Genomic DNA, 242,687 nt, shown 5'->3' on the forward strand with positions numbered 1-242,687 from the left:
ACTGCGTTTCACCATCTTGAACAACCCTACGATTTAGTCTTTACATGGATTTAACTGGAGCCACGGATTCTAGGTGTTGGAGAATTTCCTCATTTGAGATACTCTTATCAACCCCGCCTATTATTCTCACTCGCAAAACTTGGGAGGAGGGAATATAGGCTTTGATTTTCAAAGTGTCTAGGATGGAGTTGTTCAAAAAGGCATTGGCTTGCGCAGCAGTATGGAAGGTCACCTGTATTCGGTCTTGACCTTTACGCTGAATGGACTTGACATTTAACTGTTGTTCATAGAAAAGGCGACCAAGGGCCATAGGATGTAAACTACCAATATTCTGATCAGTCGTAGATTTTACAAATACGAAATATGACCCATGATGAAACCTATAATAGTATTCTGGTGTAGGTACTGCTTGTTGCACTGCTGGTTGTTGGTTAGGTTGTTAATCATTAGAACGAGGTGATACTTCTGTATTGAGACGTTGCTGGTCACTCTTCGTTGAATGGGATACCTGGCGCTGCTCATTATTGATAGAGGTATCAGACATGGATTCCTCATCGATGGGAAGCTTAACTTCACTTTCCACTAGTAATTTATCCCCTGTCATCGCCAATGGCCCTCCACTAGCGGCAGCCATGGCTTACTACTCCCTCACCACACACACTCACTAAGCACAATTAATCACCACTGCTGCACTCAACTGACACTCACGACCGAGGTAGTGTACCGCACGGCAAGCAACGACGAACTGAGTATTTATTCTTATAATACTTAGCTGGAGTTATGGCTTAATAGGAGTATACCTGTGACCTCGTGTTGTGTTGAACCGACATGTTGTCAGCAGTCAACTGTTTCAACTGTGTTTTAAGGTTGTGATTTCCGTATGGCGTGTGCTTAGCGATGGGCACTTGTTAAAATGGCGGGTTGTTGATGTGTATATTTTGTTTGTGACAGCAGTGATTTAGGTTATGTGTATGTTTAGGTGAAGTTAAGGTGAAATAAGTAAGTGTACAAACTGACAGCGTTTTGTGTGCATCTTTGTGGATACATTATGTCAAGACAAACTGTATGGGAGGAGGATGTGCCGATGAAATGCAAGAGGTTCCCCACAAGACATATTTTATGTCGGTACCGACGTATGCATCACTGGAAAAACCGGACGAGACAGAGTATACAATGAAAAGGCAATACAGAGTTGGTGCTGGGTGACTGCAGGACAGGACTGATGCAGAGAAGCTGAAGTGGTTTGGGCACATGATGAGAATGCCAGAAGAAAGAATGTCAAAGCAGGCATAAACAAAATAGGTTGTGTGTAAGACAGTGCCAGGTGCCATAAATTCACCACTTGAAAGAAGCCATAATAAATCAATAACAGGGAAGAGGGTTGCAGGCTGCCCCGGAACTAGAGAGAAGGATGGATACAATGCAATGAGGGAGTGCATTAAGGACGGAGAAATTAACACTGACAGTGTTCAAAGAAGAATGGTGGAAGGACAGTGATGTACAGGACATTAGTAAACTTCCCTACCCAAAGAGAATTTGGAACAGGGAATGAATGATTACAAAAACTTGAAAAGGATCACATAATACACAATGACAAGTAAGCTTGTTTGTTCCTTTCCAATACTTATATTGGCCCTCCGGGATCCATTTCTCCTTTTGTGTTTGTTCTGTGTTCCTAGTCTAAATCTTTGTCTTTTTGCTTTTACTTATCCTGTGTTTATCCAGTTTTTTTTTTTTTTTTTTTTTTAATCCTACACTTCCTGCATCAAGTCTGAAGATCTGTCAAGAAGGTCCCTCAATGAGTATTGATGTGCCCCTTCCTGATGAAGCTCAGAAGCAGAAATGAGCTTGTCAGACATTAAGAAAAACTGCAATTGGTGAGGAGAAAGTTATCTATTTGAAGGTGGCTGTGTATGAAGATGTGGAGATTATCCTTGGAGCTTGTGTTTTCATGTTTGTCCTCGTCTCCTCTTCCTGTTGCCCCCTCTTCCCACACTGACCTGTAATTGTATTTATCAAAATGTGCGTTACTTCTAATGTTCCTATCCCTACGTATGATTTAACTACAGGAAAACTTCACCTTTCACTGACTTTTCTCTGCTTTCTCAGAAGTGAATCTTAACTGTTGTAATGAAGTCTTCGCAAAACGTAAAGTTTCCTTGCACACGTCTCCTACACAAGATACAAACTCAAAGGTGTCATGTCTAAAATCCTGTATTTTATAGGAAAGGAAACTACAAGATACCCGTAAGTTGTTAAATCAAAGGCTAATCTTCATTTGTAAGAACAAATCCTGATGATAAAACTGTATTACATACCTCCAACCTATTCTAAACAGGTAAGCATTTCTGGGAAGAAAAGAGTAACAAAAGCAGGTTTTAAAAAGTTTTAATGACAATTTACTCTCTCTTCATCTCCTGGCTTAAATGAATAAGCGGTATGGAGAGTATGATTGAGATTACAATATTTTCTACAAATCTGAATATCTTTCACACCACTCGAAACGATATAAAAAAAATTCCACATCCATCCTCATCACAAGGACAAATAACAGTTGGTAGATGTTCATGTCTGTACCATCCATCAAGTCTTGTTGCCACACTCATACCGAAAACAGATCTACATATTCCCCATCACATGCCTGGCCACTAGATCCAACAAGTTTGGCCACACATACTTACAATTTGAATAATTCACATTTGTTAACAGAAGCTCAAACAAAAACTACCACACTGTATTATTTTATAAGAAGTTAGCAAGCATAAAAATACAAGATCACAGTAAAATGGTAATAACATCAAGATGTACAACAACAAGAAATGAAGTGTGGATTCTAAATCATGCACAAACCACAAGGACTCTTACATTAGTTAACATTTGCTTTAACATATTCAGAACTGCAATGAAAAATGATAGCTGTATCTCAGCACTGCCTTACTAAAAGATTCTTCTTCTGGACTTGATCAGAACTATTTCAACGCGAGGCAATTGTCAAAAAAAACTTTAAAATCACAAAATATCAGGAACAAAAGACAAGAGGGAGGAAAGGCCTTAACACCTGTCTGGATCATAGGGACGGAATACAAGCAGTTTGCAATATGTGCGTAATTGTCACAATCCTCCACCCAGATTCTTGCTAATACTTGGTGCACATTATACATGTTCAACCACAGCAGGTGTAACTGAGAATGTGGGACTTCAACATTACATGAACCCGATATCAAGTAATCAAGTTCTGCTTACATCAGTTGCTTGTGTTCCTTCCAATGAACACTTAGCACTCTTACGAACTAAACTGATGTCAACATTTTTGGATTAATGTCTAACAATTAACAGCACATTCACAGGAGAAATAAACAAAAACAATGAGTCACACATAACCACTTTGTTCATAATTTAATACAAACCGATTTACCTATATATTTAAGAGTTCTGAAGAATCAGTCTTTACAGGCTCATAAATATATTGGCTTGCTAAATGAAATTCATTAAATACCACAGTTTTTGATTTCCCAATTAAAATATGTTCCTAGATATTCCATCTTTATTTATTGTACTTCTTGCTATTATTAGCTTTATCTTTTAAAATCTTAGCCTTCAGATGTTCTTTGTAGGTCTGGATACCTCCTTGCCATTTGGTGACAGTTCCATTCTCACACACCCAGATCTCTTCAGCAACCTGGAGGTAAAAGAAGAATATGTTAAAAGATAGTCATTGGTTTCACACTTCACTACTTCCCTTCACAGTCTGGGGAGCATTTGGAGCAGGGATACTCCAACATCACATGCTCCATAGCAGAACTACCATCTGATCTAGTAATTCGCTCTCCATTCTGTACCAGCAGAGACCCAAATGTTTTGTAGAGCACGTACACAAAATTCTAAGCTCTGAAAACATACCTACATATAAATATTGAAACAAAAATGTATGCTATACATGGAAATAAGTTCCCTAATAAAGAGCAACAACATCTGAATAATTACTGTACAGGAAAAGGAAAGTTGTGACAACACGGACTCAAGGAATATCGGTGACCCCACCTTCCAATACTGTACCCCTTCACTTCCTATCACAATGGCACTTAATTAAACAAAAAAGTGTACAGTGGAACCTCAATTCTCCGTTTTTGGAGGGACCACGGGAAGAAGAAGAGAAAAAAAAAACACGGCACAAACACATAATGGATTTTAAATTATTTGATACGGCTCATGAAGTATTTTGCAGCTCAGTCTATGCATTCACGTGATTTGAGGCCTATTGAGTGGGCTGGGCCTTCTTAAAATGTATTACCTCATTCTCCGCTCGCTAATTGTGCGCCTCCAGGTGGGCGAGCGCTGTACTAGCCTTACTGGTCTGCTTGTGCGCTGCTGCCACCTGGGTACGAGGAGTTGAACTTGCCTTTCGATCGTCAACGCGTGTGGAAACGACAATGAGTCGAGGTTCAGTTGTCATGATCTGTTGTTCAAGAAAGAAGCTTGCCGGCCGACGTTCTGCTGGAATATTAAATTGTACAACTAATTGAGGGCTAGTGGAGATGTTGCTTGGACTGGATCCTGGATAGGATAATCGCCACCCGGGCAATTAGGCCTGAAATGTTTGGTTTTTTCAAATTTCATAATCTTCCGACCATGTGAGTATTTGTATCTTCTCCTTCTATGGGTCTTAACTGATTGATGGATACAACAAGAGCACGTAGTATTGAGAAGCAAATAGAAACAGTTTTGGTATAATGACCAAGAGAGAAAATTATTTAAAATTCAAATATTTCATATTTGGCAGAAATATTCGGAAATTCAGGTCTTAATCATTTCATTGTAATTCGTTGGTTGTATGTTGGGGTTTCAAAGAAATTGTAAATGTGTAATTCTGTTAGATATTCATTTTGAGGTAATTTGAATGGTTCATAAGGTAAACTTAAGTGAATCTATACGGTAGGAGCTCCTCAAGACCATTGTTTATTAATACGTTAATGCTATAAAACTTTATCTGGTGGTTTAAGTTGATCGTTTGTTTAACCCATTGGAATTATGATAGTTATCTTGTATATCTCACAACCACCATTCTTGGGGGTAAGTTAGTAAGATGAAAACATTTTCTAATGACTACTCGGATTGTTTCGGGCCGCCATCTTCGTATGTGTGTCACGTGATTCGCTGCTATGTAACCTGGTGTAAACTGTTTGTGGGCGTGAATACGGTTGAGTTTGACAGTTGAGCGACGTTGCTTGTTACTATGACATTTGACATTCGCCTATTGAGATGAGGATTTTTCTTTTGGTGCATGGATGTTTGATCTGATCTGGTGCTGATTTTGATTTACTGAGGCTCTTGTGGTATTGATATTTTATCTTATTTGAGCCTGATTTATTTCCTGGTGGGCATTATTTGGATTATGCTTGATTTTCTTCTCCTTTTAATTGGACCTTGCATATTGTTTGTGTTTCATTAGGATTTTAAATTCCTTTCGATCTGAGCTAGTCCTTTAGAAATTGTTTCCTATTTTTCATATCCTAAACAGAAGTTCTCAAGGACTGTGAAACTACTGTTAACGCATATTTTTCCCTTTTACTGACCTCTAATTGTTGATATCTGAATTAGTTCAATTAAGAGTAATTTTTTTAAAAGCTGTTAAGCATTGTCAGAAGTATTACTACCAATTTATTTAATTAAAGTGTTTTCTCCTTGAAATCAGTGTATTATTATTTCAGTCAAGGATAATTAAAATTAAATTTAAATGTTTCAGTTAGCCTCGTGTGCCCTTGCTTTCACACCTTGCGATGACCTTACCTGGGATCTCAGTTGGTGTTTCTAATTTATTTTTGTGGTTGTACTGTTTGTTATGATCCCTGGTCGTGCAAACTGCTCTCACTGTGTCTACTATTTGTTAGGTTGTGAGAAAAGGGAAAACAGAAAATCCGGGAATGAATGAACCATCAACAATTTGGCTAAACATAAAAAAAATTAAATATGTATACTTATAATCTTACAAACACCCCTAAACCATACCAAACCAAACTACAGTCCCAATGGGCCTTCTGCCTACCAAGCGACCACTGTTTGGTCCGGAGGCCTGCAGATTACTAGGTGATGCACGGTCAATGTGCCAAATCCTCTCGGCCGTTATTCCAGGCTCTCTAGACCGGGGTCACCATCTCACCATTAAACAGCACCTTAATTAAAGGTAATCGTGGAATAAGTGAACCTGGAACCGGCCCTCATATCCAGGTAAAATTGCCTGACCTGGCAAGTTACACCGCAGGGCTGGCTTCAAACATTAATTACCGGCATGCGACTCACAAATTTCGGAACTTTACATTCAGTTTTACCGGGAAAACTTTGTCAGTTTCCTCTGAAAACTTCTTTGATCAGCCAAACTTTGAAAAATCTAATAACCGTAACGCCAAACCGAACAACAATCGACCACAAGTAGTTTTTAATTCTCTAATTTAATAAAATAAAGCACATTAGATACCAAAGCACCCAACATAATGGCAAAATCCCTCTTTTTTTAATCCTCCATTGTAATTTGGTCACCAGTACACTGTTCGTAGTCAGTTAATGGAAATCTTGTACCGCGTAAATTAGGCCCACATTGACTTTTAAAGGTTATGTTGAACTCGAGAATATGGTTTAGAATGAAAGTATTGATCCTCAAGTTCTTGAATGCATTATATTCAATTCTGCCCGTCACTAATAACTATCAAATTGGAAAGAGAAAAAAATATCATTAATACATCCAAAATTACGATTATTCGCAACCTTGACTCAGCTGGAAAGCGCGCTCGCTGCACAAGTCTGTATGACTGCGAAATGATACAAAGTTTTGAAATGTAAGGTGCGTTAAAAGATGACTGCAGTTTTTATAACATTTTAACACAAAAACGTGAAATTCCCAGTCCTATATTAGGACCAAAACCTCCCATGACTATGTACAGTATGTAAGGTGCAACATTTGTTCTGGTCTCAATAACATAATCGTATGCGATAATATTAAAATACTAAATTTGTGTTACTTAAGAAGGAGCAGTTTCGATTCCTACCTGAAAGCCCAGTGACTATACAGTGCCCTGAGGGAAGTGCCGAAAACCTGTTCGATGATACACTCGAAATGCATAATGTACAGTAGACGTTTTGCAAGTACGAACATTTGACAAAACTCATTCCGTTTTCAAGTAGAGCTGCCGAAATGCGCACGTCTCCTTTCAGTTTTTGTGGACACACTCTGCTTTATGATTTCCGAAGATTCTCTGAACAATACCACATGAATGCAATGCTAGGATGGTCCCTTATGCAAGTTCACCGCCGATCGCTTTTCCAGTACGGTACAGTACAAACTCAAATTACCGCAATGATGGGACGTTAACACCAAGATATGTAAGTATGCTGTAGCCGTCCTTTCATGAGATACAGTTTCTTGAAAAACTCGCGATCGAGGATTAAGCATTGATGGGACTGTTATTTCTGGAAGGTTGATCCGGGATATCGTTTTTTTTTTTTTTTTTTTTTTTTTTTGAGGAACGGATAATGCGGGATTTTTACGACATGATTTAAATAGGATGCTCACCGGACCATGTGATTTGAATGAATAATATGGGAAAACGTAATTTCCGGGAACGTATAATCGAGATTCAACTGTACAATCCAAAATTAGGAATGTCCTCAAAACACCATTAACCATAGTCAGTAATTGATTCTCTCTATGCTACTGTGAATACGACTGCTCTATTATATGATCCATCTCTTCGGTACAATTGCACTCTGCATTCAAGTCTTATTCCATACATGGATGCCATAATTTATGGTCAAACTAACTTTATCCAGAAACCAGAGGCTCACCAGAAATTTCTAAGACAGGGAGTTGTTTTTAATAGAAGATACAAGAATGAAACTCACCCCACTGGAAGAAAGGCAAAGAAGAGAAGAGAGGAGATGTAGCTAGAGTTCTGCTCAACAGAGGCGATGATGACCTAATCACGGAGCAGTACAAACCAGGAGCTCCAATACTTTGTGATCTTACTGGTGGTGCACAAGTACCACTATAAAATCTGCAAGCTGACATCCTTCTATGAACTGGAGGGAAACTGTGTCCATAGCCCGCTGCGATGTCCTTTAAGCCTCAGCAGTTCACCAGATCTTGTGGGAGCTAGAGAATGAGAGTTGTTCTGTTTCTTATCGCTAGGAGCTCTGATAGCTGTACCCTCTTGGAAGCACGTGTCAGTGCATTATGATGAGGTTTACTTTGATATACGTGTGTTCGTGAAACAAAATTGTCGATACTTGAGAGTTTCTTTGTTTTTAAATGTATGTTTCCCTGTACGTTTGAAGGTTAGCTAAATAATTATATTTTTTCAATAGAAATATTCTAGATCATTCGTATTGAATTCAGACAGTTATCTGTACTCATAGCGGCTACCTTTCAATACAAATGCCTCATTGAATACATACAATCTCATTCTCTTCAGATGGTGTACTGTTGCATTCCATTCCGTAAAAATAAAAAGGCCCAAAGTAACGGTACTGGTATAAGTTACCATGAATTTCTTGTGGATCTGAGACTGAAAAGGAAATGGATAATTTCACCAGAAAAATTTGAGCCAAACACAAAGTCTTAACTCGTCTGTAGTTTGTAGCAAATATTTTTCAGAATACGACTGCAAGCCAAAACCTTAAAATTTGAGTTTTAAAACCAGGTAGTGTCAAGTATTTTCTCAAACCATCTACCCCATAAAGTGACTACAACACCAAGAAGGGAATTAAACAAAATATGCCAGTGAGAAATGGAAAACGAAAGCGCAGTCCTGCCCAGGAGCAACACAATTACAGGTCTACTTGTTCACTAAATGATTATGCAATCTTACAAGGGAATGATTCGCCTAACTTCAGTTCAGGTGCTGTACATATAGAGGGACCTTTTATTTTGAGTTTACAAAATTGGAAAGGGAAAACAGTGCTCTAAGTTGTAAACTGTAGCAATCCAATAACAAGCTCAGAGATGTTTTCACAAAGCATGCAAAATCAACTAAGAAGTTGAAGTATTTCGAAGAGAATGAGTGTCACAAAACTGTCGAGTTCTTCCTTTTGGAACACTGTAAAGAAAATTTTAAATGTTATTTTTAAATTGTACAAGATAATAAATTTGATGTTTTTTTCTCTTTACAAGCTGCTTTATGTCACACCGTCACCGAGGTCATATGGAGACGATGGGATTGGAAAGCGCTACGAGTGGAAAAGAATAGGCCGTGGTCTTAATTAAGGCACAGCATTTGCTTGGTGTGAAAATGGGAAACCATGGAAAACCATCTTTAGGGCTGCCGACAGTGGGGTTTGAACCCACTATCTTCCGAATGCAAGTTCACAGCTGCACGCCACTAACTGCATGGCCAACTCAGCCAGTAATTTGAGAAAATTAACCCCAAGATGGTAAGATGATGGTGATTAATGTTATAAGAGGAAGTACAACTACTAGGCAACAATCACCTATATAACACTAATCAGAGGGAAAAAAAGGAAGGGATCCGACACTTCGTAAAATGAAGATATCGGCCAAAGAAAGACAAGGTCCACGAAGGGCATGAAAATGAAGATTCCGTAGTCCTCGCAAACCTAATAGCGTCGGGGTCGGAAAAGAACAAGAGTTGACCAAGACAGGTCGGATAGGATAGATGAAAGTGAGGAGCCTGGCACAAGTAAATGGAAGTAATGCCAGGACTCAGCTAAGGGCCTCGTAGTCGCCAACCCACGCTCCAAAGTTCAGAGCCCCTGGGGCCCCTTTCAGTTGCCTCTTATGACAGGCAGAGGATATCGTGGGTGTTATTCTACCGTCCCACCCACAGGGGGTCCAAGATGGTAAAAAAATTCCATAGAATGATGTGTGCCATGGCATTATTGCTCGCCGAAAGGATCAATAGACCATATCATTAAACTGTCAAGAATAAGAACTCTGTCTAGTTTCGTAGGAGACAACTGTCTTGAAACTTCGAGTTACGCTTCTAATATTAAAACTAGGCTCAGGGCAGAAGCTGAAAATCACAATAAGGCCAAATTAGAATCTAGATATTAATGAGACAGTGGCTCCTGTCTGGTGTCAAACTTGACGTATTTTTTGGAGAAGAGGACACTTCAAGCCACATTCAGAAACTAAAGAATAAATGGTTCGCTTTTCATGACGTAAGTAGCATTACTTATGTTCGGTCAGGAACATCCTGCTACCGTATGTGACAGACTGTACTACCTGCGACTGTGTTGCCGAGGGTTGAGTGGCCTGTACCAAACCCGACAAACTAAGGGAGAACGAACGGCTAAGGGCGGATGAGTTCCCCCGTAGGATGCTTGGTGAAGCCTTTGGATAGGAAATGACACACAAATTCACCAAAATGTTGCTGCCTTGCAAATATGGCACGGGACTGCCAATGACTAAGGGACATTACCCCGACAGAAAATCCTCTACAGTGTTAGGCCTAGCAAGTCAGTTGAACAGAGTTCATGAGTTTGTTGCTTTCAAAAGCAAAACAAGCCTCGGATGTAAAAGTATTAAAATTACCACACACGACAACAACTCTTCAAGCAACTCAAAAACTTATGACTGCCAACAACCCGAAGCTCATCGGAGATGCAGGAAGAGATCAGCATTACCCAGAAAGAAACAGCTCAGAATTGGAATCCTCAATACCTTCACCCTTACTGGTAAATGCGAAGAAATTGTAGACGCCATGGACAGATGCAAACTTGGGATATTAGGGTTGAGTGAGACGAAATGGAAAGATTCAGGAAAGAAAACCTTACGAAATGGTTATATATTGTATTGGAGTGGGAACCCTAATGAAGCCAGAAATGGAGTTGCTTTTGTTCTCAACAAAGATGTAGATGTGCAGGCAAACATCAGTTATATGAGGGACAGAATCATTAAAAAGAAATTGCGTGTTGGCCAGGTATTCCATACCTTTCTCCAAGTACATGCCCACAGACTAGCTGCCCTGCAGATGAAAAAGGTCAGTTCCTTGTAGATCTAGAGGACCAAATAAAGGAAGACAACATCACAATTATCCCTTTCAGACCGAGTACGCACAATTGTGCGGGTTCGTATTTTAGTTATCCCTGGCCGTATTTGATGTTTTTTCGGTGCTAGACCGGACTGCAGTGATTGTGCGGAACTCGTGGCGTGTATTTCAATTGCTTTTAGTATGCGCTTGACCGCCAGGGCGAAGGAAGAAGAGTTTAAAAAGCACAGTTGATCGGCGAGATGACGGGAAGCAGTAGTGCCAAAATTAAGTATTTATTTATTGCATGTATATTAATCTAGAAGCTTTACTGAATACCGGAATATATTCAATGAAGTGTGTACATTGGTTAGTGAACGTAAATTTTGCAGATACATCATCGTATGTGATACGAGGTTTTGAATTTTGATACGCACAATTGTGTGGGTCCTGCTTTTCGGATGTTAGTTTTTATTTTGTGAAATAAACTATCAATATGTGTATTGAGGAGCATTTTAGTAAGTTTTTGACATACAAACAAAAATTCACACCTCCAGTTTTCTTTCAGGTCTGAAAGGGTTATGGAAGACCTGAATGCCTAAGTTGAAACAGATAGGCAAGGTTGCGAAGACGTGGTGGTAGAAACTAGGAGGGAGAAAATCTGATAAGACTTCTGTGCACGGAATAACCGGAGCATACAAAACTCCTAGACGAGAGAAAGCCATAAAATCACACACTACAGTTAGGATGGGAAGCAGACGACGCAAATAATACCTGCATTTTTAAAAAAAATTGAGGCACGGAATTGGGGTGCGGGTTTTGAGTCAATGTTGGCATTTTTTTTTTCCTTTCAAAATCGGCCTTCCTAAATTTAGGGTGCGGGGATTATTTAAAAAAAAATTGAGGCACGAAACTGGGATGTGGATTTTATTTGAGTCAATGTTGGCATTATTTTTTTCAAAATCAGCCTTCCTAAAGTTAGGGGGCGGGGATTATTCGCATAAATACGGTAATAACTGATAGATGTGCTAACGAGTTCATCACTGATGTTAAGGTTATTCCAAGTGAAAGTATCAACGGTGACCACTGGCTTTTGGTTGCGCATATTAGGAACATCAATCTGGAGGAGCAACGATCGTACATTAAAACAGAAGTTCTCCGCGGCAGAAATGCATACCAATGCCATGCAGAGCTGCAGGAAGCATTAGGTGTGTGATTATGATCTAATCCCCAAAGTCCAGAAGCCATTATGTGGACAACGGTTTGCTAACAAAGAGGACATCGTAACAGCATTTCGGAGAGAGGTGTCACACGTTGGCAACGCAAAGTGGAAACCTTGGGTGATTATTTCGAAGGTCTGTAACCAGTGGAGATCTGTCCTTTGTACGTAGTCTTGTGCATTTGCTGTCTATACCATAATAAAACAATGTTTACCAATGGCCTGTGTTCAGTCACTTTCCTACGAGAATCTCACAAAGTCAGAATTTGTCTTCAGGCACTATGCATAAGTACATGCCCTACATTTCCAAATGCACATCTTAGATTTTCTGTGTTATCTCCTATTTGCGAGAAAAGAAATAGTTGTCATGACTTATGACTCGACCCTCGTATGTGGAAAGACAAGTGCAACATGCAGGGATAAGGAAACACCATGGTGGAATGAGAGGGAGAAAACTGATGTGAAAGAAAGAAATGTAGTAAAGAAGAGACTAGAAAATGAAAAACAGAAATCAGTCCACCAAGAAGATGAACTTCAGTACATGGCACAGAAGTACCAGAACAAGGAACTATTTGTGAAGCGACTGATTAAAGAAGAAAAGGAAAAGTGCTGGGACAAGTTCACTACCAGGCTAACAGAAGACTGTGAAAGTAATAGGAAATTGCTTTATAAAGTGGTCAAGAACAGAAGAAGTGAGCATAGCAATATCCTTGCACTGGAAACAGATGATGGGAACCTGGTGAAGACAGATCAAGGCATCAGAGAAGAAATGAAGAACTACTTAAATAATTAAATGGAGAAAGTCTTCAAAATGATATCACTGAAGAATGCAGTTGAAGTGGAAGCAATGGAGCACAACACCAGCTGACATGGTTAGAAGTGGAGTCTCAGCTGAAGAACATGAGAAATAGTTAAGTCTCCAGGGTTTGGTGACCTCACTACTGACATGATAAAAGCAGCTGGAACACAAGGCATACAATGGCTGTATAGAGTACTCTCTGTCATTTGGAAAGAGTTCAGGATACCAGAGGACTCGATGAAACGCATCATTATCCCCTTGCATAAAAAGGGAGACAGGATGAAATGCGGAAACTACAGGGGTATCTCTCTACATTCTCACTCTCTTAAACTTCTGGAGAAGTTAATTGAAAGAAGAATCAGGATTATAGTTGAACCGTTATTGAAGGAGGAGCAAGACGGGTTCAGGAAGAATAGAAGCACTACAGACCTGATATTTGCCGTCAGAATGCTAACAGAGAAGCACTGGGAATATGACAAGAATTTAGTGAAGGTTTTTATGGACATTGAGAAGGCCTACGACAGTGTGCCTTGGGAGATAATCTGGGAATACCTAGAAGGTATAGGTGTGCCAAACTTCCTGATCAATAAGTAAAGATGCTCTGCAGAAGAAACTAAATACTTGGAACAACAAGTTTAAAGAATATGGACTGAATATAATAAAACAAAAACTGCTGAAATGACTATCAACAGGCCCAACACCGATTCAAACATTTTCCTGGAGGGAACTCTATTGCAGTAAACCAAGAAAACTTAATAAACTCAGAAGGCTTCTCAATTTTATTTTCAAGTGAGAAATCTACCCTGGGATGACAAAATACCCCCAGAAAGCAAAATTGACCATGTTTTTTTTTTTTTTTTTTGCTAGTTGCTTTACGTCGCATCGACACAGATAGGTCTTACGGCGATGATGGGACAGGGAAGATTAGAAATGAAGCAAACAGGAAGGAGGCTGGCATCAAAATACCTGTTAAGAGTTTTTAGGAAGACCCAGGCTATAATGGTTTGGACATGTTATGAGGATGGATGGAACAAGGACAGCAAGGAATTACTTTGACAGAGGAGTGAAAGGGGATAGGCCAGTAGGGAGACCAAGGAATAGAGGAAGAGGCACAGTGAAATCAGAGGTTAGCAATAGGAATGCCAAGTGGGAGGACATAGAGGAATAGAAACTATACTTTGACAGGAAGAAGTGACGAGCGCTTGTAAACCACACCCAGGAAACTGGAGATGGAAAATGATTATGATGATGAGAGCAGGGAATGAAGACAGTATGTCTTTTTCCTCCATTAGCGATGAAAGGCTTCAATGGTTAGAAAACCAGTTCCTCGAATATCTGAACAATATCAAGATACGAAGTGAAGAATCAAGAAAGGATTTAAAAAGTACTCAAACATATGGTTGAAACAGCGTCAATAGTAAGCTGCATAAGGTATTATCAAGAATGGCTTTTGATACATTTAAAAAAGGTTATTTAATTCTGATTCCGTTGAGAAATATGTCAGGAGCAAATGACAGGCTGTATTGCAGAACTGCAACTTTTAGTATTTGTAAAGTTATAAAAAAAGCAGGTATTTTTTCTCTGCCTTCTTCCACAAGTAACAGAAGGTAGTGCTTGAGAGATTCCTGAAGCATCTTTACCGAATTCCACTCTAAGTATCTTGAATGACCTGCACAATATCCAGGGTATGTATTAAAATAAATATTTCTAATTTTGTTCATTTTCTTTTCGTTTAGTGGAAGTATTTCACTTGTTTCAGTTCCTACTCAGACTACCATACAGTTATCTTCCCTGTCGTATGTAGGTGGTTTCTCGGTGAAGAAAATCGTTGTTGAGGTATCCTATGCTACTTGCAAAGGGAAACTGATTGCTACAAACTGCCTTTCTACCCTCGTGGGTCTCATTTTAAAGTCGACAAGAATTGCACATTCCATTACCAGTACCCATCATCTAGGTTTATAGTACTTTTGTGTGTAATATAGAAGTACTGTCTAAGTTATGGGACATAAGAGAAAAAACTTGGAGAAATTTTTACCAACTGCTTTGAAAGACAGTAACTTTGTGTGCACTCTAAATGAAATCCAATCCGCTATGTTTAGTGAACTGATTCTCAAGAATTTAATTACAGGTACTTTGAGATGTATACCTTCAGCAACAATGGAAGTGTTCGAAAAACTGAAATTAAGCAGCAAAGTTCTGCGTGTGTGAAGTTGCTGCTTTGAGTCGAGACATGCTGCAGGGGTCAGCTATCGGTGCCAAATGGAGAAATATGTAACTATACCAAGCAAGAAGGCACATTGCTGAGGCTTAAAGGACATCATAGCAGGCTATGATGTGCCTCATATATGTGACAAATTGTGATCGAGATTGAGTTACAACTCAAAATGTGAGGAGTCAGCGATAAACTTTTACACAAACTGAATTGAACTAAAATTACCAGCACAATTTGGGGATATTATTACTATTCTTCTGCTTCATTGCAGCCAGCAGTGGACGACATTATTTCAACAGTTTGAGTCCTTAAGCTTCAATTCTTTCCCAGTATTCCTGCATTTGCTTTCTGTGAGCCTCCTTTCTTTCACTGGTCCACTTCTGTGGAGCATGGAGAACATCCTTGGTATTGCATCTGAAAGGAAACGAATGCCAACTTACCTGACTGATAAGCCTGAAGTCGTGGCTAACCAAGACCATGCCACCTTCAAAGTCATTAATAGCGTCGGCCAGGGCATCAATAGTCTCCATGTCCAAATGATTTGTAGGTTCATCCAGAAGCAGCAAGTGAGGAGCTTGCCAGGCAAGGAACGCAAATACAACACGACATCGTTGACCATCGCTCAGTTGCCGGATGGGACACACCTGCAATACAGAAGAGTTGTGATTTATTAAACATTTGTTCAGCATAGAGTGTACCTCAAACAAAAATTAATTAATTTATTTATTAAAGCATTGTTATGAACATTACAGGTTTCCTCAATTACACTGTCCACTACTTTAAAATATCAGCAAGTAATGCAGTAAATCAATGGTTTGAACTAATAACAAAACTTAATGAGATAGAGGAAGAGGAAATAATATTAATATTGGATACATTCAGTTGCATCAATAATGATGATGATGATGATCGTTGTTGTTTAAAGGGGCCTAATATCTAGGTCATCGGCCACTGATGGTACGAAATGAAATGAAGTTCAAAATCATCCACTGACCAAAATAAAAAAATGTCATGAGGAATGAAAGAATGAATATGAAATTTAAAACAACCAGTAGATCCGACCCAAAAACTGTCATAAAAATAGTAGTACTTACCAAGGGACCATTTCTAAAGTATAATCCAGAATTGAGGATGCTTGTTGTCTATAATGGTAGTTATCACTAGTAAAGTAAAACCATGGTATTTACCATATTGGGGTACTAATCAAAAGTAGCGTAGACCCACGGTGTTCCACACATGATGGTACTACTCACATGTATTGTACGCCGTACAGGTAACGCAGACCTATGGTCTTTCTCACATAATGGCACCACTCATAGGCAACGCAAACCGATGGTGTTCCTCATATAGTGGGTTCTAATCACAGGCAATGCAGATCCACGATGTCGCTTATAGGCAACACCCAGATCCGTGGTGTTTCCCGAAATGGTACTAATCACGGGTACTGGAAACCCATAGTGAACCACTCTCTGCTGCTACTAATCACAAACCTATTGTGTACCTAAAATAGTGGTACTACTCGCAAGTAAAGGCAACCCCTGGTGTTCCCCGCATGATGGTACTAATAAAAAAAAATTTCATGGTTCTAATACTATCATCCTCTCACGACAGGCAGGGGATACCGTGGGTGTATTCTTCGTCTACATCCCCCACCCACAGGGGGTAGACAGTGAGAAAAAAGAAGAGAAAAAAGGGATCCGTCACTTCAAAAAATGAAGTAACGGAAGAAGAAAGGCAAGGGCCACAAAGGGCGTGAAGATGAAAGTCTCCCTAGGCCTCGAATGCTCTAATACCATCAGGATCAGAGAAGAACAAGAGTTGACCAAGGGAGGTCGGAGAGGATAGATGAAAGTGAGGAGCCTGGCACAAGTGAGTGGAAGCAATACCAGGACTCGGCTAAAGGCCCCGTGGTCGCCAACCCACGCTCCCAAGTTGAGAGCCCCTTGGGCCCCTTTTAGTCACCTCTTACGACAGGCAGAGGATACCGTAGGTGTATTCTTCATCTGCGTCTCCCACCCACAGGGTGTTAGGGGGTCAGCTGCATTAAGACACCAATTATCTTACACTCTAGCGTAAGATGTAGCAAACTGGTTTTCTGAAATGCTGAAAATGTCCATATCAAGATTGTTTACTAGATTATATTGAGTTATAATTCTGTATAAATGGGAGTTCTTGTGTGAGTGTTAGTTTTCGGTTTGAAGAATATATTCCGGAATCTACTGGGAGTTACATTTGGAATGTCAATTCTTTCTCTGATTTTACTATCATCAATTGTTATTTATTACTTTATGAAGAATACACATACCCTGACAATTTCTTCTGAGAGATAGCTCCCTCGTATAAACAGCTTAGAGTATTAGAGCATACGATTCAGAATAGGGATAATAAACTTCTTGTAATAACAATATCTGAGAAATTTTCTTTGGACTTAATCAATTCAACATACTTCACACCGTACGGATTCCAAATAATCAAAGCATATTCTAGTCTTGATCAAGGTCCTATGAGAAAAACGTAAGGAATTCCTTATAACTAAGGACCTGAAAAAAATCGCATTTGCGATAAATGCGAATTTTTGAATCTTGTACTGAATCCAAGTCTACGGTAATTCTAATGTGGAATAAAATAATTTTTACGCATAAATAGAAGTGCAACAAAATGCGAATTGTGACCCAAAATGCAAAATTGGTATTAATATGCAATTTTGGTGCGAATTCTGCAAAAATGTGCTATTTTACTGGCGAAAACAACATTTCGACAAAATCATCAGAAATACTCAAAATATGATGCATAAATCTTTCGACCATTCCGATCGATGAAGAAAAGTAGCTGATTGATTGCTGCTTGCTGACTTAATTCAATATTTACAATGGGAATAGCAAGGGGAATAAGATCTGTATTGATTATTATCGAAATGTAAATCCAGTGTCACGGAAATAACGAGATAGATGCAGCGTTATTTTCCTGTTGTTCAAAATTGAAACTAGTGAAGAGTAGAAAGTCGAGCGATCATTTAGGTTACGGGGGGCACAACAAAAACTGCGCACAAAAGGGATCAGCAATATGCAAAAGGATGGTTTATAATCCAGAGATACAGCGACAGTGTTTTGCAAGTATTGTAATTGCCGAGTTGGGTGGGGATAAAAGGTAGCATTGTGAAATATGTTAAATCTGGAAAACACGTGGGTAAGCGACGCGATAACGAAAGTTCAACCCCTGCTGCCAGTATGTCTCAAAGAAAGCAATCTTCTGTGCTTACACAGTTAGCTAGTTCTAAATGACGAAAAATTTCCAGAGATAACTTCTGGAAACGCACAGTAGAAGTATTTGCCAAAGCAAATATACGTCTGGAAAAGCTGGAAAGCAAAAAGCTAAGAGCCGGGATTACTGAGTTTTCAAATGCTAGTTGCTTTACGTCGCACCGACACAGATAGGTCTTATGGCAACGATGGGACAGGAAAGGGCTAGGAGTGGGAAGGAAGCGGCCGTGGCCTTAATTAAGGTATAGCCCCAGCATTTGCCTGGTGTGAAAATGGGAAACCTCGGAAAACCATCTTCAGGGCTGCCGATAGTGGGGTTCGAACCTACTATCTCCCGAATACTGGATACTGGCCGCACTTAAGCGACTGCAGCTATCGAGCTCGGTAGTTTTCAAATGAAGAGTTGCCATGTGTGAGAACTCTTCGTGAAGTATATTTACCGGGTAAGTTTCGATTTCATTGATCGGGTATGGTTTAGGTATTATAACATTGAAACCACGTGCAAAATTGAAGGATACCAAATATGAGTGCGATTTCCATATCGAACGATCTTACCCGTACCCAACTGATCCAGTCATTTTAAATTATTTTGTTATAATTTGAGGTCTTTCTTCCATTCTAGTAGGTGCATCTGACACCAGAAAAGAACAGCAGAGGCTCTAATGGGGAAGATCAACATAATCTGTAATGAAACTACAAATAGAATGGGCCGTTGTGTTTTTATCATCATATTCCAAGTCCCAGCCGGCTGTTTTAGAAGCTCTGCGCGGTTATAGTGTACCATACGATGCAGTTTAAGGGTTTGTTAGTGACAGTGACCTGTACATGACCTGGTGTTATGAAACATTAAGTGTGGTCATAGGGGATCATTTAATGCATGTACAGTGCTGGGCACACAAGATCATCTTAGTTGGCAATAGTTGGGTCGCAGTGATGATGTGGTTGCGATGGTAAAGTCTGCATTTTTGAACACAAGAAAGCGAAATGTAATTATTTACAATTCTTAACATCAAAGTATGGTGTTTCAAAGGAAGCAAAGCTTTTCCCTGCACCTGTCATAACCCGATGGAATAGCTGGTTTCAGGCTGTCTTCTATTCAAGTGCTTACTTTACTGATGATGTTACATTTTTCAAGATGTCTGACATGAAAGACATCAACAACTCTGGTATGAAGTAACTGACTGATCTGAGTGACTGAGAAGTGAATAGGCTTCACTACCACATGATTTCTGTCACATATCATGCAGCTGGATTAGCTCACCTCCTTACTGAACATGAAAGTTCTCTGTATCCCACCTCATCTCCTTTACCCCCAAATGCATAACCTTGATGCCAGTTTTACCTTCATTTGTGAGGGGAACTTTTCTGCGGAAATTAATGATTCTTTGATTAAGCTCACTCCTCTACAGCACTGCATGTAGAGACACATTTGTCACAGCTGCTCATTCTTCACAGTGCAAGCTAGCCACATTGAAAGCCAAAGACCCCAACTACAAGCATTTTGTGTCAATTTCTCAAGCTTTGTATCCAAAAAAAATATAATTTTTAATAACACTGATAAATTATATCAGGTTGAGAAATTGTTTGGAGTAACAGATCTCTGAAGAAACTATATCTGGTCTGGTTACTGTTCTCTGAAACATGCAATTCAAACCCAGACGAAAGAAAGTAAAAAACGTGATGTCATGCTTGCATTAACTGCAGTTCAAACAGAGTTCAGCATATTTGCTAAGTACTGTCTTGAGTTGTTGTGGACCCCAACAAACAATGTAGATAGCGAGCGTGTGTTGTCTTATTACAACACAGTGGTTACAGAGAAACGGTGCAATTTGAAAAAAAGTAATGCCGAAGTACTGACAATGCTTTCGTTTCAACATGAATTTGTATTGTGTGTGAACCAAGGACAATAACTGCACTACATAAACTTGGAATCGTTAAAATTAATAATACCATGTGATTATTTTAACTTTATAAATAGATGCTAATTTTGGAAAAATAGATGCTAATTTTGCAAAAAATAGATTTAATTTTGAAACAAATAGATGCAATTTTTCAGGTCCCTACTTATAACAAATTCCATACATGTGAGCTTTGCTGACTATATTTTCTACAGGAGTTTTAAAATTTAGGTCATAGGTAAATGTAACATCTAGATCACATACTTCACTAAATATGTGTAGTGGTTTACCCCCGATTTTGTACGAATAGCTGATGCTTGATTTTCATAGAGTGAAACTAGTTTTACATTTATTAATATTGAAAGGTCCTCTATTTTTTTTTTGGTCCAAGTCCATTTGAAGTTTGACTCGGTCATAAATTACTTCTGATTGATTTAAACAACTTAACGTCATCGGCAAAAATAAGACTTTTGAAAAACAATTTCATTCAGAGAGGTTGTTCAAAAACAATAAAAATAATAACGACCTGAGTTTGATCCATGTGGAACTCCTGAATGAGGGTTGAACTTATGAATATCCTTTATATAATCTTTTTTTTTTTTTTTTTGCTAGTTGCTTTTTTACGTCGCACCGACACAGATAGGTCTTATGGTGACTATGGGACAGGGAAGGGCTAGGAGTGGGAAGGAAGCGGCCGTGGCCTTAATTAAGGTACAGCCCCAGCATTTGCCTGGTGTGAAAATGGGAAACCACGGAAAACCATTTTCAGGGCTGCCGACAGTGGGGTTCGAACCTGTTATCTCCCGAATACTGGATACCGGCTGCACTTAAGCGACTACACCTATCGAGCTCGGTCTTATATATTCTAAAATTTGTAATAAAATTAAATTAAATTAAATTAAATTAAATTAATTAAATTACATTAGGATAAGGTCAAGAAATTACAAGAAAAGTCTACAACATTCGGAGAAGAAGCTATGCAAGAACGAAGAGTGCAAGTTTACGCCTTTACCTAGAAACAACCTGAACCCTCCCTGGGATAAAAGTGTACACCTGTCATTTATGCAACAGTGCGTTTTCGCGAATTGTTGTTCCAGAAAAACACAATTGCATTCACTCGGGGGTGAGACTACACAAATGTACAATATGTGGTAATATGTTATCATGAAAAATCTACAGATTAACCAATATAATAATGCTCTTCAGGACCTGCTCACCTGATGAGCTAAACTGAGCACTGTCCCTGCATTGCAGGAGGCCATAGCCCTTAGGGGATTCATACGGCTAATTTATTTATTTATTTATTTATTTACATTATACCTGTTGCCTTCCGGTGAGCCCATAGCGTCCTATAATCTTCCTCATTTCTTCTTTCTCTTTCACCTCCGGGAATGACTGCATCATGTACTCCAAAGGCGAGACATCCAAGTCCAGCAGCTCATGAAGGTGCTGGTGGTAACGGGCAATCCTCAAGTGTGAATTCTTGCGGATCATCCCTTCCGTTGGAATCAACTGAAAAAATATAGTTCTTATCAGTAATAAAACTCTGTTTACACGTACTAAACTACCTTTGTGCAATGAATGTGTGTTGCGACTCGGTTGGAAAAAAAACCACATTTTTGAGTTGTTCCTATTTGTATGAAGGACACTTTCAAGGTACGAAATCTGTTAAAATATGTTACATGAAATTAATGTGAACAGAAATGTGGTAGATCTCAAAACACCCATTAACATAATTAACAGCATGAAAACAAACAGCAACAAATCAATCCATAGAGCAATTGTTGCTTCCACACACAAAATATCTACAATTTTAACCCAACAATATGTTCATTGAAGGAGGAAGAGTTCCAAGCCCTCAAATGAAGAAAAGGTCAGGGTCAAAGATTCATCAATATAAGTCGGATAGGAGTGATGAAGTTCCTATATTTTTGTCTACAAAACACAAAAATGGATAAAATAAAGAAAGTGGATATCCAAGAGCAGCTTGGGTTGGAAAGAAGCTTGCTGGAGACCCCAGAACTGAAGAGGTTACAATAGTATGGTAACATGAACTCCGAGCAAATTTGGACCACAGTGTTCCTGGGAACAGACCGAGGACAGACAGAGGAAGACATAGTGATGTTTGGGAGAAGCAGATTTTCAAGGACCTTGACATTATAGAGATGTAAACTGGCATCGCCTGTATGAACAACATCTGTGGATGGATAGAACAAACTGGAGGTAATTCTTACAAAACCGCACCCGGCTTGATGGAGCGAAGAACTGATGACAATGAGAGATGAACGAGAGAAACTAGTCGTAAGTACATGAAAAGTATGCCAGACTCAGTTGGGGACCAATCCAATTGCAGTATAGTACAATATAGCCAATGGAGTCGATGAATTTTAATGCTAGCCAGTAACTTGGATTCTACATAAAACTGTAGGTCCCATGTCTTATGAGACAAGATTAAGATAAGTTTTAGTAAGGTTCAACCTTTTCAATACAAATTACAAGTTGTATAACATGTTAACTAAAACATTTTTCCAATAGTGGTACCGGTTTCGACATTTTCAAATGTCGTCATCAGCCTAAATCACACAAATCATACAAATTGAGCAAATACGTATTAAACTGTGTTTTCTGTGTGTCAGAATGAAGGTGATACACTCATAACAAATACATAATAATCTAATCTTGCTGATCTGTTTATATAAAAATACCCAAATCATTACACATCATTTTTACAGTTGCAATTAAAATCTTTTAGTGATTACCTGTCAATTCATTAAAAGCACTTGTTATGCAAATGTTGTCCAAGTAAAAACAGAAATTTAATCGATAACACATTGCTCGTGTAATGAACCTTGTTGAACTATACGTTTGTAATCTCATAAAACACGTTGACTTTGAAAGGCTTGTTATTCTCGTTAAAATTCACACTGGGACATATATAAAATTGTTTAGTATAATATGGTATTGTTTGAATACAGTTGTTTGTCCTTCTGTTCTTCTCTTTGGGCGTAATACAGGTGATCTAAAATTTCTCAGTCCAATCGGGAAGATTTAATGAAGCCGAAAGAGAAACCAAAGCAAAAGAGGAATAAGTTTTTAGGTTTAATGGGCTTGGACAAGCTAATGGTGTATGTGAATACAATGTATGTGTACGTGCGCAAGAAAAGGGACCACTTCTCGGTCAACAGTTCACAGTAAAGAAACTACTCAAGGGAGTAAAATGCCAAATTTTCATTTTTGATACCTATGAATTGCTTAGATAATCATCTACTCACTGTGTGAATTTAAAAGCTTTCTGACAATAATCACTGCTAAAACATGAGGTTTATTTAATACTAAGAAAAGGGACCACTTTTTGCATCATAAGAGAGGCTCCACACAACTCACTTGCACTCATAGCTGCGCGAACATAAGATATGATGACTTGGATATCTTATGACAAATAAACCCTAGCAGGGTGCTTTTGATAAAGGTAATAGGTTTCATAAACATCCTGTCTGCTGCAAACATTTCTGATACCAATGCAGTCTTTCAGTGAATTTCATACTGTGGAGAAGTGTGCAACCAATGACAACAGCTACTAAGAGATAAAAATCATGACAGAAAAGAAACTTACACAATTCATCACTTCAAAGGGCAGGTTGTGTGTCGGTCATTCTTTCAATTTTTATTCGCTTGTGGCTCTAAGAGGCTAAAGAAATTAAAGGAATTCAAGAAAGAAGGGGTGCAGCCTAAAATTCCTTTTGATGATTGTAAACAAGCAGTCTACTTTATGAATAATTTCAGTGAACAAAATGCACTTTTCATGCCAGGCCAGATCCCTACAAAACAAAGAAGTGGTCTCTTGGTTCTCCCAATCAGCATGTCTAAGAAGTTCGTTCAAACATTATGCTCTGACAATTGGAAATCATTAGAGAGAATTCCTGTATCACTCTTGTCCTGGTATCCCACCTGGCTTACATTTTGCAGTAACATAGTAGTTCTGAAAACCAAAACTGATCTTTGTACGACTTGTAGAAGCAATTACACTGTAATAGGGAAACTGTCAATTATGGATGAAGAGGAAAAAGGAAATCTGATGGAGAAGGCTATACATCATGTTAATAACGTCCAAGCAGAGCTGACTGCTTATAAAAACACCATAGACAATTGTAGATAAGAAGGGATTACACACCTGGAAACTCCATGGTCTCTTTGGCCACATAGCTGTAACACATACAAAGGCACAATGCATTATAGATTTGATTTTGTCCAACTTATCATATGATCCGCACCAAGTTGGGTTGCCCAATGTACCAATTCCAATTTAAAGATAAAATTTCATAATGTTTCGTATTGAACTGTATCACAATTAAATTGAAACAAGAAATTAAGTGGTTCAACCTATTCAACACAAGTGAATAAGAAATGTAGTGTTTTTAAACTTGAACATTCTTATTTGGTTAAAAGCGGTACCGTTTCAATCACCAATCTGGGTCATCATCAGCCGATTAAAAATACAAAAACAATGCATAGGAAAACAAAAAATTAAAGGATAAGTCTTTCACAAAAGCAGTTAAGAAAAGCAATATAAGACAATAGGGGTTAGCACTGCGAGATTTTTAAATCATAATATCCAGAAGAAGACGAAGATCAGTCATATGTAGCAAGGCGCAAGTTCCTGAAGAGTAGCACAACACACGCAACGTCCGGCACTGTGCCTTAAAATGTTTACGAGAAGAGGTGAACAGTTCATTGAACAAGCCTGCAAACACTGCCAGGCGTGAAGTCACAACATGGTTTAATAAATTTGAAGTCCCAAAATTGTGTAGAAGTCGAAGACAAGTTGCTTAAATAAAGTAAGATGCTACCTCCTGAAGATCAGCGCAACATACACAATGTCCGGCACTGTGCTTCTAAATGCTGAAGAAACTTGGTGAACAGCTTAAAGAACAAGCCCGAAAAGCAAAGTGCCAGACATTGCGTATATTGCTCTGATCTTCAGGAGGTAGCATCTTACTTTATTTAAGCGACTTGTCTTCGACTTCTACACAATTCTGGGACTTCAGATTTAGGAAATCATGTACGACTTTGCACCTGGCAGTGTTTGCAGGCTTGTTCAATGAACTGTTCACCTCTTCTCGTAAACATGTTGAGGCACAGTGCCGGACATTGCGTGTGTTGTACTACTCTTCAGGAACTTGCGCCTTGCTACATATGACTGATCTTCGTCTTCTTCTGGATATTATGATTTAAAAATCTCGCAGTGCTAACCCCTATTGTCTTATATTGCTTTTCTTAATTGCTTTTGTGAAAGACTTCTCCTTTAATTTTTTGTTTTCCTATGCATTGTTTTTGTATTTTTAATCGCCTGATGATGACCCAGATTATTTAATGTTAAGAATTTCATTCTTTGGGTTCCGTATTGAATCAAGATTCACAATAAACAAAGAAAATAATATCCACCTTTTCAATACTATATATTATGTGAAAATTTCTACATTTCTGTTAAATCATCACGTTTATGAACTTTTGGTACCGGTTTCGACAAGACTATGCCATCATCAGCCTAGGACAAATTATACAAAGACAATAAAATACATCGATCGTGACTCTTATAGTAATATCATAATAGTAATTTAGAAAATATACGTCTTGAAACTAAAATAATATTTACATATATAAGCTGACAGTCATTAATTAATAGTGGTCATTTTTTATAAGGTGTACACCTTAGTAATTATAATTAAAAAGAATCACACGACAAAAGAAAATTTGGTTTTTTGTACTGTATACGAGGATTGGGGCAAAAGTCATGGCAACTATTTTTTTTTTTCTTGTAGATATGTGAACGGATCACAAACGTATATGTGTCACGTGGCAGTTCTGCAGGCATAGTGTGTATGCAGAACAACAGATGGCTCTGTGATAGCTGTAGTAGCGCAGTGAGGGCTGTGAAATCAGTCTGTTGGTGAGTGTCGTGCGAGATGGACGTAACCCGTGTTGAGCAGCACGCTTACATCAAAATAGCCGTTCTCTGAGGGAGAAATGCGATGGAATGCCACAGTGAATTAGTGGAAGCCCTTGGAAATAATGCCCTACCTAACCGTACAATAGCACGGTGGGTAGGAAAGTTTCAACAAGGATGTGTGTCAACCAGTGATGAACAACGTTCGGGACGACCTGTCAGTGTGCGGACCGACGTGGCACGAGCCGTCATCGAGCAGCTCCTAGATGAAGACAGATGATGGACACTACTGGAGTTAGAGAGGGCAAGTGGCATCGAGAACTGCACTGTCCTTAGGACATTGCATAATGAGCTGCAACTGCGCAGAATCGCATTGCGGTGGATACCGCATGCATTGACGGAAGTTCAAAGGTGGGTGCACTATGCAATATGCTCCGACCACCTTGCACACTGGCAACAGGGTGGCAACGAATAATCGCTATCGATGAATTTTGGGCCAGGGGATACGAACCAGAACTGAAACGTCAGTCCGCGGAGTGGCGACATGTTGGATCACCAAGGAGGCAGAAGGTCCGTCAGAATCCTTCCCCAGTCAAATTGATGGTGATCATCGCGTATGACGTCAGGGGTGTCATTGTTTGCCACTTTGTTTCACATGGCAGACCAGTGACCGCACACTACTACAGGGATTTCCTGGTGCGACAGGTACGACGTGGCGTTCGGGAGAAACGTCCGGATCTTGTGGACAGTGTAATAATCCTGCACAACAATGCAAAACCACAAAGCAGAGTGTGTAGGGCAGCTACTGCGACGTTGGGGATGGGAAAAAATTGGAGCACCCACCGTACTCTCCCGACATTTCGCCCTGTGACTTTGATCGCATTCGAAAGATTAAGGAACCACTATGTGGTAGGTGGTTTGCAACACGAGAGGACATTGCTAATGCTGTGCGCCAACAGGTGACCGGATTCACACATGGTGCGGCAAATGCTGAGGCAGATGGTATTCAGTGCCTCCCACATTGTTGGCAGTGTGTGGTGTCAGTAGCAGGGGATTACTTTGGGGGTCTTTTAGGCCCAGGTTTGTCATGTCAAATTTATGTGTACTGTGTTGCCATTCTCTTGCACCGAGAAGGCCATATTGCCCTGTATACTACCGCAATAAATTAGTGTGTTACGATATTTCAGTGCTATTCATTGTCCACACATGTAGTTAACACCTTGTCCTTTCGTCTGTATATGTCACATTTTCCAACCGGACTGGTATCTTAAAGAAAAACAATAGTTGCCTTGACTTTTGCCCCAACTCTCGTATTTTTAGTAAAATATAATTATCAGCTTTTGATCTGTCGTATTTTTATCTGTTAAACAGTCTGGTTAATTTTTAAGGAGTCGTTATAGCCATGTTTGACCCACAATGGTGGTCGAAACCGGTACGCTTTTAACCAAATAAGAATGTAACACTACATTTCTAATTTACTTGTATTGAATAGGTTAAACCACTTAATTTCTTGTTTCAATTTAATTGTGATACCAATTCCAAGGTAATAACTGCCAGTCTTCGTATATCGGGCAGAACGGGAGGAGCTTCAAAATCAGATACATGGAGCATGTAAATGCTATAAAATATAATAGATATTCAACAGTTGGACAGCATATCCAAGATTCAGAGCATAGCTTCAGCGGAATAAAGCAGGATTTGAAAGTTCTCGCAAAGGAATGTAAACAAAGACCCCGTTCTCAACATCACATAAAGTTGCTTCATTCACTTAGAACAGTTCTTTAACTCCACTTCGAACCTGAACAAAATCTCAGAGAAGACCAACATCTTCGATTTTTTATTAAAGTCTTTAGGTGTGTCGATCTTCCGAATAGACGTTCAATATTCTGCGCGAGACACAATATCCTATCACATTACAAACCCCCACGACACTGTTCACAAGACCCGCCTTAAACTCTGCCCCTCCTCCCGAGCCCCCCCCGCCCTCCTTGCCAGCCGAAAATCTGCGTCACTACACTCCACATGTCAGCTAGTTAGTCCACACCTCCTTTTCACAGGTCAAACTTCTCAGCACGCTGTCCAAAGTGAGCCACATATATTGTAGTCACATACAACATTAGCTTGTCCAAGCCCATTAAACCTTAAAACTTAATCCTCTTTTTGTTTGGTTTCTCTTTAGGCTTCATTAAATCTTCCTAATCGGACTGAGAAATTTTAGATCACCTGTATTACGCCCAAAGAGAAGAACGGAAGGACAAACAACCGTATTCAAATGATACCATTTTATACTAAACAATTTCATATATAGGCGTATAGTTTCAAACACGACCAAGTCCATCTTTTGAATGTTCTGATGTTTTGACTTCCATGGATTCCTCTTGACAAGATGAATACGAGAACGAAAAGTGGGTTTCAAATCCAACCAGATCACATTTAAAGTTACAGCAAAGAATGAGGTTTCATTTCCAAGTTGGCCAAGTCCCTGTTAACCTGCACGAGCCAATAACCCTGCGCTATCCAGTAACGTGGTGTCTTCGGTAAAATGGCTGACTGAAGTTTGTTCCGAGTCACATGTGATGGTTTTGTTTCCGTGTAATTTTATAAACATCTTATAAATTATATATATATATAAAATTAATTGGTCGTTTTTAATAGGATTCATATTGGCTGTGCAATAAAGTGGAGGAAATAAATAAACAAACGCCATGCCAGAAAGTGGCAACGTGATCCTTCCACCTGGAAGCGCACGAGGGAAAAACAGCTGAGATGAGTACAATCAACAACGTGTTGTTAGTGGTGATTCAATCAAGGCTCGGTGATGTATTTCAAAGGCACGATGGTATTGAATAGGTATAATAGGAAGAATATGCATTGAAGTAACTATATTAATCCACATATTTGCAAACTATACACTATTTAAATGTTAATTAGCCTCTACATTGGTTACAATGTTGTGTAATTTTACACAAACATAATGTTTACATTTTTTCACTAAATCTTATATCATTTTTAATCATATTTGTTCCAAATAAAGTCAAGATGAAGCACAGTTGGAAAATAGGCCTAATCTAGATTTCTTTTTTCCTTACGTATTCTGTGAAGTCTTTACCACAGTAACCAACCTGTAATCACAGAGGAACAAAAAAGTGTAGGCTACTGAAAATGAAGATATAAAAGACTTTCATAGTGCATACTATGCACACCCCATTAAAGCTAAACAAGATGCTTTTATTCTAAGGCACTGTCGCATAAGCATACCCAAATGACGGCAAAGCAGAAATAATGCATATTAGGCCAAATTTTCTAATCTAAGTTTCAAAGATAGCCAAGTCCTCTTAGGTAAGTTTCAAAATTGGCCAAGTCCCATAGTTAGTTTCAAACATAGTCAAGTCCCATAGTTAGTTTCAAACATAGTCAAGTCCAAATTTTAAATACATTTTTCAATTCAGACTGTAAATATGGTATGGTAATGAATTAGAAGCCTCTGTTAAGCAACATAAAGAATAAGGTTTTTGAATGTATATAAATTAATATCCTAAACAAGTTTTTTGCTTCTCCTAAAAAAAAACAGCTCAACAGACTTGGCCATGTTTGAAACTATACGCCTCAATATCCCAGTGTAAATTTTAACAAGCATAACAAGCCTTCAAAGACGTGTTTTATGAGATTAGACATTTATATAGTTCAACAAGGTCCATTACATGAGCAATGTGTTATCAATTAAATTTCTGTTTTTTACTTGGACAACATTTGAACATACAACTGGTTTTAATGAATTGACAGATAATCACTAAAAGATTTTAATTGCAACTGTAAAAATGATGTGTAATAATATGGATATTTGTATGTAAACAGATCAGCAAGATTAGATTATTAAGTATTTGTTATGAGTGTATCACCTTCATTCTAACACACAGAACACACAGTAAAACAAATCTGAAGACTTTTGCGTGTTCAGAGTGTAAGTAATAGACCAAGAAAGGTTGATGACACAGCTAAAGCATCTTAAAACTTTTAATTATTGTATTTATCTGGTGAAAAATGGTGTATGATATTGAGTGTCCCTATAGGTCACCACGGCAATTTTAATTAACATGTATTTGCTCAATTTGTATGATTTGTGTGATTTAGGCTGATGATTACATTTGAAAATGTTGAAACCAGTACCACTATTGAATAAATGTTGTAGATAACATCTTATACTACTCTGTGATCTCAGTTCAATACGGAAACACAATGAAGGTCACCAAGCAAAATTCAAGGTCTATCAATATAGCAACTTTAAAATTAAAATTGCAAAATTAGGCAAAGACATTAATTTTTTGAAACAATGCATAAAAAAACATAATCTAACGCCTAACTTTCTCAAAGCGAATATAAAAAGACACTAAAACTCACCTCAACACAAGAGTACTCAAAATAGAGTTAATAGGATATGGATTAGGAACGAAATTAAATTCTTGTACAAGAACAAATCTTTTCTAAATAACAAACTATATGTGACACACCTCGAGGCAGCATGCCTTCTCTCAAGAGCCCAATGGAACATTTTCCTTGACCAGGTTAATAGAAAATTGTTTGAAGAGTTCGCTCAATAAAGCTCATATTAGACCAGAAGCTCAACACACTTAAAGTTAACGCGACAGAAAACAGGAGTACTAAAGGAGCAACTAAAAATCATACTCATTTAGACAACTTAATTAAGAAATTCCACCCTCCGGTTATAAATTTGTCAAAAACAGTATTAACAGAGCAGGACAATGCGATGAAAAAGGTCCGAAGCACAACTGGCCGAACACGAATATAATCAATACCACCACCAAATAGGTTATAGAGTCTGAAAAAGCTGTTAGTAAAATGCCCTTCGAAATACAAGATGAGGTTAGATTCGATATTAGGAAAACACTGAATAAAACCCATACAACAAACAGAAATCCATTACCCACCAGTAACAATAAAAACCAAGAATATTTTGTAGAACGGGAACATGTAATAAACCTCAAAATGAAAATTAAAGACAAGAATCTTATTGTCACTAGGGCAGATAAAGGGAATTCAACTGTAATAATGGAAAAAGCAGATTACATCTTAAAAACTGAAGAATTCTTTAATAAGGGCTCTTTTTTGGTAATTTAAAAAAGACCTGACCCAACAGATACAACACTCTTAAAATCAACCCTAAAAAATACATCATTCTTGTTCACAGAAGAAGAGAAGTCAAGACTAACAATTATGAACCCCGGACTGCCAGTAGCGAAAGCTTTGCCTAAGATCCATAAGACCAGCGTCCCCATACGCCCCATCATCAATTATAGGCCCAGCCCATCGTATAAATTAACGCAATTTATCCAGAAATTTCTAAGAAAAAAATTCTAATTTTCAGTCGAATAAGTCTGTAGAAAATACCGTTCAGTTAATTATAAAGCTTGATAACTTCAAATTACAACCTTTCCACTCGTTGCACTCTTTCAATATAATGAATATGTATCGAAGTATCAATACTAAAAAACTTTCTCCTATTATTCTGAACAATCTAAATAAATATAGCGGCCTCAGTAACCTTGAGATGCAAGATTTCATGGTTATTTTGAAACTAGTAGTCAAAAATAATTTCTTTTCCTTTAATAATCGCATATATCAGCAAGATGGTTTGACTATGGGGTCGCCGGCCTCAGGGATATTGGCAGAAATACATATTGACTATTTGGAGCATACGGCAATTAACAGCAAAAGTATTTTCACGAACATAAAATTTTGGGCCAGGTATGTGGATGACACTCTCGTTATTCTCGATGAAAGAATTACTGATGCAGTCTCCACTCTTAATAATTTAAATAATACTGATCCGCAGCTAAAGATCACTCTGGAATCCAAATCAAATGAAAGCTTAAATTATCTGGATCTCACGTTAAACAGACTTTCTTCTTCTACAGAATATAAAATCTACAGGAAGCCAACACAGACAGCCACTACCATCAGAAAAGATTCTTCCCATCCCAAAGCACATAAATGTGCTACCTACAGCAGTATGGTAGACTACGCTTTAAGAATACCGTTAACTAAAGAAAATTTAGATAGGAATTGAACACAATTCACTCCATAGCTAAGTATAACGGATATGATAATGCATTCATAGAGCGCATCATGAATAAACATAAATATCGTTTAAATTCTACGTTAACTAGGGAAAAAACTAAACATGATTATTATTCAACCTTCACTTTCAATAAAGGTTTTACAGCATTACGAATATTCTGAGGACACACAATACTAAAATTACAAACCGAACCGATAACAGAAATATGGAACAGAAATACGGAAATTATATACAATACCAGCTCAGTGCATAAAACTGACATTTATCTAAAGTCGGGTGTCTACCGATTCCAATGTAATAACTGTCAGTCTTCGTATATCGGGCAGAGAGGGAGGAGCTTCAAAATCAGATATATATGGAGCATGTAAATGCTATAAAATATAAGAGATATTTGGCAGTTGGACAGTATACTCATGATTCAAAGCATAGCTTCAGCAGCATAAAGCAGGATTTAGAGGTTATCATGAATGTAAACAAAGGCCCCATTGTCGACACCACATAAAGTTGCTTCATTCACTTGGATCAGTTCTTTAACTCCAATTCAAACCTGAAAGAAAGCTCAGGAAAAACCAACATCCTCTTCGATTTTCTAATTAAAGTCTTTAGGTGTGTTGATCTTCCAAATAGACATTCAATATTCTGCGCGATACACAATACCCTATCACGATACAAACCCCCACCGCACTGTTCACAAGACCCGCCTTAAACTCTGCCCCTAACGCTGCAGATACATTAGGACATACATTACATCTTGAGAATAAATTGACAACATTGTTTACTATGGACATCCACGTCCATATGAGGCATTTTCTGGTTACACGAAGTTGTCGTCCAGCCTACCTTCTTTTATTTGATATTTTAGCAGCGTTTTACGGCAAATTCTTCAATGTTTTTTAGCACTTCATGACATACCACGATTTTTATCCAACTTTCCAAGACGTCAAACTATACCGCCTCCAATACAACTACATATTTCCATCCTTATTTTAAATATTCGCCTCAAACATGAGCATATACTGTATCTTTTAACTGTGTTGTTCTTATCCTGTTGACGCCTTATTTTTGATATTCTGTTTTCATAATGTATTATATATTGTTCAAGCTTTTCATCAAAAACATCCATTTCAGTGTCAGACATGGATTACTTTTTAATTACAATGTATGACAATTACTTTTAGACGAACATTTCTATTTTTCAAAGTGATTTTAGTATAAGTTCTGTTTTATTCAATATTTTTGTACTGTAAACATTTTGCATCCACAGTATTAACACTTGTAAATATTCATCAATACGTTTTATGTAAGTTATTATGACTCCTTGGACCATGTATGTTTTAAGATTGATTGAGGCTGATGATGCCCAATAAATAGTGGGCGAAACATGTACCCTTCAAATTTCTGGTAATTTCCATGTGTATTTAACCACACTATAATGGAATAAATTGTATTGAATAGGTGGTGTTAAAATTACTCCTTGTATAAACTTTGTGATTCTCCAGGACGTGACAAACACAGCCGTGACATGATGCAATCTTCCATGAAAATAAAATATTGCTTTGTAAATGAAGTGATGGGTTCCAACACTTACGTTGACAGCATTCGTCGTGACCTTCAGCACTTCTCAAGGATCTGTGCCTGCAAAACTTATTTGCTAACCACTTCTCGGTTACCTTGGAGTGCTGTGGTTATTTGTGTAAGTTTGAACTGATCCTTACCTCCCAAAATGAAGGACGACCTGCTGATTGAAATAGTGAAGGCACATTTTAAAAATATAATTTAGCTGATCCGAACTACATGGACAGTGGCTTGAAGAAGAGTGTATGAGACTAAATCGGAGAGAAAATGGAAGATGAAGGTAAGTAATTAAAACTTCTCATTACTTATCAGATTAAGAAAACTCTGTGTGATAGTAGATTCTCATTTAATGAAGTTAGTAACATTAGAAACAATCACATAGCTCTGTATAATATCATAGCAATAATACATTAAGAATTTTATTAAAAATTGGCATTCTGAGAACTTGACACATTAGAATTTCTTTCAGTGTAACTGCAGGTCTCCAAAAAGTGTCCTTTTTTAAATTAAAGTTTCAGCCTCCTTCAACAGCACAAGGAATTCATTTCTGCTCATTCTGAAATATCCGTGAAATTTTATTTTGTTGTCCAGCTAGTCCTTATATAGAGTAGAGAATTCTCCTTCTAAACCCCAGCGTTTTCATACCGGATGAACCCCACTGTTTCTTCTTTTCTTCCTCTTCTTCATCCAAGATGATAGCCATCACTAACATATCATCATCACTAAAATTCATCATGGAACATTTGACTACTGATGTAACTGCATGGCTGAAGTGTGAGAAGATGTGATAAATTCAGGGAAAAATGTTGGAAAGAAAAGATACGGAAATGGAAAGCACCGCCATGTCCCAGAATCAACCTTTTGGTAGTATTCGTCCAAGAATTCAATAAATCCCTTTAGAAAATATCTTCAGTGCAGTATTTTTAAAATCCCAACCGCCAAACATCAAGGTGCCAAGCTGTGTTTAGCTACCATTCTATTGACAAGTACAAATTCATCATATTTTATCAAACACATCTTGCCATCAACAGATTCACAGTACCTGTCTGTCTAGTCACAAGCTAAGTCTGAATCAAAGGTTTCATCAACCAGGTCCAGAGCATCTGCATGTCAGATATGATAAAATGCAAGAAAAACCATCTTTTGGCAGGCAAAAGAGAATAATCTAATCTATGAACATTTTGTATTCAATTATCCCCTTGACGCCGACCTCCATACATCTTATGGACCTCCTTTTCTTCACATGCTGCCAACCTCCATGCGTAGTATAGACCCCTGTAGGCCTAACTTCATATTGTTATAGTATGTAAATTAAAATTGCCGAGATGGAAACAGTATATCTTTGAAGGCGAAGACCTGTCTCTTCCTTGTATGTATGAATCAGCCCAAATCAGTGTCTTTTTTTCTTTCTAAAGTGTTTTGACAGCATAAAGGCTAAAATTTCTGCTGCATTCTAGCGAATGAATGTTTTGTTACAGGATGTTTCCTTATGTAGATTGATAGTATAAATTGCCATCTCTTCACTGATATGAATATTGACATCATCTGGTGAAAATTCCTATAACTCTTTTAACGCCTTGAAACCTCTTATGACTCATTACTTGACTCGCTGTCACTATGAAATACGATATCGCATGGCGAAGAAGCACACCACAGTGCTGTATGAAAGAGAAGTAATTAAGTTTTAATAAATCAGACGATAACAGCACTACATCCGACTGAACTCAGCAAAGCAAGACTGGAGGCATAACTTAAGGAATGGGGAGGGCATGGTGCGTGTGGTCAAGTAATGGACGACAAAACACGCCAAATTGTACGCCCTCTATCTCATGAAGTAATTGTCCCATTAACCTGGGATTTGTTGAATCTTTGAACTACTGTTCCCGGTTATTCTACACAAAGTTCCCGCGGAAATAATTACCCTAGTTTTCAATGCATTGAGAAACGATATGAGACAAATATACGAACGCCACTTTCATTCCATTCAAAATGTGGAAGGTCTCTTCTCCATTACTACATTATAAGGTAAATATAAAGTTAATGAGTGTAAACTACATTCTTTTGAGTTTCTACTGTAAACACTTGAAAATAATCTGAACTAAACTGTTGTAACAGTGAATTTTTCAAGAGATCGCTGCATTTTCTTAGTGCTCACATCTGAATCATCTCCGTCTGCAGTGTAAAATGTCATTCAAATTTTCCCTGCCGCTGAGGGGTTAATTACACACTGTATTGATTGCAACAAAAATTTCATTCATTCAAAATAAGTCTTGTACAGTCCTTCTAGGATTTGAGTTTTTAAACCTTTATAGCCAGTGTTCCAAACATCACGACTTCTTGGTTTGTTTGACTGTCATTGCCCTGACAAGTTCAAATCCATCGCATTTTTTCACACACATCTTATCAACAGTATGGTCCACAGCAAGGAGGAACTTACCACCCAGGAATCAACCTGAAAGTTTTTTTTTTTTAGCAAGTTGCTTTACGTCGCGACACAGATAGTAAGTGGCCGTGGCCTTACTTTAAAGGTACAGCCCAAGCATTTGCCTGGTGTGAAAATGGGGAAACCACGGAAAACCATCTTCAGGGTTGCCGATAGTGGGGTTCAAACCCACTATCTTCTGAATACTGGATACTGGCCACACTTAAGTGACTGCAGCTATCAAGCTCGGTACCTGAAAGTGTAGTTCTTCTGGCAGTTGAATTGGGTAGACTCTCTTACTTTTGACTGGCTGCATAGAGTAGTTGGTTAGGAGCTCATCATCTACATTTATAGATGCAGGATTGAATCCTGGTGGTGGCGATTATTGATGAGGAAGTACTTGTAACACTAATCACAGGGAAAAGTGGAATAGGTCGATTTATTTGAAGAATGAAGGCATTGGAAAAGGAAAGGGAAGGGTCATGAAGGGCATGAAAATGGAAAACTCCCCAGGCCCCGCAAATTTAATACCATCAGGGTGCAGAAGTGAACAAAAGTTGATCAAGGCAGATCAGATAGGAAAGTTGAAAGTGAGGAGCTTAGCACAAGAAAGTGGAAAAATATATAGAGACCGGTGCAATCCCCTACAAATTTGAGTGCTTAAACACAAGACAGCCATGTTGGTAGATTTCATAGCACATTCAAATAACCTCTTTTGGGACAAAATCCCAACATATCTTGAAATCTAAAGCAGTAATAATATTACTTAATGTTCCTTCAATTCCTATTGATATTATGAGGCTCCAGGGTGTTTGAATTTTGCCCCACTGGAGTACTTTAATATGTTGAAAGGCAGTGACACATGGTTTGTAAATTTAAATACTAAAATTCTACCAACCACAGCTGGAACAGAACCTGTTATAATGGAAAATGTGTCACCGTGAACAGCTCCAACTGAAAAGACATCAATAAATACACATTTCTGTCCATTCAAATTCACCACTACTTTTCAAGGAAGCTGTTTTAGAAGTGTCAGGTGATAGAATGGGAAAATCTTCATCTGAGTACCTTAGACACAGTATAATCCTGATACCACAAACACTTTTTGCAAACACATTGCTTCTGAAAATCGGGTGCAAGTCATATTCAAACCTTTCATATCATGGTCTCATAATACATTCTTCAAAATGCACGTCAATGCAGTAACAGTGGTTTTCATGTCGTGCAACTTGGCAATGGCCAAAATCTCACTCCGTTACTCACTTCCCCGTTACCGGAACCATTCGGTGCACCAGCCGATTATGAATTCTCAGTGAAAAAGCATCAGTGGTAACAAGCGATGAATTCAAGCAAGCGCACAAGAATACGAATCCCGGATTTGTTAGGTTAGAAAATTTTTGTAAATTAATTTGTTATGTAAAGTAGTGAAAATCATGAGATTTTACTAAGTTAATATGTAAGAATATTGTATCATAAGAAGAATTATAGTAAAGGGAATGTGAAATATGTATATTATTGTATTTTGTACAAGCTTTAAACTTCGGGTGAGAACCTGTATAATGATATAGTGGTGAAGACCGCTCAGGATTGTGTAGCATGGGGAACAGTAGCTAAATCGAGAAAGACAGTTGTTGTCAGTCGGAAACGTAAGAAGTAGCTTGTTCAACACATTGATGCATCACGATCTTTAGCTTGTATATCCTGACTGCATCAGTGTGGTGAACACGTAACAGTGCTAAACTTGTGTATTGGCTGCTCGATGGCCGATATGGACATGGAGAAGAGTTCGGATTTTGAACAAGACTTTGTTGACTGGTAGACGCTAGGAGATATGTCAGGAGAGAATGTGGTTGCCAGTTGACTTTTGGTGAAGCCATCACCAACGTCAGATACTGGTACTCATGATGTTCGCATGAGGAAGAAGGATTACTTGCAAGACTGTAAACATCCCTATAGCATTAACAATGGATTAATAATAATTTAATTTACTGTACATAATGCGCTGTAGCTAACAATAAAGTCAATAAAAATCTTTGGAATCAAATGAAAGTTTCAAATCGTATTATGTGAATAAAAGGTTGTATCAAAACGTATTTTATTCAGAGAATTGGTTCAAAACATATTAAGTGAAATTTTATAATTAGAATGATGCCTTCATGTATTGGGAAATGAATCATGACTGATTCAGGAAAATAACCTCAATACCTAGATTTTGCCGTTTAGAATTTTGACATGTCTTATTTGGTTAAGAAGTAAAACATTTTTTTTTAACTTCCTGTAAAATTATAATCTGTACACTTAACATGATTTGAAACGATGCTCCTCATATGTAATTGTATATTGTGATTGTTAAGAGTATTTTGAAAACCTTTAATTCTTAGTAAATTTAATAGTTAAACTTATAATAACTTTTATTGGTGGAGTGAAAATCTGGCATGCTACAGAAATTCATTTTCAGGATTTAAATAGTATCAGGTAAGAAAAGGAAGAAAATTTGGATCCTCATCGGCATATGATCAATGCCCTTACGGGTTCTTCGTTTTTTCATGCTCTACTAAGTTAATTGTTTATTTCCGTAATTATTACAGTGGCACCCAAACACAATGTCACGTTTTCTTTTGTTCCAGTATGTTTATCTAATAGTAATTGGTAACTGGGGGGGCGGGGGAATAATTTCATATGTGCCTTAACGATTTTTTAAAATCGTCACTAATTAAAATTACAACACAAATGAAAGATGTGAACTAGGTTATGGCGTATTACTGAAATATGCAAAATGAAATCACTACAGACTGCATGGGAATTTGAAAAGAAGAGTTTAACAGCAAGCTGCGGGCTGATAAGGAACTTTTAATTCCGGAAATAGACTGTTCATATAGTACTCGTCATGTAAGGTTATACACTAAAAAGCAAATATCGCCGCCCTATTCTCTCTTTTTAATGGCTCATCACTGCTGCCAACTTGACTTGTTACATATTGAAGTCATGAGTGATAACCATGAACAAACTAAACACAATATATCAATAATAAAAGTTCTCTTACATAAGTAAATGATGAGTCAAAATAGGTTATTCATAATTAAGTTGGTTTTCAAGCTCAGCGAGAAATTAAGGAAATAAAAACTCTCTCACCCTGAGCAAGTCTGCATGGCAAATTCATAAATGTAACTATTCTGTTATTGCTAATGGTCTCTTCCGGCCTCATCTTGAATGACAACTATTTCCATGATTGTACTAGAGAGGGCAGCTCCCTCGATGGTGAACATGGATGATCAATCTTTCCGATGAGATAGAAATTTTATCTCTTTGATTCGATTATTATTATTTTTTTGGTTAGAGAGAAGAATAAAAATGGACCCCACGCATGTCAGAGTAGCGTTTTTGACTTACAGAAGGGTTTTTAAACGATTCAAACAGCCTATTCTACCATCCTTCTTCTTACTTTGCTGGTTAATATATTCCAGGTATGGGAATTCTTTCATATTATTATTTGTTCGACTGTTCTTTCGTAATATTTGTTTTATTATTCATAGCTGATTGATATGCGTCTTACCGCTCCGCAGTATGAATGGGCTGCATGTTTTCTTGTGGTTATTGTGATTATGGTATGTTGATACTTGGGTCTCATATTACTTCTTTTCATGTGCACTGAATTCTAATGTAATTCGCCATCTAATGACTGTTTGCCCTTCGTGTCGGCGCGAGCTTCCACTTGTGTCGTACGAAGTGCGAACCCTGATGGATTTGTGCATGACTACGGGATTTCTCTGATCCCACAGCTAAATTCTTTTGTGCTGTGCACGCGACTTCTGATATTAATGAGACCTCGTTTGTGACCCTGGAGTCATGCTATACGAAACCGAGTTCGCCGTTTAACTGGTGCTGGTGCTCACATTGGTTGCCGACTCCGGGTGTGTCTGAATGTGTGCACGTACGTTGGTATGAGAGAGGAGCGAATGAATGACGTATCGGTCAGCTAAATTTTCATTTTAATCTTGTTTCTGTACCTTATTTTTGCATTTTCGTATGGTGCTATTTCTTTTGCCTTTGCACCGGTCTCGGTCGCTCGCTTACCCATGAGGCCGCCATGTTTTTCTCATATTTAGACTATGCGCATACCTGGGATTTTCCCTTTGGTTATTTATATTGTTTCCTTGGTCCAGAGATGTTTCTCTTTGTGCCATGCTGATATCTTACTTATTTTATTTTTTCTTGCTCAGGGTTTTTTTCTCCTTGATGCGTGGGAGTTTGACGATCTATGGTGATTGTTGGTATGAGGGTGGAGTTGAAACGATGTGAGTGAAAGATAATACGATATTAAACTCGTGGAAAGAACAATCTGCTTGAGCTGTGACGCTACTATTAATACTGGCATATTCAATAATCATATTGTATTTAACTGAGTGAGCTCGCTGAAAGTTTACTTTTATCTTAGGATTTGATAACGTCATGCTCACATAACAATGCTACGCCATCAACTGGACTAAGTTACTCATGTATGTACCCGTTCTCATCCTTTTAATCGATTTCTTTTATTCTTTCCTTCTACCTTTATTTTATGATATTAATAAACACTCATTCCATGTACTTGAATTTCATTACTTGTAGAATTAGTCTCTTACTATTTTTAATTGGCAATGAGGCCTTTCTTCAGTTCAAGGCTGTTTTCTTTGGCCTTTCCTAGTAGCGATCTACGCCTCATATCTCTCACGGTATTTATTTGTGCATGGGATTGTTTCCACAATGGGAGGGGGTGTGGCTCAACCCTCACTCAATTTAATGTTATATACTTCTGCCTTCATTTTGATATACACATTACTGTAACCATATTCTTTGGTATTTGTCTGGTGTAAATAATTCAGTTTCCTTCTTGAAATTTGCTATTACTTGTCGTGCGTGAAACCACCAAATTAGCAGATATATTACACTTATATTTGCCATAAGTCAATAAGAATACACAAAGGATAAGTGTGCAAACCTTACCAAAGACGTGACAAGACAAGGTTAGGTTAAGCGAGGCTGATAACAAAATTTCCTTCCATTTCGAACGAACTAATCTTTATAGAGGAGGTAATGTTGCTTTATTCTCAGAGGAGTTCTTGCAGATTTTCCTTGCTTCTTATACAGGGTATCTACCGAGTTCCATTTTCAAAATTCCAGTATATTCAGTATAACTATGAGCAATATTCCAGTACCTAATGCTATGAATTTTTTGTAAGTTCTTTAGGAAGAATTTCACCCTAAATACAAACAATTTTTTAACATTTTTTTTACAGGACCTCCCAACTCTCCTCACAGCCCTCCACTCCACCCACTGCTTTTAAATCTCTAGAAACTTATACAACTCTTGCTTTGGAAAAAATTACAATCCCAATGAATAAAAAATTGTTTGTAAGACCATTAAAACAATTACAAGACAAAAAATTGAGAAATTGCCAGTTTTATATAAATGAAAAAAAAAAGTTGTATTTACAGCTTCATACTATGTAATGGTTAGTTTTCAATTTACAATGCTATCTTCTTCTTCTTCTTCTTTTATGACCACATAGGATCACTTTAGTCAGTCCGTCGTTCAGGTCTCTTTGAAGGGATTGTTCGGGCTTTGCGGTCCTCCCAGTACTTCTTCAGACGCTCCGATCTTCGTGCCCTTTCCTCAGTTGAAAATGTAAGTGTTGTTGGTTTGTTTTGTGTAAGGGTAAAGCGGAGGTTTGTATTCTTGAGTTTTGTATTCAATTTTATCTTATTTTTGGTGTCTTCTGTTGTAAGTCCTATTTCCTTCAGATCCTCTCTTACTTCTCTGATCCATTTATATATAAAAAACACACACACAAAATATACTTGAAAAGTCTTATCTAACATCACTGCTTCCAAGTGACAATGCACTTTTGGCTATTTGGATCACTTCGTTAACACTTACAGTACATCCAATAAACGCAGCCAAAGAAAGAGTATCACATAACACACACTGTGGAAGTAAACCATTCTTGAATAGATTCTGTACCAGGCTTCTTCTAAGTAAACTTGTTCTAGATAATAAGTCACAAGAAATATATATACATGAAATCAATCACTTTTATATGCATCACAGATAAACACACACAATATGTTCCCCTATATACAGTAGTTTTTATGCTTTATAATGAAAAATGAAATGGCTTTTAGTGCCGGGAGTGTCCGAGGACAAGTTTGGCTCGCCAGATGCAGGTCTTTTAATTTGACTCCCATAGGCGACCTGCGCGCCGTGATGAGGATGAAATGATGAAGACGGCACATACACCCAGCCAACGTGGCAGAGGAATTAAGCAATTACAGTTAAGATTCCCGACCCTGCTGAGAACTGAACCCGGGACTCCTGTGACCAAACGCCTGCACGCTAACCATTTAGCCACTGAGTCGGACATGCTTTATAATATATGTAATGTACAAAAAGTTGTATGCTGTGTTATATAGGTCATACATTTTATAACAAATTTGCGAATTATCATATGTATTTAATTATCTATTCACAACGACTATAACTTACAGTATACTCAAAATGTACACATTTAGAACAGTATGTTTTTCAGTCTTTTCATCTCTTTCTCCAGTTCTTCTGTCTCTTCCTTAGCACTCTGCATAATACATTGTTTCTTCAACTCTGTATGTTTTATTTCTTCTACTGCTAAATTTCTTTTGGCTGCAATGTTATCTGTACTCTTTTTGTACTTTTCTAAAGCTTCAGTTCTCAATGTTGATATTTTTTTGGCTGCATGGATCATCTTTCTTTTTTCTTTTTTACACTGACAACTAATACTCCACCAGCTGCAAGTACTGCATCATACACCAGACGTTGTGCAATCAAGCTATCTTCATGAAGATTCTCTACTAGGCACTCTTTGTTTATTGAAAAACCTTTCTACAGTAGCATTGCCGTGAAACAAAATAGGTACCTTTTGTGTGATGTAGATCAGTTCTTTTGAAACACTGTGCTAAAAATAGGTGGTGCTAATATAACGACAATATAGTAGGTTTGTTATTAGACATTATCTAAAAAAAATATCCAATCGATCGGTTTTGGGATCAAACTTCTTGAGATACTTCACTACTTCTTCCTTTGATGTGAAATCTAAGTAGTCTCATTTTGCAATATCAGCTTCCATAGGAGATAATTGTTTTGTCTTGACAAGAACTTCTACTGCAGCAGTTACCCTGCAGGTCCTAATAGAAGAATTGGTCACAATTGCAGGATTGAAGCAGCTGGCACCTCTAACAAACCTGAAAGCAAGAGGGCTTTTGACAAAAATCTTCATACAAACATGGAGACTGCAGAACTTTCACATCTTTCATTCCCTTACCTTTTAACGCTGCTGAGGCTGCAAATCCAATGTCAACTGCATGGAAAGGCTTGAGGATTTCTGTTTTCTTCAAATCAATCAAGAGAAGTTTCTTACTAACTTGTATTTGCTGACTCTAAAACCTGGTTCTTTACAATTCTTCCCAACAGGTGTTCAAGCATATTACTCAGATCAGAGAACATAAAAGGCAAAAGAGGATCATTACACTGATACTTGGAGCGATACTGTTCTAATTCAAGGGAAAGAGAATGCACGAATCCCAACTGCGCTGGGAGCAGATCATTTCTTACAAAACCTTTTTATAACTCCAAAGTTTTCTGATGCAGGAGGATTTTCCTCAAAAGCATCAACATAATTCTTAATTAGCGGCAGCATTTCCACAGCCCTTTCAATAACTTTTGAGTTTTCAATGTATCTGATAGAGCAGAACTTCAGAAAAAAGACACTATCCTGTTATGCGTTTGTAATCTGCACGTCTACTTGGAAAGTCCTTGAAGAAGTAATATACAGAGCGCAAAAATCTGTGAACAATCCATTCAGAGTTGTGTGCTGTTATTTTGTATCCACCATGAATAGTATGCAAGGTGCAGGTACCAAAATCCAATAGCTCCGGATCTGAAGGTGAATCACCTAAGTACTTCTTCGGATCTTTCAAAAACTTCAGGTTTACATCTGGCAGCATCTTTTTCACATCCAAACCAGTGTCTTTCAAGTTTAGCAAAAATGTCATAAGAAGGTCCTCAGCAGTAGCATGACCAAAAAATGTGGATGTAAGATATCTTGTCTGAACTAAGTTTCCATCCCAAAATCTAACAGTCATATCCATTTGACCCTTCTGAGCAAAAGACTATCCTAATTTATAACTTTCATTTCCATGTTGACGTTTAACTTATATAATAGGAATTGAGGGATGCTTTTTGGAAGTATGGACCCAGTCTATATATAACTAGGTATCCAAGTTTATCCTTGTGCAACTTGAACTATTTTGCAATTTTGCTGTCAGGAAAAATTATTTTAAAAAGATCAGTACAAATGCCAAAACTTCTAGCAGAAGAATGGGTGACAACTTGAGTAATAGCCCACAATATTTCTGCAGTATAAACTTCATCCTTGATGATAAAATAGTTAAGAGTACTCCTAGGCACAACACACATGCTTATCATTAACAACTGGAGTTAGCACTTCATGAGGTTCAGCTTTCCCTGGAACAGAGTTTGTAGTTGATGGAGCAGCATTCACAGGAACAGAGTCTGTAGTTGTTTCCTTGGCAGGTATCACGTGAAACAGTTTTTTGCTGGAACTTGATATGCTTTTTGCCTTTGGCATGAGATTGAAATGAAGACACCCCTACGTTGCTAATATCAAAACTAGTCCTACACAAAGAGCAATACACTTTATAGTTATCACTTTCCCCTCTCTGAAGCTGTTTCCAATCTGAATTTATTGTTCTGTCGAACCAGTCATCTTTGAAAGAAGTCTTTCCTCTTATTTTACTCATTGTCTCTGAAGAATAAGTGCAACACCAAAGTAAGTAAGTAAGTAAGTAATAATAATAATAATGCTATTTGTTTTACGTCCCACTAACTAATCTTTTGCGGTTTTCGGAGACGCCGAGGTGCCGGAATTTAGTCCCGCGGGAGTTTTTACGTGCCAGTAAATCTACCGACATGAGACTGACGTATTTGAGCACCTTCAAATACCACCGGACTGAGCCAGGATCGAACCTGCCCTGCCAAATTGGGGTCAGAAGGCCAGCGCCTTAACCGTCTGAGCCACTCAGCCTGGCAAGTAAGTAAGTAAGTAAGTAAGTAAGTAAGTAAGTAAGTAAGTAAGTAAGTAAGTAAGTAAGTAAGTAAGTAAGTAAGTAAGTAAGTAAATATATAAATAAATAACAACGGATGAATTATATGCATAATATAGGCTAATTGAAGTATAGCATATAATATAATGCATCCATTGTTATTATACTTGGAAGTATTGCAAAAAAAAAAAAACAAGAATGAAGGAAAAGGGAACAGAAACTGAAAACAGTATTAGTAGAAAAGGGGAAGTCAGTGACTGTCTACAAGAGAGATGCTGGGCAATGAGGGCGTCATGTCCCGATGCTGGGTTTTTAGAGCAAATCACAAGTTATTATTCTAGTAACTGTACTGTTAATACTATACTACATAAGTATCACTTTTCAATAAAATCACTTTAAGTTATAATGCCAACGTGTAAGCAATTATTCTTATTACCTGGACTTTTAGAGTGCAAATATCCAGGGTAGATTATAGAGAATGATAATATTTGTTCCGGTATATTTTATAATTTTTCCAGTATATGGTTCAAAATTCCAATGTATTTCCAGTATTTCCAGTACTTTCAGTATTTCCAGTATCAGTAGACACCCTGTTATACATTCTAAATGCATTTTATACATGCGAATTGGACAAAATAGGACCGTATTATTAAAATGCTGTGTTCGACATTGAACACCGACGATGTTATTAAATGCATTATTCGAACGTGCCACAATTCTACTTACCTGGTATTACCCACACAAAATCCTACAGAAAAACAAAATATGTTTTACTTATGCCTGCAAATGTAACACTAGTGATTTTGACAACAGAGCAGTGGCAATATATAAATCTCACAAGTCAGAAAAAAAACCATGCCTATATAGTGCCAATGTGCAAGATCAACAGTAACTGTAAGAAGTCGTATCGGCAAGTAGAGTCCCTAAATTGTATCCTGAATCAAACCCAAGAGTTTGAAAATAATTATGAATCACTACTGTTGGTATTAACAGGGGAGAAAGAGTAAGGTTGTACCCTCAGTGTATAAGCTTACATGGCAGGGAGTATACAATGGCACAAATCTATTTCATAACGTCTCCTTGGTGCCTATGCATTTCACTGTCATGTTATTTGTTTCCAGAAGCAAAATTCCTATTTGTTTTCTCAAAGTGGGAATGCTGACCAGGTGCCCGTGGAGTTTGAAATGCCACAAAACAAGAGTTCATATTAGGACTCTTAAGAGTGTTACCATCAGAACGGTGTAATGAAAAGCAGCGCTACATGGAACTGTTATATGTATTAGCTGATGGAAGCAAACTCCCTCCATTTGTGATTCTGAGAAGAAAAATACAATGGAACCTCAATCGTTCCTGTATATAACATTCATAACTGTCGCCGGTGGTGAGTTCATAGTCGGTGGAATCATTAAATTTTTGACTTGTCATGAAACCATCATTGAAAGAAATTAAGGAACCGACATTTTTGAAGAATTCAAAAAAATTTTTTGTTGGTGTAAATTTATGTAAATTTTTGTTTCATTTGTTGTAAAAATTTGTGGATTTAAAGAATTTTCAGGACTCGCAGAAGAGACAATTATATTTAGTGTTAAGAAAAAGAGACATTGATTTTGGGGTTTCGGAGATCTCCCGTAATATGTTTGTTGTAACCCATTTTTTGTATCGCCCTGTAGTTGCCACGTGGAGGCTTCGATCACAAAATCGCTGAGTTTCGCAATCGAAACCTCTAGAATATATTTCCCACATTACCATATATGGTGCTGTAATGCTATTGGCAAAAATAACACTAAATTGTATTGGTGAAACTTCGGGTCAAACATAGGTACCTACCCTGACTGGCTGTTTGAGTATTTCCCAATTTCCAGCCTTTGGCTACTCGGTAGTAGCAAGGCTCTGTTCAGCGTCTTTGGTTTTCGTACGTCTTAACGATCGGATGCACCTTGTAAGGTGGTCTGCTCAGTGACTCCAGTCATCCCAGGGTAAGCATGTTTTCTTTTCTCAAGAGTTAAATTGATATGTAAATTCATTTTTTCGGAGTTTACCCACAGACCCTGGTTTTCGCCGTTTTGGTTTTGTAATGCATTAGTTCGTCAGCTAGGCGTATCCTTTATTTTGGAGGCAATTCTGTTTATTAACCTTTTGTGTACATGTAAATTTTATTTTTCCTTCCGAGTTGCCTCCAGTAATTCCGCGTCAATTTAGTGTACACCTGTTGAGCTATGCGTCCCTCACTGATGTGTATTAGGAGAGGACTGCACCTCTGAAGGCCTCTGCGCTAAATTTAAATTTCCGTTGTTTTCTTTCCGTGTAAACTCTTTGGATTTGCCTTGTAAGATGATTGCAATTATGTCATACACCCTGTTAAATTTTCCTTGTAAATTTCATCGTCAAAGTTATGCTCACCTTCTTAAATGTAATTTTAATATTGTGTTATTTGATTTCCTGAAGAATCACCGATAGGAACCTCATGGTTCAATTTAACCTATTTCTTAATTGATAATGTTATCCTTTTAATTGGTGTTTTATACCTTGTTAAAATTCTTTATTGTGAGTAAATTAGACTGAAGGGATAATGCTCTCACATTTCTTTCCCTACAACGTCACGCAAGATCTCTTCCTCTGTAGGGTTTCCCGGCCTGCTTCCCATATATCCTTTCTCTAGTTATGTTGGTAACCCTGTGTAGCTATAAATATGTTGTTGAAATTTGGAATGTTTTTCCTGGTGTATCATCGGCTGACGTCATTCATTCAGGTTTGTTGTTTTTGGATTATTACATCATTACTTGTTTTATATGTAATTTGTATTATGTGCTCTCTACTGTAAAGGGGGGGGGGGGGGGGGTTACAATAACGTTCAGTCCCTAGAACATATCCAATACAGTCTGTGTTTAAAAAAACTTGTTTTATCATTCTTCAAAGCATAATTTTCTCCTGATCTATTGTTCATTAATTTCTGTCCTGATGAACTCTGAACTCCTATTGATCGTCATACCAATGTACACACTTGCCTGTTCCGTCTCGCTCCCGGGCTATCTTCTGTCATTTTGAGGTGCGATGCAACATCGTTCAAGCGGCACCACATTCCATGACTAACTGCTGTGACGACATCCAAAGTCGTTCCATTACTTTTACTTGAGCTTTGAGCTGCAGTATTCAAGGCAGGTGAGGTAGCCTATGTCCTTACAATACAGTACTTCACTTTGCAAGTGCATTTGACATGTTTAGTTGTTACTGAATTGTCATGTTCCTTGGATTTTTTGAGTAGTTGAAAATGACTTCTCAGTTTGGAACGGATGGATCTCCCGCTTCAAGGAGCGGAATGGGCTAGTGCATAAAAAGTGACCAGGTAAGAGTGCTGCTGTACATGCATCAGGTATGGAATGGTGGTTGGAAAACCTGCCAGCCCTGAGCGAGAGATACAAACCCCGAGAAATTTACAACACAGATGAAAAGGGCCTATAGCTGACCGTACACTACCAGTCAGAGGAGAATCATGTCATAGTGGGAAAAAGGCTAATATCACAAGACTGTTCTTTGGTGTTGTAACAGTGATGGATCCGTTATGTGTGTGCCGATTGTCATAGGAAAGTTTAAGAAACCAGGTGTTTCAAAAACATTCAGAAGTTACCAGTCCAATATTTTTCCAACACCAAAGCTTGGGCGATCAACATTTTTGTAGGATATCGTCATGGGCTGGACGCTTTCATGGGGACTCAGGGGATGAAGATAATTCTGTTTATACAAAACTGTACTGCCCATCCAAAGGACCTTGATTCCTTTGTTGCATACAGATTGTGGTTTTTCCCCCAAATACCACTAGCAACCTGCAACAATTACATGCAGGCATTATAAAGTGTTTCAAGCTGCCTTACAGGAAGGAGCTAGTGCAAAGCGCCATGTGTCTCATACATTGAACCGTTAGCGACTCTTTTCTTTTCTGGCTCCGGTGCCTTTCTCTCTTTTGTGCCACGTTGGGCGACCAATTTTTCTTGCGCCAGTCTTGCGGTCCCTTTTCCTTTCTCCCTTTAACATCTCCACAGTAGGGTGATAATTTTATTCTTGAACCATCTGGGCGACCAATTTTTCTTACGCCATGATGGGCGAGCAATTTTTCTTGGACCTTTCGGGAATCTGAGTGTATACTCTTTCCTCTAACTAGTCATACGCTGGTGTTCAAGAAAATCCACAGCTAGCTACAATATACGTCTCAGGGATTAAGTTATATATTTTAAAAAATATGTTTACGTGAATCCGACTGAGAATTACCTCAAGTATTATTACAATATTATAAGTCCACCTGTTCAATACAATACAATATGATCCACTATTTCATATGGTCAAATGTTTTTTATACATAATACATAAAAGTCAAAGGTACATGTTTCACCCTCCTTAGGGGCATCATCAGCCTATATCAATCTTAAAAAAAAATAATAATACATATACTTATAAATTATAGGTTAAAATGTTGAAAAATGGTTTCGTAAAACATTATACAATAACAACTAAAACAACGATAATGCACCAAAGTATGTTAAAAGAGAGTGAAATTAACAGTTTGAAGATTAAAACGTGATTAAACATGAGATTTTGAGAGTCTAAAACTAAAATGGATCCATATTTTTATAATATCATTAAGACTGTGAAAGCCTTGAGTATAAAAACAATCATCAAAGAGGGATGTATCTTCAATTCCCAAGTTGAATCCAAGGTGGTAAATTCACTTTCAGTTATTTAAAACGGAAGTATGAATGTAATAAACAAGTTTAAAATGTATATGATTGGGATATCTGAAAGTCAAGAAGAAAATGGAACTTCTGTAGAGGCGATGCTTGTGATAAAACGTATGTCAAAGCTAGCGGAGTTCGGAAATTATGGTAGTAGAATGGATCTAAAAGATAGTCAAGTTGATATATAATTCCGTTGAAACATGTGTTGGAAGAAATGTTCAGGATTTTCTGAAACAAAATGTAGAAGAAAGTATGTTAATAATACCGTGCTGTACAAGAGACTTCCCGTACGTCAAAGATGGCTAATGCGGTACTTACTCGTACGGAGCGTATTAAGTACGTCAGGTTGTTACAGCAACGCTAGCTTGACTGGGTTTTCGACTTCTAGTATTATAACGGTGTGGCTGAGGCAGTGAAGGGCATGGAGGGGGGGTAATGGTGGGTGGATCCTTGCGCGCATGTGTTGTTATTGGCGGGCTGTTAGGAGCAAGATGGGCGGGCCTATCATTTGACGAGGTGGTGGAAGCTTTAGAACAAGAAGTTCTAAAAGTTGGCGGGATTGTATTATGTTTTGAATTCACCATGCCTAATAACTTTGGAGTTAGCTCATATAAAGGATTTTTTGTTTCCGTGATATCGTTAAGATTATGGTCTTTGTTATAGGCTTGGTCTAAAAAGATGTAAAGATTTTCTAATTCATTCATAAGTTTTCCTTTGCCTATGCATTTTAGAATAGTGAGATCTTTATCAATTGATGTGAACTGATGTCCTGTTTCACTCATGTGTGAGCTCATCGCTGAAAATTTGTTGTGCTTTAAGGCATTATAATGCTCCATATATCTCGTATGAAAGCTGCGCCCAGTCTGTCCAACATAACTAAATCCACACTGAGCACAAGTGAGTCTGTAAATACCAGATCTCGAAAAACGGCTGTTTTTATAATTGACTTTATTATGATTGAAAAATATACTTTGATTTGTATTGACTGTTCTGAAAGCAATATTAGTGTCGTATTTCTTACGAGATATATGGAGCATTATAATGCCTTAAAGCACAACAAATATTCAGCGATGAGCTCACACATGAGTGAAACAGGACATCAGTTCACATCAATTGATAAAGATCTCACTATTCTAAAATGCATAGGCAAAGGAAAACTTATGAATGAATTAGAAAATCTTTACATCTTTTTAGACCAAGCCTATAACAAAGACCATAATCTTAACGATATCACGGAAACAAAAAATCCTTTATATGAGCTAACTCCAAAGTTATTAGGCATGGTGAATTCAAAACATAATACAATCCCGCCAACTTTTAGAACTTCTTGTTCTAAAGCTTCCACCACCTCGTCAAATGATAGGCCCGCCCATCTTGCTCCTAACAGCCCGCCAATAACAACACATGCGCGCAAGGATCCACCCACCATTACCCCCCCTCCATGCCCTTCACTGCCTCAGCCACACCGTTATAATACTAGAAGTCGAAAACCCAGTCAAGCTAGCGTTGCTGTAACAACCTGACGTACTTAATACGCTCCGTACGAGTAAGTACCGCATTAGCCATCTTTGACGTACGGGAAGTCTCTTGTACAGCACGGTATTATTAACATACTTTCTTCTACATTTTGTTTCAGAAAATCCTGAACATTTCTTCCAACACATGTTTCAACGGAATTATATATCAACTTGACTATCTTTTAGATCCATTCTACTACCATAATTTCCGAACTCCGCTAGCTTTGACATACGTTTTATCACAAGCATCGCCTCTACAGAAGTTCCATTTTCTTCTTGACTTTCAGATATCCCAATCATATACATTTTAAACTTGTTTATTACATTCATACTTCCGTTTTAAATAACTGAAAGTGATTTTACCACCTTGGATTCAACTTGGGAATTGAAGATACATCCCTCTTTGATGATTGTTTTTATACTCAAGGCTTTCACAGTCTTAATGATATTATAAAAATATGGATCCATTTTAGTTTTAGACTCTCAAAATCTCATGTTTAATCACGTTTTAATCTTCAAACTGTTAATTTCACTCTCTTTTAACATACTTTGGTGCATTATCGTTGTTTTAGTTGTTATTGTATAATGTTTTACGAAACCATTTTTCAACATTTTAACCTATAATTTATAAGTATATGTATTATTATTATTTTTTAAGATTGATATAGGCTGATGATGCCCCTAAGGAGGGTGAAACATGTACCTTTGACTTTTATGTATTATGTATAAAAAACATTTGACCATATGAAATAGTGGATCATATTGTATTGTATTGAACAGGTGGACTTATAATATTGTAATAATACTTGAGACATACGTCAACTTCAATACGGAACCAAAATGAGAATAGTCACTTGTAACATTGAGAATTACCTCACCTATTATTCAGAATATCTGCACATCTATCAGGTCATTAAGTCAAAAATATCCAACTCTAAATTCAACTACTCATTATTAAACATAAAATCACCTTAAATCAATCTTATAATCTAAAAATAACAAAAATAAAAAATTAAATTCTTAATTACTAACTTTATTCAAAATAATATAGTGCTTCAGGATAAGTTAATATGGTCTTAAATCATTCATTTGTACAGATGGGTATTTCATTGTTAAAAAAAATTGTCTTGAAGTTATAATCTTTATCGACAGGTTCATAATTATCGATCATTGTTATCGTCGTCCAAGGTCTCATCTTCTCAGATAAAATCATTTCTTTCCTAAGATTCTGTTTGGATTAAAATTATTTGATAGAGGTTTTCCTGACCTGGCATGAATTACATCCTTCATCTCATCAGTCTCTTATAAAAGAAAATTAAAATTGCATAATTCCTTAAGTTAACATTAATGAAATAATAGTTCCAATCGATTAACTTGAAATTAAAGTAATGAAACAATGATCAGATATGTCCACAAAAAGAAGCATTCTTAATGTTCATATATATAAAAACACAATATCATGTAAAGTTGATACCATGATAGAATGTGGCAACATGTTAGGACGTAATATTTCATGAGAATTTGATAACTCTTGAGATTTATTCCCAAATTATTTTATTTTATTCATCATTAAACGTATGCAGAATAAGCAATGTTTCACATCTGTAGCTTTCAATGGCTACCTATCATAATATACCAAAAAATTGTTAATCAGAATTAGACATATTCAAAATATTAACCAAGAAGTATGTAAAATTCACCGATATAGTCTCAAGTTCGTAAATAGGTTATATTTAGGTCGTATCACTTCATAAATTCAATCATATGGTTGCACATAGTCAAGGAATACCATAGATGAAACTTCCTAACTCGTTAATAGCAATAAGACAACATTATGAAGACAGTAAGCTCATATCTGCAGTCAATAATCTGCTGTTTCAGCTTAACAAGTATTAAATAACATGTGAAATTCTCTTTGAAAATGCCATCATTATTCTTTACTATAGGTTATTTGGAATTATTTTTGATAATCGTACTCTATTATTAACCTGTAAGTTAACTAACCAAATACCATGAACTCGTATTATAAGTCAACCTATATTACACGTCGCTATTAGCGTCAAATATAACCTTGATCATAACTGCGTTACATAAATTAACATCAATTAGCCTTACGTAACATTCTTTCCTCATACGTCGTCATATTTGTCATAATGCCTCAACTAGTATATCAACGAATGTATATTATTCATAACATTCGTATTTCTCGCCTCATATTTCTATCGTATCTAACTTTGCCGCAAATGTAAACATCATTTGATCTATTCAAAGTAACGCTCAATTCATAAAATTCCATAATCACAATAAAATTAATGTTTTATGGATCAACAACTACCATTCCTTTCAACATGCACTTCTTTTGTTAAAGTACTAATATATTAAGCCTATATTTACTTACATTTGGCAATAAGTTGACGTTTTATACGATCTCGATAACGTACAATTCAATATGCTTCAATTTCACATTTCAAATATATCAGATCACATTATGCATGGCATAATTCTTTGAAAGTAAGCTGAAAACTTCTAGCAAAGCACTTCATTGGCGAGTATTACCTTCCCTACACATGGGCGTATTTGTATGTTTTCGAAGACTACCTAAATCCATCATTTAAACGTCACTACAAGTACACTCGTGCTGAAACTACACATTGAAATCACCTCTTGAAGATATTTCAACCTATCTCTTATAATAACACCATCAACAACTTGCTACTAAATAAAATAGATATAATTAATTTTGAATAAACTTCGTGAAACTTAACTTATTCTGCCTGTGTTTCTGGACTGGGACGGTTGTCCTCTCATTCTTCTACGAGACAATCATCTCCGGATTACAGCTGTGCCATGTCCGAGTTGAGGTCTCAAGTTTTGGGTTCTTAGAAGGAGCCAGTTGGGTTACCGCCAGACGTCAACCCCATCTCCAGTCTAGCAAACCATTACGACGTCCTCGTAAACATGTATTAAGAAACATATTTAAAATCATCCTTAATTTCATAATCTTGCTATTTACAAAGCTTTCTTGAATTATGCCTATGCTGATCAAAGTAGATTATGTCGTCGCAAAGTTCAATACTTTTGTTTGAATTGGTATAAAAAGTATCTTAAATATCGTCTTGTTTTATGATTAAATACTTTAAGTTAGCACTTTTCAAAGTCTTCTCTACAAAATCTTTGACAATCTTTACTTCAATCCCGATCTGCGCTCAGCTATTCTTTTTATCCCCTTTTGGATATTCCGTTTAGGATTTTTTTTACGTATACGAGAAATATAGCGTTATGACTTTATATTCCAACTTGTTTTCTCGATAATTTAGGAAATCTCCCTTTTAAATAAGCTATTTCTCTTGCGTATGAATCCTTTTGTAAATCTTTGTCTCGTAACTCAGTGCAATGTTCGATTGTTCCTACTGTTGGTTTAACAATTTAAAATTAGTGCAATTATCTAAATCACGGCCACTTGGATTCCGTTGGTCTGTACCTTCTTACTTCATATTTACGGTCTCTTTGATTCCATATGTCTGTATGTTCTACTTCACAGTTTCTGCCACTTGCTTTATGAACTTTATCGTTATTCACGGCAAAATAACGATTTTAACATTTCGTTTCGAAATAATCAGGGCAATGAAATGGTACAATATATATATATATATATATACAAAATTTTAAAAAAAGCAGAAATGAAAATCAACGTCCTGCAGGCAATTCATATACTAATGTTGGCTTGGCATCTGCTCTCGCCAGTCACAACTCATAACCGTATCTGGAAGTGCGGCTACAATGAAAGTGTCTAATATATTGACAACATCGTTGATGAAGGTTCTGATGATTAGGAAAACCTGGATGTGAAGGACTTGGAATTTGATACTTAAGTGTCAGCAGTGAACTCCTCACATGTTCTGCTCTCAATGTAGAGGAGTTGTGCAGAAATATTGAACCATCAACTGATGAATGTGCGCTGTGGGGCAGCAAGTGAAGACGAGGTCGAACGAATGCAAAACTTTTCAAAAGCTCTGAGTATATTTGAAACACTTTGATCCTACATTTACGTTCATGATATAGACAGCAGCGAGCAGCAAACTAATTTGTATATTGAAAATGCATTGTTCTGTGAAACATAATCAAGCAAAAAAAGGAGATACTGTCTACAAAGGACTTTTTCAAAATGTTAGAAGGAAATACCATAATGATGATGATGATAATAATAATAATAATAATAATAATAATAATAATAATAATAATAATAATAATAATGAATGTTATCGCTTTTACTTCCCACTAACTACTTTTGACCAGGCGATTTGGCTGTGCAGTTAGGGGCGTGCAGCTGTGAGCTTGCATTCAAGAGATAGTGGGATCCAACCCCACTGTCGGCAGCCCTGACGGTGGTTTTCCGTACTTTCCCCCATTTTCACACCAGGCAAACGCTGGAGCGGTACGTTAATTAAGGCCACAGCCGCTTCTTTCCCACTTCTACCCTTTTCCTAACCCGTCATTGACATAAGACCTATCTGTGCAGGTGCAACATTAAGCAAATTCTTTAAAAAAATAAACTACTTTTGATAGTTTTCGGAGACAGACGCTCAGGCGCCAGAATTCCTTTATTTGCCAGTAAATCTACCAACACGAAGCTGACGTTCTGAGTACCATACACCAGAAGGCCAACGCCTCAACCATCTGAGCCACTCAACGTGGCATACCATAATGATTTTGTGCAAGAAGTATGAAGGTACGTTTTATCATTACATTATTCATCATTATGTGTTTTAAGTGCATTCATAACTATATGCACTTTATTTTTAAGTATTATGTTTGCAACAGCTTTATAATGGGTGTTTCCCACAAACTTCGTTTCCCCTGCATCTATTGAGTTTCTTTTGCGATTCTGCCGAAAACAATGAATCGAGATTCTAAAGATTTTCAAATTGAGACTTGCCTTCTGGTATTTTCATTTGAACCCAAGAATCCAGCTGGGTGAACAGTGTGCTAATTGAGGACTGTGTGAAGTGTGTTTGACATCATCACCTGGGAACTTCATTCCAGGAAAGCATTTCTGTGCTGGGTAGTTATTGCAGGCAACTGTTGATTCCATAAAGGAAACAAGGAAAGGAAAACTGAGCCCGACTCAATTCCAAGAGGGCTGACGACCATGCTACAGCCGTTGGATGTTTAGGTGAACGGGCCTTTCGAAGCTGCATTTTAACACAAAGTAGATGGAGTCTGCTGGTGGTTACATGTAACAAGCTTTAACAGCCTCATTTCAAATAATCCCTTGTTGACTATATATCAAATAGAGACTATTTAAGATAAACTTAAATATCATAAACAAGGGGTCCGCCTATTCAATACAATTTGTAATTTATTATATTAGTACATGTTTCGTCCCGTAAGAGACATCATCAGCTATAATAAATTAATATTAATATATCAGAATACCAAACAGACATCTTTAAAATTGGCAAGACACATTAAAAAACCTTGATGTATGGTACGACATTTAAAATACAATCTTAGCAAATTTTGTTAAAAATAAGTCATTATAAGTGATCTCGCACTGACACAATCAGATGAGTGAAACGCCCCAAAGTGAAATTTCCATGCAACTGGATATAGACTAAAAGCGCTCACATCTCCAATGACTTGCTGAGGAAAAGTTTCAAGGAGTGTGGAATGTCGAATTTTATGGATGGTAGCGAGGACGACTACGTATGAGAAGATGATAGTGATGAAAGTTCCAATGGCGGTAGCTTGAACTGTGACCAATTTGTACATGGAATTCATTTTTTATTTCTACACTAGGTGGTGGTCTTATTGCTTGCAAAGTGTTTGTAATGACCAATTTTGTGAAACATTTGTCGAAATTTAATAAAACTGGTATGTACACATGTGATACTTTCTCTCCTAATTTTGTCATTAGAAATTTACAGTACAGGTCTAATTTTGTGGTGGGCAGTATTCAGAATTATATGGTACAAAACAGATTAAACTTCAAAAGGCCTGCATGCCAAGGAATGGTCCGCAGCAGTCACCTAAAATGATCATTTTCCTTTCATAGAATTATGCAGAAACAGATGCGAATCAGATAACAAGGATTGGCAAATACTAGAGATTGCTGCAATATGCACACTTAGGTATTGCAGGAAATGACAGAGCAAAAAAAGAAAGCGAGCAGACATCTTCCATAACCTGTTGGTACGTTACAAGAATGAACTCCTGGTCAATAGTATTAGGCTATGCTGTGTGATGAAAAGTGGATCCTCAACTTCTGGAAGTAGTTCTCTAACTTGGTACCATTATTCATTATTCTTGTGATGGTGTCATCCCCATTAAGGGGTAAAACACCAAGATTACTAATCCCCTTTATTAAACAAAAGGGAACTGAAATGAGTTCCAACCTCTCCAAAAATGACCACCATGCTTAAGTCTTAATAAATACATATGGCTGATAGAGAAAAAGAGTTGACCACCCTGCCAGGAACAGCCTAGCATCAGTAAACGATAACAATGCCAGATTCAGCTTATCCACACATGTCAAGCTGTGAAACTTGCAGAGGTACAGATTATTTTGCTGTCGATTCAGAGATAGCAAAGAATGTACGTACCTCACCACAAAGCAGTTTCAGCAGTGTACTCTTCCCAGCTCCATTAGGGCCAACAAGAGCCAATCTTGTATCCAGATCAATACCAAACTCTAAATTTTTGTAAATCCAGGGAGTGGTCTCTGTATAGCGGAATGAGACGTTCTGCAAATAAAAAACATACACTACTATTAACTCCACAACTTTTCAAATAACCATGAAACAGTGAAGAGTATTATCTCATTTTTAACATACCTGAACCATGATGACAGGGGGTGGGATACTGCCACAGGAGGGGAAGTAAAAGTGGACTGTCTTGTCATTGATAACCTTCTCGGTAAGCCCTTGGGCAACCATCTTGGCTAAAGTCTTTTCTTTGCTCTGCGCCTGACGAGCAAGCTTGGCAGATCCGTGCCCGAACCGAGCAATATAGTTCTGAAAGAGACCACAGTATTTTGGTTTCAAGTTTCTTCTTAGGGTCAGGAAAGAAATGTTAGTTCATAGAGAAAAATCTCTGAATCAGTATTTACAATTACCAACCACATAAATTCAGATAACCTGTTATAAAAATCTTCCTGTATAAAAATCACAATATGGACACAAAAACATTTAACCACCAACTTTTAACACACACTTTCCTACAACAAAGCCATTCACCAACATTACAGTACATATTACAATTACATTAACTTCCCTACTACAGCATATTTTGGGATTCAAACCATAACCCATACCCCTACAATGACTAGTACAGCTGTCATCAGCAACTCTCAAGCAATAATGAGTACAAAGATCATAGCATCCACAAGTCAAAAATGCTTTCTATTTTGATTGTGACATTCAAGGTTAATGATATGATCGCCAGTAGTGTCTTGACAGACCATATCCAAAGGCCGTTTTCCATGCATTAATTGCTTCTAAATTAGAGCATAAGATCATCTTCATGGAAAGAATGCTAATAAGAGAGAAATGTAAACACTGCAGAAGAGGAAAGAAATATTTTGACAGTTGTACCCAGGAATATCTGACAAAATGCAATTATCATGCTAAGAGGAAAGAGATAGTGTCTCCAGATTTGGAAACAAATCCTCCACATCCTAGATTTTATTCTGTGAAGATGGGCTACACAATCAAATCTAATAACACAAACAAGACAAAGTAGGAAGCTCAATTCCAACTCGAAAAGTTGTTGGTTATTTGTAAAATGCTTTTCCGACTATTTCAAGCATTTATAACCTAAACTGTACAGAAATAATCACACTGCCAGGTACTTTTGCAAATAAAAGAATGAAAGGACAATCCTCAACATAATGGGAGGAATACACTGTGTTTATCTTGTATGTTCAGCACCTGACCCAAACAAAAACTCAAGACTGGTAAACATTTGTATTGAGATTAAGAAAGACAGTCCTTGATACGACATCTTGGGATGTACAAAATTTCCTGGTACCAGTACTTAACCGTACACTGCAATCATGCTAGTTCACTGAGACCAACGACAAGGAGTATGAAAGGTGTAGTTACCTAAATGGATCAGTGGTAAGAGTGCTGGCTCCCGATCAGGCGATCAGATTTTTGAAGGGTGGAAGGAAGTCCACTCGGAGCTCCACGCTGTACGATGTTGGCATGTAAAAGATCTCTGACGACAAGGGGAATTTACCCAAATTTTAAAAAACTGAAACCCAGTCGCAGATAGTCCCCAACAGAGATGCACTTTAGCGTATCAACAAAAATGCACACAAAATGCTGTCAGTTGGTACAGTTATATATTCACATCTATTTACAAATTAACACACATAACCTTAATCACAGTATCATAAACAAAACACTTCGCTCCAAGAACATCAACAAAGCCGCCATTTCAGACAACTGCCAATCATTTCAACATGGAGCTGCTACCACTGCATGTCAACACGAGTTCACAAGTATATTCTTGCTACATCATAACTCTACTCAACAATAACTCGTTAACCTCAAGACCATCTCCTTATATACATGTCTGGCCAGGCTTCTAGAAAGCTACATTACAAAAAAATACCTTCTTGAAAATTCTAGAGTGCCTAATACATAGATTATAATGTATATAATATTCTGCCATCATCTAGTGCCTTTCTGGAAGTTAAAGTGTGTTTCAAAATACTGAAGTGGATAACAAATTATATATACAGGTTAGAATAAATTATATAATATTAATTTACAAGTGTTTACATTAACAGAACTAATATAAATATTCATGTACAGCACATGTTTCATGACATAACCACACACACAGTACGATCAGACAACAGATTATGTAAACAATAATAATACTAAATGGATGTACATCACAAGTAATAATAATAATAATAATAATAATAATAATAATAATAATAATAATAATAATAATAATAATAATTCGAGCTCGATACTTGTGTGTTATTTACCCATGGGTGAGAGAATATTGTTTTCAAGTTATATCTGTTTATCACACTTGCATCACTTATGCCATCAGGTAGAGTAAAATGGAACATTGAAAATGGCATGCAGCCAGCCTACGATACCTGTCAATTAGTAACCGTTTTATAGTAAGCAGAAATATTTTAGCTATGGATCATCGTATTGCAGAGACCCGTCGAACTGGTACTGCCAGCAAATCTCATCAATATTATGATGCCAATTTTAAGTTAATGGTTATTGATGATGATGCTTGTTGTTTAAAGGGGCCTAACATCTACGTCATCGGCCTCTAATGATACGCAATCAGACGAAATGTAATGACAATTTATGAAGGCCATCCGGAAAGTGGTACCCATTTGCACAACAAAGACACAGGAGTAAATATTAACAAATATACACATTTTTATCAGAAAGAACATACTCTACACTACTTCTCCACATAATATCCAAGCAAATTTAGGCATTTGTCATAACGTGGGACGAGTTTTTGTAATCCAGCGTCATAGTCCTCCGCCGCCAGCGTATTGAGATATGTAGTCACGGCTCGTTTAACTTCTTCACTGCTGTCAAATCTTTTTCCCACCAGAAAGTCTTTAAACTTCGTAAAGAGATGAAAATTCGAAGGGGCCAAGTCCAGGCTATACGGGGAATGGTCGAAGGTTTCCCACTTGAATTGCTGCAAAAGCTGTTGTGTTATCGCAGTTGCATGAGGCCTGGCATTGACATGAAGGAGAATAACGCCCGTAGACAATAGACCTCGCCGTAGATTTTGTATTGCCCGCCGTAATTTCTTTAATGTTTCACAATACGCATTAGCATTAATTGTCTCTCCACGGGCCATAAAATCAATGAGTAGTACACCTCAGCGATCCCAGAAAACGGTTGCCATGAGTTTCCTGGTGGACATAACTGTCTTGAATTGTTTTGGTTTGGTTGGTGAATGAGCACGATGTCACTCCATTGACTGTTGTTTACTCTCAGATGATGCATAACAAACCCATGTTTCGTCCTCAGTAATGATGTGAGCCAGGAAAGAGTCTCCTTCATCGGAACAACGTCCCAGAAACGTCAGTGCTGCAGCCATACGCTTGGTATTGTGCTCCTCTGTAAGCATGCGAGGGACCCACCTTGCACAAATTTTTTAATAATGCAGATGGTCTTTGACAATTTCATGAACAATTGTTCGAGACATATTAGGAAAATGTTCACAGAGTTCATCAATTGTGACGCGCCGATCGTTCCCCACGCATTCGTCTACTGCGCTCAGCAGTTGGTCTGTAATGACAGATGGTCTCCCCGAATGCTCCTCGTCGTGTGTATTCCCCTCCCCAGGTTGAAGTTGAAGCGCCGAACAGACGACTCGTTCATCACAATGTATCCATACACCTCCGTTAATTGGCGATGAATATCACAAGGCTGAACGTTTCGAGGATTAAGAAATTTAATCACGGCCCTCACTTCACAACTGGCGGGGTTCTCAATTTGTTTAAACATTTTAAACAATCACAGACACAACACAGGCAATGCTAGCATCACACAACCTCACACAGAGCAGGCAGACAAACCGCTGACGTGGTCTGACTTTTCCCAGCGGCTACCCGAATCGTCGGCGCTTCATGTGGCACTAACATGTACTACTTTCTGGATGGCCCTTGTAAAAGTCCAAAATCATCCACTGACCAGAATTCAAAACGTGATGACAAAGAATAAATGGACGGATATGAATTTAAAACAATCAGTGGATCCAACCCGCAATGCTCCACATTCCCAGTAACTAGAGATAAACAATAGTATTACTGACCAAGGGACTGCTGCACAAACCTGAATCGATGATGCTTGTAGTCTGAAGGGGTCCAAATTCCAGGTCATCGGGCCCTCATAATGGTACTTATTGCTAAGAATTTTTTTTTTCTAGTTGCTTTACGTTGCACCGACACAGATAGGTCTTATGGCAACGATGGGACAGGGAAGGGCTAGGAGTGGGAAGGAAGCGGCCGTGGCCTTAATTAAGGTACAGCTCCAGCATTTGCCTGGTGTGAAAATGGGAAACCATGGAAAACCATTTTCAGGGCTGCCGACAGTTGGGTTTGAACCCACTATCTCCCGAATACTGGATACTGGCCGCACTTAAGCGACTGCAACTATCGAGCTCGGTTTGCTAAGAAAATAGAACCATGGTATTTATCATGTTGCGGTACTAAGCAAAAGTAGCGTAGACTTGCGGTATTCCACACATTATGGTATTACAGGCAATGTAATACACACATTTAACACAGACCTATTGTGTTTCTCACATTGGGGCGCCATTTACAGGCAACGCAAAACTATGGTGTTTCTCATATAGATGTACTAATCACAGGGACTCATACTATCCCGTGGTATTCCTCACATAGTGGGTACGAATCATAGGCAAGGCAGACCCATGGTGTCGCTCATATAGGGGTACAAATCACAGGTACTGTAAAACCCACTCTGATTCACACACTGTCGCTACTAATCACAAACCTGTTGAGTATCTAACATGGTGGTAGTACTATGCGCGAGTAAAAGTGACCCATGGTGTTCCCTGCGTGGTGGTACTAATTACAAGTTGTCCCATATTTCTAATTCGATCATCCCTTGGTCGCCCCCTTACAACAGGCAGGGTACACATGGGCGTATTCTTTGCCTGCGTCCACCCACAGGGGGATGAGTGTTTGGTCCGAGAGAGCTATTTTGTTCCGCTCAAGTCCGCCGGCAAGCCGGTTAGGACCCCCTTATCTGCCACCTGGTATGCGCCACATGGGAGTATCACCTCTCCCCCAGCTACGCCAACATAGTAGGTTCGTGGAAGTTGATGGTTATTAAACACGCAGAAATGAAGAATAACTGTGCAGCTGCAAGAAAACACTGCACAACTAAAGCCAATGTTCGGCGTTAGTGCGAAGTCAAAGATAGCTTAAAAAATGTGTACTATACAAAAAAATGCATTTCACCAGCCACTGAAGCTGGCTGAAGTCGGCAAGTGAGATGTGAGTCAAGCAGCCGCCTCTTGTAGAGGCACGTGGAACAGGTATAGCTGGCAAATTTTCAACGGGTTCTGTTTGATATTATGATGCCCATTTGAAATTAATGGTTACTGAACACACGCAAATAAGGAATAACTGTGGAGCTGTAAGAAAATACGGCATAACTGAAGATAATAATTCGGGGTTGGCGTGAAGAACATAATCTAAAAATGAGTACTGTACAAAAAAGACATTCAGCGGCCCACAACAAGGACGCTATAAAGAAGTCAAACATGAAATTATGGGGTATGTGCACGAAAAACGCAAGCTTGGAATTGCCATAACACAACATGCGATACAAATGCGAATAGGAATTCCCTGAACTTTTACAGGCAGCATCAGATATCTCTAATGAAAATGATTAAGGAAGTAGGTAGGATTTACATGCTATTTGTGAGCGTTTGTGATAAAGAAAGACGCAAGAAGATTGTTAAAATTTATTATTGAAAAATAACATTCGATTTTCACTGAAGACACATAAGTAGAACGCCACTCAAGACTGCTAGAGAAGAAGACTAATCTAACAGGAAGAAAACTAAAGGCATAAATAAAATAATAATTGTCTACGAGTTATCGCAAGACACCGGCATTGAAGGATATATTCAGCTCCGCAAAATTAAAACTATTCTGGCGGACTGGAAGATTTCCGTATCACTATGTCACAACATCCTAGCAAGACGACGTGTTAGACGATAGAGTTGATTTTAAGAGGCTACATAGTAATAACAACAGTAGCACAAGACAGAGAAAACGTTATATCGTAGTCAGATTGATATATTCATAGACACACTGAAAGATTCTAAAGCATTATAAAAGATCGTTTTAAAGAAGCGGTACTCGTAAATTAACAATAGATTATAGCAGGCTGTGTCCGTAAGATGACTAACCTAACCATGCTCACGTATTATTCTGTTCTAACTGCGCAAGAGGCCGAAGACATCATGTGCTAAAGAAGTGGAGGCAGAGCTATCCAGGTTATGGCGACACGAGATGACAAATCCATCCCATGACGACCGGCAACGACCCGAGACTGTCCCAGATGTTCCCGAAAGGATGAGAGGAATGCCGTGAACTAAGCCCCCTAACTACCAGGACATGCGACGACAACGAAGGAGCCGGAGGAAAGATAAGTCATTATAGTAAATTATATTTGTTTTCTTTTGGAAAGTGCTATTCTATATTCTTATTTTCATTTATTGAACGAAAGATGAACAAAGTTATATCTTCAATATTTCCAAAGGAGTGATGTTACATGATAAGACAACTCCCGTAAATACGTTAAAGGTTATTAGGTAATCATCTAACATGAATGTCAAATCCATTAATGTAGGAAGTGGTTAACCAGTGATAATTTAATATTCCGTTCGCAATGCTGTCGATATTGAGTAAGAGGAGGTTAAGATAGTTTCAATGTGAATACAATACGACATTGTGATAAACACCAGGCTTGTGTTAGAACATGTGACGTGAAGTTAAGATGAAGTGAGATCGTATATAGGATTTGATAATTTGCTAGTAAGATATGGTGATATTTTATGGAATTTTAGAAAGATTGAGAACATAATAATAAAATGGATGGTAAATATTGACAGTATAGTATACGTCAAGTTGAAATTAACTGATATGTTTATTGTAATGTTAAGTGTAATATGAGATGAGTAACGTGAAGTGAATGACTTATATGCAAATAATGGTAAGAGGTTATGATGAATAATGTTGGTGATGATTATTGTTTCGTCGTAAATGAAGTTATGGATTATTTTAGCGACGATATTATTTCAATTTACATCTTTTGAGATGGAGGATGGTTATAATTTGTTCTCAACTGCCCGTTAATCCTTGGATAAGCCATACTTAGCACTAATTACGATCTAAATAATGGTCTTATGTTGACACCTACCTAGCTGGTCATCAAATAATTCCTGATAAGAGGAGTAGCACAGAATTAGCCTACATTTATATGATTCTTCTAACCACAAGTATTCTCACTCAGATCAGGAAAGCTAGGAAGCTTATTTCACTGCATTAATCGATATCACTGGTAACTTTTTGTCATAACTGAAGGCTATTAGTAATTGATAAGAGTCTTCTTACAATCTAGATCACCTGATATTCAGCATAACCTAGTTGAATGATTGTCAAATATGGATGATAGCACAGTAACATAACATATATAATCACTATATAAGCACTTAAATTAATTTTTAAGATTAGTAGTTGCCTCAAGTGAACAATTTGAGTAAATATTCATCATGATATTTCGATCATGTTATTGTTAAGGGAATAATGACTTAATGAATTATCTCTCTCCATACGAAACGTGATACCAAGAGTTTTGAAATGATGGAAAAGTCTGATACATGTGAACCATGTTAAATATTTAAATTATTTATTATAATTAAGAAAATATTTCCTCACAACAAAAGTTATTGTCAATAATTGAGTACAAACAATTACAGTCAAGTGAATCTATCACAACGTGATGTGATTAGTGAATGTTTGAACGAAAGCAAGTAAGATTTTCAGGAAGAATTTCATGCAATGCTTGATATGAGATGAAAGATGTGATTTTAATTTTTTTATTTTCAACTCATTTAGCTCAGAGAATCTGTGTCAGACACATTTTATAGCTCCTAATCAATATTGTAAATACTGTAACCATATTTATTTTTCTTTTATTCAGTTGGATGCCTCTGATTTTAAGACATTTTTAAGATTATCTGATGAGACATACTGTAGAGTCAATTGCCAACTGCCTATTATTTATCTTTTCAACGAATAATTCGTAATATACAAAGCATTTTTCTCAGATTCTACTTTATTTTCAAATAAATAGCATCTTGTAAAACTTAATTATTCTTTTAATGACTTCTTAGAATAAACATTTAGTTGTAAGTGATGATTATGTATCATTGTGAGTTGTGCAGAAACTAACCGGATTACGTGTAGGAGACGTCCTCTACGTAGGTTAGGCTTATCTGTTAGTATAGCCCGGTGATCCATTCTCAATGCGGAACCCACAGCCCATAAATCTCATGTACTGAGAAATTGATATCATATTCGAGCTAGCCTGGATCTCATGCGATTCGACTTGGACGCAGGAACGGCGCAATACCAGAAGTTTTTTTTAACTCGCCCACGAAAGTGTTAGTTGTCCGAAACCTTGGAGAACTTCCGGGACGATTTTGCTGATTTGGACGATAGCAGCTCTTTCCTCATTTTCTTCGTACGGAAGAAGAATTGACACTTAATGTAATGAAACACTAATTTTCCCCACAAGGTCATATCTGTGATCACTGTTGCATCCAAAGTCTGTGGGCCAGATAACTAGAGTCTATGCTGTCCCAACATGCAAAAAATATATCACCGCATAAATTTTGTTCTCATCACAATTTTTCTGAGACGACCTCTTCTACTTGCAATAGCAACCTGAACACACACGGTGAAGGATTTCTTCATGCCATAATCTTTAATGAGGGTAAATGTTGCCAATTGAAGCTCAGGCAGCTGTTCACTACGAAGAGTGCGAGTACAATCTACAATCAACGTATTTGTCACTTTTTCTTACTATGTAGCCTGCCACGTGAAACACTAAATTCTGTTTTGTGAAGTTTCCCTTGTAAGGAAGAGGTATTTAATTTTCCCAGTCCGTGAGTACTATTTTTTCTTTAATTCTGACCTCTGCTGAATCTTTCATTTCTTTAATCTTACATTCACTTTCTTTAGCCATTGCACAGATATGACTAACAAATGAAGTGAGGGGGGAATCCTATCTCTGACTCGCAATTTGCGGTCGAATTTAAGGGAGTTTGGTAGGTATATACACAGAACGCAGCATGTGTAAATCTAAAAAATACACAGTCACAACTAAGGGAATGCAAAATACCAAAATGGTGCTCCCAAGGATCTTTATTAAATTTTGCCGTCAGGACATAATTAAATCCTCTGCTCCATAAGTAGTCCGCCATTTCGAGAGTACTTTTCAAGGTTACTCTTAATGATTCCAAAGTTTCTGAAGATGCAAATGTGTTTTCCTGAGACATGATGTTTTCTAAAAATTCAAGCAATATTTCGTGTGACGGAGAACCTTTAGAAAGCCCTTTTACGGGCAATGTGGAGTTAAGGGCATCTGCAAAATTATTGATTTCTCGTGTGAAAATTTCTGTCTGCTTACCATCACTGAATTCATTAGGCTTGATTTCTCTAAACAGCTTAATTGCGTCAGCTTCACTATTACTGAATAACCGAAAAGCTAACCTGGCATTCATCCATTCATCCTCTGAAATGAGGTTGGGTCTATGTGAGAGGATGTTATCTTACGACAACCTTGAAGACCGGTGAACTCAGGAGAAGTGTCAATTTGATATAATTGTCTATAAAAGGGGTAATTCACCTCTTTGCCTATATACAGCAAAAGAATGTTATCATGAAAATAATTACGTATGCACTTCAAAATATTCAGGGAACCATAAAATGCCCACACTCGCCTTTGATGATCTGCCGGGTTTTCAATGGAGCTTTTTATTTTATCATTCTTCCCTGAAATTCCCAAATTCATCCACGCCCTTTTATTACACTGACTTCCATCACACGTAAAACCAATTACTTTCACCCCAGCTTGGTCCAATTGAATTATGACCTGAATTATTATTCTCCCGGAGTTGCATTCTTGCTAGCATACACTGCTACAGGCTGGATCCAGCTGTGCAACAAAGAAATTAACATAAATACAAGCGTGTGATTGGCAAGGATGTTCTTTGTTGTCATAGGGAGTTTCATCTCCTACATCAACAAACCCGTCAATTGTCAGTGTAGTTGTATTAAATATAACGTCTCTCAATTTCACTTCATTAAAAATCACTATTCCTAGTCACTTGTTTTAGTCTTGCTCATTTAATTAAAAATCTTTAATTGCATTCACGGCATTTCCATTAATATCATATATATTTGAACCCTTTACATAGTCGTCTCAAATGAGCTTTGGTAGGCAGAGGAAGTAACTCATGCTTCAAACAATGTCTGTAACCCTTAGGGGATTTGATTTTCAAAAGCAAACTATCTAATATAAATGAATTACAATAGCGCATGTCTTTCGGGCTGGTGGTACATTTTTTGAGCATTGTGTCCACGATTATTTTTTGTTTCTTGCTAAGGAACTTAAAGACTGTCTTCAGCTTCACTCGACACATTGACTTCATTTGCAATCTGCTTTATTGTAGCTCTTCATGTAACTAATTTCTTTTTGGTTCTAATTAAATTTCTACCAAGGTTTATAACTTGTCTCCTCAAACTTAGAATAGTTCTAGAAACATTACTATCAGCAACTTTACACGGCAAACCGAGAACAGGTTCTTTTAATTTTACATTATTGTCACTATTCAGTACTTTAGATGTCAAGGGAAAATTTAGTTCATTACATTGTAAGCTACTACTGTTAATATTATCATTGCCAATATGCTCTTTGAGTAACTCCTGTTTTAATGGGGGGTTTTGAATTTTCAGGGACTTGCTTAAATAGGACGGTAAGTTAGGAAAAATGTGAGGGATAGCTCGTGGCTTTAACCCATTCCAGTCTGGGCCTTAATATCCCTAACAAACGTTCTGGACTGGGCACTTTTAAGGATTTTTAAAACATATATCTGTACCTATAGGAGATATTTGCACGATTCTCTTTTCTTTGTGCTTGTTTGAGCATCTAGTTTTGAAAAATGCTGTTTGTACCATGTCAACTATCACCTGAGATTTTAAAATTGTTTATATATTATACCATGTTTTGCGAATGGAAAAAAAGTCTGATGGATAATTAAGCAAGTACAGTTTTCTGAAATACTGCTATATTTACCTTATTTTGATAAAATAAAATGTGCATTGCAATTATAAAACAACAATAATGAGTATGACATAAAAAATAACGTTTCAATAATAATAGTAATAATTACAATAGTGAAAATGGGAGCTCTTATGAAATTTTATTTTAATTGATAAAATTTTTCAAAAGTTACTCAAATGTAAAATTGTTCCATTTACCACAAAAGACTTCTAGCAAGACAAAATACAGTCTTCTACACATAATTTGCCTTTGTGTGGTAAATTTCAAAACAATCTGGCATGCAAAGTGTTACATCACACAGTAGGCAATAATACATTGTCTCCTTCCTGGCCCATTTACCTTCTTGCTTCTGTCCCCACACACTTTGCAGCTTCTGCATAGTCAGGCCTTGTCAGTTAGTGGGATTTTTCTCCTAAAATGCCTTCCGGTGAGTCAGTCTATTGTTGTTCCAACGTCCATGGCAACAAATTATTCCTCTGCTACCAAAGGCAGTGTCTCGCCAACGACACAGATGAATTTCTCAAGGGAAGTGTATGGTCGGTTTCTTCCAATTTTCTTGAATAGTACTTAGCTATTCACTACGCCTCGAATGAAGAGATGAAAAAAACAGCTTCTTCCACAACTTCATCGCTTTCCTCTTGAATGTATAGTAGGCTACAAGCTGGTCATTATGGTCCACTCCAGGTTTATTTGCGTTATAGTCCAATATAGCACCTGGCTTCACCATAACTTTTGCTTTACAGCCCTTTGCCCTCACTGTCCCTTCGGAAGCTGTACATCCATGTTTTGAAGATAGAACAGTGACATCTCTAGTATCTTTCCATCTGCAGACCATCATGTTGGATCTACGACGGAAAGTCAACTCTCCCCTCTTCAGTTTAGCAGCAGCTAAACCTTTAGGCATCTCTTTTCTGTTGAGCATTACAGTCCCTATACCTAAGGTATCTCGATCCCATAAATATTGCACAACAGTTTGACCAGTGTACAATCTGTCCATATACACACTATGGCCTTTGCGAAAATAATCGGACAACAGCCTTTCGAACAGAGAAACAATCGAATAGTCATTTCCATAACCAGAGTACACTTCAATATTTAAAGCATAACCTGAATTAGATTCACACACAAGAAACAACTTTATTCCATACTTCTCTGGTTTGTTCTTCATGGACACACAAAAGTGTATTCTACCACGAAAGGCAAGAATTCCCTCATCAACGGTCAGATTTTCGGATGAGACAATTCCACACTAAACTGTTTCACCAGAGAATCGAAATATGGCCTAACTTTGTGGAGAGGATCATAACCTGGTTGATCACGAGGTATGTGTCGTCGTTCAAATGCAACATAGACATAATCAATTTGAATGTCACGTGACAGTAGCAAAGGTTGTCTGCAAAATAGGGGATGTCGACCAATAATCCTTCAGATTACTTTTAACAACTAAGCACATATGCAGGATTATGGCAAAAAGTTTGTACAGTTCAGATAATGTGACTGGAACTCATGGCTGCAACATACTATGTTCTTTCAATTTATTTGCCCGTCTGAGTTTGAGATTGTGTTTGTGGCATATCTGTTGGTTTCTTGCTTTATATTCTTGATCATATCCTTAGCAAAATTATACTGGAAGCAGTCGTATTCACTGGAAAAATTATCCAGTTCAACAGCAACTCTTGGAGAATATCTGTATAAATCTTGTTTCTTCTTATTGGTAAGTCAACTCGTACATCATCCCATCCCAAATCAGCGTCTGTCATTGGTGCTTTACGATACTTTCTTTTCTTAGACTGTTCTGGTTCTGGAGGTATTTCACAGGCAGGTGCATTTTCTGAAGCACAAAAAGGAGTTATAATAGTGCAGGTTGTCACATTTCATAAGATAAACAAAATGTATGACAAAAATATTGCTGTCACTTGACATATTTAGGTTATGCTTACCTGCACCACTAGCACTGCTTTCATTCACAGCGTTGAATTCAAAGTCACCTCTGACATTGTAATCCCTCATATCTAGAAAAAAAAAAAGAAAAAAAAAAAGAAAAAAAAACAGACAAGTTTGCTAATATGTAGACAATCTTACGCATTCACGCAAATATGAAATACACGGGAACATGCAGTACACCGTAAAATGAACTCCGATCATAATGAAATGTAAGAAGTTCTTTCGAATTCATGTTAATAATATGTTAATTTGCACATAATCTTATAATTACCTTCATTATCATCTTCACTCTGAGTATCTTCGCTAACATTACCCTCTGAGCCATTATCGTCACATAAAATATTGAAAATATAACTTTCGTCAAGCACATGTTTGCTGCGAGAAACTATGTCTTAGAGCTCACTGAGTGACAACATCTACTGATGCATGCTGGTCGAAAATATTGTAAATTCTCTGACTTACACAGACATATAATACTGCCATCTGCTTAAATACTCTCGTAACTAATACATGAGGAAACACGATGTAACCACCAGAATGCGTGCATAGCTCGTTCTCGATTTTTAGTGAATTGTCAAACCTTAGTATGGGCTTTAAAAATGCTCGCAGTTAGACCAGAAAGAGTTAAGCTCCACAATATTCTCGAAATTTCAACTTTTACCCCATTAATAATAAACGAGTCTACCGTTATAATAAGATCTTCCGAAAAATACGTTATATCAAATTACAAACCAAGTTGGCAATACAATCCAGAAGGTAAGAGGAAACACAATATGCTATTACAATATAGAGTGAAGTTAAACTAACCTTTCAAAACATTTGTACAACATAATAGTGGCGATTAGGGCTATCTCCTGTGATACACCAACAAAAACTAAATGGAACTTAAAACCAGACAGAAAACAACAGCGCTTACCCTAAGGTAGCCCATTCTGGTAGCGAGGAGATGTTGACGACGTCAAAACTTCGGCAGGCTGAGACCAAGACGGCTCAAAGACTCCAGACCGCCCATGAAATGCTGCCTAGCCCCTTTTAAAGTGAAATCTGGCCTTGGAGTAGCCAATCAGAACACAGGAGCTTGCCCGGATTGACCAATCACAACTTTTCCTGCAGTTGCGATCTTTACACAACTTTCTCGAACACCTTAATCGCGAACCTCCCATTTTCCGGAATAGTAAGAACACACTTCTAGAATGCATAACTAACAAAGGTCAACACACCCTGTTTCTTAAATTCCGCGTTACAAACTTTCTGGACTGTTCCAGTAAATATAGCACAATAATATAGTAGTTACAAATACAATACGTTACAACAATATTTACACTGTACAGGTTAGGTAGTTACATGGAATACAAATAAAATATTCTAGCACCACACTCCAGATCATAAAGAAGATATTACTAAAACACAAGATTTACAAATAAAATCTTCTACAAACACTTTCCTCTTCCAAGAGATTCTACACCTGTGTCAACTTCCACATACATTTCTAACTCTATTTCTTTCCAATCTGCACCTCCTTCTTAGTTTCTTTCTTTCTCTATTATAACAAGGTGGGTCTTAACCATTCCTTACCACCTTTAACGTACAAACCTGTTTTCACATTCCTCAACAATTTCTTTAAACCCATCCCAGAGTCTGTTTACATTCTTATTTACCGTTTTCCACCGATCATAATTACTTTTTAAAAACTGCCTCATGTCTGCTTTATCAGCCAAATGGTACTGCCTAAAGGCCACCACACACAGAAAGCTAGGCCAAGCTAAGCTAAGCTACGTGGTGTTGTGAAAAATATCGCTCCCAATGCATTCAAGTACGATGACACACACAGGTCACTATGCTAAGCTATACAATGCTAAGCTAAGCTAGACAGATCATCAAGCAGGCGATTTTCTTGGCTGTAGCTGGCCTGGAGCATGCGCTTTTCATTTCTGAGCAGATGGTCTGGCGGGCTGTCATGTGTGATTAGTCGTGTCGTGTGAGTATCTTCTGGTAGTACTTCGATATTTTAATACAATGGATAACAGGCCAAAAGAAGGACTAATTGAGGAAGTGAAAAAATATCCCTGCCTTTATGATAAGTCATCAAATTACTACAGACTTGATAAGAAAGGAAAACTGTTGGCTGGAAAAAAGTTCAGTACTTCAAATTGATTGTTAGTAGGCTACCATTTATAAATTATCTATATAATCACAATTTTGACATTTCTAGTTGTTTGAGAATACATTTTTCACATGGCTTTACGCACATTATTTACAATTTAGCAGATACAGCTGGAGCGCTGTTCTGCAACTGTATGCTATATTCTTAAATATATCAACAGTTACTAGGAATGTGAAAGGTAAAATAATAGCATATATTGTTTTAGGTGGAGAACTTAAAAACTTATGAAAAAGGAGGCACTAAAGAGACAAACAGAGAGCAGAAGTGGACAGGAAAGGAAAAATGAAGAGATCCACAAACAAATGGAATTCCTTCTGCCTTATATTTCTATAAGAATATTTTAAAATGTTAAAAATCGATAAAGTTATAAGTGAATTTATAGGTTGAGTATATTATAATTTAAAAAGCAAGTAATTCATTCTAGGTTATAAGACAATAAGAACGTCTGGATTTGTTATGTTTTGCAGCTAAGACAACATTTCACTAATAAAATGAACATGAATAATTGCGTTTGAAGCACAAGGACCAGAACAGTTCAATATGCTCATTTTCCATAAACAAATCTCCATGTGTCATTTCTTAATATACGTTTGGATGTGTATTAATAGCTTAATTTTCTTTACAGCACACATTCAAACAATGACAGGCAGGAAACATATCGATGTCAAGAAATTATTGAAGTAGCCACCCAGATTACGGCGAGTGCGAAATGTGATGACCTACACTCCTTATCACACACATCTGATTCATCATCTGTTCCGTCCGCCCCCACACCTACACAATCTCAGCCAGTCGAACCCCATCGAACAAAAAATTATGCCACCGAGCAGTAGTGCAGAAAGAGTAATTGATTATTTACAACAGCAAGACAATAAAAGTGCTGCCTAGCATAGTTTAGCTTAGCTTTTTATTCGTGTCATAGCAGACCACAGCTTGGCATAGCTTAGCTTACTTTTCTGTGTGTGGTGGCCTTAATAGTCCTACTTTTAAAACCTTCCTTTCTATCACATTTATTTTTTATCTACGACAAAAACAGCTTCGTGATTATTAATACCATCTATTTCTTTGGTTTCTCTATAGAGCTCATCTGGTTTTATCAGCACCATGTCCAAGATATTCTTTCCTCTAGCTGGTTCCGTCACTTTCTGAGTCAGCTGTCCTTCCCATATTAGCTTTTTACCATTTTGTTCATCCTGCTTCCTGTATTTCGCATTAAGATCTCCCGCTACAATCACATTCCTTTCCATGTCGTTTCCCACATCTTATCAAATAATTCTGAATCCGTATCATCACTACTCTTTCCAGGTCTGTACACTCCAAAGACATCAAGTTGTCTTATCTTTAGAAATGAGCCTTAAACCTAGAATTTCATTTTTCTCATCTTTAACTTTTTCGTAGCTTACAAATTCTTCTCTCACCAGAATGAATACTCCCTCTCCCACCATTCCTATGCTATCTCTACGATACACACTCCAGATCCGTGAGAAAATTTCTGCGTCCATTATATCATTTCTCAGCCATGATTCAACTCCTATTACAATATCTGGTAAATATATATCTAATAAGTTACTTAATTCTATTCCTTTCTTTACAATACTTCTACAGTTCAACATTAACATTTTTATGTCATCCCTACTTTACTTCCAGATCTGTGTACCCTCATCACCGCTCCCTAGATAACACAGTTTCCCTGAATGTACCTCCCTATTACCCTTCTAAACAAATTTCCTAACTTATACGTACCACTGCGATTTAAGTGAAGGCCATCTGAGTGCAGATCCCTATCTCCTACCCACCCATTAGGATCTAGAAATTTCACTCCCAGTTTCTCACATACCCACTCCATTGTCACATTTAAATCCCCAATCACCCTCCAGTCAGTATCCTTCCTACACAGTATTCCTCTGATAACAATCTCCGCTTTCTTAAACTTCACCCGTGCTGCATTTACCAGATCCCACGCATCCCCGACTATGTTGGTACTTATATTAGCTTGCCTTACATTGTCAGTACCAACGTGAAACACTACCACCTTCTCCTTCCCTTTTACTTTTCTCAGCATCTGCCTCAACCTAATTCCTGGATAACACTCTACCCTGATTGCCTTTCCTCCACACACTTTCCCCATGTGTTTAACGATGGAATCCCCCAAGACCAGAGCCTCAACCCTACCCACCTCCTTTGATCCCCTCCCTTCCTGGTCAGCCCTATCTTTCCTGATAGCTGCAGAAACTATTTCCTCCTTCCTTTTCTCCCTCCGATGACCCTTCCACCTGTCTTTTCTACTTCTACTCTAGATTTTCCTTTCCTACCTTTTCCCTTCCTCTTAGTTCCACACATTTCAGCAACAGTTCCCTGTTCCTGAACTTCCATCTGTTGCTCTACCTGGAGTGGCTCGTACCGATTTCTCACAGACACCTGTCCTGAGTTCTGATCCTGAATAGTGCCCTTAGCCTGCAATCTCCTTCCCCTTAGAACATTAGACCACCTGTCTTCTACATTTCCCCCCCTTTCCTATCCCCTCCCTCTTGTACACCTACTGTAACCTGTACATTGTTTGAGGGAGTCCTCTTTTCCTTCCTGTCTTCTGTGAGAATCCTATCTCCCTCAAACTCTCCAACTCCTCCCTCTTAACCCTCAATGCCTTGCCACACCCACACCCACAGTTCCTACACTTGCACTCTTCAGCCATTCTTTACGGAAAAAATGAAAAAAGGAAAAATAAAACAACTGAATTTGTACCAAAAAAAATGAACGAAAAGAAATATTGTCTAGGATAGTACTCACAGATCACACGATAGTTACGTATTAATGTACTTCTACACTAAATACTACTTAGCCGTATTCTAGGCAGTGAAGCCTAATTACAACACCAGAATTTTAGTAAGAGAGTTTCTACAGATACCTCCACTATACTACACAAAAATTTTGCAATAATAAAATAAGCACGCCTATTTCTAATAAGATATTACTCATATACTACTGTACAGTACACTACAATAATTTTAAACTACGTTCAGACGTATCCTAATTACAATACCAGTACCGTATTGTAACAGTAAATTTGGTACTTTGGTAGAGATGAGACGCAGGGCGTGTACCAGTCGCTGAAGTGCACACAGAGGGAGAGGGTTTGTTAACAGAAATCTTAAAAACTTGTGTTTCAGAGTTTATTAAAAAATTTAAATTAATATCACCTCTGTACAGCATATACAGTCGAAAACGTTCCTTGACCTATGGCTGGCGATGTCCTTGGATTCCGGCAGCTCCACATTCCATAGCAACGAACCACCATTCGTCCCCCGATGGAAGTTCTAGAAGATCTATTCGGTGCTTTGAAGATCCATGGCGTCGAGGTAGTCCTTGTAAATGGTGAACATAAATGAACATCGTTCAGCTCTGGGGCGAGTTAGTGCAACGGCTGCTTCTGCACAGATGATAGAGTGTTTATAAATGCTTTTGACAAAGTCCAAACACAAAATGTCTCGGTGAAATGTCACTTAACTTTATCACGTGTCAAGTGAAAGAAACATTCACAAAATAAAGTCCACTCGGAACTGATTTAAAGTTACTGAAAGTTTGTTGCACCTATTACAACGTGAAGTAAGTTCATTGAAGCACTGTTCAATTTAAATGAAATAAAGATGTTCCGCTCGTGAATCAAACTCGTTCACGTGTTGAAACCAAAAGACGAAATTAACTGAGTACTGACAGTCCTTGGTTTGACTGTTCATAAACTAAATGTGCGCAGAATTGAAATACACTGTTCATTAGAGTAGAAATGCACTGTTCATTAAAATAGAGATGCGCTGTTCACACCTGCACAGTTCAAAAATGTCGACACAATTTACGGATTGGTAATTTAAATTTGGATTAAATACAGTTTATAACTTAAAGTATCGAGTCCTCGGCAAGGAGCAATCAGTTTTAAGTCCATCAAATTTCAATTTCGAACACTCGAAGATATTTGCGGGTCTTGGACACTCGTATAGAGTAACACTCAATAAATAATGTCCAGACGATACACAATTCACCTCACGTCCTATCGGAGTAAAAGGTTGTCACAATATAAGGAAATCTGAATAAGTCCACATTCAGCATGACTATATTAAAGTCCACGAACTTGAAACTTAGCAGCGGCTTCACGTTCGGTTACCGCACCCGCGAACTGACTGCGCGAATACGACAGTCTAGTGTGCTTATAGAAATCCCGGCCGCAAACTGGTATCATATTCTGCAGCGCACTGCTGCTCACTATAACAAGCTGTAACACACACTGACACACTGACACACTCTGATCTGCTGAGCGAAGCAGCACGTATTTATATTTGATCCGAAACTTGTAGAACATTCTGCATCAATCCAGGCTGTGGAGTGCAGCGAGGCAGGCTGTGACGTCACCCGCTCACTACGTCACACGCGCGCAGCTGGTGCTCGCTGCCCGGTCAGTTCTTCGTAAGCGGACCGGAGCATAACACGTAAGTTTAAGATTTTCATAACGGGGACTTAGTCTGTACCGCCGTTACCGGTACAGTATGTCACTACTAAGCACAAACAGAACAACAAATTAGTGGAAAATAAATTTAAAATAAAATAAAAATCGTATATTCAATGAAGGAATTTGGAAACTCAATACAAAATAAAACAAAAAATCTATTGACTTAGGCCGACATATTACTAACAAATCAAAACTGAATGTGTGTTCCCTGAGTAGCAGTACACTTGTAATTTACATACCCTTGATTAATCCACTGTCGCACATAATGTGGATGACTAGATCAGCAGTAGTCGCGTCATCAGCTAGTATGCGTTTGAGTGTTTCCTGCAGGCCGAGGCTCCGTCTTATGCCAGAGAGATCAGTGCACTCTGTGAGGATGTGGGCCGCGGTGAAGTCGGTACAACAAGGACATACTGGGGAGGGTCTTCCCTCTTTAGGAGATAAGAGTGCGTAGATCTTCGTGCTTATATCATCGGTGACAAAAGAGCAACCAACATTTTCTCCAGTTCTAGAACCATCCGTGAAGATATGTCTCGCAGCCGGACATTGGTGAATGAAGTCCTGGAAATACCTCCAATAAACAGAGGAATCCATGTTTACCTTAGGTCCATGGAGTGGATCTAGACGTATTTCCAGTCGCGGAACTAATCACAGAGGTACCTCGCTAAAGGTTTGTTAAAGAGAACCACCAATATCTATACTTAAGTCACGACACAAGCCATCAATTCGAAACCCAAGTGGTCGTGTGGCATTCGGCTGGTATTGGATACTAAAGATGCATTGATTGGTTGGATGTAGTAGCATTTCACGAATTTTGGCAATGTATGTAAGGAGTAACTGCTGCCTCCTTATCTGTGAAGATGGAACTCCCGCTTCAGCGAGTAGGCTGCGAATGGGGCTAGTACGGAAAGCTCCTGTTGCCAGCCTAACTCCATTAGGGTATATACTGTCTAAAAGGCTCAGCGTAGATTTTGATGCTCATCAATAAGCCGCACTTCCATAGTCAATTCGGGAGAGGCCCACTGCCATATAAAAATGTAGCATAACCGCACGGTCAGCCCCCCCACGAAGCATGTTAAGTCTCTTCATGCAAGCAACCTTGCAGGATGTGGGCCTGCCACGTTAGTCTCTTATCAAAATGGAGACCCAGGAACCTGCAGGTCTCTACCACTGGTAAGACACTGTTTTGCAAGCTGAGCTCTGGTTCATGATGCACAAGCCGACACCGACAGAAGTGTAGAACTGAGATTTTCGCCACTGAAAAATCAAAAACCATGTTGCAGGGCCCATCTGTCGACTCGGTTGATAGATTGCTGTAGATGTCTCTCAGCAATCGCCACCCTTCCAGAGCTGTAATGTAGAGCTAAATTGTCTACATACAGCGATGGATGACTGTGGGCACAGTAGTGGCAGCTATGCTGTTGATGGCAATTGTGAACAGCGTGACACTCAGTACCAATCCCTGAGATACTCCATTTTCTTGAATGTAAAATGGAGGAAATGCATTCCCTACTCTGACTCTAAAGAGCCGGAGGGACAGGAAGTTTTCAATAAACGTTGGCAAATTTCCCAGAAATCCCCACTGGTGTAGTGTGGAGGGAATCCCACATCGCCAGGTAGTATCATAAGGTTTCTCTCCAGGTCAAAAAAACACGGCGACTAGGTGTTCCTTCTGGAGAATTGCCTCCTGAATGATGCTCTCCAGTCTGACCAGATTATCAGTAGCAGACCGATGCGAGCCAAAACCACACTGGTAGTTAGACAGGAGAACTTCCTTTTCCATGGCCCACACAAGACGTTGGTTAACCATTCTTTCAAATAGCTTACGAAGGCCATTTGTAAAGCATATTGGCCTATAACTATCCAGAAGTTTTGGATGTTTACCCAATTCCCCCATGCCACTAAGATGGAAACACACCCTCACTCCATATTCCGTTGAATAGTGTGAGGATATCCTTGAGACATCTGTCACTCAAATGTTTCAGCATTTGATTGTGGATTTTGTCTGGTCCAGGAGCCGTGTCTCAGCATAGCACGAGTGCACTCCGTAACTCCCACTCGGTGAAAGGCAGGGTGTACGGATGCGAAGCAGTAGAGGCGAAAGGAAGATGGTGTGCCTCCGCTTCACGCTTAATTGGTAGAAATGCAGAGTCGTATCTCCCATAGCTGGAAGTACCTGCGAAATGTGACACAATGTGGTTTGCAATAACAGAAGAAATCTTAACTATATCTCCATTAATGGAGATTCCGAGGACTAAGGGCAGGTTGTGAACTCTGACCATGCGGCGGAGTTTGTCCACACTTGTGATGGAGTATGTGCCATCATGGAAGAGACATACTTTTCCCACGAGGCTTTCTTACTTTCTCAAAAAAAGGCGTTTGCACGCGGAGGCTTAAATGTGATATGATTGGCCATCGTACGATACTAATGATAATGCTTAAAAGCCAGTCGGAAATCGCGTATGGGTGCTGCAATTTCGTTGGTACACCATGGGACCTGTTTCCGGTGAGGAATACCGGACGATGAAGGATTTGTTTCCTCTGCAAAAGCTTGAATTCCAGTAGTAATGGAAGGAACGTATATTTACATTTTTCAACTAGTTTCAACGCTGTTTGGCGTCATCTTCAGCCAAAATGTGGGAAATAGGCTAGCATGTAGACATTTATATTACACAAGGCATTATATTAAACAATTACACATCTTGCAAGGAGATAAAAACAGGGACAAATATAGAAACAAATGAATCGTTGAGAAAGCAAAAGTTATACATATTAAAAATAACCTTAACCACACATCTTGTAGTGCGAAAATATTCGCCTTGAATGATTCCTGAATACAAAACGCACGCGCACACATTTCCAAAGAGCCAGCAGGCAGGAAAAAGTAAAGTGAAACCTTAAGAGTTCTTCTGAGAAGAGTTCATCATTTTTTCTGTGTTCTGACTAACTAATGAAGTTTCCCTTGAGTTCCTGATAAATACACACAACAGGAAATTCTCCTTCACTCTCAACAATAGCTATAAAGACCAACGGTAAATTTCATTTTAAATATTGTGCAAATTTACCGTTGGTCTTTATAGCTATTGTTGAGAATGAAGGAGAATTTCCTGTTGTGTGTATTTATCAGGAACTCAAGGGAAACTTCATTAGTTAGTCGGAACACAGAAAAAATGATGAACTCTTCTCAGAAGAACTCTTAAGGTTTCACTTTACTTTTTCCTGCCTGCTGGCTCTTCAGAAATGTGTGCGCCTGCATTTTGTATTCAGGAATCATTCAAGGCGAATATTTTCGCACTACAAGATGTGTGGTTAAGGTTATTTTTAATATGTATAACTTTTGCTTTCTCAACAATTCATTTGTTTCTATATTTGTCCCTGTTTTTATCTCCTTGCAAGATGTGTATTGTTTAATATAACGCCTTGTGTAATATAAATGTCTACATGCTAGCCTATTTCCCACATTTTGGCTGAAGATGACGCCAAACAGCGTCGAAACTAGTTCCAAATGTAAATATATGTTGTAATAAACTATAACAATTTTGTATTGAAAAGGTGGACCGTTTCAAGTTTCCTATCTTCCATTCTCAGTTCAATACGGACAAAAATGAAATTCTTAGATTTAAATTAAAAGGAAGGAACGTAGTCGTCAATAGATTCCATCACTGCGCGTTTGTAAAATTCTGGCAAATTTGCCCGCCGAAGTAACCAGTGCTTGGCTACCATGGACTGTCTTTGATTCAAGAGAGATAGAATAAACAGGAAGTGGTCACTATCACAGAGGTCATCGCGTACTTGCCACCGAAGCAGGAGAACTAGCGCACAGCTGCACAAAGTGACATCCAAGAGTGAGAAAGTGCCATGTGCACTGCTGAAATGTGTTGGTTCCCCTGTGTTTAGCACACAAAGATCAAACAGGTTGATCAAATGCTCCACCATCCTCCCCCTAGCACAGGAAGATGGAGAACCCCAGAGTGTGTTACGGGCATTCACGTCTCCCAGCATGAGGAAAGGGGGAGGTAACTGAGCGATCAACTCATTGTAGTGCACGTATTTCAAGATCGTAGTCTGGTGGAATGTACAACGTTGCACACCGTTGTAATTACTGACAATGGAACATGAATTGCAACTACATCTCTAGCTGAGTATAGAGCAGAACTTCGTCGCTGAAGATATCGGAGTGAACTAGGGTACACCCTCAGTCGCCGTGCCATCCACAGCTACTCTGTCTTTAGAAAAAAGACAATATTCTCTCATAGTCATGCCGTGTCCAGGACTCAAACGAGATTCCTGTAGACAGACTATGGAGGTCGCAGAGACAGTTATAAGTTGACGTACCTCAGCTAGTCAACAGTGATAACTATTACAGTTCTACTGCAATAGTACCATTGTGTGGATTGGTAGTGTAACAAAATTAGAACAACTGCTTGCCCTTCTTTCGGTCAACTACCTTCCATTTTCTGCCTTTTTTGTCGTTTTCTAATTTTTCGTCATCACCATCCACGACGAGTGTTTCAGTATCCACTGTCTACTTGGTTGAAGGTGTCTTGGAGACTAAACACTCCATAGATGGTGAATTCTCAGATTTGGAGCGGTGGATCTTCTTTCTGGGAGTTCTGGGTTCCCCAGAAAGGGATCTCAGAGGAGACCGTCTGGGCCTCTCACTCTTGACCACCGTTACTTTAATCTTCGAAGGAGAGTCAGCAGATGGATTGCCAGTCTTCTTAGGGAATCCTGAGACCCCCAGTGGGGTTGGAGAAGGCTTCTTCTCCAACTTTATAGGGGAGCGCGGCACTTCCCCTTCTCCTCGTTTATTATAATCTGGGCTTTGGTAGGAGGGCTGGAATTTCCAGCCCTATTTGGGGAAGTCTTTCCCCTGCACTGGTAGGGGAGAACTTCCCAGCCGAATGGCAATGATGCTCTTGGTTTACCAGAAGGTACGAGAACCTTCTTGGGACCATCTGTACTTGTCATGGCAACACTTTGTTCGTGGGCTTGCCTTTCTAAACTAGATATTGCAGGATTTGAAGCTTTGTGGTGTGATCCATACATTCGCGACCTTTTCAGCGAATGAGCAGCCATATTTTTAAACTTTCTCCGGGCATCTGGATAGGAAAGCTTATCCAGTATTTTTATCCGTTGAATTTTCTTTTCCTCCCTGAACGTTGGGCATTTTTTGAATATCGGACCATGTACGCCAGTGCAATTGACGCAAATTGGCGGTGGTGTACATTCAACACCAGCATGCTCACATTTTCCACACATAGCACAAGTCGACGAATCACGACAATGCAATGAGGTGTAGCCAAACTTTTGACAGTAATAACACCTCATTGGTGCTGAAATGTATGGGCATACAGTTAAACAGTACATCGCTTTAATACGTTCAGGCAGTGACTGGGCGTCGAAAGTCAAGATGAAAGCGCCCGTATCGAGCAGCTTATGACCGACACACCTCTTTAATCTCCGTACGTCAGTAACGTCCCGACGTGCAAGATTTCAAATGAATAATGTCACTGGAAGCCCTTATCAAACCCCTGTGGAAAATAACCCCTTTGCAGGAGTTAAGGGATTTGTGCTTCTCGATTTTAACTGCCACATTGCCGAACATTTTATCCTCAAGTAACCATTGACTCTGTTTTCCCGTTTATATGTCTTTATTAGCACGGAGCCATCATGAAGCTTACACATTTCATCAACTTCACCACGAACAATATCTTCAATTGCATTGCTAATCATGAATGGACATTCTTCTAAGAAGCTCTGACCATCTATCCTGGAAGCGACCAGGAATCAATGGAGCCGTTCATCGCATTCATCTTCTAATGCCACAGGCGTATATCTTTTTCTTTTTCACACTTTACTAGACGCATCTTTTTGGAAGGTGCCATCCTCTTTCGAAGCAGACACACCAAAATCAAAACCCATGCATTGTCCGACGAATACCCGAGATAAGAGGTCGACCTTTGGCAGAGCTCTGACGTACCAAACGCTAGGCTATATACTCCAGAGGGCGGCCAGTATCTGGAGGGGGTCGCTAAGAACTACTCTCCCAGTAGCCATGCATCACCTCGCCGTGACCTGAAACTTGCGATTAGGGTGGGTTGCTAAGAACTACTCCCAGTACCAATGTATCACGTCGCCACGACCTGAAACTTGTGATTGGGGATGATAAAACCTCCGTTCTAACCTATTCTACTCGAGGCAGAGAGGTTGGCTAGACAGGAGAAGGAATGAAATTTAAGAAGGTGAGAATAAAAGGGTAGTAATGAAGAATAAAGAGCACGGACACCTCTCAGGCAACTCGGGGGAACACCTCGTTAGTCTGGCCCTACACCGAGGCCATTGATCCTGGAAGCGACCAGGCACAGCCCTTGGGATCAACAAGCACACAAACCGCCACACCACTGCACTAGCCAGAACAGCCATGGTAAAACTGACTAACATCCGGAAAGATTGTCACATATCCACGTTGCTAAATTGCGACCTAGAAAACACTCATTTTTCCAGTCATCACATATGCTGCCAAGGCATGGACAGTAAAAACGTGTTACCAGCAAAGAATTTATTCATTTGGGGTGGAGTGCTGCAAAAGGATGCTACGCATTGCATAGACAACACATCACAATAACAGTTCTATACTGAAACAACTCAATTTCAGCCCGACTGACCACTGGAATCTCACAAGCACAGATCCTTTAGTCCTGTCGCGAGAGCCAACTCCTTAGGAAAACGAGTTATTGTGGGCACTTTGGAAGGCTCACCCACAAGGGGTTGCCCTCTGATGTGATGGATTATGCAGATTGTAAATCATACTGGATTAAATTTCCAAACAAATCGCTCTGGATTAGATTTCCAAGCAACAATCCACATGATTAAATGGAGAGACACATGAAGTTTGACTCATCACCACATCTTGAGGATAAAAGGAATGAGGAGGGAGACCCATCCAGTCAGACACTGTGTTGTGTTACCCATTAACTAAGGGTCTGCCAAAGATCAATCTATCACCCTCCTGTACCAGGGGACGTATTCTCTTCTCTAAGAACTGCTAAACCCAACAAACTTTGTTCCACCTTGACAATGTCACATATCCAACCCAAGCACATCCTCAAAAATCACTCTCACCTCTTCGTTTGGTGCAGTGAACCAAGTGATATACGCCAAAGCAGTAACACTACCTTTGCCAATCTTAGCAGCCCAATTAGTTTCAGTATATGTGAGGTTTGTTGGGCATTGGCTTTACGGGAAAGCAGAGACAGGAGTGAAAAGAGTGCCATATTAGTGTTCATTTCTGCAGTACTGCTAACCAAAGAGAGTGAAATAAAAAGGGAAGAAATACAGGGTAATGTATAAGTGCAGTGCTGTAGATACACACAAATAAAGAAGATTTTCATCACCTTGGACCAGAGAGTTCCAGACTATTTGCAAAAAATACAAAAGACATACAGAGGTACCATATTATGTATTGCCCAACAAAACAACAAATGAGATCCTCTACAATATTATAGCTTTGCTTTCTCAATCCGATTTGTACTGAATACAGCAATAACAGTACGATTAATACGGGTAACACATTCCCTTGCATTGATGCAAGCTTGAATTCACCTTGGCATTTTGTCTGCTAGTTCAACAAGATAATATTGGTCCAAATTGTCCGACTCGTTGGCTGAAAGGTCAGCGCAAATCGAAAGACGAAAGAGAAAAACCATGTAATTTTAGTGTAGTGGAAATGTCTTGCATAGCTAATTGGTAAGCTATTTTGGGTGTGTATGATTTAAGGAAATCTTCAGACATAGCTTCTTTGAAGACATTCCATAAATTTGAAGCATCTGAAGAATGAAATATGCATATGTAGGCAAATAATTGTCGAAGCTGATACGGTATCTGAAAGGAAGAGGCCTCTTCTGGACCACGTTGCCATTCAATATCGTTCAATATTAGCCCTTGTGCTGTGGTGGCTGCTTTGAAAGTATGGTACGTTACATTTCTATAAATCCTCAAATCTTCGAAACAGATGACTCGTACCACATGTAGCAATAATAGACGTAAATGATATCGCTCCAAATCAAAAGGTGAAACATTGTACATTCGGTCTATAGTTTTAGTATAAATTTTATGTTTATGCCATTCATTCTTACTCCATACATAGTGAACTGGGGTTTCAGAGTAACTGTAAGGACTTCTTGTCGCAGGACTGCTGTTCAGCTTGAACCATGCAACTAAATGTGTCATACGTAACTCAACTTGGATCAATACTTCCTCAGGAGAATCATTCTTGAAGTAAACACTGTGAGAATCAGGCAAATGAACTGGCAATCGCACTATAGTATGCGACTGATCGTGCATAGGATATGCAAGCATTCTCCGAACAGCTTCACTAGGCCCAATATATCGAGCATTCAAGAATACATTAATTTCATCATGAGCAATGGTATGATCTTCCATAGCTACTTGTATATTACAGCAAACATGACCTCTATACACATACTTATGCACATATTTGATCGAACGCACACTTGAACAGATCTCAACATTGATATGAGCACGGAAATAAAGCCAAAGGAATGGACTGTACGGAACAATGAATGATTGGTTACTTCAACATACTCTCCATGAATACGTTTAGGTATGGTTCTATCATAACCTCTCTGTCAGTAAAGGGGATAGCCATTGGCATTATCCTTTGTTTCCTCATTGAACAATTTGGGAATATCCTTTTTACATTTACCATCTTGCATACACACACAGGAAGGATTAACACTAGGTTTACCGCAGCGGTCAAAATGACGTTTTCAGTTTTGTTTTCTCTATCACTCTCGTTATACGATTAGAACATACAAAACCCTTTGGTGGCTTTTATTGATATTAAGCGTACTTTCCGGCATATAGCTTCGAAAACCCGTAACTCTTACTAGTTAGCGTTATGAGTTCATGTACCTACTTTTACCGGACGGTCATTTTGACCGGTATTGCAGTAGCTACCCTGCCAGACTTTTATGGCATTCATTTAGAACGGGATATCATTCTAACAAGCTGTTACAGTGTACTTTATTACCGTAGTATCGAACAGAACTTATTGTTGTGCTGCAATGGGACAGCTGTTGGCTCTTTTCAAACAATGATACAAGTACACTGACAGGAAAATATAGTCAGTATTTGTTCAGTAATGAAAGGTGTGCAATCGTTATGAGCAATCAATCGTCGTGTTCACTTGTTACAAAATTCGAATTTGATTTCCAAATTGTTTATAATTACTCCAAAGAAACATGTTCTCACGTAGTCTGCAAATGGATGCCGAAATTCTGAAGCATAAGCATATAATTTCCCCATATAGGTATATAACTTGACAAACTGAAATAGTTCGGATAGTGATTCTAGCTGCATCGAGCCTGCAGAATTTCCATGTGAACATGAAATCACACAGCAGCATTCGACCTCAAAGGTTAGGGAACTACTCACCAAATGGCGACGCACGCACTCTAGCAAAGCAGCTGATGACAAAGGTAAGCCTATTTGAAGTTAGTCATTTTGTATTTATGTAATTCTGTGTACAGTGTAAGTAAGTTTGGTATTATATTTTGCAGGTGAAGGAAGCACTAAGGAAGATAAAGAAATTACTAGCAAGAAGCACGATATCAACTACAGAAGGCCGAGCATACGCTGTGGTAAATCAACATATGGGCGTGGTCAACACATGACTGTCGGCGAGGAAGAAGTCGCTTTGGATGGAAAAGTGTGGACTCTTGTTGATCTACAAAGCCTGCCAGGCTGTCGAGGACAGTAAAATATACTGAGGGAAGTCTGAGATCCCACAGGACATGCAAAACGCCACATTGAAGGAACTTGTGCCGCTACAGCTTGTCATCTTTTTATTGACGAGTCCAAGCTGCGCCACATCGAATGATATACTGAGGTTGGAGCTCACGAAGTTCTAAACAATCCTGAATGGACACTTTGTTTGGAAGAATTGGACGCTATCATTGGTATTTTATATGCACGCGGAACTTATGAAGCTGACTAGGACGTTCTCAATCTGTGGTCACAGAAGTGAGGTCCTGGAATTTTCTCCCAAACTATGGCACGAAACCGTTTCCTGGATATCATGTGGTTTCTTCGATTCAATGAAAAATCTACCAGCAGGGATCACCTGATAATTGATAGATTGGCGCTTCTATCTGTTGTGCGGAACAAGTTTATACCTAATTTTACTATTTGCTTCAGACCAAATGAGAACATTACCGTGGATGAACAGCTCTTCCCATTGAAAGCTGCCCATTTATGCAGTATATGGCCATTAAACCAGAAAAGTTTGGTATGAAATTTTGGTTGGCAGTCGATGTGGAAGTCAAGTTTGTTGTAAACGGTTTTCCCTATCTTGATGAAACACGACCAACCGATCAGACACTAAGTGAACACGTAGTATTGCGTCTTGCTGAGTTTTTCATCAATCAGGGAAGAAGTGTGCAAAGGGAACAAGACTATTGACAGGTGTGCAATCTGTAAAAATCTGGTCTGTGGTTAAGTTCACTTCAAAGGTGACCAAGCAAAGTGTGTGTGTACAGTGCAACAAATAAGTTGAAAATTAGAAAGTGACATTCATGCAGATATGTATCTAATGTAAGTTAAAGTGTGTAAGAAGAACATTCTGCCTTACTAGTGTAGTTATTTGTTTATTTATTCATTTATTCATAATCATGTTCACAAGTCATGCATGATAAAAATTAAATTATGGTCTAGGATGTTTTTATACTCAATTCGAACCTCTTCCTGGCACCAATATCCTCAAGAAACGAATACGTGCCACTATCGGTCAAAATGACTGCTTCGGTAAAAGTAGGTAGAAAGAATGTTTGGTAATCCTAGTGTTAAGATGACCGCTTGGTCCATGTACCATATGAGCTTTAACCATTTCATAGAGTTCTTCACTAGAAAGATCAGGAATTTCAGCTGATACAACTTAACTATGTCCTCTGTGTTCCTAAATTTCGAATTATCTTGTAAGGTTAGTACGAAATGAATGTGAGGCAGCTCACGTTTTTGAAATTCCACAGTGTACAAAAACGCTAACTATTCCAAAGATTTCCACTTTATAAATTAGTTGTATTAATTCTTGCACCTTAACATGGAAAGGTTATGATAGAACCATACCTAAACGTATTCATGGAGAGTATGTTGAAGTAACCAATAATTCATTGTTCCGTACAGTCCATTCCTTTTGCTTTATTTCCGTGCTCATATCATACCACGATGTCTGGTCGATTACTTGGTGTCTCCCAAGGATGAATACTCATTTAGGGCCATGCAGGGTGACAGGTGGTTTAGGAAGAAGAACAGTCAGAAGATTACAAGGTATGGCTGGGGAGACAGACGAACAAAGACCATGATTGATTATATAATCATAGAGAAAGAACACCGGAAGAACCTTGTAGATGTAACAGCCATGCCTGAAGAAGCCTTTGGTGGAGATCATAGAGTTGTTATAGGAAAATTGAAAGTTGGAAAGATTGAAAAACCCCAATTAAGAAGAGAGAAAAGAATTAAAATATGGAAGTTGAAGGAGAAAAGCATACAAGAAGAATTTCAAAGGGAAATAATACCCTTGGTACCCAGGACAGAGGTAGGGAATGTTGAAGAGGAATGGAAAAGATTTAAGGAAGCACTGGTTGGATGTGCAGAAAAGGTGTGTGGTAGAACATCAGGAAATGTGAAAGACAAAGAAACACACTGGTGGAATGATAGGGTAAAGATTAAAGTGAAGGAAAAGAAAATGGCATGGAAAGCATGGAAAACATCTAAGACTGAAGAAAGTAGAAGAAAATATGTGGAGGCAAAGAATTTGGCCAAGAAAGTAGTGGAGGAAGAAAAGAGGAAAAGCTGGGCCTTATTCACACAGACCTTGAGAGATGACACGCAGGGCAGCAAGAAATTACTGTATGGTATCTTAAGAAACAAAAAAAGAGATCAAGTAAACACCAGATTTGTGAAGGATGAAGGTGGCATAATTTTAACAAAGCCAGAAGAAATAAGAAATAGATGGAGAGAGTATTTTCAGAAGCTGCTGAACATAAGAACAGATGACAGTCATTCAATGGACGACCAGGAAAGGCAATTAGTTGACGAAGAAATGGATAAAGAAATTACCATGAATGAAATTGAATGGCAGTAAGAAAGATGAAGAATGGAAAAACTGCTGGAATAGATGAAATTTCAGGAGATGATAAAGGCAACTGGAGCTGTAGGCCTGCAGTGGACATATCGGGTTCTCAGGAATGTCTGGGAGAATAAGGAGGTCCCTGAGGATTGGCAAAAGGGAATAATCATCCCAATTTTCAAGAAAGGTGATAAGAAAGTTTTGAAGAACTACAGGGGAATTACTGTAATATCCCATGTTGCTAAGGTAATGGAAAGGATACTGGAAAGTAGAATAAGGTTGAGGGTTGAGAAGCAGATACAGGAAAATCAGTTTGGTTTCAGAAGTGGAAGGTCAACAATAGAACCCATTTTCATTATGAGACAACTAATGGAAAAGCATTGGGAGTACGGGAATGATATGGTGATGACATTCATTGATATTGAAAAGGCATATGACAGTGTCCCTAGGACGAACGTTTGGGACAGTCTGGTGCAAAAAGGAATTGGACAGGGATTAATAAAAATGATCATGGCATTGTATAAGGAATGTTGTAGTTGCGTGCGACAAGTTGGTTCAAAATAACTAGTGGGCTGAGAGAGGGAAGTGTTCTATCACCAATCGTGTTTATAATAGTAATGGATGACATCATGAGAACAGCAAAAGCAGCATATGGAGGAAGAGAAATGAACATGATGTTATTTGCAGATGATATTGTGATTTGGGGAGAACACGACAGGAAGGTTCAAGAACAGTTGAATGTGGTGAATGGGAAGATTGAAGAATGTGGATTGAAAATAAGTGTAGAAAAGAGTAGAACTCTTGTGATGACTAGAGGGGAGAAAGAAGGGAAAGGTCAGATTAGACTTACAGACAAGCCCCTGGAAGTAGTGGAAACGTTTAAATACCTGGGGAGTGAATTAATGGAGAATGCTCAACTGGATGCTGAGATTAGTAAAAGGATTCAAGCCGGAAGTTGTTTCTATCGTAGTGTAAGAAATAGGTTATGGGACAAAGATGTGCCAATGGAAGCAAAGGATACTATGTACAAGATGTATTACGTACCCATAACAACTTACGGAGCAGAAACTTGGACAATGACAAAGAAGGATGAGAGTCGAATACGGGCAGCCAAAATGAAATTCTTGAGGAATATGATACAGAAGAGTAGAAGAGACAAAATAAGGAATGAGAAAATCCGGGAAGAAATTGGAGTGGAAAAAATGAATGATAGAATAGAGAAGAGCCGACTAAGATGGTTTGGGCACATAAAACGAATGAGTAACGAAAGAATGCCAAAAAAGGTGATGGAAATGCAAATTCAAGGAAGGAGAGGCCGTGGACGACCACGATTGAGATGGAAGGATACCATCCAACGCAGCATTATAGAAAGAAACCTGGACTGGGACACAGTGTTGGAGGAGGAGTGGTGGAAAGACCGAAGAAAGTGGAGAGGAACCATATTTGCCCCTACCCGGCTACAGCTGGATAAAGGGAAATGATGATGATGATGATGAGGGTTACAGGTGAATGTGATAAAAAGATCCAAGTTTCACAAACTTTTTACTACTGCCATAGCATCCTGGTAATTCTGCATCATATTCCTTGGACTCCCAATGAATGAAGAAGGCAAAACTACTATCCTACCTACTCTCAAATTCTCCTTTTTTTTTTTTTTTTTTTGCTTTACGTCGCACTGACACAGATAGGTCTTATGGCGACGATGGGACAGGGAAGGGCTAGGAGTGGGAAGGAAGTGACCGTGGCCTTAATTAAAGTACAGCCCCAGCATTTGCCTGGTGTGAAAATGGGAAACCATGGAAAACCATTTTCAGGGCTGCCGACAGTGGGATTCGAACCTACTATCTCCCGAATACTGGATACTGGCCGCACTTAAGCGACTGCAGCTATCAAATTCTCCTGTTCAGCTATCACACGTACAGCATCTGCTAACCTACATGTGTCTCTACATGCAATTTAGTTTGTTCCCTCTGAATGTACTTTAGTCTGTTCCGTTCAATACGGCAGTAATAGTCCACACAAAAAGTTGAGTAAGTTTTCCAGCATTTATGACAGGACTGAAGGCACCAGAAGACCCCCTCCTCTCACTGCAATTCTATATAAAACATACTCTCGCATAGTAACAGTCTTCCCTATTGGTGTCTGGCGTACACCCTCAACAGGCATATCTATATGCCAACCAGATTCACCACAGGGCCAAATTCAAGTATAACACAGAGGATCGCAATGCATACTATCATAATCTATTTTCTGCAATCCGCCTTCCTTTTCATACACTGTAATATGTCTGTGAGAAGGTGGCACTCCAATGACTGTTTCAAACACAGCAGCAATTTCAGAATTTGTTGGATCAATATAACATTGTTTATCTGCAGATGGTTCATGGTAGAACACCATAACAAAATTGAGTCGAGGACGATTTTCTTTCTGAGCAAGAACTTCTTCCTCTTTGACCTTCTGATGAATGGTCTTGTAAGAATGAACATAAGGATTAAATTTATTCAACAAATCATTCAAATCTGGAAGTGTCTCTCTCTTCGGTCAAATTTAGGTTAGCGTCATTAGCTTTCGCGAAGTCAAGAATATATAACTGATCATATGAAGCACTTTGCCCATCTTTAGGGTATAATGTTGAAGTTCGATGATGAACCATACCGTATATTCTGAAAGTGTAAGGACCATAATTTGGTGGTAAGTCAACTTCTGCACCAAAGGAAACAAATGACATTGCATTATTGTACTGCCGAATATTCTGTCTAAAGTTTTTTGAATTTTCCATCACTACCAGTGAACAACTGTTCCAGTTTGTCAACAATTGTAATAGGTGGAAGTTTTACTTTTCTACCATAACAGAGAGTGAAGCATCCTGCTGTATTCCTCTCGGATTTAAAATACAGCGCAGAGCAATATTGACAAACCTCTTGAAGATCACCTACAGAAGACCTTACATTTGGAATAACATGTGAAACAGCACACCTTGAAGCAATATTAAATTTCAGACTGTCAGTTTTGTGATTACGCTGCCTTACAGACTTATCAGTTGCCTCACGACGATCTGTTACAGTGGCTCTACGTTTTTCCAAGATATTATAACGTCCATTGTCCAAATTCCCAGTAAATAATACGTCATGAATCATGTGGCCAGAATCGTAATCTGTTATTACATCACTATTTTCCCTGTGAACCCTGAAGAGGTGCTCAGAAAACAAAACCACCCACACTGAGAAGTTCAGCATGTCCACCTTTCTGTCCATTACCAATCATTACACATTTATAATCAACAACCTTAGTGATATTTTGTCCATAGGACTCGTCACCAATAATAAAATTCCGATATGCCAGCCACTTTTTGGTAACTTCCCAAAGCGGCTGAGTCTTTGATGTAGTATAAATGCTCTAAGGGCTGAGTATACCTTTCTTGGAAGAACACTGCACATCGAGCTGTTTGCTCTTTGAATATGCAACGTCTGGACTTCCTTTTCTTTTCTTTTTTTTTTAATAACTTCCGTTTTTCATACATCCAACACCCAAAATTAAAATAAGTTAAACTACTCGCAAAAATGGAATGTTTATGTCTTCATGTAAAACAGCATCTTATAGTCCGTGTAGCAACAAACTTTCTCACTGCCCAAGGTGGCTGAGTAAACATTCCTTGGAAGAGCACTACACGTTGAGCTGTTTGCTGTTTGAATATGCAATGGCGGGAGTTCCTTTCCAAAGCGGCTGACACAACGTGCTGAGCTTTTTGCCCTTTGAATATGCAATGGAGGGAGTTCCTTCCCAAGGTGGCTGAGTAAAAGTTCCTTGGAACAACACTACGCTCCGAACTGTTAAAAAGTCCTTCAAAGATCTTCATCATGGAGACAAAGGCACTCATGACTTTTCTCAGAATCTACCAATTTAAGTAGTTAATACCTCAAAAGAAAGTGCTTAATCCACTGTGTGTTTTTAGACCAAAACGAACTGCGTACCTCAATTGGAACAAAATATACGATTGCTTCAATGAGAAAAATTGCTGAAGAAATGAGACGTCACTTTGAATCTGCACTCATAACTTTCCTCAGAATCAACCAATTTGAATAGTTAAGAGCTCAAATGATAGAGCTTGATCCACCGAGTATTCTTAGGCCAAAATGAACTCTGTACCTCAATTGGAACCAAAGATATGATTGCTTCAAAGAGACAAAAAGTTGAAAAAATAAACTAATTTGAGGAAGGCGGAAGTTAAGTGATTTATAGTACTTGATGACAAATCCGTGCATGAATATCTTTCAGTTAAAAAAAATTGAAGGAAATCGACCGGATAGAATGGCCTGACTGCTTTAGTTTTCATTAAAAAAAATTAATATACAGATTATGTAGAGAAAAATTGATACATTGTGCTTTTAAAAGACGTATTATCTACCTAATTACAAATTTACATTCACATGCTAATTAAATTTAATGAAAAAAATGGAATTAAACATTTCAAAGGAAAATCTATTAATTGTATATGAATGAAACTTTTGTAATATCTCTACTTTTATGTAGGTGACATACCCACAAAGTTTCGTGAAAACCCATGCATTAGGTAGAAATATCTTTTCACCTATCATGGTTGGTTTCTTGAAATCTGAAATAATCGTCAACTTCCATTGTTGAGAATGATTCACAGAATCATGTTTTAAGGCAAAAATGCAGAATTCCCCAATGTAACAAAGCCGATAGTAAAAAGCAGTAGTAGAGTAGTGGAAATACAGTAGTAGAGTAGTGCTGCGTCAGATATGAGTAAATTCCTCAGATAATCAAAGAAGAAAGTTCACGTTGTATACCTCGAACACCGATTGCAATGTTTGGTTCTTTTGTCATTTTGTTAATTCCCCTACAAGAATCGTTCCCATACCCCCTGCAAAACATGTGCATACCAAACCACAGTTTTAGAATGACTGATATATATAATCTGAACATGAAACACATTATTGTGAGAAAACCACAATACTAATGCCTATGAGTAATACATCAAAAGAAAGGTCTCTATCTCATAACTGCTAGAAAAATAATATTTATTAAGTCCTTTATTTGCATAAAATAGTCATTTAATCAAATAATACAATGCCTACGTCGTTACAGTTAACTACATACACTGGCAGATGGCTCTATGAAAGTTGTCTCCACGGATCTTCCAATGCCAGCCTGATCGAGGGTTCTGTGGAAGTTGTCTATATAGATCTATCTACGGTAATCCGATAGATGGCTGTGTGAAATCATGTTATCACCAGAATGTATGTTGTTACTCCATGTTGGTTCTGATAAGTGAGAAACAGAAAGGAATCCGTCTCAGGATCTTCAGTATTTCAAACAGCCCTTTGACTCAAATAGTCACTTGCAAAATACGACGCTGTGGGTGTTCCATTTAACTGCATTTGCTGGTAGAGGTGTGTGTGTGTGTGTGTGCGCGCGCGCGTGCGTGTGTGTATGTGTGAGAGAGAGAACTGCTGATATTTCAATGCCATATTTTACAGACTGCAACAATGTACTTAAGGGTATCATGCTATATGATGATTTCCTAAACCATATAAGGCAGTATAATAGTACAATGTCCTTTGCATCTTTCTGTGCTAATTGTAGCCTCATTCCTGGATTAGGTCCTTACTATTTTAAGATTCAAGGGATGATTCATAGATACATCTCAGATTTACTGCCTACTGAAAATTGCCAAGCATTATACTGCCAGCTTTAAGTGATAGATTCAAATCTTGTGAACAGAATTTGTTGTGAAAATTCTATAAATTCCGCTCTTAATCCAGAGACTATTGAAAGGCCCTCCAATAGTTTACTAAATAACCCGTACACTACATCATATAATAATGCTGGCAAAGCAATGAGACAAGAAACACGCTTGCAACTACTGCTGCGACAACCACTTGTGTTATTAGAAACCTGTGTTATTCTGAATTTCATAGACTGTATGCACAATCCTAGTAGTCTGTGTTGTTTGACAACATTTTTCCCTATGATGTAGAGCAAAAGGTACTGTAAGACAGAATCAAAAATGGTAACCTTCCTATAAAAATGAGTAAGGAGATGAACAAAACCCAGAACCTATTATCAAAAATGCAATGTGACCTTGTGCAAACAATGTTTTAATGTTTTGAAGTGAGAGCTGACGTACTCGATAGCTGTTATGTACGACAATAAGAGTTTGGAGGCTTGATATTTTTAATGCCCAGCATCCTCATGAGAACAGGTATTATCTGGATATCTGTGACACTGATACTACATGTCTCGTAACACTTTTAAACAATTCAGAATCAAAATCTCTTTAGAAACGAAGAAAAAAATAATTTAGGCATTAAGGGTTAATGTATTTTCCTGCACTACATGAGGGCACTGCTCACTAAAAACAGGTGCTATGGTGGACTAGGTTCTTTTTGGTTTAAATTTTACACTCTGCCAACACACAGTACACACAAAGCAAGCCCAATGGGAACAGCAAGGAGACTACATACACATTTATTTTCGAAAGGTAACACCACATTCTTACTAAACTTCAACTACGGTTTTAAAGGAGTTTACCCATGTCCAAATAGACACTAAAAATCAACGAGAACTAAAGTAAACAGCACTAACTTCAAATATGTACGTTCAACAAACCATAACTATTCATCAAATTACAACATGGTGTTCAAGACAATAACAACTAGCTCCTAGAACGGAAAGACAACACTCAGCAAAACTTTTTTATTAGTGCAGGTTATTCTTCACAGACTGAAATATCACTATGCTTTCGTAAGTGCCACCAAACATTTTAACAGTGTTGAATACATTTTAAACAATTTTAAATCACCTAATATTTTATTGTTTGTGTCAGTTTTTATACTGCATGCCGTTTTAGCTGAAGATTTCCCACAAATCAGGACGAAACATGTACTCATTAGGGCTCGGATGTTTAGCAAAAGTCATATTTTTTATTTGTCTATTTTATTGCCTGAGTGGATTTTGGTGCAAATCAGATGATTATCATCACAATTGAGTGATTTTCATTTGTCATATAATTGCATATTTTGGTGTTTTAAATAATGTAATATTTTGAGCTATTTCAGCAGAAACATCATATTTCGGCGGTTTAGCATCAGCTGTAGCTGTGCAAAATCGTCAACTTTCCGAATGAGAAGTAGTATGAAATAAATGTTTATACCCATAGGGAACCTGAAATATTTGTCCCGAATGAGTAAATTTATAATATCAATGTAGTTGGGTCCATTATTGGACATTATAAATTTTCCAGCTAACTTATTCCTGGTTGCCAGTGATTCGCCCCAGTGTGCTAAGTTGGGCTCATCAGTTGGTAAATTGCACACCCACCAAGACGGATGGCTAGTGCATACCGTGGAGGCCACTGAGTAGGCTATGCACTATGAGAGACTGTCTCATTTCCAAAAATTGATGCCTGCCTGGCCATCGGATGATATAAATGTGGATTCCCATAAGGAACCTAAAATATTTGTCCCGAATGAGTAAAATTTATAATACCAATGTAGTTGGTCCGTTATTGGACATTATAAATTTTTCAGCTAACTCATTCCTGGTTGCCAGCGTTTCGCCCCAGTGTGCTAAGTTGGGCTCATAAGTCGGTAAACATTCAACACTCTACACTTCCGCAATTACACTTGCACGCTGGTTCCTATAATATGGTGACAGTAGTGGCAAAAGATCTACAGAGGTCAATGCCACGAACAAATATCATTTAAAAGAAGTAACACAATTGGTAAAACTTCAAAAACCATACATTTGGCAGATACAAAATATTCATATTCTAACATTAAAAGGTTACCTCCAATCTACACCACTGTTGATTGTTCTGTGCTTACCTTCATGTGGGCAATCTGGTCTTGCTCCCAGTTGTACTGTTTCATTTGATTCTCCAGCAGCTCCAGACGAGTACGGACAAATGCTTCATAGTTACCCTGAAAGTGGAATGCAATGACACTTTTATCTACATTATTATAAGTATTAACCAAAAGAATTAAAATCTAAGGGGGAAAGCAGGTGATCTATCCCTTTAAATGCAAGGAAAAGGTGAGAGTACAAGTAATCCACAAACCTATAATAATAATAATAATAATAATAATAATAATAATAATAATAATAATAATAATAATAATAATAATAATTGTACCGGGCGGTACACCTCTACACCGTTTATTTAAAAGTTGCGCCAGTTGAAACTCCTCTTCTGGAGGAAGGTTGAACTTTATCTATTCTATTAATTCTCTACTTTCTCAGAAGATGTCACCACGTGGAAAATTTTGAGTTTTTGAACTGTGTCACTTTTGATGTGTTTTTGTCTCGCTTGAAGTAAGAAGTGTGAACTTTCTCTTCTAGAGGACACTACTGAAGATCAACAATAGTGCGACCTAGTGCGGAGTCAAAGAACTATTTTGTTGGAGAAATTTTTATTTCAAGAGTTTGTTCTTTGTTAAATTTCTTTCTGTCATGGTTTAAGTTGGCTGTATACCCCTCCTTTTCCCCTTATTTTGGATCTAGCCAATCCCGAATTTCTTTAATTAATTTTCCACCAATAATGTGTTTCTTCTTCCTCTATGTAGGGGTTTCTTTTCCCTAGCCAATAAAAATTTTGTAGGAGGGTGTTTTCTTTCCCCTAACGCCTAGAATCTTCCGCGAGAGGATATAAACTGCTGATTTTAGGGTCTCCAGGCCACTTCTGTTCCATCTTTCAGTGTATTAAGTACATAGCAGGAGGCGGGGAGCGCCTCTTTCCTCGGCGGCGGTCAACAATAAGGTAATGGCCGATTAATAAATTCTTTCTTTTCTTGCTCAGCAGTTTAACTTTCGGGGCGGGTTCTACGCGTTCAACCATGTAACCTTTTCCTAAAATGTAAAAACAACTGGTATCTATTCTATTTTAAAACGACATATCGGGATAGAGAGTGCTTAACCCTCTCGAGCTCCCACTCACATCGTCTTAAGGTGAACTTATTTTCTCAACCAATTCTTCCGTAATGTAATGTAAATTGCTATTAAGTCACCTCTGTAGTATGGGATTAGCCCTTGTAATAACGGCCTAGTGCCAAAGTAGGTTTTAAAAAATCAAAGTGTATCAGGAGTGCGGTTAGCCTCCTCTCAAATTGTTATTTTAGAGGTCATGTAATCAACCTCCTTTTCATGTAATAGACCTCAGTAGGTTGGGTATTTTACCCCTGTGAATACGTCCTTAGAGGACAGCTTGAAGGTAGAGTTTGGTGTGGCCTTTGAGAGGCTTAAATTTTGAGAGCGGATCGCTCTTTTGAAATGGAGTGTCATATGCCTCGTGGAGGCTTTTCTGTGTAATTCGGAGCCAGGGGCTCCTAGGGATGAATGGGGTTTTCTGCCCCTCTGTTAAAACTTGTGTTTGTGGTAAAACTGAGCTGATCGCTGAAGTCAGGGCGTGAAGCCCAAAACCTGTAAATATTGTAACTCCCCTTGTTTTGCTACATTGTACCTGCCATGTCTGTTATTGCTTTGTTTTTGAAAAAAAAAATATAACCTTGTTAAATTTTAAATTAATTTTTCATGCACTATAATTTCGTAGCTTGAAACCCATTCACACCCGCACCTTCTTTTACGCATAACTACCGCTAAAACACGGTAACAAGTGGTAGCAGAGCGTGGTTGAATGGGTCTCAATTTAGCCCCTTTTGACGGCTAAACATTGCTTTGACTCGAACTCTAACAATTGTCTCAGTTGCTGGAATTTTTTGAGTTTTTCAAAATTGTTCTGTCATCATGCCCGGCCCTCGCGATGTTCTCCTCCTTAACTATTTGCGCAAAGAGGAGTTGATATACGAGTTAACTATCAGAAATGTGCAATCTGGAGGCACGGTTGCAATCGACACCAACAAGCTTAGAGAGTCCCTTGATTTGCCCATTTCCATCCCCAATTTGGGAGAGAAAGAAATTGATGATTCTCTTTCCACGATCGTCGAGAATATTACTGGGCTAGCATCTGTAGTCAGCTTTTTTGATGAAAACGATCCGTCTCCTAATCAAATTAAGCGTGTGCAAGGCAGGCTGTATCACTTTGCAAATAGAGTTAATGATCTGTTGTCTCTAAAGGTGAATGACGTTCAGAGGAAGGACGCTAATACGCTCCTTGAAACTATTTCTGAATTGTCTAATAAGGTTACTCAATTGCTAACCGGCGAAGTTCCTCCCAAAACTGATCAACCCGCCACAGTGAACGTAGGTAGTGATGAAGAGCCTCCTCAGGGAGAAGTCAATAGGATAACCGTTGCTGCTCAAACTATCTCTGCCCCATTGAACAACGAATCTGAACGCCGTGCGTCATTGGGTAACATCCGCTCTGAATTAACTTCTTTGCCATTGAAACCTTTAACGACTATGTCACCTGGGTTCAGTAGCTTGCCTCATCCATTGGCAATGTTGCTTAGAGGTATCTCTAAGTTTTCCGTCAACACCACCAGTGATGTAATTTCATTTTTAAGATTTCTAGTGGAATTTCAGGATCATGCTCTTGTTTTTTCTCTTTCGCCATGTCAAATTTTGCAAATTATCTATCCGTATGCTATTGGTATTCTCTCTGATAAAATCGTAAGAGCCATTGCCGAGCAATCATCTATTGAGGATTTCCATGCCCATTTGCTAGCTAACTTCATCCCGGCTAGGGCCAGGTCCTCCCTGATTCAGAAGTACTATTACCGTGTACAGCGCTTGGATGAAAACTTGGCTGATTTCATACAAGATATCAAATTCTACACTAGGGTGTTTGCTCTTCACTTCCCTGAGGATCAAATTGTACAAGCTATTGTGGAAGGCATTTCACCATCTTATAGATCATACTTGTGTTTTGCGGCGTGCCCGCAAACTTTCTCTGAACTTGAAGCGTTGGCCGTCTCAGCGGAAGGAGTTAGATACGCCGATTCTTTGCGTGTAGCGAAAGAACCCCCGCCTTCCTTTAGTAACACTCGGCCTCCACCTCGCCGACCAGTCAATCTCCGTAAATGTTATGCTTGCGGGTCGCCTGACCATCTGCGCAACAAGTGTCCACTGATCAAGCCAAGTGGGACTAGGAATGGAGCTGGTTCATCACAAGGCTGCTTTAAATGTGGGGCTTTCTCACATATCGCCAAGAATTGCCCAAACTCAAATAGCACCCCCTCCTGCTCTGGTGCAAATTCCACCCATGCCAATAATAAGAAGTGACTAGCGGCTTCGGCTGAGTCGACTAATTCTGCTTTCCAAGGCTCAGCCCCGGGCAAAAGGGTCGAGAATTCAGGGAATGAGCAATCTTCAAATTCTTTTTTTGAATGCCCCAGAGTGTGTCTTAGGATTGCGGCGGATACCCCCGCACCTGTTCCTTTTCTTAGGATTGAGTTGAATAACGAGCCTATAACAGCTCTCTTAGATTCAGGCAGCGTTTGTTCCATTATTTCGGCTGATTGGTATTCTAAATTGAAATCTGTTTGTAAACTCCCTGACTATGACTCATCTCCTGTTAAATATGTTTCGGCTAATTCATCTCCATTAGAAATTCTAGGTTCCTTACATGTCAAAATTCGTGTTTTTAAATTTACATGGAAAATCAAATTGTTTGTGGCCAAGCATTTGTCTTGCCCCATCATACTGGGAGCGGACTTCATGTCTCACACTGGTCTGGTGCTCGATCTTCAGAGTAAGTCGTGCACATTCAAATTTGCCTCTAATTGTAAAATCCCTCTATTAAAGTGTAATTCTGCATCATGTTCATCTATTTCGCCTACCCAGGATGAGATGTTATTAGACCTTAGACATCTACCTGAGGAGCAGGCTGATAGTATTCGCAAATTGTGTCAGTCGTTTCCCGAGGTGTTCTCTGATACTCTTGGTGTTACTGACCTTATTGAATACAAAATTGAGGTCACGGATTCGATTCCTGTTCGCTTTCCACCGTATAGGCTATCTCCACCTAAAATGAAGGCTCTGAAAGAAATCATCGATCAGATGTTGAAGGATGGTATTATTAGGCCCTCTAAGTCAGCGTATTCTTCGCCTATTTTTCTAGTCCCGAAACCCCAAGGAGGCTTCAGGCCTGTCATTGATTACAGGGCTCTCAATCGGAAGGTGGTGTTGCAATCTGTGCCCCTTCCCGACCTTCATTCTTGCTTTTCATGGTTTCGTAAGGCCAAGTTCTTCACCATCTTGGACTTGAATCAGGCCTATAATCAAATTCCCCTTGCCGAAGAGTCTAAACACCTTACAGCGTTTGCCACGGACTGGAATTTATACGAATACAACCGCGTGCCTTTCGGGCTCCCCACGGGGGCAGCTGTGCTCACTAGGCTACTAGATAGGGTCTTTTCCGACATCAAATTTGAGTACTTATATCACTACTTAGATGATGTCGTCGTATTTTCAGAGACCTTTGAAGAACATCTAGATCATCTGCGAGAAGTTCTCGATCGCCTTCGTAAGGCTGGGTTAACTGTTAAGTTGTCCAAGGTTGCCTTTGCTAAGCCCTCTATGTCATTCCTAGGGCATATTGTATCACCCGATGGAGTAGCAGTCGATCATTCTAGAACACAGGCCATCCGTGATTTTAAACCTCCCAAGGACATCAAAGGTATCGCCAGGTTCATTGGTATGGTGAATTTCTTCAGGAAGTTCATTCCTAACTTTGCTAATAGAGCGGCGCCCTTAAACCTTCTTCGTAGGAAAGGCATCAAATTCGAGTGGGGACCTTCTCAACAAGCCGCTTTTGAAGATCTAAAATTAGCTCTCTGTAATGCCCCTGTACTTGCTATGCCTGATTTCTCGAAGAAATTCATCGTCCAAACCGACGCATCGTCGTCAGCAGTAGCTGCAGTTCTTCTTCAAGAGACTGAACTAGGGAGGCGACCCATCGCCTATGCGTCTAGGACATTGTCAGCTCAAGAAGCAAAGTACTCCATATATGAGCTTGAAGGTTTGGCGGTCTTATTCGCCTTAGAAAAGTTCCGTCTCTATCTGGAACACGTCAAATTCGATCTGGAGACAGATAATCAAGCCTTAAGCTGGGTCTTAGGTAGGCCGCGTCGTACAGGTCGTATAGCCCGTTGGGCCATCCGTATTTCGGCCTTCCAATTCGATGTACGGCATATCAGAGGTACTGAAAATGTTGTTGCCGATGGACTCAGCCGTATGTTTCATAACGACGTAGAGACCCACGAACCGGTCGACAGTTCATCACCTTCCGAGTCCATACTATCTGGTGTTAATGCCATCTTAACAGATGCTCCCATGCTTTTTAGGGATATTGAGAAATACCAACGTGAAGATCCGACGCTGGCTCCGATAATGGAAACCCTTTCTTCTGGGGAACATGCTGTCCCTTATGTTCTGAGGAATGGTGTTCTATGTTGCCCTTCGAGGCATGATAAGTTGATGAAAGTTGTAGTTCCAGCGGTTCTTGTACCTATGATCTTCAAATACTATCATGAGACCCCATTGGGGGGGCACCTGGGTATCTTTAAAACTCGTGAAAAGATTCGTGAAATGTTCATCTGGAAAGGTATGGACGGTGAAATTCGGGAACTTGTAAAAGCTTGTAAATCTTGTTTGATCAGTAAACCCACCATGTCCACTAAAGTAGGCCTTTTGTCTTCTCATCAAGCGTCGCGCCCCATGGAACGCCTGTATATTGATTATGTAGGACCCTTCCCCCAGTCGAAGGGAAATGCCAACAAATTCATCTTTGTATGTGTAGATGGTTTTACCAGATTTTCTTGGTTATTTCCGACTAAGCTGGCTACCGCTCAGTCCACCATTACTTGCCTAAATTCTATTTTCGCTTCTTTTGGTCCGTGCCAATACATTGTATCTGATAATGCTAAGGCTTTTACATCTAATTTATTTCGTAAATTCTGTTTTGACTTGTCCATCTCTCATGTAACTACTTCCGCTTATTACCCTCAACCATCTCTGGCTGAACGGGTTAACCGTAATCTCAGGTCCGCACTTATTGCCTATCATCATGAAGATCATTCTAGGTGGGACACGTCCCTGCATTGGTTAGCTTTTGCTTTGAATTCGGCGGTCCATGAATCACACAAATTTACTCCAGCTTCTTTAATGTTCAAGTTTGTTCCCAACTCGCCGCTCTCTAACCTCTGGTCTCTGAATGACATTCTGCCCGAGACAATAGATCCGGACAACATTAAAGATCTTTGGAAGAAGGCTAAAGCTAATCTTAAAGTATCTCATGAAAAGGTTAGGGAAAGGTATGATCGTGGACGGAGACCCACCACTTTGAAGGTAGGTGACCAGGTTATGGTCAAAAATTTTGTTCCCGCGGGCAAGCTTGCCCCCAGATTTCATGGGCCTTGTATCATTCTCGATTTTCTTACGCCGGTTACCTTATTGCTAAGTAACCCAGCCACCGAGAGGATATTTAGAGTTCACCTGTCCCAGGTGAAACCGGTGTAATTTCTGTGTTAACTTGCTTCATAGTATTTTGAAAGGATATGAAGGTTATATTTTTTTTTGAGTTTCACTTTTAAGGCATTCTGCCCCTTCTGTAATATTTTGGTTTTAGATGTAAGCCTTATGTAAAACCTGCCCCGACCCGTTAAACTGCCATCCTGTTCTTGCCACGGCCATTACCACGCTCCCGTCTCCTGCTCCACCTTACACTGTGGCTTCATAATAGTAAATGCCATGGATATCTACACGCCGCTGGCCCCTCAACCTCTCCACAAGCCTGTACCCTCAAAGAAGATGATTGTCCAACACAAGTCTGCCGCCTAGCTTTAATGTTTCAGCGCCCCCGCAGCAGCGCAGCGCCGTGCAGCGACTGGGGAGGGGGATGGGCCCCCTCCTCTCCAGCGAGGACGACATGTGCACGGCGAGCCGGAGCTCTCCTCCCGGCCAAGGCTGATGTGCGGCGCACGACCTGCTACATGCCCGCAGCCTGTATCTGTTCACCGCGGGAGCGGCGTACTTCAACACCTCTGCTCCCCTCATAGTGCGGGCGAGCGGTATCTCAGGCTACTTGAGGGGTCCGAGCGGCCTCCGTTGGACGCAAGCTGCAACGGCCGGTCTGGCCATCCGACTCAATCTACATCAACTACATGGACAGTCACCATAAGTAATGATTACACTTGGGAATTCAACACCATATTTGGTGGACATTGCCAAATTTTTCATCACCTTCAAGTATTAAAAGTTTATCTTCAGAAATTCAACTTCTAAAAACAGAAAGACTTTACTTCACCTGCAACAACAAATTGTGAAACTGAATCACACAACATTCTGAAAATCTTGTAATCTATTTTCATATTCACTTTATAACTTGGAACTTGTTTCAAACTGATTTCATGTGTCACCCCTGGAGGAACTTTTGGGGGGGGAGGTCTGTACCGGGCGGTACACCTCTACACCGTTTATTTAAAAGTTGCGCCAGTTGAAATTCCTCTTCTGGAGGAAGGTTGAACTTTATCTATTCTATTAATTCTCTACTTTCTCAGAAGATGTCACCACGTGGAAAATTTTGAGTTTTTGAACTGTGTCACTTTTGATGTGTTTTTGTCTCGCTTGAAGTAAGAAGTGTGAACTTTCTCTTCTAGAGGACACTACTGAAGATCAACAATAGTGCGACCTAGTGCGGAGTCAAAGAACTATTTTGTTGGAGAAATTTTTATTTCAAGAGTTTGTTCTTTGTTAAATTTCTTTCTGTCATGGTTTAAGTTGGCTGTATACCCCTCCTTTTCCCCTTATTTTGGATCTAGCCAATCCCGAATTTCTTTAATTAATTTTCCACCAATAATGTGTTTCTTCTTCCTCTATGTAGGGGTTTCTTTTCCCTAGCCAATAAAAATTTTGTAGGAGGGTGTTTTCTTTCCCCTAACGCCTAGAATCTTCCGCGAGAGGATATAAACTGCTGATTTTAGGGTCTCCAGGCCACTTCTGTTCATCTTTCAGTGTATTAAGTACATAGCAGGAGGCGGGGAGCGCCTCTTTCCTCGGCGGCGGTCAACAATAAGGTAATGGCCGATTAATAAATTCTTTCTTTTCTTGCTCAGCAGTTTAACTTTCGGGGCGGGTTCTACGCGTTCAACCATGTAACCTTTTCCTAAAATGTAAAAACAACTGGTATCTATTCTATTTTAAAACGACATATCGGGATAGAGAGTGCTTAACCCTCTCGAGCTCCCACTCACATCGTCTTAAGGTGAACTTATTTTCTCAACCAATTCTTCCGTAATGTAATGTAAATTGCTATTAAGTCACCTCTGTAGTATGGGATTAGCCCTTGTAATAACGGCCTAGTGCCAAAGTAGGTTTTAAAAAATCAAAGTGTATCAGGAGTGCGGTTAGCCTCCTCTCAAATTGTTATTTTAGAGGTCATGTAATCAACCTCCTTTTCATGTAATAGACCTCAGTAGGTTGGGTATTTTACCCCTGTGAATACGTCCTTAGAGGACAGCTTGAAGGTAGAGTTTGGTGTGGCCTTTGAGAGGCTTAAATTTTGAGAGCGGATCGCTCTTTTGAAATGGAGTGTCATATGCCTCGTGGAGGCTTTTCTGTGTAATTCGGAGCCAGGGGCTCCTAGGGATGAATGGGGTTTTCTGCCCCTCTGTTAAAACTTGTGTTTGTGGTAAAACTGAGCTGATCGCTGAAGTCAGGGCGTGAAGCCCAAAACCTGTAAATATTGTAACACCCCTTGTTTTGCTACATTGTACCTGCCATGTCTGTTATTGCTTTGTTTTTGAAAAGAAAATATAACCTTGTTAAATTTTAAATTAATTTTTCATGCACTATAATTTCGTAGCTTGAAACCCATTCACACCCGCACCTTCTTTTACGCATAACTACCGCTAAAACACGGTAACAATAATAATAATAATAATCACTATATCAACATAGTGTCAAAATGGGTAAAGTCATATTACAAAGTCCTCTGGCAATACAGCTGCATCGCACTTCTACAGCTTGATGCTCTTCCATTGCTAGCAAGTTACTTAGTTACTTATGATACTAACTGTTGATGAGACATTTTGGTCTGGACAGACTTCTCTCCTTGCGAAACTCATTAATCCAAATCATCAAGGGTACATAGTAAGGAGCCTCCTGGCAAGAAGATATACTTCAAAAATCATTCTTATATATTCTTTACTTAGGATAATTTACTATGCTGCAATTGGTAATCACATCCAAGTTGATTTCTGGGAGTGACGCCATAATTGATCAATTACAGCTAATAGTAGTGGCTGTTGAGGTGGGTGGTACAGGAAATGTTGCAAGGTTTAAGATATCTTATTATAAGAGTAACTATATTTTTGGGGGTACTTAGAGGGTACTTAGCCTTGGCAATGAACACATCGCTCTCCAAGTAATGTAACAACTCTGGTTGTTACCAGGGGCGAAGCGTCAGGGGAGACAGGGTAGACAGCGTGTACCCTTAATATTTTGTGAACGAAATATTGTCTAGTCAATTCAATTATTTTTTAGAACATTAATTATTTCCACATTCATAACATTATTGTATTCTCCGCTTTACTTAATTTCGACTCACTTTTGCAGTGCTCGGGCTCTCGTCAGTAACACGAAGCACGTAGACGAAAGTAGACGCTGTCCATTCTGTGTATGTTCCCATTGATTTTCAAAGCTTTCAGATCGAGACACACTAACGCTATCTGTACGAACTGACTGTGGAACTAGGACTTTCCTATAGCGAGATTTCTCCGCCCAGTAGACAGACTTACCAGCGTCTCTTCTTGCTCTCATTGGCTAGTATTTGGATCTCCGTTTATAAAGGTCTTCTTATTGGCTACTATCTCAGGCATGCTTTTAATGGAATTAATTTGAATTTACTTTATTATAAGACACGTCTAAAAATAAAATAATATTCTAAGCAAACATGTTCCTAATAAATGAATGACAGCATCAAAACCCTTCAAAGTAAATGCATTTTCCTGCCCGCCAATATTAGAAACGTTATTATAACCCCAACGACTGTTGGCTTCCATTCTTAATAATGAACTCCAGTGTGTGCATGCGGAAACAACAAAATTGCTTAATTTGATGTTGTATATTCCGTTAACGTCAGTTGCTAGTGAACGCGCTATGAGTGTCTTCAAACGAATTAAAACCTATTAAAGGAATTCGATGACCAACCAGAGACTGTTTAACTATGGAACTCTAGCTATACAGAAGGAACTGCTGTGGCATATTAGCAAGACGCCTGACTTCAAGACGGGACTTATAGAGGTATATTGATTGAACTCATTTACAAAAGTATTGTTTAGGGTGACTTGTACGAAAATATATTTATTTCTTATTTCTATTATTAAATCTACATAACAATGAAATATATTGCTATTTTTGTTCTAAAAGTTTTTATCTGACAACTCGCACTGCACGAAGCATTATAGGGGTTGTCTTAATTTCAGTCATTAATATTGAATTCAGATTTGTATGAGCCGAAAACAAAATTCCATATATAATGTGATTAATATAGTCTAAATAGAGAAAAATCTGTCTACCCCCTTACTTAGTTCACGCTTCGCCACTGGTTGTTACTTCTTTTGTATGTCACTGGTTTGGTTGCCTAATGGATTCCCTTGAAATTTGTGTCACCTTAATTATTTTGAACTACCTTTTACCCGCATCTTTCTTCTACAATTAGTATTATATTGGTCATATGCTTTTCAGTGAATGCTTAAGTTTCCTCACGCCGCAGGCTAGTTGGCTTGCACCCTCCAGCTGTCTGTTACGTTTGGTACTATACAGAGTCCGGGCTATTTTGTTAAAGCTGAGCTCAACAATAAAGGTCATTATTGGTTGAACATACATAGTGTATGGATGGATCTCTGGAGTTCATACTTGTGCCCTAGTTATTACACTATGGACTACGAGGAAAGGGTCAATATAACCAAGGGTAGGGCTTGTTCATGCTTAACAACAATGCTAAGGATCTACTTGGGCAAGTTATATAAATTATGTTAATGTCTGCTGGTCTGGTGATATGATTTTGCATCTTATTTCATCTTATACCTTTGCCTTTGGCAGTATGTTTCGGCGTGCTCCTAATGTCTATACGTTTGACTATGTCTAAAGAAATTCTTGTTCTGCCCATTTATGAACTTTTGTTTAAACTACTTCTGTTTATCTAAATTTAAGATGGCTGCTATGACACCACTGTACCTTAATCTGGGTTATTTGTGTTGACCACGATCTAACAATGTCAGTCCATCCTATATTGATTTTTGATGCTCAATTTAATGTAAATTTTGGATTTTACCATTTATTATTTATCGTGATGTGGGAATTATAATTTCATTTACTTGTTATGGGTAATTTCCTATTTTGTTGTTTTACCTTGCCTTTGTTGTATTTATCCAACAGTTAATGTTCTTCCTTCCTTCTATTGAAATTTGAATTCTATCATTTTCACATTGTTCTCGTGCAATATTTGCATGTATCAGGTATTTCAAAAGGAGAATAATAGTATAAATATGACGAATTATGTGATTAGCTTCAAAAGTATCTTAACAGATTTTATTGATTTTACATTTTATGGCCTACATCTAGACAAATCTAGTCAATTCTTCTTCTTCTTCTTTTATGACCGCACAGGATCACTTTAGTCTATCATTCAGGTCTCTTTGAAGGTATTGTTTGGGCTTTGCGGTCCTCCCAGTACTTCTTCAAACGCTCCGATCTTCATGCCCTTTCCTCTGTTGAAAATGTCCATGTTGTGGGTTTGTTTCGCGAAAGGTTAAAGCGGAGGTCTGTATTCCTGAGTTCTGTATTCTATTTTATCTTATTTGCGATGTCTTCTGTTGTACGGCCTATTTTCTTCAGATCCTCCCTTACTTCTCTGAACCATTTACATCCTGTTGTGGTATTTTTTTGAGACAAGATTGTGTTGTACTAGTTGTTTCAAAAGTCTTGAACCCTGCATAGTCATGGTATGTCCAAAGAATCTCAGTCTCCTCTTATGCATAGTATCTGCAATGGGTTCTAGCTCTCTGCACACGACTTTGTTAGGTATTATAAGCCAGCCACTGTTCATCTTTCTGGTATTTTTTGGTGATGCAGATTCTACCAATCCTCCTTTCAATTTACTGAAGTCTGTCAGTCTGATTGTTTATTCAGTTGAAGAAGTGTTTCTGATGCATATGTAACTTCCAGTTTTACAACTGTGTTGTTGTGTTATACTTTTGCATTTATTGATAGACATTTCTTTTTTTAAATGTCCCATGTTAATTTTTGTGCTTTAGCCAATCTATTTGTTCTTGTTTGGAATGAGATTTTTTCATTTAGGTTTATGTGTTATTTCTCCAAGGTATATAAATTAAGTTACTATTTTATTACCATTTACGGTAACTTATTTTAGTTGTGTTGCATTATTTGTTTTTTCAAATGATATTTTGAGGCCAATTTTATTTGCAATGTTTTGAAGTACTGATATCTGGGTTTTTGCTTCTTTTATGTCAACTGCTAGTAATACTAAGTAGTCAATTACACATAAGATTTTCTGCTTTTCTATTAGCCCAAAATCTCTTCATTCTGAGAGATGCTGCCTTCCTTTCTTTAACTGAAAACACCCCTCCATTAGAGCTTTTATTAATCTTGGTCTGCAGCCCTGTGCACGCGAGTGCGTGTGCACGTGCATTCTGAAGTATCTTAATTTTGTCTGCTTTGTTCTTAAGATCTAAACCTTCTTCAGCTTGTCCCAGTTATTTCTAGGGTCACTGGAGCCTCACAGGCCCATTTCGATTCATTTTGGCTAGGGATTTAAGAGCGAATGCCCTTTTGATTGATTTTGAAGGAAAAGATATTGCTGATTTCATGGTCCTTCAATACTTTATTAAATCTTGGCATGCAGGTGTCTTGCTTGTACAATAGATCACATTAACTGATGACGAGCTTGACAGTCGCATGTTAACAATTCTCAACAATGCATAATTGTCCAACCAATCAGAAATTGCCAACTTCAAGTATGGAATAAATCCACAAAAACTGAAGTCCTTTCATAACATTTTGCCCCCCTTGAAAGGAGCTCTTTCAGCTAACTATTGTAATCTTCTATCATCATTTCCCTTTTCCAGCTTCCCGGGTCAGGTTGTGAATCAAGGACCTCCATCGCTGCCTGTCTCTCCACCATTCTTCTCATTTTTTAAGTACATCTTCTGGTTTTCCTCCCCTCTTCTCTATGTACTCCCACACTAAATCTGTTCACAACTTTCGGGGTCTTCTTCATGGTGTCTTTCCTGTTAAGTTTTCTGAAAAAGCTTTTTTTTTGGGGGGGGGGGCGCACACTCTCTTTCTCGTCATATGCCCATACGACTTTAGCTTCGTTTTTTCTACCCTGTCTTGAAGTTTCAAGATTCCCGTCCTTTTCTTTATCTCTTCATTTCTAATTCTATCCTTTCTTGTCTTGCCCTCGCTAACTCTTAGGAATTTCATCTCCACTGCCTGTATTCTACTCTCCTCTTGTTTTGTTGTAGTCCAGGATCCAGCTGCATAGGTTAGTATGGGCTCAAAACAGGTTGAATATAATACTTTCTTACATTTCTTTGGGACATTTTGGTTCCACAAAATACCCCTTACACTCTGGTAGAAGCTGTTTGCTTCTTGTATTCTTCTCCAATTTCCTTGGTTATCTTTCCATCTTCTGTGATAACACTTCCCAAGTACTTGAAACTTTTAACCACTTTCAGAATTGTAACATTCAGTTTTATCTTTCCTCTTCCTTCCTTCCCCTTGTCATCAATATTGTTTTACTTTTCTCTGTTCTTACTTTCAACCCAAATTTTTCTCTCTCTTGATTCCATACATCTAGGGCAACATTATCATTTTATGATTATCAGTAGTTATTATTAAGTGTTCTAGGTTAAGACTGGTTAAGTGTAAGAAAGAGAGCACATCCCTAACTTTGCCAGAATAAATAAAACATATTATTATTATTATTATTATTACTACTACTCGTTTCTGCACTTCCATTTCATCCTCACCCCATATCACTATATCATCTGCAAACAACATGGCTTTTGTTGCCAGTCTTCCCAATCTCTGTTTAATGATCTTATGAATTTCATCCATTAGTATGATGATGAATAGTATGGGGGACAGTAAACTTGCCTGTTGGAGACCAGTTTCAACTTTAAACCATTTTGTTTTTTCTACACTAGTCTTCACACTAACACAAATTTTGTACATAGCTTTTATCATTTGTACTTCCACTCTGTTTTTCTTAACGTGTCCCATACCAACTGTCTGGGCACACTGTCATAAGCTTTCTCAATGTCAATAAATGTCATCACTATGTCTTTTCCAAACTCCCACCTTTTCTCCATCATACGTCTTAATGTAAAGATCAGGTCAAACGTTGATCTGTCTTTCCTAAAACCATACTGTTCTTCTTCCATTTATCCCTCTAGCATCCTCCTCAGTCTTCCTCCCAATGTTTTTTTTTCTTGTTTTCTTTTTTAACGCTATTTGTTTGGGGCGTCGACCTAGAAAGATCTTTTGCCCCTACTTGCACCATGTTATGAACCTGCGTGTATTTGGATATTGCGGAAGTGTAAAATGTCGAATGTGAGGAAAGGAACATTAAGGATGACATAAACACCCAGTCCTGAGGCCAGGGATATGAATCATTTACAATTAAGAACCCCTGACCCGGCCGGGAATCAAACCCGGAGCCGCGGAGTGACAGGCGGACGCGTTGCCCCCTACACCGCGGGGCCAGACTTCCTTCCAATACTCTCTCAAATATCTTAGCTACATGGGCAATAAGAGTGACCCCTCTGTAGTTATTACATTCCTTTTTATCACCTTTTCTAAATATTGGGATAATGAAACCCTTTCCCCACTTTTCTGGGATCTCTTTCTTCTTCCAGATTATTCTAAATAATCTATACAGCCACAGTAGCCGTAATGGTCCTGCTGCTTTTATCATTTCTGTAGTTACCTCATCCACTCCTGCTGCTTTATCGCTCTTCATCTTTTGTATGGCTTCCTCTATTTCTAACAGAAATATCTCCTTTTCTTGTTCTTTCCCCATTGTTTCTTCCTGCTCCTTCTCATCTACCAGTTCACTGTATTTAATATTTAGCAATTCTGAGAATTATTCTTCCCATCTTTTTAGCATGTCATCTCACTGCGTCAATATCTGCCCTGTTTCAGTGTTTACAAATTTTGTATTAAAAAAGTCTTATCATATGATAAATACATACATAGATTTTTTTAAAATTAAAGAAACATTGAAATTAAGTTATATCTTTGATGACAAATACCACAAAGTTAAAGAAATAACAAGAAATCCTTGATTCATTCTCCTCAGTGGGAAAGGGCGTTCTTCTTGATGCTTCGGGTGAAAGTTCCACTAGCCATCCAAATGGTTACAACCCTCACTTTACCATTTCCTCCAAGGTGAGCATGTACTATCCTACCCCAAGGCCACTCTAGAGGTGGGATGCTATCCTCAGTTAACAGCACCAAAATATCAACATCAATACGCCGATCAACACCATGTCACTTGACACGTTTTTGCAATTCCTGCAAGTATTCTCACTGCCATCTCTGCAACAATTGAGGCCGGATTTTCTGCAAATGCTGCCAACATGACAAGTGGTTATCAGGTTCTCGACACATCCCTTTGCATAGGTTGCATGATCGAGTCACTTAGAAGATAATTTGCAGGTGTTAGGACTTCTGAATCATTTTGATAATTTTACAAGGGAGTAAGTGGGCATGAATTTAGTACAGCCTCAATATCACAAAGAATAGCACAGGTTTAATCGAAGGTTAGAATGCGTCCCTGCATTTCAGTTAGCAAATATCTTTTCATCATCTTTACAGCTGGTTCCAACAATCCTTCAAAGTGGGGTGATCGGGGAGCAATGAAACTCCACTCTATCTGCTGCTGAGCGAGCGACGCGTAATGCTCGTTGATCCCATTTTCCAAAAAGGACTGGATATCTTGTAGTGCGTTGGCTGCTCCAATGAAATGTTCCCCATTATCATAGAAAAACTGCTTGCCCAAATATCTCCTCGCCGTAAAGCGGTGCAGTGCAGCTAAGAAAGCTTTGGTCGTTAGCTTGTAACTTTTGTAAGTATAAATGCGGTCTCTTCTGTGGCCTTTTCTTATGGATACTGGACCTGCATAGTCTACTCCTGTGGTAACAAAGGGTCAAACAACTAACCTGACACTTTTATTTTTAGTAAATCTGCCATCGTATCTCTGGAATGTAGGATGGTAGCTAAAGCACTTCAGGCACCCCTTGACAATCTTTTTTGCTTGTCTTCTGCCACTGATAGACCAATATCGTCGAGTTGTATGTAGCTGTTGCTCTGCAGGACAATGCTTTAGACAACAATGTTTATTTTCCATGATAATCCTGGTGATATGATTTGCTGATAGAAGTATAGGATGTCTCCGTCCCGATGTTAGCTCCAAAAACCAAAGCCTTCCTCCAACCTTAATCAATCCATCACTATCCAGAAATGGTCTGAGTGACTTTAGAAAACTCTTCTTCACGAGGTCATTATTAATTAAGCAATGTAGTACTTGAGGAAATGCTAACTGTGTCCATCCGACTACCTGTTTTTCTGCTTTACAAGTTTCTTGTATTTCTAGTGAAACTATTTTTCTTTCCAGTGGTTTGAGTTTGCAATTATAAATTAACCTTTGTCAATATGCTACGATATGGCATAAGTTCGGGAATGATGAAAATTTAACGAGTAGAATACTGGTTGATGCTGCCGTCAAACTGCTGTGACATTCAGCTCTGGTAGTTCTGTTCCAAATTCGTCTGAATGTTGTTGTTGTTGACATGTGCGGAGCCAAGACGGCCCACTCCACCAAAATTGAGTTGTGCTGAAACTATTCCTCTCAAGAAAAGATCAGCTTGATTTTCACTTGAAGAAACATTTTTCCAGGTGGTTGCATCAGCAGAGGTGCCAACCTCTGAAGTAGGTTATCAGTAATCTCTCTCACAAAATTTTTCTGGTCAAATCCAAAGCATACTCCTCCCTTCCCGATAGTGACACTTCCTGTGCCCTTCCTGTTAGCAATGTAATCTAATTTAAAGTATGTCACACTACAGAATAAAATGTGCACATTACCAGTTAGTTCTGTGATAAAACGGTCTTTGCAAGCTAGCTTGTTTTGCACCCATCAGCTACTTTTCAGTGTACATTTTCTTGAAGCATCCTCCTATCTCTCGCCCCCACCTCTTGTGATGGCATTATTGACTTCTGAACCATAAGCGATTTCTATGTAGCTTAATGTAGCCCTGAATCGCCTGATATTTTCCATCAACACTGAAAACATGTGAGAGAGTTGCTGTCAGATAACAAATACAAAAATTACATAAGGGTTTACAGTGGAAAAGAGCAATGAATTTCACAATGCTCATGGGTAGCAAAAGTCTGATGATGATGCTTGTAGTAAAGGGGCCTAATATCCAGTAACTATCGATTATGGATCGTTGCCAACTCACAAGGTGTGAAATGAAGAGGTTTGAGCAGTAATGCTCGAAAGGATTGGATAGTTTTCCTTTTCCTTTTTCTCATAGATTTTTTTCCTGGTGTCACTTTGTATGATATTATCCTCATTTTTCCGTAATGAAATTCAGTTAAAGTAGAACAATAAAAATTTGATTTCCACCTATTCAATACTTTACAAGCAATTATAAAATTAGGATCTCATCCTTATTTTATTGCTAAATTATTAAAAACATAGGACATGTTTCGTTCAATTACTGAACATCTTCAGCTACATACATTTTTAACAAGATCAAAATCGCTGTACAACGCAAGTAAATGTGCTCCGCAATTCACTTGCCATATCAGCCAGATAATAATTATTTTAATATTCGTGGGTGTGCTAGTGCTTTATTTAAGTGTGAACTTCAGTAGCCGTGAAGTACTATGACGCTGAAGGCCGTAAATGAATGTCTTTCGAAGTTCGAGAAGCAAATGGCAGAATTCCAAGCACGCTTGGAGGAAGCCATGGCTGCTGGTGCGACCAGTGCTGCCAACCCAGGCGACACACTAATCGGCCTCGCTTCAGAGTTCCAGGAATTTCGGGAAATAATTTCAGAGGAATTAAGTGAAATGAAGAAGGAGGTAAGCCATCTACAGGAACGTCTTGACCAGCAGGACATCCTGATTGACGAGGCAGAGCAATATAGTAGAAGGAACTGCCTACTCCTTCATGGTGTCTGTGAGACCCCCAATGAGGACACGTACGCTGTGGCGCTGGGTACGTTAGAAAACAGACTGAACATCGAATTGTCTATAGACAGCATAGATCGATGTCAGACTCGGCCGTATGAAGAGGTCAGCAGCTGAGGTGGTGTCCGCAGGTAATAGGCCGATCATCATGAAATTCCTTAGGTACCATGAAAGAGACCGCATCTGGCGCGCCAAGCAAGCTCTTAAAGGTACCAAATTATTAATTACCGAATCTCTGACATCCACAAGGAAAGAAGTACTGCGTAAAGCTCGGGACTTCTGGGGTATGCGGCGAGTTTCGACGCAGGACGGCCGCGTTATCGTTCATTTGGAAGACGGGAAAAAGATCCACATTAGCTCACCTAATGAACTGAACTTGCATATGAGGCGGTTAGGCGGATTATCGGAGTGATATGACAATTATAATGTGCCCAGTAAATGTTGTTGTTGTTATTATTATTATTATTATTATTATTATTATTATTATTATTATTATTATTATTATTATTATTATTATTAGATATACGTGTGTGATTGTGTGTGTGTGGTGCCTTAACCAGTCAGCAGTCCATTTCTTCAGGAAATCCAGGTAAGATAATTTTGTCTCAGTTAAAGTATGCCCATTAGTCAGGTAGCTTCGGTATTTCCTCATGACAATGACCTCTCTAAGAATAGCACACCCCTCACTCCCTCACAGAACATAGATGCCGGTAACCTTTTTAAACAATAACTTTCACTATATCCTCATACTCTCCAGTGTTGTCACTTGAACAGCCTAAGCTTGCCCGCACACATTGACGAAATTCAGGCTATATTTAACAAAAATAGCGTCCATTTGATAGGTATTAGTGAAAGCTGGTTATCGCCATCAATTCCAAACAACATGGTTCGTCTTGATGGCTATAACCTCTACCGCCATGATCGTACAAATAAGAGGGGTGGAGGTATTGTTCTCTACTGTAGAAATGACCTGAAGAGCCGTGTCATTTGTACCTCATCGACTGGTGAATTGCCGAGAACGGAGTTTATGTTCGTTGAAGTAGTTGCTAGTGGACAAAAAATACTTATGGGAGTGGTTTACCGACCACCTAAAGTATCTTACTTGACCGAGTTTGAAACGCACCTACTTAACTTGCTACCAGCCTATCAACATACCATTATATTAGGCGACTTCAATACAAATCTACTTACGAAGAAATACGATACTAAGAAACTAGAAGACTTATTTTCCTCATGTGACTTGACTATCCGTCCCTCTGACCCTGCAAACCATGTACGTACTGCCAACAACATTTCCCACACCTTAATAGATCTCAAAGTAACAAACAATCCTCAGAAAGTGGTATCCCACGGACAAATTTCAATACCGGGAGTGTCAACCCACGATCTTATATTTCTTGCGTACTCACTTCGCGTACCAAAATATAAACCTAGGTATATAACGTGCAGGAATATGAAATATATCGACATCTATGAATTAAGACACGATGCCTACAATCTTCCATGGAATAGCATTTTAAATCTGACAGACATTGATGAAAAAATAAATACATTTAATTTGTTAATACACAATCTATACAACAAACATGCACCGAAAAGACAGATCAGAACATCCCGCAAACCTAGTCCATGGCTAACCCCTGCAGTTAAAAATATGATGTCTTAACGTGATGCTCTTTACCGACATTTCAAACGTACTCAGGACCCAAATGACTATGAACAGTATAGAATACTTAGGAATAAAACTAAACAAATCATCCGTAATCTTAAATTTAAATATGTTCGCGAATCAGTAAGTAAACTAAATACGGCTAGTGCCTGGAGGCATCTCCGAGCCATGGGCATAGGAAAAAGACATGAACAGCTTCAGGTACCTGACATTCCACTCGACGATTTAAATGAGTATTTCACGGAAGAGAGAGCTCAGTCTAATCCGCTTAACAGACCACACGTAAATAACGTCCCAACACCTGCCCCACAAAATCGCCCCTGCTTTGCCTTTCGTGTCGTCAGTACTAATGAAGTTAAGAAAGTCTTGTATTCTATTAAATCCAAAGCATGCGGTGTTGACGAAATTCCTATTACTTTCATACATAATATTATTGGCGCTATTCTAGCCATTCTCACCCATATTTTTAATTACTGTCTCAAAAACGGCACATTACCGACAATTTGGAAGTACGCCAATGTAATTCCACTTCCTAAAAACCCAGGCTCGAAACTCCTATCCGATTACCGTCCCATTTCGATTCTCCCTGCTCTCTCCAAAGCGTTAGAACGGTTGGTACATGCGCAAATATTGGAATACCTTCAGGCTCACTCTCTTCTTGACCCCCTGCAATCTGGCTTCAAGAAGGGTCATAGCACAGCCACTGCCTTACTCAAAGTGACTGAGGACATCAGACAAGCAATGGACGAAAGACAAGTGACAATACTCACACTCCTTGACTTCAGCAGTGCTTTTGACACGATAAACATCCAGACATTGCTGATGAAGCTCAAATCGTTCTTCGGTAATATTGCTTTAAAATTTTTCACCGCATATCTCACAGATCGTATGCAACGTGTTACAGTACAAGATACTGCTTCTCAGTGGCGACTCCGGAAGGCAGGAACTCCCCAAGGTTCTGTTCTTGGCCCCCTTTTGTTTGTCCTCTATATAAATGATATCTCCTCTAAAATAAAATACAGTAGATATCACCTCTTTGCCGACGACCTCCAGATTTACTGCCACGTTAATATAAATGATATATCGAATGCAATAAGAGATATTAACTCTGACCTTCAACAACTCAGTGTGTACGCCAGTGTAAACTCTCTCCTCCTCAACCCCCAAAAAACTCAAACAATTATTATCGGTTCTCAGAAATGATTAAACATCATTTATAAAAATTATGCTATTCCTCCGGTGACATTAAATGCCACCGTAATCCCGTTCAGTAAGGAAGTGAAGAAACCTAGGTATGACCCTAACTGAATCTCTTGACTGGTCTGCACATGTAAGAAATACATGTAGAAAGATGTACGCGACGTTACACCCTCTAAAACGACATAAGGACATTTTGCCACAAGACGTAAAGATAAAACTACTCCAAACTTTGATACTACCAATACTTGACTACTGCAACATTGTCCTCATTGATGCAACCCGTGAGCAAACTATGAAACTTGAACGAGCATTGAACTCTGGTCTTCGATTTGTTTTTAACTTGAGTTACGATGCTCACATAACCCCTAGCTACACATTTCTTTCCTGGCTGAAACCCGAGAGGCGACGGAAATTCCATGTACTTACGTTGATATATCGAACTCAGAAGGAAAATCTACCCAAATACATCTCTTCAAAATTCCATTTATTATCCTCATTCTATAATTGTAACACTAGATCTGGCACTTCCTTCGCTATTCCCATCAACCACTCATCAATATATAACAGATCCTTCGTTGTGGCTGGGTCACGACTTTGGAATTCAATCCCAGCTGCTGTCAGGAACTCAAACTCAATGTCGAAATTTAAGACTGCATGTAGAGATTACCTGTTGAATACCGCTGATTGTCTCGTGTGATTGTTTCGTGTGTATGATGACGAATGATAGGTTGTGTGATTGTGATTTTTATTATTATTATTATTATTATTATTTTAGTGTAATGTACATAATTTTAGCTTCTTACTCATGTACATAGATCAATTTTATGGCCATACTTATATTTCCATTTATTTTATTACTTATTGTGTTCTCTTTTGCATTGCTTTTTTTTCAGTTTGTATCTTACTTTTTCATTATGACTTCGTCTCTCATTATCTATACGCTCCAAATTTTATTCTATTTTGTTTGTTGAACTCTGCTTTCTTTTTTCATTATATATTGTCCAAATCTGTAATTTTTAGCTTATCTTTGATTTTATGACATAATAGTACATTTCTTTTATATATGTATTATCTGTAGATTAATTATGTGGTTAAGTGTAAGAGAGGGCCATGAGCCCTAACTTTGCCACTGCTAAAGTCAATAAATAAATAATAACCTGCAACTATTGTTTACTGCTAACAGATTTAATCATAATAACTATTAAAATACTTTTGAATATAAAACATTATATATTACGTTGTCATTGTTAAAACAATATTACTATTTGTAGTGTTTGATATTTTTAAAATCTTGTTTTAAATTTGAATACAATGTCATAAGTTAGTCAGATATAAATAACCTTACAATCTGTTGATTCTGTTGATTATCTGAAAACTATCAGTTGGATACACATTAAAATCTTTTTGCTAACTGGCGCGAGCATTAAAAATGTATGTAGCTGAAGATGTTCAATAACTGAATGAAACACCCCTATGTTTTTAATAATTCAGCAATAAAATAAGGATGAGATCCTAATTTTATAATTGCTTGTAAAGTATTGAATAGGTGGAAATCAAACTTTTATTGTTCTACTTTAACTGAATTTCAATACAGAAAAATGAGGATAATATAATGCAATGTTAATGGCCAACCAGGCTAAGGTAAACATTAAAACATTAAAAACAGATTTATAAATCTCAAGGTTAAAATAGGTAAGATCTCGAAAGATATATGGTTTTGAAGAAATGTTTAAAAGACAAACTTATACCAAAATTTTTAAAGCCTACACAAAGACGTAACACAAAACTTAGTGCACTCACAAAACAAGGTGAATGAAATACAGCTGAAGAACGAAATCAAAATGCATTATAGAAAAAAAGTCATTTTTGAACCTACAACTTTACCGCACACATTTAGAAATTTCTCAACAGTTATCCCCTTTAGAATGGGGTTCAATCCAACTGTATGCTAATGTAAAGTTGTTGACATACTAGAAAAGAAACAAAAGACTTTAGAAAAAAACTTTTCCAATTGAAAGAGAGTAAATTAAATTTGAGGGACCAGCCAACAAGAATAAATAAACCCACTCCAGCTTTAAAAGATGTACCCACTACGATAAATTTGTCTAGTACTACTTCACTGAGAATGAAATAGATTTATTCAATAAAGGATCGAAGTTCAACTGGCCTAACCCAAACATAATAGATGACTTAATAACTACAATAGCAGAAGCAGAGGCGAATGTAAGACAAGTACCAGTAGATTCACAAAATGATACTAGATATGATATCAAAAAGAAATTTCCTACTTTAGTTGAAGAATTAATTAACAACTCAGATTCTACTCAATCTAAACAAATAAATAGCTTAAGAACCAAAATTAATAATAATAATGTTATAGTAACTCAAGCAGACAAAGGTGAAACTACAGTTCTTTTAAACAAACATGATTACATTAGCAAAACAGAAGAGTATTTTTCGGAAAATAATTAATAACTAACAAACACCCTATAAATAAAATACAGAAGAATATAAAGAACGTACTTAAAAATTCTACCTTTTTAATAAACGAACAAGAGTATCAAAACATGATTAATATGAATCCCAAATTACCAACAGCTAAAGCTCTACCCAAAATCCACAAAGCAAATATGCCTGTTAGACCTATAATCAATAGTAGAGGGAGTCCTACTTATCTCAAAATTTTTACACCAATTTTTGAAGAAACATTACAAATTTAACAGCGATTCAATGATAAACAATTCAACTGAATTTTGCGAAAAATTAAATGGTTTTAGCTTGCAACCACATCACAGAATATGTTCCTATGATATAACCAATATGTATCCAAGCATACCTATTAAATAAACCGTTGAAATCATCAAATCTAATCTAATTAAACAGGGCAAATTAAGCACGTACGAAATAGAAGAGTTTATAAATCTATCAAATTTTGTTTTAAACAATTATTTCACATTCAATGATAAAATTTACAAACAAATGTGTTTGGGGATGGGTGACCCCACCTCAGGAATTTTAGCAAATATTTACATGGATCATCTAGAGCACAGCAAAATAAAATCAAACATAAAAGGACCATGTTTGTGGTTGAGATACGTAGATGATACCTTTATTATAATAGATTGAAAACTTCATGACAGTGATAATATATTAAACTTTTTAAATAATCTTGACCAAAGAGTAAAATTCACTAAGGGGGAAGAAAATAATAATTCATTAAACTTTTTAGATATTACAGTAACACGAACAGAAAACAAATTTAACTTTCAGATTTATAGAAAGCCATCTTATATCCCAATAACTATTAAAAAAGATTCCCTACACCCAAAATCACAGAAACAAGCCGCTTTTTTTTAGTCTGGTATACAGAGCCTTCAAAATGCCACTTTCTGATAATAGTCTCAAGAAAGAAATTCAGTTTATAAAAGACTTCGGCTCAGTCAACGGTTATAAAATAAATGTCGTCAACAAAATCATTAACAGAGTGAAATCGAAACTAGCTACTAACCTTATTCCGATCAAAAATGAAAAACCAAAATTCGCAACATTTACATTCACCAACCCAGCAGTATACCAAATCACGAATCCGATCAAAAAAACGGAAAATCAATATTGCATTTAGAACACAAAATACAAATAGAAATATATTTTTCAACCACAATAGTGTAAATTCACGCAACAGCAAATACCAAAGTTCAGGAATCTATAAACTAATTTGCTCAGAATGTGGTTTCTCTTACGTTGGCCAAACTGGCAGAAGTTTTATAACTAGATATTTGGAACATGTAAACGCAGCTAAACATAACAAATTTTCCGCTATGAGTAATCACATGCAAGAAAAAGATACCATTTTACCACAATAGAAAAGGATTTAAAAATAATCAGAAAGGTCGATATAGGAAAATTAATGAATGAGCTGGAGAACATATATATTTACCTAGACAAATACTTCAATAAAGATAAAAACCTGAACGACGAAATAGAAATAAAAAAACCCATTAATAGAACAAATTCCAAAGTTAATACAAACAGTCAAACTCAATAATACAAAACTGACAAACAATTTTATCCTGAATAACAATAACAGTCAATCTACGAATATACAAACACCCCTCCACACAAATTCTGAACATTCCCCTCCAAGAATCACGTCATTCGCTAGAACGCCGCCCTCTGTTACCTCCCCTCCCAATACCCCGCAGATACGGAGTCACACATACAACACGAGGAGCACAAGTAGTCGTCAAACAGTTGAGTGCACAAATGTAAATACAGGCAGAAGTAGAAAGGGTAACTGTTGATCCTTCAACATTAGCTTCTTCAACTTTTAATACCATCTAACATTATTTAACAAAATTATTTTCCTGTTACTGAGATGTCAACAAACTTACTTTCGTAAAATCCGAGTAAGTTACTAATTACTTATCATAACTGGACTGTCACCATTTGACAGAGTTCATGATAAAGTTTTTGAAGAATTGCTCCACACCGGTAAAGTTTAAAAGCAAGTCATGAATTTGAACAATTGGACGTTAAAGATTTGAAATACGACAAATTAATAAATAATAATCAACAGTGTGCTTCACTTTGTTAATTTATGGATGAAAAGATTATTAGTCACAACCAAACTCAACTGTTTTGAGAAAGCACCAAGATTTTGTATTCATAAAGTACAAGATGTAGTAATGCTCGCGCCAGTTAGCAAAAAGATTTTAATGTGTATTCAACTGATAGTTTTCAGATAATCAACAAAATCAAACAGATTGTAAAGTTATTTATATCTGACTAACTTATGACATTGTATTCAAATTTAAAACAAGATTTTTAAAATATCACACACTACAAATAGTAATATTGTTTTAACAATGACCACGTAATATATAATGTGTTATATTCAAAAGTATTTTAATAGTTATTATGATTAAATCTGTTAGCAGTAAACAATAGTTGCAGGTTATTAGAATAGTATTACCGATTTTGACCTTGTTAAAAATGTATGTAGCTGAAGATGTTCAATAATTGAACAAAACATGTCCTATGTTTTTAATAATTTAGCAATAAAATAAGGATGAGATCCTAATTTTATAATTGCTTGCAAAGTATTGAATAGGTGGAAATCAAACTTTTATTGTTCTACTTTGATGTCACTTTTCCGTAATAATTCCACCTTTGGCCGTAATGCCGTAATCGTGAGGTGATATCCGTAATAATTACGGACAATTCGTAATAGTTGTCACCTCTGCATCAGTGGCTTCTTTAATCTTTGCGGTTTACCACAAATGTCTTCAGCAACCGTGGCTCAGTGTTGATCCATTCCAAAACAATTGTACAGTCAGAACATAATCTGATCTGGCCATTTTTTTTCTTTCAAAGAACTCAATTTTGTTTTGACGAGTTGTGCGAGAAGGGCAACAAAATGGTTTTTGAAGGAGCTACTTTCATCTTCGAACAAAGTAAACTGGAAATATAGAGACCACTTTGCGTTTGACAAACAGCATAATTGCAGGCTCCAAAAGCCTTCTCTAAAACAACTCAAAAGAGCCAGAGCGATTTCTAGGATTTATGTTTCTCACGATTCTGATGATTTTCAGTTTTTCTAATGACATATACTACTTGTTCCAAATCTGAAGGTGCTCTGGGGACAATGGTTGATCCAAATCCAATCCATCTACCCTTAAGTGTTGCATCAACAACTTCCCTTTGATCAGTACTGGACCCACCAAAAATTTGTGAGATTTTAATTGATGATGATTGATGTTTGTTGTTTAAAGGGGCCTAACATAGATTCATCGGCCCCTAATAATATGAAATGACAACTTAAAAGTACAAAATCCTCCATTGACCAGAATTCAAAGCGTGAGGACGAAGAATGAATGGATGGGTATGAATTTAAAACGATCAGTGGAACCGACCCACAGTGCCTCCCATGCACAGAAGCTGGCACAACAATAGTATTACTGATCAAGGGACTGCTTCTATAGCACGATGCGGAATCGATTATGCTTATAGTCGAAACAGGTCTAAAATCCAGGTCATCGGCCCCTCATAATGATATTTATCGCTAGGAAAGTAGAACCAAGCTATGTGTAATGTTGCGGTACTAATCAAAAGTAGCGGAGATGCGGTATTCCATACATTATGGTACTATTCACAGGTAGTGTAATGCGCACATATAACACAGACCTATGGTGTTTCGCACATTACGGCGCTTACATCTGATATGTTTTTGACATTTCATGGCTATTTATAGGCAACGCAAACCTATGGCGTTCCTCACATAAGTGGACTAACCACAGGGACTCGTACTATCCCGTGAAATTCCTCACATAGTGGGAACTGAGCATAGGTAAGGCAGAACTATGGTGTCGCTCATATAGGGGTACGAATCACAGGTACTGTAGGACCCACCTCCTGATTCACACACTGTCGCTACTAATCACAAACTGACTGCGTACCTAACATAATGGTACTACGCGCAAGTAAATGCGACTCATGGTGTTTCCTCCGTGATGATACTAATTACAAGTAGTCTCATGGTTCTAATTGGATCATCCCTTGTTCGCCCCTTACTAATTACAAGTAGTCTCATGGTTCTAATTGGATCATCCCTTGTTCGCCCCTTTTAGTTGCCTCTTACGGCAGACAGGGGATACCGTGGGTGTATTCTTCCTCTGCGTCCCCCACCCACGGGGGCGGGGGGTGAGATTTTGGAGGCGACTTTTCTTTCGGATCTTGGTGACTACTTTGCCAGCTCAACTCAAAACTGAAGGGAATCTTGTGCTGAGTCCCAAAGGAGTCAGAGTCTTACTAGTTTCATCTCTGTTTAAAGCCATAAAGTCCCTTTGTTGCTTTTACTCTCTAAACCCTGCAAGATCTGTTTACTGTTGGACCTCCATTTCTTCAAATACATTCCACAGCTCGAGAATATATTGCATTTGTCGCCATAAGCCGGATCACGTCTTCAAGGATGTCTCCTACACTTAAGCACTCATCCATATAAAAATCATCCCTAATAGCCTTTGCTGCTGCTGGAAATTCATTTTTCACGAAAAGTAGTCAATTCATTTAGACATCTCATGCCATGATAAAGCGCTGATGCTGTTCTGTATTTTACTGTAATCAACTGATAAATCATCACAGGGTCTGAAGGTTCGTACCTCCACCAAATCTGCTTTAATGCTCAATCTTCAGGGTGGACGAGGATTTGCCGAAACATCCTTTCCACCACTGATGTCATGACAGACTTATGGCTGTGAAATCTAGTAAAATATGAAAAGATCTTGCTGTAAATTAGGTCCTGCCGTGAGGTTGTCATTGAGTTACATACCAGACTATGTCTTCACTGGGGCATCAAACACCACTCTGACATTTGTAGTGTCACTACCTGGAAATACCACAGATTGACAGGGTATGAAGTATGAAATTGGTACATCTTGATTTTGGTTTGTTTCAATCAAGCTCATATCCTCTAGTTTTTTTATATTATCAATGAAATCTGTGTAAACAGTCTTGAGTTCTGGTTGTCTGCTTAATCTCTTGACTAAGGATTCTAGTCATGATATAGGCTTTTGGGCTTATGCCGTGTCAAGAAAATAACATGAAATTCTTTACGTTTCGCAGAGAAATTTGCTCTGAGTCATCAGAAGAAAATCTCTACTGTCCACGAGAAAAGCTACTCAAACAATGAGGTATTTGAATTTAGATGTAATAGAAGTGGAAATGGTTCGTTCATTCGTCACCAGATGGCTCCCCAGATGCAGTAGAGTGCTATCGTTCGAAGCGGAAGCTGACTGAACCAACAGAATTCTAGTCAGTTTAGTGCATTTTCTTGATTCTTGAGGATGACATCCATTTGTATCTCTTAAAACAGTGTCCATGAACTGTCTTTCATGTATTCGTTCTTTCGATTTGTAATGCTGAATTTCTGGAATTGCCTCTTGTTTCCAGAATTTTTCCACCTGATCTGAAAATTGTCGATTGATGATTTTCATGCATGCACTTGTTGATCCTTGTATATTCTTGAAAACTTCACCACCTATAATCCTGTCTGATCGGATGTTTTGCAGAGCTGGTTGTACTTCAGCTTTATTTTTGCATTTTCCAATGCAGTCCAGCACAAATTAATATGTCTGTCTCCAGGCTTGTTGAACGTGGAGCCTGCCATGCAAATGCCCTTTGGAATAATAACCTTGTCTTTTTTTATATCTAAACTGTAGCAATTTTGACATGTTGGCAAAACCAGAAAATCTGCTTCCACTTCAAATCTGTCATTTCTTGATGAGAGGTGTATTCTGGTACTCCTTTTTGTTTCCACTTTGTAGCAATCTACTCCAATGATTGGTGCGTTTCTCACTGTGATCGGTAAACCAAGCTGCTTATTTTATAGAACTCCTTTTATTAATTTGACAAAGACCCCAAATCCAATAAGGCTCGAAATGTCGTTCTTCCACGGGCATCTTTCACATCAATTAAAGCCGTTGACAGAAGTATTTGCGATGTTACTTCTTTCATCAAGCTCACATTGACAGACGCAGGTGAATGCTGAGATTCAACACAAAGGTTTATAGGCACTTGGTTTTCTTTAACATTTTGCTTCTGTTCGTTATCTTTCTCTGCATGTAAAAAGTGTTGTGTAAAAGTCCACATTTCTTGCATTTTGATGCTCTACAATTTTTTTCAATATGTCCTGGCTTCAAATAGTTATGACAATCCTTTTTCTCGAAACAGTTTCCTTCTAACTTTGACAGATTGCATAAGTAATTCTTCAGTGTTAATAATGGGATCACTTCCAACACAGATTATAGCTTGCCTGAGTGGTCATCATAACTTTCTTGCTATGTTGTTTGTCCTTTGGATTTGCCTTCGTGTCTAATTCTTGTTTTTACTGTGAAGTAACAGCATATATGATTGGGAACATCCGGTTAAAAATTTCAAGATATCGTCCAACGTTGGCAGCTTTAACATTCTCAGTGAGATTTTATTTTGGTGTAAATAAATATCACATGACATACGTTCACTTCCTTGCATAAAACCACTTTATTGTCGCTGTGTCTATTCCTTAAAAACACACAGTTATACACAATTATACACAACACTACACTATTAAGGGAAACACTCTGAAACTATTTACTTTCGATTCTGTTAAGTTCAGATATCAACAAGTCCTCACGCAGGTTATTCACTTTGCCATCACACAGTCGATTCTGACAGCACAGATTTCAACACTGATTATTCACTTTACCATCACAAAGCAAGACTGACTACACTCTTATTTAAGCCAATTGTGACAATACAGATATCAACTCACTCTAACCCACACTCTACATTCTCGTACTGCACTGTCTCTCTCTCTTTCACTGTCTCACTGACTGATTCACTCACTCGCTATTGGCCTGTCAGCTCAATATATATACCGTTCGACAGTCTAGAAATATACACTTCTGGAAATGTTCTTGTAACACTCTAAATGGAACACATCCGAACATACAAGGAACAATCGATAAACCAGCCTCTCGAATGGAGTAGATCAAACTTGAATGTTCGATTACAGTTTACAAACAAGCATTTAATAAAAGATAATTAACATATATTAAACATATATGTATATATTTGCTTTACGTCGCACTGACACAGATAGGTCTTATGGTGACAATGGGACAGGAACGGCCTAGGAATGGGAGGGAAGCGGCCGTGGCCTTAAGGTACAGCCCCAGCATTTGCCTGGTGTGAAAATGGGAAACCATGGAAAACCATCTTCAGTGCTGCCAACAGTGGAATTCGAACTCACTACCTCCTGGATGCGAGCTCACAGCTGTGTGCCCCTAACCGCAAGGCCAACACGTCCAGGCATAATATTTTAAGGTTTTATAAGAATTAGATTATCTGTAGGATGCTGTACATACGACATCATCTCTTCACCCTTTCCTGCCAGTCTCTTTGCTCAACAAAATCAAATTGCTAGATGAATAGCCAGTGTATCCCATTATTGTAACAGATGCTTCATTGCTTTTAATGAAGCCATGTGAGTTTCAATATGAAATTGTAATTGCATGAGTGATTCAGATGTGTTCTCTTTGAAAACGGCAGGAAACTTGAAAAGTTCGTCTAGATAGGTCACGATCATCATATTTGATCAACACACGTATCTACAAGGAGGTTCCAGGCATTTATGCAGTTTTCTACTGAAATGGTAAAACCTTGAATGACTTTGCGTGCCTTGCCCTGAGGAAGACCGATCAGATATTGATATTTTTCAATACTTCTTAGTTGAGTATCATTATGAATGGTTGATTCAAAACTGTTTCTAAAAAGCAACCATTTTGTGAATTTGCTGCTCAATTACGGTAATTTAATTTCTTATAATTTCTGTATTCTTCTGTTATGATTTTGTGGAACTTCCTGTTGATTGTTAACGGCCATGTTTATTTGAGCTAGCAAATTATTTTGAACATGCTATCCTTCATCTATGGTTGTTTGCAAGTGTATAACTGCACTAAAATAAATACATTCAAATACAGTGAAACCCTGGAATGTGAGTAACTTGGTCTACGAGTGTTTTGCAAGACGAGCAAACATTTTAAATAGATTGTAACTTGATAAGCGAGCGAGGTTCCGCAATACGAGCATCACGTGGGCCTACGTTTTCTGCTCCCCTGTTCGTTTGCTGAATGGATGAACGAGGTCTTTGGTCCTGTAGTGAAGGAATACATTTCAGAAAATAATCTGCCGCTCAAAGTCTTGCTGGTTATGGACAATGACCCTGCTCATCCTCCAGGCCTTGAGACCTTGAGGGTGACTTAATGGAGGAATTCAAGCTTGTTAAGGTTAAGTTCCTTCCTCCAAACACTACTCCACTACTCTAGCCTATGAATCAGCACGTCATTTCAAACTTCAAGAAGCTATACACCAAAGCACTATTTTAGTGATGCTTCCGAAGTGACCGAAGGAACTAACCTTACCCTCCGAGAGTTTTGGAGAAATCATTTCCCCATCGTGTACTGCCTGAAGATCGTCGATAAAGCCTGGGATTGGGTCACCAAGAGAACTCTCACTTCCGCATGGAGAAAGCTGTGGCTGACTGTGCTCTTGGATGTGACTTTGAGGGAATTGTTGGTGACAATGAGCCACCGATTGTCGATGAAATTGTGTCCTAGGGGAAGACCTTGGGGCTGAAGGTGAATGACGTGGACATTGAAGAGCTGGTGGAAGAACATTGCGAGGAACTCACCACCAACGAACTGATGGACCTGCATCACGAAAAACAGGAGGAGGTTATGAACATCTCGTCCGAGGAAGAGGAGGAAAAAGTCAATGGAATCTCTCACTTCAATTGAGATTCGAGAGAAGTGCAAAATGTGGGAAACGGTGCAAAATTTTGCAGAAAAACACCACCCAAATAAGGCTGTAGCGGTGCGAACGATGAATCAGTTCAATGACAATGCAATGTCAGATTTTCGTGAAATCCTCAAAAAGAGGCAAAAGCAACAGTCATTGGACAGGTTCACCGTTGAAGTTGCACGAAAAGAAAACAATTCCAGTGAGCCAAACAACAGTCATTGGACAGGTTTATCGTTGAAGTTGCACGAAAAGAAAACAATTCCAGTGAGCCAACAGATGGCAGTGATTCCGTTAGTGAAATTCGTGCTGCAGAGTAACTCTTCTCATGTCATCTCTCGTCTCCCTCACACCAACAACGATTCTATTATAAGGAAAAGTGCACTTTAATTTGTTTTACGTTATATTTTGTTTTATAAATGCATACCTGCCAACTTTACAAAACCAAAAATCAGGAGAAATCAGGAGATACAATTGGTCAAAACATTTTAAGATTGATTAGTTCTGCTTCTAATGTGAGAGAATCAGCCGTATAGAAAGAGTCCTAGTCCGTTGCCCAGGAGACACCTGGATGTATAACAATATCACAAGAAAATACAACCTACTGGGAGGTTTCTCTTGATGTTGCAAGGTTTTGGGCTCGCATAGTTTAATGTGGCTCTTCGTCATTGCAGTATTTATATTATGTTTTATGTTTTTTCCTTATATTTAATTTTATATATGCTTCTGACACGATATAAATAAATTGGTCAAAACTGCTTATTCTACATGTCATGCGCAATACAATACTATGATATCTTTACAACACTTATTGGCTCAAAGCCCGACTGTTGCTATAACGAGGCTACGAGGCTAAAAATTACACATTTACCTCACAGTAAGTATGTGAATGAGATGATCAGTCTCTGATGAGCCTTCCGAAAATAATATGAACTCATGCTCCGCAAGTATGAATCGGTCATGCACTTAAATGCCATTACTTAGCAAATGCATAGATTAATATATTGCATCAAGCACCCACGCGATTATGCGAAGCGCAATGCTTTTTGTATCAAATAACTAGCTGTTGTACCCGTGCTTCGCAACGGAATTCTAAGAAAGACTGTCCTTATAGTTTTCCCAACTGAAGTCAACAGAGATCATTACAATGACGTCAGTACGAATGTTACGATTAAAAGCAATGCTGTCATATGAAATATTTGCTAAAATGAAAAACAGAACATTTTCTCACTTTTAACCCATTAATGCCCACCGTATATCATACGCAAAACGTGCTTTTCAAATTGTGTTATATCTCCGTCACCGTAACTGTTTTGCAATTTTTAAAGGCATCATTTAGCGCATCAGGGACGCAACTAATGTTTCCTAGCTAATGGCAATGTAGTTTTCCTCCTGTTACGATGATAGTTGGCAAGAAAGTGCGGGTAGTGCGGGAGGCTGACAAAAATGACGCGCCGGTGAGTATTTATAATAATTGGGGAATTGAACTATGAAAAATTAATCATATTTTGGTACATTTGTTACAGATATAGTATGAGGATTTGACTTCATATGATAGTTACCATCTTCACTCATCGAGACGGCATTCAAACACAAATATCCTTTAACGTATGAAATATCATACGCTGGGCATTCGCAACATGAAATTTTTCAATTTCCAATAAAATACAATAACAGGTGGGGAGGCCATTCTGAACATTCTAGACTGCTTAGAAAATTATGATCGCTGTGATGACCCATTTTCAGAAGCAGACAAAATAGGATTAGTGCTTATGGGAGCTGTTGATTGCAATGCCAGTCTGGAAATCGAGGTCAGTGGTGTAAAGAAAGCTCCGTGTGGCTTAGAATAGTGACTCGATGTATGCATTTCTGCAAATTCAGAGCGAATATTTACTACAGGTGATGAGAATCAAATACCACTACAGAAGGCTCCTACAACTACAGAATCCATTGATCGTATCTTCCGAATGGAATAAATCCAGGAATCCACAAAAGAAAGCAAGAAAAGTAAGAAATTAGGTAAACAAGGAGCTTGAGAAGTCAGTCAAGTTTTCAAAGAGAGATGTGCCAGAATGATCATGCGTTCAAGAGTGGAGTGTCAGTAAGTTCATTCTAGTGCTTTGTTCAGTTCCATATGATGAAGTGATTACTAAATGGTGATGGAAAGAATCATGAAAACAAACAATACAATGTTTTCTGTGGTTACTGTTACTAATACGTTTCTGTTGTATTACAAAAACAGTAGGCTTCAAAATTCATTTCAGATCATGCTAACACATCATATGATAGGTGGGAAGTAGCGACTTTCCCCATGAGTATTCCCTGCCCCAGAGGGTTCTGAATTATTTAAATGTCATCTATAAGATCAGTATTCTGTTTTTAGTTTTAATTTATGTTGCAATAAATTATTTTTGTTCTTAGTAAATCATAAATATTTTTGGTGTAATACGTTACCCCCTACTGCCCAGCGTATGATATATCATACGTCAAAAAAATGGTCCTTAAAATTGAAATATTCAGATATTTAAGTATTCTTCCTTCAAGGATCGGTTATACATGTATAATGTTGAAAAAAGTGCAAGAAAACTCGAAAAATATTTTCTGGGCATTAACGGGTTAAAGAAAAGTACCACAGTGTCGATCTAACAGTTCAAAGTTCCAGAGCTAGAATATCCAGGTCGCAGACAGCCGCGAACACTCCTATGTCATTATTCCGTTTAAGATGATGCTTGTTGTTTAAAGGGACCTAACATCTAGGTCATCGGCCCCTAATTATACAAAATGAGATGAACTGTAATGACGATTTAAAAGTCTAAAATCATCCACTGACCAGAATTCAAAACGTGGTGTTCCTCACATAGTGGCTACTAATCATAGGCAAGGCAGAGCTATGGTATTGCTCATAAGAGTGGTACTAATCACAGGTACTGTAAAACAAACCCTGATTCACACACTGTCACTACTAATCACAAATCTATTGTGTACCTAACATAGCGCTACTACACACATTTAAAAGTGACCCAGCGTGTTGGTACTAATTATAAGTAGTCTCATGGTTCTAATTCAAATATCCCTAAGTCGCCCCTTTTAGTAACCTCTTACGACAGGCAGGGAATACCGTGGGTGTATTCTTCGCCTGCGTCCCCCACCCACAGGGAAGGGTGTTTGGTCCGCGAGAGCTATTTTATTTTGCTCAACTCTGCCGGCAAGCCGGTTAGGACTCCCCTATCCACCATCTGGAACGCGCCACATGGTGGTATTACCTCTCCCCCCTGCTACGCCAAAGTAATAGGTTTGTGGTTTAAGTGTGCACACTGCTCATTCCAATCACTGCCTCAGAGTACAGATCGTATAGCTGGAATACTATGATAATCCAGAGGGTTACACACCAGTAGTATGAAAAAATTTATGAACCAGAGGAATGGCAAGCTACAGGAGAGAGACTTAACTCCCCGGCTACTTCCCACCAATATTCAAGCAGTCCGTTATACTAGGTACGCAGCAATAATCCCATCTATCGGGGATAAATGGCAGAAGAATACACAAAGAACATCACAACAAATAATGGTCAATGTAATGTTATTGTTGATCAATTTTATGAGCTGTCTATATTGCAGGCCTTCACATTTGGTTTTCTTCCGACTCTGTAATATTAGAACATCTAATGTAAAGTGAGTCTTCTATTCTTTTATGAATCCCTCTTGTGTTATTATTCAAGCGATCGTTCCTTCATGACTTTTTTCTCACTCTTATAATCATCTTCACAATATTATTATAGTCAGAATGGTAAAACTGAATAGGACATAAATAATCAGAAATTGTACTCTCTATAACTTTTGTTATGTAGTATTTTTTTATACGACCAATTACATAGGTAATTAAAAATTAAATTCTGGCACCTTCCCCTAAACTACCATTTCGAACAGGTTGAATAAAATTATTTATAGCGTAGACTGTAGTTCCTTATTCCCTAACTTCACATATCAATTTTCATTAAATTCTGTTCACCCATTTTCTCGTACCTCGGCGCCGATATGGACTTAGCAACAAAAATCCAAATTCATGAATATCTCTTATCATAGCCGCTACAGTAAAAATGTATAAGACAAATGTAAGGAAATTTAATAATTTATAACTTTATTATTATTAATGTTTATTATTTTTCTCGAGATCTACAGTAAACAAATACCCTTTTGATCTGATAAATGAGAAAAATAACAATGTACAACCTACAGCCATATTTAAACTAAAATGATGTAACAAAAAATGCTGATAAATGGCCATGCACAACTCCTTTACGGAGATCCAATGGCCACTGCATTATGGCAGTAACAGCACATGTATTTACAAACAGGCAAAATTAAATTGTTAGAATATAATGGCAAAATTAAATGCAGTAAGACAAACTAAAATGATATGAAATGCGCCACTCATATGAGCAAAATTAAATGACAATGAACGACAGATGCTGATACCAGCTGACTTGACAGTGTTGCGTACCCACTGGGGTTACGCAACATTAACACTGTCCCAGATTGTCTGCCTGAGTCAGCTAGTCTGGCATCACACTTCCACTCCTAGCTAACCCAGGCAAGATCGCGTTTACTGCTGAGTTGAATTAATAAATTTCATAGTTTGTCCGTATTGAACCAAGATTACAACTTTTATTATAATTTGGATCCACCTTATTCAATACATAAAAACTGTTGTTTAGATAAAATTACAATATATATTTCAATCAGAACTAGTTTTGACGCCCTTTTTGCGTCATCGTCAGCTGATATAGGTTCTTGGAAAAATTGGCAATCACATAAGTTCATCTACGTCAAATTGAACACAATTTAAAACCATATTAACAACCTAAAACTGTGTTGCAATTATACTGTTTCAAAGTCCATATTTTCTACAAGTCCGAGACTTGCGAGTCTTAAACCTTAAATTGATGAAAACATATGTAAACCAGTTTGCTCACTAATAAACTAACGTGGATTTAAAAGAACAACAACTTAAAAATAAAATAGTCTTGAAGAAACATTTAGCTTAATTTAACACTTTTCTTAAAACGTGACGTAGAATCGTATTAAAATTCTTCAATAAAATCTTCAGAGTCGATTTAATGGAGCAATCCTAGTGAGGTGGAAACGAGCAATCGGTCCTTTAAGATGTTAACAAGTACAACGTTCCCAGTTCAATGCGGACCTGAAATAATAGGAATCTAATAAACTATCGCTTAACTGAAGAGGCAAAATATAAAATTACGTCTTATAACGTAAACGTTTTTACGTGACTCACCTCAAATGATCGCTATCCATGCAAAGCACAATGAAGCCTAGCGAGCAGTGTTGTGTTAGTAATCAAGTGTCCAAGGTTGGTCTGGGCCGAAGGGGAGAAATAGGGGAAAGCGGGAGGAGCAACTGAGGAGCGGCAACCTGTTGGAACTCTGGAGGGCGTGGTTGTAGAAAGCAACTAGTAAAGCTATTACGCATAATATAAAACACCGTCCTATTGACCGGGATACATACGAGGGCGGTTTGAAAAGTTCTTAGAATCACCGCTAGATGTCAGTGCTAGAGCAACGAGGTTCCCGCGCAATAATCACACATCCTTTGTGAGTGAACACGTGACACGTCAGTGCTCTAGCTGCAGGAGTGTGGTAGTGACGACTCTTTGTTGTTGTTCCCGCTTAGTGATTTGTGACAATGGAAAAAACTGAGATTCAAGCAGTGATTAAATACTTTGTAAAGAAAGGTATGAAAGCAACAGAAATTCATGCCGACTTTCAGAACACACTGGGGGACTCTGCTCCTTCATTTTCAACTGTTGTCAAGTGGACCAGCGAGTTTAAATTTGGTCGGGAGAGCTTGGATGATCTGCGTAGTGGATGGCCAAAAAGTGTTACAACCTCAGAATTTATTGCAAAAGTGCATAAAATGGTCATGGACGATCGTCGACTGAAAGTGCGGGAGATTGCTGAAGCTGTAGGGATGTCTTCTGAACGGGTATATTATATTTTAACCGAAGAATTGGGTATGAAAAAATTATCCGCAAGATGGGTGTCGCGGCTCTTGACAATGGATAATAAACGCACCAGATTGGAAATGTTCGAACAAAGTCTGGCCCGTTTTCAGTGCAACCAACAAGATTTTTGCGCCGGTTTGTGACTACAGATGAAACTTGGGTCCACTACTATACCCCAGAGACAAAACAGCAGTCAAAGCAGTGGGAACATGCTGATTCACCACCACCAGCCGAAAAGGTCATGGCCTCAGTTTTCTGGGATGCAAAAGGCATTCTGCTGATAGATTATCTTCCTACTGGCCAAACAAATACGGGGCAATACTATGCAAACCTCCTAGACCAAGTACAGTAAAAGATATGTGAAACAAGGCCTGGTTTGGCAAGGAAATAAGTCATCTTTCATCAGGACAGCGCTCTGCCGCACACAAGTGTTGTTGCCATGGCAAAACTTCATGAACTGGGGTACGAATTGTTGCCACATCCACCTTATTCACCTGATTTGGCACCATCAGAATTTTATCTATTTCCCAAGCTGAAAATTTTCCTCGGTGGACGGAGATTTTCTACAAGGGAAGAACTGACAGCCGAATTGGAGAGGTATTTTTCAGGCCTGGAGGAATCTCATTTCCGAGATGGGATCAAGGCATTGGAACATTGCTGGACCAAATGCATTACTCTAAAGGGAGGCTATGTTGAAAAATAAAAGCAGTTCCACCGAGGTAAGATACTTATTCTAGTACATTCCGGGAACTTTTCAAACCACCTACGTACATTTTAAAAAACTCAGTAAGGAAATCAAAAAGAATATTTGATTTTTCAGAAATTTCATTTAAATTAAGGTTTGGATTAAAATACTGATCCAGGTGTATATAGCAACCTTCCGTAACAGCCAGCAAACTTCCTTTTCCTAAGTTCTCCAAGATCTCAATGTCCTGTTCTATAGATGTGAATTTATGCTTTAGATCATGTACATGCTGGCCTACCGCAGAAAATCTGTTATATTTTATTGCATTGGTATGTTCCGTGTATCTAATTTTAAAACTTCGTCCTGTTTGACCTAGATATGTGCACCCACAGTCGTTACATATAAATCTATACACACCCGATTTGGTATATGGGTTCGATCTATTAACTGAGGCTGAATTGTGCAATACAACTGTATTATTATTATCAGTACGAAGCGAAACCTTGACATTATGTTTCTTGAAAACATTAGTAAACATATATATATATATATATATATATATATATATATATTCTTATTATAACTTTACTAGTTGCTTTCTACGACCACGCCTTCTGGAGCTCCAACAGGTTGCCGCTCCTCAGTTGCTCCTCCCGCTTTCCCCTATTTCCCCCCTTCGGCCCAGACCATCCATAGACACTTGATTACTAAAACAACACTGCTCGCTAGGCTTCACTGTGCTTCTCATGGACAGCAATCTTTTGAGGTGAGACACGTAAAAACGTTTACGGTATAAGACGTAATTTTATATTTTGCCTCTACAGTTAAGCGATAGTTTATTAGATTCCTATTATTTCAGGTCCGCATTGAACTGGGAACATTGTACTTGTTAACATCTTAAAGGACCGATTGCTCGTTTCGACCTCTCTAGGAATGCTCCATTAAAGTGACTCTGAAGATTTTATTGAATTATTTTAATACGATTCTACGTCACATTTTAAGAAGAGTGTTAAATTAAGCTAATGTTTCTTCAAGACTTTTTTATTTTTAAGTTGTTGTTCTTTGAAATCCAGGTTAGTTTATTAGTGAGCAAACTGGTTTACATATGTTTTCATCAATTTAAGGTTTAAGACTCGCAAGTCTCGGACTTGTAGAAAATATGGACTTTGAAACAGTATAATTGCAACACAGTTTTAGGTTGTTAATATGGTTTTAAATTGTGTTCAATTTGACGTAGATAAACTTATGTGATTGCCAATATATCCAAGAACCTATATCAGCTGACGATGACGCAAAAAGGCGTCAAAACTAGTTCTGATTGAAATATATGTTGTAATTTTATCTTAACAACAGTTTTTATGTATTGAATAATAAGGTGGATCCAAATTATAATAAAAGTTTTACTACTGAGTGCGCTGACTTTTCTGTTTACACAAGGCACTCCTCTATCATTTAAATTCCTTAATGACATTCTTACACTTACTCAATCTGCAGTGCTGTACTACCTCTATTACCTCACAAGCATTGAACCGCTTAGAGTTCCAGCTTGTCCTCAATTGAGCAATGAGAAGGCAGTCCAACGTTTCGACCTCTTCAACTATATACTCTGCCAAATTTACTTCCAATTTCCATTACATGCCTTCTTCACTCAATAACTTACTTACTGTTCTATTTACTCCTATGCCATATACTTATATCCAATATATCTCCTCTGATAATTACACAACGAACATCAAATACCAACTAATCCTTACACCAAATATTCACTTTTCTCATCCCCACACCACCATAAACAACCTCTAAACAAATAGCACCATCAATTAACCCACTAACTGCTTTTCCACATTACGTACAAACTTACAAATAGCACCCTACATATACCTCCATCATTACACCAATTATTCACTTTTCTTAGGCTTCAAATTGCCTTCAAGCTTTCATTGTCAATATATCAATTATTCACTTTTCGCACCTTATACCACCCTATTCATCAATTCACTATTCATACCAAATACATATTCACATAACTTTGCCATACATCGTTCCTAAACCTAATAAACAACACACTAATTACTTGCCACATTTCCTTACAATTCATACCAAACGCATATACACCTAGAATTGTCAAACATCACTCCTGTATCCAATAAACAACACACTGATTACTTTAGCAATTCCCTTATACCTCCCATTCGCCTCTTATTCCTACATCATACCAAACACAGATTCATATACAAGTAACATAAAAATTACCATAGCCCATTTCACAAGGACACCACATCTACCAAAAACTCCATCCAACTCCACAATCATTCACTTACACTTAACATTTCAAATCAGTTCCAAATTACCTTACTATATATCAGTTACTGTACCTATTATACCACCACAAACCACAGTCACCATTCACTTACACTTAACACTCCAAATCAATTCCCAATTGCCTTACTACATACCAATTACAACTTACACCATTAATTCACTATACCTATTTACCAACACGTACCACAATCACCGTCAAATTCACTATATTCTCATCCCTTTCAACACTTAAATTCTGCCATTACGTCTTCCACCACTTCTCCCTCTCCAAACTTAAATTTAGTTTCATTATACAAACACGTAAACCACCGATCACGTAGCGTCATATCCACTATACTCTCTCCTCCAAAACATATTTACTACAACTACTTACTAATATTATTAGAGTTTTTTCTTCTTGTTACAATACCCTCTTCATTTCGTTTTAATCCCCACAGTTCACATAAGCTCCTGTTCCTTCCAAAGCTGCAATGTGTTTCTGGTTTTAGACAAAAGCCTACACAAATTCCCAGCACTTTTCCATTCCGCCACTATCCACCTCAAAAGCTTATCTTCATTGCACGGATGAGAAATCCACTCCAACTGATGTTTGTTAAACATCCGTCTCTTTTCCAGCATTCCTTTACACTCTGTCAGCAAACGAAAGTCTTTCCTTTCTTCACCACATAATACGCACAACGTATTTACTTTTAACTTAGTCCAACCTTTGTTAACATATACACCTAACAACCACCAGATTAATCCCTTCTCACCCCCCTATTTACATTTGCCACACTAAGATTTATCATCTGATTTACTCTCAGAAACACTTTTATCCTCGTCTTTGAATTGTGCGATTTTTTTTCTTTCGTTGCGTGAGGTTATGTTTGTCAGTGATTTATCCAAGTTAATTATTTGAACATTGTAAATGCACCTTGTTGGATACATTTCGGAAATAGTTTTTTCCATGGCATTTGAAAGGTTTAAACTATAAATCGAGGTGATTGCATGTATTAATAGGTCTTAGAATACTTCGTGACGCGGCAAGTGTTTACATTTCTGAAGTACGAGAGAAGTGCCATGGCGGGAAATCGTACAAGGATAGAGTCATAGGAAAGTTCGATTTTAAGGGCATTGGGTACTTTCTGTGTAAATACAACGCATCTAAAATGCATACAGTATAGTAATTCAATTAATAAAGCACTTGCACATGGAAGCAAGCATAGATTTCTCCTCGTCTTTGAATCGTGCTTTCTTTTTTCTTTCTTTCGTTGCGTGAGGTTATGTTTACCAGTGAGATATCCAAGTGCATTATTTGAATGCTGTAAACGCACCTTCTTGAATACATTTTGGAAAGAGTTCTTTTTTCATGGCATTTGAAAGGTATAAACAGTGAATCAAGGTTAACTGCATGCAGTAACGGGCCTTAGAAAATTTTGTAACGCGGCAAGGGTTGGTGCTTCTGAATTGCGAATTGGCAGTTAATTCGAAATCACGTAATTCGCAGTCCGATTTTTGAGTCCCAACGACTTCGAATTAACGAGGTTTTACTGTATCCACTATTTGACTTTGGTAGGCCAACTGTAGGATCCGGTCCCCTACCCCTTCTCTTAATCTACACCAGTAACCAAGAACTCTTTTTAAAATATCGATCTTTATATACTCCTTACACAGCATCTTCACACCCGCACTCACTGTGCACAAGGGTAGGCCTGTAACAATCTTGCAGAACCTACTCTAATATCACACACTCTTTTTTTACTCCCCAAACCTCCGAAGCATATAGCATTTTACCCTTAACTACCGTGTTGAATACCATACTTTGTATAGCACAGCTTCCTCCCCTAAATTTTTTTCCCAATATCCTATTTACTGAGAGTGCTGCCTGGGCTTTCTATTCAATACGCCTAATCTGCTCCATCCAACTACCATTTCTACTCAGCATCACCCCCAGGTACTCCATCTTTTCCACCACCTCAATCTCTTCCCCGTTTATTGTCCACTTTACACCCGGTTTGAATATCTCTTATCATAGCCGGTACAGTAAAAATGTGTAAGACATAAATGTTAGGAAATTTAACAATTTATAACTTTAATTATGTAGTATTTATCGATAACGCCAATAATAACATAAATATGTGAGAATTAAATTTTAGGCCTTCCCCTAAACTACCATTTCACTCAGCGTGAACACAATTATTTATAGCATAGATTGTAGCGACTTATTCTCCGACTTTATACACCGATTTTCATTAAATTCTCTTCAGCCGTTTTCTTGTAAAGCGTGTACCTACATACATACACACATACATTCAGACATTACGGAAAATTAAAACGGGCATTTCTCCTCATTACTGTGGTCACGACCGGTACAGAAATGTCATTCTTTTTTATTTTGTTAGGGCCGTCTATGGACCACGGTGCTTGTGTTTTAGCTGTTTCTTGATGTCATCGTCATTGCTTACCACAATTGGTATTCTTAGAGGTTGGTTTGGCAGCTGTTTTCTTCTTGGTACCTCGAGCTTTTCTGATGGCCCAGTAGTCCTTCATTTTCCGGCTAAATTCAATCTTACGTTCCTCAGACCATTTCCTGGTCTAAATATCATTCATTATAAATTCTGAGCAATGTACAGACACTCCTATTTTATTTATATTGAGATAAATTAAAATTAGTCAGAATTGTCTCCAAATGGCTCCTAAAATCTCTAGAAAAGTCACTAGTCGTTATCACTGAAATTCTATCACTAAATTACTAAAAAAGGCTCCATATCTAGCGACTGATCTCTAGAATCAACTAGACTGATGTGAACAAACACGAACATAGCACGCGAGAACAAGAGATTGACGATCGATATACGCGTCGCGACATACAGGTTTCAATAAACATAGCACATTCACGAACATTTCTCGCATTAATAAACGTAGATATTTTGTTTGAAAGCGGCCAATGAGCGAAGGACTTCCAGCCACTCACGTAAACAAGCTGAAATGGCGGGTTTTGAAAACAAATGATTGAAGTTCATAAAAAAATAAGCTAAAATCGGGAGAAATAATAGAATAATCGAGAAGCGGGAAAAACTGTTGAAAATCAGGAGACTCCCGCCTAAATCGGGAGAGTTGGCAGGTATGGAAATGGTATGCGAATAAATATTTGTGTGTTGTGGACGAATCATCCGCGTTTCAATTGTTTCTTTTGGGAAAATTTGCTTTGATATACGAGCGCTTTGGATTACAAGCATGTTGCCGGAACGAATTATGCTCGCAATCCAAGGTTCCACTGTAGCTCTTGCTCTCATCATAAGTTATGGATTTCATTATGGTCTGTATTGACAATTGATGGCTATCAAAGGGTAGAGAAGCGTCCACCAATTCAATACCATTAGCTTAATATAATTATATAACTGGTACTAGTTTTGACCCCACATACATTGGGTCATCTTCAGCCATGATCCAATTGGGAAACATATGCTCACATACACTTAATAATAAAGAAACAATCTGGTATGTCTCAATTTAAAATCGAAGTCTAAGTCTGACACCACATCCAAAACTGAAACCAAATGACACATCAAAACAGCTGCGGCTGTTGCCGAACTATATCGTCGCTCCTACATCAAACAAACGTTCCTGATTTGATCTGGGAGTTGGCTTTCCCCATCTGCATAGTCAAGCCACTTGATTTACAAATTATGTCTTGCTGAATAGTAGTATGGATAATGGTTTGTATGTAGCTTGAAGGGGAACATACATAACTTGAATAAGTATTCCTTTTCATCAGAAGTAGTGATCTATTGTTTAACTTGGTTTGAAGTGAATGAAAAGAAAGTATTTGAAGTAAATTATTGAGGAAAGAAGGGAAGCTAGAAGATGGAGATTAATATACACCTATATGAGACTCGCCCCTATGTTCCTCGTAAATTGAGTGCACTTGGCACAGACACCAACACCAGACTGACTGTTAAGAAGGAACAGGAGTATAGCTTATGATGGCAGGGGCTGGAGGAGGGATGTGTGAGGACCCTGAGTGGGGGGCAGGTAAGTAGGGATGAAATGATTGGTGGACTTAATGTGTCTTTTCTTCTTTTATACTTTGTGTATATAGGAATGATCATATCAAACACAATATTAAGTTTTTCATTTATTTCATTAACCATACCTGAGATGCAAAAGGGCTTATGTCCTACTTTAATACTTTGGAATAAGACCTTTTACTTCTCAAGTACAGTTATTATGGTTCAAAATGAATGTTATCCAATATGTTGAGCTGAATGCCCTTCTTATCCACGTTCAATATGCTTGCACTTGGTCAACTGATGTAAAATTATGTTTTAAGACTGTCATGTGTTGTGCCATGGCAGAGAAACAATTGTACTGGCCTTCGATTCAGAGGGTTCCGGGTTCGATTCCCGTACGGGTCGGGGATTTTAAACTTAATTGGTTAATTCCTACGGCACGGGGGCTGGGTGTATGTGTTGTCTTCCTCATCACCTTGGCGAGCCGAACCCATACTGGGATATCCCGGCACTAAAAAGCCACACGACATTTCATTTCATTTTGGTCCAAATTGTCCCACTCCTCAATGGTGATTTGGCGTAGATCTCGCCGAGTGGTTGGTGGGTCATGACATCCATAAAAATCCTCCTTTAATATTTCCCAGACATGTTCAATAGGACTCATGTCTGGCAACACAGCGGTCAATCTAGTCTAGCGTTATAGCGATCAGACAGGAAGTCATTAACAAGAACCGCACGATGGATGCAGATATTATTGTCCACAAAAATTCTCTTCCAAAATGCTGGCAATACGGTATCACTATGGTTCAACAGCTGTCAGCCCCCTATCGTACAGGCAATGCCCTGCAAGACTAGGAGTGACACAGGGCGATCCCACATAATGCCTTAATGCCGCCCCAAAACATCACGGAACCACCACCTTCTGCAGGTGCTGGACAGTGTGTTTGAGACATGAAGTCTGACCAGACTGCCTCCAAACATGTTGCCAACGATCGTCTGCAACAAGACTTATGCAATACTCATCGGTAAAAAGGACTTTGTGCAGATTCTGAAGAGATCATTCAACATAATGTTGGGCCAATCAGTACTGCATCCCACAATCTGTAGTTTTGAGAGCTGGGATTTGCCATGGGCGTCAATAGGTACCTTGCGCAACCTTTTCCTGACAGAGTTGAAATGAATGCGGCAACCTGTGGGTACACTGAAAATTATTATTCAACATGGTGGCATTGCATTCAGGGTTCCTCCTAGCTGAAATTTGAACAGAACGGTCATCAACTGCAGTGGTAGCCTTCGGACGACTTGTGTGAGGTAAGTCGTCGAAAGTTCCTGTCTCCCTGCATGTTCAAACTACATCACCTATTTTACAGCCCACATATTGAGCAACTGCTCTTGTTTACCATCCTTCTCGATATGTGATAATGTGTATATGTTCACATGTCGACACTGCATGTCATGCCATCGTAGACACTCACCACACTTCTTGGAACACACTTCTAATGCTTCCGCACTAGTGCGACAACTTCAACTGAAATATTGCCACCCCTCTGAGACTGGTGTTCTGCCTGTGGGTTGAGGTATATGCAGTTGTGAGTATGCCTTTAAATATCCCAAGGGTCATCCTTTCAGTCTGAACAGGAAAGGCCAAGATAGCAACACCGTTAAATAATACACGTGGGTGATGCAAAACTTTCTTTAGTGTGTTATTTGTGCCTTTCTTGCATGCACTTCATGATCCTGAGAAATATTTGCAATAATGTGACTTAAATGTATTGAGAGAATCATAACCATGGACTATAACTTTATGTTTCATGTTAAATATTATATAGTTTCACCTTGGTTTCTATGTTCACAAAATTGAAGCGTTTATACCAACACGACAATTTCATACTTCACTTTGCTGCAAACCTTTTAGATGTTTGTGCAAATACCTTTCTAAGGCGGATTTCAGAACCCCTCAGGAATCAGATACATGGGGTGTGGTTGGTGTTGCATCAACCGTAGTGATTATCTAACTCACTACATCACTACAAAAGAACTATGAAAACAACCTATTACCAGACGATAATGCAAATAGCCTGACAAGACAAAGCTTTATACTAAAACCACAAACTGTTTGGGCAGTCAAAGTGCATTCTCCATTTCAATATAGCTTCTCTTGCATACAAAGTTGACTGAAACCTCCCAAGTGAAGGGTAGGGAGCTGAGCATCCAAGAAAACTTACCTGCACAGCAGCTATCCTTCTGTCTCCAAGATGGGTGAGTTTGATCTTGACTGAGATAGGCAACATTTTTGAACGATTAATTGTAACTTTTTTCTGCTACTTGTTTAATGTTGTGCTAACACATCAAAGGTTGTCAGCGATGGAAGGATGGAGACAAGGCTAGGAGAGGGAAGTTAACAGCCATGGCCTTAAGAGACAACACCAGCATTTAACTGGTGTGAAAATGGGAAACAACGGAAAACCATCCTCAGTGTGATCTGAACCCACTATCTACTGAAATCAAGCTTACAGCTGCTGACCTTAACCATATGGCCAACTTGCTCGGTTCTAAATGCAACAAATCTATGTCTTGGCTTCTGAAAATTTACAGAACTCATGCAGGTCAAAATTCTGATAATCTGGCAGCTCTTAAAATCTACTGTTATTGAAGGGGTATTTATTAAAATTTCAGTACAATTTTAAACCTCACTTTAGAAAGAAAACCACCTTTAAGGCAAAAGTTACTATTCTTCCCATAATGATCTCTACTAACTCCACTCCCTTGCAGAATGGTTCCATCTTTCCATTCTTTCAACCGGAAGGAATAACAAAATTGTCTAAGCCTTCTGCCTCCAGTAAGCATTATCACAGCTGGTTTTTTGAAATTGTAGCTTTGACTGGTAAGTACTCCTAAATGTTAATAATCTCTCAAAACTGGCGACAGAACATCAGATGCCTAACCACCTACAGTACCCAGATGATCCGACCTCTGATCAAATAAAATGTTAACAACAATTAAAAATACATTTTGATGCTGAAAGTTTATGTAGTGACTTAAGTCTCCTCGGGAACTACAGGGCTTTAAACAAATGTGATATTTTAACAAAACAATGATTCATCAGCAGAATAGCTTATTCTCCTGCATATTACTTGTACTGTAAGTTCACATGGGCAGTATGTAATACTTACAGTGTAGTACTTCAGCCTCTTCTTGTCTAAATGGATGATGTTGGTACAGACACCATTCAAGAAATCTTGCGAGTGAGATATTATGACCAGGATGCGCTTATACCTGTAAACCAAGAACTTCTCATTAACAGCTCACAAACAATGGGTTCTCAATAGTTGGAAGTTTTGAAGAAAACTTACGTTTTGAGTTCTTCTTCCAGCCATACACAAGCATCTAGATCCAAGTGATTGGTGGGCTCGTCAAGAAGTAACAAATGGGGCTTGACATACAAGGCTCGGGCCAGGGCAATTCGCATACGCCAACCACCTGCACGAGACAATAATGACTTATATAGATTTACAAGATGTTACAAGACCATCCCATTCCTTAACTCATGTATTTGCACATTTCACAGCATTGCAAAACTCCAGCATAATAAAATGCAACCAGGCCAAGTATCTGTAATCACAATCACTTTCACATGTTGGCCTTGGCAAAACCTATCTCTCTCTTCCCATCTGTAGCATGGTCATATGACAAGTTTGTTTGGAAGCATGTTGTACAAACATTTCATGCATTGCAATTGACTCCCTTGACATCCCAACTAGTTTCACACATTCTTGATTAGAAATAACCAAGGAAGTAGATTACGGTAACTTCAGGCAGGCATCTTATAGACACTTCAACTGCACATTAGAGGCATTGAACAAATGGAACACAGCCCTTGGGTGCAGTGTATCATTAGGATATTTCTGTGTGGTAATATCATAAAATATAATGCATGTTCTTGTTGTTGTTGTTGTTGTTGAAGGAGCAAACAAACTATTATCAGACCTTAATTATGATGAACCTCATCCTATAACTATTTCCAAAGTAACTGATGTTATGCATGTAAGCAATTGGTACCAGCATGAACACAAGGCTTTGAATACAGTGACGGACACAAGACTGATGGAGTATGCCAAACCTGCTTAAAGTGCTACATTAACACACAAATAATGCTACTGACATATTAATGGCAATCCAATTTTGGAAAGAGGGGAGAGAAAAGGAGGCCCTCTCCCCACTATCAGTTTATTTAAAAAAATTACTGCTGTAACCAAACATTTCTTATTTTCTTAAATCCAATGTAAGTGAATAATACGAGACATGAGGACGCTTGTTACATAAAAGAAGATTAAAAACAACACTTCAAGATAGTGAAAGTCATTGGAAGAACTGGAAAAATGGTCTTCCATAGAGACCAATTCTTTTCAATATTTACACTAATGGTCAAATTACTGGACTGAATACCAAACATTCTCCTATTTGAATGATTGATTGATGATTTATATATCCTGGTAAGAATAAGACCAGGTGGTCTTCTCTTATGTTAACCAATTTAATGCACCATTTATAAAGTTCTTCATGACTATATATGTACATACCTACATTATAACAACCTGTTAACTGCAATTATTAAAAGAACATAAGACTATAAATAGACATCAATACTGTGTCTTACCTAATAAACCATTTTAAATGAATTATGCATAACAAAGTAGTAATTAATAATATAAAATAAGTAATGATTTCATAAGCTCCATGGCTAAATGGTGTGCATGCTGGCCTTTGGTCTACAGGGGTCCCGGGTTTGATTCCCGTCAGGGTGGGGAATTTTAACCACAATTGGTTAATTCCGCTGGCATGGGGGCTGGATGTATGTGCCTTCTTCATTACCATTTCATCATCTTGATATGCAGGTTGCCTACGAGCATCAAATCAAAAGACCTGCACCTGGCAAGCCGAACTTGTCCCTGGACACTCCCGGCACTAAAAGTCATATACCATTTAATTTTTTCATTGGATAAGTAATTAATAACTAAGTTACCTAACTAAACTAAAAAGTTACAAAAAATGTAAAAAACTATTTGAGTTAAGATTATGTATGAATTTGCTGATGACCTTTGTGTTGGAACTCAGTTCCGATCATTTTGGGCTGAAGAATCTAGGCTGCAGAACTACCTCAATGAATTGTCTATGTAGTACAGGGACAACTACCTTATGCCAAATCCTAGGAAAAAATATGTTACACTTATCCATTTATGTAATCATGCTGCAAATCATGAACTTAATCAGTTGGGAAAGAAGGCAACTTGAGTTCATCCCTATTCTCAAATACCTTGGAGTTAAGCTTGATCAGACTGCTACTTTTAGAGAACATTATCATTCTGTCAGTATGAAGGTCAGCCAGGAAAAGTTTACTATGCATGCTAACAGGGTCCAACTGGGGAGCATATCCAGCAACTGTATGAGCTACATCCTTGGCACTTTCGTTCTCTACACCCGAGTATGGTTGTCCTAGGTGGGCCAACTCTGTCCATTCCAAGAATGTGGATATTGCTTTGAACAATACATGGAGTACAATTTCAGTCCACTTTAAACCAACAAACGTTGAAAAGCTATACGATACTTGTGGCCTTCAATCCACTGGAAAGTAGCAGCTCAAACTGAGAAACTCAAACAAGACATGCACACTCATCATCCTCTCTATGGTCACGAACTAGTACAGCAGCATCTCAAGGCAGTGAGGAATTTCATAACAGCAGGGCAGTTCCAGCCACATAAAGCATTCTTAGGAATCAATACTGGCAGCATCAGTCCACACAATGAGACTGGAATCGGCCAACAGAAGGAACACCAGCACATACTTTGCAATCTTGGCCTGCCTGAACCTCAGAATTGGAATGCCTAGAACCAAGGCTACACCCAAAAGATGGGGTTACACACAGAATGCAGATTGTGACTGGTGCAATTCAAGATCTTGAGCATTTGTTTCACTGTCCAAACTGCCCTGTGGAAATCCAACTTGAAGACTTCATATAGTCGGTGATTAAGCTATTGTGGCTGTTTCATAATGGAGCATGTTCAGCATTTGAGGATATCATCAGATAAAAAATCATTATTTTCAGCAACTTTCTGAACATTCACTAAGAATTTCACAATCAAATGTAAAATGTTAATTACCAATATCTACACCCGTATGCCTCATACAAAGTGAATCAGGCATACAAGTTGGCTAGCAAATCACAGAGGTGGCACCTTCAGGTATCTTGTGACCTTGGCTTATTTTTGTTCGTTTCTCAGTCTCATCAAAGCTGTGACGAATTCAAAAGTGATTTGCATGTTTACATGTTAAATGTTTGAATTGTTGTTATACAGTAATAACACCACAAATTTTCAGCAGAAACGAAACACAGAAGGGTTGCAGCGATTTCAGATGAACTGGGAAAATTACAATCGGAACGAATCAAAAAGTACTGGGCAGATCACAAGAATCAAACAGTACAACATTCAAAGAGATACTGAACAAGGAATGACTCATGTAGGTCAATATGGCCAGCAAAGATAATAATAATAATAATAATAATAATAATAATAATAATAATAATAATAATAATAATAATAATAATAATCATAATAATAATAATAATAATCATAATAATAATAATAATGCAATGCGACAGCACATATTACAACAACAGATTTTTAAGTATGATACATATGCGATTACTAGAGACGAGAATTATAGGCACTAAAAATAGTTAAAATAGGCAGGCATATAGGCTCTTAAATTAGTCAAAATAGGCATGTAAATACGCACTAACGTGTAAAATATGCAACAAAACAGGCATGAAAAAATACACGCGCAATTATTATAAAAGGAATTTACAACAAGCAATGTTTCAATGTTTTCTGGTAACAATCTTCTTCTCCTGTCAGACAGAAATTTTGTACCGAGAGAAATCTCTCAACATCACTGGAAGTGATTGAACAAAACTTCAATGAAGCCACTTCATTTGGTTTTAGTTCAACTGCTGAATCTACCTCACCTCGCAGCACCCTGGCCCTTTTACTGTCGTTTCCCATCATGGATTCTGCAACAGGACTCTTATGGAACTGTTTGGTGACAGCGGCTACCTTCCCAGAGGTTCGGTCAAAATTTATCCCGACTTCTTCCACAACCCTAAATGACTCCACCCGGGGAAAGCCACTCGCCTCCAACTCGGTGAATGCTCCCGGCAGCTTGTTGAAGCCTGAAGATGCTCCAGTTTATGCAGGGGGATATTAGCTCCCACCATTGCAGTGCACAGGTCTATAGAAAATTGTTGTTAGTCGCTGTTCACAGTGGACTGGTAGAACAGCTGCGACGACAACGCTTTCTGTACTCGTGTCAAATGCATCACAGTATTTCTATGTAGATCTATAGGTATCTTTTCACATTTGATCTGGAAAATAATAAAATTGACTTAAATTACCATGTTCTTTTATATTCCTACAGCTGGGCTAATAGGGATGTAGGCAGAGAAAGATCGCGCCAGATAGCGCTCGTGTACTACTGGGTAAGCGCAAGGCGATCATCTTATGTTTATCCCAGTCAGCTGCGAGTAATGTATAGAATATGACAGACATTTCTGAGCTAAAGCCGATTGTATCTTCTCTAGTTTTACTCCAAGACTATATTAATTAATTGTATAGGTATATCCCCTGGTATATTAGGGACGATTTTCAGTGTTTAAGCCTTAAACAGCTGTAAAATGAGCTACGGACCAGAAACGCTAAAACTAGTGAGAGGAAGGAAGAATTAGTACCGGTACAGCGGTAATTAGAAAATTCTAACACGCTTTATTATCCAAATAATGAATAGGAGTCAGCATGTCTTTTCCTTAAGATAACAATTACTTGAGTATTGTACATTGATAAATACAAAATATAAATGTACCTCCACAAGACTTAAATCATAAATATATATTTAAACATCCACTTGCTCCCCTTGCTTATAGACTTTGATTCATGTATTTTTTAAGGTTGATGGCTTACATGAAACTGCAGATACAGCCTCTGTCCACCACCAAAGGCATGTGAATATTCTTGAGTTTCCCAGTGCCAGTTCCTTTGAATATTTGACCATCAGCCATAAGGTGAAGATCACTATCACAAATTTGCATCTGATGAATTATTTCGCATTTAGAACATCGGAAATAGATGGAACACCTGTTTCCAACTACAAATCATTGTGTTATGTTGGATATAGGCTTTTCAGTGGAAAGTTTGGTTTGTTTATAAAAGGTTGAAATTCTAAAATGCAGTGCTGTGAAATCCGAGTACACAAAACATAAGACCTATGATGCAAAGTTTATTTTAGGATTACCTGGTGATATTATACGAGGGGAATGTGAACGTTTTGCTGGAGCAGGCCCCAAAGCATGTTGTAAGCATATTGCTGCTGTAAGCTAACCATTAGAGCACTTGCCCAAAACTGGTATTATTCAGTGTTCAGAAACATGCAGCCAAAATTTATAAACTTTTCAGCATCCCCCTACCAAACGATTGAGGCTTAGCCCTATGAAAGTGGAATGTTTGCCCTTGAAACAAGTTTTGCTATGTATAATCTCAGTTGCACCAGTTATAACTCTAGTTGAGGGGCATTTCTGTCTAAAAGCAAGGGGGCTGTTTTCAAGGATATTTTCTTTATCAAGCCAAATGTTCAACTCTTTAAATTGGCAGTACATGAAATTAATCCAAACATTAAATTTCTCCCAACAGTAGTTTTATGGATTCCAAATTTAAGGTCTAGTTCTTTGTCAGATTTGGTGTCCTTAGCTTCATAACAGACAAGAAGAAACACAGTCTGGGTTCAGGTGGGAATATCTGTAAATTATATCCGTTTTCTCCCAGAACAGCAGCTATGATAATGCTTACTGGAGGCAGAAGGATTAGTAGTAGTAGTTAGCGTGATTAGCCGCCACCCACGGAGGCCTGGGTTCGATCCCCGGCTCTGCCACGAAATTTGAAAAGTGGTATGAGGGCTGGAACGGATCCTACTCAGCCTTGCAAGGTCACTGAGTAGAGGTGGGTTCGATTCCCACCTCAGCCATCCTTGAAGTGGTATTCTGTAGTTTCCCACTTCTTCTCCAGGAAAATGCCGGGATGGTACCTAAAAGACGCGGCCACTTCCTTCCCTCTTCTTTGCCTGTCCCTTCCAATCTTCACATGCCTTCACAAGGCCCCTGTTCAGCATAGAAGGTGAGGGTGCCTGGGCAAGGTACCAGTCCTCCTCCCTTGTTTCATCCCCCGACCCAAAGTCTCACGCTCCAGGACACTGCCCTTTACACAGTAGAGGTGGGACCCTTCGCTGAGTTTGAGGGAAAAAAACTACCCTGGAGTGTAAACAGATTAAGAAAGAAAGAAAATATTTCAGTTGTAAATCTCTATTTTCACGGGAATTGAATCAGAGTTCAGATTACCGATTTTTAATTTTCATCCACTCTGTGAAAAGAGACCACCAGCGTTCTAACTCCTTGTTCAGTAATTAAATGATTATTTGTATTTTAGCATTATAGCAAAGCAAAGCCATCTCCGCACAGGCCATGAAGGCTCTTGGAGTGGTGGAAGGTAAAGGCTTCCACTATTGGTAACCTCGGCACTTGATGGGGTAGAGTGGTTAGCTCTACGCCCAGTCGCCTTTGCCCCCAGGAATTAACCTCATACTCATTTTTGGTGTAGGCTGAGTGAACCTCAGGGCCATGTGCACCTCCGGAAGTGGAAATCTCGTTTCTTAAATTTTACGACTTCCTGACGGGGATTTGAACCCATGTCCTTCCGGGCGAACCGAGCACGCCTTTACCGCCTCGGCCAAGCAGCCTCTCATTTTAGCATTATAAATTATTGAAAGTTCGCGACTAATACAGCACTGCAACAAAACAACTATCCACAATACATAAATTAATAGGCCTATAAATGCTACAATGAAATGCGATCGTAGTTCTGTCACAAAAAAAAAAAGGAACAAACAAACTTACCAAGCTTGGCAGAAGGCTACCTTTCATCCGTTGTGAAATTGGGATCCCATGCGATCCACCGCTTCAGCCAGTAGGACTTTGACGATTTTTCTTTGCAATTACAATTTTTTTTTTACGTCACACCGACACAGATAGGTCTTATGGGGACGATGGGATGGGAAAGACCTAGGAGTTGGAAGGAAGCGACCGTGGCCTTAATGAAGGTACAGCCCCAGCATTTGCTTGGTGTAAAAATGGGGAAACTACGGAAAACCGTCTTTAGGCTGCCAACAATGGGGTTCGAACCCACTATCTCCCGGATGCAAGCTCACAGCTGCGCGCATAGCCAACTCGGCCAGCGTATTTTCTTCGGGCATTGTCACAGACACCCTTCTTCACAATAAATCACAACATGTTCTGAAGATAAAGCGTACGCGTCCAACAGTTCACATTGAGGAGAAGGTATAAGGGTTCGACACTGACTGGTTCACGCATTATGTCTTAGAATGTTGGAGGGGTTGAAGGATTCGAGGTAACAGATCTTGAGAAATGAGAAGATAATACTGTAGACCATATCAGCTACAATATAATGCATTGGAAGAAAATACGCTTCCTTAAAATAGATTCATAAGGCATCAAATAGGCAATTATACTCCAAATAGGCACAAACCCCTGAAATAAGCATTTATAGGCACAATAAAACCAACTAAATCTAGCTTAAAGGGTCCTAAAATGGATTTATATCTCAAAAGTCTATGTTTCTGAACACAGGAATGAAGTAGGCAAATTCCCGTCTCTAGCGATTACTCATCTTTTGCAGGGAAGTACACGGCTATCTTTAATAGAATTCTCAGATGTGTGTCCTCCAACCAGAAAAACTGTACAATAAATAAAATATATTTAGAGAAACTGGTTTGATTCTTGATAAGAAACAAAGGGTAAAGCATGGCCTGCTAACTAAGGAGAAAGTAGCCAAAGCTGGAGTATGATTGCAATGTTCTCTTAAAAATCTCTGTGATAGCTTTCACAGGAAACCACAATTTCAAGGAGCTAAGCATGGCAAGTTACCATACATGATCACCGTTGTTCACAAATTGCTACCACATTTCTATAACTGGTTGTTATACACAGCCATGTTTTGATGCAGAACTGCCACTACCGGAACTCAGAGAAACCCAATTTAGTGCAAAAAAAATCCCCATTATACAACGAAAAAATCAGGGTATGGTGCGCGGTAAAGAAATAAATTTCAACGCAATTTATCTATATATATAAAAATCAATGTATGTTTGTAAGTATGTCTGGAATGGACTCAAAAACTAATGGAGCGATATGGCTGAAAATTTCACAATTTTTTTGTATTACTCCTGGGAGGGTTTAGGAAGTGGTCTGAATGAAATCTGATGGGTAGTTTGCCATAGAGGGTGAGAAGGGTGAAAAAAATATGAATTATGAAAATAGGGGAAGGTAAGTAACCTGCAAGACAAGTCTGATCAGTGGGTTGCCTAACCAACAGTATGTGAAGATGATGATGATCATCTAAAAGAGGTCCTTCTTCTATAAAAGGTATATAAAAATGAAAAGTCCAAGTTCAGTCCCATTGCATAAGGGGGAGAGAAGGAGTAAAGAAAGAAAATATTGAAAATGAAAGAAATTACAGTTGAATGTTTGCGTACGTTTCAGCAAAGCTCACAACCAAACTAGGTACACATTTAACTTACTATCTGGAAAAATTACTGTAGGGGCAAGAAACCCCTAGCACCCTAAAGAAAAGTGTATATAAAAAAAGACTGATATTAATGGCGAGTTTGTATTCTTTGGGGTAGATGAGATGAACATACTCTGGATGCTGTTTGAGCCAAAGTTCATTCCAAATTCGGATGGGGGTTAGAAGGGGTGAAAGGAATGTTCAAAATGACCGAGATCATGGATGAACATGTGCATATTCCAGCATAGCTCTCAACCAAACATGATACTCAAATGACTTACTGTTTAGGAAAGAAAACTGCAGGGTAAGACACACCCCTGCCCGTAAGGGGTGAAATATTTAAATAATAGGAAACGACCAATATTAAAAGTGAAAACGATGTATGTTAATAAATACAGTTTTCCTTTTCCGTTTAATTAAATGGTTTAGAAACACCTAACGCAGTTGAATTAACAAACGCGGGCACATGCTAGTTTCTTATAATTGCATTTCATTACAGAAAAAAAAAAAAAAATTATAGCTTATAAGTGCACGGGAAATACGTACAGGATAATAGGCCAATATTTTTTGTGGATACCAATAATGCAGAATATTACAGGAATATAACCACAGCATTCTTTGAACAACAGGCAAAAATGCAACTGCACTTACAGCTGCAGAGCAATTAAATCTTATTCAAGGAAATTTTTGAAGACTGGTTTTTAAAGCATCAAGCCTGTATGGTATGACACTGTGGTTACTGGTGGTCCCGCTGGTTGAAAAAATTTCACCATCAGACTGTTGGCCAGCAGGGTAGGAGAGGTGGCGGTATAAAATTTCTAATCATTAGATTGCGTGCCAAAAGCCTGGATTCAATTTCAATCTTCTCTGCAGTGGGATCCATTCTTTTCATGTGACAATACTGTTGCAATCTTTTCACTTCTAGGCTCTCAAGCAAGCTTCTTTCCAATCCAAGCTGTTGCCAGATATCCACATACCTCATTTCATCCATTTTTGTTTTTTGTAGGCAAGAACGGAGGAACTTCATTTCTGTTGCCTACAGTTTGCCTTTGCTGGTGGGACCTAGTGTTTACAGCGCACACTGTCTTCTGGTATAGGCTAGAGCAATTCTGTTACTTCCATTGACCTGTCTTGGTCTTACCCTCGGTTTAGACAATATGAAAGTGACTGAGGTAGCAATGCTAGTAATGCCATTCCTTATGCAGACAGTCCCCGCTATGAATGGTGTGAAAATGTTACTCATAGGGTCGGATGATGCAGGCATTTCAGTGGGCTTGGCAGACTGGTATGTAATAGCAACTTCTGGCTTGGAGAAGAAAGCAACGGGAAACTACTTCACTAGTATGCCTCTTCAGTGATGACTAGGCCATCTATGACAGTTGATGGCAGAGCTGATGAGAATCCAACCAGCCTTAGGGCTGAGGACCGAACATACATACACTTGAGGAGGAATAACAGAGAGACTTCATAGATAAACTAAAAACCTCATTTGTGCTGCCAAATTCATAAGGTTCATTTCCATCACAGTTCAGTAAAATTTCAAAGTGCCTATGGAACACCTGTAATATTTTGGTCTCATCCAAAGTCACCTCACCATTAGAAAGTTCTACAGATTGGATATATTCAATTCTTGTTCTTCTATCCTTAATGATTCTGCACAACAGTTTCTTATATCCACCCTGCATTATCCTGGTAGTGAGATCATATCTGCATATCGGCTTTTCAGCTACAACCGACTGTCTGACCTGTAATTTTCTCTCTCTTTATAAACTGACAGCTTCTCTTCTATTACATGATGAACTTCCTGTGTTCTTGCTTGATACAAGGCTCTACGTGCACGGTTTGTCATTGACTGCCTTTCAAATATTATAATTCCAGAGATGCCAACTGTTACGATTAAATTGTAATAATTATGAATTAGCCATCATAATTTTGCCTTTACGAATGACACACCACAAATTACGAATTTTTGTGATTTTTAAATCTAAGTGTATGAATGCCATTACAGATTGAATTATCAGAATATTATTTTCAGATTTCTCAGTAATCATTTATAACCCTTTCCTGTCCCTCGTTTACGAATACTTTGAGTTTTCACGCACTAAACGCAGTGTGTGCTTCCAGTAACGGAATAATAGGCACCTGTGAAGTAGTATATCTTGCGGAGTTGCTGTCTTTGTTCGTCACATGATCAGACTTCCATGAATGTATGCAAGTTATTTTGTCTTTATTTTGGCGGCAATGTGGTGCCAAACTTCGTTTCATTGTGAATACTGTGTGCGTGACTGTTGAAGAAGTATTTATTGCAATTTTGGTTGCCAAATTTAGAATATATGCTATTCGTGTGTTACGAAATGCGAAAGGTTTGAAATAATGAAGCGATTTCTTGTGCAGGAAAATACGTATGATGACGTTACCGTGAAGTAATAAACCAAAAACAGTTCAAAAATTTAGGGAGGAATACTCGAACGAATGGCCCTGTTTACTGCATTCCTCAAAATCTCATTCAGGCATGTTTTGTTGTGTGTGTAACTGCGATTTTTCAGTTGTGCATGGTGAGGAAGATCAAGGCTGAGTTCCATGCTGATATGAACACCGAACTGTAAAGTGCTCTGTTAGTGCAGAGGATGGACACGATGAAAATGAAAAAGCAAGTCACCAGTGTTTGTTTACCAAACAGGAATTACAAGCTGCTAAAGGAGCAACTACAATACTCAACAAAAGAAATGATCCTCCAACTTCTACTCAGATATGTACTGCATATCACCTGTTACTTTAGTAGGTAAGAATCATACACTCCTTATATGCCAGTCTTTGAATATGTTACATCTGGTTCAATTGTATGTTGTTCATTGATTTTTCAATGATATGTTAGTATGATCTCGAGAAGGGAAAAAAAAAAAAAAAAATCCACCCGCCCAACTGCTGCATTTCAAATTGCCTTTCTTCAAAGTTGGCATCTCTGTAATTCCACCAGGCAGTTTCTTTATGTTTTCATATTTGGCTCTGTCATCCGCATTCTTTTTTTGCTGTACCTACCACAACCTTCTTTAGTGTCTCATTTTTCATCTCCAGATTTCAGTTCTTCTCTTGGCAACCATTTGCGGACACCTTCCCTGAATTCTTCCTTTACACTTGGCTCTGGAAGTCCCCAAGTTTTTATTCCTGGGACTGTTTCGTTACAGTCTCTGGGTGGTCTTTTCTCTGCAATAACTGCAACCAGTAGTCTATGGTCTCTGTTAAGATCTTCACTTGGAATGACCTTGACGTCATTCACATTCTTCCATACATTTTTATCTATCAAAATATAATCTATTACCGTACCCTTTTTATCGTCCCAGCTGTATTGTGAGAGTTTATGGGAGTCCCTTTTCTGTAGCAGGTTGTTTCTCATGCATAGATCTAGCATATATTTTCCCTCTTCATTTCTATTCCTATTCTATGAGGGCCCAATGTGAATTCATATTCTGTTCACTGTCAGCCCACTTGTGAATTAAAATCGCCCATTACAATTGGATTTTCATAATCTGTGTGTTCTTCCAAGTTATTAAGGAAGTTGGTCTTTTCCTCCTTTGAGCATCCTACCTGTGGGGCATAGCCTTGGATCACACTGTACTGTATTTTGTTTCAGTTTTGTTTGTCAATGTTAGGATATTTAATGTTTCCTCTCTGATAATCTGCCTACATTCAGTTTGGGTAGCTGGTGTAACATCAGACTGTAAACAGTTATTCGCACCAAACTGATGTCTCGGTCATGAAATTCTACGTCCAAGGCTTGTATTATTCTAGAAAGCAACTTCCTCACTAATCCCTCTGTTGACCTGCTGAGCCTAACACAGAGGGAGATTTTCTTTCAGGCCTTTGGGGTTGAGTCAGCACAACCTACAAGGCAGCAGGTTGTACTCATATCAATCACTGAAAACAAGGCTACCTGATGCGCCATCTCCACCATACCGAAGTCCATCTTCTCCGCTGTAGATGTTATTGAGGTCTTCACTCATAACCCTGAGCTGGGACCCTTACCAGATGCTGCAGACCAGATCAGTGTGCTCTGGAACTAACATAGGTAGTGGCACCACTCCCTGGGTAAGACTGTCTCTGAAAAGGGTCCCTCCCTGCTACCTCATCATATAAAAGTAAAACCTCTAAAAACCATTACGATGACTAAGTATAATTTCCAGCAAACTTGTAAAGAGTCCTTAAAATTTCTTGAAGTGCTTCCCTCCATTTATTATGGAAAATAGCATTTAGAAAAGTAGAATACCAGGGGTACACAAAAACCAAATTATTTTTTAAAAGCTATATATTTTCAAATTTTTTACTAAACAACCTTACCCCCTTCAAAATACCCTACATTACAACTAATACATCTGTCCAACTGTTCAAAACAATTTTTGTAGTCATCTTTACAAATGGCTGACAGCTCCTCCTTCGTTTTTTTCTTCACCTCTTCAATACTGTCAAATAAGTGTCCTTTCATGCCCCTTTGCATGCATGGAAATAAGAAAAAGTCACACAGAGCCATGTCAGGCGAGTAAGGTGCATTGGGCAGCGAACCATGCCATTTTAGCTAAAAATTGTCTAACAGAGATGGCGGTGTGTGCAAGTGCATTGTCATGGAGGAAGAACCAGTCTCCTGTCTGCCACAAATCAGTTTCAAGCTGTTCTTTCAAAACATGACATGTTTCAACTCATAATAATATTTATTTGTAACAATCTTTGAAGGTGTCCACCTTTTCAATACAATTTATTTTTCTTTACAAATAGAATCTTTACATTAAGATCGATTCAGTTGTTGGGACAAGTTTTGCCGTCATTTGAGCATCAGCAGCCAGTTTTTCGACTCAAAACCTTCAAATTACAACCAGAATTCTGATAATTTTTTTTAAAATTTTAAACTTTTTAACGCTGTTGAACACTGGGGTAGTTATTTAAATTCAGTCTCATTGTGTACTAGCTGATGTACCCGTGCTTCGCTACGGGATTCTCAAAAAGACTGACTGCGGTTTTCCCAACTGAAGTCAACATAGGTCATTACAAAAACATGAGTAGGAATGTAGCGATTAAAAGCAACGTTATCACATAAAATAATCAAATGAAAAACTGCACATTTTCCCACTTTTAATGAACAGTACTAGGTGCTGATCTAACAGTCCAAAGTTCCAGAGCTGGAATGACCAGGCTGCAGACAGCCGTGAACACTTCTCTGCCATTATTCCGTTAAATATGCACACTTCTCGTTCCAATCAGTGCCTCAGAGTAGGTATTGAATAGATCGAATGCTATGATGAACCAGTGTGTTATATACCAGTAGTATTGGAAAATTTACAAAACAGAGGAATGGCATGCTAAAGAAGAAAGTTACCTAACACCCCAGCCACTTCACGCCAATATTTAGGCGGGCCGTTACACTCATACGACTGCACGACGGCTCTACTTGAGGATGGAATGAGTTATTACTATTAATCTTGACCATAATGGCAAGTATTGGGTCCGTATTGACTTAACCACAGTAAAATAGAAAGATGTATCATATGCCTAGTCAATACTATATTGTACATGTCACAGTTTTATAGTTTTCTCAGTGGGGTACCTCTGTTTCATTAGGTCTTAATGTAATACATAAATTTTAAACTACAGTAGAAGTCCGCTATAGCAAGTACGACATATAACGAGAACCCCGTTATACTGACAATGTTTTGCTGTCCCTTCAAAATCCCTACATTAAACTGTGTATTATCCTTCGGTTACAGCAAGAGCCTTATCACTGTCGCATCCGTTATTACGAGCAATTAAGCGTGTGCAATGTTTACCGTTACCGATATTTATGCACCCCAGCGATTATGTTGCATGCAATCAATTATCTTTAGTATCATTTCCTCGATATGTCCACTAGCACGTTCTCTCGCTGACATTCGAAGGCGATGTCGGAGTCTATTAGTAATACCCGTCGACTGTTGTTCCGTAAAAGAAATTTGAATTGAAAGGGAACATATTTTCGTAATAAATGCGTAAATATCGTGTCCAGTAACACTTCTGAACTCGTCAAATATACAAAGACTGACTAAACGATCGCTTAATTTTATTGCTAAATACTGCAATTAAGTAAAAATGGGATATACCTTGAGATATGGCCGAGTGCATAATTGATTTCAGAGCTTAGTTTATATTTTCTCGCGCCTGGTTAAATTACGGAAAGGTTATTACCATGTAAATTTATAGCGAGAAGGTTATCAATTCTCTACTAGTGCTTGAAGTACGTTTTCATCATATGTATAGTATGGTTAAGTTAGGATAGGTAACGCTGTTTGAATAAGGAAACTGCCGGGCTGAGTGGCTCAGACGGTTAAGGCGCTGGCCTTCTATCCCCAACTTGGCAGGTTCGATCCTGGCTCAGTCCGGTGGTATTTGAAGGTGCTCAAATACAACAGCCCCGTGTCGGTAGATTTACTGGCACGTAAAAGAACTCCTGTGGGACTAAATTCCGGCACCTCGGCGTCTCCGAAGACCTTAAAAAGTAGTTAGTGGGACGTAAAGCAAATAACATTATTATTATTATTGAATAAGGAAACTAAAGCGGTTGCCATAAAATGCGATCGTTCATCTTTGGTACGGTATAATTTTCTCATTATGTGCATTTGCAAGCTCTCTCGTCAACATTCGAAGGCGACGTTGGAGTCAATTAGTAAAACCCAACGACTGCTGTTCTCTAAAGAAAATTCGAAATGGAAGAGGATAACAAATTTTCGTAATAAATGCGTTAATAATGTAGCCGAGAGCAGTTGTTAACTCGTTAAAAGTAACGGCTGAAGTAAAAAATTTCTTAATTTTAATGTTATATACTGAAATTAAGTAAGAATGTGATACAACTCAAGATATGGCCAGACTACATCGCTGATTTCAGAGGATAGTTCATATTTTCTCGCGTCTAGTTAAATTTCGGAAAAGCTATTCACAAGTAAATTTTTAGCGAGGATAACTCCTTTCTCTACTGCATTTCAAATATGTTTTCATGACACACATACGGGTTGGGTTAGGTGACACCATTTGAAGAAGAAAACTCTGAAGTAATACCGTGTTTCTCAGAATCCAAGATGACGTTTTTTCCTCAGAATCTCATGCGAAAAATCAAGGGTTGTCTTGCATTTACGGAAATAACTGTAATGAATACCACTGGCAACTACCGCGGTAATCACGCTACTTCTCTTCACCCCCGGAATCGCACGCACACACAAAATTCGTTGACAAACGACCGCCTCTTTATTATACATCACCAGCAGTGACAACCCCCATGGTGTAGGGGGGTAGCGTGCCTGACTCTTACAATTGAGGAGCTATCTGACGGTGAGATAGCGCCCCCGGTCTTGAAAGCCAAGAATAACTGCCGAGAGGGTTCGTCGTGCTCACCACACGACACTTCGTAATCTGCAGGCCGTCGGGCTGAGCAGCGGTCACTTGGTAGGCCAAGGCCCTTCAAGAGCTTTAGTGTCATGGGGTTTGGTTTTATCAGTGACAACTGGTTGTACAGTGCCTGTGTGTAACGTCGCTGGATCTCGGAAAATAGTGAAGAGAGAATGACATTCTATTAGCCTCTACAAAAACGTGTCTCGAATCTGCAGAATGGCATTAAAAGTTGCGAGCCTTGGAATTCTTAGAAAGGCCATGGCTACTCAGTGGCAGAGTTATAACGCGTCTACTGTACCGGACTTTGTAAAATTAAGTTTTATAGACAGCAGGAATATTTTCATGATGGACAATCATAAAGACAGGTGGAACAGGCATTCCGGCAAATTTCCAATTTTCACTTTTCAACGGGTTCTTGTCGATACTATGATGCTAATTTTAAGTTAATGGTTATTAAACACTCGGAAATGTAGAATAATTGTGCAGCCGCAAGAAAATACGGCATAGGCATACCTAAAGCCAATATTTGGCGTCTGCGTGAAGACAAAGATAGCTAAAAAAATCTGTACTCTACAAAAAATGCATGCCTTGGTCTGCAACAAGGACACTTTAAAGAAGTCGAAAATGAAATTGTAAGGTATGTACATAAAAAACGCAAGGGTGGAATGGCTATACCGTGCCGCAATAAACACGTTTGTTTACCATCAACGTAAGCCATTAGGCCTATACATCACTAGCAGCTGAAGTTGACCGAACCCGGCAAGCGAGACGTGCATGTAGTGGTAGCCGGTTATATCTAATGCTGAGTAAAAAGTACCGTAACAGTTTTATAGACAACAAGAATATTTTCCTGATGGATTCTAGAGACGCATGGAATAGATATTGCCTGCAAATCTTCAGCGGGTTCTCTTCGGTATTATGATGCTGATTTTAAGTTAATGGTCATTAAACCCACGGAAATAAAGAATAACGGTGCAGCCGCAAAAAATGCAGCATAACGACAGCCAATATTCGGTGTCTAAAAACAGTCTGAAAATGCGTACTGTATAGCAAAGGCATTCATATGATTTTACAAAGCACTTTTTGAGCCTGATTTAAATTTTTTGAAGGAAAAAGTGGGGCTTGTCTTTGATTCAGAGAAATACGGTACTATACCGATTTTAATGTGTATGGCGGTTTTCCGACTTCTATACAAAATCGGATATAACGACAATCCACTATAGCGAGTAAATTTTCCGCTGATATGAATTCTCGCTATAAAGGACTTCTACTGTATTTAGCTGAAGAGAGAATTAACATATTTCAGTTTTGTGCTGCTTCTGTGATGATGATGATGCTTGCTGTTTAAAGGGGCCTAACATCGAGGTCATCGGCCCCTAATGGTACGAAATGAAATAACAAAAAATTCAAATTCATCCACTGACCAAAATAAAATAAAATAAAAAATGTCATGAAGAATGAATGGATGGACATGAACCCTACAAAAAAACAAAAACAAACAAACAAACAAAAACAGTGGATCAGACTCAAAAAGAAGGTAGTTAATTAGAGTATTACTGACCAAGGGACCATTTATTAAGCACAATGATGCTTGATGTCTGAATGGGTGCTAAATTCACGTCTAAGGCCCCACAGAATGGTACATGTCGCGAGTAAAGTAGAATCATGGTATTTGTCATTTTGGGGTACTGATCAAAAGTAGCGAAGAGTCACGGTGGTCCACACAAGATGGTACTACTCACAAGTATTGCAATTCGTACAGGGAACGCAGACCTATGGTGTTTCTCACACAATGGAACCAGTAAGGTTCCTCACCTAGGTGTACTAGTCACGGGCGCCGGTATTCCCGTGGTGTTCCTCACATAGTGGGTACCAATCACAGGCAACGCTGACCCACGGTGCCACTCATATAGCGGTACAACTCGCAGGCTATGCCCAGACCCGCGGTGTTGCCCACATGGGTACAACGCACGGGTACTGAAATCCACCAGGCCAGGCTTTTTACTGCAACTAATCACAAACCTATTTCGTACCAATTTAGTGATACTACTCGCAAGTACATGCAACCCATGGTGTTCCCCGCATGATGGTACGAATCAAGAGTAGTTTCATGGTTCTAATTCAATCATCCCGTGGTCACCCCTTGTAGTCGCCTCTTACGACAGGCAGGGGATACCGCGGGTGTATTCTACATGTGTGTCCCCCACCCGCAGGGGGTAGTGTGTTTGGTCCGCGAGAGGTATTTTATTTCCCTCAAGTCTGCCGGCAAGCCGGTTAGGATCCCCCTATCCGCCACCTGGGATGCGCCACGTGGGAGTATCACCTCTCCCCCTGCTACGCCAGCGTAGTAGGTTCGTGGTGTTGCTTCTGTAACCTTTACTCCGAATGAGTTACGAGGTTTCCTCTGCCCAGTGATGAAATAGTCACAATACATTATTGAAGTTACTGAGTAAAAGAGTGGTGTAGTGGCTGTACTATATATTCTAAAAGTGTGAAATGTAAATAAATTTTTAATACATAATATTGACTAGGTGGATGATTCATCTCTCTCTTTAATGTGATGGAACGAGTTTAATGAAGTATTCGTTCTTGCAAAACATCTACACTATGTCCAGGGCTAGATTTTATTTTTACTTTTTTTTCTATTGTATTACCAAACAGGTTTTTGGCATTTCCCTCAGGGCACTGTACAGACAGTGTGCTTTTAGGCAGGAATCGAAACTGATTTATCGTATACGATTATGTTATTGATACCACAACAGATGTTGTACCTTACATACATAAAACCATGGGAGGTCTTGATCCTAATATAAGAAGAGGAATTTTACGTTTATGTTTGTGTGTTAAAAATGTCATAAAAACTGCAGTTGTTTTATTTGCACAAAGCTACATTGAAAGAGACTGTATAATTTCCCACTCATACTGACTTGTGTAGCAAGCACACTTTCGAGCTGAGCTCAAGGTCATGGAACAACCAAAATTTCTAGAGTTTTGATGATTTTTCTTTTCTTTTCAATTTGATTGTGATTAGTGATTAGCAGGGCCGGAATTTTGATGACATGTCATCTTTTAATCAGTTCATAACAGACTCTGCTAACTTGTACGGAAATCCTGATCATAGTTCCCACATTGTGGAAATGCTTATTTATTAGGTAATTTTATGGAATTTATTAGATTATTTTATATCTTGAGTCATTTTCTTACATGTTTGAGGATTCTGAAGCATTTACGCATGTGGTATTGTATATTATCACAACTTTAACCCCTCCGCGCCGACCTCTATACGTTGTATAGACCCTATTTTCTTCCGTAGCCACCGACCTCTATACGTGGTATATACCCATACATGGTTCCGCATTTATGGCTATAGCGCGAAGAGTTTTGGAGTTATGGATTTGGAAATTGTTTTGTTTCAAAGAAGAAATGTTGGGGTTTATCAGTGTTGTAAAATAAGAATGAAAATCGTTAAAATGCAGTTGTTTTTGCAAGGGTAAATATTTGTCAAGTAAGCCTGAGCACTAGTAATCTCAGCTTTTTAAAATCCTGTTTGCTTCATTCTTTCCAACGTAATAAAATAAAGAAATTATGATCTGAGAAGTTTGTCTTTTCGCGTGATGTTTTTTGCTCTATTTATACATTGAGAGTGCGTATTATTTATTATATTGTCTTTATTTCTCAGCTTGTAATATTTTCGTAACTCTCCACGAACGAAGTTAGTGCTGCTTTCTGTCATACGATACGACAACCAGTTGTTCATGGTATACATCCCTCTGGAAAGACGATGTCTAGACCTTTTATCTGAAATATGTATCGAGTTGGTTTGTTTTGTCATGCATGTTATTCCCCTCATTCAGTTTCGTCCTGCTGCTTACGGTCTCGCTGCAGCTTCATCAGTCCGCATGACGCACCGCGCTCAGCTGTGGCTTGACCGACAGTAATGTGCTTGAAATATTGTATAATTCAGATGAAAGTTTAGTCGGAACTAGTAGTAACAGTATTAGCACCAGTGATAATGAAATAAATGATGCGGCTGTGGCGGATGCAGTGGTAAATGATGAGAGTGACGATGAGGAGGAACCAGTACTTGGAATTTTTGTGTAGGAGAATACTGATAATTATACAGGTCAAAAGGAAGTTTTCAACAGTGAATTCGGATGCCTAAATTTTCTAATAATCCAGACAAGTCACAGGAACAAACACTGAGCAGTTCAGCCTATCTTATCGGGTTCAGCTGGAGGAAGGTTTGTTTACAAAATAAGCTCGCTCGGCCGGGGAACGAAATATTCAAGGCCAGCGCGCATCAGATAATACAGTTCCAAGGTTGCAGGAAAGACATGAAATTATCACCCAAGGGTGAGAAATACAAACCTCAGGGATGTTGTATCGTGTGTTTAAAACACGGCAAAAAGACGACGTCGGTGTACTGCTGCCAAGAGTGTGACATAGGTCTATCTCAAAGAGCGCTTCGAACTCTATCACATGAAACTAAATTACTAAGGTAATGTGAAACAATTATGTCATTATCTGCATGTACATAGTTCTATCGTAAGGTATTGAAAATTTCGTGAATATCGGGCTACTCTTATACTTGTAGTAACGCTTTAAGTGAATCAATGGATTTCAGTCGCGCGTAGTTGAGATCTCATCTGGCCGCGGGGTAGGAAGGTCCTAAAATGGCTGCGACGCTGAGGGGTTAAGCGAGGATTAATACTGAGACTTGAGAATCTTCACAACCCTTTGTCAATCTGGAGACTAAAGAAACTTTGTTCACCACTTACTTCTTGGAATTGTCCACATTCCAGGAGAGACACCTCCAACTGGAGAAGTCTTCTTCCTGAACAGTCGAGATTTTCTTCTGAAGAGGCGGAACAAAGTTCTCTGCGAAACGTAAAGAATTTCACCTTTTTTCTTGACATGGCAAAAGCCCAACAGCTTATTATAATGTCTATAACATAAATATAGGCTATACCAATTTAATTAGTAAATTTATTGTAAAATTACATTTAAAATTTATGTCATTTTTAAAAGTTTTTGGATCATTTTACTGGATTTTTGCCATCATTTTATAGATCAACTTTTGAACATTTTTAGGTCATCAAAATCCTGGCCCTGGTGATTAGTGACAAGCAGAATTGAATATAATGCATTCGAGAACTTTTGAGAATTGATACTTTTCGAAAATACATTCTCAATTTCAGCATAACCTTTAAACGTCGATGTAGGGCCTACCTTACAAGGTACACAATTTCCAGAAACTGCCTGTGAACAGTCATTTATACCGGTGACCAAATTAAAATGAAAGATAAAAAAAATAGAAGGGATTTTGCCATCATGTAGGGCGCTTTTGAATCTAATGTGCTTTATTTTATTAAATTAGAGAATTAAAAACTACGTGTGATCGATTGTTGTTTGGCATGACGTTCTTAGATTTTCGAAAAGTTTGGCTGATCGAAGTTGCTTAACTGAAGGAAGTTTTCATGGGAAAACTGACGAAGTTTCACCAATAAAACTGAACGTAGAGTATGGAGATTTTTAGCTCGCATACCCGTAATTACTGTTTGAAGCTGGCCCCGTGATCTAAATTACCTGTCTCTCACCCGGAGGACCCGAATTCGATTCCTGGCCATGCCAGGCATTTTTACCTGGATATGAGGGTAGGTTCCAGGTCCACTCAGCCTACGTGATTACCTTTAATTGAGGAGTTATCTAATGGTGAGAGGGAGACCCCAGTCTAGAGAGCTAGGAATAATGGCCGAGAGGATTTGTCACACTGAACATGTGGACCTCGTAATCTGCAAGTCTACCGGATAAGCAGCAGCCGCTTGGTAGGCAAAGGCCCATTGGGGTTGTAGTTTGGTTTGGTTTATGAGTGTTTGTAAGATTATAATTACACAAATTTCAATTCTGTGATGTTTAGTCAAATTGTTGATGGTTTACATTCGTTCCTGGATTTACCGTTTTCCTTTGTAGTACATTTTTTCTGGATTCCCTCCAAAAATGGAGAACCAAGGTTCCACTGTAATAAGATTCTTAATATTCTGAAGCAGGCCTATTCCCCTCCCAATCAGAAAAGTATAATAAAATGAATGTAAATTATAATTTTACCTTCCGCAGCCCAGCACTCGCTACATTCAGCTGCTCACTGTACGACTGTCATTTGTTTGCACGCTCGAGTAGAATGTTGCTGAGAGGCGATCAGGGCTGCCAATCTCTGTACTTAGGAACTAATGAGTGGTACTTACTGTTAGGCCGCGTGCACATCGAGCGTGTTTCGCATAGTGTGTCGCGTGTTGCTCAACGCTAAGTGTCACACTAAGCAAAAATAACCAGTGCTTTGTTCGTAATCCAGGTGTTCACACCGTCCGCGCTCTGCTGCGCTGAACGCCTATCTTACAGCTAAGCGAAGCGCCAGACAACGCGCAGTGTTGGTTAATTGCTTAGCGTTACCTAGCTTGTTCTGAAGCTATGGAAGAAGAAATTATTCATGCAGTGTTTCAAAGAGAAGAAATATGGAACCCAAGACACAAAAACTATGAAAATGTAACTTGTTTTGAAAAATAAGTGGACTTAAGTATCTACAACAGTTTTATCGCATTCGTACAGTAAACATAAATTATACAGTAACATTACTTCCACTGTCACACTTTACTGGGCTTAACATTGTGAGAGGATGAAATTGCGTATGGATTTTAGTGTCGGAAGTGTCCGAAGAGAAGTTCGGCTTGCCAGGCCCAGGTCTTTTGATTTGACTCCCATAGGTGACCTGCGCCGTGATGAGGAAGAAATGATTATGAATACACACATACACCCAGCCCCCGTGCCAATGGAATTAACTAATTATGATTACAATTCCCGACTCTGCCGGGAATCGAACCCGGGACTCATGTGACCAAAGGCCAGTACGGTAACCATTTAGCCATGTAGCCGGACACTTTGTCACAGAGTGCACAGAATCTATCATTTTGCAAATGGAGGGTGGTAACATGAATATCACTCTGCAGGCTAGGAGTGGGTTTGGAAGTAGATATAATATTTGTCACACATTTACTTCACTTTTGTTATGATGATAAACAGTGTGTGCTAATTGTAACAGTATTGTAAAATACTATTTATAATTATTATATAAAGAGCGTGATTTGGCCGGAAATTGAATTTCCACGTGTTTGCTGCACGGTGCTCCTGGACAATTGGGAAAATTGAATTTCTCCCAATACTTCTCTGCTACTTGTCGCCACATTTCAGTTGTAGGGTTTGGAAGGTCAAAGGTATTTTTTGTCATTCTTAAGTAATCATAAAATTTATCGCGATAAAGTCTTGCATCTCTGTACAAACGATGGAATTCTCCGAAAGTTATTCGTTCTTCATTAAATTCATGAATCCACTTTCGCTTCTTCTTTCTAACTTTTAATTTTAGGTAACTGTTATCCATCAGTAAACTGTTTCTAGTGTACTTGGATAACGGCATTAGTTTGTGACGACCCTAAAACGCCTCGCGCCGAACTAAGCTGAGAGCACGGCGTAGAGTTTTCGGTGTGAACAGCAAGCACGCCTAGTGCCATGCATAGCATTTCACGCTACACGTAACACACTATGCGAAGCGCGCTCGGTGTGCACGCAGCCTTACTGTTGCTGGTGGTGATTACTGTTTAGGATTCTTGCCGTGGACAAAACCATTGGTCTGGACAGTTAGGATTCTTGCCGTGGACAAGACCATTGGTCTGGACGGTTAGAAGCAGCGAAGCGGCATTAGGCACCTAGTTTCGTGAGGAAACACGATTGGTCTAGACGGTTAGGATTCTTGCCGTGGACAAGACCATTGGTCTGGACAGTTAGGATTCTTGCCGTGGACAAGACCATTGGTTTGGACGGTTAGAAGCCGCGAAGCGGCGTTAGGCACATAGTTTCGTGAGGAAACATGATGGGCCTGGACGGTTAGGATTCTTGCCGTGGACAAGACCATTTGTCTGGACAGTTAGGATTCTTGCCGTGGACAAGACCATTGGTCTGGACAGTTAGAAGCCGCAAAGCGGCCTTAGGCACCTAGTTTCGTAAGGAATCACGATTAGTGTTTTTTCTTTGTGCTTTTATTCAGCCGGTGTTGGTAACACAATGTACCTATCAGCATTGATGGCAATGACGTCACATTCCGTTCATGTTCACCAATGAGAATACGAGTAGTTACACTAGCCATGGCCGATGGCTGCTGCTGCTCTTATTAGATTATAAAAGTATATGTACTTCTGGGGGCGGGATGGTGGGTTCCTAGACATCGCAATGGACACATCTCTCCTCTACAAGGTATTCCAAGTAAGATTTGCATATTTTAGCTTCCTTATAATGTTATAAACTCTGGGCTGCGGAAGGAAAAATTTTGCCTGAATGTAATTGTGTCCTATGTTAAGAGTCTGAATAAATTATGCAATAAAGTAACACACTACATCTATGATTGTATTTTAATTTCGTATTCATTCTGTATTCCAAAATATAGTCAGGTACATGGGTACGTGTACTCTTTTGGCCAAAAAGAAATTTGGTCAGCCTATATAAGACAAGCAAAAAATGAGTGTGCTGAACGTGATGAAGTAGACAGAGACTGGAGGACCTGGTAGCGAAAGTGAATCTGATTATGAAGATGACAGACCTGCAACATGCCTGAAAGTGAACGAACAGACAATGGCAGCAGGTATGACACTAGTACTGGTAGAATATATAACTCATACCTGCCTTACATTAATAAATGTTCAGCACAGAACATTGAGAGAGACCGCAAACGGTTACACAACGAAGGAAAGGTGTGAATATGGGATTCATTTGAAAAATTCTTGGAACTATACACCTCAAGAAAAAAGGAAAAAAATTTTGGTATATTATGGGATTAGGCACATTATGTGGTAGGAAATGTGTAGTCCTTCTGTAAGTGGTAGAGAGCACTATATAGACGTAAGTAATTCAACTGCTTGTTTACAATACAGCAGACATCCCTACCTAGGGTCTGTGTTGAGACTGGGGTGAAAAGTGGTAGTAGTGCAGTATGATCTTCAGCCAGTTTTTACATTTCATCTGAAATGCACCATTCCCCAGTTTGACCAAGCCAGAATTGGCAATGATTCAGAGTGGACATACACAAGCAGCAGTATCACGCATCATAGGGATTATCCAAAGTGTCAAAAATGTGGAAAAGATATTGTGAGACCAACGATATGACTCATAGACCGAGGGTGACAATGCCATGTCAAGAACGGTACATCCACCTAACAGCACAGAGGAGAACAACTTTTACTCCTCAACAATTGTGACACGACTTGAGGAGTACAGGGATCTGCGTATCTGCACACATCATATGACATTGACTGCATAGTGCCCAATTACGGTCATCGCAATGATTCAAAGTTTTCCACTGGAGAATTGCCATTGTGTTGAGAGGAGAAAGATGAGCCAACATCATAATTAGGAGCTGGATGAATGGCGTAATGTCATGTATGCAGACGAAACACTGATGCAAGTGTAATAGACTGATATAACTTGAAAACAATACTCTTTAACCCATGGGTAAATAATGCCAATATCAAGCTTGAATTGTTGTTGTTATTATTATTATTACTTGTGAGGTATGGCTATGAAGTGTAAAAATCCATTTAATATTATTATTATTATTATTATTATTATTATTATTATTAACAGACGATTGTATTATTTGTGAGGTTATATCATGAAACATGTGCTGTATATATATATATATATATTATTACGAGTTTAGTTACTGTAAGAATCCATAATTAATAGGATATAATTTATTATTACCTGTATATATATATATATATATATGATGTATAATCCACTACAATATTGTGCAACACACCGTAACATCCAGAATGTACGACAACAACTAAGTAGAACCTTCCTTACATTGTAACTATGCTATTGGACACTCTAGAATTCGCGAGAAGAGACGTTGTGTCATATTTTTCTAGAAGCCTGGCCAGACAACATATATAACTTGGCAGTCTTGATGGTGGAGTTGAGTTATTGTTTAACAGGAATTGTTTTGATGAGACGTGTAGAAGTCGTGTTTGAAGTATGTGAATTGGTTTTGTTGAGTTGGTAGTTGACATGCCTCTGGCGCAGTCTCCTTCTTATGCTTCGCGATAGGCAGTTGTTCAAAATGGTGGTTTATTGATGTGTAACGTGTAAATAATTCTAAATAAAAACAGTTTACGTGACGCATTTTATGACTACATCAACACGGACATTACCTAGGCCAGATACACCACGACAAAGGGTGTGGAGACAAAGGATGTGGTGGAAAGTATCAGCATGTCCAAGAGGTGCATGCATTTGGAGGTGGTGGTGTAATGTTTTGCTCTGGGATAATGTGTAGCTATCTTACATGTCTGATACCAATTCAAGAGACAATAACTGCCCAGCAGTATACTAATGAAATTCTTCCATCATTTGTACATCCCTTCAGGGATGAATATAGTCTCTCTATAATTTTCGTCGATGACAATGCTCACTCTCATCGAGGTTCATCAGAGAGGAACTTCATGAGAGAGGTGGGTATCAAACATATGAATTGGCCAGCTAATTCACAGGACATGAATTGTATTGAACGTGCATGGAATACCCCACCACATAACATGCCTAATCCTAAGGTTGTGATTGTCCACAAACTCCAGACTCTCTCAGACCCCATTACAGTTGCCCAGATGGAATGTGACCTCCGTCAAGACGACATCAACTGATCGCTAGCACTAAAAAGAAATACACACACACTAATTATTGCAGTTTAATTCTGTTAAATATTGAAAGAAAAGCATTTGAGTTCGACATTTCCAGGTAGCGCCTCTGTGATACAATAAAAAACACTCCATAATGTTATTACTGCACTGCAACCATGATATTCCTAATTCCTTTTGTGGTGTATAAACATACCAGAGTTTAAGTATGAAGGATGAGTTCTCCACCTAATCAATACTTTATTTTACATAGTGTCAATGATTTACATAAAAACAGTACCGGTTTCGACCCGTAAATAGGTCATCTTCAGCTGTTAGAGAACTTAATAGCGACTGTACAGAATAAACAGTACTAAAATTAAAACTAAACAAGAATGCCATTAAATAAACATGATACCACTATTCTAAAATTACTTAATATTTACATATATACATATGGTACAGTTTTGGGGTTAAGGGTGTTATTTTCAAATATTACATATATTGAGGCTGGAATCGGATACAGTTCTTGGAGTTGATCAGGAATCACTGGTATTCAGATGTCAGGTTATCTGTGTTAAAGCCACTATTATGTCCAACGTTTTACGAGATCTTTGAAGTGCATTGTTGTGCCGAAAATATTCGGGGGTGTCATGTTCCTTAGAATAAGAGGTTCAGGGACCAGTTCACGGACACATAGCTTATACCTAGTCTATATCACTGCTGAAAAATACATTAGTGAGTGCCACTATTCTAAAAAATACTTAAAATATATACATATGCTACAGTTATGGGGTTGAAGGGTTTCACACTGGTCCCATGATTACCACATATTACAAAAGTTCCGTTTGCTGAGGTTGAAATTGGATACAATTCTTAGGGTTTATGGAGAATCATTGACATATTGGTGTCAGGCTCAGATATCCAATGTTAAATGTCAGTACCATGTCCAACAGTTATTCAAGGTGCATTGTTGGGCCGCAAATATGCGGGGACGTTGTATTCATTAGAATGAGAGGTTTAATAACCTGTTTACAGGTACATAGCTCTTATTCAGTCTATATCAACGATAAAAAACAAGCTAGTTTATATTGGACTTCCTTATTGAGGTTTGTTGCTGTGCGTGACATATTGAAATCAGTGAAAGCTAGTTGTGGGTGCTCCTCTCTTCATACTTGCGTTCCCTCATATAATTTTAGAAAATGTGTGAGCTGGATATGTCCTTGAGCATGGTTAGGAGCGTGCTGCACATTGTTGCATGTACGTCGTGAATTTTAAGTATTTTTTAGAATAGTGGCACTCACTAACGTATTTTTCAGCAGTGCTATAGACTGGGTATAAGCTGTGTGTCCGTGAACTGGTCCCTGAACCTCTTATTCTAAGGAACATGACACCCCCGAATATTTTCGGCATAACAATGCACTTCAAAGATCTCATAAACCGTTGGACATAATAGTGGCTTTAACACAGATAACCTGACATCTGAATACCAGTGATTCCTGATCAACTCCAAGAACTGTATCCGATTCCAGCCTCAATATATGTAATATTTGAAAATAACACCCTTAATCCCAAAACTGTACCATATGTATATACCGTAAACTGGGGTTACTTTGTGACAGTTTTGATGATTTCTTCAATGTAATCTGAATAATATAATTATATTTTAAGGTTTTCCTATATTGTCTTATTCATCCGTCCTTTATTTCTGTTTAGCAATAATATTTAAATCCATATTTGCGCTTAATCACTCAATATTTCAAAAAGTAAGTGTCACAATGTTACCCCGTTAGGTGGGGTTACTTTGTGACACCGTCTTTTTACCATTGTACATCCATGTTTGGGTGCAGATGTCACAATATTACCCCCATTATGTGGTTACTTAAGAATTGGACTAATTAAAAAATGGGAAATTTCATTCATAAACGTGTTAATACATCAAAATTTATATTTATTATACCCTCAGATATTATCACATGAAAAATTGGCATCATTCAAAAGAGAATAGCGTACAAACTTTTTACTCTCTGCTGAGACTTTTTAGTTCTGGAATGTCATAGATTTCACGTTTTCCCCTCTATATGGGTGGGTTTATTTTACACCATATTTCATCATCCGCATACCATATTTCGTCCTTGATATCCGGCCATTTCCAGTGTTTCCCAGTGGTTTCCATTGCACTCACAACTGCACCTCGCTTGCATACTTTTGTCACGATTCCTGGATAGTACTTGCCTTCGAAAAGTACAATTACATGTGTTCCAACAGTTTTATCCTCTGCCTGGAAAGTACGATTCGCAAAAATTGGAAGTTCTTCAGAGTCAGAATTAGATTCTTCTTCATGCACTGAACTGTCTTCTGATTCATTGTGATTAGCAAAGCCACTTCCACTTGAATCCTACCTTCGGGTGTCTTTCCTGTTCTTTGACCGACAGTTCCCATTGGTGCTACTACAACTAGGAATTTCATGTTCAGTGTCAAAATGGAAGTCTGATGTTGTGATACCTCTTTCAGGTGGCACATCTATGCATCTTCTCTTCCTTCGGCCTTTAGTTGTTAGCTCATCCCTTTTGTGATTCAGATGCTCAATGAAGCTGTTGCTTACAGCTTCTTTCACAGCGCCACCTTCGACATTTATTGCCTTATTATAGAGATGCTTAAGCACATCTTCCCTGTTCAGAGGGCAAATACCACATTTTCTGAACCCAGAACGTAGATTATTCGGACCATTTTCATGCAGTTTCTCAATTAGTAACTTGACGAGAGGTGGAAATTCTTGTTTCGGGATAGTGGAACATCGTTTTCCGACCCCAGATTCTTTCCACTCTGCTAAAATGTTTCGCCAGATTCTTTTCATGGGCCTGAAGAATGCAACATCCAGTGGCTGCAGCAAGTAGGTAGAATTTGGTGGTAATGCTATAAAGCGAATATTGTTTGCTTCACAATGCCGGACAACCTCCAGATTCAGATGTGAACTCAAGTTGTCACCAATTAACATTTTTTGTCCTTCCTGACGTTTCAGTATGGGAAGCATGAGATTAAGGAACCAGTCTTGAAATACACTGTGATCGAACCATCCGGAGTTTGTGGAGTTGTTCCTTGCACCTGTTGGACCACCTTCGGTCCAAGTACTCCACAAATTCTTTGATTTATAATTCACATAAACCGGAGCAAGTTCACCTTCTGCATTGCCACAGAACATTAAGGATGTGCATGCTTTTGTCGAATTGAGAATTTTCTCAGGGTACTTAGTTCCTCGTTTAGTGATAATTTTAAGAGAACCTGGGTCATCCACTGGGTTGGTTTCATCATAGTTCCAAATGTTTTTACTGCAAATTCCCCTTAGTTCTCTTTCCAAATTGTCAAAGAATGAATTCACAACTACTTCATCTGTTGCAGCACGTGCTGTTGAAATGTTTTGCTACATTCTTTGAGTCAGAACTTTATGACGAGCCATGAACGATTGAACCCAGTCCGTTCCTGGCAAATTGTTCTTAAAACAATGAACTGTACGGCCTATAGAGTCTAGATACGCTTTAACAATGCACCGCAAATCAAATAATGTTATTGGAAACCCATATCCAGACAAAGCTATGCAGTGAGCAGCGAAAGATTCCTCTTCTTCACTTGAGAAAACTGTCGGATGACCAGGAATACCTTCATGTTTTCCTTTTAGTTTCAGCCACAGTGTGTTCCGGTGTATTTGGTACCTACACAAATTTAAATTGTGAATTATATTCTAATTAAATATTAATTAAAATGTTATTTTGCAACATATTTCAAATTCAGACATATTGCACACTTACCTTTCAGCAGCTTCACGAATGGAATTTCTTGTTCCTGATATCCCGAAGAGCTGCAGCCAAGGTTTCGTCACTATAATTCCTGTACGGTCGAGACCCAATCTTTCTTTTGTATATTCTAGGCATTTTGTATTTAATGTATCACCCTAACAAGAGAAAAATTGACAATAGTATTAGGAAAGACAATTTCGGAACACTTTATGACAGAGATATTGCTGTCACAAAGTTCCCCGTTAAACCTCTCGTTTTTATTTTATTTTTAACACAATTAACTGAAAAAAGCTCAAAGCGACGTGAGAATAGTGCATATTTATCAGGAAACATGAAATTACGAGTTCCACTAACCTTGGTTTGTGTATCTTATTGAAGTTTTCTGTCACAGACAAAAGTTTCCCGCTATTCACGAAATACACACTCAGTACAATACAATACCACGTAGCAAACGACTTCTCTGCCGCCAACAGTCTAACACTTAAGAACATGACATTGTACACATGGGTAACAGCATTATTGAGGAGTGAAAACCTATGATGTTCATTGTCAGACCGCTCATGGTTATCCCGCGAAATACGAAGTAAATAACTGGCGCGCACCTGTCACAAAGTAACCCATGCAGTCACAAAGTAACCCCGGTTTACGGTATATAAATATTAAGTAATTTTAGAATAGTGGTATCATGTTTATTTAATGGCATTCTTGTTTAGTTTTAATTTTAGTACTGTTTATTCCGTACAGTCGCTATTAAGGAAGTTCTCTAACAGCTGAAGATGACCTATTTACGGGTCGAAACCGGTACTGTTTTTATGTAAATCATTGACACTATGTAAAATAAAGTATTGATTAGGTGGAGAACTCATCCTTCATACTTGTACTTGAACTATCAATACGGACCATGAAACTAATAGATTATAATACCAGAGTTTATCATCAGATATGCAAATGGAGTGGTAGTGAGACAAAATATTCCAGAAACTAATGAAATACCAATGTATCTACAAAGACGCACACAAAATGCTGTCAGTTCTGTACACTATTATATTTACATGGTATTTACACATTATATACATGCAAACTAATAAACTGCCATCATAAACAAAACACTACTACGAAGAATAACAATAATAAGGCTGCTACCTTCATAAACATTTCATCGCTACAGTAGCATGTCGACAGAATCACAACAAGAGTTCACAAAAACAACCCCACTCTACTATCAAGACTGCCTCTTTACAAAGTAAAACCTCGTTAATAATACCAATATAAATGGTCCGTTATTGGACATTATACATTTTCCAGCTAACTCATTCCTGGTTGGCAGTGTTTTGCCCCCGTGTGCTAGGCTGGGCTCATCAGTTGGTACCTAGCACACCTACCAAGACGCATGGCTAGTGCACACTATGCAGGAGCCATTCGGAACAAATATTTCTGATTCCCTATGGGAATCGACATCTATATCAAACCTTGTTAATTCAAAGTCATTGGGACGGAAAAATTGCACTTCGAATAACGTGATTTTGAAGTAACCGACAACACGTACTTCGGAAATGCCAACCCTTGCGGCGCCACAATATATTCTAAGACCCGTTACTGCATGCAATTAATCTTGATTCATAGTTTAAAGCTCTCAAATGCCATGGATAGATTTCCAAAATGTATCCAACAAGGTGCATTTATAGTATTCCAAATAATGCACTTGGATAACTCACCGGCAAACATAACCTCACGCAATGAAATCAAAAGAAAGAAAACATGATTCAAAGATGAGGAGAAATCTATACTGGCTCCCCTGTGCAAGTGCTTTATTCATTGGATTACTGCACTGTTACTGTATGCATTTTAGATGCCTTGTGCTTGCAGGGAATGTACCCGATGCCCTTAAAACATTGCGGCTTATTTAACTTTTCTATGATGAGGGGAGAAATCTCTCGCTTCCGTCCACATTACAACAGTACAGTGACTATACTAGTATGATTTCCCGCCATGACACTTCTAAGGCCCATTAATGCATGCAATCACCTTGATTCTCAGTTTAAACTTTTCAAATGCCATGGAAAATACTATTTCAGAAATTTATCCAAAAAGGTGAATTTACATTATTCAAATAATGCACTTGTATAAAAATATGACAAAGATAACCTCACCCAACGAAGGAAGAAAAATACATTTCAAAGACGAGGAAAGATTATACTGGCTCCCATCTGCAAATGCTTTCTTCTGGATTACTGAACTGTCTGCATTTTTAGATGCATTCTACTGGCATGGAAAGTGCCTGACGCCCTTAAAACATTGTGGCTTCTCGAACTTCCCTATGACATGGGAAGGAAGTCTCTCGCTTTCGTGTGCAGTGTGCACTGCATAGCAACACAGTACATTTCCCGGCTGGCAATTCTCTCCTTTAAAACTATAAGTCCATTTGGCCTCAGCATTTAAAAAAATAAAATAATTAAACAATGCAGTTTCATCGGCAATGACAATATTGTTTGGTGCGTGCGAATTTATTCTAGGCTATAACCCATGCTATTTCGCCAACTGTTGGCATTGCCAGTGTTCACGGATTCTACATCTCCGCATACTGCCTGCTACGTGATATTGTGGCATTCCTAAAAACGTCGAGTACAAAATAATTACGATTCCGCTCGAACATAGCAGAGATGAAGCACACTGTACACGCCGAAGTAGGTGAAAGTGCGCAAAGTTACCCTTTACGTTCCAGAAGGCGCGTTCTTTCATGATGCGGAGAAATTTTGAATTTAAATTACTCTGTAAAATACTTTTTTCAAAATGTAAAGGCAGTTTCGAATTGAAAGTCTGAATTTCGGTAACGGGACCGACATTGTTCTTCGAATTATGAATTATCCGTATTTCAAATTAAACGATATAAATAACATGCAAAACCGTACCTCATGTTTCCGGGAACGAGAGCTGCTTCGAATTAGGTGAGATTTTTAATTAACCGATTTCAAATTACCGAGGTTCTACTGTATATTTTGCCTGGCCAGGCTTCTACAAGAAGATGACAACATATTTTCTCGTAAATTTGAGAGATCCAAGAGCCTAGTTACAATGTAAGGAAGTTTCTACATAATTCTAATCGCACATAGCGTTGTTCTGGACTTATTACAGTGTGTTCCACAATATTGCAGCGGATTATACATCACATATACAGGTTAATAATAAATTATATACTATTCATTACGTGTTCTTACATTAAATAAACTCATATTAGTATATGTACAGCAGATGTTTTATGACATAATCTCACAAATAAAACGATCATGATTATACCAAACAAAGTCCGGACATAACTACGTAAATAATGATAATGTAAACAACTTCATAGCCACACCTAACAGGTCGTAATAATAACAACAATACAGTAGAACCTCGATAATTCAAAATCCCGTCTAATTCGAAGAAGCTCTAGTTCCCGGAAACATGAGATATGGTTTTGCATGTTATTTTAATTGTTTAATTCGAAATACGGACAATTCGTAATTCGAAGTACAATGTCGGCCCAATTACCGAAATTCAGACTTAATTCAAAACTGCCTTTATATTTTACAACAATAGTCTGTTACAGAGTAATTTAAATTAAAAATTTGTCCGCGTCATGATAGAACGCGTCTTCCAGAACGTGCAGGGGTAGCTTTCTGCACTTTCACACACTTTGGTGTGCCTACAATGTGCATCATAATTGATAGGTTCGAGTGAAATCGGAATTCTTTTGTTTTCAACATCTTTAAGGAACGCCGTAATATCACGCAGCAGGCAGTGTGCGGAGAAACATAATCCATGAACTCTGACGATGCCGACAGTTGACGAAAAAGCGTGGCTCATATAATCAATTCGTAGGCACCGAACAATATTGTCACTGCCGATGAAACTGCTTTGCTTTCTTTTAATGCCGAGCCCAAACAGACTCGTGGTTTTAGGGGAGAAAGTGCCAGCCGGGAAATCGTACAAAGGTGGAGGGTCATTGTACTGTGTTGCAATGCTCACGGAAGCGAGAAAATTCCTCCCCTCGTCATAGTCAAGTTCGATAAGCCACAATGTGTTACGGGCGTCGGGCAATTTCCGAGCAAGTACAAGACATCTAAAAACGCAAGCGGTGGAGTAATCCAAACAATAATGCATCTGCACAGGGAACCAGCATAATTTGTCCTAGTCTTTGAATCGTGTGATTTTTTTCCTTTCGTTGTGTGACGTTATGTTTGTCTGATTTATCCAAGAGCATTATTCGAACATTGTAAATGCACCTTGTTGGATACATTTCGGAAATAGTTTTTGCATGGCATTTGAAAGGCTTAAACTGTGAATCAAGGTGATTGCATGCATTAATGGGTCTTAAAATAATTTGTGACGTGACAAGTGTTTACATTTCCGAAGTAGGAGAGAAGTGCCATGGTGGGAAGTTGTACAAGTGTAGAGTGACCCTACTGTATTGTCATGCAGAAGGAAGTAAGACTTTATCCCCTCGTCATAGGAAAGTTAGATTAGCCACAATCTTTTAAGGGCATCGGGTACTTTCTGTGTAAGTACACGACATCTAAAATGCAATATAAATAGTCCGTTATTGGACATTATAAATTTTCCTGCTTAACGGACTATTTATATTGGTATTATAAATTTACTCATTCAGGACAAATATTTCATATTCCCTATGGGAATCAACATCTATATCATCTAAAATGCATACAGTACAATAATCCAATGAATAAAGCACTTGCACGTGGGAGCCTGCATAGATTTCTCCTCATCTTTGAATCATGCTTTTTCTTTCTTTCCTTGCAAGAGATTATGTTTGTCAGTGAGTTATCCAAGTGCATTATTTGAATACTCTACATGCACCTTCTTGGATGCATTTTGGAAAGTTATTTTTTTTCATGGCATTTGAAAGGTTTCAACTGTGGATCAAGGTTAACTGCATGCAGTAACGGGCATTAGAATATTTTGTAACGTGGCAAGAGCTGGCACTTCTGAATTACGAATTGGCGGTCAAATCGAAATCACGCAATTCGAAGTCCGATTTTTGAGTACCAATGACTTTGAATTAACAAGGTTTTACTGTAATAATATTTGCATTATTTACCCATGGGTTAAAGAATATTGTTTCCAAGTTATATTAGTTTATTACACTTGCATCAGTACAACTCACAGGACATGTAGGATTACTTATTTACATGGAAGGTATGAATGACAGTCTCACAACTATTCCAAACCTACATTGAAATGTTTCAGGAAGATTTCTTTAGATTACCACTATGAGTAGGGACAGATTTGAGCAAATTATGAGAATCTTTAGGTTTCCAGACTAGAAGTAAAACCCAATCAGCAAAGACTGTACTTACAAGAACTGAATAATAATAATAATAATAATAATAATAATAATAATAATAATAATAATAATAATAATAATAATAATAATAATAATAATTATTCCTTTACGTCCCACTAACTACTTCTTAAGGTCTTCGGAGACGCCGAGGTGCCGGAATTTAGTCCTGCAGGAGATCTTTTACGTGCCAGTAAATCTACCGACACGGGGCTGTCGTATTTGAGCACCTTCAAATACCACCGGACTGAGCCAGGATCAAACCTGCCAAGCTGGGGTTAGAGGCCAGCGCCTTAACCGTCTGAGCCACTCAGCCCGGCGAGAAGAACTGAACAATCAACTCATGATACCTTGCATTCAAGAGTGTGCCAAAAATACTATAAGGCTCTACAAGTCAACAATTCTGGCCATAAAGGGTTATTTATTTATCGTATGATGTGCACAGATAGATTATATAAATAAGTATACAATATACACAAGCAGAAGCCTTTAGTTCCAAATCAAGTCCATTGATCCATTTTAAGGGCTCCTCAGTTGCGTTGTGTATGTCCTCCAAAGGACCTTGAAATGCTCTCTGTGGACACTCGGCAATTACGTGATGGATGGTCTGTGAGGTAGCTCCACAATCACACCCAGAAGACTTCTGCCAGCACCATTTATAAAGAGTATAGTCGCATCTTCCTTGATTGACTCTTATCCTGTTTAGAGTCCTCCATTGACGTCTGGGTAGATGGAATCCGGGAGGTTGAACATGAGGTAGAGTCAAAAGATGTTGGTTGGGAACAGAAGACTGCTGCCATTGGTGTAACCAGGCGTTCGTGATGGAGAACCCAGATTCTTCCAATGTAAGTGCAGTGCGCCAGGGTGGAGATCTAGACTTAAGTCGTGGAGGGGCAGGTTGAGTAATATCCTGGTGAACGGGGAGGTTGGAGTCCTGGCTGGTCTTCCTCCACTGTTTTAGAAGAGCTTCAGACCTTCTTAAGCAAGACGGTGGAATATTACTGAGTGTAGGCAGCCAGGCCACGTTTGTAGAGCGAATACAACCAGTTATAATGCGCATTGCTTGATTTAGTTGAGCATCAATCTTCGCAGTATGAGCACTGTTCAGCCAAGTTGAAGCGCAGTATTCGGCAACTGAATAGCAAAGAGCTAGAGCAGTAAATCTCAGCACTTTGTTGTTTGCGCCCCAGGATGTGCCGGCTAATTTTTGAAGAATATTATTCCGACTTTTAATCCTGGCGGCTGTGTTGTTAATATGATGTTTATATGTTAGGGATCTGTCTAATGTGACACCTAAATATTTTGGGAAGGGACAGTGTTGTAAGGATTGATTTCTGAATGTTATTGTAGGCTTGTAGTTGGCAAATTTATTTCTGAGATGAAACACAGATGCAACAGTCTTTTGGAGATTTGGACGGAGACACCACTTTTGGAAGTATGTATCTAGCTTTTTTAGATCTGCTGTAAGAATTTGTTCAGCTTCTGGAAAACTTGGTGTTTGGCTAACCAGTAGTATATCATCTGCGTAAATAAATTTCCTGGACTTAGTTGCTGGTAAGTCAGCAGTATAGAGGCTGAAAAGTAAGGGTGCCAGGACAGATCCTTGTGGAAGTCCATCATTCAGTTTGTAGGTTTTGCTTACTGCATCATCCGAGAAGATCTGAAAGTTTCTGTTGCTAATCATATTGCCAATGAGATTTGTAAGCTTGACACAGGAGATGGCAGAGAAAAGTTTTAGCAGGAGCCCTTCTCGCCAAACAGTATCATAGGCTGCTGATAAGTCTAAGAAGACAGCCATACTAATCTTCCGATTCTCAAATCCATTTTCAATATGAGAGGTCAATGCAAAAATTTGGTCAGTGCAATTTCTTCCAGGTCTGAAGCCAGCTTTTTCTGTGGGAAGGAGATTATTGATGGTTTCTGAGATCCTATTGTATATCAGTCTTTCCAGGAGCTTTAGAGTAACACTTAGCAGTGCAATGGGTCTGTAGCTTTCCACTCTCAGAGGGTCCTTGTTGGGTTTCAAGATCGAAATTATAGTCCCGGGCGTGTAAGGACGTACACTAAGGGTGCAACCTTACCATTTCTCCCCTGTAATATTAAGGTATTGATTTATAGGTACTTTTCTTGCTGTTGGGTCTTTTTCAGTGTCGGTAACCATACAGTTTAGGGACCCTACTTGCCGATACGACGTCTTACTGTTACCGTTAATCTGGCACGTTGGCAACGTTCAGTCACTGTTCTAGCGTGAATTGCGTGTTGCCACCGCATTGCCTCTAAAGTCACTAGCGATACATTTGCGAGAATATTTAAAGCATATTTTCTTTTTCTGTGGGATTGTAAATCTATTTGGCTAATACCAGGTAAGTAGAATTGTGGCATGTTCGGATAATGCATTTAATAACATAGTTTGTGTGAAATGATGAGCACATCATTTTATTAATTACGTTCCTATTTCGTCCCATACTTATACGAACAGAATTCGATTGGGATGTCTAAGAAGGAAGAAAAATCTGCAAAAACTCCTCCGAAAAGGAAACCAAGGTTACGTCCTTTACAAGCTTCAGGTCAAGAAATGCTTGTACATTGCTACGAGCAACTGAAACAGGAAGACGACGAAGAAGGTATCAGTCGTAGTGATACGAAGCTAATGGCAAGAGTTGCATTATTAAATGGGGTAAGTGTTCGTTTTTATCTTGTTTCTATGATAAGTTTCTGGCATAATGACAATCAGTTGAAATGGAGCAGTATTTCATTCTGAACCTAACCTAACCTGATCATGTAGGCCTAGGCCTATACCATGTCTTGTGTCGACTTCGATACGGTTTGTAGACTTAACCTTTGTGTATTCATGTTGACTTACGGTATATGTGTATGTAATATATTTCTGTGTGTGTATTCTTACAGTGTAGTTTCGGTTTAGTCCGAAAAGTAATAGGAAATTTCAAGAAGGAAGTTGAATTTTCTACACCAGGTAAACGCCGAAAGCGTGAACATCCAGTGACCGGCATAGACAGTTTTTCTAAGGAAGCGATAGCAAGGTTTATTTATGATAAATTACATAAAATACATAAAAATAAGGTGACTTCATAAGGAATCTATTGCAACATTATTTATAGAAATTGGCACGCAGGTGAGATAAGCTCCCAGAAATGTTTTGTGCATGTATTGTCATACAGCTCTTTTGAGTCCCTTGTAACCCTCTTTTTTCTTCCCACAGGAGAAGTCGTAACTGTAAGAAAGGTTTTCGACCACATGAAAGCAAATTATGACACTTATTTGTACAAGGGCACCGAAACATCATTAAGAAGAATTTTGAAGGCCATGGGGTTTGTGTGGAGTAAAGGTGATCCCTATGCGTATGTTAGAGAAAATGAAGACATTTGATTTAAGAGATCTGTTTTCTGAGGGAATACATGCGTAATAAGGACAGTGAGAAACCAAAACCTGTTGTTTTCTTGGATGAGACTTGGATTTTTATGAATGGTGAATATATATGTTATATATTACATTTTATATAAAAAAATCTTGGAATAATTTATCTTCATCAGGTGTCTTTGGTTTCAATTGTGCATTTGTCTTTCAGGGTCACCCACATACTCCTGGAATAAACCACACAAATCTGGACATGATGTTCAAGGAGTAATTCGTCGAGGGAGGAAGACTGGTTATTGTTCATGCTGGAACGAAGGATGGCTTTGTACCTGGTATGTTCTTACTTTATTTTACTTCATTTTATTGTAGTGAGGTGATCTCTCTTTACATAGTTATGAGGGTATTTAGGGTTTGTAGTACGGATGTAGGGGGGGGGGGGCACATAAGTCTCTGATAAGACCCCAACTTAAGTACAGTTCCTGTGTATGAGACCCTCACTGGGATTACTTGGTTTGAGAATTGGAAAAGTTCAAAAGACAGAAGCACGATTTGTTGTGGGTGATTTCTGACAAAAGAGTAGCGTTACAAAAATTTTGTCGGGTTTGGGTTGGGAAGACTTGGGTGAAAGGAGATAAGTTGCTGGACTAAGTGGTATATTCCGAGCTGTCGGTGGATAGATGGTGTGGAATGACATTGGTAGACGAATACGTTTCAGTGGTATTTTAAAAGTAGGTAAGATCACAGTACAGTGATAAAGTTGATGAAAAGTGGGGCAAATATTTGGTTTTTTTTTAAGAAGGGAGTTAGGGATTGGAATAATTTACCAAGGGAGATGTTCAATAAATTTCCAAATTCTTTGCAATTATTGAAGAACATACTAGGCCTATCCCTGAAACTACATCTTCCACCTGGGCGACTGTCCTAAGTGCAGATCAGTGGTGACTGATTGATTGAAATTGACTGGTACTAGGTCGGAAGTGGCATTATAACTTACCGCTCATTGAGCTCTGTACGTGGTTTTTGATTTTGACTTCTCCACTGTTATTAAAAAGACTTGCAGGTATTCACTTTAGGCCAATGATTAACCTTAGAGAGGTATTTCAATCAAAACTTACTCAGTGTATTTTCATATAATATTACTGGATATTTGTATCAGTAAATTACTTGTATTGTAGGCCTATTTATTATGTTTATTCTGCATTCGACAATCTCCACCTGAATCAGTGCTTGATACCTGACTGTTAAACACCTTCCAAGCTTCTTATTTCTTACTGCCTGATATAGGTTCAGTGTTCGCAGCAATTACATTTGTTCTAAGGTATTGAAATGGGTGTTTATACTTATATCTTTAATGCAAGTGATCGTGGACTTCTAATCCAGATATAGGCCTACTAATGGAGATACATTCATGAGAGATGTTACGACAAAGTAGTGTAAGTAGTAATTCATTGACTTCATCATCAGGTGACTTTGCTACACAGTAGTTGGTTTCACTTAAAATCAGACAGCTTTTTGTATCATTCAACAGAAATCACATTTTTTATTAATAGGCCTATCCTTGAAGAGGGGTGATCTCATTTTTAGGGAATACTTTTTTTAGAAGAAATAACTTCATACTAAAACTTAAAATTCTTACAGGTGCTGATTTGATATTTGCTACAAACTTGAAGAGAAATCAGGATTACCATGGTGCTATGAACAGCGAGAAATTTCAGATGTGGGTGAAGACGCAATTAATCGTAGGATTAAGAAATATAGGACCCTGTGTTATTGTAATGGATAATGCACCATATCACTGTAAGCTTGTTGAGCATCAACGAAATGGAGGAAGGATCAATTAGTGGTAATTATACTTAATTGAATATTTCCTTCTACTGAATGATGTTTAATGATGTTACAGAAATTTTTATTTTTCCTTTAATTTACAGTCATGGTTAAGGCAGAATGGAGTTTCTCCACCAGAAAATGCTACGAAAGATGAGCTGCAAAGGTTGTGTAACATGAATCGAAGTCACTTAAAGAGGTACAGAAGCACGTAAACATAAGTTTAGATAATGTTGTTTACACTCGTGTATTTGACTTTCATGTATGCATAACAATATTTCTCTGTTTCTTTAAAACCAGGTACATTGTTGACGAGATGCTGCACAGTGAAGGCCATACTGTCTTACGACTTCCTCCATACCACTCATTTTTCAATGCCATCGAATTTGTATGGTCTGTGGCAAAACAGTATTATAACAAAACAGTGGCTTCAAGACCTGGTCACGGATTGGACAGAGCTACAGCTGTGTGGAAAGAATCTCTTGATCAGGTAGGCCAAGTGGAAATGTTATTTATTGGATATAGGCAAGTGGAGTTTATAATATACTTGTCAGGTTGTGATACTTCAATATATCTTATAGGTGACAGCAGAGATGTGGAGAAATGAAGTGAAACACACTGAGAAGAAGATTGTAGAGTTCTACAATAATGAGGTGAGAGGTCTTCCTGAAGTGGAGGAACTAGTCATTCATCATGGAAGCAGTGAATCAGAGGAGGAAGATGAAGATGAAGGAGAAGAAGAAGAAAGAAGAGAAGCCGAGGAGTTAGCTGTACCATTGTAAGAGCCATTCCATGAGATTAAGAATGTTATAACTTTGCTGGGAAATAATACATTTCTGATCGCCCCGTCCTTTCTGATATAACGAAGTTACATTTCAAAATTGTGGGAATTGTGTATCTACAAGTTACAGGGCGGTATAGATGTGCAGGTGGGGATCAGTGTCCAATCGGAGTGGAATTATCTAGAACTGCTGTGGCGCAATGTGAGGAGGGGGGGAGAGAGAGAGGGAGACAGCACTCTGTCACCAATACACGATGTGAACATTGTACGCCTGTTACAATACTGACATAACTCAAATTTTATACACTATCTAATGGTTTTCCACAGTTCTCTGAAAGTCACAACTCACATATACTGTATATATATATAGAGAGAGAATTACATATAAAAATACCTGTGTCCACAATAAGTAGCCCACATATTAAATATAAATCAATTTGCTTTACGTCGCACCAACACAGATAGGTCTTATGGCGACAAAGAGGATAGAAGAGATAGGAAAGGGCTAGAAGTGGGAAGGAAGCGGCCGTGGTCTTAATTAAGGTACAGCACAAGCATGTGTCTGGTGTGAAAATGGGAAACCACCGAAAACCATTTTAACGGCTGCCGACGGTAGGATTTGAACCCACCATTCCCCGAATGCAAGCTCATAGCTACGCGACCCTAAACGCACGGCCAGCTAACTCGGTCATCTTTGAAAATGTCCTTTCCTATCAGCAGAGGCTTTTTTAAAATCGTCATATTTTGTATAGGCTACAGGAGATGTACAGTAGCCCACTGGTTTTCTGATTAAACATCATTTATTTAAGCTATTGCATCAGTCTACTTACATACTCACTGTCCACGTACATCGGTAACCTCATGATTCGATTATTGAAGTATTGTGCAATGATGCGACATAGAAACTAAGAGAATACCGAGTGGTTCTTCCAAATATAAAACAGACAATTTCGAGTGGTCATGAGCATGACTCATAGTCATAGGGTAGGCTAAATAATAATGTTATTGGCTTTATGTCCCAGTATCAACTTTTAGGGTTTTTTTGAGACGTTGAGGTGCTGGAATTTAGTCCTGCAGGAGCTCTTTTATGTGTCAGTAAATCTACTGACATGAGGCTGAGCACCTTCAAATACCACCGCACTGAGCTCGGCCCTGCCAAGTTGGGTTCAGAAGGCCAGCGCCTCGACCGTCTGAGCCACTCAGCCAGGTGTGGAGGCTAGAGAGCTGAGTTTAAGTAATTGTCGAACGTCAACTAGTTATAAAGATACTGATTGATTAAACTAATACAGTAATTAGAATAACCTAATTGACTACCTACTTACAACCTAGGTACTTTGGAATTGTGTTCTGTCTTTTTAACACTGCAAATAAATCCATGTATTGTTTAAAACTCCCTGTAAGAAGAGGACAGTGGATGCGAATAGGTAATATTTTCAAATGAGCTGAACCAAGCTCGATAGCTGCAGTCGCTTAAGTGCGGCCAGTATCCAGTATTCGGGAGATAGTGGGTTCGAACCCCACTGTCGGCAGCCCTGAAGATGGTTTTCTGTGGTTTCCCATTTTTCACACCAGGCAAATGCTGGGGCTGTACCTTAATTAAGGCCACGGCCGCTTCCTTCCCAGTCCTAGCCATTTCCTGTCCCATCGTCGCCATAAGACCTATCTGTGTCGGTGCGACGTAAAGCCAATAGCAAATGAGCTGAGCTCGAGAGTCCATTATAGCATACGATTTTTTTAGTGTACCATGACTCTGTATGTATTGCTTCAGAGGAAGTTCGGCTCCCGCCAATGTCCAGTGTACCGATATTGAACCGTGTGTGTGTTGTGTCTCACTGATCCATGACTGCGTACGATTCTTTCAGTGTGCCATGATTCACTGTGGCTCGCTGCAGCGAAAGCTCGACTCCCCGCCAGTGTCCAGTGTGCCTATAAGGAGCCGTGTGTGTCGTGTGGCTCACTGAGCCATGATTGTGCATGATTTGTGTGCCGTGAGTTTGCCTTTCCTGTGAATCGATTCACTCGGACACTTGAATGAATCGGTACACTGCTTCGAATCATGCACTCAGTAGCCTACACTAGTAGAGGTACATAGTACATTACCATTAAGATAGATAGCATTGCAAAGTAATTCGTCTTTACAATAATAATAATAATAATAATAATAATAATAATAATAATAATAATAATAATAATAATCATCGTATGGCCTCAGCTACCATGTGCAGACATTTCAAGTTGACGCCATCTGGCTGTCTGCTCGTCAATTTTGACGTTCCGTTATACTCTAGGCCCACTAGATGGCAGACCGAGTAAACCGAAACTCTCTTGGGCGTCTGTGGCTGAGATTTAATGAATTTTGTCGGGTAAACACCAAATGTGTCACCAGAGATCTTTTACATGCCGACATCGTACGACATGAAGTGTCGAATGGACTTTTTTCTGCCCTTCAAAAATCCGACTACCTCTGCCGGGTTTGAACCCACTATCTTGGGATTTGGAGGCCGTCACTCTACCACTGATCCACAGAGGCAGCTGTCTTTACCATGAAATACATCGTCGTCGTACATGACTGAATTACTATCAATATATCTTAGAGAAACTGTAATGTACATGAAACCGAAATTGCGTTTAATTTCCACGATACATTCTTCCTATATAAAGGAGACCATGTAGCTTATCCACCTTCATTTCAGCCACATAAATATTCAGCAAAAATTGCAAAATCACATTAAAGGACAAATACAATTTTTTAAGTAGAAATAGTCTGGAACATAGATTAGTGAGGTTGGACATCCTGCCCGTCATCATTCAGGAGTCACTGTTGAACATACTGTACTTGTCAAAACTAGTAAGTTTCTATTTTACACAATAATAGTGAAATGTTGATGAAGACGACATACACCCAGCCCCCGTGCCAGAGATATTAACCAACGGTGGTTCAAATTCCCCACCCTGTCGAGAATCAAACCCACACCCTGTGACCAAAGGCCAGCACGCTAACCATTTAGCCATGGGGCCAGACAATAATAGTGAAAAAGCATGTTCACTGCAGCTATTGTTGACAGGATATTTCTTCTCTTTAAAGAACAGTGAGTACCACGAATTAATATCCTGTTTTGTTGATTCCTGTAAACTTTGTATGTACTGTTTTGGTTCGCCAGTTCCTAGCGTATCTACTAAATGAAAACTTTGTAGACCATTGGATTCAGTTTTATGTTTATTGCCTTCAGTCGTCACGACAGTTTTTTCAATGACAGTCGCTCAATTACAAATCCTGTCGAACCTAACCTAACCCTGCGACAATCAAGTGGTTTTCGATGAATCACTACCTAACCAGTCATTATAATTTGTTTTCGGTGGATCACAACCAAACCTGTCCCTATCAGTGGTTTTCGGAAGAATACAGTGGTTTTGTCACAAGTCAATACAGACTCTTGAATCAATGTGTGAAAATGGGAAAGTGTAGAAAACCCTCTTCAGGAATGCCAATCTCTAAGTTCATAGTCTTTTTAGCATTGTCACACAGCTGAAATTCACTTTAGAAGTAATTGTAAAAAGTCATATATAGGCTCTACAGATACATAGTACATTACCAATTCCATCTCGATTGCTATGATACGCACACTGCATAGCGGTTTTGCTCTATAGATAAATCATATTATAGTGAAAAAAATTTGTTTAAAAAAAAAATATCTGTCTGGCATGAAGGTCCAGAAGGAAAATACTTTCATTGAAATTCTTATTTATGTGCTCACCACCCTAGTAGGTTTAAATAAACCTTATAAATACGTTGTAAGACCCATTCTCGAATATGGATCTGCATGTTGGTTTAATAAATTCCCTAGAGAAAGTTCAAAGAAGAGCGATGCGTTTCGTAACTGGGAATAGAAGGAATACCATTAATTGGGAAAGTCTTGAATCTAAAAGAACTAGAGCTCGCCTGTGTGGTCTTTATAAGAGCTATACGGGAAGGGCTGCTTGGAGTTGTATTAGGAATAGGTTATAGCCTCCCTCATACTTATCGAGAAATTATCATAAGCATAAAATTAGGGCCAGAAACCAGCATACGGATGTGGGCAATTTTTCCTTCGTCAACAGGACCATAAGGGATTGGAATAAATTACCTGCGGCAGTCTTTGATAGATTCCCTTCTGGTATCAAGTCATTTAAGAAGACCATTTGTGTAAAATGAAAAGTAAAAGTTGTAAATTACGGGCACTGAATTTGTGATTTTCTGCTTGGTTTCGATTGTGAAACTGGGAGGCTTTTTCTTGTGGTATTCTCGTTCCAGGGAAGTGCTTGCTGTACTCATGTTTTTGTAATTGTTGTTGTTCTTGGTTAATTAACAATGTTTTTAACTTTATTTTATCATCACTTGTAACGTTAAGCTAGTAGTAAGCTCAATCTGTAATTTTGTAAGCCACAGTGGCAAGTATTGGAAATAATTAAATTGTGTATGAAACTGTACATGATGCTGGATTTAGAATGACTAGTAGTATTTCTTGTAATATTTTTTTCCATGGAATTCATTTTTGTACTTGAGTTGTTGTAGTTGTTGGGTAGTATGATTTAACTTTATTATCACTTGTAGTGTTAAGCTAGTAGTAAGTTCAATCTATAGTATTGTAATTTGTAGTGTTAAGTACTGGAAATACTTAAGTTGTGTGTGAATATGTATATAATGACACTGGATTTAGAAAGTTAAATTAGTAGTATTTCTTGCTTGTTGTAATGTTGTTGTTGTTGTTGTAGGGTAATTACGGTTTAACTTCACTTTATTATCACTTATAATGTTAAGCTAGTAGTAAGGTCAACCTATAATATTGTAAGCCAAATTGTTAAGCACTGTAAATACTTAAGTTGTGTGTGAATTTGTATATGATGTTGCTCGATTTAGAATATTAAACTAGCAGTAATTCTTGTTATATTTTCCTTCCATATATCTGCTTCTTGTACTCTTGTTGTTTGTTTGTTTGTTTGTTTGTTTGTTGTAGTTGGGTAATTATGTTAACTTTATTATCACATTACTGTAAGTGACCGTTGCCACCGGGGTATTTCCCATTTGCAATATATTAATAATAATAATAATAATGAGTGACAGAGGTTTAACGTGATTTGGAAGGAATGTTTTGCGTATGATAAATGAGTACCAGTTAACTATTGGGGGCAAAGGCGGTCATGCGCTGAGCTAACCACTCCACCCCACCCCACCAAGTGCCAACGTCATGGATAGTGGAAGCCTTCACCTTCCCCCCTTCCAATGGCTTTCATGGTTTGTACGGAGATGACTTTGCTTTTTGCTTTTTAAATATTAGTATTCATGTTTATTATGTTTGTTTATTCATACCCCTGCCTTGTAATTCAGTGACCATGGAATGGCTCTAAATGTTGTAAATTATATTTATATTTACTTGTATTTATTTCCTTTTTCCTTATTGCACACGTTTGTTGTTGTTATTATTATTATTACTACTACATATCGCTTAACATGTAAATAAACTAATATTTAATGCAGTAAATAATGCTTATCTCTTCGGATTCATTTCTTCGTTGCATATTCGTTTTGCTATGACAACATGACTTCTTTATGATATAAATAAATATAAAATAAAAGTATTTCTTCCCAAACATATTTGTTATACGTGCACCAATCAGAGAACCAACTAGGGAAGTACCTCTTACTAAGGTGCATAATGTTTTTGCATACATGTATAATTGAAGAATTGAAGATCCATATACAGATAAGTGGGTCGCCCATGTGGTAGGCCTATTACGCGTCATAGGAAACTGAGTGAACTGGCTGTGCAGTTTGATCACATTGCTGTGAGCTTGGTTTCAGGAGATGGTGATGTATTCGAACCCCACAGTTGGCAGGTCTGAAGTTTTTTTTTGCCCGTCATTTTCATTTCAGGCTAGTGCTGTGTCTGTACGCTTATTTACATTTTAAATCCTAGCCCTCTTTCCTATCCAATTCTTGCATCACAACCTGTCTTCATGTGATTTAAGCCAATATATATGTAAAAATCTGGTAATGTTGTTTGACTCATAGTGCTCCTGTACATTGGTTTCCGTAATGTTGAAAGCTTGAGATACACCAACCTGTAAGCTGAAAATATGTTTAAAATGCCAAATGCCGAAAACCGTAAAAGTTCTTAGTGGGATGTAAAGCTGTTAGCATTATTATTAAAAGGAAGGACATATGTCTTATGTGGTAAGTCCTTGAACTTGCAGAAATCACAATGAATTATTCAATCTATATTCCCTCCCCCCTTCCTTTAAGAATGCAGTTATAGTAATGCATACATCAGAATCAGAATAAAGGCAGGAAATGTTTAACATTATTTTAAGCGAGTGAAGGAGAGAATGTATGACTAGCTCAGGTTGGCGGATTCGAGTTCGGCGGTATTTGAAAGTGCTCAAATACTCCAGCCTCATGTCTAGATCTACTGGTACATAAAGAACTCTTGCGGGACGAAATACTGGCACCTCGGTGTATGTGAAAACGATAGAAGTAGATAGTAGAACTAATATTCAATTCTGCAGTGAGCTTGAAAGCTGACCTAATTTCCGTTCACGTAGCTTGGCACATTAGTATTCCTATATGTTTCCTGATAACCGTGAAGATATAACCAGCCTGCAGGCTGAAAATATGCCCAATCTCTCTCCTTAGGCTACTGGTTACCGGTATTGAAGAGAGAAGGAAATGTTCGCGCAAAAGAAGGGAAGTCATTGGACTTTCGAAAATCACACTGCAAAGACTTATTAAACAAATTGCATCGTTTAACACGCCCCTATTTTCAAAAATATGGTTATAGTACGCCTACTGCATATCAAAATAAAGACAGATATATGTAACATTAATTTGAGTGAGAAAAGGTGTTTATTTCCTAAATTTCTCATTGAGCATGGAAACCGACTTAATTATGAATATCTTGATTTATTTCATCTTAACTTTTATCATTTACTAGGGTAAGGAAACATTTATTATCGGTGTTTACATTGAGGTTAATTTGTTATGGTTATGTCTGGTGATTTTAATATGTAACCAGGCAGGTTGGCAGCAGTGATCAGCCATTACAAAAAAGAGAAAAGGAGAGCATCGGGCGGCGATATTTACTTTCTGGGGTATTTCGTTACGTGGCGATTACTATACTTTGGTCTTCTTAAATTGTGAAGGAAGGTTACCTGTCTCCAAAATATTGGAGAAGAATTTGGTGAGCCAAGTGATTGTTGCAGGTCCAAGATGTTGCAGGAATTCAGGATAGATGCCATCGATACCTGCTGCTTTCCCGGATTTTATGTTCTTGATGCCTTCTAGGGTTTCCTCTCTTGTGAAAGGACAAGAGAATTGGGATGACTGTTGTTTTGCTAATTGCTTTTTATGTTTCAGTGCTGACCGGATTTCCCTTACAACTTTATTATCTCTATTGATCTTTGAGATAGAGATCATGTGTTTGGCTAGATCATTAATGTTAACACTAAGTTTCTGTCCACCAAGCTGGCTTTGATGGGTCAAGCTTTCTAATGAGAGACCAGGCCTTTCTACTTGAGTGGATAAAATCAAGAGATGACACAGTGTCGTTCCAAATTTGTTTTCTATTGTCATTCAGTGATTGAATAAGTTTTGTGGCTGTTTCACTGTTGCCATTTTCCTCAAATTCCTTAAGAAGGCTCTCACTCTCTGCAGTCCATCCAGGAATATATTCTTTACGGCATCCTCTTGGAATGCAGCGCCGAGCAGCACCTTTTATAACTCCAACAAATCTGCCATAGTTATTAAAGATTGGCTTAATCCATCTTATATTTGCATCAGTTTGTTCTTTAAATTTTTTCCAATTAGCTTTTTTAAAGTTCCATCTAGGTTTCGTATAAGATCGAAATAGGTCCTTATCAGGACCCGGAAGCCATAGAGGGTGTACTCAGCATATAACAGCCAAGGAAACTTGCAGAAGAAGAGATGGTGCCATTTAAGCACCAAAGAATGTCACTTCAAAGGATGGAAGTACAGCAAAGTCAACAAAACAACTATCTGTGCTTCCTACAAGAGATAAACTTAAGGAAAGGACAACAATTAAACAATCATATCTTGTTTCCACAGGTCTAACAAATACTACAACTTTGTATAAAAATATTATTTAATCTGACTTGCTATGGTTCCTTCTGGGCTAAATGATCACTTTTCTTACAATACCAAGCTATAATGTCAAAAACCAAATATACCTCTGGCAGTCACAAAGTACCCTGGTAGGTGACAAATGGAAGTTTGTGGTCGCACTGGATGAGGCATATTTGTATACTGCGGTCAACTTCCTACCAATGTCTACTAAATGGTTTCCTGTATAAAACCTGAACACTCACATGGGGCTGAGTCAAGACTGGCCGGCCGGCCTCCCCACCACATCTGCAGCTTACCTGGCAGGGCCTGCCTGCACTCTATCTCCACATCTTAAATCTGTAATTCTGCATATATGGTGTAAGAAACTAAACTCTTAAATTATAGCAAATGCTGGAAACGTCATCCGCCTGCAGTTAAACAGACACTGTACCAGGTAAACAAGTTTCAATTGATACAGTTCAGCTCAGCCTCTATAATGTTTCTTATAGCAGTTCATATGTTTTCCTAAGTTCCTCAAATGTGTGGATTTGTTTGGTACATTCTGTCCTTCAAGGTACTCCACAAATAAAAATTACGGACTATTAAACTTTGAGTCAATCTACGCAAACACTTCTTGAAAAGTCTGATGTTTGTCAAGGAGCTGATGCAGGCTAATTTCATCACATTCAAATTTATGTATGTTTGCACCTGCAGGAGCATAATGACTGAAAAGCTTAGTTAACTCCTGCTGCTAATACACTTCCTTCTGCCATTTGATATAGATCTGTATACATTCTTAAGACCTATGAAATGTTGAAGTTGTTTATCTCACCGTGCATCACGCCATACACCTTGCTATATGGCAATGAGGGAACAAACCAACATAACAATTGAGTCTAAACATGCAGGAGCCATGCATCTTACCATTCACCAGGAATCAAATACGTTTGATGTTTCAAGCATGCCCCCCTCCCCCACACGGCACTACAGCCCTTGAAGGGCCTTGGCCTACCAAGCGACCGCTGCTCAGCCCAAAGGCCTGCAGATTACGAGGTGTCATGTGGTCAGCACAACGAATCCTCTCGGTCGTAATTCTTGAGTTTCCGGAACGGGGTCACTACCTCACCGTCAGATAGCTCCTCAATTGTAATCACATAGGCTGCCTGGACCTTGAACCAGCCCTCAGGTCCAGGTAAAAATCCCTGACCTGGCCAGGAATCGAATCCGGGACCTCCGGGCAAGAGGCAAGCACGCTACCCCTACACCACGGGGCCGGCGTTTCAAGCATGCATGCTCTATGAGAAGTATTGGGAGAAAGGTAAAACACTTATAACTGTTTGTCTGGACATCGAGAAAGCATATGACCATGTACCACGCAGGCACATATGGGAATGTTTGGGACAAAAGAAAGTGCCCGATGACATCACAGCACGAGTACAATGATTATATGATGAAACCAAGTGTTGTGTCCAGGTCCAAGATGGAAGGTCAGGTTGGTTTGAAACGAAGAGTGAAGTCCAGCAAGGAAGTTGTCTTTCACCACCTCTCTTCATAATCTTAATGGATGAAGTTTTAAAAGCGGTTAAGAGAAAGGATCCAAGAACTAATGCCCTGGTTTTTGCTGATGATGTAATGGTATGGGGTGAGACAGAAGCGGAAGTACAAACTAGACTAGATCTCTGGCATGAAGCTTTTACAACCTTAGCTCTCAAAATCAGCAAAACGAAGACAGTAGGCTTGGTGATGAGTAGAAACTCTCCAACTGTTCATCTAAGAATTGGAGATGAGGAGATGGATATTGTAGACAACTTCCAGTATCTAGGTAGTGTTCTGTCATCAGACAATACCATACATCAAGAGATTAGTAACAGAACACAGAAAACTTCCAAATTCTATCACGCACTACGACAAATACTTTGGGATGAAACATTTCCGTTAGTTTCCAAGATCAGCTTGTACAAAATATATCTAGTACCTATATTGACGTATGGCCTGGAAGCAGCAACACTTACTCAACAAAGAGCCGTCTTCAGGCAACAGAAACGAAGTTCCTCCGTTCTTGTTTACAAAAAACAAAAATGGATAAAATAAGGAATGAATATCTGACAACAGCTTGGATTGGAAAGAAGCTTGCTGGAGACTCTAGAAGTGAAGAAATTGCCATGGTATGGTCACATGAAAAGAATGAACCTCACAGGACTCCTCGAACATACTTTGACCACAATGTTCCTGGGAAGAGACCAAGAGGAAGGCCTCGTGATGTTTGGGAAAAACAGATAATGAACTACCTTGAAATTAGAGATGTGAACTGGTGTCGCATATATGAGCAGCATCTGTGGATGGATAGAACAAACTGGAGGAGGCTCTTACACAACCGCACTTGGCTTGCTGGAGCGAATAAATGATTATGATGATTATTATTGGTGGTCACGTAACTTCATTATCCCCTCTATGCAATAACTCATTCCATGATATTGATGGCTATGTTGCATTATAGCACTGAACCCATAGATAAGAGGTAATTGATGAGCTAAACTTTCCACAGAACTGCTTTGTGGAATTAGTCACAAACTGCATCATAATAGATGCATATGATATCTTCATTTTGGTCTGTATTGATACAACTACATATACAATATATTTAGAGAAGGGATTCACCTAATCAATACATAATGTATTCTGTGATTAATTATACATCACAATGTGGTGTGGGACTAGTTTCAACCAAGTGTTGTCATCTTCAGCCACTCATAGAAAAATTGACAAAGTATTAATCCTATTATATATAAACAATGAAGAAACATATACCTAAAACATTTTTTCGTGCATGAAGTAAACATATGATGATGTATGATGTTAAAATCCTAGAAACATTAAAAAGGAAATTTTTTTAGTCTTAATGACCTCTAACAATAATAACAGTTTATAATATGATGGAAGTTTTTTGATGTCGTATATCTATTAAAATATTTGCTGGGTTCATTCTTTTTTATTTGATGAGTCTTGATGAAATATAAATTGTGTGTTGATATTCACAATTGGCGATAAGTGGCACTTAATTACTCAGTCAAATGCCGCAAAGTGATGTGGTAGGACATAAATTCATGCGGTGCTGATGAAATGTAAGTTTGTCCTTAAGACCACACTAGAGTAGAATGTCTGTGTTAATGCTTTGTAATCATAGGACCACTTATAAGAGGATTAAGTTGAAATTTGTTGTGGTATTAATTAACCAATAAAATTGGATCTCGTAATTGTGTTAAAGTCACAATTGTGTCAATACAGATCTGATGGTGTTATGTCTGAAAAAGAAAAGGTAGACTATGTACCTTGTAAATTGAATTGGGTCAAGAAATTAAAGTAGAGAGAGCGAGTGTATGTGTTTGTGTGTGTGTGGGACTCACCTCTTGTAGAACCAACAGCGGTAAATCATACACAGACTCACAACTGACCACTGCAGGAATGCATAGGAGGGAAGAGGTGGAGCGGAGTGAGGGAAGCAGAGTGTTCTAAGGCGGAGCGGATGGGTGTTCACAGTTGGTCATTTCTTCCTGTTTCCCTTTTTAAACAGGAGGATAACTATACCTTTCATCCAGTCCTCTTTCCAGAAGACAGAGGGTACCTCTATACAACCACTGTATGCCTCGTGCTTTTTAATATTAAGTACCAAAATTAAGTACGAATGTGATACACCTCAAAATACACCACAGAGTGGATGACTGATTTAGGTTAGTTTATTCAGAAAAACATTGTTAAGACGTTCCTGCAAGGGACAAGAAAGAGAATATGTGAAGCGAGAAAACTTACTATTGAATACACAAACTACCCAACAAGGATACTTAGACCTAACCACGTTTTTTTCGACATGGGTGCAATTTTACGTCATGCATTTATGGAAGATAGGAAAACTTAAAGGGTCCACCTTTTCAATACAAAAAATGTTATAGTTTATTTATAACATGTATTTGCACTTGGAACTAGTTTCGACACTGTTTGGCGTCATCATCAGCCAAAATGTGGGAAATAGGCCAGCATGTAGGCATTTATATTACACAAGGCGTTACATTAAACAATACACATCTTACAAGGAGATAAAAACAGGGATGAATATAGAAACAAATGAATCGTTGAGAAAGCAAAAGTTATACATATTAAAAATAACCTTAACCACACAACTTGCAGCGCAAAAGTAATCTTCTTGAATGATTCCTGAATATAAAACACACGCGCACACATTTCTGAAGAGCCAGCAGGCAGGACAAAGTAAAGTAAAGTTAGTCGGAACGTAGAAAGAATGATGAACTCTTCTCAGAAGAACTCTTAAGGTTTCACCTTACTTTTTCCTGCATGCTGGCTCTTTAGAAGTGTGTGCGCGTGCGTTTTGTATTCAGGAATCATTCAAGGCAAATATTTTCGCACTGCAAGTTGTGTGGTTAAGCTTATTTTTAATATGTATAACTTTTGCTTTCTCAACGATGCATGTGTTTCTACATTCGTCCCTGTTTTTATCTCCTCGTAAGATGTGTATTATTTAATGTAACACCTTGTGTAAAAAATTGGGTTAAATGAAGGAGTTATATCATGTTCAAGTTCATGCTTTCACGTCTCTGCACAATATTTAAAATGAAATTTACCATTGGTCTTTATAGCTATTGTTGAGAGTGAAGGAGAATTTCCTGTTGTGTATGTTTATCAGGAACTCAAGGGAGACTTCATTAGTTAGTCGGAACATAGAAAAAAGGAGGAACTCTTCTCAGAAGAACTCTTAAGGTTTCACTTTACTTTGTCCTGCCTGCTGGCTCTTCAGAAATGTGTGCGCGTGTGTTTTATATTCAGGAATCATTCAAGAAGATTACTTTCGCACTGCAAGATGTGTGGTTAAGGTTATTTTTAATATATATAACTTTTGCTTTCTCAACGATTCATTTGTTTCTATATTCATCCCTGTTTTTATCTCCTTGTAAGATGTGTATTGTTTAATGTAACACCTTGTGTAATATAAATGCCTACATGCTGGCCTATTTCCCACATTTTGGCTGATGATGACGCCAAACAGCGTCGAAACTAGTTCCAAGTGCAAATACATGTTATAAATAAACTATAACATTTTTTGTATTGAAAAGGTGGACCCTTTAAGTTTTCCTATCTTCCATTCTCAGTTCAATACGGACAAAAATGAAATTCTTAGGTTTAAATGCATTTATGGGTACAGTGAAAGATATAGGCCATGCACCATTTATAATGAGATGAGAGTATTAAAAGGCATGAAAAAGATAAGAGAATAAATACAAAACCCTTTTCCACTGGGTCTTATTAGATAATGACTTGCTTCCCGAAGGTGTAATTTAAAGTGTAAAGTTCAGGAATTCAAGGCAGTTTCCTGTTTTCGCACAACTTTCCTCAACCTGCCTTCTGTGCTGAGGGCACAAATCTGTGTTGGGAATCACGTTCCTTTTACAATGGATGACAAAGAACATTTTCAGGGCTAGGAAAAGTGTGTAAAACACCAGGCAACAACATATAAAATCATTTGCACTGGGGCCCATAGAAGTATCAGCAGATTGCAGATTACACTCTTTCTAAAACAAACTTCACCTGAAGCATTATATTTCAGACCAGTGGGTTATTTAACGTTGTCTTCTGGTCACACTCTTCGACCATGAATTATTTGGAGGTTAAACTCAGCCATGTGCGAGAAAATGACTGACAGTCACCATGAATGCATCATCTCAATCGACTCAAGTTGAAATTCGAAGGTAAACCTTTAAGACTTTTTCAGTATTCATAACGTTACTGGGCTACCGTAGTCAAACATGCACCACGTTAGTCAACTTCACACAATTATGTTCCTAATTTGTAGGCAGTCTACCACGCGACAAATATTCGCTACCCTTCACTATTACAAGATATTACAATCATTCTGTACTGACGTTTTTCCTTTGAAAAGTGAAAAAAGACCTTCACTTTATCACTCAAAACAGAAAAAAATGCTCTAACTACTGAATGGAATGCAAAATATATGCACAAACAGGCTTACTGGGTTATTCAGCAATGAAAACAGAGAGCAAAACTGAACTTCCCTGAGGCTAACTACTTGCTTCCCAAAGGTGTAATTTAAAGGAATTCAAGGCCCTTTCCGGTTTTCTCGTAATTTTCCTCAACCTGCCTTCTGTGCTGAAGGCACTAATCTGTGTTGGAAATCTCGTCCCTTTCACAAGGGCAACAAAGAACATTCTCAGGGCTAGGAAAAGTGTGATCGTACTAAGCAGTAATAGTGAATATTTGTGACTCTAGGCGCTTGAAATGTTTTCATGATACATATAAGATCGGTCTAGAAAGCCAAGAATAATGGCCGAGAAGATTCGTCATGCTGACCACACGTTATCTCGTATCCTGCAGGCCTACGGACTGAGCAGTGGTCGTTGGTGGGTAATGGCTCTTCGGGGCTATTCTGCCATGGGGTTTGGTTAGAATACATACAAGGTTAAGTTAGGCGACTCTGTTTGAATAAGAAAACGGAAACGTTTGCACAGAAGCCACTGGAGTGATACTACTCCAATTTTTCAGAGCGAATTTGAGCATACGCACCCATATTGTATCAGAATTAGAAAAATAACTAACGAGTAAGTTATAGTACAGAAATCTTCGAGCGAAAACTAGTTTTAAACAAACTAATGGCCATTTTACTGTATGTGGGGTTTCTCCCCCATTCACATGGATTACACACAGCAAGATCATTCTATAGCTCTTATCAAAAAATAGCAATATATGCTGTACAATTTAGGCATGCCCACAGAGAGTCAATGAATTTCCATGCAGTTGGACTCCTCAAATATAATTCCTGAACTGTTACGATTATCTGAAAAGTTTGGAGACAGGTGAGAAAAAGAATATCCAAGCCTGATCTCTAGCGCAGTCTCATACAAGACAAATTTTACCATTGAGAGACTGTCAACAATGGTGGCAATCCAACAAAATACAACCAATAATGGAGACAATTACAGTTCCGAAATTGTTCACCCTTATCCCAATTAGCCTTCTGTAATACAGTAGTGAAAGAAAAAAAAAACCCATTTTTTTAAACAGAAACTTTTAGCAGTCATAAAAGTTTAAATTTCTTCCTTCCTGACATTTACCCAAATTATCTGCAGCTGGCACTAACAGGGATTATGCCCAGTTATACAGCCAGATGCCCTTCCTGATGCCAACCGTACACGAAGTGATGCATTCACACTATTGTGTATTCCTTCCACCCCTCTTTTTAACTATTTGCTTTATGTCGCACCGACACAGATGGGCCTTACGGCGGTGACAGGACAGGAAAGGGCTAAGAGTGGGAAGAAAGTGGCCATGGCATTAAGGTACAGCCCCAACATTTGCCTGATGTGAAAATGGAAAACTACGGAAAACCATCCTCAGGGCTGCCGACAATCTCCCGGATGCAAGCTCACAGCTGCACGCCCTAACCGCATGGTCAACTCGCTCAATTTGTGTATTTCTGTTGTAGCTGGTAGTGTTAAGTGTGGTAAATGAAGATGGGTATTAAGACTATCACAAACACTCAGTCCCTGAGTTACAGGAATTAACCAAACATGGTTAAAAATAGCTGATCTGTCACTGAATTAAGGGCTCTATGAATCATAGCCCAGTCTGCAGAACATTCAGCCAAGAAGCTGGACTCTTAAAAGTTTAAATATGGTATACAAATAATTCATTTTAATCTATTCTTTAAAAAAGTATGAACTTTCATAAGCTACACTGCGTAACGTCTGGGATGGATGAAGCCATCCTGGCTCATATGGGTTTTGGTAGAAGGATTAAAGCTAAACTTCCTTCCAGATGCATGATTGAAAATTCCACTCGGGAACCACTGGGATTTAAACCTGAGCCTTGGGGATGAAAGTCAGTAGTCAAGTCCCTCCACTAATCACCCCATATCCCTCTCTTACGGGCCAGCACTGATTTTCAGTATGTGCCAGGTAAATGAAAAATGTTACGAGAGGAATAGACAGTTGTGTTTATGTTTCGTAGATCTAGAGAAAGCATACGACAGGGTACCGAGGGATAAGGTGTTCGCCATACTGCATCAGCATCAGTGATCAGAAGTTCCACTACTCCTCAGAAATCACCATAGAATGGGGTATCCCTTCACCTGTTAATCATTATTTACAGAAGATCTATTGTGAAAATACTCCTTAATTTCTTCACTGTACAAACATCTGCTAAAATTCTTCCCGACTTACCTGAGAAGTCCTTGGTCTTCTTGGCTTGCATTTCCTTTGAGAAACCCAAACCATGAAGGATATAGGCAGCCCTAGTCTCAGCTGTATCAGCACTTATATCATCCAAGCGCTCATACACATCCATCAGTTGTTCCTGGGATTCTGTAAACAAATTAATTAAAAAGAGGTTCTGGAATATTATGGTCAAAGAGGAGGATTTAAAATGAGCAATGTAAGATAAGGCAACAAACTGCTTTACATTTATCTACACAATTTACCGGGCACTCCGAGTGAACACAGAAAACACTTAAATGTTGGTCTCGAAACCATGAGTAAATATACACTTGAATGGTTAAAGATAAGAGCAAAATAATTTGAAATTAACAGGCTGGAGATGGATGAAAGCAGGTGATACAAGGTATTTTTTGAATGAGAAGAGATGAAATGACATATTTTGAAACCTTCTGCTACTCTATCACTGCTTATCCAATGGAAAGAAATGAACAGGTGTCAGATCAAGTCATATAGAAATAGGAACATGAAAAGGAACACAGATAAACAGATCGCCATCGGAAGAGGGAGCAATAGAAAACGAGAAGGAGAAATGTGAAAACATAAAAGGATAAGTAATATAAGGATATGTGTGTCCAACCCTTGCCCCATTTCTCTATGGGGGCAGGTATGAAGCGAGACAAATCTTTGTAGCAAGTTTTAATGACCAGAAGCCCTTCCTGATGAGAGGAGTTAATGAGATGATATATGATAGTAGGAAGGGAAAGGGAGGAAGTGCCAGCACATAGCCTACTCCTGTTGATTAAAACCAAGGGGTCTGCTCAAGGCTCAACATCGCCATCGGACGGACAAATATCGCCATCAAGAGTATAATATGCCCTCACTCCACATCAATGCTGCAGAGAGGTTTGGAATTGAACCCAGGCTTTTGGCATGCAATATAGTGATTAGAAATTGTGTACCACCATCATTCCTATGTTACCAAACAACATTTTGATGGTGAAACTTTATCGACTAATGGGACTTGAATCGGCTAACCACACTGTCAGACCATATAGACTTAACACCTTAACGATCATGGACACTAGGCTGGCTGGATAAGTACTATAAATAAGAGTACTTACACTAAACACGGCAGAATCTTCTGTATACTGATAGTTTTCACCTCCTCCTTATCCTTAAGATCACTTTGTGGTCTTGAGGGAGATGCACGACTAATTTATTGTTGCATCATGAACACTCCCAGCACATTTCTTACTACCAAAATTGCAAAGTCCCTTGCTTTTCATCCATTCCAACATTTAAATCTATACACAGGTTGCTTTCAAAAAATCATGATGCTATGGTTTTGAAACAAGCACTTACACACTGCAATGCAAACTTGTAAAAACATTTAACAACAAAAAATACCTGTATACAGGTACATTTTGTTTTTATTCCAAGTATTCTTCTCAGGTATTTTCTGGTATTTCTTAATCTTACATTAGTTTCAACAGACTGGAAAATTTAACAGGTTACATTTAAGTACTCAAATTTGAGAACTGGACACAAACTGCCTTAATATTCAATGCATAGGGAGGCAGGGGGGAGAGTTTATGCTTTTTAGGTGACATCTGTAACACTGACATTTCTTCAGTTTTTAAACAGAGAGAGGGGGAAGGGGGGGAGTTTATGCTTTTCAGCTGACATCTGTAATACAGACATTATTTTTTCAGTTTTTTTAACAGAGGATTCACCACCCACTGTTGCTATTGGCTTGCAGGCAATTTTTATGACCAGTCATAAACAGTGGTGATCCGCATCCTGAATGCAGATAAACTTGTCTGAAAATTCCTGATCTTTGGTCACTGAAGTAGCTCTTATCAGATTATTCCACTTCTTATCGAGAGTGCTTTGTTTTTTCAGTAAAACCTTATAGACTATTCGTGACATGAGCTTGAAAGGAAGTCCATTCAAGAGGACATGAAAGGTTCAAAACTTCCAAATGAAATTCGTAGAGACTATTGTTAAGAAGAGCTTTCTTTCTTTCTTTCTTTCTTTCTTTCTTTCTTTGAAGGAATTTAATTTCTTCCCTTATACAAATTTCATCAGTTTTTCGTTGGGTCGCGTGGGTTTTAGCTGCATGAGTTTTCTTTGTAATTTTAAAAAATTGGGTGTGGCATCATTAGTTAGGCATTTTCTCAAAAAATATAAATCTTTACCAAATTTGGCAACTCTTCAAATTACAATAAAGCTTTGCTTTCTTACTAGCCTGGATGGCATTACCATTGTCTGTTATAAATCTCATTCCATATTGACGGTTCTCACTTTACAAATAAAAAGTATTTATATGATCGTCCATTTCAACACAAAACAACAATCTATATTAGATGGGACAATATCTATATATGTTTCAGCCTAATCTAAAGGCCATCTTCAGTAGAAGCACAATGTTACATTTATACTAAGTGGACAGAGGAGAGAAAGCTGGCTCATAGTCAGCAAATGAAGGAGTATTGGAAGAAGAAGAAAGCAACAACTTTACAGAAGAGTAGATACGAGCCCCGTGGTCCTCAGTAGGCCTAAACGACAAAGAAGAAGAAGACCGATGAAGTGTGTGGAATTAAAATACAATGATCAAGACTGACGAAGTAAAAACACGTTGAGGTAAAAAAATCCTCTCGCCTGAAAACTCGTTTTTGACATAAAACTTTCTGCTTCTTTTAAAAAAGTGAAACACTGTGTTGCGCAGCATAAATAAAGGGAATAATAACTGTAATTTAGACGATGCAAACTAAGATTGTTAAAAACGAACCACAAGTCTGTTGAAGCAACTTTCGTTCTCGCCCCTGCCAGCCCTCCAAGATATCAATGACCTGACATTAGAGCGCTGTGCCTGTGTGGTGTAAATCTGACTGGCAGACTGGTAATCGCACCCTCTCCCTTTTACCACGGCATTTCCTGCATGTGGGTGAAGTTCTAGATGCGGATGACATTTTTTTATGATTGGATTCTCGCTGTGATCTATGATCTCATCCCTGCACGTTCAGTGTCGAGCAAATGTCTACCTTCACCCAAGGAAGAAGAGTGATACAAAAAGGGCTTAAGTCTGAAGACAATGAAAGATGATACCCTCTGAAAGAAACTATAAAAAATTCTCTGACCTTCGCAAACACAACAAATACTTATTCAGGCGTGATTACTCAGAACACACTAACAGAGCCTGTCTTAAGTACGGAACAGTAAAAAGTTCTGGTCACTTATAAACAACAGACGAGAAAAGAAACTAATATTGAAAGTAGTAATCTGTAGCCATTCTGTAGCCAGTGGAACTGCGAGACTTGAATATTTCAAAATAGTTTACCTTTAATTTTGTTACATCTGTTCAGTATGCTGATTTTCCTAAAATCAAAACTGTTACCTTCCACAGCCTCAATAATAGTTCTACCACTGGATGTGATGGGTACTCCTTACTTTATCTCTGTCAGAAAATAAATCCACTGGTCCAGATGGTCTCAAGTCCCATCTTCCTTATGTTGAGTGCCAAACAAATCATACATACATCTTCATTATACACTGTTATGCCTTTCAGCATTCAGTCTGCAAGCCCCTATGAATTTACTTATCACCACCACAATCCTCCATTTGTAATTTAGTTCTGTGACCTCGTTTAGTTCTATACCTCTTATCTTTAAGTTGTTAGAAACCGAGTCTAACCATCACCGTCTTGGTCTCCCTCTACCCCTCTTACCATCCATACCAGAGTCCATTATTTTCCTAGGTAACCTATCCTCCTCCATTCGCCTCACATTACCCCACCACCGAAGCCGGTTTATTCGTACAGCTTCAACCATGAGTTCATTCCTAACTTAGCCTCTTTTTCCTCATTCTGAGTAACCTCCAGCCATTGTTTCCACCTGTTTTGTAACAGCAATCATTCTCACTACTTTCATGTATGTTACTTCTATCTTATGAGTAAGATATCCTGAGTCCACCCAGCTTTCACTCCCATAAAGCAAAGTTGGTCTGAAAACAGACCGATGTAAAGATAGCTTCGTCCAGAAGCTGACTTCCTTCTTACAAAATACTGTTGATCACAACTGCGAGCTTGCTGTATCAGCTTTACTACACCTTGATTCAATCTCACTATATTACCATCCTGGGAAAAAACACATCCTAACTACTTGAAATTATCTGTGTGTTCCAACTTTATATTCCCAATCTGACATTCAATACTCTAGGATTTCTTACCTACTGACATCAATCGAGTCTTAGAAAGGCTAATTTTCATACCATACTCATTGCACCTATTTTCAAGTTCCAAAATATTAAACTGCAGGCTTGCGGCACAATCTACCATTAAGACAAAGTTGTCAGCATAGGCTAAACTGCTTACTACATTTTCACCTAACTGAATCCCTCCCTACTATTTAATACCTTTCAGCAGATGTGAAAGTAGACACTCTAGACCTTCTTTGCCCACCTTTGTGTGTTATTGGTATGCTTCTCATCCCTTCACATCTGCTAAAACATTCATCAAAGTGTATAAGCAAATGTAACAGCCCATTCAAATAATGGTTTAAGCTGCAACAATATTGTTAATGAATTATACACTGATAACTTGTCAGATATTCCCAGTGAAAGCAATAAAAGTGATGAAGTGTGGTGATGTTCCAAGCGCCAATTCAGTTTGTTTGGATGAATTTGATGCAGAGAATGACATTTGTAAAACAGCATGTGCAGTCAGAGCAGCAAGATTGTTCCGACAGTGAAAATGATACAGACGCGAGTATTCCTGACAACAGCCCTATTACTGTATTTACTCGTGTATTAGATTCCCTCACCTATTAGACCCCAGTGGCTTTATGGGACCAAGAAAATGAAAAAAAAAATCTTGCATACAAGACCCCGTAACAAATTACGGCTGAGACCAACAACAACGATTCCATTTCCTAGCGGGTACTACAGGCCGTACTGCAGCTCTGATGATGTCGTACAAGTATGTGTAGAAGTTTGCGCACATTTTCTTGAGCCCTCGGCTCCCTTGTGCCAGATCAGCAGAACTCTGTACTCTTCGCAATCGGAGCTGACAACTTCATCTGCAACAGCTACTACAACAGAATACTGTCCGAGTTCGTAGGTGGATTACCATAAACTGAGATATAGGCCTACTACTTTTTTATTCTTGACTTTCCAACTACAGACCATCATGGTACGTGTTAAGGAATTGGATGAATAATGAGTAAAATAACTGATTTAAAGGACTTCCATTTCATTAATATTCAATTATACTTTTAGGCTGATCAAATATCCCTTCTGTTCAGAGAATACACCGTTTCTTTTAAAACCGGTACATTTCCGACGAGCTGGGGCTATTCCAGGTCCATCGCAGGAGCCTACAAAAGTGTTGCTAAGCATTTCTTTATTGTGATTTTTATTAAAGGTGTGGATTTTACATTATATTTCTTATGTATTTACGGTGAGAACTCGGGGAAGACATTGGAGAGCTGAGGCTATTCCAGGTCCATCACAGGAGCCTTCAAAAGTGTTGCTAAGCATATTTCATTATTGTGATTATTATTAGAGGCGTGGATTTTACATTATATTTCTTATGCATTTAGGGTGAGAACTCTGGGAAGACATTGGAGGCATGAATGTGCCGTGGAAAATTACCAGGGATGAAATAATTATGAACATGTTAGAAAATACGAGTGGCGAGTATTACTCCGTAGACTCGCAATCGGCCATCAACGAATGAATTGAGACTTAAAATGCCCCGTAAAAGCTGATATAATCAGTACTTACGATGCAAATGGGGGATGAAAATAGGTTTTGAATTCCTTAACCTTATACAGTAGAAGTCCGATATAGCAAGAATTCATAATAGCGAAAAATTTACTCGCTATAACGGATTATCGTTATATCCGATTTTTGTATTAAAGTCGGAAAACCCCCCATGCACATTAAAATCGGTGTGAAACGGCAATCAGTTTGTTCAAAACTTGCGTTTCGGCAGATGATATCCACACTACGGCTTGTTTGTTATTTTTCGTAATGCGATACTACGTGAAGGTATGTTTAATTTCATTCAGAAAAAAATATAGTACCGTATTTCTCCGAATCCAAGATGAACCCCACTTTTTCCTTCAAGAAATTTAAATCAGGCTCAAAAAGAACTTTGTAAAATCATATGAATGCCTTGTTGTACAGTAGGCCTACGCATTTTTAGATGCCGAGCATTGACTTTCGTCACGCCGTATCTTTCTTTTTTTTTTTTTTTTTTTTTTTGCGGGTGCACAATTATTCTTCATTTCCGCGGGTTTAAGGACCATTAACTTAACACTGGCATCATAATACCGAAGAGAACCCGCTGAAAATTTTCTGGCAATACCTATTCCATGCGTCTCTACAATACAATGATCCATCAGGAAATTATTCTTGCTGTCTATAAAACTGTTACTTTACGCAGCGTCAGATACAACCGGCTACCGCTACACGCACGTCTCGCTTGCCGGGTTCGGCCAAATTTAGCGGCTAGCGATATATAGGCGTAATCGCGGACGTTGAAAGTCAACGAACGAGTTTATATCGCCACGGTATGGCCATTTCGCCCTTGCGTTTTTCATGCACACACCTCACAATTTCATCTTCGACTTCTTTAAAGCATCCTTGTTGCGGACCACTGAATGCATTTTCTGTACAGTACACATTTTTTTTAGCTCTTTGTATTCACACTAACAAATATTGGCTTTAGTTAGGCCTATGCCGTATTTTCTTGCGGCTGCACAATTATTCTACATTTCCGAGTGTTTAATAATCATTAACTTAAAATTGGCATCATAATATCGACTAGAACCCGTTGAAAATTTGCCGGCAATACCTTTTTCACGTATCATTACAATACGACTATCCATCACGAAAATATTCCTGCTGTCTATAAACATTAATTTTACTATGCGTCGAGTACAATAGACGCGTTATAACTCTGCCACTGAGTAGCCATGGCTTTTCTAAGAATTCGAAGGGTCGCATGTTTCGATGCCATTCTGCAGCTTTGAGAAACACTCAGGCACTGTACAACTGGTTGTCGCGGCTAGCGATGTATAGTAAAGAGGCGGTCGTTTATTGTCAACAAGTTCTGTGCGCGTGTGAAAAGAGGCAGCATGGATACCGCGGTAGTTGTCAGTGGTATCCATTAACTTACTGTTAGACCGCGAATGCAACAACCCTTGAGTTTTCGCGTGAGATTCTGAGGAAGAAAGTCTTGGATTCGGAGAAATACGGTATCACTCCAGAGATTTCTGTAGCAAACACCTCAGCTTTCTTCTTCAAACAGCGTCACCTTACCTAACCGTATATGTATCATGAAAACATATTTGAAACGCATGTAGAGAAATAACCTCCTCACGAAAAATGTACATGGAAATAGCCGTAACTAGACGCAAGAGATATGAAATATCCTCTGAAATCAGTGATGTACTCTGCCATATCTTGAGGTGAATCACATTCTTACTTAATTACCGTAATAACATTAAAATTAAGATATTGTTTACTTCAGTCTTTACTTTTAACGAGTTAACAGCTGCTATCACCACGTTATTTATGCATTTATTACGAAAGCGAGTTATCCTCTTTCATTTCGAATTTTCTTTAGAGAACAGCAGTCTATGGGTATTATTAATCAACTCCAACTCTCTGAATGTCAACGAGAGAGCTCGCAAATGCACAAAGTGAGAAAACTATACCGTACCGAAGATGATCGATAGCATTTTGTTGCAAATGTTTCAGTTTTCTTATTCAAACAGCGTCACGTATCTTAACTTAACCGTACTATACGTATGATGAAAACACACTTCAAGCGCCAGTAGAGAAATGATAACTTTCTCGCTATAAATTTTCATAATAGCCTTTCCGTAATTTAAACAGACGCGACAAAATATAAACTAACCTCTGCCATATCTCAAGGTGTATCCCATTCTTACTTAATTGCAGTATTTGGCCTGAAAAGTAAGCGGTCGTGTAGTCAGCTCTAATTTTTAATGAGTTAACAAGCGTTATCGGACATGTTATTTACGCATTTATTACGAAAATATGTTCTCTTTCATTTTGAATTTTCTTTACGGAACAGCTGTCGATGGGTATTACTAATCGACTCCGACATCGCCTTCGAATGTCGAGAGAAATCGCTAGTGCACATAGTGAGGAAATGATGCCGAAGGTAATCGATCGCATGCAATATCATCGCTGGGGTGCATAAATATCGGTAACGGAAAAATCGCGCGCGCTTTATCGCTCGTAATAACGGATGCGTCACTGACAGGGTTCTCGCTGTAACCGAAGGACGATACACAGTTTAATATAGGAATTTCGAAGGGACAGAAAAAAGTCGTCGCTATAACGGAGTTCTTGTTATATGCCGTACTCGCTATATCGGACTTCTACTGTATGTCAATATGACAAACGTTGTTACCGTTGGTTCCACTGCCGGTTGTTTGGCCTCGCTGCAGGGAGAGAGGTGAAAGTACAACTCCACTCACCACAGCTTACACAGAGAGAGATCTCAAGTTTCATCCGTCCAACCCACCCGATTCAAGCCCACGCCGAAGTTGTGTGATACATCTGTCTATAGTCAAGAAATGTCTGTCTCCGTAGCTTTAGCACTATTAACTGCCGTCATTGGGACCCCGAGTTCCAATTCCCGATTTTGCCAGAGATTGGTGAATGGCAGGAAAGTTGGTACATAGTAAAATGACACATGCAACTCATCTCACAAAGGAGTGTGCTTGAAAATAGCTGCACCATCACGGGATGACATGAGTTTACTTTAGTCGAGAAATATTCATGGATAATGCACTAAGGTTTAAAATGTAATGAAAGAAATTTTTTTGCTAAGGGCTTTACGTCGCACCGACACAGATAGGTCTTATGGCGACGATGGGATAGGAAAGGCCTAGGAGTTGGAAGGAAGCGGCCGTGGCCTTAATTAAGGTACAGCCCCAGCATTTGCCTGGTGTGAAAATGGGAAACCACGGAAAACCATCTTCAGGGCTGCCGATAGTGGGATTCGAACCTACTATCTCCCGGATGCAAGCTCACAGCCGCGCGCCTCTACGCGCACGGCCAACTCGCCCGGTGAAAGCAATTTAATCATAACGTTTAAAGTATGTTACTTGTCAACATACCAGACAAATCGTACTATGCCGTAATAAAAATATGGAGACAACGAAAGCATTTTTTAAAATGATAATAAAACGCATGACCTCCAACACACCATAAATATGGCAAACTTTCCTAACGTTTTATTCTTTCACTGATATCAAACCAAAGAGAATGTCTCAAACTAGTGGAATAAATGTAGAGAATAAGCATGAAATATAATATAAAGTTCTGAGTTGAAAAGCCGCAATTATTTAAATAATAATGCTTCCAGTCATCAGTATTACATTCACACATACAGTATTCCTAACATTCGCTTAGACAGTACCAATCATGATCAGCTGTTGGGAGAGCACACATGCACGCCTACAGTACAGCTTGCTTACATCACGAAGGCAGTGGTAGCGGTACAATAACAGCGCAAAATCGTACTTCACATTATAATTTATCGACTACCTACAACAATGCAATAACAACTTCCTTTTGATAGTGACATGTGTCTTGTTCAATTGCCTGCTGTTAAGTGAGTTTTGTTTCATATTATGGAGTTAAATAGTATGAAAAATATGAAATGTTTCATCGCAGCTTTCAAATTACACGCTGTAAATTTTGTGGAACAACAAGGGGTGAAGTCAGCGGCCAGGACATTTAATGTACAACCAAACATGATCAGATATTGGCGCAACCAAAAAGAGAAACTGGAAGCAGCAAATAGAAGTTTGCAAACTTTTCGTGGGACCAAAATGGGCAAATATCCTGAGATCGATACCAAAGTGCTAGAATATATAACCAAGTTGAGAAATGATGGTTTTACTGTAACTCATGATATGATATAGCTAAAAGCACTTGAAGTGGCAAGAACATTGAATCTCAGTCGGCAACAGTTCAAAGCCAGCGGGGGTTGGGCTACACGTTTCATGAGGAGAAATAGTCTGAGTTTGAGAAGACGAACAACTATTTGCCACAGACTACCTTGTGATAATACGGATAAAGTAATCACTTTTCATCATTATATCATTCAGGAAAGGAAATTAAACAACTACTTGCTTTCTCAGATTGGCAACACAGATCAAACTCTGATCTATTTCGACATGCCCCAAAACGCTACTATTCATGAAAAAGGTGCTTCTAGTGTCGTAATGCGTACAAGTGGTGCTCAGAAAATGAGATGTACAGTGGAACCTCGATTATCCGTTCCCAGAAAATACGTTTTCCCGGAATATGCGTTCAAATTACGTGGTCCCGCGAGCATCGTAAATAAATCACGTTGTAAAAGTCCCGCATTATCCGTTCCTCGAAGAAACGATTTCCCGGATCAACCGTCCAGAAATTCCAGTCCCATCAACGCTAAATCCTCGATCAATCGTTTTTTAATAAATTGTATCTCACGAAAGGACGGCTATGGCATATTTATGGATCTTGGCGTTAATTCATTAAAGCAAGTACTGTACCGGTACTGAAAAGCGATCGGCGGTGAACTTGCATAAGGGACGATCTTAGCATCGCATTCGGGTGGTATTGTTTAGAGAATCTTGGAAAATCATAAAGCAGAGAGTGGCCACAACTGCAAGGAGACACGGCGCATTTCGACAGCTCTGCTTGAAGACTGAACGAGTTTCGTCAAATGTTCGCACTTATAAAACGTCCATATTATGTCCAGGGTTAGATGTTTATATTTTTACATTTTTTCGATTGTACTGCCTAAGAGGTTTTCGGCACTTTGCTCAAGGCACTGCAGACTAACTGGGCTTTCAGGCAGGAATCGAAACTGCTCCTTCTTAATACAAATTCAGTATTTTTCATATTATCGTACATGATTATGTTAGCGAGACCAAAATAGATGTTGCACCTTACATTTAAAAAAAAAGAAAGCCATGGGAGGTATTGGGATTGCCTATTACTGTTTAGGTCCTAATGAAAGACTGGGAATTTTACGTTTTCGCAGTCGTTTTATTTGCGCACGTTACATTTTAAATGGTTGGTATCATTTCAAACTCGTACTGACGTGCAGCGAGCGCGCTTTCCAGATGACCTCAAGGTCACGAATAACCGTAATTTCTGAAGTTTTGATATTTCTTTTATCTTTCCTATTTGATTGGATTTGTGACGCGCCGAATGGAATAAAATGCATTCGAGAACTTTTAAGAATCGATACTTACATTCAAAACCATGTTTTCGAGTTCAACATAACCTTTAAAAGTCGATGTAGGCCTAATTTGCGCGGTACGAGATTTCGGGAAACTGACTACGAACAGTATACCGGAGACAAAATTACAATGAAAGATTAAGAAATGAACGGATTTCGCCATCATTTTGGGTGCTTTTGTATTTAATGTGCTTTATTTTATGAGATGAGAGAATTAAAAACTACTTGTGGTCGATTGTCGTTTGGCTTGGCGTTATTAGATTTTTCGAAGAGTTTGGCTAGCCTAATCGAAGTTGCTGAACTGAAAGAAGTTTTCACGGGAAACTGACGAAGATTCCCCTGTAAAACTCGCGTACCGGTAATTAATGCGGTTTCGCGGTCTAACATGCCCGCCTCTCATCCAGAGGGCCCGGGTTCGATTGCGACCAGGTCAGGCAATTATACCTGGATATAAGTCTGGTTCCAGTTCCACTCAGCCTACGTGATTACCTTTAATTGTGGAGCTATCAAATGGTGAGATGACGACCCCGATCTACAGAGCCGGGAATATCGGCCGAGAGGATTCGTGGCACTGACCATACGCACCTCGTAATCTGCAGGCCTTCGGGCTGAGCAGCGGTCGCTTGGCAGGCAAAGTTCCACTGGGGCTGTAGTTTGGTTTGGTTTAGGAGTTTTTGTAAGATTATAATTATAAATATTTCATTTTTGTGATGTTTAGCCAAATTGTTGATGGTTTTCATTCATTCCCGGATTTTCCGTTTTCCCGTGTTGTACGTTTTATTTTCATGGTCCCTCGAAAAACGGAGAATCGAGGTTTCACTGTATAGTCATGCTAGGCGTAACCGCCGATGTTAGGAAGCTTCTTTCATACATAATATTTAAACGGAAGTGTCTACCAAAGGGAAAGTTTCCGAGCGGTATTTATGTTCGAGTACATAAGTAAGGTTGGATAACAGGAGATCTAGTGCAGGACTGGCTGAAATCCATGTGGGGTTATCGTCCTGGAGCACTACTCCAGCAGAAAGCCTTAATTGTGAAAGACAGCTTTAGGGGCCATTTGATAGATGCCATTAAGGATGGACTGAAATCCCAAAAGACAGATCTAGCAATCATCCCCGAAGGACTAACATCAATCCTCCAGCCTCTTGATGTGTCCATTAACAAGCCATTTAAGGGTCACACGAAAAGGCTTTATTCGGAACGGATGGCTTCTGCTACACATACATTCACACCAACTGGGAGAATACACAGACCATCTCTATAAACCATATGTGAATGATGGGTTCTCACTGTGTGGACTCTTATCAAGAATGATATTGTTGTGAAAAGGTTTAAAAACAAAACTGGGATCTCAAATGCTCTTGATGGGAGATGACGTCACGTGGGATGGTAATTCCGGCAGTGGGGAATATGACACACAATGGTTCAGATCAAAGCAGTGGTTAGAATTACTATAACCTGAACATTATAGCTTCTAAACTGACTTTTTGGCTGATTTTGGTCCTAGCTACTATTCATGACTATTTACATTGATTGAGCGTAAAGACTTTTATACTGAGCGTGATCTCGAAACCTAGTCGCCACCTGTATCTTAACCTGTATTGTGTACATTCACCACGTGGTTAAGCTATCTCGCTCGATGTGTGTGGTATTCGATATGGTTTATGATCTTGTGCATTTTCATCAGTATTTGTGTTTTTAAAATTGTTACAGTCTCTCTAGGATAGTGTAGGGTTCAGATCAAAGCAGTGGTTAGAATTACTATAACCTGAACATTATAGCTTCTAAACTGACTTTTTGGCTGATTTCGGTCCTAGCTACTATTCATGACTATTTAATTACATTGGTTGAGCGTAAAGACTTTTATACTGAGCGCGATCTCGAAACCTAGTCGCCACCTGTACCTTAACCTGTATTGTGTACATTCACCACGTGGTTAAGCTATCTCGCTCGATGTGTGTGGTATTCGATATGGTTTATGATCTTGTGCATTTCCATCAGTATTTGTGTTTTTAAAATTGTTACAGTCTCTCTAGGATAGTGTAGTTCACGGTATAAGTTAGTAGAATAACGTATAGGTTTTTTTATGAGTTTAATAGTTTATTGTAGCTGCAGTTTTATTCACATTCGTGTGTCGATTAGTGTATCTAGTTCATCTGTGTGTACCATGTCTCGTTTATTCCAGGAAAGACACGTGGCAAGGAAGTGACTGAGATCAGTAGTGTGTTTCCTTTGTAGGCCATAGCCTCCTGTGCCATCACTTAACTGTAATTCGTTATATCCTCACTCTCTTTTATTATTGTTGTGGCAGGATTTAAGACAGCAGTGGGGAAACAACTTCCTCATTTATTGTTTTAAAAATTATTTATGTTGTACAAGATATTATCATGTTTCAACTGTGAACTAAAAAAAAAATTTGTTTTGGAATTTTTTAAGTGTTGTATCAAAATTATTATTAATATGTGAAATTTTTTTGTATCTAACTTGTGAAACAGCGTGTACCTACACATGCCGTTTTAGTAGAATATTTCCTGTTGCATAAAAGACTTTCCTGGGTCATCAAGAATGAAGAGACTTCTGATTGGTAAAAATAAAATATAATTGGTGCATGTGAAAGTCGAGAGTAAACTCCGTCTACTGATTGGTTACTTTGGTGGTTGCACCGTTTCCTGTTTTTGATCTCATCCACTCCTTCCGTGGGAGCGAAGTAGTCTCTGCGTCTTTGATTCTTCAACATCCTTGAGAGCGGCCGTGCTCCTGTATCGGTTAACTTAAACAAATTCGTTTTTGGAGGCAATTCTCTCTTCTTTTTTTTAACCTTGTAACTAACATGTAATTTAACTTTTCCTCGGGTTTGCCTCTCGTAGTTCTGCAACACTTATGTAAAATCTATGCTCTTTACAGGAAGTGTTTTAGGTACTGACACAAGTTTTCTGTGCCTCTGCGTTAAAATTTTATTTCTTTATTTTTTCCTAATTTGTGTGTAAGTGTAACTTAAAATTTTCCTTTGTACGTAGTGCATATCTGCAGGCACAATTAACACTTAAATCATAATGTGACCTTAAAATTTTCCTTTGTACGTAGCGCATATCTGCAGGCGCAATTAATACTTAAATTTACTATGACAAATATTTTAGTTTTTGTTTGTCCTTTTATTATTTTGTTTTGTTTACTGTAATTAAAAAGATAATATTCAAGGGAAATTACCGTCTACTATTTGTTCATCCACAACGGATCCATTCCATCACCTTGTAGGGTCCATGTCACTTTCCCAACCTGTTGGTTACGTTTTATGCTTCTTCGCTTCTATGAACCTTACGAACATTGAGTTTATTTTACTGTTTTTACTGTGTTCATAAATTCATAAAATTTATTATTATTATTATTATTATTTGACATTATTGTGAAACCCAGCCGCTGAGCGGTTACAGTTGTATTCTCATTTTAATGTCGGATGCTGTTAGCAAGTGTATTATTTTGTGAATTTATTCCCCCCCCCCCCCCCCACCACGATTCATTATCTTTTCTGAGTACAGTATTACATTTTACGCAGGTTATACGCCGCGGTAGTATTGCACCAGCTGAGCGTTGGGATGTACGGCGATGCTCACGCGTTATTCGAACTATCAAATACAACTGACAGTGACAAATGACTGGCCATTAAGTTCTTTTTCACTATTTTGTGTTAATATTGCTTAATATGGTAAATAAAACTGACTGATTATATTTACAATATATGTAGGCCTGAAAGTCATGTGTTCACCACTTATTGTCTTTTTATATTTATAAATACCGCCTTCGAACGAAAATAGCCAGTAGAACTCAGAATACATTCATAAGTTCATTAAAGAATAGTGTAGAATGTTTACATGTACAATTTATAGCCTAGAAGTCATGTATTCACTGCAGAAAATTTGACGTTATTGCATATTGAACACTCCTTCACATTTTTTGACTGTAAATGTGAGAAGAAAAAAAAAAAAGGGGGTCTAATACGCAAGTGAATACAGTATTTTTCTCAGCAGCTGGTGTGAATGGGATATTACCCAAGTTCTGGAACCTTTTTGCTATTTGCTTTACGTTGCACCAACACAGATATGTCTTAGGGCGACGATGGGATAGGAAAGGCCTAGGAATGGGAAGGAAGCGACTGTGGCCTTAATTCAGGTACAGCCCCAGCATTTGCCTGGTGTGAAAATGGGAAACCATGGAAAACCATCTTCAGGGCTGCCGACAGTGGGGTTCGAACCCACTATCTCCCGATTACTGGATACTGGCCCCACTTAAGCGACTACTGCTAATCGAGCTCGGTTGGAACCTTTTCAGGGGAGATTTGGAGTGAAAATTTCACCAAGCAGACCTGAAATGTTTGTTTTGTAGCCAGACTTTTCATTGGTGATGACTTACTCCAGTTCATGGTGGATGAATTCAGCAGGTATTATTATCACGCTAAAAAAGACAGATATTTCATTGATTGAACCAAAAAAATTACTCCTCTTTTAGTGTTGATCCTATCTTTTATCAAATGTTCTTTTGCCTTATGTTTCTTCCCTTATCCTGTATTTATCCAGCTTTCTTCTCCTTCTACACTTCCCACATAAAGACTGAATATCTGTCAAGATGGACCCTCAGTCAATGTTGATGTCTGCCCTTCCTGATAAAGCTGGGAAGCAGAAACAAGCTTGTTGGGAGCTGAGAACAGATGGATGTTGAATTGGGATTGATGAGAAAACAGTCAATCTATCTGTAAAGAGCTGAGTATGAAGAAATGGAGTTCGTCCTTGTACATTTGTGTTTTCATGTTTGTCCCTGTGTCCTGTTTCTCCCTCTTCCCATACCGACCTGCCATTGTGTTCATTACATTACGAATTCCATTCTCATTCCTAAATTTCTATATACCAAAGAGGTTAATGCATCTGTATAATTACTTGAATGAAACTGGAGAATGGTCTTGCCAGTGTGAGAACTGGCTGGCTAAAGTGGGTAGAAGTGCACCCGGACAAGAATGTGTTAACTTACCATCATCATCGCAAGCCGTCAGCTGTTCAGCAAGCTTCTCTAATCGGATTCTCTCTTCATCGACCTCCATGACACACTGCAGTGCACTTTTATCTGAGGCTGGCATCTCTCGAGTTAGATGAAAGATGTCTATATGGTCTGGAATTGGAACTTCCCGGTTGCCAAGAACGGCCAGTAGAGTAGATTTACCTGAAAATTAATGAACTGCAATTACAAGTCAATTTCTAGTATGATTCTCTAATATTATTTTGATTACAATTAGCAAAGAAGGGTTGGAACCAGGTAAAACAAACAGTCCAGGTAATAGTAAGCATATGATCCCCCAAACATTAAAAAAATTTCTGGTAAGTATTCTTTGGCATGCCAGAGTAGCTATCTCACACTGGATCAACCTTAAATGCTGACTGGTAATACTGAGATTGAACACTGCAACAAAGGGCAGTCAGGCCATTCACTCATCTTTAAGAACAACACGTCTCATACAAACCACACACTATAATGCAGCTGAAGTGATGGTTGTGATTATTATTATTATTATTATTATTACAAAGGGAAGTGCAAGTAAGCAGTCGTCCCGTCAAAATCAGTTGAGATGGAAGTGGTGGTGGTTTCAAGGGGAACTAAAACTAGGCCACTACCCCATGCTTCTCTGGACCTGAGCACAAGTTGATCTCTGACTTCAGAATCTCAAAGGGACAGAGGCTGGGAAGCAGGGGGTAAATGTTTAAGGACTTTAACTGGAACATTCATCAAACATGGTTTGAAGGTATCTGGTGTGAATGGCGACAAGAAAATCTATGTTGGGAGTTTTCAAGGTACTGCAGTGCCTGCATATACATTTAGCTAATGTATTGCTAGTTAAGCATTTTTAGAAAGCTGGGCGAAGTCTGCAATGAAGCTGGTAGATAATGTTGGATGAAGTTCAGTCATGACAGCCTTGTATGAGTAAGACTTGTTGGTGATGTTGCTGGTAAAAATGGTGCTCGGTGTATGTAAGCAGCAGGTCTTACAGCAACTGTGTTCATAGGGGAAAAAGCCAGGAATGGGCGGCAGCTGGTAATTTTCATAGTGAGTGAGAATGTTTTTGAGGTTAAGTGGGTGCCTGAAAGTGAATGGTACATTTTTTTGTGTAATCCGATGTGGTACACACAATGTGGTTTCTGTAGCGACAAAATCATGTGTGCTATCCCTTGATTTGTGAAAAAAAAAAAAAAAGCAAGGCAAAATCTTCTCCGTACAGGCCATGTAGTCCCCTGGCGGGGTGAAAGGTAAAGGCTTCCACTATCCGTAACATCGGCACCTGATGAGGTAGAGTGGTTAGCTCTATGCCCGGCTGCCTTTGCCCCCAGGAATTAACCTGGTACTCATTTTTGGCATAGGCTGAGTGAACCCCACGGCCATGATCTGTGCAAGACTTTGATAAACCTTGAATTGCTAACAGGAGACAACTGACAAGGGACCGAGGAAATTTGGAAAGTATTTAGTCGTTTCTCCTATTTCACCTGTACATGTATGACTTACATCCCAAATGGATGCACTTAAAAGTGTACTTTTTGCTGATCAAATTACAAATGATCTTCCCCTGCGAACCATGCGACCTTGCCATGGTAGGGAGGCTTGTGTGTCTGAGTGATGCAGATAGCCAAGCCGTAAGTGCAACCATATTGAATCTGTAGAGACTGGACTAACAAATTGTCCATAAAAAAAAGGAGTAGCAGCCTTTCACAAGTTGCAAGGGTGGCAGTCTACACAAGCAACTGATATAGCCTTGTAATAATACTAATATGGCTTAGCTATGCTGATATTGCTAACGGCTGAAAGCAAAGGGAAACTACAGCCATAACTAACTCCCGAGGATATGCAGCTCTCTCTGTATGAATGATGTACTGATGATGGCTTCCTTCAGGGTAAAATATTTCGGAGGTAGAATAGTCGCCCCATTTGGATCTCCAGTGTGATGTAACTAACATTACGAATGTGCTTATTAGAAATTAAATTTTGTGCGGAGAAGAAACTGTATTCCATTTATGTCTTTCTACGTTATATCACCATTTATTATGTTGCAGACATGAACTTGAACACAGATTCCATTCCCTCTGAATCTTTTTGTACAAAAGAAAAAAAGGTACTATGAAAATACAACTCTTCTGTTGCATTAAGTTTATCTCAGTGCATTCTGTTACTCTGCTTGAGTACTATTTGGAGAAGCTCATTCTCTGTAGCTTGTGAGTGCTGCATGTTACTTGCAAATAGACTCTTAGACCATCTGGTATTGAAACAGCTAACTTGTGCCTAGTGAGTGACAGCATGAATGCCTTCCACCAGAGTGCATGTAATTCGCCCCATTCAAGTGTTCTCCTTGACTGCGCTTGTGACTGAGAGCGCATGATGCTGCGTCTGTTCGTAGAAGACCTACAGCAAGGATAAACGTGCCCAGTAAAGGCTCATCAACCCGCAGTAAAAATGAAGCAAAGTTTGACTGGTGTCGTATGAAACCGACACAATAATCCCCATACGGGCTTATTTTCAGGATTGTTCTCACAAGGAAACATCGACAATGGTAAAGTCGCCGATCGCGATGAAACTTGGAAAACACATTGAGGTACACGTAAAAAAGATGTCGGCATAAATTTTGGATGCCAACATTCATTAGGGCATTTACTAAGGGGCCTGAAATTTGCGAAATTTCAAATTCCGCACGATCAGCAATGAATACCTGCTGGCCAATGACGCTAAGACGGCACACTGCGTGCCTGGAGACACTCCTCTACACCTCCTCCCTTCCCCACTCCAACTGGTTCGCCGCCGAACGTTTCCCTTCACCCCGTGCTTGCCGGCTGCTTAGCTGTTGAATGAGACCGGCTCTACACTTTGCTTCTTTTCGTACTATAATTATTGAAATCCTTTAAATAATGCTCCGTTTCACACATAATAATAAATATCCTAAACTAATATAGCCATATTTTATTCAAATGTTATATTTTCATTCGTGCTAATTCCAGTGAGTTGTCACATTCGTGGATACAACTTCGAGTTATATACCTCCGGGTGTGGTCAAACATGGGATGGCATACCGCGTCCTACCTACGCTTAAATTATTCTTTACTTCTAAAACGCCTTAAAGCTGTCGGTAGTGTCCTTTAGAGTGGACATACGTATGGAATTAATTAAATTAAATCACCCACCACTAAATAAATCTCCCACCTTTAAACAATGTTAAATACCTTTTTATGTAAAGAAATTACGTGCTCGGGTAGAGGATCCCAATGAATGTAAAGAGATTCGGTACCTCGGGATATCAAAACCTGGTTATAGGTCCAGATCATCTTTTTTATGTCCCCTTCCCCCCACCCATTGCATGTACGCTATCAGTTGTGTCATAACGAAACAACATCGCGGACGACCACAATTATAAACTCCGAGTTTGAAACTACTGGTATTTTCGTATTGCGTACTCTGGTATAAGGAATAGGCCGATAGGTAGAATGTCTTTATTTGTGCTTGTACTGAACGATTTATTTATGTTGTGCAGTGACAGGCACAACACATTTCAATTGCAGCAATGGTTGTCAAATATAAATAAATTTTATGCATAGGCAACTTTGATATGAGTATGACATGGAATGTAGTAAAGTTTGACGTACTAAGAAAAGCCTCGAGAAATAAAAAAGATGTGCATTTACATTATATATGCAGTAGATATACAGTAATTACAAGCAGACCTGTAGTCTTACTTTACCGGTACTTTTGCGTTATAGCTGACAAAGGTCTATATATTCAACAAGTACCGATATGAAAGTATCACACTACAGTCTTCAGGGTATAATGACAGTTACATACACAAAAAGTTAAATGGCTATTGTACGAACTGGTACAAGAACAAACAATTACAAAGCAACACAATAAATGACTCCGTATACATTACATCGGTCAAAATCCCCGTCAATAACTGCTAGTAAAAAAAAACAATCTTTGGTCTATTCATAACATTAAAACATAGTGAAAAGAAAACCAAAACAAAACACAATTAAGAGGCACCATACATTTTTTTCTAATTTCTTTACGTCGCACCGACACAGATAGTTCTTATGGCGACAATGGGATAGGAAAGGCCTAGAAGTTGGAAGGAAGCGGCCGTGGCCTTGATTAAGGTACAACCCCAGCATTTGCCTGGTGTGAAAATGGGGAAACTACGGAAAACCATCTTCAGGGCTGCCGACAGTGGGATTCGAACCCACTATCTCCTGGATGCAAGCTCACAGCCACACACCTCTAACTGTACGGCCAACACGCCTGGTGCAAATGTTTTCATGAACATTTCAGAAAACGTTAACTGACTAATACAATGTGGAATTTACAAAGGAGAGATATGAGGAAGGCTGATAGAGTACGCAAAGTGTAGCACCGGTTCTCTTCAACAGCTAAGACGACGTCAGGCGCGGGGTGAAGGGAAACTTGCGGTGGGGAACCAGAAGGAGGGGAGGAGGTGCAGAGGCGTGTCTCTAGGCACGCAGTGTGCCGGCTTAGCATCATTTGCCAGCAGGTATTCTTCGCTGATCGCGCGAAATTTGAAATGTCGCAAATTTTAGGCCCCTTAGTTAACGCCCTAATGAATGTTGGCACCCAAAACTGATGCCGGCATCTTTTTTACGTGTACCTCAGTGTGTTTTCCAAGTTTAATCGCGATCAGCGACCTAACCATTGTCGATATTCCCTAGTCAGTTTTCAAAATGTAGCCTTTTTAAAAATTAATTTCTGTTCATTAGGTATAGTCGATTTCTCAGTGTATAAGTCTATATGTGGTAAGTTACTGTGGGATACCTCACCCATCTTGTAAGAACCCTGAGCATTTTATATTCTTTGGTCATGAAATTTTATCTTTTGTTTCTTATTTTCGGTGAATGTTGTGGAATGATTTTTAGGATTCCTCTCATAGTGACACCTTTTTAGGAGCGCCATTTTGGTTTTTAAAAGATGCATTGTTGTGGTTTGGCATTTAAAATTTTTTTCTACTTATCTACATTTTCTTTTACCTTTTAATTCTGTTTTGGTTTGATTATCTGTGATATAATCGCAACACAGATAGATACAACCTACTCCAAAAAATACTCCAGGGGAAAATCAACAGCAAAAGAGGTCCTGGAAGAAGACGAATATCTTGGCTTGACAATCTTAGAGGCTGGTGCAATATGTCATCAGTTGAACTGTTCCGCGCTGCCACAAACAGGACGAAAATAGCCATCATGATCGCCAACATCCGAAACGGATAGGCACCGAGAGAAGTAGAAGAAGAATCCGTGATTTCCTTATTGCATTCTGCCTCCTGGTCAATATTTGTTGATTTTTATATATTTTGAGGAATGGTATTCCTGAGCTTCATGTATCTGGATTTTTACCTTTCTTCCTCCCTTGTTTGATTTATTGCTAATTCTTCCCTTATTTTGGGGCTGTACATTGCTTCCCGCTCCATTATGCGCTGGAAATCGTCAAAATTTTACATGGCCATTTTAGGCCTTAAAATTTATCATTATTATTATTATTATTATTATTATCATTTTTTTTTATTTTGACTTCTCAGGGATGTTAAACCTATTTCAATTTTACTTATCCCTGGTTTTACCTTGTTTTTCCTTTGTGATTTGGTTATGTAACCTTAAATACAATTTGTGTGCTAGAATTTAAGTGTGTGTGAATTATTCAAATTATTCTTTCTTTGATCTATTTGGGGTCTCAAACTTATTTGATTCAACATTGTCATTCTATATGACATCTCAGTACATTCTGTAACCTATGCAGTTCAGAAAAGGATGACATTTCTTTATGATTTTAATTACGTATGGATTGGTCATAGATTTTAATGCAGTGTTTATATTCCTTCTTGGTCTACATTGTTGCTTCCTCTACACTCTTTTTTTCATGTGTATTTAGATTTCTGTTCCTAAAACTTGATTCCCTTTTTTCTTATGCAGAGGATACTGTTTGGTTTTATTTTGTTTCCTTGGGGCATAATTGTTGCTGTTCTGTGGATGGACTCTTGATTCGATGCATGGATTATTAATTTTATTATAATTAATTTCTCCGTCCATGTAATATAATATTGTCAGATTACTACTCATTCTTATTTAACATGTTCTCCATGTTTTGGGATTTGTTGATTAACCCATTCCAGTCTGGGCCTTAATATCCCTAACAAACGTTCTGGACTGGGCAATTTTAAGGATTTTTAAAACATATCTCTCTACCTGTAGGAGATATTTGCACGATTCTTTTTATTTGTGCTTGTTTGAGCATCTAATTTTAAAAAACGCTGTTTGTATCATGTCAGCTATCACTTGAGATTTTAAAATTGTTTATATATTATACCATGTTTTGCGAATGGAGGAAAAGTCTGACAGATAACTAAGTAAGTACAGTTTTTTGAAATACTGTTATATTTATCCTATTTTGCTAATATAAAATGTGCATTGCAATTACAAAACAACAAAAATAATGAGTACGATATAAAAATAATAATTTTTCAATAATAGTAATAATTACATCTTGTAATGAATTATGTACCCATAAGAACTTATGGAGCAAAAACTTGGACAATAACAAAGGATGAGAGTCGAATACAGGCAGCCGAAACGAAGTTCTTGAGGAGTATGATACAGAAGAGTAGAAGAGACAAAATAAGGAATGAGAAAATCCGGGAAGAAATTGGAGTGGAAAAAATGAATGATAGAATAGAGAAGAGCCGACTAAGATGGTTTGGGCACATAAAGCGAATGAGCGATGAAAGAATGCCAAAAAAGGTGATGGAAATGCAAATCCAAGGAAGGAGAGGCCGCGGATGACCACGATTGAGATGGAAGGATACCATCCAACGTAGCATTATAGAAAGAAACCTGGACTGGGACACAGTGTTGGAGGAGGAGTGGTGGAAAGACCGAAGAAAGTGGAGAGGAACCATATTTGCACCTACCCGGCTACAGCTGGATAAAGGGAAATGATGATGATGAGTAATAATTACAATAATGAAAATGGGAGCTCTTATGAAATTTTATTTTAATTGATAAATTTAGTCAAAAGTTACTCAAATGTAAAATTATTGTTCCATTTACCACAAAAGAGTTCTGAGAAAGAGAAAATACAGTCTTCTAAACAGATAACTTTACTAATATGTACACAATCTTACGTAATCACGCAAATATGAAATACACGGGAACATGCGTTAGGCCGTAAAACGAACTCTAATCATAATGAAATGTAAGAAGTTGTTTCGAATTCATATGTCAATAATATGTTCATTTGCGCATAAATTTATAATATTGAAAATATCATTTTTGTCAAGCACGTTTGCCGCGAAAAGCCATGTCTTAGAGCTCACTGAGTGACAACATCTACTGATGCATGCTGATCGAAAATATCATAAATTCTCTGACTTAGACATATAATACTGCCATCTGCTTAAATACTCTTGTAACTAATACATGAAGAAACACGATGTAACCACCAGAATGCATGCATAGCTCGTTCTCAATTTTTAGTGAATTGTCAAACCTTACTACGGGCTATGCCCGCAGCGCGGCCTGAACGTAATTTCGGCCGCTGCGAGCTAAGCTCACAGTTAGACCAGAAAGAGTTAATCTATGACTGATCTTTCTTGGTGGTTGTTGTGTTTATATTTTATTTCCTGGGTAAGACCTTGCATACCTGCTTTAATTGTAGTGTCATTTTGGTCTACCCTTATTATGGTATTTTACGGTGTGTTTACTGGGGCAACTGCGGTGAATTTTTATGTAACATTCACCCCAAATAATATTTTTCTTTCCTATTTGACTTCACAAATTCAGCATAATGTTCTTAATGCAAATTCAATTTAAACCCTGTTAGCAAATCTGTTAAATTTTAAAAAAACTTTTCTTATACTGAATCTTATAATTCGATTTTTTGTTAAGCACAATCATTTTAATTACTAATTAACCCCCCTGATTTACCTCCACCTAATTTTCTTTTTTTTTTTTTTTGCTAGGGGCTTTACGTCGCACCGAGACAGATAGGTCTTATGGCGACGATGGGAAAGGAAAGGCCTACGAGTTGGAAGGAAGTTGCTACTGATGGTGTTGCCGCGTTCAGTAGTAATCACGCGCGCAACGAACAGAGTACACTGGGGTTCGAACCCACTATCTCCCGGATGCGAGCTCACAGCTGCGCGTTCGTAACCGCATGGCCAACTCGCCCGGTTTGCAATGATTTTGAGTGCTATTTTTTCTTTCAATGTGAGGGGGAAAAGTAGGGGACAAGAGGTTCCCTGTGTACCAGAGAGTGGCAGATTGTCTTGGATTATCGCTGTCGTCAGTGAAGAGAGTAGGAGCCGCTTCAAAGGAGAATGATGGAAATACGTCATCCAGGTCATAATTTTACACATCAGGAATGAAGAACGATTTCTTGACGGTGCAGAACTTTGTTTTAATGGCAAGAAAAGTAGTGGTGATTACCAGAATGAGATGAACTCTACTCATTATGAAGAATGGTTCAAGAAAGTCCTGAGTTTATTGCGTCAAAGTTCAGCCGTCGTTATAGATCAAGCTCCATACCACACGAGGATCGATCCTTCATCTAAAAACCCGAACATGTCATGGCTGAAACGTGAAATTATACATTGGATAACGTCAAAGAATATTTCACTACCACCTGAAGTTGACGATTATAACAAATTAACTAAATCAGAGCTGACTGCCCTTGCCAGGCCTTAGTTTCAAACGCCGGTAAAGAAGCTGGAACAACTGACTAAACGACTTCGACCAGATGTACAGATTATATGGTTCCCAGTGGCCCATTGCGAGCTTAATCCAATCGAGCTCATTTGTGCTTACGTAAAAGGGAAAATAAGCAAAAACAAATATCGCTAACACATTAGAAAATGGTAGAGGTATGGAAGCAATTTACGCTTTATGCCGAGAAGCCTTACGTACCGTGACACCTGAACTCTGGAAACAATGTATTTAACACGCGAAGAAAATTGAAGACCACTACTGGGAAAAAGATGGACTGTCTGCAAATGTCCCTTATTTTGAGTCAGTCATAATCAACATGAATGAGAGCAGCACCGATTCTTCGGAGCACAGTAATTTTTCAGACGAAGAAAAATGATAGAATTAAGTACCGTAAATATATGTAAATAATAATAAAAATAATTCCTGTAAAAATTGTACAGTGTGATATTTCTAAATTAGGAAATTAACCATTTTTAAACCTGCCGTTGAAGGTCCAAAGTCCTTATGAGAAAAGGTGATGGGAAGTGGAATTTATGAAAGGAAATAAAATTAAAGGTTGAAAGTAAACGAAGAGCTGTGTTCGCTGCGCGCGTGATTACTACTGAACGCGGCAACACTGCGCCCAATTTCACTACCCGGCCTGCTGTTAATCGCGCGGTCCGGTGTACACAAAACCTCCGTTCAATATTACTCTTCATAAATTCGGTACCACTCTGTACGGTTACAGTTGTTGTAGTTTCTGATAACCATGACTGAGTGCTTCAAAATAAGCCCAAGTTTGCTGCTGTACGTTTATCCTGGGCTGAGAAAGAGTTGCTTTAGAAAAATGATAAGAACTTGATTCAGGGTGATTGAAAAAAATTGTAACTTGAGTATTACACTACAAATACATGTGGTTATAACATATACAAATTTCATTAGAATCAGACAAGTCGTTCTCCTTGTATATATTCCTAAGTGAGCGCTTCGTAGAGAAGAAGCCGAAAACCCGGACAATATTTATTACAACCACAAATAAAAAATATTTAATGAACGTCGAAAACAATGAGTCTTATATACGCTAATGTACAATTAAACAAGGAAAATATTGGTATAACTCGAATTTCCATAGGCCTATTGCTTTGTTTGTAATTAAAGCCTAAACTCGAGTGTCCATAATAAAAAATCCGACAGTAGAAGTGGTGTGTGGGACGTATATCATAGGAAACTCACCGAGTATAACCTAGAGATATTGGACTGTTCTGTAAGTGGAATCACACACTGAAACGGCAAGGATCCAGAAGGTTCTGAAAGCAACTTTCTCTTTCATTCCTTTGTCCCAATCTGAATTCTGCATTACCTTCTCTTCTTTTGCATAGCAATGCATTCCAGTCTCCTCTCACAATTAGATTCTAGTTACTTTTTTTTTTTGACTTATTGTGTTAAATCTTGTATTTTTTTCATATATTATTTCAATTTCATCATCTGCTGAACTAGTAGGCATATTCACCTGCAGTGTTGTGGTGGGCATTGGCTTGGTGCCTGTCTTGACAACAAATTTCATGCATGACGCTACGCTCAAAACATACATCATAGGAATTACGAGGATAAGAGACAAACAGGATAAAACAAGAGATCAGAAAATACACAGGAACATATAAATCAAGTGGGGACACTGGAGAAAACAGATGGGTCATTTACTAAGGCGGGGAGGGACACGCTGGAGACACTAATGGCGTGTCACTTTCCTGAGACTGAGGAGATTACAGAAGAAGAAACGGTTGGAACAGAAACCGGAGACAGAGACTGGAACTGTGAAAACAGAATAATAAAACATAACCATGTAAAATGGGCAATCGACATGTTTCTTCTATAAAGGCTCCGGGGCCAGATGAGATACTTCCCATACTCCTACAGGAAGGACGGGAGATACTCATCAATGCCCTGACGGACCTTTTCAGAGTTAGTCTAGCTTTAGGGTACGTGCCGAAATCATGGTCTGAAGCTAAAGCAGTATTCATACCTAAGCCTGCAAGGACAAATTATGCCCAAGCCAAAGCATACAGACCATTATGTTTAACCTCCGTCATGCTAAAAGCAATGGAAAAAATCCTGGATTAATATATCAGAAGAACGGTGCAACTGTACTCAACGTTACATGAAAGTCAGTTTGCATACAGACCTGGCAGATCCACTGAAGAAGCACTCCAACAGTTGGTTTGTAAACTAGAAGAAAGCCTAGAATATAAAGAAATTGCACTGGCAGCATTTCTAGATATAGAAGGAGCCTTCAGAAATACAATCTATGACTATGATCAAAGCATTGGAAAAGAGCAAGGTTAGTAAATCCGTCGTCAAATAGATTAAATCCAGGTTAGACGGAAGGAAGATAAAAGCAACCCTGTTTGAAGAAACACTGACGGTTACGGCCACCTGAGTCTGTGCTCAGGGAGGAGTTCCTTCTCCTATGCTGTAGAACCTCGTGGTGAACAAAATCATAGCTATGATCAACGAACAATGTTTTTATACACAAGGATACGCAGATGACCTAGTGATTGTGGTTCGTGGTAAGGTGATGAGTGTTAACCAGGATCTTATGCAAGGATCACTTAACCTTGTGGAGAACTGGTGTCGGGAAGAACAACTAAGACCATCAATGGTAATGTGGATATATACAATGATCAATAGACCATTGATGGCCTATGGTGCAATGATCTGGTGGCAGAAAGTAAGTCAAGGAAAAGTAGATTGGATAGCCTACAGAGAATGGCATGCAGAGCTATAACTGGGGCTATGGGAACTATGCCGACAGAAGCCTTAAATACTTTACTATACCTCCCATCACTATGCAATTTCATAATAGGACAGGTTAGAATGAGTTCATATAGATCGGCACAATCAGAGTGCTGGAATGCACAAAGATCCAATCTAGGACACTGTAAAATTAACAGAGTAACAGCAAAGTTCTACACATGCCCTCTGATATGATACCAAAGTACAACTTTGAAAAATTGTTTGAGACCCAGATAATAAAAAAAACAAGACTGGGATATCAACAAACTGAATACACAAAAAGAAGATATAGTGTGGTGGACTGATGGCTCAAAGACTGGGGATGGCACAGGAGGAGGGATCAATGGGGGAAGACCAGAGAGACCAATCCAGATGAGCCCGGGCAAACACACTACAGTCTTTCAAGCTGAAGTGATAGCTATCACAATATGTCTTGAAGAAAATCTGAAAATGAAGTATAGGAATGAGAACATTTTCATTTTTACGGACAGCCAAGCGGCCATTAAGGCACTAGAAGCAGTCCGGATAATATCCAGAATTGTCAGGTATTGCCATTCACTTCTCCTGAAGCTCTCAAAGTACAACATTATCAAAATAATATGGGTACCAGGGCATGCAGGTATAGAAGGAAATGAAAAGGCAGATAAACTAAACAGGAATGGGGCAGAAACACATTTTGTAGGCCCAGAAACTGTATGAGGAATTTCCTATGGACAAGCCCGACACTACATAGGAAAATGGGCACAAAAGAAACAAATGGAGAACTAGAAAAATACTCCAGGATCCAGGCTTGCAAAGGAACTGATGAAAGGACCAAACAAGAAGCATACTAAAGAACAGTTGAAACTCAGCAGAGAAAATATAAGATGGGTAGTAGGACTGTTGACAGGACACTGTCATCTGAAAAAAAAAAGAAAAGAAAAAACACCTACATAGAATTGGACTAGTAAGATACAATATATGTAGGAAATACAATGAAGCAGAGGAATCAGCTGAACACACACTTTTCAAATGTGAGGTGCTGGGTAGAATCAGACTCTCCACTCTAGGACTACCAGGTGAAGAGAAAGAAAAAATGCAAGAAGACCCAATAAGAACAACCTGCAGCTTTGTGAAGGGAGCAGGTATATCTAGGTGGGAACGAAGGAAAAACATGGTAGCAAAAGATCTTAGAGGTCGATGCTAATTATGAACTAATATTTAGAAGCCCCATGAAGAAGTAGTAGTCGTCAATGCTGCACTCCCCGAGGGTCCAGACCCTTTTTTTTATGAGGGTGGGTTGCAGTTCACTTCCTGGTGGACTTGTTCCTTCGTGGGCAAGTTATTTCTATGTTCCTGTGTATTTTCTGATCTCTTGTTTTACCCTGTTTGTCTCTTATCCTCGTAATTCCTATGATGTATGTTTTGAGCGTAGCGTCATGCATGAAATTTGGGGTTACGTTGCACTGGGTGGGAAGTATACGAAAGGGGGGCAATCATTAGGAAGGTGGATACTGACATTCTGCAAGTCAGAGCGTGGAATGTTAGAAGTTAGAATCGTTGTGGTAGATTAGAGAATCTAAAAAAAGGAAATGGATAAACTAAAGTTAGAGATGCAGTAGTATAAGTGAAGTATATTGGCAGGAAGATAAAGATTTTCTGTAAGGTGACTACAGAATTATCAAAACAAAATCAAACTGAGGAAATGCAGGAGTTGGTTTAATATATATATGAAAATAGGGCAGCGGGTAAGCTACTATGACCAGCATAGTGAAAGGATTATTGTTGTCAAGACAGGCACCAAGCCAATGCCCACCACAACACTGCAGGTGAATATGCCTACTAGTTCAGCAGATGATGAAATTGAAATAATATATGAAAAAAATACAAGATTTAACACAATAAGTAAAAAAAAAAAAAAAAAGTAACTAGAATCTAATTGTGAGGGGAGACTGGAATGCATTGCTATGCAAAAGAAGAGAAGGTAATGCAGAATTCAGATTGGGACAAAGGAATGAAAGAGAAAGTTGGCTAACTGAATTATGCACTGATCATAATCTAGCCCTTGTTATTACCTGGTTCAAACACCACAAACAACGAATGTATACATGGACAAAACCTTAAGACACTGGAGGGTATCAAATAGACTTCATTATGATTTGGCAGAGATTCAGAAATCAGGTGTTGGATTGCATGACTTTCCCAAGAGCAAATGTGGACTCTGACCACAACTTGTTAGTCATGAAAGCCATCCGAAATTGAAGTAAGTGAGGTAAGGAAGGAATGAACGGAGACAGGATCTAAACAAGTTGAAAGAAAAGAGTGTGAGGAATTGTTTCAAGGATCATGTCACACAGGGACTAAATGAAAAGGCTGAAGGAAACTGGAAGAAGGGACATGATGACGATGCTTGTTGTTTTAAGGGGCCTAACATCAAAGGTCATCGGCCCCTAATGGTACGAAATGAAAGAACAAAAATTGCAAAGGCATCCACTGACCAAAATAAAAATAAAACATGGCATGAAGAATGAATGGATGGACAGGAACTCAACAAAACACAAAACAAACAAACAAAAACCAGTGGATCGGACTCAATACAGATCGAAAATAACATTATTACCGACCAAGGAACCACTTATAAAGCACAATGATGCTTGGTGTCTAAAGGGGGTGCAAAATCCACGTCTAAGGCCCCACAGAATGGTACATGTCGCGAGTAAAATAGAACCATGGTATGTGTCATGTTGGGGTATTAATCAGAAGTAGCGAAGACTCACGGTGTTCCACAAAAGATGGTACTACTCACAAGTATTGCAATACGTACAAGTAGCGCAGACCTATGGTGTGTCTCACACAATGGCCCAACTCAGAGTCAACGCAAACAGAGAAGGTTCCCCACCTATGTATACTAAACACGGGCGCCGGTATTCCCGTGGTGTTCCTCACATAGTGGGTACTAATCACAGGCAACGCAGACCCACGGTGCTGCTCATATAGTGGTACAACTCACAGGCTACGCCCAGACCCGCGGTGTTGCACATATGGGTACGACGCACGGGTACTGGAATCCACCAGGCCAGGCTTTTACTGCTACTAATCACAAACCTATTTCGTACTGAATTTAGTGGTACTACTCGCAAGTACAGGCAACCTATGGTGTTCCCCGCGTGATGGTACGATTCAAAATTAGTTTCATGGTTCTAATTCAGTCAGCCCTTGGTCGCCCCTTTTAGTCGCCTCTTACGACAGGCAGGGGATACCGTGGGTGTATTCTACATGTGCGTCCCCCACCCGCAGGGGGTAGTGTGTTTGGTCCGCGAGAGGTATTTTATTTCCCTCAAGTCCGCCGGCAAGCCGGTTAGGACCCCCCTATCCGCCACCTGGGACGCGCCCGTTGGGAGTATCACCTCTCCCCCTGCTACGCGAAGAAGGGACAGTCGTGAAGAATGAGGTCAGCAGGGCTGCTGAAGAAAGGAAAGAAGGAACGATCAACTAAGAATCAATGGATAACTCAGGAAATCCTAGACCCGACTGACGAACAACGAAACTACAAGAATGCAAAAAATGCACAGGGCAGAAAACAATACAAGTAATTAAAGAATGAAGTAGATACAAAATGCAGAACAGCTAAGGAAGAATGGCTGAAAGAGAAGTACAATGATGTTGAAGGTTGTATTGGCCTAGGAAAGGTAGATGCTACATACAGGAAAATCAAGAAAACCTTTGGAAACTAGGTGTATGCATATTAAAAGCTCAGTGAATGACATGTTTCAACATCAACTGCAGCAGTTTTGATGTGTCATTTTGGTTTCAATTTTAAATGTGTAGTAGACTTCCTCAATGTTTTAGTCTTATATTTTAAATTAAGACATTCTAAATTATATTCTTTATTATTGGTTGTACGTATACATAATCTGTTTCCAATTAGATCATGGCTGACGATGTCCCAATGTATGTACGGTCGAACTAGTACCAATTATATAGGACACTACATTAAACGGGTCTGGTAGACAATCTCCAATTCGGGTCCCAGAAATTTTTTAACCTAAAGGGTGAATTTTACCATGTCTTTAAAAAGGAACTTAGATGCGAAAATTACAATTTTTCTCATTCTGTAAGTAATTATTAAATGCCAATATGTGCTACTCTCTTGCCAGGGAACCATGTTTATGACATCATAGTTCATCCCTTCAACCTGTGGAAGGTCAGGCATGATGAAATTATGACGTCACGAGCCAACATCTGACATTTAAATGTACATACAAACACCTACTAAGCATCCCATGGGTTACAGCAGAAAGTGAGCACTTCACATCATATAATGCATACTGATGATCACCATGAACCATTAATAAAATACTGGAATTTAATAACAAAGGAAGAAAACATCAGAGATCGCTTCAATACCAGGAACAGCAGCCTGGGTTCAAACAATTCAAAAAAGAAAAGACAAGATGGCAAATATAGAAATGGATTCTATGCTTCAGATGCCATGTTATACCAAGACTGAACCAAAGCTAATTTTGAGGTAAAACGTGCAATAACCAGGCCAAGCTTAGGGCTACAGGGTCTTCACCAGAAGTTATATATGCTGAAACTATTCCTTGAATCCACCACTGAATGTATTAATAATGTATTAGTGAACTGTGTACATGAGAATGTGGAAAATATCACATCCAGTGGTGCATAAAAAAAGGATAAAATCCACCACGTGTAGGTATGATGAGTGCTCAGTTCAGAGGCTGGTTTAGACCTCAACAGATCCACCATCAGCCATCATAGGTGGCCCACGCATCACTGAAGAGAGGTACTACGGAAACGAGGAGTGAGGTAGTTTCATGTTGCTTTGTTCACCGGGCCAGAAGTTGCTATTACATACCAGGCTGCCAAGCCCACTGAAATGCACTCTCCAACTGACCCTATGAGCCATATTTTCATACCATTCACAACAGGGACTACAGACTACCATAAAGTAGTGTGAGAAACGTTTAAAATAGACTAGATCAAAACTTTTATAAATAAAAAATGTTATGCCCATCCACATTTGTGCAAGATTCTTTATTAGAATGTGCACTGATGGTCTGACAAATTAGTGATTTGCATCATTAGTATATTTATACGATCACAGACGGCAATAAATCTATTATTACTGTTATTCCCTTCAAATTTTACTTTACAGGGCTCAACCAAACAAAATGCCCTAGACTGACTAGTAATAGATGGATTTCATCACAAGATGTGCACAAAACCTTGCTGCCATGAGCCATATTCAAAATGTGCGAGTAAACTCTGTAATAGTCACTGTGAACAATACTACTTCACAAGATGCCCAAAAAAGAAAAAAAATCCTTGATGGACTACAGCAAAGAAAAATGAAAAACAGTTTGTATGCATTTGTGTGCTTTACCTTAAAATATAGATATTTACTCACCACTGCCATTCAATCCCAGAAGCCCATATCGGCGACCACAGTTAAGTTCGACAATTGTGTCTTGGAGGAGCTCATGTCCATGGAATGAGATTGAAAGGTTGTCAATTTTCACATCCCGGCTGCGAGGGTGGACCGCAAGACTGCCTGTGCACGCTCTGGCTTCAGCATTCAATTTTGCATCAGCTTCCAGTTTCAAACAAAGGGCTTCTGAAATGTGACAGTTCATCTTTAAAAGCTATTCAACGGCCAAACTTTGAAGCTCAAACCTTACACTGTATACATTTTACAAATGACATACCCTACAACACCAACCAAACATAAATACAGCAGCATTACAGACTAAAATCCCACATATATTTCTGGGAATGGCATGAAACTTTTACCAGATGTTTAAAAGACCAGAAATATAATTGAATAACCTACCTTCTGCACTCATTCCATTTTCTCCACGACCATTCATCTCTCCTTGTTTGGGAGCTGGGCTACTTTCCTTGTCAGTTCCATTTTCCACTGGTTTATTTCCACCTGGTTTCTTGCCAGCCTGACGAGCTTTTGCTGCCTCCTTCTTCTTTTGTAGTTGTTTCTTCTTTGCGTCAGACGGCATGGTTACAAACAGCGAGTTCCTGTGAGAGGTACAATATAACAATATAATTGATATATTCAACACTGAAAGAACCTGCAACAAACTAACACAAAAACAGTACGGTACGTGAGGTTTCTACCGTCAAGTCATCAACTTCACAAGCGCATATTCACAACTTGTCTTGGACCTCGGTGAATCAGTCACAATATTGTGTTACGAATCGCTCAAATATCTTCAACATTTCATATGAACACAAAGGCATCGGAAATAAATTCAAGCGCTAATAGATCTGATGAGAGATGTAAAACGAGGCCAATTCTGAGCATTTCAATTCAAGGAAATTCCCAACGATAAATCCATTAATATTCAACAACTACAGTTAGCGAAAATATGAAATTCTTTAAGACGTCCTGCGTGGGTCAATTATATCCCCTTAAGTCCCCAATACTTACTTATTATCGAATGCCAAATTTATTCACGTGCACAAAGCCGTCAAGCGAATTTTGCCACAGTTATACAATAGAGGGCAGCAGCATCGTTTATCTCCGCATCAAAGATGGCACAGAAATAACCAAAGAGAATGAGTAGAAAAAACCACGAACTTTAAAGAACCAATGGGACTTCCGTATACAACCTAGCCAGTAGTTGGTTTAACTTCGTTCCCAAAAATCAACAAGAAACTCTTCTTCTCTTCATTTATGCTTGGACTCTGCTCAACGCACTACGTCCAGTCACTGGGTTGATTTATATATATTCTTTCCTGAGGAGATTGGTTGGGATTGAATGTGGTTTATATATTACTATGCTGAATGAAAAAAAGATGGGCGATATCGATACGGTAATTTGGATGGTCGTAAATTTTATTGAATAATAGTGAATTTAAGTGAAGTTTCAGGTATTGTATAAGATCAATTACATCAGAATCTATACAACAAGTGCTACAAGAGTTATCCTTGAGCTAATGCATGTGTATGGTCAGGATAATCGTGTAACAAATTTCCACATACTTCTTTTTCTTCTTCTTCTTCTTCTTCTTTGTTTGTTCTTGGACTCTGCGCAGCGCACTACGTCCAGTCACTGGGTTGTTTTAAACTTCACCAATCAAAGTTTCTGATACAAAAAGGGATAGATTTGAGGGTAGTTGGAAACGGAAGTACACACTAGTGTATTGGGAGAGGTTGTGTAGGAAAGAGACATGAGGAATATTCGAGGCGTCTAATACTATAGATATGTACAACAGAACAAGTTGACATGTGTTAGGTTGCAGGGATTTAGCACGGGGACACAGGGTTCTACATCTTCACGCCAGTGTGATCTATCACGGCGATTTACTACTATAGACATACATGACCAGATCACAAATAAGGGAGGCAGGATCGTACAGATTAAATCAGGATATTACATGCGTGAAAAAAGTTAATCAGTAACTCAGCTAAGCGAACTGTCGGATGGTATACTAAACAAGAAATAGTGAGAGGAAGTTGAAATCCGAGTGATAGTAAAGTGGAAATGAGATGTTGTTGCTGTCGGGGATATTTCTCACATTGAAACAAAACATGATTTATAGTGCCGACATAGTGACCACAAGTACACAAGTTGTTTTCCTTAATCTTTAAACGATACAGATGTTCCGGTGTACAGGCATGATTCAAGCGAAGTCTGACTAGAGTAGTGATATGACGTCGAGTGTACTTTCCTTTTGCGAACCATGGTTTAATAGCAATGTTATTTTGAATATTGTAGAAATGTTTACCTTTAAATTGTGCAGATTGACGCCAATGATCGTTCCACTTTTCTCGGAGAAATTTCTGACAAATTGTCCATACATCATTGTGTGGGAGTGCAATATGGTAGCGTAGGCCTTGTCCATCAGCTGCCTCATTGGCCAGTTTATCGGCCATGACATTGCCTGTTATGCCAGAATGTCCTGGCACCCAGGTAAATAATACGGAACGATTTAGTATAGTTAGATCATACAATAGTTGTCTTAGATTTTCTATATACCAATTGTCCGCCTTTGTAGGATTTTCTAATGCTTGAAGAACACTGAGAGAATCTGTACAGATGAGGGCCTTTTGGATCGTAGAATGTTTAATATATATTAACACTTGACGAACTGCAAATATTTCAGCCGTGTAGATGGATGCGTATTGGGGTAAGATGAATTGTTTGGATAATTGCAGCAGAGGGGAATAAAAAGCAGCTCCTACGTCGGATGTGTCTTGATGTTTTGAGCCATCAGTATAAAATGGAATGTATTGATTATATTGATCTATAATAATTTTGAATGACTTAGTTGCTATCAGTCTGTTTAAATTCTCGGAGATACTGAAATCATCGAATTTTGTACGTATGATATTAGGTAACTGTATAGTCGCAGGAAACATGATAGAGTACTTAGGGTGAGTTCTTGTTTGAACAACGTGAGGTCGTAAATATATAAACTGAACATAAGCCCACAGGAGTGCCGGATATTTGTGTTGTACTACAGGTCCATTTCCAAAATATTCAGATAATAACTGCAGCTTGGGAAGAATCGGATGATGATATCGGGCCATTTTCTTGAGAAGATATTTAGTAGCGACATGTTTGCGTCGTAAATGTAACGGTGGTTCGGTAATTTCAGCTAGTAAAGCATTTGTAGGAGTCGAATTCATTGAACCTGTAATCAGTCGAGCAGCTTTGTACTGTACTTTGTCTAATCGCTGTTTTAGATCCAACGAAGCCATATCTATAAACTGACTACCGTAGTCAAAAACAGACCTGATAATGTTTTTATATACAGTTAAAAGGGTAGCTGGGTCAGCTCCCCAGGTTCTGTTCGTTAAGGATCTTAATACATGTAGCTTTTGTTCCGTTTTGCGACAGATCTCTGCAATATGATTTTTCCACGATAGTTTATTATCAATCGTTACCCCTAGATACTTAACGGTTTCTTTGACGGAGATGTCCTGTTCACCGCATCTAATGGGAGACTTATCATATATACGTTTATGGGTAAATATGAGAATTGAACTTTTTGCCGGTGCTATCTCTAAACCATTTTTTATCATCCACGTCTGCAGGAATTCTAAAGTCTTCTCTAGAGAAAGACGACATTCTTCTATGGTATTTTGAGTGCAGTAGATTACTATATCATCGGCATATTGCAGTATCCGAGCCGTTTTGACAATTTCCTTTTCAAGATCCGCAGTATACAACATATACATAATCGGACTTAAAATGTCCCCTTGTGGAAGCCCAACGGATACAGAGCGGCAATTGCTTTGATGAGCGATTTGAGGGAGACTTACGCGTCGATACGTATATAATTGTCCTAAGATATTAAGCAACGTGGAAGGAAAATCCATAGTACTTAGTTTCTGGAGTAGGATGGGAATATGAACATTGTCATAAGCACCTTTAATATCTAAAAAGGCAGCCATAACGTGTTGTTTTCTGGATTTTGCTAACAATATATCGACTAATAAGATATTCAAAGCATCTGTCGTGCTGCGGCCTTTGAGGAATGCAAACTGGTACTTCGGTAGTAATTCATAATATTCTAGAGCCCACATTATTCTGTTGAGTAAGATCTTTTGAAACAGTTTCCGAATACAAGAACTTAGACAAATTCCTCTGTAACTAGTTGGATCATATTTCGGTTTACCAGGTTTCTTGATAGGTACTAATACGAAATAGTTCCACTCCATAGGTATAGTACCAAATTCCAAGATATAGTCAAATTTGTGAAGGAGGATATTCTTAGCTTGTGGGGGTAAACTTTT

General features: G+C 38.6%; 1 protein-coding gene across 1 annotated transcript; it reads right to left on the reverse strand.

Annotated features, from left to right (window-relative positions):
* Nucleotides 1–2,372: 2,372 nt before the first annotated feature.
* On the reverse strand, nt 2,373–239,497 carry LOC136876379 (ATP-binding cassette sub-family F member 2). The gene is made up of 13 exons (XM_067150277.2): nt 239,373–239,497; nt 238,761–238,960; nt 238,338–238,544; nt 221,397–221,585; nt 205,106–205,246; nt 147,205–147,331; nt 147,025–147,127; nt 98,280–98,375; nt 58,615–58,794; nt 58,384–58,524; nt 21,685–21,876; nt 15,647–15,850; nt 2,373–3,679 (listed from the first exon to the last, which is right to left on the reverse strand). Exons 2-13 carry the CDS (start codon nt 238,939–238,941, stop codon nt 3,545–3,547), a joined length of 1,896 nt encoding a protein of 631 aa, XP_067006378.1. The 5' UTR covers nt 238,942–238,960; nt 239,373–239,497; the 3' UTR covers nt 2,373–3,544.
* Nucleotides 239,498–242,687: the final 3,190 nt, after the last annotated feature.

Source organism: Anabrus simplex, chromosome 6 (genome assembly GCF_040414725.1).
Source record: "Anabrus simplex isolate iqAnaSimp1 chromosome 6, ASM4041472v1, whole genome shotgun sequence".
NCBI lineage: Eukaryota > Metazoa > Arthropoda > Insecta > Orthoptera > Tettigoniidae > Anabrus > Anabrus simplex.

Excerpts from the sequence above, each read along its gene's own strand:
- LOC136876379 (XM_067150277.2), bottom strand. The coding sequence starts at position 238,941 with ATGCCGTCTGACGCAAAGAAGAAACAACTACAAAAGAAGAAGGAGGCA. Across the intron at positions 58,795-98,279 it reads ACCAGATTGCCCACATGAAG|AACTATATTGCTCGGTTCGG; the intron begins GTAAGCACAGAA and ends GGTCTCTTTCAG. Across the intron at positions 58,525-58,614 it reads CCCCTGTCATCATGGTTCAG|AACGTCTCATTCCGCTATAC; the intron begins GTATGTTAAAAA and ends TTTTATTTGCAG.